Source organism: Schistocerca cancellata, chromosome 10, assembly GCF_023864275.1.
Source record: "Schistocerca cancellata isolate TAMUIC-IGC-003103 chromosome 10, iqSchCanc2.1, whole genome shotgun sequence".
NCBI classification, from domain to species: domain Eukaryota; kingdom Metazoa; phylum Arthropoda; class Insecta; order Orthoptera; family Acrididae; genus Schistocerca; species Schistocerca cancellata.
In genome coordinates, this window is record NC_064635.1 from 163779300 (window position 1) to 164067657 (window position 288358).

General features: G+C 42.9%; 1 protein-coding gene, 1 non-coding gene and 2 pseudogenes across 2 annotated transcripts; 2 read left to right on the plus strand and 2 right to left on the minus strand.

Annotated features, from left to right (window-relative positions):
- Positions 1-60344: 60344 nt before the first annotated feature.
- LOC126106219 (uncharacterized) lies at positions 60345-226013 on the minus strand. The gene is made up of 8 exons (XM_049912449.1): positions 225929-226013; positions 170609-170816; positions 125042-125193; positions 112189-112307; positions 93216-93398; positions 83539-83643; positions 61298-61534; positions 60345-60521 (listed from the first exon to the last, which is right to left on the minus strand). Exons 1-8 carry the CDS (start codon positions 226011-226013, stop codon positions 60345-60347), a joined length of 1266 nt encoding a protein of 421 aa, XP_049768406.1.
- LOC126107204 (5S ribosomal RNA) lies at positions 105804-105921 on the plus strand (annotated as a pseudogene).
- On the plus strand, positions 113667-113741 carry Trnat-ugu (transfer RNA threonine (anticodon UGU)). Its single transcript has one exon. It is a non-coding gene; the product is annotated as a tRNA-Thr (tRNA).
- A 4909-nt stretch (positions 226014-230922) lies between the features above and the next one.
- LOC126106946 (5S ribosomal RNA) lies at positions 230923-231040 on the minus strand (annotated as a pseudogene).
- Between the last annotated feature and the right edge of the window lie 57318 nt (positions 231041-288358).

Below are 288358 nucleotides of genomic sequence, written 5' to 3' on the forward strand. Positions count from 1 at the left end.
GTTGGGTGGCACGGGATACATGCGGACATGCATTGTCCTGTTGGAACAGCAAGTTCCCTTGCCGGTCTAGGAATGGTAGAACGATGGGTTCGATGACGGTTTGGATGTATCGTGCACTATTCAGTGTCCCCTCGACGATCACCAGTGGTGTACGGCCAGTGTAGGAGATCGCTCCCCACACCATGATGCCGGGTGTTGGCCCTGTGTGCCTCGGTCGTATGCAGTCCTGATTGTGGCGCTCACCTGCACGGCGCCAAACACGCATACGACCATCATTGGCACCAAGGCAGAAGCGACTCTCATCGCTGAAGACGACACGTCTCCATTCGTCCCTCCATTCACGCCTGTCACGACACCACTGGAGGCGGGCTGCACGATGTTGGGGCGTGAGCGGAAGACGGCCTAACGGTGTGCGGGACCGTAGCCCAGCTTCATGGAGACGGTTGCGAATGGTCCTCGCCGATACCCCAGGAGCAACAGTGTCCCTAATTTGCTGGGAAGTGGCGGTGCGGTCCCCTACGGCACTGCGTAGGATCCTACGGTCTTGGCGTGCATCCGTGCGTCGCTGCGGTCCGGTCCCAGGTCGACGGGCACGTGCACCTTCCGTCGACCACTGGCGACAACATCGATGTACTGTGGAGACCTCACACCCCACGTGTTGAGCAATTCGGCGCTATGTCCACCCGGCCTCCCGCATGCCCACTATACGCCCTCGCTCAAAGTCCGTCAACTGCACATACGGTTCACGTCCACACTGTCGCGGCATGCTACCAGTGTTAAAGACTGCGATGGAGCTCCGTATGCCACGGCAAACTGGCTGACACTGACGGCGGCGGTGCACAAATGCTGCGCAGCTAGCGCCATTCGACGGCCAACACCGCGGTTCCTGGTGTGTCCGCTGTGCCGTGCGTGTGATCATTGCTTGTACAGCCCTCTCGCAGTGTCCAGAGCAAGTATGGTGGGTCTGACACACCGGTGTCAATGTGTACTTTTTTCCATTTCCAGGAGTGTATTTACATTACACAACAGCTGTCCTTTAAGTATGTAAATGTAATGAATGATTAGGTAATGAATGATTAGGTACAGATAGAGTATTTTCCATTTTGCCTTTATAAATATCATCAGAAAAAATTTATTGACCTACATAATCATTTACAGAATAAAAACATTGTTATACTAGAAATTTTTAAAATTCTGTTTTAAATTTGTTATCATCTTCTAACTGCCTGATGTTGACTGGCAGTGCGTTGTACAGTTTTGCTCCGATATGGCTCACATGCCTTTATGTATTCGTTCTTTTTGTTCGCCGAGTATGGAGCGCTGTGCTATTACGGGTATTGTAGTTATGAAAGTCGGCATTTGTCTGATCGATGGCCCTCTTCTGAAAAAAAAAAAAAAAAAGAAAGAAAAAAAGAAAAAAAATTTGTTTTAGGCACCATGTTGTGGAACCCCAGGATATTATTGCGTATGTGGCAAGATATTGAAGAAAGCTGAAATATGCCATTCTGGCACTCTCTGAGATACAAACATTTGCAATAATTCTGAGGGCAAAACTGGCTGAATTAAGTTTCTGTGCAAGTTTTATTACATGTTCATTAAAATTTAAGTTTTCATCCACATGAATCCCCAGCAATTTTGTGGATGTCACTCTGTCTAAGGATTTGTCACCCCACACCAGATCGAGATTTACATTTTGACATCTTTTCCCAAACTGCATATAATTTGTTTTATTTACATTCAATGTCAACCTGTTTGCATTGAACCAAGAGTGGATGTAATTTAGTACTTTATCAGCAGTTGTTGGTAGCAATTGGTTTGGTGCACTTATTATCACACTAGTACCATCTGCAAATATTATTGCTTTGGCTGCATCATCTGAGGTGTGAAAATCATTTATATAGACAAGAAACAATATGGGCCCTAGGATGCTGCCTTGTGGTACTCCTGTTTCTACATTTTTTGCCTCTGATACAGAGTTAAATCGACCAACACTTGTTATGGAGACAACCAGCATTCTCAGTGGACCATTCTGTCTAAAAGCTATTGGTGAGTTCTTCCAGTAAAGTTGCAGAAATGGTACCATTCACAACAAGGGCTAGAGATCACAGTAGATGTCACACAGTTCACATAACATATTTGGCAGAACAAATGTTGCTACAAGTAGGTAATTTTTGCAGAATAAAAATTTTTTTCCGAACAGGCCTCAGAAGGACCAACAGTGCGGGCTGACTGCTGTGTCATCCTCAGCTGATAGGTGTCACTGGATGCAGGTACGGAGGGCATGTGGTCAGCACTCTGCTCTCCTGGCCGTTGCCAGTTTTTGTGACCAGAACCACTACTTCTCATTCAAGTAGCTCCTCAATTGGCCTCACCAGGAATGGGTGCACCCCTCTTGCCAACAGCACTCAGCAGACCTGGATGGTCACGCATCCAAGTGTTAGCCAAGCCCAACAGCTCTTAACTTTGGTGATGTAATGGGGACCAGTGTTACCATGGGGGCAAGGATATAGGTGGAAAAATTGGTGCTGCTGAGAATCGTTTACAACATGTGTAAGTTTTCACATTGCAAGATTGCCTTTCCAGATCACAGTTCTGACAAAGTATTCTAAGACATAGCACTGAAGAGCCACAGTTCACAGCTTGCAGTTTATTTAAGGTTCAAACATAACTGAAGCAAGATTGAAAATTGACACAATAACCACATGAGGGAGATGAAACTCCTCAAGCAACCATGGAAGCAAGGCACTTGTTTCATTTAAATATCAATGTGTGGGCAAGAATTACGGGTGGAAAACTCATAGGATCCTACCATTTACCAAATTAACAGGTGCTATTCATCACTAATTTCTGTGTGGCAAAATAACCAATCTACTGGGAAATGTTATTTATCTTGTAGATAAGAATAGCTGTTACTCTTTTGCCACCAAATATTGATTAGTTTGGAGACAAAACATGTTCCACCCAGCTGTAGTAGGCATCTTCAGTGGTCTACAAAGATATAACAGAGATAATTGTTGTCTAACTGTGAATATTTTGTTTTCAAATACACAGTGTTTCATGGTTGCATTTTTGTTTTCCTCGATGTTCATATTATTTACAATTACAAGATTGTGATTTATTACTTACTGTGTGGTTAAGCTACTACAAACAGCACAGTGAACACATTATTGTGGACAAGATAGACACGAAGCCCATGCCTACTACAGTAGTACAAGTTTATATGCCAACTAGCTCTGCTGATGGTGAAGAAATTGATGAAATGTATGACGAGATAAAAGAAATTATTCAGGTATTGAAGGGAGATGAAAATTTAATAGTCACGGGTGCCTGGAATTCGAGAGTGGGAAAAGGGAGAGAAGGAAACATAGTAGGTGAATATGGATTGGGGCTAAGAAATGAAAGAGGAAGCCGTCTGGTAGAATTTTGCACAGAGCATAACCTAATCATAGTGAACACTTGGTTTAAGAATCATAAAAGAAGGTTGTATACATTGGAGAATCCTGGAGATACTGGAAGGTATCAGATAGATTATATAATGGTAAGACAGAGATTTAGGAACCAGGTTTTAAATTGTAAGACATTTCCAGGGACAGATGTGGACTCTGACCACAATCCATTGGTTATGAACTGTAGATTAAAACTGAAGAAACTGCAAAAGGTGCGAATTTAAGGAGATGGGACCTGGATAAACTGACTAAACCAGAGGTTGTACAGAGTTTCAGGAAGAGCATAAGGACACAATTGACAAGAATGGGGGAAAGAAATACAGTAGAAGAAGAATGGGTAGGTCTGAGGGATGAAGTAGTGAAGGCAGCAGAGGATCAAGTAGGTAAAAAGATGAGGGCTAGTAGAAATCCTTGGGTAACATTGATGAAAGGAGAAAATATAAAAATGCAGTAAATGAAGCAGGCAAAAAGGAATGCAAACATCTCAAAAATGAGATAGACAGGAAGTGCAAAATGGCTAAGCAGGGATGGCTAGAGGAGAAATGTAAGGATGTAGAGGCTCATCTCACCAGGGGTAAGATAGATACTGCCTACAGGAAAATTAAAGAGACCTTTGGAGAAAAGAGAGTCACTTGTATGAATATCAAGAGCTCAGATGGTAACTCAGTTCTAAGCAAAGAAGGGAAAGCAGAAAGGTGCAAGGAGTATACAGAGGGTCTATACAAGGGTGATGTACTTGAGGACAATATTATGGAAATGGAAGAGGATGTAAATGAAGATGAAATGGGAGATACGATACTGCGTGAAGAGTTTGACAGAGCACTGAAAGACCTGAGTCGAAACAAGGCCCCGGGAGTAGACAACATTCCATTAGAGCTACTGACGGCCTTGGGAGAGCCAGTCCTGACAAAACTCTACCATCTGGTGAGCAAGATGTATGAGACAGGCAAAATACCCTCAGACTTCAAGAAGAATATAATAATTCCAGTCCCAAAGAAAGCAGGTGTTGACAGATGTGAAAATTACTGAACTATGAGTTTAATAAGTCACAGCTGCAAAATACTAACATGAATTCTTTACACACAAATGGAAAAACTGGTAGAAGCCAACCTTGGGGAAGATCAGTTTGGATTCCGTAGAAATGTTGGAACACGTGAGGCAATACTGACCCTACAACTTATCTTAGAAGAAAGATTAAGGAAAGGCAAACCTATGTTTCTAGCATTTGTAGACTTAGAGAAAGTCTTTTACAATATTGACTGGAATACTCTCTTTCAAATTCTAAAGGTGGCAGGGGTAAAATACAGGGAGCAAAAGGCTATTTACAATTTGTACAGAAACCAGATGGCAGTTATGAGTCGAGGGGCATGAAAGGGAAGCAGTGGTTGGGAAGGGAGTGAGACAGGGTTGTAGCCTCTCCCCGATGTTATTCAATCTGTATATCGAGCATGCAGTAAAGGAAACAAAAGAAACATTTGGAGTAGGTATTAAAATCCATGGAGAAGAAATAAAAACTTTGAGGTTCGCCGATGACATTGTAATTCTATCAGAAACAGCAAAGGACTTGGAAGAGCACTTTAACGGAATGGACAGTGTTTTGAAACAAGAATATAAGATGAACATCAACAAAAGCAAAAGGAGAATAATGGAATGTAGTTGAATTAAGTCAGGTGATGCTGAGGGAATTAGATTAGGAAATGAGACACTTAAAGTAGTAACGGAGTTTTGCTATTTGGGGAGCAAAGTAACTGATCATGGTCGAAGTAGAGAGGATATAAAATGTAGACTGGCAATGGCAAGGAAAGCATTTCTGAAGAAGAGAACTTCGTTAACATCGAGTATAGATTTAAGTATCAGGAGGTCGATTTTGAAAGTATTTGTATGGAGTGTAGCCGTGTATGGAACTGAAACATGGATGATAAATAGTTTGGACAAGAAGAGAATAGTAGCTTTCGAAATATGGTGCTACAGAAGAATGCTGAAGATTAGATGGGTAGGTCACATAACTAATGAGGAGGTATTGAGTAGAATTGGGGAGAGGAGGAGTTTGTGGCACAACTTGACAAGAAGAAGGGACCAGTTGGTAGGACATGTTCTGAGGCATCAAGGGATCACAAATGTAGCATTGGAGGTCAGTGTGGAGGGTAAAAATTGTAGAAGGAGACTAAGAGATGAATACACTAAACAGATTCAGAAGGATGTAGGCTGCAGTAGGTACTGGGAGATGAAGGAGCTTGCACAAGATAGAGTAGCATGGAGAGCTGCATCAAACCAGTCTCAGGACTGAAGACCACCACAACAACAACAACAACAACAACAACATTCTATCTCTTGCGCTTTGTCAGTGTCTATTCATTGTTGTGGTTGAACTTCTGATTCATTCTTGTTAATAAGTTTTAAATCAACTTCATGTGACAGCCTTGCTATTGACTGAACTTAATCATGCTGCTACAACTAGAGCTGGATGGCAGATATAAGGTGCATTCAAATTACAATATCTCAGATTTTTTATCAGGAACTGAAACAGATATAAGCATGTGGTTTGTTTTGAAATATGTGCATACTCATTCTGAATGCATGACAGATATGGCAACACTGAATTTCACACAGAACTCTAGCAGCAGGTGAAACCCAGGTAACTGGTTCAGGATAGAAAAGGATCAAATATCAACACGTGGAAGGGAGACCCATTAGATAGCTCACCATTTTCTTCAAATTAACATTTATTTAAGAAAAGCATACTGTTCAATTAAATTCCAGATTAATAGCAACAAGAAAACCATCAGAATTATAGTGATATATAAAGTGAGAAACTACTGAAATTTACTAATACAAGCAAAAGGAAACCGTATTCAATAAACACAAGGCATCTGACTCTATGGACAGTGAGAATAAAATTTGATCATTCATAAATGGAAACAACATTTACCAAATATAGAGCACATCTGGTTTTACAAAGAACAGTTAGAGAATATGAACACCCTTCTCTTATGAACAGTAACAGGATCAGCAGCTTGATTATAATTTCAAAAAGTTCATTAGTTAATCCTGCTAAACTCCACAGCCTACAGCCTTGGTGTCAGTTGCTCAACCCAGGCGTAGCTCCAAGGAACAAGACAACTACTCAGCTTTTGCTAAGTATGAAAGACAACACAGCAAAGTGCTCCCAAGGCAATAACTTAGACCTCGGGCATTGGGCAGAATGCTGCCAATGTCGCATCCGAGAAGCTATGACTGCAAGCACCAAGGTAAACTCGCACATTTCACAAAAAACTGTGAACATAAATCACACTTGAGGCAGTACCCTCAAACAATATCAGAATATACACTAACAAATGATGTGACAATAAAGTAATGAGACTGATGTGAAAGAAAATTTTGCTTACCATTTTAGTCAAGTTTAGTGTTATTTCCTTCAAAGTAGTTCCCTTCTGATTGCACACACTTTTTCCACCGCTTTGGCCATTGATTGTAATATTTCTGGAACTCATCTTCTGTAAAATCCTCCAAGACCCTCGTCACAGCTTTTTGGACACCTTGTGTCCCTTGATCTCTGTTTTGACTTTACTGATGGAGTAGTATGGGATGGCACATTATTATGATGCAGAATCCAACTATCAGCAATGTTGGCATGGACACGAAGAACACTTTTACAAAATCTTTCTAAAATTTCTTTGTAGTAATATTGGTTAACTGTTTGTCCAGGAGGCACCCACTCTTTATGAACAATTCCCTTTGAATCAAAGAAGCACACAAGCATGCATTTCACTTTTTACTTTGACATGCAAGCTTTTTTTGGTCTGGGTGATCCCTTTGAGCACAATTGCAAACTTTGGCGTTGTTTTTTTGGATTGTACTGAAAAAAGCAACTTTCATCACCAGTGATAACATGCCTCAACAATTCTGGATTGATTTTCGTTTGCTCTAACAGATTGGCTGCCACAGTTTTCTGTGTTTCTTGCTGTTGTGGTGTGAGATTTTTGTGGACCATTTTTGCACAAATCTTTCTCACACCAAGATCTTCAGTTATTATTAAATGGACCATTTCTTGATTGATTCAGTTCTTCTGCAATCATTTTTATGGATAATATTCAGTCAGATCATACGAGTTCATGCACCTTTGCCAAGTTGACATCCGTCCATGAGGTTGATGGTTGTCCACTGTGGTCTTCATCTTCAACATTCATTATGCCTTCACTAAACATTTTATGCCAATGAAAAACTTGAGCTCTTGACATAACCTCCTCTCCAAAAGCCTTCTGAAGCTTTCCGTAAGTTGTCATCTCATTTTGACCCAATTTAATGCAAAAATAAATGGCATACTGTTGGCAATATTATGCGGTTCCATTTCCGTGACAAGAGACACAAACACGTGTTGACTTATTACAGGAGAACTCATGACTGAGCAGTTGCATTTATGTGCCGCTTGGACTAGAAGCAGCTTATAGACCAAGCTCAAAGATATTGTGCCTACACAAGCCTGCAGTGTTGCAACATCTTGCAAAGAAAATCAGTCTCATTACTTTATTGTTGCACCTCATATCGCACACAAGTGGTTTACCAATTAACAGAATCGCATGGTTTCAAAGAAGATGCACTAACTAGTGGCCACTCTCAAGCCAAATAAGTACATATTATTCACTGAACAAGACACAATAATATTGCACCAATTTTTGTTTTAAACAATAAAACCACAGAGCCAGAATATCAATAGGCAGTATGTTATGGTGCACTCTCTCCTCCATCAGTTATCCTTTTAACTCCTTTTCAAATAACAGGAGGAGGCCCCCACACCAGAGCTCACCTTCTTTAGTGGCTGCCCAACATTCGACAAGTCGCTCTGTGATCCGGTTGGGTACATGCGTTGTCAAACCCAAATCAGCGCAACCAAACTCTGCCACCAGGCACTGCTGCTGCAGCCTTCCTCCTTCCATCATGTACTGTTCACAACTCACTGCCTCCATGCCAATCCTTCACATCCCAACCAGGAAAATCAAAGGTAATTCACAAGGGAGGTAACTGTCAATACTGGTGCCCTTGGTAGTTAGTCCAGCAAACCGAGCCGCGACAGCTCAACCTCTGCCTCCCAAACCTAAAGACTCCTCCTCCCCCTCCCCCTTTCTTCTTTTCCCTTCAAGCACTTAATTCACAAGTTTCACCTAACTCAAATGGACCCTGAAGGCCTTACTGGTAGCCAACTCCCTGGCCCTAAGACTGACTGGGCTCAAGAGTTTAAACATGACACGTGGGCCCTGAAACCATGGACGCAGTTGACCAACATGACTCTTATCCTTCCCCATCTTGCCTACAAAATTCTTAATGAAAACTTTATCGCCAACCCTGCACTGGGCAGGTCTCCTACCCTGATTATATTGGCATGCTTGCTCCTCATGAGCCAATTTGATGTTCCTCTTGGAATGCTCCCATTTCTTACTAAGTACACCAGGAGTAATTGACGTTGGCATCAAATTGTTGATATTCCATAAATTAGAAAGTGTAAGGAAGCAGCCTACTCACGCCTTATAAAATTCACATCAGTATTTCCATTGTGTGCCAGCCGGTCCACTGTAACTAACTCTGACATCATAAATGTTGCACAATACTTTAAAAATCAAGTAAATAACCTGAAACATTTCTAGCATGTCAGGAGTAATACTAAATCAATATGTGTTGAATATCAGTTCAATAACTTTAACCATTTTCGAAATTTGGACGTTTTTCTGTAAAAATCATTGGAGCAACAGAAAAGAGCTAGAAACTTAAAAATTTATATTTAGATTCCTTTTGCATAATAATTTAGTAGAAACAGTACTCTGGATCTCACAAATTAAAATTTTAGTTGAAATTCATGATTTTCTGGTTTTTGTCTTAGAAATTAAGGAAGCAAGATAGATTAAGTAGGCGAATAAATAAAGCTAGGATGTTTAAATTTAAGTAGAAGGGAGATCCGCTATAATCATAAAAATGTGAGAAGTTTCAACAGAATAACTATAAAACTATAGCTATAGCGTATTTCCAAAGGGCAAGTTCAGAGCTCGTCTACTACGTGTAGTGTAATTAAATTATCTCGCCCAAAATATTTGACTTAGCATGTCAGACTTTTATTATGATTACTTACTTGTGTGCTGATTGCACAATTAAATTGAAAGCTTCATCAGCCATCAGCAAAGGAAGCAATGATTTATTCGATAACTTAAAGTGGTGCATTACTAGCCCAGCAGCTAGTCAGGAGAGCAGATTTGATCTTGCATTCTCTTAGCCATCCGCACTGTGGCTTTATATGTAAGAATGCTGCGTGAGAAAAGGAAGGCCCCAGTTCTCTCCAGACACTGATTAGTGCACCACCTGTGCCGGGAGTCACGTCGCGTTGGTATCGTTGATATAAACAGCCTTGGATGCAGTAATAAGTTACTCGGGATACGCGTAACCATGAAATCATTTTCGAGTGGAGTGTTCATTTTGGGATGACGTTAATGACCTATCTTTAGTTTGCGTATGTCGTATTTTCACGTGTCGCTGCAGAGACATTCTACCATTATTTAGCGTGGCGTTTGATGAACATTATCAATCAAATTATGGCGAGCATTCACTTAAACATTTAATTTAAACAGTTATAGTTGCATCAGCGCATTAGACTCTGAACGCTCTGGTAGTTGGATTGTGTGGATTCTTTTTGGTCTGTGACTTTCAGAATATAGTGAACATTTTAGAGATAATGGTTTTTGATTATGAATCCCAGACAATCTCCTAATTCCTCAGAGTTATAAGCTGTAGCTATAAATGTATTTCTCAGATGAAGTGGGCACTAGGAATTCTAATTACAGGCTTCATGTTTTGCTAATCACTTTCTGGTAGCCAATATTGTAGTTAGAGAGCCAGTGTTGAGAATGGCAAACAACAGCATTAAATAAATAATAGGAACATTTAACAATTATTCCACCCACCACCCCACAAAAGAGGCAAGTTAAGGGGTTAGATGAACATGAGGGTAGCAAGGGCTGCTCCGGTTGGTTCATGTTTGGTGGAAATAAATGCTAGGTTAAGCCAGCAGAGGGTAATGTCCCATTTACTAGGAGCCCTAGCATGGTGAATGATCAAGGCTGCCTTGAGATTTCTATTTACCCTTTCAGCGATGGATGCCTGCGGGTAATATGGGGTAGAGGTGACATGCCTGATAGCCTGATTAAAGCAAAAACTTTTAATTAGCTTAGAGGCGAAGGCTGGGATGTTGTCACTCACCAGTACTCTCGGAGGAGCAAACCAAGATATAACATTAACCAGTAATGGATGCAGTAGCTCCGCGGGTAGGGAGGAGCCAAATGAACTGGGAAAAGGCATTCACAATCACAAGCCTGTACCTATTGCCTTTCTTAGTTCAAGATGCAGGGTCTATAAAATCTATGAACATTTTGTTCCCATTCGGATTGCAAGAAACCATGAGGTGAACCGGAATTCAGTTTGCCCCTCTTGCACATCTCGCATTGGTTAACCAAGCACCGTATGTCTCAATACAAGGATGGCCAGGTAATGTTAGCTCACACCTTGGTGTGGGTTTTGTATAGTCCGAGGTGACCTCCCACCAGAGAGTCGTCAAAGTAGCAAAATACTGAGGAGACTAATTCAGCTGGTTGGCATATCTTGGGTTCCAGGAGTTCTCCTAATTCCTTGTACAAAATGCACTCCTTAGTAGGTACTTGGGCAGAGACTCCCTCACTACCAACTTCCTTCTGATAGGACCCCAAATTCCCTCAGCATCCTACTTCTCAATAAAATTGAAGAATAGCTGGGGTACTTCCGCCAAAACAGTATGGGCAATGTTCTGGGCCTCCTGGTGTTGGGCTGATAGTTCACTATCTCCTCGACTAAACATGCAACTAAGGACATCAGATACTTAGTTCTCCAATCCCAGAATGTGTTTTACTTGGAAGTGGAATGCCGATATCCAAATAGCCCAGAGCTCGATTCTGCCGGTCTTATGTGGCTTAGCCAACTTTTTCAGGGTGAACAACACCACTAGCGCCTTACATTCATAGACATAGTAGTTGAGTTCCGGACCTGACAGCTTCCTGGAGGCATAAGCTAACAGACATCTTTCCCCTTTATGTGATTGGAGCAGGACTGCAGCAATCCCAGCATGGGAAGCATCAGTTTGTACAACAAAGGTTTTCACAAAATCTGGAATAGCCAAAACCGGACGGTTGGTAATTGAAGTCTTAATTGCTTCAAATATCCCTTGCTGACTCTCTCCCCAGGTAAATTCAACCTGCTTCTTACACAGGGCATTGACGGGGGTGGCCGGCTGTGCAAAGTTGGGGACTAACTTTCAGAAATAATTCACCATTCTGACAAACCTAGCAATTTCCCCCTTATTCTTGGGTGGAGAGAAGCCCTTTAAATTCTTAGTTCTGTCCTGGTCAATCTTTATTTCATTGAGAGAAGCCAAGAGACCCAAGAAGAAAATCTGAAGCCTGCACAAGGTTACTTTGCAAGGCTTCACTGTCAAACCTCCCACCCAAAATTTAGATAAAACATGTCCAAGGTGGGAGAGGTGCTCAGTAAATGGACAGCTATAAACTAAAATGTCGTCCAAATAATTATACACACACACACACACACACAAACTTCAAATCTCCCAAAATTGCATCTAGTAAACGGGATAAAACAGCAGCACCAGTAGCCAGATTAAGGGGAACCCAGTTATACTCAAAGAGATTCCAATTGGTGCAAAAGGCTGTTATGGGCTTGGGTTGTTCTTCCAGGGGAACCTGGTAATAGGCCTGATTGAGATCCAGAACTGCAAAATACGTTGCACTCAAAAACCAAATGAAATAGTTATGGAGGTCAGGTAATAGGACTGATTCCATAATAACCTTCCTGTTGTGAAGGCAATAGTCAATGACAGTTTGAAAATCCAGCCCCTGGTCCTTGGGAATTAGAAGTATAGGAGAAATGTATGGGTAAGTAGATGGCCTGACCACACTGCCCTGTAACATGCCTTCAAGCTTTCCCCTCAGGGTCCTCATCTTAGGAGGTGAAAGTCTGTAAGGAGACTGACGGGCTGGTACATTGTCAACTAAGCAGATAATGTATTCAACCAGATTGGTAACACCCAATTTATCGGATAACATGTCAGAATATTGTCCTAACAACTCAACTACCTGCCTTGCCTGATCAAGCAGCAGATGACTCAACTCAAACCTAGTGCTGTCACTACTAAGTTAACCTGCAATGGGGATGGCAAGCACAGAGGGAAATCTTTTGAACTGATGAAAATTTAAAGAAAATTGCACCACTCGCATAGTCAAGGACCAGACCAGACCACTGTATGAAATCACAATCCAATAGTAAAGGTAATTTAATATCCTTTACCGGAACCCGATCAACTGGCCAAGAAAAATTCCTGACAGATAAGCTGCCCTGCACCTTGACCACTAGAGGTAACTCCTGCCCAATGGCTACACGACATCTCTGAGTGACAGGATGTGGGGAAGAGAATTTACACAAATGGCAGAATTCCAAATGCCACTGGTAGTCTAACAATGACACCAAACTACCCAAATCAAGGAGCGCACACACAGGTTCTTGCCCAAGTTGGGCACATACATATGGAAGCATCAGATACTTAGGAACACTAACAGCCTTACAATCCCAAGGCCAGATACCCAGGCGCTTTTGACCCCACCTCTTATGGTGTCAGCTGGTAGATCTAGGATTTCTCTTAACAGGACACTCATGCACTAAATGATCTGGCGCTCCACAATGATCACACTGTCTGTAATCAGAAACTGAATTCACCACTCATGCCACTCAAGGCAACATTCATGTTCCACCTTCCCTCTCGCATTGTCAGTCTAAAAACAGAAGTGCCTCTGTAGAGTTAATCACCTCTTGAAACTGGTCAAAAGTACTTGGCTGGTGGGAAAATATCAAGTGAGAGTGATCCTGAGGCTGCATCCCATCTAACCTATTAAAACGCTCCCCACCTCAATCACACTCATATCAAGAGCTGTCACTACCATACACACACATTCAAAGTACTGGCTTAATGTTTCTGAAGTGCAATAAAACTTGCACTCAAACTCGAAGTGCTTATGTGCAGACAATTTACTATTTAGAATCTGTTTTCTTAATTGCTGTAAGATGCTATGTTGTTGTAAGCCTTCAAAGACTACAATACTCAAAAAGTCCCTTGTTTAGGGATATAACAAGGCCAGAATCACAGAGTGAGGAACATGAGCATGAGTGGATGTTCTAAGTTGTAGGGTCAGTATTGCCTTGCATGTTCCAAAATTTCTATGGAATCCAAACTGATCTTCCCTTAGGTCAACTTCTACCAATTTTTCCATTTGTCTGTAAAGAATTTGTGTTAGTATTTTGCAGCCATGACTTACTAAACTGATTGTTTGATAGTTTTCACACCTGTCAACACCTGTCTTCTTTGGGATTGAAATTATTATATTCTTCTTGAAGTCTGATGGTATTTCACCTGTCTCATACATCTTGCTCACCAGATGGTAGAGTTTTGTCGTGGCTGGCTCTCCCAAGGCTATCAGTAGTTCTAATGGAATATTGTCTACTCCTGGGACCTTTTTGTAATTAGGTCTTTTGGTGCTCTTTCAAATTCTTCATCCATACCAAGCCTCCAATTTTATCTTCATCTACATCCTCTTCTGTTTCCATAATATTGCCCTCAAGAACATCACCCTTGTATAGACCCTCTATACACTCCTTCCACCTTTTTGCTTTCCCTCCTTTGCTTAGGACTGGTTTTCCACCTGAGCCCTTGATATTCATACAGATGGTTCTCTTTTCTGCAAAGATCTCTAATTTTCCTGTAGGCAGTATCTACCTTACGCCTAGTGATATATACCTCTACATTCTTACATTTGTCCTCTAGCCATCCCTGCTTAGCCATTTTGCACTTCCTGTCAATCTCATTTTTGAGACTTTTGTATTCCTTTTCACCTGCTTTATTTATTGCATTTTTATAATTTCTCCTTTCATCAATTAAATTCAATATCTCTTCTGTTACCAAAGGATTTCTACTAGCATTTGTCTTTTTACCTACTTGATCCTCTGCTGCCTTCACTATTTGATCTCTCAAAGCTACCCATTCTTCTTCTACTGTATTTCTTTCCCCTGTATTTGTCAATCGTTTCCTAACAGTTTCTCTGAAACTCTTTATAACCTCTGGCTCTTTCAGTTTATCCAGGTCCCATCTTCTTAAATTCCTACCTTTTTTGTTGTTTCTTGAGTTTTAATCTACAGTTCATAATCAATAAATTGTGGTTTAGAGTCCGCATCTGCCACTGGAAATGTCTTACCATTTAAATCCGGTTCCTAAATCTCTGTTTTACCATTAAATAATCTATCTGAAATCTTCCAGTGTCTCCAGGCCTCTTCCATGTGTACAGCCCTCTTTCATTATTCTTAAGCCAAGTGTTAACTATGAATAAGTTATGCTCTGTGCAATAATCTTTTACTCCCAGTCCATATTAACCAACTACTTTTACATCTGTTCCTTTCCTAACTATAGAATTACATTCCCCAATAACTATTAAATTTTTGTCTCCCTCAATTATCTGAATAATTTCTTTTATTGCATCATACATTTCTTCAGTCTCTTCATCATCTGTGGAGCTAGCTGGTATATAAACTTGTATTACTGTGGTAGGAATGGGATTCATGTCTATCTTGCCTACAATAATGCATTCACTATGATGTTCATAGTAGCTTATCCGTGCAACTATTTTTTATTCATTATTAAACACACACCTGCATTACTCCTATTTGATTTTGTATTTCTGACCCTGTATTCACCTGACCAGAAGTCTTGTTCCTTCTATCACTGAACTTCACTAATTCCCTCTATATCTAACTTTAACCTATTCATTTTCCTTTTTAAATTTTCTAATCTACCTGTCCAGTTAAGGGATCTGACATTCCACTCTCTGATCTGTATGATGCCAGTTTTCTTTCTCCTGATAATGACATCCTCCCAAGTACTCCCTGGTCAGAGATCTGAATGGGGGACTATTTCACTTCCAGAATATTTTACCCAAGAGGACGCCATCATCATTTAACCATACAGTAATGCTGCATGCCCTTGGCTGTAGTTTTCCCTTGCTTTCAGCCATTGAAAGTACCAGCACAGCAAGGCTGTTTCAGTTAAGGTTACAAGGCCAAATCAATCAATCATGCAGACTGTTGCCCCAGCAACTATTGAAAAGGGCGCTGCCCCTCTCCAGGAACCATAAATTTGTCTGGCCTCTCAACAGGTACCACTCCGTTGTGGTTGCACCTATGGTACGGCTATCCATATCGCTGAGGCAAGCAAGTCTCCCCACCAATGGCAAGATCCATGGTTCATGGGGATGCATAATATTGTTCCACTGCTGCCTTAATACACACTTATTAGAGTGGAGCAAAATATTGTTCCAGTGTAATAAGTGTTTATTAAGGCAGCAGTGTTAGGCATAGCTGCATGGAATAATAGGTCTAGAACAGACATTGTTCAAGCAGTCAAAACATCACCACACTAGCTAAATACAACAGTCATCAGCTGGATTGACCAGGAAAACTGCTTTGGGATGTGGCATATTTAAAACTTTTTAAGGACCACTATATTGAGGGAAAAACTTGTGTGTTTCTTTCTTCAAAATTGAGCTCTGCTGTACTTCCTTAATTAGCACCATGTTGCCCACGTGAATGTTAGGTCTCATAGCTTTTTTATTATATTTATGCTATTTATGCAGTCAATTATCTGCTGCCCATTGAAAATTTTCTTTTCCAACATCATCTAAGTTGTCTTTGTGTACGTTATTATCATTTTCTGGTCATTTAAAGAGTTTTAACAGTTGTTCACCTATGAACTTACCTTGCATTATTTTGACAGGAGATAAACCAGTAGATAAATCTGGAAGTTCATTAAGTATTATTTGGAATTCAAGTATTTTCTATGCCTGTGTTGTATGTCTGTTTGAACAGTATGTCCTACACGAACTACCAATTTCTTTCATGATATATTCACAGAGATTACTTTGTGGGTGGTGTTTTGAGATAGGAATGTGTCTAACATTTTCCCATGCTAAAATCAGACTGTGGAAAACCCTGGATGGAATGTAACAGTATCATGAAAAGGAGGTTGCTACTCACCATATAGTGGAGATGCTGTGTGTGTGTGTGTGTGTGTGTGTGTGTGTGTGTGTGTGTGTACATCTGTCTGTCTGTTGTCTATTTTGGACAAAGGCCTTGTTGGCCAAAAGCTTATATTGTGTCAGTCTTTTTGTTGTGCCTGTCTGTGACTCAGCATTTTCGCTATTTGGTGAGTAGCAATTTTCCCTTGCTAGAAACTCTTTAAAGGCTTTACTCACAAACTGCTGACCAATGTCTGTCAATGTGGCTTTCCTATTTCCAAGAAATATTTCTCTCTACATCTAATAACCATTTCTATGTTGGCATGCTTAATAGGATAGAGTTTAATATACTTAGACCAACACTCCACTAGTATAAATATGTAAGTTACTCCTCCTCTACTCATTGGTAATTGGCCAAGGAAATCAGCAGCAGTGAGGTCATGCAAGACTTTAGGTGTTGTTGGGTGATACATTATCGATTGATTGTTGCCTTTCTGCTTTTGGCAAGTTTCATGTCTATGTAGTACAGACAGTACTTTTTTTCGTAAGTTCTTTAAGTAGTAAATTTTTGCATGTTGGACAGATTTTTGTAAAATGTCCATACCCTTGATGAATAAATGTAATTAAATTGAGTTCTACAGACTTTGGTATACACAGTCTCCATTTGAGTGTAATTTTCTGTACTCTCCAAAATAAATCTAAACTTCATTTGAGTCTAATTTTCTTTGCTCTCCAAAACAAATCTCAACTCCACTTGAATTTAATTTTCTTTACTCTCCAAAATAAATCTAAACTCCATTTGAGTCTAATTTACTTTTCTCTCCAAAACGAATCCATCTTTCTGGAGTCTTATCACTTTTGTGGTACTGACCCAGAAGACACTCACGGTAAGGCCATTGGATGTACTTGCCCATCTGGTTTAAACTTTGGAAAATGGTTATAAAAGTTAATTCCACTTCCCAACTGTAATTCCTCTAATAGTGTTGTTGGATCAAAAGATTTAACTTTAACTTGACTTTCTGTTAATTCCCTTCTAGTTTCTGGCAATTCATCCCATAGTCTTTGAAACTCACTGGTGTTGTTCATGACTGCCCCCCCCCCCCCCCCCCCCCTCTGGAAAACTGCACATTTCCTAAAGTGCATAAAGTTTTCTGAAATTTTGATGCTACAATGCTTGCATTGTTTCCTCCAAACCTGAATGTATGTTGTGTGAATATACGGAATCTATGTTGTCACTTCTCTGTTCTAAATTTCTATGTGTATTTGCGCATCGGACATTTGATCTTTTACCCACTTACATTCTGTTGTCAACATCTGTATGCAAATCTTCAATATGTCTCAAGACTTCGACGTGCAAACTTCATGCTGCAAGCTGGTGTCACCATGGTGTAAACTGTATGCTGACGTTGGATCAGTTGCTGACAACGGCATGCTGGCTGGACATCGCTGGGTGTGTGCTCACTTTTTGCAGGTCATCTACAGCAGCATGTTTCATCAGTTTAGACAGATGCTCTTAGCCCAGGTGCACTGATGTTGCTGTTTATGTTTCCTGTTGTTCTTGGCAATACATCTTCTCTTTGCTCATTTATTACAGAATTGCTTCCTTTCCCTCCATTTTTGTCTGCCACTTTCCACTTAAAACCATACAATCACCATGTGGAGTGTTTATTGGTAACTAATGACTGCTGCATTTAATTAGTTTGGCAATGATTTGACTGCTTGAGAAACATTCGCCCATGACTTATTACTCTATGCAGCTGCACCTAACAGCACTGCCTTAACACTTGCTTATTAGATTGGTGTAAATATTCAGCCTTGCAACTCTTGTGATTTACCTCAGGGTCCAGTTATGCTGTTCCCTATTTTTCCTTGGCAGTGCACTTCTTTCTTCCATCCAGATTTTTATAAGTGAAGTGGTTGTAAAATGAAACAGTGCTGTTCCACTTAAATAATGTGTGCATTGGTTCCAATTAACTCTGTATATTGTCACAAACTTTTACAAAAAGACTACTCATTACATAGGGCCCAACTAATATTACTGTCCCAAAGGCCTCTTGTTAACAGTCTATCTGTGAATAGTACATAACAACGATCTCTTATATACATCATATTCATCTTGCTTGGGGCCAGAATTCTTCCATGGTACCAGAGATTCTTCATTCCTCTTTGCTCTATGGAGATTACAAATGCTCTCCAACAGGTAGACTCCACACCTGTTGAGTAATACTTTCCCACAGTATGTGGTCTGATGTTTACAAACTAATCACAGTCACATACATCTTTACTCTGAGCTCTATATTTGATGTACAAGGTACATGCCCTTCGTGAATTGTATGGATCTCTACAGGCAATCTTGAGATGTGTTTATCCATCTACTTGGATTGTTATTCCATCTGAGAGATAACTGATGTTGTAGTAAAACTTGCAGCTGAAAAGTGCACACAAAAAACTCCACGAGTGTTTGACATGGTCCAGGTGCTACTGCTGACTAGCAACAGAGTGGCGTTAGCAATGAATCAGTTGCAAAGGTGGTGCCTTAGACATGGAGTCCACATTCTTGAAGTTTAAATGGATGAGTGAAGATAACTTTGCAGTCTTTGATGTATAAAGGTGATACCATCTGTTCTGCTATTTGCTATTTAGCTGCTATCAAGTGAATGAACTAGTTCATAAGCTATGTACAGCACTCTGTAAGCAATACATGTGCAACGTAAGACCAGTGCAATTACCTAATGGTAACACAGCCTCTATTATACTTACAAGATCTAGTATGATAAAAAAAATTAGGTTAAATATATTTCAATTCTTTCAATTTAAATCTGCATTTCATACTAGAATGTTGTGTTCCCAGTTTGGCACAGCTTTGCCACAGGAGACACGAAAGCGGTCGAAGACATCCATCTTCTGGTCGGCTCCTGATTGTTGTTTTTGATTACGCAAAGACTTCTATTATTTGGAAAAGAACAACCCGGATTTCTTTACGTAATCAGTATGAATTTTATAATTACCTAAGGGACCTTTAACAATGAACAGTAAAAAAAATTGCATTTGCAAATGAAATCATTAATAAATGGGGCAGCTATGAGTTGTATAGAAGACAAGGTGCGGCCTTCTGTACATGACCAGGATGCCGCAGTATTCTCTGCTGTAGTAAAGGCTGTTTGACATTTATAAAAATAATATGGCATGGAGGTTAAAAAAGTATAAAGGAAAAGAACAGAATAAGAAATCTGGTAAACACTAAATATATTCAAACAATTCTCACTAGCAAATTATGGCTTATTTATAAACAATATAACTTACATAAGTACTTTTCTAACTGTATGGTGTGATCAGATTTCAGCCTGCCCTGTGCTGTCTCCTTGGTTCACGTTTTTGTCACAAATTACAGTCATTACTTTTCTCCTTCGTTAAAGACAATTCTTGCACTGTTCAACACCTTCATAACAATAACTTGCCGATTTACAGTTTCGAACATAAATAACTTGAATTTTATTAATTAATAATGTTGACTGCATGCTGGCAAAACCACTCACTTTTATAGCTTAAAGTCGACGTTTTCACATTACAAGCGGAAGTACATTACAAATCTGAATCTACAAAAGTTTTTTACTGTCATCTTTTATTTAGATCAAAGTGGAACGTCAGTTCAGCTTCTGTTAAAATGTTTCTTTGACTGTGCAATCGTTGTATTAGCGTCCACACTAGATGCACATCTTTGCAGTTATGTAAATTATATAAAACAAATGTCTTTCAAAGAATATGTCTCATCTCATAAGTTGGTCATTTAATATACAGATAGGTGAATGCCTTTCGAAGGGTACTCACAGCTTTCATACTACGGAAATCCCAATAATATTACAAAGACTCATATGCAGATCAATCCATACATAAAAAATAAAGTTTAATGCCTACTATCATTAAAGACCAAACCAATAATTCAGTAGGGACATATACACTCCTGGAAATTGAAATAAGAACACCGTGAATTCATTGTCCCAGGAAGGGGAAACTTTATTGACACATTCCTGGGGTCAGATACATCACATGATCACACTGACAGAACCACAGGCACATAGACACAGGCAACAGAGCATGCACAATGTTGGCACTAGTACAGTGTATATCCACCTTTCGCAGCAATGCAGGCTGCTATTCTCCCATGGAGACGATCATAGAGATGCTGGATGTAGTCCTGTGGAACGGCTTGCCGTGCCATTTCCACCTGGCGCCTCAGTTGGACCAGCGTTCGTGCTGGACGTGCAGACCGCGTGAGACGACGCTTCATCCAGTCCCAAACCTGCTCAATGGGGGACAGATCCGGAGATCTTGCTGGCCAGGGTAGTTGACTTGCACCTTCTAGAGCACGTTGGGTGGCACGGGATACATGCGGACGTGCATTGTCCTGTTGGAACAGCAAGTTCCCTTGCCGGTCTAGGAATGGTAGAACGATGGGTTTGATGACGGTTTGGATGTACCGTGCACTATTCAGTGTCCCCTCGATGATCACCAGTGGTGTACGGCCAGTGTAGGAGATCGCTCCCCACACCATGAAGCCGGGTGTTGGCCCTGTGTGCCTTGGTCGTATGCAGTCCTGATTGTGGCGCTCACCTGCACGGCGCCAAACACGCATACGACCATCATTGGCACCAAGGCAGAAGCGACTCTCGTCGCTGAAGACGACACGTCTCCATTCGTCCCTCCATTCACGCCTGTCGCGACACCACTGGAGGCGGGCTGCACGATGTTGGGGCGTGAGCGGAAGACGGCCTAACGGTGTGCGGGACTGTAGCCCAGCTTCATGGAGATGGTTGCGAATGGTCCTCGCCGATACCCCAGGAGCAACAGTGTCCCTAATTTGCTGGGAAGTGGCGGTGCGGTCCCCTACGGCACTGCGTAGGATCCTACGGTCTTGGCGTGCATCCCTGCATCGCTGCGGTCCGGTCCCAGGTCGACGGGCACGTGCACCTTCCGCCGACCACTGGCGACAACATCGATGTACTGTGGAGACCTCACGCCCCACGTGTTGAGCAATTCGGCGGTACGTCCACCCGGCCTCCCGCATGCCCACTATACGCCCTCACTCAAAGTCCATCAACTGCACATACGGTTCACGTCCACGCTGTCGCGGCATGCTACCAGTGTTAAAGACTGCGATGGAGCTCCGTATGCCACGGCAAACTGGCTGACACTGACAGCGGTGGTGCACAAATGCTGCGCAGCTAGCGCCATTCGATGGGCAATACCGCGGTTCCTGGTGTGTCCGCTGTGCCGTGCGTGTGATCATTGCTTGTACAGCCCTCTCGCAGTGTCCGGAACAAGTATGGTGGGTCTGACACACCGGTGTCAATGTGTTCTTTTTTCCATTTCCAGGAGTGTATTTTGTTGCATGCACAAGTAATTTGGGTGTGCAATAAGCCCATTTCCCATTTCAATGTCTTTTCTTTGAAAACTACCAATTCTGGACATTGGTGCACCTTTCTAGAATCCTACCCAAAGTGGTCCATAAGTAATTAACATTACTTGAAAAACCTTTTTAGAGGTTCCTGGTTCAGATGACGGGTCATTCCATCGTTGTACCTGTGATTCGCCATTCCTGATCTTGCATCTACCACAAGCATTACTCCAATCCAATATGATGAACTACATTTTATCTCAAATAAATGACAGAGTGACTTTTCAAACAATGGAAAATCCAGGATGGACTGTAACAATATAATGAAAGGATAGTTGCTACTCACCATAAAGCAGAGATGCTGAGGCAAAGAAAGGCACAACAAAAACACTGGCGGGAAGTTAGCTTTCGGCCAATAAGGCTTTTGTCAAAAATAGACAACAAACGCACATGCACACACTCATGCAAATGCAACTCATACACATGTCCGAAGTCTCTGGCAGCTAGAGCCATTGGTTTCAAGGAGCAGATTTATGAAGTAATGGTAAACACGAAATAGTGAAGGCAGCAGAGGATCAAAACAGTAAAAAGACAAGGCATAGCAGAAATCCTTAGATATTTAACTGATGAAAAGAGGAAATATAAAAATGCCACAAATGAAGCAGGTGACAAGAAAAAATAAGACTGAGAGGAAGTGCAAAATGGATAAGCAGGAGTGGCTAGATGGCAAATGCGATGATTTAGAAGCATATTTGACTAGGGGAAAAATTGATACTGCCTACAGTAAAATTAAATAGGCCTTTGGACAAAAGAGAAGCAGCTATATGAATATCAAGAGTTTAGATGGCAAACCAGTTCTAAGCAAGGGAACAAAAGCTGAATAGTGGAAGGAGTGTATAGGGGTCTATGCAAGGAAGATGAAGTTGAAGTAAGTATTGTAGAATTGGAATGGTGTACAGATGAATATGAGATGAGAGATACGTTACTGCGAGAAGAATTTGACAGACTACTGAAAGACCTAAGTTGATCAAGGCCCCAGGAGTAGATGACATTCTATCAGGATACTATAGCCTTTTGAGAGCCATGACAAAAATCTCCCATCTGGTGAGCAATATGTATAAGACAGGCAAAACACCTTCAGAGTTAAAAAAAAAATTGATAACTCCAATTTCCAGGAAAGCAGGTGCTGACAGGTGTGAAAATTATCAGTTTAATAAGTCACGGTTACAAAATACTAACACAAGTTCCTTACAGAGGAATGGAAAAACTTGTAGAAGCCAACCTTGGGAAATATCAGTTTGGATTCTGGGGAAATGTAAGGACATGTGAGGCAATACTAACTCTGACTTTGCATAGAAGATATAGCATTTGTACACTTAGAGAAACCTTTCGACAATGTAGACTAGAACACTCTCAATGTAGCAGGCACAAAATACAGGGAGAAAAAGGCTATTTACAACTTGTACAGAAACCAGACAGCAGTTATAAGAGTCATAGTATATGAAAGGCAAGCAGTTATTGAAAAGGGAGTAGACAGAGTTGTAGCCTATTCGTGATTTTATTCAATCTGTACATCGAACAAGCAGTAAAGGAAACCAAAGAAAAATTGGAGCAGGAATTAAACTACAGGGAGGAGACAAAAACTGTTTGCCAATGCCACTGTAATTCTGTCAGAGACACCAAAGGAGTTGGAAGAGAACTTGAATGGAATGGGCACCCTCTTGAAAGAAGGAGTATAAGAGTCTTTATTAGCCATTCAGTATTTTCTTATACAATGGGCTTCGTCAATGAGTTCAATTACAGTATATTCTTATAACAATGTATATATAAATCCTATGAATGTTAGTGTAGTACAATAGCACACATTTTATATATTGTTAATTTTACAATAAAAAACAAAACATTATACAAATTTATATTAAGCGGGGAGTATTCATGTTGATGACATTATGTCATTATCATATACATGTTGATAACACTATGTCATTATCCTAAGATATTGATACAAATATAGAGCACACAAAATAGGTCTATTATGACTATATGTTAGATATTGTATTTCCAAATTTAGGTCCTACTACAGGCACAGGAACCTTTCTCTATGTTAAAACAGCAAATCTGCCATATTACAATGTTTATATTCATCAACTGAGTAAAATGCTTTGCCTTTGAGCCATTGACCCAATGTTGTCTTAAATTTATTTTTAGATACTGTTTGTACAATTTTAGGGAGCATATTAAACAGTTTGAGGCCTACATATTTATAACTATTATGTATGAATATAATAGAGGGAAACATTCCACGTGGGAAAAATATATCTAAAAAGAAAGATGATGAGACCTGGGTAACCAAGAAGGCTTCCTCTAAGCGACCCATGAATAGGTTGGCGTACGAGGGGGCCATCCTGGCACCCATGGCTGTTCCCTTTAATTGTTGGTATGTCTGGCCTTCGAAAGTGAAGAAGTTGTGGGTCAGGATGAAGCTGGCTAAGGTAATGAGAAAAGAGGTTTTAGGTAGGGTGGCAGGTGATTGGCGTGAAAGGAAGTGCTCCATCGCAGCGAGGCCCTGGACATGCGGAATATTTGTGTATAAGGAACGATCAAAGGCAGAGCCACGTGTGAAAGCACCCACGTGATTTACCAACTGACCTGCCTACACTGTGAAGCCTTCTATGTGGGAATGACCAGCAACAAACTGTCCATTCACATGAATGGACATAGGCAGACAGTGTTTGTTGGTAATGAGGATCACCCTGTGGCTAAACATGCCTTGTTGCATGGCCAGCACATCTTGGCACAGTGTTACACCGTCCGGGTTATCTGGATACTTCCCACTAACACCAACCTGTCAGAACTCCGGAGATGGGAACTTGCCCTTCAGCATATCGTCTCTTCTCGCTATCCGCCAGGCCTCAATCTCCGCTAATTTCTAATTTCAATTTGCCGCCGCTCATACCTCACCTGTCTTTCAACAACATTTTTGCCTCTGTACTTCCGCCTCGACTGACATCTCTGCCCAAACTCTTTGCCTTTACAAATGTCTGCTTGTGTCTGTGTATATGCGGATGGATATGTGTGTGTGTGCGAGTTATACCTGTCCTTTTTTCCCCCTAAGGTAAGTCTTTCCGCTCCCGGGATTGGAATGACTCCTTACCCTCTCCCTTAAAACCCACATCCTTTCATCTTTCCCTCTCCTTCCCTCTTTCCTGATGAAGCAACCGTTTGTTGCGAAAGCTTGAATTTTGTGTGTATGTTTGTGTTTGTTTGTGTGTCTATCGACCTGCCAGCGCTTTTGTTTGGTAAGTCTCATCATCTTCCTTTTTAGATATAACTATTATGTATCTTGGACAATCTAGAGTATGGCAGATCAATTGTGTGGTTTTGTCTTGTATTATGGGTGTGGACTGATGACCTAAGGGGATATTGAGCTATGTTTTCTTTTACGTGTAATAAGCAATAATAGATGTACAAACAAGGAACTATCATGATGTTAAGTTTTTTGAAATGTTCCCTGCATGTACCCCTAGGAGATAAACCTACTATACATTGAAGAGCTTTTTTTTTTTATATCTGAAAATTGATACTGAATTGGGAGAATTTCCCCAGAGCAGAATACCATATGAAAGATGGGGGTGGATATAAGCAAAATATGAATGCAGCAGTAAGTTTTGGCTGACATTATTCCTAAGCTTATAAAGTAGGAACATAACACGTGCAAGTTTAGAACAGACATACGTGATATGTTTATCCCAGCTAAGTTTCTGGTCAATCATCATTCCCAACAGTTTAACAGACTTATTTTCTTTGTTTGATACCTTCAAATTAAAGAATATTTCCTCAGTTTTTGTTTCATTTATGTATAGGGAGTTTGCACTAAACCAATGAACTGATTTTTCAAATATTATATTATTTTTTTCTCACACAGATTCAAGAGTCTGTCCTGAATTGATAAAAGTTGTATCGCCCGCATAGAGGACTGTTTTACAGGGTAAATACTTTGGCATATCATTAACATACACTACAAACAGGAAGGGCCCAAGTATGGAGCCCTGTGGCACACCTCTTTTCATTGTTTGTGGGTTTTGACAGCTGCCCATTTACACTAACAAATTGTACTCTGTTGCTTAAGTAGGATTCTAATAATTTCAGGGTGTCCTCTTCCATGCCGTAGTGTCTTAATTTCGTGATCAAAGTACTATGAGATACAGTGTCAAATGCTTTACTCAGGTCTAGGTGAGTAGCACAAGAGATTAATTTATTTTCAAAGCCATCATATATATCACTAACAATTTTTTCAACCGCTTTAACTGTGGATAGTTTAGATCTGAATCCATACTGTGAGTTACTTAAGTTATTCCTCTCAAAATAGTGATTCATTTGTTGGTGAACACAGTCTTCAATGATTTTAGATATTATTGGGATTAATGAGACAGGGCGATAGTTACTTGGATTTGATTTATCTCCTTTCTTAAATATGGGAATGGTTACTGCTATTTTCAAACAGTCGGGGAAAATCCCTTGCTGTAATATACGGTTAATGAGAGTGGTTAGAGGGAACAGAAGATCACTTGATATCTTCTATATGACAAAGTTTGACAGACCATAGAAGTCCTCTGCTCTGGAACTACTTAGTTTGCCTATTGCCTTGCTAACATCATTTTCAGTTACTGTTGCCCAGCAGAATTTATGAACTACATTCTTATTTGAACCTAAAAGAGTCTTAGCATCAAGCATGGTGTTGGGGGGGGGGGGGGGGGAGACAAATCTTGTTGTAAGCTGAAGTTAACAAAGTGTGAGTTTAAGATATCTGGGGCTATAGGTATAGCTAGTTGAGTTGTTGGTCTATTTATTTCACTTTTAATTACTTCCCAGGCAGCTTTACAGCTGTTTCTGGATTTAAGAATATAGTTATCATTCACCCTACGTTTTGCCAAACTTATTTCAGATCTATAAATTTCTCTTATTCTAATGTACTTCTCTTTGTGCTCGCTGCTGTTATGAGATCTGTCCTTAAACATAAGAAGCATAATCCTGATGCTATTGAGGTATGGTGTAAACCAATTATTTAGTCTCTGTGGTTTGTAAGCTTGGTTATTATTCTGTCTTTTTACTAATCTGGGACAACACTCATCAAATATTCTTGCAATTTCCTCCATAAATAATTTTATTGTGTTATTCACACACATATCTTTGTACATAAGATGTCATTCCAGTTGACTGATCTTAATCTAGTTCTAAACTCTCTTATGTTGCATTCATTCATAGGTCTAACTGTTTTGTGTTGTTCATCTGGAATGCTAACTGGAACTGTAATCCATAGGCCATCATGGTCAGCTAGGCCTAACTCGACTACTCTAGTTTCAACATTATTTTCATGGATATTACTTATTATATTGTGCATGCATTATATCTTGTAGGCTTATCATTTAGACAATAACAATCAAAAGCTCTTAGGCTATCCAAGAATTCCAATATGATATGACTCTGTACCCTGATATCCATATTAATATCACCAAAAATTAAGATTCTTTGGTATTTATATTTAGGCTTAGTTAGTAAGACTAATAGCTTTTTAAATTTACTATAAATTCATATTCACTAGAAGATGGTGTGCGATATACAGATGCAACAATAATATTATGTTTAGGTATATGTACAACTGCAGCCTCAAAGGTGGTGTCTATACACAGGTCTGTGACATCAATAGTAAAGTATTGTAGATTTAGTTCATTCTTAATATATAATGCAACACCCCCATGTCCAATTGTTGATCTGCAGTAACTACTAGCTAAGGAGTAACCAAATGGAATATTGAGGTCAATTTCTGATGAATATAGCCAGTGCTCATTTACGCTAAGTATACCACAGTTGGAAGTTTCTAACCAGTACTGCAATTCTCCCAACTTCTTTCTTAAAGACTGTATATTAATGTGTAAGAACAGAAGACTATTTCTGCTAACCCTGGCAGTAAAGAAAAGGGTTCAGATTGTCTTCTTAAGGGCACTTCTATACAGCTGGTATCCTGAGTTGTTTGTAAGTCTACTGCTGGTAGCCAGGCCCCATTTTGACAATGTTTGGATACATCTAGTTTTCTGGGCTCAGAGTGTACGGTTTGAAGATTATTTTGACCCTGCTGGAACATATCTGTTAATATTTTGCCAGATGGACCAGCAGGCTTTACAGGTTTCCCTGGTCCAGCTGTAATTACTGTAAAGGTGGCCATTTCTTTACTCACAGATTTGGTAATCAGTTTCGAGATTAATCTTCTTCCTTGGTTGTTGAGGTGGAATCCTTGTCATGTATAGCACTCCCTGTCAAACTAACTAGCTTTAATGATTGTGGTATTTTTGAATTTCGAACACAGGTGATATAGCCATTTGTTTACTTCCAATACCTCGCGATATACGAGGTGCATTCAAGTTCTAAGGCCTCCGATTTTTTTTCTAATTAACTACTCACCCAAAATCGATGAAACTGGCGTTACTTCTCGACGTAATCGCCCTGCAGACGTACACATTTTTCACAACGCTGATGCCATGATTCCATGGCAGCGGTGAAGGCTTCTTTAGGAGTCTGTTTTGACCACTGGAAAATCGCTGAGGCAATAGCAGCACGGCTGGTGAATGTGCGGCCACGGAGAGTGTCTTTCATTGTTGGAAAAAGCCAAAAGTCACTAGGAGCCAGGTCAGGTGAGTAGGGAGCATGAGGAATCACTTCAAAGTTGTTATCACAGAGAAACTGTTGTGTAACGTTAGCTCGATGTGCGGGTGCGTTGTCTCGGTGAAACAGCACACGCGCAGCCCTTCCCGGATGTTTTTGTTGCAGTGCAGGAAGGAATTTGTTCTTCAAAACATTTTCATAGGATGCACCTGTTACCGTAGTGCCCTTTGGAATGCTATGGGTAAGGATTACACCCTTGCTGTCCCAGAACATGGACACCATCATTTTTTCAGCACTGGCGGTTACCCGAAATTTTTTTGGTGGCGGTGAATCTGTGTGCTTCCATTGAGCTGACTGGCACTTTGCTTCTGGATTGAAAAATGGCATCCACGTCTCATCCATTGTCACAACCGATGAAAAGAAAGTCCCATTCATGCTGTCATTGCACGTCAACATTGCTTGGCAACATGCCACACGGGCAGCCATGTGGTCATCCGTCAGCATTCGTGGCACCCACCTGGATGACACTTTTTGCATTTTCAGATCGTCATGCAGGATTGTGTGCACAGAACCCACAGAAATGCCAACTCTGGAGGCGATCTGTTCAACAGTCATTCGGCGATCGCCCAAAACAATTCTCTCCACTTTCTCGATCATGTCGTCAGACCGGCTTGTGCGAGCCTGAGGTTGTTTCGGTTTGTTGTCACACAATGTTCTGCCTTCATTAAACTGTCCCACCCATGAACGCACTTTTGACACATCCATAACTCCATCACCACATGTCTCCTTCAACTGTCAATGAATTTCAATTGGTTTCACACCACGCAAATTCAGAAAACGAATGATTGCATGCTGTTCAAGTAAGGAAAACGTCGCCATTTTAAGTATTTAAAACAGTTCTCATTCTCGACGCTGGCGGTAAAATTCCATCTGCCATATGGTGCTGCCATCTCTGGGACATATTGACAATGTACGCGGCCTCATTTTAAAACAATGCGCATGTTTCTATCTCTTTCCAGTCCGGAGAAAAAAAATTGGAGGCCTTAGAACTTGAATGCACCTCGTAAGATAATATCAATAAAATCAAAACAAGGATAATGGAATTAAGTTGAATTAAATCAGGTGCTACAGAGGGTATCAGATTAGTAACTGTGAAACTAAAAGTAGTAGAAAAGCTTTTTTATTGGTAGTAAAATAACTGATGATGCCCAAAGTTGAGAGTATATAAAATGTAGACTGGTGATAAAAAAAAAGTGTTTTTGCAGAAAAGAAATTTGTTAACATCAAATATAGATTTAAGTGTCTGAAAGTCTTTTCTGAAAGTATTAGTATGGAATGTAGCCATGTATGGAAGTGAAACATGGATGATTAACAGATTAGACAAGAAGAGAATGGAAGCTTTTGAAGTATGGAACTACAGTAGAATGCTGAAGATTAGCCAGGTAGATAACATAACTAATGAGAAGGTACGGAATCAAACTGGGAAGAAATGAAATTTGGGACACAATCTGACTAGAAGAAGGGGTCAGTTGATGGGTGATATTCTGAGACATCAAGGGATCACCAGTTTAGTACTGGAGGGAAATACGGGGAACAAAAATTTTGTGTGTGTGTGTGTGTGTGTGTGTGTGTGTGTGTGTGTGTGTGTGTGTGTAGTGACACAACTGAGACAGGAGTGGTGACCTTAATGCCAGAAAGTACATAGGTGATATATCAAAGTCTGTCAAGACGCAGCAATAATGTTTCATCTAGTACGACAACAATGAACACTTGAAATATAAAGATGGCTCTCTAGTATGACCCAGGATGAATGTTGCATTGTGTATTTCCCAACAAATGAAAGCTCGGCAAGATTAAGGAAGAGAAGAAAAGGGTAAATGTCAACAGTTGTGATGTCTAAGATTAACAAATGTGGAAGAAGCATACCAACAACCAGATGTTGCACCCTGGAAAAATTCAAAGAAATGAGAAGAATTTCCTCATCCTTTCTTTAGACCTCAGTTTTGATTAAGTGATTTTATAACTTGGGTTGCCTGAAAAAGTTGCTTGGTACATGGTATTTTCAGGGGGGTGATACCATCAAAATAACATCACTATCTTGGAATTCAGCTCTGATTTTTTAAAAATTTGTTAATGTGTTATTGATACCATCCATACAGCCAACCTCAGAATGATGTTTTGACATTCAAATGTGTAACAGTCTGAAACCATTAAGGAACAACAGTTATCATGTGCATTTATTTAACTTGAAATGAAGTCTATGATTCAAGAAAATTAAAATTCTTTCATTAATATGAAAGGAGGTTTGATAATACAAATCATATTTATTCACTTAATATTATAACATACAAAAACTGCTTTTCATAGATTCTTATTTGTCCCTCTGCAGTAAAACTGAAATTTAGTTTATAAACTTTTAGGTCTTCTGTTGCTGAAAAAGTTTGGATGTTCATTGGTAATGTATTGCCAGAGAACATCACATACACCTCCAATAGTATCTTGGTTTCATGACATCTTCTATTACATTTGAAGAAAATGTGGTTCACATCTTCTTGCCTGCTGCACTCTCAGAACAAAGTTGGGATCATGATGAGGCAGAAAGAATGTTGCCAGAATCTCCCATGATGAAATCAGACATGCCATTGTACGTACTGTTTTTGAGATTTTGATATTGAGGACATGATGGGAGATTATGTACCACTGCAGCATAATGTTTCTCTTTAATTTCAAAAGACTAATGCATGTTTCCATTCTACCAGAGCCTGATTCTAGTCCTTATGGTATGTAGGAGATACTCAGGTGGCACTTCATTGTATTGCACTCAACTGATTGGACAAAAAAGAATTATAAGAGTCACAGAAGGCACAGCAACCCAATCTTCCTGCAAACCTTTATTTAAAAAGCTTTGCATTCTTCTATTATCACACCTATATATCTTAAAATCAATAATGTTCACACACACACACACACACACACACACACACACACACACACACACAACACAACACAAATTTACACAGATTTACATATGTAGTTTGAGCAGACAAGCCTAAAACAAAAAGGACCTCTGAAAGCAGGAAAAAAAATTGTACAACAAACTACCTACAAAAATTATGGCAGTAAGTGGCTTGCATAAATTCAAAACTGCAGTGAATGACTAATTTCTACAGGATTTCTAGTATAGTGTTGATGAATTTTTATCTGCTATGTAAATACGTGAAAAAATTTAAATGGATTATAATGTAAAGGCCAAATAAGTAATGTGTATGTATAAATTTATTTGTGAATTGTATGCATATGTGGACTGTTATACATATATTTGTGTTTGTATTTATAATCAATACTAAAAGTAAGAGATGTATATGTGTAAAATATATTTCTGTATTTGTGGACTGTTTTTCCATATGGTAGACCTATGTTGCTATATACTGTAAACCATAGAATAGTTTCTGTTCAAAATTTATTGCAGTTCTTTTATTTGTCCTGTATGACTATGTACCCCTGTACAATGTGATTCAAAGATGCAATATATATACAATAAAATATAATACTAAAATTTCCTTAGTCAGAGTATTGACTTGTGCTTCTTCATGTTCCTTGGTATTGTTGACATTCTAGCATTTTAACAGCATCAGTGCTGATTATGAATCTAGCAAAAGGGAAATTGAGGAAAATTACAGTTACGGAGCAATGTGTAGGCTCAAAAGGAAAAGGTATTCTTGAAGTAAGCAACAGAATTTATCTAAATAGATTTTTATTTCACATCACATTCAAAACATACACACAAAAGTTGTCACTTTTTTTTTCCTGCTAGAAGTATTAGCTGTAAGCTTTTGTTTCATTTTGGATCTTAATGAATGACAAAGATGCAGATGGATCCGCAGGTTACAGACAACTTAAAAGGAAAGGGGTCAATTTCATTTGCACATCTGCATGACTGTTAAATGCATTTTTCAGCAGTTGCAATACGATCAGCATAGAAAAGAAAGGTTTCTTTCAGCACTGTTTTAAATACAAAGATACATTTCCATTCATTTTTGAGAAGTTTGTAGAAAATGTTATATGTTCACTACATTTATTATTCATACAGACAGTTTACAATACTTTTAGTGTTGCAAAGGGTCAGACAAGTATGTATTTGTCTTATCCTTTGGCATATGTGCATATCTGTGTGCGTGTGGCCAGGTATATGTATGTATAAATTTACCTATATATCTACCGAAACAGTACACACACTTTTTTTTTCTTTTTCTTTTTTTTTTTAGTAAAAAGTCTTTTCCTTCAAAACACAGATGTTACTATTCCTTTATAAAGTAGAATGCTTACTTTTTTCTTAACAATCAATAGACAGTCATCACAGCAATATTAAACAGACAACAATAGCACAATGGGTTGTTTGTACACAGCATCAACACCAGATATGTGACGATACAGATGCTGTGTCCTTTCGTAAGACACTTAGTTTGCTTTTTTATTTATTTTATGATTACATTTTTTTACAATACATGTTCTTATCTACACAAGAAGTGCAGTACATGATGTGGGATTTTATAAGAAAATTGACAGATTCTTTTGTTTTTCTATCATTCTGAAAGCCCAATGCACAGTCTGCTGAGAGGTTTGTCACTGACTTGCTGAGAACGTTGTCACTTTAGTTTGGATACTGACTTTTTTTTATATAATAATTCTACATATAAATCCTGCCAATGATTCGCAGAACATGGAATTAACTATCTAATAAATATTACAATGCAAAACATTGCTGTTTTATTGTCTTGAAAATTTAGCCACAAATACTCTGTATTTTGCTGACTTAGTACATAAATTTCTGGAGAGTTTGCATCACTCACTGTAATGAGATATTTCTTGTATATTTTAATAAACACATACTCAACTCTGATTTGTTCCATGATGACAGTGTAATAAAAATCCAATTTATGTTTCTTACTTGTAGAGAATGCTGTTAAAAAAAAAAAAAAAAAAAAAAAAAAAAAAAAAATATATATATATATATATATATATATATATATATATATATATATATATATATATATATATATATATATATATTTAAAAAGAAAGATGATGAGACTTACCAAACAAAAGCGCTGGCAGGTCGATAGACACACAAACAAACACAAACATACACACAAAATCTAGCTTTCGCAACCAATGGTTGCCTCGTCAGGAAAGAGGGAAGGAGAGGGAAAGACAAAAGGATTTGGGTTTTAAGGGAGAGGGTAAGGAGTCAGACACACAAACAAACACAAACATACACACAAAATCTAGCTTTCGCAACCAATGGTTGCCTCGTCAGGAAAGAGGGAAGGAGAGGGAAAGACAAAAGGATTTGGGTTTTAAGGGAGAGGGTAAGGAGTCATTCCATTAAAAATGTCTGCTTGTGTCTGTGTATATGAGGATGGATATGTGTGTGTGTGCGAGTGTATACCTGTCCTTTTTTCCCCCTAAGGTAAGTCTTTCCGCTCCCGGGATTGGAATGACTCCTTACCCTCTCCCTTAAAACCCAAATCCTTTTGTCTTTCCCTCTCCTTCCCTCTTTCCTGACGAGGCAACCATTGGTTGCGAAAGCTAGATTTTGTGTGTATGTTTGTGTTTGTTTGTGTGTCTATCGACCTGCCAGCGCTTTTGTTTGGTAAGTCTCATCATCTTTCTTTTTAAATATATTTTTCCCACGTGGAACGTTTCCCTCTATTATATATATATATATATATATATATATATGAACATTTTAAGATTGGATATATTTCTATATAGCGCTTCAATCATTATTTACAAAAAGGGAACAAAACTTTACAAACCCTGAAACAATTACACAATTAGTTCAAAGGAAAGTTTTGTACTTATTCATCAAGAGTTCACTGGATTTGTTATATATAGGTTCCACTAACTGCATTAATGTAGACATAGTTGAAATGAAATGAATCAATAAAAGCACTGGGAATTAATGAAACATTATATACTCAGAAGCATGCTTTCATTAACATCATATGACTCTTGGAGAAAATGCGTGACAATATTGGAATTTTGATCAGAAAAGTAGCACATGTAAAAACTTTGGCAGTAATAACTGTAAATGTAAGAAGTCTAACAACAAATTAAGTAACTAACATTAAATAAAAATATATAATGTCTAAGACTGCTGGTAAGATTCCATGAGTGACCATTCACTAAATAAAATTTAGGCCAAAACTGTAAAAGACAAATAAAATTAATTACACAATAAATTATTAACATTTTTCTGTCATACCAGAACCAAGTCTAGCTTAGGGTCAGATAAACTCAAAAGGAATTTTCTTAATTCACATCTGAAATGTAGACATGTAGATGAAGAAATAATAGTAACTTATAATGACAGAACTTTCCTGCAAATATTTTAACAGCACCATTGTGGGATTAAAACAAACTTTTTTGATCTATGTAGTTGTGGTAAATGAGACATGGCTTAGACAGATGTCATTCATTTGGCTCAGTAAATGAATGCTTCTTTAAAGGACGCAGTTAAACAGCAGCAGCAAATGAAACGAATGTACATGAAGTCCCTCTAAATTAACTGTATCTGATTATATGGGGCCTAGTTCAATGAATTTTGATGAAACTATCTACCAAAGTGATACTTTCACACTTTCTGTATTGGGAGAAGATGAGAATTGTTGCTGAGAATTTCCTGATAGCTTTGCTTCTTTCTGTTGGACAGTTTGTTCAAGCTGACCTCTTACTGCACAACTTCCAGTCTGTGCTACTGAATTTTGAAAAATGAACACGAATTCGTAACATATTTTCTCAGATAAGCTGCACCAAACATGGGCGCAACCATTATCCAGAAACAATCAAATTTATCAAATGTATGAAAGATCAAAGGTTATCAGATGGGATACAAACTGAACATAAATACATGGTTTATGGGGTTACTTTCCATCTGCAAATGAATGTCTGTTTCATTCCACTGTCCTGCCATCTAGATTTAGCTGTTCCTTCCTTATTGGTAATGGTAATTCAAATATATTTTTTTATGAAAAGCTTCATGTCAGTCTACTTCTTCAGAGTTCCAATTTTTTTTACTGCTTTAAGCAGTTGGTCACAGCAGGATGCTCTTTTCCTACTTAAGATGATTTTTCAAAATACGGAGTAGATTTATTGGAAGGGGTGGGTGGGCAAAGTGGGAGGGTAGGACTACAAGGAAACAAAGAAGTTTATTTCATTTACTGTTCTCATCAAGCATCCAGTTTCGCAGGGCTGTAATCTGAGCACCTTCAATTTCTGCGTAGCATTATTCACATGAATGTGCACATCTATTTTGGGAATTTTTTATGCTAATAGTATATTTTACAGGATTTCTCTCAGCAGATTGTGCTAACAGCTTTGATAGAGCTGCACCCACACTGAAAAATGGAACACACTGGAATGCAAAATAAATCGCAAAATGCCTGGCAACTGAATTAGAAGTGTCTATCATATGTTATGGCAAATAATGCACTCATGAAGATGTGTATGCTATTTGATTCCAAAATTAAAGTTCATATATTAGTTCAAAAATTTAATTTTCTATGTTTTTTATATGCAGTAGAGGTGCATATAAATGACTGGAGGCAAAGAAAACTTTTACCAGGAATTCTCTACCATGCATCAGTTTTTGAAGTACGAATGTATTACATGTGCCTGCAGCGTAATAGGTAAAATGTGGATACACATTAAAAATTAACAAATGATTAGTGTACAGTATGAGAAAACAAAATTAATTATGGGAATATCATGTGCAGTTCTACATTTTAATCTACAAACAATGATAATTGCTTTAGTACTGGAAAATGAAAGACATACTTTGTATTGTATAACATAGAAGCAAACTGATGAAGCAAGGTATGCAGATATTTTATGTATTTAATGCATATTTCCATTACTAACAGTATAATACAAGTCATGTAATAACTGTTTCTCATGTGGTTACAGATTAATGCAGAGTAGTAGTTTGCCATTTTACCATGGCTTTCAGCAAAAATATGGTTGGAGAAAACATAAAATAAAACTGAGCATTGAGAACTATTGTGACTATCAGATGGTTTCAGTGTGTCCCATTTATGAATCCATAATATTACTAGTGAGCGTTCATGTACAAAGAGACTCAGCCACGAAATGAAATGGAGGAGCCATGTGATTTCTTTCTTTTTTGCAAGAATTTATACTTAGTTTCCATATAAAACACAATTCTCTTTTATACATATTTAGTAACATGCTAAGGTACTTAAAAATATATTTATGTTAGCAGTGCCACATACAATAAGGTATTTTTCAGATATATCTGTATATATGTTTATGTATATAATTTTGTAGAAATATGTCCTATGTTAACAGAAACTTAGTGGAATATATATCTTTCTTCTCTGTTTGAAGGAAGCTATTATTCAATATTCCATACAGCTGACACATACATGGAAAAATTCTTTCACAAAATTATACGCACAGCTTTAAACAATGAATTTTTTTAATTACTACAGTCAATTACGCTATGTTTCTTCCAGTCACACAAACATTAGATTGTATGAAAATATTGTGAACACTTATGCAGTATAGATGATCTGAGATGAATGAGAGTTGAAATAATACTTATGAGACACAACAGAAGGAGTTACTGTTGCAGTATACAGCTACCATTTCTGCTTAAATGAATTTTCACATCTAACATTTCTGATCCACTGATTTTAGTGGGCTTATCACTCGACAAGTGCATTCTGCACTTACATAATGAAAAAATGTTTTTGGTTATAATTGATTTTGATAACAAGCAGTTAGAATGCATGTGAAACATTTCTACAAAATGCAAACAAAAATGAAACAGAAAGACAATATTTTACAATTTCCAGAAATTAGCCAACAGGTGAAGTCATCTTTAGTCAATGTTTACCATGGGACATGTTCTCCCATCTAACAACCTAATTTGTTATTTGTGAAAAATCTTTCCAACTTACTGTTTCTACCTTCACATATTTTTGTGGGCATATGTAAAACAAGAAAAAAATAAATATTCTTACTGCATACTGCAACAAAGCCTTCAGTAACACCTCCAATACGCAGTCATTTTATATGTTTCAACCATTATAAACATTAATTGAAAATGAATGCAGTGAAATATCAGCAACTTTATTTCAAGAATTATATTTAAGACCTCTGGAGTTATGTAATATGATGTGCCAACACATAATGTAGTATAAGTTTGATGGGGTGGCACACAACTCAGTCCAGTGTTTACTGTTGGTCTGCAAATGTAAGCTTATACATGCTAGTCACTGAACAATATTGATGCATGTAATGCTTTGCAATAGGGATAACAAAATAATCTTCGAAGATGTCTCCTATTTTCAAGAAAATGTTGATGAAAGAAAGGCACACTGATCCAACTAAAGAAATTTATGGTTTGAACTCAACTTTTTTTTAATATATATAAAATCTGAGCTTGATAATTGGGATTGGTTCCTCTAGGAATCAGTTAGAAAACTGTATGTAATTTCAAGTTTTAAGTAAGAGTAGGCTACATGGAAGACTAAACAAATTTGATTCCATCAATTTTATCATGTTCCTAGAAATGTGGTCTTTTTCTGTGTCACCAATCCCTCACTAAGAAGTTTTCTCTGCTTGTTAGTGTATCATTAGATGTGATTTGTTAAAACTGTAATCTTATATTGTTTGTTTTCATAACACTCTATTGCAGATTTTTACAAAATGACACATCTTTTTTTGATGAAGAAAGATTTAACTTTAAATGTGTTGTGGTGTCTTGTAAACTTGCATGTAGATGATGAATTCTAGTTGCTTCTGCTAATTGTATTCTTTGAGGAATAACAGCATTAAAGCACTTTTTTTAATAATTATAAAGAATACCCCATGCCATAAACATTGTTCACAATGGTGTTTAACTACTTTCACACAGTGTGACTGAATATAATGCTCACAGTTCAATGGATGAAGAGATGGTATGAGAAACAATATTTTAGAATTGCTATGTAAAATCTCTGAGAAAAGTTTATGAGAACCTAAGCATGGATAGATATCATTCAAAGCAATGATTATAACGAATATTAGTGCTTGCTGTAGGGCGGACTTTAAATTAACTACCTGCTGTCAATTGTAAGAACTGGGGAGAATCTGAATGCTTCATATTTGAGTGTGAATTACTTATGAAAACAGTGGTCATTAATATCTGATCCAACATCCATACTTATTTGCCACCCCAACACAACTTTTGAATATCAGGAAGCTCTAATAAAAATGCAAGGAACATATTAGAGGCAACTCCAGTAAGCATAATGTATCATTCAAAGTTCTGACATATATCATCAGATTTAGTAATTATTAACAGATTTGAAGGTCAAAACAATGTTGCTTTAGTGTGGGTTTACAAGACAATCTGTTATGGACTGCCTAAGTTAAACTGAAATCAAGTGTCTAACAGCTTAAAAATGTGCAGTAATAGCTTGCAAGCATGATTACAGTACTTTTTAGCACTATGCCTCATTCAGAGAAGGTGATATTGTGATGTACAGCAGGAATACCCATGAGTAGGTGAGAATAAACAAACAACTACCCATGAAATATTTGCTGGCATTTCACTGATTTTTCTTTCATGAATATATAGTCTAAATGTAAAACTAAAAGTAACAAAATTCAAAAGAGAAAATATTTACTGCAGTTGAATGCACATAACTATGATACTGTCTTCTGCAAGGAGTATATCAATGTCTGTAACCTAACAGATTAGAAAGCTGCACATATATATGTATATATGAGTCTTTTTAAAATACCACACAAAAATAACTTGTATTTATATACACTTTATACAAAGAGATCTTGTCTGTCCACCAGTAAAATAAACAATAAATTTTGTTTTCCTAGGCAAAAATATATCCTATTCTGGCACTCTGACATGCATCTGACTTGGTGTACTCAAAGGGAAAAAGTGAAATATTGTCGGAAAGGACTGACAAGTTAAAATGATATTGATGGTGGTGATGTACTGGATGGGTTAAATGGAGAACTATTTCCAGTGTACATTGGCCACTTTCTGAGGCAATCAAATGAATTTCTGCAAATATACAAGTACCTCTATTTATTGCAGTTTCATTCTGATTGTAAAGTTCTATATAGATATTTGTGCCTGTCTGACAAAGAGGTGTTCATATTTACTAGTTGCAAACAAAAATATATTACAGTTATTCAGCAATCAGAATCTTTTTTTCCTGGTGGCTGAAAAATAATAAACTCGTTCAGCAATAGGTATAGTCCGCTTATGTAATGAAAAAAAAAAAGTTAGTACAGCAATTAGTATGCTGAGAAATGTGATCATTTAATAATCCCTGGCACTGCTGAAGAGTGCAGAAGCCAAGAGAAGAACTGAATTATGCGGATTATTATATTATTTTGATAGTCATAACTGTGAGTGACACAGTGGTATCACCATGCATAACTTCAAACCAACAAAGGTGCAGTGGAATATCATTTCATGAATTGCCAATGGGCAATGTTGTTCTTTATTTCCTGAATTGTCCTTCATATTTGTAGACTCTCTTCATAAATAGGCAACTAAACACTTGATAATACATTTTTATATTGCAATTATAGGTTTTATTGGTGGGTTTCAACAATTATTTCAAATTACTTCTATATTCAGTTTCAGATGTAAAATAACTGGTGCTCATAATAAATGAGTGAAGCCTGTGATTCATTACGGATTTTATCTGTGTCAAGTGATAATCCTGCTAAACTGTTTAAAGCCACATGAATTAACTGTCTTGGTAACGAGGACAGGTCATACTTATGCGTGAACTACTCTTTAGTTCCCCATTGGTTTTGATGATGCTAGAGCATAAATTTTATCTCAAGCACACAAAATTAAACTGCCACTGATGTGGCTGTAAGATTATGCTCCAGGTAATCCAGACAAGGGAAGAACTAAATAATTTGTTTACAGTGAGAAAATTGTGCTTTACCAATCAGATGGAAATTTCTGGCACTCAGCATGTGTAATTTAGCAGATAATTCCATTGAATGTTTATGCATTACTGTATTTACTGTTTTATTTGGGTGGCTCACTGAAAAGAATCTTTAGTTTGTTCTTAAATAATATTATGTAAATGATCTGGAGCATATTTACCAGTGTATTCTGAAAATGTGTACTTTTTGGTGGGAGGGGGGGCAGACTATATATGCATTACAGTTGTCCTTGTGTTATGATAGGACAAAGAGTGGCACTGTGCCTGATGTCAGAAATGGTGGGGAGAGAGCATGAATATGTTGATGGAGGAAATGAGCAGCATCAAACATATTATGAAACAATGCTGAAATTTACTGCAGTTAGGAGCATAACTGCACCAGCTTGATTGGTTCTCATTAATTAATATAACATATAAAGGAATACAGTATTCTTCACAGAAAATTGTAGCTAGCAGCAGTGTCAACAAAGTTGTGTATTCAGGTCTTGATAATACAGTAACACAGATCTTGTACATGAAATAAACACCCAATAAAGAAAGAAAGGGAAAGGGCTTTTTAGGTTGTTTTACTGTGGTTAAGAAAACAATTCCACAAAATGAAGGCTGATACAAATGTGGGGCAGAGCTGACCTGGTGGACAGATGTAACCTTACATCTAAAAATGAACATCTATCGACTGCTTACACCAATGTAAACAACACTGAACATCTTAAACACAAATGGATAATAGTGGACAAACCACTGTTATCTGATTATTTTTATCTGATTACAATAACTACACAAATAGTGACAACAACTGAAGCACAAAGCTATGCCATTTTGTTTATTCGATATCAGAATGCAAAAACTATTTCTTCTTCTCTTATTTCAGACATTCTGTGCCAAACCCAAAGTCAGTTTTTTATGAACCAGGAATTACTTGCAGAATGAAACATTTACTGTATTTTACACATGAAGAGGGATGTTAAAAAATAACAGTCTTGTTTGTATTTTCAGTCAGTTATTGCCATGAGCAAATGTTTTCAGTGAGCATTTTTGCAAACTGTATTACTATATTCTAATATGTGATTAATTTCATAGTGATTGATACCTACCTCTGACTAACATGGCCTTTCATTCATAATCACGATTTGTCTTCATCAGTCTATCTATCCCTTTCTGCATGTACTTCATCTCTCACAGCAACCTAACACACCCTACCTCTGCCAAGGAATACTAGCAGAATTAAAAATTTTAATATACCTCTCTTTTCCACCTTTTTATTATTAGGTAGTAAGAACTATGTTTTGGGGCAGCAAAATTTAAGATTGTTTTAATTCATCCTGTTAGCATGACCAGTTATGTGACTGTATTATGTCACCTGTTTATCTCATTATCCAACAAATTCGTCATGACACTGCAAAACAATTGCTCATGTGTTTTAAAAGAAATGTAGCTGATAAGTTTTTAATGTGTTTGGAATTTTTATCATTGTTCAATAGATGAATTAGCGTCATTTTATTGGTAAATCTAAACAGAAAATTAACCAATGAAATTAGAGCAGGTGAAATGAAATCAGTTTATGTGCTAGGCAATTCTGAGGATCTGTGTTGAACCTACTGCAACACTTACTTGTGTAAGTAAAGGAAACACTTATTATGGGTGGAAACACTTCTTATGGGTGGTTCTGGAAAGGCACAGAATGTCTTGTTTCTTCACAAACTTAAAAATGATATTCTGAGAATCAACAGGGTATTGTCATTTTCTATTACAACATGCAAATCTCTATATGTAACATTACATTTTTACAGACAACCTACAAATGAAATTAATCAAAGATAAAATATTGTCACTTGATTGTATGACATTTTCAATTCAGAAAAATAAAACTGAAACATATTTAAGGTGAAACAAATTTGCTAAATGGCAGCTGACAGTGTTAAGTCAAACTACCACTATAGCAAACATTTCTCAATCATTCTCACAAAATTGGTAATGGACTACAAGTTATCTTTAGATGCATACTCATGTATATATGAATACAAATATATGTATTCAGTTGTCTTCTTTGGACGTTTATTCAGCAATTATATTTTCTTTTTCAGTTTCAAGTTTTAGAACATGTTTTCATTTCACAGTAGCAAAGTTTTTTTCTGTTTTTCCTCTTACCTTCTTGATTTAGACACATATTTATCAATTGTGGTGGTTACAAGTGTAGCATGCATGACTGGGATAAAAATTATATTTGAAAATAGATTGTGTCACATGATTGTAATCACTTGGGTTGTCAATTTTTAATATTATTTTTGGCAATTATGAACTCTTTGGCAAATAGCTGCATACAAGTTTCACCTGGAGCTCGTGTGCAGACCTGTTTGATCCAGTTCTTCCACTATTTGGGAGGGGCAAGTGGAATTTTTCAGTTTATTTGTGATGTTTGAACACAATCAGATGACTGAAAAAGAAAAGGCGGTTAGTTCACTTTTCAAGATGACATGTAGAGTGTGTGTGTGTGTGTGTGTGTGTAGGTACATTACATACTCTAGCAAAACTACACACTTGGCACACATGCAACAACACCAACAACAAAGCTTGCATTCTTGTATTTGCACTGACCTCTGCTCCCAAATGTATAAACGATTCTATTGTCTTCACTATCTGAAGCTTCACTAGTATTGGCAAGAATTAGCATAAAATACCTAGAAGTGACTATCCAGAGTGACCTAAAGTAGAGCAGTTACATGAAACAAACAGCAGAGTAAGCAGATACCAGATTGTGATTCATTTGGGAGAATCTTGAGGATGTAATTCATACATGAAGGAAGTGGCTCACGAAACACTCGTTTGACCAATTCTTGAACACTGTTCATCAATATGGCAGACTTACAAAATAGGATTAATAGACTAGACAGAGAAGATTCAACAAACAGTGGTACATTTCATCATGGGATTCTTTAGTTGGTATGCGGGCATTATGGAGTTGCTTAACAGACTCCAGAGGCAGATACTACAAGACAGTGACAGTGCATCATGTAGGGGATCACTGTTGAAGTTTCAAGAGCTTACATTCCAAGGGGAGTCTTCTAACATGTTATTTCTTCCATATCCCTCTCATAAAATGATCGTGATGAGAAAATTAGGGAAATTAAGATGTCATATGGAACATTGTTCTTGATCTATATAAATGACCTGGGTGACAATATGAGCAGCTCTCTTAGGTTGTTCGCAGATGATGCTCTAATTTACCATCTAGTAAGGTCATCCGAAGACCAGCATCAGTTGCAAAGTGATTTAGAAAAGATTGCTGTATGGTGTGGCATGTGGCAGTTGACGCTAAATAACGAAAAATGTGAGGTGATCCACATGAGTTCCAAAAGAAATCCATTGGAATTCGATTACTCAATAAATAGTACAATTCTCAAGGCTGTCAATTCAACTAAGTACCTGGGTGTTAAAATTACGAACAACTTCAGTTGGAAAGACCACAAGATAATATTGTGGGGAAGGCGAGCCAAAGGTTGCGTTTCATTGGCAGGACACTTAGAAGATGCAACAAGTCTACTAAAGAGACAGCTGACACTACACTTGTTCGTCCTCTGTTAGAATATTGCTGCGTGGTGTGGGATCCTTACCAGGTGGGATTGACGGAGCACACTGAAAAAGGGCAGCCTGTTTTGTATTATCACGTAATAGGGGAGAGAGTGTGGCAGATATGATATGCGAGCTGGGATGTAAGTCATTAAAGCAAAGACGTTTTTCGTCGCGGCGAGATCTACACTCCTGGAAATTGAAATAAGAACACCGTGAATTCATTGTCCCAGGAAGGGGAAACTTTATTGACACATTCATGGGGTCAGATACATCACATGATCACACTGACAGAACCACAGGCACATAGACACAGGCAACAGAGCATGCACAATGTCGGCACTAGTACAGTGTATATCCACCTTTCGCAGCAATGCAGGCTGCTGTTCTCCCATGGAGACGATCGTAGAGATGCTGGATGTAGTCCTGTGGAACGGCTTGCCATGCCATTTCCACCTGGCGCCTCAGTTGGACCAGCGTTCGTGATGGACGTGCAGACCGCGTGAGACGACGCTTCATCCAGTCCCAAACATGCTCAATGGGGGACAGATCCGGAGATCTTGGTGGCCAGGGTAGTTGACTTACACCTTCTAGAGCACGTTGGGTGGCACGGGATACATGCGGACGTGCATTGTCCTCTTGGAACAGCAAGTTCCCTTGCCGGTCTAGGAATGGTAGAACGATGGGTTCGATGACGGTTTGGATGTACCGTGCACTATTCAGTGTCCCCTCGACGATCACCAGTGGTGTACGGCCAGTGTAGGAGATCGCTCCCCACACCATGATGCCGGGTGTTGGCCCTGTGTGCCTCGGTCGTATGCAGTCCTGATTGTGGCGCTCACCTGCACAGCGCCAAACACGCATACGACCATCATTGGCAGCAAGGCAGAAGCGACTCTCATTGCTGAAGACGACAGGTCTCCATTCGTCCCTCCATTCACGCCTGTCGCGACACCACTGGAGGCGGGCTGCACGATGTTGGGGCGTGAGCGGAAGACGGCCTAATGGTGTGCGGGACCGTAGCCCAGCTTCATGGAGACGGTTGCGAATAGTCCTCGCCGATACCCCAGGAGCAACAGTGTCCCTAATTTGCTGGGAAGTGGCGGTGCGGTCCCCTACGGCACTGCGTAGGATCCTACGGTCTTGGCGTGCATCCGTGCGTCGCTGCGGTCCGGTCCCAGGTCGACAGGCACGTGCACCTTCCGCCGACCACTGGCGACAACATCGATGTACTGTGGAGACCTCACGCCCCACGTGTTGAGCAATTCGGCGGTACGTCCACCCGGCCTCCCGCATGCCCACTATACGCCCTCGCTCAAAGTCCGTCAACTGCACATACGGTTCACATCCACGCTGTGGAGGCATGTTACCAGTGTTAAAGACTGCGATGGAGCTCCGTATGCCACGGCAAACTGGCTGACACTGACGGCGGCGGTGCACAAATGCTGCGCAGCTAGCGCCATTCGACGGCCAACAGCGCGGTTCCTGGTGTGTCCGCTGTGCCGTGCGTGTGATCATTGCTTGTGCAGCCCTGTCGCAGTGTCTGGAGCAAGTATGGTGGGTCTGACACACCAGTGTCAATGTGTTCTTTTTTCCATTTCCAGGAGTGTATTTACGAAATTTCAGTCACCAACTTTCTCTTCCGATGCAAAAATATTTTGTTGAGCCCAACCTACATAGGTAGGAATGATCATCAAAATAAAATAAGAGAAATCAGGCATCGTACAGAAAGGTTTAGGTGTTCGTTTTTCCCGTGCGCTGTTCGGGACTGGAATGGTAGAGAGATAGTGTGATTGTGGTTCGATGAACCCTCAGCCAAGCACTTAAATGTGAAATGCAGAGTAATCATGTAGATGTAGATAATTTTTCCTATGTTTCATCCTTGTATGGAACAGGGAAGGAAGGAGATGATAGTGTTAACACAAGTACCCACAGCCACACACCATAAGATGACTATAAGTCATAAGTCGTATACACGTAGAAGTAGCTTAAGCTTCATCCTGTAATAATCTGGACCAACATGACTGTCTATTCTTTAAGATATCGTATCCTGCAATATTTTAAATTCTCATACTTACTCACTCTCATGCATTCTTATCCTCAAGCAAATTATTATATGTATTATGTCTTGGTGAGATATTTCATTATATATATTACCTTTTATTTCTGAAATTTAAAGTAGTAGATAAAACTGCAGATAATACTGTGGAGTTCTGCAGCAATATTTCAACAACAATAAAGGCACAGACTGATTAACAAATGCATTAAATAGACCAGCACTTGTAATTAATAAAGTATCCGTAGGTATACAGATGACTACAGCTTTTTTAAGAATGTTATTTGGTATGAGATGACACTGTTAAAGAAACCCTTAAAACATGGTGGTTACCAAATAGTATCATGTGGTCTACATTTAAAAATTTTAAGAAATTGGCTGGGTGGAATGCAGAAATTGACTGTTTCATAATGGTTCATTACTGACACTTATATTTTTCTATTGTAGACACTAATACTTGAACATTTTCATTGTCAGCACAGTTATAGCTCCACAGTATTTAAAATACATGCAATAATACCACAGTGTATGTTATTAAACTTTTATAGTCATTTAAACTGCAAGAATAAACTGGACACATTGAGTAGCTATCAATGAACAGTTAATGCAAAACAGAGAATCAGCGATCATAAAGCGGTTACTGCATCGATGATTTCAGCCATAAATAGAAATATTAAAAAAGGTAGGAAGATTTTTCTGTTTAGCAAAAGTGACAAAAAGCAGATCTGAGAGTACCTGACGGCTTTACACGAAAGTTTTGTTTTAAGTAGAGATAGTGTTGAGGATCAGTGGACAAAGTTCAAAACCATCGTACGATATGTGTTAGATGAGTATGTGCCAAGCAAGTTCATAAGAGATGGAAAAGAGCCACCATGGTACAACAACTGAGTTAGGAAACTGCTGTGGAAGCGAAGGGAACTTCACAGCAAACATAAACATAGCCAACGCCTTGCAGACAAACAAAAATTATGTGAAGCGAAATGTAATGTGAGGAGGGCCATGCGAGAGGCATTCAATGAATTCGAAAGTAAAGTTCTATGTACTGACTTGGCAGAAAATCCTAAGAAATTTTGCTCTTATGTCAAAGCGGTAGGTGGATCAAAACAAAATGTCCATACACTCTGTGACCAAAATGGTACAGAAACAGAGGTTGACAGACTTAAGGCCGAAATAGTAAATGTCTTTTTCCAAAGCTGTTTCACAGAGGAAGACTGCACTGTAGTTCCTTCTCTAGATTGTCGCACAGATGACAAAATGGTAGATATCAAAATAGACGACAGAGGGACAGAGAAACAATTAAAATCACTCAAAAGAGGAAAGGCCACTGGACCTGATGGGATACCAGTTCGATTTTACACAGAGTACGCGAAGGAACTTGCCCCCTTCTTGCAGCGCTGTACCGTAGGTCTCTATAAGAGCATAGCATTCCAAAGGATTGGAAAAGGGCACAGGTTATCCCCGTTTTCAAGAAGGGACGTCGAACAGATGTGCAGAACTGTAGACCTATATCTCTAACGTTGATCAGTTGTAGAATTTTGGAACACGTATTATGTTTGAGTATAATGAATTTTCTGGAAACTAGAAATCTACTCTGTAGGAATCAGCATGGGTTTCAAAAAAGACGATCATGTGAAACCCAGCTCGCGCTATTCATCCACAAGACTCAGAGGGCAGTAGACACGGGTTCCCAGGTAAATGCTGTGTTTCTTGACTTCCGCAAGGCGTTCGATACAGTACCCCACAATCGTTTAATGAACAAAGTAAGAGCCTATGGACTATCAGACCAGTTGTGTGAATGGATTGAAGAGTTCCTAGAAAACAGAACACAGCATGTCATTCTCAATGGAGAGAAGTCTTCCGAAATAAGAGTGATTTCAGATGTGCCGCAGGGGAGTGTCGTAGGACCATTGCTATTCACAATATACATAAATGACCTTGTGGATGACATCGGAAGTTCACTGAGGCTTTTTGTGGATGATGCTGTGGTATATCAAGAGGTTGTAACAATGGAAAATTGTACTGAAATGCAGGAGGATCTGCAGCGAATTGACGCATGGTGTAGGGAATGGCAATTGAATCTCAATGCAGACAAGTGTAGTGTGCTGCAAATACATAGAAAGAAAGATCCCATATCATTTAGCTACAATATAGCAGGTCAGCAACTGGAAGCAGTTAATTCTATAAATTATCTGCGAGTACACATTAGGAGTGATTTAAAATGGAATGATCATATAAAGTTGATTGTCGCTAAAGCAGATGCCAGACTGAGATTCGTAGGAAGAATCTTAAGGAAATGCAATCCAAAAACAAAGGAAGTAGGTTACAGTATGCTTGTTTGGCCACTGCTTGAATACTGCTCAGCAGTGTGGGATCCGTACCAGATAGGGTTTATAGAAGAGATACAGAAGATCCAACGGAGAGCAGTGTGCTTCGTTACACAATCATTTAGTAATCACGAAAGCGTTATGGAGATGATAGGTAAACTCCAGTGGAAGACTCTGCAGGAGAGACGCTCAGTAGCTCGGTACGGGCTTTTGTTGAAGTTTTGAGAACATACCTTCACTGAGGAGTCAAGCAGTATATTGCTCCCTCCTACATATATCTCGCGAAGAGACCATGAGGATAAAATGAGAGAGATTGGAGCCCACACAGAGGCATACAGACAATCCTTCTTTCCACGAACAATATGAGACTGGAATAGAAGGGAGAACTGATAGAGGTACTCAAGGTACCCTCCGCCACACACCGTCAGGTGGCTTGCAGAGTATGGATGTAGATTTTCATAGATTGCTGGCATTTTTCTGTTATAGAATTCCTGAAACACAATACAGTTTGAACAGGACAAATGCAAATTTAAAAGAAGACTTTACATACTAAAAATGACATTATAATACTTATACTGTGATAATGCCTTTAAAATAGTGCATTTTATAAAACAGTTATAGTTCATTACAAAACCTGATGTGCCTCATACAAATAAAATGGAATGATTTGGTAACTGTGTAGGATGAGACAAATAATCACATATAACATTCATCTTTGTCAAATAATTTTTTTATTTTTATTTTTTTATTTTTTACAGGGGGGGGGGGGGGCGTCATCAGTCTTTGTACTAGTTTGATGTGGCCTGTCAAGCATTCCCACCCTGTGCCAGACTCTTCATCTCAGAATAGCACTTTCTCCCTACATCCCCAATTCTTTGTTTGGTGTATCCCTCTAATACCACAGGAGTTGTTCCCTAATATCTTAACACATGTCCTGTCATCCTGTCCATTCTTCTTGTCAGTGTTCTACATACAGTCTTTTCTTCACTGATTCTGTGGCAATGTTACCATTTCTTATCTTATTAGTCTATCTAACTTTCAAAATCTTTCTATAGGGTCACATTTCAAATGCTAAGACTGTTTTCTTTTTAGGTTTTCCTACCATCTGTGATTTACTATCATACAGTGTTGTGCTCCAAATTTACACTTTCAGAAATTTATTCCTTACATTAAGGCCGATGTTTAATACTAGCAGACTTTTCATGGCCAGGAGTGCCTTTTTCCAAGTGCTAGTCTGCTTTCGGTGTTCTCCTTGCCCCATCTGTCGTGGGCCGTTTTACTGCTTAGGTAGCAGAATTCTTTAACTTCACCAATTCTGATATTAAGTTTCTTGCTGTTCTCATTTCTGCTACTTCTCATTACTTTTGTCTTTCTTCAATTTACTCTTCAATCATATTCTGTACTCATTAGAATTTTCATTCCATTCAACAGATTTTGTAATTCTTCTTCACTTTGACTGAGAATACCAAATAGTCTACAGAATTAAACTGTTTGTTTATGCCCTTCAGGTTCTATCATCAGTGTCTACCAGCCAGCATGTTGTGGTTAAATATTATTCCTACATACACTTAACTCTTTTCTATTGGATTCTTTTCTGAGGATCAGATGCATAAAACATGGACGTAGCCTTAAAACTGTGGAAAAAGCATCGTAAGAATAAAAATTAGAAGTTGCAGTTGGGCTCACTGGAAGGAAATATTTAAGAAATTAGGTATGCTTATCGTACCAAGCAAATTTATCTCCCGATCTGTTTTACAAATAGTTCAATAAACAGTCATGGAGCAAGAGCCAGTTTCAACTTATATTTATCACAAAAAAATACATATTAAAAATTATCAAGAGTGTTTTATATCAGGGATTAAAATTGTATAATAATTTGTCCAAGGCAGTGAAAGAGATAATTACAGTGCATCTGAAGGACATCTTTTTCCATTTACTTATTTCTACACTCATAAGCTGAAAAAGATATCTTTTGTAAATTCATACATTTCCCGGACGCAAATACAATAAGTTAATACAATGCATTTAATTACAAAAGGCATTTGAAGTGTCTCTCTTAAACACTGAATAATACAAAGGTAAGTTTTAGTTATAGCGCATTTCAAATTAGCTGCTACTTTCGATCTTTGGCTGACCAGAGGGGGACCTGACGCCATTGCCCAGGTAACACCAATAGCAAGCCGGGTTTCCCTACCGTGCCGCAAGTGGTTTGGATGGTAAAACGCCCCTGTTTCCACATCATGAATACACAGTACCATGTAGTGTCATGCATTAGATGCATCAACGTTCATCAGCTCTCGCAAAGTACACTACTGACCATTAGAACTTCTACACCAAGAAGAAATGCAGATGATAAACGGGTAATCATTGGACAAATATATTATACTAGAACTGACACGTGATTACATTTTCACGCAATTTGGGTGCAGAGATCCTGAGAAATCGGTACCCCGAACAACCAAGCCTGGCCGTAATAACGGCCTTGATACACAGATGCCCATGCAGCTTCAACAAAATACCACAGTTCATAAAGAGTAGTGACTGGCGTATTGTGTCGAGCCAGTTACTCGGCCACCATTGACCAGACGTTTTCAATTGGTGAGAGATCTGGAGAGTGTGCTGGCCAGGGCAGCATTCGAACATTTTCTGTATCGAGAAAGGCCCATACAGGACCTGCAACATGTGGTCGTGCATTAACCTGCTGAAATGTAGGGTTTCGCAGGGATCGAATGAAGGGTATAGCCATGGGTTGTAACACATGTGAAATGTAACGTCCACTGTTCAAAGTGCCAACAATGTGAACGAGAGGTGACCGAGACGTGTAACCAATGGCACCCCATACCATCATGCTGGTTGACACGCCAGTGTGGTGATGATGAATACACGCTTCCAGAGTGCGTTCACTGCGATGTCGCCAAACACAGATACGACCATCATGATACTGTAAACAGAACCTGGATTCATCTGAAAAAATGACGTTTTGTCATTTGTGCACCCAGGTTCATCGTTGAGTACACCATCGCACGTGCTCCTGTCTGTGATGCAGCATCAAGGGTAACCGCAGCCACGGTCTCTGAGCCGATATTCAATACTGCTGCAAACGTCATCGAACTGTTTGTGCAGATGATTGTCGTCTTTCAAATGTCCCCATCTGTTGACTCAGGGATCGAGACGTGGCTCCACAATGTCACAATACGATAAACCACAATCACGATAGGCTACAATCCGACCTTTATCAAAGTCGGAAATGTGATGGTACGCATTTCTCCTCCTTACACGAGGCGTCACAACATTTCACCAGGCAACGCCGGTCAACTGCTGTTTGTGTATTAGAAATCGGTTGGAAACTTTCCTTGTGTCAGCACATTGTAGGTGTCGCCACTGGCGCCAACCTTGTGTGAATGCTCTGAAAAGCTAATCATTTGCATATCACAGCATCTTCCTCCTGTCAGTTAAATTTCACATCTGTAGCACGTCATATTCATGGTGTAGCAATTTTAATGGCCAGTAGTGTAGTATTTTCTGGCATTGAAGTGTTCTATAGTCATCAGGTATTGTGAACAAGTGTTTTGTGTTGGCGTTGCATTAACAGTGCAGTACATCTAAATATGAGATTTACAATAAAAGTGTCATTGACAAACACTTGCACCAGCTGGGAAGATAATGTTCTGCTGCAAAACATTCCTCACAATTCACCAATAGTACAGAAGAAAAGTCATATCACTCTGTTGTGATGCATAAAGCTTCAACAGTGCATTGGAGGAAAGCAGATATTTTTCTCTAGGTACAAAAAAATGTTCCATGAGATAAGGCGAAGTTAATGGAACTTGTAATCCTGTACAACACAAAACTTCATGGTACTAGGTCAACAAACTGGCTAATGGTAAAGGAAATAGTTTAATCAGGCTTCCTCTGGCAATGTGACAGGACTGATCTTGAGTTGTCAGCCATAGCAAGATGGTTGTTAAGGAGACACTGATTCAAGAAGGAGTGTGACAACGTTAGAGGAATATGTAACTTCTCTTGTTGCCATGTTAATGTTTCTTTTTTGCCAAAACACAGCAGAGTTTAGTAATTTTCATCTCACTAATGTTCTCATTCAGTTGAAATTGCAACAGAATCCTGAAATAGTGGAATATTAAACTAAAAACTGAGTGCAAGTCAGGTCAATAGTTTATGAAACAGTCCACAGTCAGTATAAAATTAAACTTGTAATTCCTCACTTATATTGTTACAAAACTCATGGCAGTTCTCATCTCACCAGCTATTGATGACCCTCAATAATTATATTATTTCACTGAAAAAAATCTGTAGCCACTAGAATATCGTGGTAGATATGAAAATTTTGCATATTAATCATATGGCAAAACTCTCTTGTCTTTGCACACTGTCATTTGCCAAACTTGTGTTTCAATATCTGAAAACATTTATGAGTTATGAGAAATTTATGAATATTTCATTCTAGTTTCCACTGACTCACAAGCTCATGGCAGAGTGCTTTACATACAGTCTATTTTCTCGAGACTGGAAACAGTGATATCCTTAGAAGTTAAAAGAATAATTCGATATATTATCTACACTTAACACGGAGCAACATGTAACCTAATGTGCACCAAACACAAATTCATAATGATACCTATTTTTCACTGCAAACTAAGAATTTCTTGCAGCAGTTTACCTACTATCGAAATATCACAATAACTATGACCATAGGCGGATCAGCATGAAGCTGACGACTTAAACTATAAGATGTGTGAGAATGAGGGTTTATTAGCAAGTAGTTTCCTTAAATTCATTTGAGAAAAATCATTGATTGGCTGACTTGCTCTTCAGGCAGTGAAGAGCCAGGCTGAGCAGGCCTGGCATTATATTGCGATCACCTGCTGCTGTGCCCAGCACATGCTGGCAACTATGCTTCCCTACACTTGCTGCGTACTGAACTGTCAAAAGTCATAACTTGTTTTAAATGCACTATAGAGGACACATAGTAGGTGTTAATAGAAAAAGGTAATTGCTGGTGTATATTACTTATGCCTCACCATTTTCCTGAGTGCAAAATCTCACTCATCATGATGGGAGTCTGAATCAGTTTTTCAGATAAGCAGGAGGGATGATATGGAGATGCAACACAGAAATGACTGCATCCTAATTTCATCTTCAAGTGAGGGGGTCTTTGCAGTTAAGAGACTCGATGAATTACTTTTAGGTCATTAAGCCAATTTGTTTTAAGCATCTACTACCTTATAGAACTATATGGCAGGTATAACCAACAGAAATATGTATGTGTACCCATGTCTGCAGACACTGACGAGCCAAAACATAACGACCACTACCCATTTTAAGACTGAATGTCAGCTGGCGATAATGTGGCTATGGGGCATGATAAGGAAAGTGAAAGGTAGACAAAACAAAACTACTAGAAAATATTTGCATTTTGCATACATGTATGTTTTCTGGAGTTTGAACTCTTTTCTGATTGTTACTCTTTTGATCTGCTACAAAGCCTGTTTTGCATCAGTTTCAAGAAAGTTTTGCATCACAGACTTTGCTTTCACAACCACCCTCCACAACGTCCAACAGTACCTACTCAGCACTACATGAGGTATGCAAGGTCTTGGTTTAGCTATGGTTGTTGTTTCGTATTTCCATTTTGCAGTCGCATCACGAACAGCTTCAGAAGGGTTGAAATGTTCTTGATGGATCTCATACTTGGATGATGACCAATGCCTCTACATCTACATCTATGTGATTACTCTGCAGTTCACAATAAAATGCCTGGCAGAGGGTTCAATGAACCGCCTTCAAGCTGTCTCTCTCTAGTGTTCCACTCTCGAACGGCGCGCAGGAAAAATGAGCACTTGTATTTTCCTGTCTGAGCCCTGATTTCTCTTATTTTATCATGATGATCATTTCTCCCTATGTAGGTGGGTACCAACTGAATGTTTTCACAATAGGAGGAGAAAACTGGTAATTGAAATTTCATGAGAAGACCCTGTTGCAACGAAAAATGTCTTTGTTTTAATGATTGCCAGTCTTATTCATGTATCACGTCTGTGGCACGATCTCCCCTATTTCGTGATAATACAAAATGAGCTGCCCTGCTTTGGACTTTTTCAATGTCATCCGTAAGTCCCACCTGATGCGGATTCCTCACTGCACAGCAATACTCCAGAATAGGGCAGACAAGCATGATGTAAGCAGTCTCTTCAGTAAACATGTTGCGCCTTCTAAGTGTTCTGCCAATGAATGGCAGTCTTTGGTTTGCTCTGCCCACAACATTATCTATGTGATCATTCCAATTTAGGTTATTTGAAATTGTAATCTGTAAGTATTTAGTTGAATTTACAGCCTTCAGATTTGTGTCACTGATTGGGTAATTTGAAAATCACATTCAAAGTGACAACTTATTCTGCTGTTACTGTCTGCCTTCTTAGCTGGGTGGTAACATGCCTGTCTTTCATGCAAGGAGGCCCGGGTTTGCTCCTGAGTGGGTTGGAGATTTACTCTGCTCGGGGACTGGGTGTTGCGTTGTCCTCATCATCATTTCATCCTCGTCACCGGGATGCAAGTCACCCAGTGTGGCAAGACCGAAATAAGACTTGCACTCGGCGGCCGAACTGCCTCGGATGGTGCCTCCCAGCCAACGATGCCATATGCTCATTTCATTTCTGCTGTTACTACTTCTCTGTTGACAACCCAGTACTCCCCACCTCCTTATATACTGGTAGGTCAGCCTCTCGTGACATCTATCCAGTTACAGATTACATAGGGGTGACTGGAAACTTTTGATCAAATAGTGTATGTGGCTTGCTGCTAATCTGAGAAAATTTTTCTCTGAGATAACTGGAAAGCTTGTGCAATGGTAGAGCAATAACACTGAAAAACTATGTTGAAAAATGATGTAATTTTGAATACTGCAGTATTGTTTTAATGAATGAAAAAAAGCACTGCACACTTACTTTAGACACCCTCATGGAAGAAAGGACAGGATGATAGCACCTGTCTAAAGACACTCATGGCATTGCGGGGAAACCATAGAGGGCAAAAGTTGTAGAGGAACACAAAAACTGAAATATGAGGATCATCCAACAATTAAGTTGTCCTGTTTTGTTAAGAAAGAACATAATTACATGAAAGACTTCATTGGCAATAGATCCAGCAATGTTTAAACTATTTTTTGACATCATAATTACCAGAATTGAGACACTTATTTGGTGGGATCAATTTTTGTATTCCTGTGCCATAAGAGTCTGCCACCCCAGAATGGGCCTAGCATTCTGTGGCTGCAAAGAAATTCTGTTCACTGACTTCCTGCCCAGAACTGAAACAGTGAAGGCTGACCATTACTTTGAAACACAGCAGAAATCGTGGCAGGGCATTCAAAACATGGGGCATGGAATGCACAGTGCACGTGTTGTGCTTATCTGTGACAATGGAGTTAGGCTGTGGGGCTGTTTGATCACCCACCTTATAGTCTTTATCTTGCTGGCAGCAGTTTAATTTTTTCTTGCACTTCAAAAAATTCTTGTCCTCTGGTCAGCATTTTCACAATGAAGAAGAGCTGGTGACAGCTTTTGCAATGTGGCTCCACTCCCAGGAAGCACACATCTACAACACAGTAATATAAGAATTGATGCCACAATATCATAACCATCTCAGTTCTGATGGTAATTATGTCAAAAAATAGCTTGACCAATGTTGTATCGGTTGCCAATAAAGTTTTTTGTATAAATATGGTTTCTTTTTTTACTTTTCTCAAAAAAAGAGAAGTTAACATCTGCATGACACTCGTACACTACCTGATCAAAAGTAGCTGGACCCCCTAAGTAATGCAGAACTTTGGCGTTCACCTGCTTTATTTTTTTCTTGATAGTCTTTGGTGTTGACATAATGTGTTGTTATACTGGCTGAAAAATGGGGAGTGGAAGTTCAGCACTGACAACTGTAAATGATGTAGCCAACAGTCGCACAGTTGCATTTCACAGTTCTTTACTTCCACTGTTCAAATCCCCCCAAATTTACACAGTTAATATGACCAGTTCACTGTTGGTCAACTTTTGATAAGCCTCTTCAATAGTTTGCAGGAAAATGTCAGCACACTGCTACAATAGCTAGTTCACCATTGAACATCTACGAACAGTAAAAACCTAACCACACAGTTCTTGCAGCATAATATGGTACATGTGGCACTATTGAACAGACACTGTCATTATTTTAACACATGGCCTGTTTGTGTTACACTTACTTCATGGTTATGTTGATACATTGTTGTTGACCTAACCAATACAGGTTCCTCGTCTGAAAATCGGCAGTGGACTGACTGTCTCGGGACCAAAAATTGGGCCATTATATATCCTCACAATAACAGGTACTGAAACTATACATTGTTTGATGTTTAATTTACAGAAATTACAATTAATACATAACTCGTTGAATTAACTGAATATATAGAAAAATTCCTTCTTTTTAACAGTTTCTTCTATTACAAGTGTTAGACCGAATTATTTGTTTAAATGATGAAATTAACAGATACAGTTGTACAAACAATACTTTTGACAAACCTGGTAATTATTTTGGAATTAAGTCAGAGCTGGCTTTGAAGATATGTTTTTGAATAGAACCAAATAAATATTTAAAGAATCCTAGTGGTGGTTCTTCCAAATGATTATAATTAGTACAGAATTTATATTTGTTTATAAGTCAATAATAGCATTTAAGTCACAAAACAATTACTGATTTCATCCTATAGCAATGGGATCCCGGGTTCGATTCCCGGTGGGGTCAGGGATTTTCCCTGCCTCAAGATGACTAGGTGTTGTTGTGTCATCTTCATCATCATTATTCATCCCCATTATGGTCGGAGGAAGGCAGTGGCAAACCACCTCTGCTAGGACCTTGCCTAGTTGGCGGTGCGGGTCTCCCGCATTGTCCCCTATGCTCCTCGGAGTATGGGACCTCATCACCATCATCAGTCAAAATAAATTAGGAAATTGAGTACATACACAAAACTAAGCACAGAATTAGTTCTGGTACTATATTTCTTACGACTGAGGGCCAACCTTTCTCTTTTATGAAAATTCAGATTATACTCATGTATGTTAATGGTAATTAGTCAAAAAAAAAAAAAAAAGAATTTAAGGAGGCAGATGGCAAAACAAGAGGGGAAGTAAAGAGATCCCAACTTGCTTTGTCACAAACTGACTGCTAGATGTCATGGGAGAAGGACCTGTCAGCATTAAAAGAGCTGGGGAGTATTGTATTGTCAGAAGACAAGGAGTAGTTGCACAACGGACCATTCAGAGTAGTTCAGTGACTTTGAATGTGGACTAGTCACTGGATGTCACCTGATTAATACAACCATCAGCATCAGAGACATTTCAGCCCTTCTAAGGCTGCCCAGGTTAACTGCTGGTGATGTGGTTGTGAAGTGGACACGTGAAGGAACAGCTACAGCTAAATCGAAACCTGGCAGACCTCATAACTGATGGACAGGGACCATCAACCATTGTGCAGTGTGGCTGTAAAAAATCATTTGAGGTGATGCAAAGGGCAACGTCACAGAAAAGTGAATGACTGGAAACAAGAGATTTTGAGTGATGAATCATGTTATACCCTGTGGCAATCCAATGGAAGGATTTGAGTTTGGTGAATGCCAGGGAACATTATCTGCCAAGATGTGTAGTGTCAACAATGATGTATGGAGCAGTGCGAGTAGTGATATGGGGCGTTTGTGGAGGTTAATGTGTGTGCTTAAAAAACGCTAAACGCAGAAAGGTATGAACAAATTTTACAGTGTTGTATACTGTGAACACTAGAGAAAAGTTTGGAGATGATGATAAACTGTATCAACATGACAGGGGAGCCTATCATCAAGCAGCCTCTGTAAGAGAGTGGCAGTCCTGAAATGAACTGGCTTGCCCAGAGTTACAACCTAAACCTAATGGAACACCTACAAAAAGAGTTAGAATATCAACTTTGCAACATACTCTAGCATCCAACATCGCTACCTTCTTCTCTGGTTTCAGCTCTTGAAGAAGAATGGTCTGCCATTCCTCCACAGATATTGAGACGTCTCACTGAAAGTGTCCCCAGCAGGGTTCAAGCCTTCATAAAGGTGAAGGGTGGTGACTTGCCATATTGACATCCACTAATAGTTGTCCAGATGCCTTTGATCAGAGAGTGTACATCAAAGAAATAGTAATATGCTCATTGGTGTTACTGTGAGATGAAGAGATTGACTTGATATAGGAAATCACGGAGGGCTACACTATGTGATCAAAAGTATCCAGACACCTGCCTGAAAATGACTTATAAGTTCATGGTGCCCTCCATCGGTAATGTTGGAATTCAGTATGATGTTGGCCCACCCTTAGTCTTGATGATAGCTTCCACTCTCACAGGCATACGTTCAGTCAGATGCTGGAAGGTTTCTTGGGGAATGGCAGCCCATTCTTCATGGAGTGCTGAACTGAGGAGAGATATCAATGTCAGTTGGTGAAGCTTGGCACGAAGTTGGTGTTCCAAAACATTCCAAAGGTGTTCTATAGGATTCAGGTCAGGACTCTGTGCAGGCCAGTCTATTACAGGGATGTTATTGTTGTGCAACCACTCCACCACAGGCTGTGCATTATGAACAGGTGCTCGATCGTGTTGAAAGATGCAATCGCCATCCCCAAATTGCTCTTCAACAGTGGGAAGCAAGAAGGTGCTTAAAACATCAATGTTGGCCTGTGCTGTGATAGTGCCACACAAAACAACAAGAGGTGCAAGCCCCCTTCATGACCACACCATAACACCACCAACTCCGATTTTTACTGTTGGCAGTACACATGCTGGCAGATGACATTCACCAGACAAAGCCATACCCACACCCTGCCATCGGATCGCCACATTGTGTACAATGATTCCTCACTCCACACAATGTTTTTCCACTGTTCAATTATTCAATGTTTATGCTCCTTACACCAAGTGAGGTGTCGTTCGGCATTTACCTGCATGATGTGTGGCTTATGAGCAGCCACTTGACCATGAAATCCCAGTTTTCTCACCTCCTGCCTAACTGTCATAGTACTTGTAGTGGATCCTGATGCAGTTTGGAATTCTTGTGTGGTAGTCTGGATAGATGTCTGCCTATTACACATCACGACGCGGTCTCTGTCAGTCAAGAGACAAGGTCAGTCTGTACGCTTTTGTGCTGTACATGTCCCTTCACATTTCCACTTCACTATCACATTGGAAACAGTGGGCCTAGGGATGTTACGGAGTGTGGAAATCACTCATACAGACGTATGACACAAGTGACGCCCAATCACCTGGCCACGATTGAAGTCCGTGAGTTCCGCAGATTGCCCCATTCTGCTCTCTCACGTTGTCTAATGACCACTGAGGTCGCTGATATGGAGTACCTGGCAACAGGTGGCAGCACAATGCACCTAATATGAAGAATGTATGGTTTTGGGGTGTCCATATACTTTTGATCACATAGTGTATGTTGAACCAGTAAGAACTCTCTTTTTTTTCAATACAACTCCAACACACACATGCTTGCACACAGCTTTCTGGCCACCCAACCATCAAAACACACACACACACACACACACACACACACACACACACACACACACACACAGAGAGAGAGAGAGAGAGAGAGAGAGAGAAAGAGAGAGAGAGAGAGAGACATTAGCTTTATTGTTGACCAGAGGTGTAAGGTGTGAAGGTGTGATGTGGACGTAGTACCTGGTGGTCGTGGCCAGCCGGCTTAGAGCCCGTAGTCGAACGACTCCCACTCGCTGAAGCGCGAGTCCTGCTTCTGCAGCAGCCGCTGCTGGCACGCTTCCAGGTAAGAGTCCTGGATACGGTACATTCCAGAGTTCGCCTGGAACATCAGTGTCTCCAGGATGCGCTCATTCTTGATCGCCTTGCTGGGCAGAACGATCTGTTAAATGAAAGCCATTATGCAGTTTTCGTCATGCATTAATATCCTTCCCCCACTGGTTGTTATCACTAGGTAGCAATCTTGTACAGTCTTTATTTTGCAGCTTGAGGTGTACAAGTATCAATGTTTCAAATAACAAGAAAAATACATACTAACAATATTTACTGTGTAATAGGAAATTGAAATATTATGAATTTGTGATCAGACCAGAAATACTGTATGAAGTGAAAACTCTTAATGCTAAGAAAAATGCTAGGACCCAAAAACAGCAGTGAATCAGAATACTTATTAAGGCCTAATACAGAGCTTTACCTGAAAGTAGAAAAGCTAACAGACATAACGAGAAAAATAAAATTAAAATTCTACGGATGCATAGTCTGGATAAAAAATTACAGTATAACTAGACAAATCTTTTGCTTACTAAGCAATTACAAATCCAAATTAACATGACTCGGAGGAGTAGGAAGTGATGTTGAAAATGTGGGAGTCAACACGGACACAATAAGAAACAAAACAGATATTCAGGGGAGGAAAAAAATCAAAAACTGGAAGAATGTAGATGCAGAAAGAGAAGCAGCAACATTCTCAAAGAACGAAAGCAGTGTGGGCCCAAAGGAAACTGCAGTTGCAAATAAAGAAGCAGAAACAGTGGCTATTTATCGCACCCTCCGGAAGGATTATTTGGAATAAGAAAAATACTTGTTTAATACGTGTGCCCTCTGACGGACATCCACTGGCAGTGCGTGAGGCAGGCTAGTGAAGGCAGCTGTCCTGACCTTGATGAGCTCCTGCGGAGAGATGCGGTACAGCTTGAGGTCCCTAGCGAGGCGCTCCATGATGCACTTGAACTCGAGCTTGGCATCCATCTTGGAGGAGGTCTTGGTGCGGATCTTGTTGCGCGCCCAGCCCAGCATCGCCTCGAACTTGCGCACCTCGGGGATCTCCAGGTTGCGGCACATGATCATCTGCACCATCGACTCGGACAGCATCATGAAGTCTTGCACTTGGAACAGCTGCGCACAGAGGGTCCTTACTGTTGTTGAGTTTAGGACTGTCCAAAAGCACTGTTACTGGCACTATTGGGTATTTGAATTATAAAGCACTACAATAGACTAAAAAGAAATTATATTGACCGATGGAATGAAAGGAAGCATTTTTTAAAGGAGGATCGAGAACAGACTGTGGAAGTTACAGTCTCTTAAATACAGCATACAAAGTATATGCAAAGGTAACAGTAAATCCGATGAGAACCGTTGAAGACAGCATATTACTCAAAGAACACACAGGTTTCCAAAAAGAAGATAGTGCTCAGATAACATTTTTGCATTAAAACAAGTGACACAAAAAAGTAGAGAATACAATGTAGAAATCTACATAGTCTTTATAGACTACAGCAAAGATTTTAATAATATTTACACAGGAAAACTATTGACATTATGGAAAAAAGAGGAATACCACTACATCTGATTGAAGTTACCCAAAATAGAAGGGCATGATGAAAAATAATTCTTCAAAATTTCTTAAGTGAAAGAGCTTAAGGCTTTCTAAATAAAACACACTTTATTAACATTATACATATTTGTTCTTCATGTCTCCAAATTTACTTCTCATCATACTCACCTTGGTGATCAACAAATTTCTCCCAGCAAGAGATGAATTTGTTGATACCATCATTGTAGGATGTTGCACTTTGTTGATGGAGCCACAACATCAACTCTGCCTGCACTGCTTCATCGTTATCAAAGTGAAGTCCTCAAATGTGTTCTTTAAGTTTCGGAAACATGAAAACTGTATGGGGCCGAGATGGGACTGTACGGAGGATGATCAATGACAGTGAACACGAGGCATCACATTGTTGCATGTGTCATAGTGCTTATCTGTTTTCTCGTATTGTCATGCTGAAGGAGAAGGAGCTCCATGAATAGACAAACTCTTCAAATTCAAAACTCAGGTATAGGTTTGTCACCCACCAACACAATTACATTAAGCACTGTTGCATTACATGCTACAATTCAGAACTGTTTAGTGACAGAGGGTTGCAGCGAAGGCAGAAAGTTGAGCAAGTAATATGTATGACATGAAACCAAACCGTGAGATCATCAATACAGCTGCTCAGGTAAGGCATGGAGTGGATCCATCTGTGCTGGCATGGAGAGTACACCTGAACAGGTGGGCTTGCTCCACACCAACAGTTCCTACAGTCATTGTGGAATGTAAGATCTGAGGATGATTTCTTAGAAGATAGAAATAGGTCATCTGAAAATAAAAATAAACAACTTAAATGTGATCACAAGTGTGAGTGTTGAAATAAGTTATAATATTGGGTTTTATTACTCAAAAAAGTCTTTGAGCCATTGACATACCTGAGCCACTTTATCAAATCTGCCTTTGCCCTTCAGCCTGGTTCATAGGACTTTATGCAAGAAAAGGGTAAGGTGAAGTTCACATGAGCAATGCTTTCTAAATGTGTGTAGATTTGTGGATAGAAGCTTTTCTGTAGTAAACTGACATCAAGGACATTGGTCTGCAATTTTTTATTCTATTCTTTTAACCTTCTTATATATGACAGTTGCCTGTGCTTTTTTGCAGTCACTTGGGACTCTGCTAAGCAAATGTTATCATTTGAAATGTGTTGTGGAATGTTTTGCCTTTCTGTTCTGTGATGTCCTGTGCAAGTAAACATTTATAAGTGAGAAGCTGGGGACTTATGTACGTGAGACTGGCAACTGTTGTAGCCAAGAGTGACTTCCAGAAAATGTGGGGATACACACAATTTACCAGCTGTCATTTTATCTGCAACTGTAAATATACCAGTATATAGGTATGTTTCAAGGAGGACAACACGATTTATACAGAGGCTGTTCAGTTAAAAAAAATATTTTTATCTGAGTCTGCACTACCAGTGGTTTCAGGATTTGTCAGTTTCACATGGATTACAACACCCTTACACTAATTGCTTATAAGGATGTATGATATCACACCCTCAATGGATGACGATAAAACAAAAAAAATTATGATTACATATATCACAGAATATGAAGCAGAGGAAGCAAAACATTCATCCAGAAACTTAAATAATTAATAAGTATCGAAATTTGTGCAATATTATTTGGGATATGAGGTCAGTCGAGGGATGATAAATAGATAATGCTAAATGCAAATGAGCATATGGCATTGTTGGCAGGGAGACCCCTGTTTGGGGAAGTTCAGCCACCGAGTGCAAGTCTTATTTCATTTGATGCCACACTGGGCAACTTGTGCGCTGGTGATGAGGATGAAATGATGATGACGACAGCACAACACCCAGTCCATGAGTGGAGAAAATCCTCAACCCAATCAGGAATTGAACCTGGGTCCACATGCATGGGAGGCAATCAAGTTACCACCCAGCTAAGCAGGCGGACATAGATAATGCTGATACACAGGTGCAGAGTTATCTTCCCTTATTTTTATAATCAGTACCAAGTTGCATTAAAACTTTCCGAATTATCACCTAGATAGCAATATCTTTGTATAAACTTCATCAGTTTCACACACAGAGCTACCCCAGCAAGGTGAAGTTGCCCCTCAGAAACCAGTGGCAACTTAACATTCAAGAGCGCTCCTGCAAAACGTACAATTACAATATTCGTGAAAAAGGAGTGAAACTTTGCCCTGTCAACTGGTTTTGCTGGAAGCAGAGGCTTTAAGTAGCACTCAAGGTGTGCCATGGGCCTCCCTTTTTGGTCATTACTAGAGAAGATAAGGTTGTTTTTTGTGATAGGTAGACTACACATGGGCTGACAATTTAGGTGCCATGAATTAGACATTTTTGTAAGTTCTCAGAGGCTCAGAAATTTAGGGAAGTTCGCCAATTTTCAATGAGGACACCATTAAAGCATCTTGTTGCTCACTACTCACAACAAATCAATCAATAGTTGTTATGATAACATTTCTAAAGTATGTCAGAGTCCTAACCATGAGATCATCAATGCCGCTACTGAGGTAAGACTGCGATTGTATTATCCCTCTCATGCTCACTATTATTCTCTTGTGTATTTTAACATTTTGTGTGTGTCATTTTTCTCCTGTTGATTGAACAGTGACTGTTGGTGCAGCATGCTATGAGAGAGGAATCGTTTAAGCAAACTTTTCCACAGTGTTACCTCATTAACTGATCAAGTGAGTTTCTTTTACCTGTATCTGGTGACTTTATTCAGTTTATGTATTTCTTTGAGGTTATCCATGTATCTTATTTACATAGCACTGTAACCTCCCTGTCTGTCCTTAAATGAAGACCACCACAGAAAAGGGGTTAAATCCACTTCTAAGTAAAAAGTGATTTTATGCTTTATTCATGTAGCTTAAATTTTGTGTATTATAGTCCACAGATGCTTTATGGGAAAAAAGTGATTTTTCACATGAATATTGGTTGTTTCAGTGTACAAGGTTAGGGGAAAGGAGGCAAGTCCACCGCCTATTGTGAGGAAAAAAGAGGCACCCAAGTAATTTGCTTTATCACATTAAAAGAGTTTTTTTGTGTACTGTTAGCAAAGCTGAACTTGAATAAATATATAGTTGCTTTATTTAAGACTGCAAACTTTTGTGGTAGTTGTCAATGAAGGCAAAATATCCTACAGTACAATTGGGAAAAGAAGATCTCTGACAGGTGGCAGCACTATTGCCAGTCTTCAACTGTGAAGCCCAAACAACTGCAGGTGAAAACTAATTGTCTAGAACAATGACAAAATGAGGTGTTGCCATATAACCCAGTCAACAAAGACCGAGAAAGATTGAATAGTGGCAAAATTCATGTAGTTACAAATTTTTGTGCAGTGGTAGGAGGAGCTGTGTGGGCAATATACCAAAAATCCTGACCAATTTGGTTTGAGCGTGGGGGTGGGCAGCAGGGGCCATTTAAAGGTAGCTTTTCCTTGTTTTTCTTGAATACTCAAAAACAGCACCATCTAGTAAAAATGTTTCCCAGTACAAAATTAAATCACATTGTATTTCCTACAAAAAGAAGGTGCTATTCAGCTTTTCTCTAGAACCGACAGTTTCTACGTTGCAGGATATGCAGATTATTAAAAATAATTTTAATGGTATAAAATTAATGTTTATTGTTAAATGAAGTGGGTTAAGAACTAATGTTATATGTGTATACCACATGTAAGTGCAGTAGGACCATAAAAGGGATACATTGTATTCTGGAGGTATAACAGGGTTGAGAGGGGTTGAGGGTAAAAGCGGATAGAAGGTAGGTTGCCAGATTGTGGTCATACACTCCCTGCCTACATACAGGTGCAAGCTGAAGTGCAAGCAGGTGATTCTTGCTTCTCTCTACCCTATTATGTCAGAAGAAATGACTACAATGTATGTCACAAAGTTATACTACCCTTCCACAGCTTGCTTTATAGATCACTGGGAATGCAGTGCACTGACACGCCCAAGGGTTTTCAGATCCAAAAAGGGTGTTAGCACTACATGGAATATAAATCTGAGTTACTAATAATACTAATTCAAGAAACAGTTAAGGACATATTCTATACAAGTATTTATTTAAAAAAAAAATCCTTCATTGAGCCCATGTTTGTGTAGTACAGTTATTTTCAGTTTATTGAGTACTTACTTTTAATTACTAAGTGAGATCTTATGTAAAATGCATTCCTATAAACAATGACTCAAATGTGATTACTTGGTAAGAGTGACATCAGCAACTCAAGTGGTGGAAGAGGAAAAGGAATTGGAGAGGTAAATGTGGCATGTTGCTGCTGTCCATCATTGACAGAGTACTGTAAAACCATGTAGCTGTGTTGTAGCCACTTGGTGGTGAATTAATGAATGCACAGAAAGTTGCTGCTCCTCTCTTACCATTAATTGTGTAAATCTCTTCCATTCAGGAATAACTGGAAATTGTAGAGTTGGTTACATTGAGTGGAACCACTTACCCACATCCACAGTATGTCTCGCAAGGTGGGTTTCAAAATTTCTGATGGAATGGGACCAATCATGTTCAAGTCTAGAATACTAATGTGCTGTAAGCACTGTTTGATTTATACTGAAATATTTGAAATTCTATAACAGCTACTGCCTACTTGTGTCGGAGAGAGAGAGAGTTTAAATCTCTGGACCTCTTCTGATATTGCATCTGATGCATCACCAAGATAAAGCTTGGTGATGCATTTGATACTCTCCATGCTATGAAAAATATTCCAACCAGTGATGGTGGAGACAATAAAATCCATTTTGCAGACTACATACTAACAGCATGTTATTATTGGGATAGGCACTTGAATGTGGTAGATAGTTAACTGTTAGAGCTGTTCAACATTTTTAGATAATAGTTCACTTAACATCTGCAAATAAGTACCCATTTAATAAATTGAAAATAGCTCCACAAGATAAACATGAGTTCAGTGAAGTTATTTTCTCTACTCATAAAAGAAAACAGGATAGGAAATATTGAGTATGCATAGCCTATCAGTAAACTGACAAAGGAGCAGGATTCATGGTAAGGATAGTTGCCTGTCCCTGAAGAATGCTACAGCACCTGTAAAGGATGACTAAGAATCAATTTCCCCTCTAGCAGTGTAGAACAATGTACAGAGATTTACATAGAATCTGTCTACATGGATTCCTTGCATTACTATTATTAGTAGCTGTTATTTGTATTCCATGGAGTGCTAAAGCACTTTGTGAAAAATAAACATCCCCTGAGATGTCTGTGCACTGCATCACAGTAATTTGTAAAGAAAGCTGTGGAAGATTCAGCACAGGTTTGTGGAAACATCTTGTAGTTAATTCTTTTGATGTAGTGGGATAAAGAGAATGGAAATCACCTGCTTGCTCTTCAGTTTGTAGACATATGAAGGAGGGAAGTGCACAATCCAGCAACCTCCCTTCCCCCACACATCTACCTACCCCCCACTCCACCCTCTTACACCAACAGAACAGAATTTATCCCTTATTACATTTCTGTTGGTCTTAGCTGTGGTACACCACAGTTAATATTTGTTCTTAACTCACTTAATTTAACAATAAACATTCTTTTAATACAAGTAAAACATTATTTTTAATAATCTGCAATTATTATATCCCTTGGAACACAGAAAATATCAAGACTAGAAAAAAGCTGAATAGTATCTTTTTTGTTGGAAATGTAATACAGTTCAATTTTGTACAGGGAAATATTTTTGATAGCTGGTACAGTTATAGAGTTATTCAATACAAACTAAAGATGATATTTTTAAATCACTCACCCCCCTCCACCCAGACGCTCACGCCCTCCCAGTCAACATTTTTAGTATGTTGGATGTTGCTCATGGCACTCCTTCCCGCCACTGTACAATTTTTTTTTGTGTTACCAGTCAGCTGAACACTTTTAGAGATTAGTGTCGCATGCCTGCACTTCTTATGAAATGGGTTTACTGGATGAACTTTTTCCGGCTACTATTATTTGTGGGCCACTGTCAAAAAGACCACATTTTTCAGTCAGAAGAAAATAAAAGACTTTTCCAGTTGCAAAATGTATGCACCTGATCAACTCCTCACTGTAGGGGTACATGTACATGTGTGGCTGTGACAAAGTGCATAAAGGCTGTACAAAAACATGTGTCAGAAACTTGAGGGATTTATTATTGACATTAAAATATTACAAAAAGCTCACGTGAACATGGTTCTAAAAATCCTTCATTAAAGAGATATGATAGGAATTCCCTATAGTGAATTCCAGATGTGTAATTTATATGAAATGTGATTTTCTACTCACTTTCTTGTTTACACTTGGTCATGGCATTTGTTTTGCCTTGTCTAATAATCATTTATTCTGTTGTAGAGTCATTCTTTGCTAAAAAAACCTGTCTCATTTAATCCTTGCATGCTTCGAAGGGAATATGTTGCTAAAAAAAAACCTACCTCATTTAATCCTTGCACCCTTTGAAGGGAATACTTTAACACCTTTCCTTTTTCCTTCTCACAGTTCTCCTAGCACTGGTTGGCGGAGTTTCATCCACAGCACAAAGAACATATTCTTCAGGCTCAGGCACTCGTACGTCACGTGGTCTCCCACCATCTTCAACTCTCTTCTCAAATGAGGCTGTCTCTCGCAAATATTAGTGTTCTTGCACAAGCCAACTGCCTTCCAGGATAATGTTCACATAAAATTGCTGTGCTGCATCTGCTGTCTCATCTGCTAGGCCATATACATAGAACAAATCCATCATTTAAGACACTGAATATGTCATTGTGGAATGTTATGATGAAAGTTCTCTAAAACAGAACAAATGGCAATCAGACAAAACAAAACAAATGACATGACCACCTGCAAATAAGTAAGTGAAAGTGGACATTTGAGGCAAATTACACAACAAAGGTGAGTCAACAAAAGTAATTTCTGTCATAGCTCTCTAATGAAGGATTTTCAGACCCATGTTCATATGAACTTTTTGTAATGTTTTGATGTCAAGAATAGATCCTTACAGTTTCTGACACTCGTTTTTGTACACCCTGTATGGATGAAATTAGAAGGACAGTAAAAGAATGTATTAAAGAGAATGAATGCATACACCTTCAAAATAAAGTATGAACATTAGGAGAATTGTGGGCAGTATACAGCCTAAAATGCAATATTTATAGAAGGACATTTGAGAAGCATTTTGAGATTTTTATGTACAAAAGAAATTTCAGGAGAGATTACTGCTGTAGGCTTCCAGAGTCATCCCTCCAGCCATCAAGGAAATAAAGACACAGCCACTGTGTGCAAAGAATACAGACAATGATCAGAAACCAACTCTGCAACACAGCTATAATATTTCGGTAAACATTCCCCTTCTCTTGCTCTGCCCGTTTAGATAGCTATAGAATGAGTAACTGGAAAGATTTCACCATGTAATACAATTTTACTGATGAAGTGTGGGAAAACATCTTCATATAATAGAATGCAACACTGATCTATAACAGTGTTCAGGTAAACAGGCACACCAGAAGATCACAAAGAAGATCTCAGCAGAGAGATAGACATTGTGTAAGAGGAAATCCGAAGAGGACGATGATGTGGCATAACAACCAGGAGGATTTTCTTTTCATTTGTTTCACTCTCCACTTCTGAACTGATGTTAACTGATATGCTCAGTTTCATTGTGTTTGTTATTGATTCAGCAGCACTGTACACTGTGTTTCTGTTTAGAGCAATACTTCTATTACAGAGTCTTGGTGACCAGCAGAAGATATTCCTTTGACTACTTTTCCTGTAAGATGATGTAGGAGGACACTTCAGCCATGACCATTGAAAACGTATGTACATTTACAAATTGTACTAAAAAAGTGAGTCACACAGAATGTTAAAAGGCTGAGGGCCCTGTCATGTGAGCGAGATAAACCTTTCAGATGCAAACTGCAGTGTCTGATGGTATTCAAGCCTCATAAAGATCAAAGATAACAGCTTTACTAGCATAGACATCTATCTAACTTATCAGTCATTGATTAACGACAGGCCTCTGGTCTCGTTTTATCTTGTTTCACCCAGATCCCAAGTCACTTTGTAGCACACAGCCAGTTTAGAAAAGGCAGTTGCAAGACTTGATTGTGAATATGACAGTGTGCTGGTAAATGAGGGTCAGGCGAGAACCTACACGCAAGACACTAGATGCACGATGATGGCTTGCCACCCTAGGCATGGAGGCTGAGCATAACACTGGTCCTACATGCTCCAATGGGCAGCTCAAACTCGTTATGCAGGGGAGCATCTGTGGCATTCTGATGTATAGGTCCTACTGACCCATTGGCCTGGCACCCCTACTTCAAGTTCAACTGCACTTAAGTTTTATGAGACTTGGAGCAGGCATGAGCTGTATGTCTCCATACTGGGTCACTTTAGACAGCTAGTTGTCAGTCCCCACTGATGTGGTAGAAGGGAGTTTCAAACAATAAGTTACACAATATTACAGCAAGCCAAGTAACTTTATTAAATGCTGTACAACAGTTCAAAGTGACACAAATACATGACACTATTTTTTGACATAGTTACCAAGTCTCTTCAAACAAGGTCAGAATGCTCTACCAGTCATTCAGTTCTTACACTATAGAAATCCATTCCTTGGTGATGGTGCTGCTGGAGAATCGATATGCAGAAGGACCTCATCGTTGTGATACCACCATCCCCCGTTCCCCCCCAAGACATGCTTTCTGCTGAAAAGATGGAAGTAGCTTGATGTAAGATCTGGACTTTCAGATCATCATCATCTGCATCTATACAACCTTGGTCAAATTGTTGGCATCATTTCACTATGCAGGACACAACATTACTTTTAGTCCACGTACCACTAGAACTTCATGATGAATCTGTGTGCAATTTAGAGGTGTCACTCATAAGAACTGTACTGCCCTGTGTACATCAACTTTGCAGTACATTTCTAATTGTTGTGCCTTGTCAGCTGCACATAGAAGAGCCATCTCTGCACAAAACCCAGATCATGTACTCTCTTCTGACAATGCACCACTAATCTTGCCCTATGGTCTTAATGTGGTGTGATATGTCTAACTTAATGAAATCAGTTAAGCTGTTAAGAATGGAACAAAAGGACCAGAAACCAAACTGCCGTTTTCACTTTCAGACTGACGATTCTCGGTCGCAACTGAGGTGTATCATAGCATACTGGAGAAAAGGAAGTCAGTGCCAGGGCACATCACACTAATAATGTGTAACACAGATTCTAGAATTGATAATAATCCCATTCAAAGAAGAAGTCACAGTTTTATAGGGGACAAAGCCACTGGTGTTATACAACTACCTCCTCAAACTTGTGTGTATAAGGTGTGGCATTCTGCTGCCAAAAGCTGGAAGGACGCTGAGCTGACATGATGAAAATCTGTGTCTGGTCACTGAATTTTGCCAGTACCAGATACCCAGTCCTGCTGCTGCTGCCAGGTTGTAACATTGTTGACACAGTGTGGTAAGAGGGCCAGGCTGCCGCAGTGGTGACACAGATTACACCGTGCTTGGTCCTGGCACTATGTCATTTCCATAGTCTGCACGATCAAAAGTGATGTCCCATCACAAAAGCACCATGATAAGCAGCCATGAACACCATCCACTCCAGTCATGCAGTATTTTTTGTCAATTGCATCCTAGCCTGAGGAGACCTCCTCATCATCACTCCATCCGATGAAGGCCGTCCAGTCTCAACTACTACTGCATGTTACCTGTACTAGCTACAGGCCTATAGGCTGCGCCTACTCCTGATGCTACCGGGAACAGAATGGGTTGTTCTACCATCTGGCAGCCCACTGCTGGCTAACGTCAGCCGACTCAGGGACGCCATCCAGAGGTTCTGTGTTCAATAACTGCACTTGAGGGTGCTTCGTTTCTGAACTACTGTCACTTGTTGTTGGTGGTCAACACTTCTGCGCCATAGATTGTGGGTAAGCTGCTGGTGCAGCTTTGGCCACAAGACCACAGACCCAAGTGACTCTGACTGCTGAAATCGGTGCACAGCCAGCGTGACACTGTTGTTGTGCTGACACGGCTCAGCTGCCGTCCAGATGACGCCTTTGGCTACTTGATGGTTTCTGCTAAATAAAGTTGTTATTATTCTCACTGCCTGTATGATTCCGCAATGAGGAACTGGTTCAGTCTTCCATACAGCAGCAATATCATAGCCTGTAATGAGGTCCACAACACTTGGGACCATCCTGATCCTGACACAATGATTAAACCCCTTGAAGCTACCATACTGCTGGAGTTCATTGTTACACTTCACCTACTGTACCAAATGGTTCCAGCAATTTTGTATGGGATTAAGAACAGACCAGTTAAGATATGATAAGATGAGTTAGTGTTCACCAAATGAGGAACGTATTCAGGGAGTCCTGTGACATTTGCTGTTGTCATCTTGGAAGATGGGAGTGTCAACAGCATATCGTGCAGGTATAAAGGAAGGTTGCCGAGGATATAAACATCCAGAAATCTGAATGAGTGGACCAGAGTGATGAAACGATAAAAGGCCTCCAAATATCACAGAACCAACTCTGGTCTGGACACACAGTGCAGGTCAATGCCTCATTGGGCCATTGGTGTACTCAATGCTTTGCATCATTTGAAAACACTAAGGTAGTGGGCCACAGTGCAGTTTCTCTGTTGTTTGGTCCAGTGACAACATGCAACTGTTCGTGATGCTGTGAATGGCAGTCTTTTGTGAGATATCTTTCTCCAAATGCCGATTGCAATGATTTTACTTTGCAGTGTCCCCTTGAAACTGAGATAGACCTGAATTCACTGATAATATAAATTCCTGTTGCATTTGAAACTGATTGTCATTGACAAGCCACGGTACTAGGCTCAGGTCCCTGTTGGTTAGGATGTTTTTACACCTATTGTTCTTACATCTTGTTACAGGGCTGCAGGTGGTGCGTTGTTACTTGTAGACATGTTAGACAGCCTTCACTGGTACACCGACAAATTGGGCAACTTCTTTCATGCTTCCAATCAGGACTGGTTGTTCAGTGGTAAAGTGTGTGCTTAGAAACCAAAAGGTCTCGTGATGAAATCCCAGTTGGGCACAGAAATCTTCACTCTGCCTTTAATCTAATCTTTACCCCACAGATGTGAGGAGTCAGCAGGTATGACAAGTGGTTAGTAATTCATTTCAACCCGCAGGTTCCCTTTTTCAAATTGGATAATGGGGTAGGTTAGGGAAAGGCAAGCCACTGAAGTGGTGTTTAATTGAAAGGCTAGTACTCAGTCTTTGAGCCACAAGCTACTACAATCATTATTATTCACAGTTCTAGAGAATGGAAAACACACGTTTGCAGACGCAAAATTTCTATTAAGTGGTTTAAGAAAGGAAATCAGTTCAGTAAGATTTGCTTGACGAAGGAACATCTTTGACAGTAATTAAGATGTGCCATTTTCTCCGTGTGGATTTAGAGAAGATACGAAAATGTAAAACACAAAGGTCAGACAGGGATTTGAATCCCTCCACTCTCCAATACAGATAGATTTGCTCCGCAACATTTTAAAAGAGATGGGCAAGGCGATTCTACATCTTAATCTACATTTATAATCCACAAGCCACTGTACACTGTACAGTGCATGGTGGAGGGTACATCTTACTAACATAACCAATTTTTTGTTCTATTCTAAGGATGTGCCGAGAGGAAAAAGTAACAGTCTAAATGCCTTTGTATGCACCCTAATCACCTTTTCATATTATTCTCATGGTCCCTACTTGAGTTATGCAACAATGACAGCACAATGGTGGCACAGTCTTCTTCGAAAACAAGTTGTCTAAATTTAGTCAATGGGATTTTGTGAGGCGTAAATTGTTTTTCTTCCAGAGATTCCCATTTAAGTTCCCTGAGAATTTCTGTCTCACTTTTGCATGGACTATGCAGATGGGTTACAATCCTTGCAATGTCTCTCTGAATTTGTTCAATGCCTGCTGTCATACCTAATCAATAAGGACTCCAAACACTGGAACAATAGAATGAGTTGCACAAGTGTCTTGCATGCCATTTCCTTTAAAAACGCATCACATTTTCCCAGAATACTTACAATAAATCTTAGTCTTCCATGTACATTTCCTAATTCAGATTTTATGTGTTTATCTCATTTCACATTACCACTAAATACATATATGATGTTCAAGACATTCATGACTACCCTTGTTCTCAGATACTGAAGGCTTTTTATCTTTTTTAACCCTTTGAGCACTCATACGTGAAACCCTGCTATGATCTACCTTTCCGCAGGGGCTGTGGACGACCTTAGCCGCTCTAGTGGTGTTTCCCATGGGTGCTGCAGACGGCATTCACCATCACAGCCTGGCCAGTACCTGTGTCCTAATGACAGCTTTTACTGTTTGCCAGTTCCACTACCTGTGGTCCTGCAGACGTCTATAGCTACTCAGCAGTATTTTCGTCAAATTTCACAGTCGGTGTTCGACATTAGTGTTAGCTGGTGCATGTCTGCATTTGCATTCTGCTTCTGTGATTTCAGTTAGCTTACTGCCTATTCATCAGGATTTTTAGAAAGTTATAACTTTTGAATTCCACAAACAAACAGCATGTCGGTATGGCTGCACAGAAGAAGAGATATTGGAGATACTCACAAGGAGTAACAGTGACAGTGAGTGTCGCATCTTCAATGACTGTAGTGATGATGATATTCTTCAGAAGAATCTGGTAGTAATACATGTCCACATACTTCACTTAGGTTAGTTCTTTTTCAGATACTGAAAGTGAAGACGAATCAATCCATAAAAGCCCACGCCTTAGCGACAAATTGGACTGGCAAAAGTGTGATTTCATTCCAGTACTGCATGCATTTGATGACTCATCTTCAGAACACAATTGCCAACTGGTGCCTGATTCGAGCATTCTCTCCTTTTTCATGTATTTCAGTCAGAAATTCTGTTGAAATTAGTAGCACTTGAAACAAAGCAATTCTACATTTTCACCATTGTAAATACGTCGGAATCAGTCCATTCTCAATAGTCTACCTGGAAAGACAGTGGTTTGAGGAACTGTATTGCTTCTCTTGTATTTAACTTCTCAAGGCCCGTGTTAAAAAGTTAAGAATAAGGAAATATTGCTCTAGAGATGTACCTCTGAGCACTCCAATTTTCAGCAAAGTTATGTCCCGTGACCATTTTATGTTACTTTTCAGAATGTCACATTTGAATGACAACTCTGCAATCATGGAGATGACAGTTTGTTTAAAATTAGGAAAATAATTTATACAGTTCCTGGCATTCCACAGTGTGTTTAATCCATACAAGAAGCTGTGTGCTGCTGAAAGTCTATTATGGTTCAAAGGTCGTTTATCTTTTAAACAATTCAGTCCTTCGAAATGAAGTAGATTTGGAATCAAGACATTTCTGTTGTGTGACTGTAAAACTGGATATGTTTTGGATTTCATTGCATGCTCAGGCACAACAACAGAAATTGAAGTCCATAATTTGGGAAAATCTGGCAATATAGTGGCATACTGTGAATGTCAACATACCCTGAATGTCGACAATGATAAGCAAGTCCAGATTTGTTCCTCTGGCACAACCATAGAGAGCAGCATGCAGCACTGTACGTAGCAACAGGCACAATTTGCCAAAGCTACAGAAGAAACTGAAACAGGGAGAAGCTGAATTTATGTCAATTGACAAAATGCTTGCTATCAAGTGGTGGGACAAGAGAGAAGTATTGATGTTGACTATCTGTAACACTACGGTATTGTGTGACAAGGGAAAGACAAACAGGAAGACTGGCAATAAAGTAATGAAGCCACAGATTGGTGAAAGGGAGAAAAATACGATCAGCAGATTTTCATTTATATCTGGTACAAAAACTTGTGGAAAAATTTCTATAGAAAGCATAAGATATAGGAAAGGAAGACACACTGATGACAAGAATCCTCTGCACTTTACTGGAAGGCACTTCCCAAATGTCTTTCCAAAGTGACCAGTTCAAGAAATGCAGACTGTGGCACAGATGTGCAGTCTGCTCGAAACAGAATGTGTGCCGAGAAATGAAATATGAATGCAAAACATGGAATGTATACTTGTGTGTTGTACCATGTTTTGAAACATACCACACAAAGAAGAACTGTTAGCCAAGTTGCTACATCTGGAAGATGAAATTAAGCCCTTACTTCTGAAAAAATTGCTTAAAAATAAAAAAAGACAAAAAGTGAAAAACAAGTACAAAAATTAAAAAAGAAAATCAACTTCGCCAAAACCTGGATGAGAAAGAAGGATGAGAAATATAACAATGCTAAATAAATAAATAATTAAAAACAAAAATAAATAGTTAAAAATACAGAACTATCTGAGTTTGATGAGCCTCTCCATATGAATTACTGTGCTCACAAACACCTTATGTATGAACATGTGAAACATACAATCTCTGCTGACAGACTGGATGCTTCAAATCCAAGACCATAATGAACAAAACAAATAAATAATTATTCATATCAATAATTTTAATTGTGAGTAATGAAAATCATGAAAATCACATAGAAAAAAGCTCTTTCAATATTTCTAGAATTTTCCAATTTTCTAGGCAACTTTTCCAAACTTTTCTTACATACAAACCTTGCCTTCACAATTACAAACACAACAAAAAAAGAATCTTCCAAATCTGTTACGCCATTTTTGAGTTTTGGTGAGACTAACACACAGCAGTTCATATATATGTTAATAAAAAAGTTAACTTCATTAGATGATGGTCAGTCAGTTGCACACACTTGCCTGTTTCTGAGGCACAAAAGGTCATTAGGAATTAAAGCTAACATTTAATTAGGTTGTGCAGAAACTGTAGTATTTCCTTATTGAATTCTTAAATGAAAGTTATACACCATCATTTATTTCTACTGTATAGTAACAAATACATACCGTATAAAAAGAATTAAGAAACTTTGACATTTTGGTTTAGAAGTTTCCCTAGGGATAGTTTATTGGGTTAATGAGCTCAAAATATAATGATTAGCTTTGAATGTGTTTCTTGGCATCCAGGCACTCCACTCGAAAGTTGTTTGGAGGCAAATTATAGCGCTAGTACAGACGAACGTCAATGTTTCATCATTATGGATTCTACAATGTTGACATGGTAAATTATGTCAAAAAAGCTGATAAACAAGTATCAACATGTGAAATAAAACTCATATGTATATCAACAACAACTAATTGCAAATGAAAGAAAGCCTTTCATGAGGAGTTACATGTTAGCAGGATAAGCTATTTCAGTGTACATTGTCTGTTAAGCAATTCATCTGCAGATTCAAAGCTATGGAATAAGTACCCAGGTACATGTGTTTACTTGTAATGTCTGTGACCAGACTCAGACTAACAGACAATCCTGACTGCCCTGGCCCCAGCAATACTCAGCACAGGGCAAGGTTGGCAGAACGAAGAGCTCAGGCGTGGACAGCAGGTCACGGAGGTGGCTATTAGTGTAGGTAAATGGACTAGGTGACCTTAAGGGCATGCTCGACATGGCCAGCCAGATGCGCAGCTGCAGCAGCCAGAGGATTAAATGAATTATCTTACACTTACTCATATTTAAAGAGAAATGGAAAATGTGTGAATACTATTGACCCTATAATGCCCAATTAGTTGATCAGAAAACCCTGATTGATTGGTCTTCAAACAAATCATTATTATTAAGATGGGTGTGAGGTACATGGAATGGAAGTTTATTTTATCTGATGTTGTAAGCATTGTAAAAAGATACGCACCATTTTTTCAAGGCAGTAGATGTTACTACAACATAATAAAGAAAGCACCCAGCTGAGAAATGTGAGAGCTTTGAAGCAATCTACCTGACAACTCATGTTAGTAACATACAGATCAGAACAATATGCTGATAAATAGAAAAACACAAATGAAGACACACCAGGTGAAGATCAGTCCGGATCCAGGAAAAGCTTTAAGTTGCCAGAAAAGAAAATCAGAAACAATTTTCAAAGTCGTTGGAAGAATTTACTGTAAACTACATACATGGAAGAGTAATCTATGGTACACTACATGATCAATACTGTGCGGATACCTCTTTGTAATACTGAATTGGAATGCTCCACTAGATATCACAGGAGGTGGACCCACCAATATAAAAGATGGCCAGAATACTGTTTGTCAGCATAGAATTAGTGACAGCAGAATGGGCCAGCCAGGAAAGCTCACTGATCTTGGACATGGTCTATACTCTGTTCATCATAAGAATAAACCTGATACAAACATTATGCCATGTATTCTTCTGCATTTGCTTGTATCTCATTGGATTTCATTTCACGCAGAGCGGAAGCCAAGCTGTGACCAGTACAGTCAAGTACGATCATAGGTAAATGTTTTATGCTGTGTTATATGGACACAGACTGAGCGATAATGTGGGACAACAGCTGTACCGGTGCGTAAAAATTTGACAGCACTGGCCACTCAGCGGTCCACCTAACCTGCAATGGTGTGAGCATTTGCAGCTCAGATGTAAAAAGAGACGGACAAAGAAACAATATGATGCCCCAAGTGTACTCCAAAGATTTCACCGTACTGTTGAATACTAGAGCCAATGAAGGTATTAATTACAGTCAGTCATCAGGTAATCTCTTAGCTCCTTCCTTATCCGAATCTGACAAATACATCTCAGTTCTGGGACTGTCATCTGCTACGTTGATAATGAGTCGATCAACAACAGAATCCACGAAGCCACCGAGGCACCACATTTTCTCCTCTTCTTTTATGAGGTGCTGTTCCTGAGTGCGTTAGTTCCAGTATGTCTGGCAGCTTAACAGTCTTGTTATTTCTCGGGCCAAATCCCTTAACTTGGTTCCAGATCAGTTCTGTAGGTTTCATATTGTAATGGTACAAGTGGCAAATGTAAAAATGCAGCATTTGTATGGTGTGCTCAATGCTGTGAAAATGATTGTTTTCCGTATTTCTAGAACAGTTATGTACGTCTGTGGTATAAAACAATGGACACAAGCCAAATACAGAGTATTTAGTTTTCCATTTTTGCCTTCAAAAATTAGACTGTCATGTTTTCCTGATTTAAGCAACCTTCATAAACAGTCTTTTATAAAATATCGACAACTAAGAATTTATATTTGAAATTAAAACAGAAATTTTGCGTGCAATATGTAATTAGAAACAAGGAGACAGGCATTGTTCATAAAAAATTATGATAAATGACTCATGCAAGAATTGAAAAAGCGAACAGTAGCCTGCAATTAATTATCAATCTACTACGCTATCGATACCACTATAAATACAATGTAAGTTGATGTCTCAACTGTATGTAATACCCAACGAAAAACTTCAAAGCTGATTATCTCTGTGAATTTATGAAAAACATTAAGAACAACCTATCTCTCAGAACTTTTTAACCCTGTTCCAAAGCCACGTTTCGCTGAGGAACAGTAAGCAGCCTCAGATATTTTCATACTGAGTATTAACAGTGTGACAATCAGAGCACAACAGTACAGAGGCTGTGACTCTACACAATTTTTGAAATAAAAGCTACATAGCTAAAGCATGATTAAGAAATATGTTGATGGCTGTTAATACATCTGAATATCTTAAAGTTTCATTTAATGTAACTTAGAAATAATACATCTCATACAAAGTAGGACTTACTTCCAAGAGCATAACAACAGTGTACGTGTGTTATGACTTCTGGACAATCATTGCGTTTGTGTTTTTTTACGTCAGATTTAATCTTATGATGAACAGACTAAAGCCAGTGGATGTCACACGAGTAACAAATCCATCAACAGACATTTGGTCTCATCTAAAGCTGCCTGACTGTTGGTGACCTGACTGTGAAGTGGAAACATGAAGAAACAACCACAGATAAACGACGACCGGGAAGACATCATATACCAATACACAGGGATGAGGAGCTTTAAGAAGTGTTGTAACCACGACCAGAATGGTCGCAAGCTGGCCGCGAATGAAGGCGCGGTGGGACAGAATAGGAGTGGCCTGCAAACAAACAAGATGGACAAACGGGAAAGGATGGACACACACAATGATAGACAACCGAGCAAGACACCAAGAACAGCAAACCGCAAGAAGCAACAGGGTCACAAGCGAAGGCCTCAAGAAATCAACAACGTCCACTCGGACACGGAAAGTAAACACGATGTCTGTAAGCGACATATCGAGAGACTCACATGAATCCCAGACTGCATCACTGAGTTTTTTTTTAAATTGTGATTTCGTTCTCCTACCCCATATGGGGAGGGGAGGGCTGTCAGCAGCAAAATCCACCGCTCTTCATCCGAGTGACATGACAAATAATACGAGAATAAAATGTACATATAAGGCGATAAAAAAGGGGTACATAAAACAGAGTAAGGGGAGATAATGGAAGTAAAAATACACTGATATGGAGACGTTCATGGGAGGACAACTAAAAAAGTCGACATAAAGTTAAAAAACACAGCTGGCGATTCTTAAAACACAAAGAAGACACTGAAGGCACACGCACAGGTGCCACAGTATTAACAACACTCCAGAACAACACACTTGGAGCACACACAATGAAGAATAAAACTGCCAGGTGGGACCTGCCGAGGGAGAGGCCGGAGAGGATGGAAAAGGAGGGGAGAGCAAGGTGCAGCAGGGGAGGTGGTGGGATGAAGAGAATAGGGGCATCAGCAGGTACACTAAGAGGCAGGAGACTGGTGGGGCAGGAGATGAAGAGGGAAGACAAGGCAGGAGGGAATGCAGAGACACTGAAAGGGAGCACAAGAGAGGGGGGGGGGAATAGGAGGGGCAAGCCACTCAGGAGAAGGGGGGAGGAGAGGGAGCCCTGAGGAGGAGGCAGGAAGATGGGGTTAGAGCTGGTACGAAGGGTAGATGTCAAGGCGAAGCTCATCATCCGGGAGGGGTAGATGGTGGAAGGTGTGGAGATGGAGAGAGGATGGGACACAACTGTAAAGGCGCGGCAACGGTCTGGGGGTGGAGAGGAAGGGAGACACCAGGGGGTGAGGGGGATCAATGTGGCAGACGATATATAGTGTGCGGATGTATTCGAGGAAAAAGAGAAGGTGGGGGAAGGGGATGAGGTCGTAGAGGACGCGTGTGGGGGGACGGAAAGCGGATGCGGAAGGCAAGGCGGAGCACATGGCGTTCAAGGATTTGGAGGGATTTATAGAACCTGGGAGGGGCGGATATCCAAGCCATGCTGGCATAACAGTAGATGAGGTGGATCAAGGATTTTTAGGTGTGAAGGATGGCGGAAGGATGCAGACCCCATGTTCGGCCGGACAGGAGTTTCAGGAGGTGGAGTCTGTTGTGAACTTTGTGTTGGGTGGTAAGGAGATGGGGAGTCCAGGTGAGGTGGCGGTCAAGGTTGAGGGCAAGGTATTTGAGGGTAGCAGTGAGGTGGATAGGATGGCCATAAATGGTGAGGTAGAAATCATGGGGACAGAAGGAGCAGGTGGAGTGGCCTATGATGATCGCCTGGGTCTTGGAGGGGTTGATACGGAGGAACCACTGGTTGCACCAAGCGGTGAATTGGCAAAGGTGGGTTTGGAGGGTACGTTGGGACCATTGAAGGGTAGGATATAGGGCTAGGAAGGCGGTGTCATCAGCAAACTGGAGGAGATGAACAGGCGAGGGAGGTTTGGGCGTATCAGCAGTGTACAGGAGATAGAGGAGAGGGGAAAGGACGGAGCCTTGGTGCGCACCGGCAGAGGGATAGAAAGTACGGGAGTTTGAATTGTGGTTAGTCACATAGGAAGGACGATGGGAGAGGAAGAAAGCAACGAGATGGACGAAGCTTATGGGGAGAGCACAGGTCTGGAGTTTGAAGAGGAGCCCGGGATGCCAGACTCGGTCATAGGCGTTCTGGAGGTCAAGGGAAACAAAGATAGCGGAGTGACAGGAGTTAAGTTGGAGGGAAAGAAGATTGGTAAGGTTAAGGAGATGGTCGTCGGCAGAGAAGGAAGGCTGGAAGCCACATTGGGTAAGGAGAAGGAGGTGGTGCTGGTTAAGGTGGCAGTGAATACGGTGCCTCACTGAGTGAGAGTCAGGTGCTTAAATCTTAAATACATGATAGGGTATGTTACTATTGGCTGCTGAGACCACGTGCTCCACAGTGGCGCCCTCACATTATACGTGGGCCAGGAGTCCACGCAGCTATGTCTTACGGCACGACGGCTGCATAGACCTCTATTAGTAATTGAGGTCTATGCCGTCTAGTGCACATTCGAAATCTGTGGCGCTCGGTACCAGAAGAAGGGTTGTAGTAAAAATCACATGAAATCAGTGGACAGAAACACTCATGAGTTCCAAAGTGCTACCAGCAGTCTGTCTAGTACAATGCTTGTGTGTAGGGAGTTAAAAGAATGAAGTACTGTGGTTGAGGAGCCACTCATGAGCCCCACATATCAGTAGCTAGTGCTAAGTGACACTTGTGATGGTACAAAGAGTGATGCCACTGGACAGCAGATGGCTGGAAAATAGTGATAAATCACACTATACACTGCAGCAATCCAATAAAGTGCTTGTGTTCGGTGAATGCCTGGAGAATGTTACCTGCCATCATGTGTAGTATGCACAGTGAAGCATGGAGGAGTCAGTGTTACAGCTTGGGGATATTTTTCACAGTTAGGTCGTGGTCCCCTTGTTGCGCTTAAGAAAATGCTAGATGTGGAAGGGCGTAAACATATATTACAGGCTTGTGTACTGCATACAGTAGAGGAACAGTCTGGGGATGGTGGTTGTCTGTATCAGCACTAGAGTGCATCCTGCAACGAATCAGCATTTGCGGGGTAATGGTTTGTGGACAATAACATTCCATAAATGGACTGACCTACCCAAGGGTCTCCATCTGAACCCAGCAGAACACCTTTGGCATGTGTTACAATGTTGACTTCAATCCGGGTCCCAGTGTCTAACATCACTACCTTTTCCAGTTTCCGCTCTTGTGGAAGAATGAGCCGCCACTCCTCCACAGACATTCAGACACCTCACTGTCTCTATTAAAGTTCAAGTCATCATAAGGATGAAGAGTGGAAACATCCTATATTAACGTCCAGTTATAGGTGCCCAGATACTTTTGGTTAGATAACACTGTGAAATCCAAATGGGAGCAAATAAACGCTAAATGAGGAAATAACTGTTCGTGGTAGGTAGGATGGAAAGTTAGTTACTTTGCTTATCAGAACATTTATTTAACTTCTAATGTAAAAGCAGGTCTGAAGAAAGTGGAAGAACATTTCAACATGAATGAATATCAAAGCTGTTTGTGGATGACAGACAGTACATCTTGTGAAAGGCTTGCTCTTTGTTAAACTGCTTGTGCTTGATGTTGCATGAATTTTGCAATTAAGAGTGGCTGCCTACTTTATTCTCAAATATTAGTACTGTGCAGGAAATTTGCGAAAGCATACTAAGTCGCTTCGTTCCTGTGGGTCATCTCTAAGACATTACTAATTTTGTGCGTCATCCATTCTACTGCAAATTGCAGTGGTTGGCAGATCTGCTGAAGTGCCTCCAACTGCCGATAGTGAATAGTGGTGACCACAGAATGGTGATAGACTACTCACCTGGTGCGCTCTGGTCTCCACGAAGGCAAGTATCATGTTGACCAGCTCTGACGCAGACGTGTACCGCCAGTAGTAGTTCTCCAGGGCGCACAGCATCACGCAAACCTGTTAGGGGAGGGATAGCCAGGTTAGACTGATGTCTCTCTGTTTCCTGGTGTCCATCCAGGTTCACCATTCTATGTTTATGGGCGGTTTTCAACATAGATACTTCAAGTGATGGTCTTAGATAAGCTTGTTGTTGGTGTAGATTCACATATCACAATACTGAGCACAGAAAAGGAATTGCGAATTTGAATGGACACCTGACTAACATCATCTGTCAAGAGAGCTGAAGAAATCTAAGATGATCATGTTATGAGACCCCTGTCCCCTCACTTACTGGCTTTCTTTCTCTTTATATTCCTTCTCCTCCTCCTGCTCCACCTCCACTTTTCGTCTCCCCTTCTATAACTCCTTCATCCATCTCTCTTCCTTCATCTGTTCCTCTTCCAAAATCCATTCCTGCAATTTCTTTTATCTCTTCTCCTCCTTCCCTTACACAATATTCTTGTATTTCTATTTCTCGTTCCTCATCCTATTTCTGTTCCTTCCCTGCTTTCTGTTCTTCTTCCCACTTTACTTTCTCTTCCTGCTTCAGCATCTGCCTCCATCTCCTTCCAATCTTCCTTACCCTTCCATTCCTTCTACTCTTTCACTTCTCCCTTACTGTTCCATTCCTACTCCCCTTCAACCCCTCCTTCCCCTTTATTCCTCTTTGTCCATCTCTCAGTCCTCCGTCCCCTTCTCCTTCGCTTCCACCATTTTCAATTTTGCTTCCCTTGCCCTCTCCTTCCCCTTTCTCATTTATTCTTTCCTCTTCTCCTTTCTTTCATCCTTACTCCTCCATTCCTACATCTGCCACATTGCTTCTTCCCATTCATTCCACCTTCGGCTTCCACATTTCTCCTGGCTCTTCTCCTTCCATTTTTTCCTTCTGTTCATCCACACACTTTCACCCCTCCTTCCTCTTCACTCCTGCTTCCCCTTCAATTTCTCCTTCTCCCTTCTCCTTCCATCCCACCTTTTCCATTCACTCCTCATTACCCTCCCACTACTCATCTCCTAATAGTCATCCCTTTTCCTTTCCTCACCACTTCTTCCTTAGCTCTCATTTATTCTCATGTACTCATTCATTTCTCCTTTCTCTTTCTGTCTCTCTCTCTCTTGGGTTCTCCTTTTTCCCTCTTTTTTCTCTCTTTTCCTATCTCTTTCACTTTATCTCTTTTTCCTATTTTCAGCCAATTTAACTTTTTAGTTATTTGTTTCCCCTTTCCCTGTGTGTGTGTGTGTGTGTGTGTGTGTGTGTGTGTGTGTGTGTGTGTGTGTGTGTGTGTGTGTAACATACATATATACATATTGCCACAAATCCTGGAAAATTCACAAACTAATGCTTTCTTATAAAGTTACTTGTGCTAAAATAAAGCAAAAGTGTAACAGATTTTAAAATGTTGTTGAAACTAAATACCTTCACGAATGTCCAATGCACATTTTGCCACCACATACTTTATTACAGAAAAATCAGGTAGCTCTTACATATTATGAGGAAAAGAAAGATGCTCAGCACAATCAAACTGCCACTGATGATACAGTCCCACACATGGACACCGAGGACATGCAGATTTTTCCTCAGAAATTTGAGTCAACACGTTTCACTTCAAAACCAAATACGGGAAAATATTAAAAAGTATTAATGTTAGTGCAAGAATTGAAAAGGTTAGTGTACTTCATTGTACATGTAACATGGACATGTGACTTTCTCAAGCACACCTTCATATTTAACACGTTATTCACTAAACCTCGTGGTTCTTCTACAAGTGTGTAATAATAATTTTGGAGTACACTGTTCAGATAAATATTGCAAAGATTCTAATATTTATGGTCTAGTATATTCTCACCAGCTGCAACATGGTTGTGAATATAAACAAGATCCAGGTACTGTCAAATGTTTTTTTATTCCAGTCTTTGTTCACAATATAAATTGCTTTGACAATGACCGGTTTCAGTCAGTAATGACCATCTTCAGATCTACAATATAAAAAATATACACCTAGTCTGCAGTCTATCTTTTGAAACAATACAGAATTTCATATCACAATATACTCTCATACAAACTGAGATCTGTACAGATAAAATAGGGTAAATCATACTTGTTCTACACGATGTCCTCATGTGATAAAGGCGTAATGTCATCGTCAAAACATATAAATACACTGAGCAAAGCATCGTCTCATAGAACTAAAATATGGTGTAAAATAGGCCACATTGTCCACACAGTCATTTTGCAACTGGTGTTACTGTACAAAATCTACTGAAGTGCAGTAGCTACCAGAAATCTGTTTGCCTGTATGCTTCATAGATGCCGCTGCTGTGGGCTTAGATGTACTCTGCCACTAGGTGTATATTTTTTATATTGTAGATCTGAAGATGGTCATTACTGACTGAAACTAGTTGTCGTCGAGGAATTTATGTTGTGATCCAAGAATGGAATAAAAAAAAATTGCTAGTATATTCTGCTGTTACCTAAAGTACTGTAACATTCTCTTACATATAGTGTCAGAGTCGATGTGGATGTCATCTTATACAAAATGTTTCAGGAGGAACAGTCAATAATTTATGAGGTGGTAGTATAGATTAATTCGAATAAAACATTCCATGCAACATGCATCCAATTCTTATTCATATAGCTGACAACAGAGATAATTATCAGTTAGTGTGTTGGAACGCCAGTTGATGTGTGTTTCTTCATTGACTGTCATCTTTGTTTTGAAGTTCAAGTTGGAGTAAACGTAACTGAATTTTTCAGCTGAGATGGTGATTGGACAATTCTACTCAATCGTTTAAGCATGCTTCACATATCTGCAAATGCTGAGTATGCCGATATGGTATTTGTGCACGTGGTTTGTAAAGGAAATGTTGCTGATGCTTGCGGAGGATACAGTACACAATTTGGTAACTGCAGAGCACCAGATTCAGGAGTGTTTACCCGAGTCTTCACTAAGCTGTGTGAGACTGGTGGAGTGTCCAGCAGTCATATCTCATCCGAACCCGAAAATCAACAGAGTATAGGTGAAGTAGAAGGCGACATGCACAATCCAGAATCAGCATGAAACGAATTATTAAAAAAGATCTGCAATTTTGGGTCTATAAAATGCAACTGACACAATAACTGAGACCAAACGATCAAGAAACACGCTGTACATTTGGCCATTAGGTGCTTGCAAAATGAAGGGTGGACATCAGTTTCAGCAGAAAAATGACGTTCATTGACGAGGCATAACTGCTGTTGAATGGCTTCGTGAACAAGTAGGATTTGGGGTACCGGTACTGAAAACCCCGAGTAGTTATGGAGAAGACATTGTATGTACAACGAGTGGGTGTGTGGTGTGGAATTTGGGCTGAGGTCATAACTAATCCGTACTTCTTTGATGATGTCGCCGTGAACACACTAACAGTGGACAGAGAAGAGAGTTTTTGTGGTCTGAAATAGATTGTGTGAAAATGAAGAGCCTCGGTTTCAACAAGATGGCGCCACCTGTCACACATCTATTGCTATAATTGTTACCAGAGGGGTTCATTAGTAGAGTGATTTCTCGCAATGTTGATGTGAACTGTCTGCCGAGATTCTGTGATTTGACACCAAGTGATTTCTTTTTGTGGAGATATAACGCCACAATCACTTCCACACTGAGAGTCAGTGGGTATTTTCAGAACTATACGTGCAAATATGTAGAAAAGTTATGGAAAGTTTCATCGAAAGTGTGCTAACAGAGTGAAGAGCATATGAGTAGCATACGCTACAATAATATATATGTTAGCCAGTTTGATCAATGATTTGTACATTCTAATCCACTCAAGAGTTGAGTTATTTATGGGACGCCCTTTTACACCTACTAAAATATTTACTATTCCTCCTGAAATTCCCTGCTTGTTCGTCTGGCTAGTGTACTAACACTGCAGACGGAAAGCATGTGGGTAGAGCGCTTATATAATAGGCTGAATCGTCTGCCATGTTCTCCCCGACTCTGAGGTTAAGGCAATGTGTTCATTGGGTGCGGTTACCTATTCACACAAATTTATACTATATTTCTTACAAAATATTTGATATTGTACTGAACAGTAATTAATGTGTATAGAGATATTTAGATCCATTTTTCCATATATAATAGAAAAAATGAAATATAATATTCCTATGTGGCACTTTATAAATATTAAATGTAAAAGTTAAGAACTCAATACGAATGTCTTCAAATAGGGACGCTATGCAATAACAACTTGTGACTGTTTGCTAGTTTTCGTTTGTGTATAGAAGCTTGCAAATGCAGTGTTTATTTTTTAATCGTAAGTAGGTACAACTGCATTTTAACTGTACAGAGGGGGTAAGGCAGACTTTCGTGTTCCAGTGAAACAAATTCATATTAGTAGTTTCATTTTTTGCTTCTTGTGTTGTGGTCAATGATCTTGAAAGGTTATGTTACTAACAATGGCCAGTCCACTATAAGAATATCTTAATTGTACCTCGTCCTACCGTACCTCTATAAGAAATGGTATTAAGTATTATTCAATTTGTGATAACGAGATACAAATACATCATCATAATAAATATTCCTTCTCACTTAGCCAATTGCGAAAATATCTCAGGAATCTAAAAATTTTGAGACAAAGTGCTTCAGTGTAATTATCGACTCGGGAAACAAACTCAGTTGTTTGCAGTTTGTTTCATGTTTATAACTACTTTTATTAATATACAGGGTGTTTCAGGCGTGATGGTCAATATTCAGCTATATGACAGGAATGATCATTCGAACCAAAAAAATGAAGTAAAAATGGGCTCTAAAAAGCATGCCATAAGAGCTATGATCAATCCTTGATCTTGGATACTGTGAAGTGAAACTAATCTCTTCTACTGAAAGCTCTTTGCTTTTCTTATTTTGTGATATGGTAGTATGAACTAAAACATGAAAAAAATGTCCAGTAAACATGTGCTCTAAAATGCGTACCTTAAATGTTATAAGCACTTGTTTATTACAAAGAGTTGCGTTTCAAAGTACTGGTAGCGAAGATGAACAATTGCTCATAGCTCTTGAAGTATGCATTTTGAAGCACATGTTTACTGGACATTTTTGCTTGCTTCAGTCCATAGTAACAGTTCCCAAAACATGGACGGCAAAGAGCTTGCAGTAAAAGAGATTTGTTTCACAGTATCGAAGGTCAATAATTGCTCATAGTTGGTAAGGTTCGCATTTTAGAGCCCATGTTTACTTGAGTTTTTTGTTTCGAATGATCATTCCTGCCATATCCTCGAATATTGGCCATCACTTCTGAAACACCCTGGATATTCACTTAAAATCTAAACATGCGAAAACCATTTTTGCAATAATTAGTGCAGTTCACAGCTGAGTATCCACCCATATTTGTGATGGATTTTTCAATACATTTAACAGGAATTTCCACTCATATCGCGACTCATATGTAAACAAGTATGAATATCCTGTACTTTCGGGAAAACATGTAAGACTGTTCAGCTCAGGTTAAGGTGGATTCACACTTGCGGGAACGTCGCAGTCTACGTAACCGACACGTTTTCGAACGTCAACGGTCAGAGGAATTACTGAGCATACATGGAACGTCAACGTCGAATGAACGGCGTGACGTTACAGTTGGTTCATAAAATACTCAGCAGAAGGGCTATTTCGTAGTTGATGGTAGGTCGTCATAAAATGGCGAAATTTAATTTAAAGCAGTTTGCAATGTTTGCTGCTGCCATGGATGATGAGGAACACAGAGCAAAAAGAGTCTGGGTTACAAAAATCGAGAGTTCCATTCTCTTTACGAGTTCTATAAATATTTCATAATGTCTAAACAACAGTTTCTTTGCCTGTTAAACAAGATACAAATGAAAACTACGAAGAGAAATTGAAGACATGCACGGGAAAACGGGCTATCCTTCAAATGTAGAAACTTAGAGATAAGTGTTGCCATCTGTTGCTGCGGACGGGTACTATCAAAATTGACATTGGTCTCATCCCAAAATATCCTAAGGTGATATTCAGGGCCGAGACAAATGTCAATTTTGATAGCCCCCCGTACGCAGCAAAATATAGCGAAACTTATTCTAAGCTTTTACATTTGTGGGTTAGCCCGTTTTTCTGCGCATGTCTTCAACTCATGATTTCGGCGTCCAATATTACCCCAAAGAAGCTGATGGTTTGCGTATGGTATGTCTAGATGGGCTTTATTTACATATATTTCCGCTATCCGCTGTCCGTAGTTTATTACGAATCTTATTTTAAACTTCTGCATGTTGCATCAGGTTTACTCCCGGTTTTTCTTTTCGCTGTTCCACTGGAAAAAAAAGTGCCTAAAGCACGTTGAACAAGGTATGTACCGTTTACTTTGCAATGTATTTCTTCAGTGTATAAAACAAAATAGTTTTAACTTAGTACTGTCATACAATACATATTAAGACTGTTTCGTGATAGCAGTCAGTGGGGTATACTTTCGTATTAGTTCCCACTGTGTTATTATGTAAAGGTGGATTCACACTAGACGGAACGTAACCGTCACGTCGAAAGTCGCTGTAGTTCATCAAAATGGCCCATGCAGACATACTTTAGGCAAACCATCAGCTTCTGCCATGGTGATATTGGACGCCTAAATCTTTAATTTCTCTTCGTAATTTTTATTTGTATCTTACATAATAAGTAAAAAAACTGTTATTTAGTCATTCTGAAATATTTATAGAACGATACTCCCTCTCTTGCAGCTCCTTGTAAAGAAGTTATTGAAAAGGCTGTGTATGTAAGGATAATAACTGATCATTTTATATCACATAACTTGCTACCAAAAGTAAACTTCGGCTTTAGAAGTTGTTTAACAACTGAGAATGCTATATTTTATTTTCTCTGTGAGGTACTGGATGGGTTAAACAAAATGTTGCAAACGCTAGGCATATTTTTTGATTTAACAAAGGCGTTTGATTGTGTTGATCACAAAATATTGCTCCAGAAATTGGACCATTACGGAATACGGGGAGAAACTCACAACTGGTTTACATCTTAAACAACAGACAGCAAAAGGTCATTATTCACAGTGCTGAGAATGGCTGTGATGTGGGGTATGAGTGGGGTACGGTCAAGTGGGGGGTGCCCCAGGGGTCAGTGTTGGGGCCACTCCTGTTTCTTATTTATACCTAAATGATAAGTCCTCTAGTTTTACGGGTAACTATAAAACACTTTTGTTTGCTGATGACACTAGCTTGGTAGTAAAGGATGTTGTGTGCAACACTGGCTCGGTTACAAATAGTGCAGTTCATGACACAAGTTCTTGGCTTGTAGAAAAGAAACTAACGCTAAATCATAGTAAGACAGGGTTTTTACAATTTCTAACATACAATTCAACAAAATCTGACGTTTTAATTTTACAGAATGGGCATATGATTAATGAAACTGAACAGTTCAAATTTCTAGCTGTTCAGATAAATAGTAAACAGTCATGGAAAGCTCACGTTCAGGATCTTTTTCAAATACTTAATACTGCCATTTTTTCTATTCGAACGGTATCTGAAGTGAGTGATCGTTCGACATGAATATTTGTCTACTTTGCTTATTTTCATTTACTTATGTCGTATGGTATTATATTCTGGGGCGACTCTTCCGATTCTAAAATGATATTTTGGCTCAGAAACGGGCGGTTCGGGCAATAAGTGGTGTAAATTCACTAACCTCTTCTCGACCGCTGTTTACGAGTCTGGGTATTTGACATTGGCCTCTCAGTATATATATATTTCCTATTGTCGTTTCTTGTTACCAATATTAGTTTATTCCCAAGAATAAGCAGCTTTCGCTCGGTTAATACTCGGCAGAAATCAAACCTGCATTTGGATTGGACATCCTTAACTCTTCTGCAGAAAGGTGTGCAGTATACTGCTGCATCCATTTTCAGTAAGCTACCACTAGAACTCAGAAATCTTAGCAGTAATTCACGCGCTTTCAAATCTAAACTGAAGAGTTTCCTCATGGGTCACTCCTATTCTGTCGAGGAGTTCCTTGAAAATTAGGCTGATTCTTGCTGTGTTATTGATTGGTTCGACTTTTTTTTTGGGTTCATAATTTATTTTGTCTGTTATTACTTTTATGTTGTAATTTCATGTACTGATACGTTCCATGACCTTGGAGATTTTCTCCTCAATTTGGTCCTACGGAACTTGACGTGAAAATAAATAAATAAAAATGTGGAATCCATTTCACAGTCTCGATTTTTTAACATTTTTTCCTAATACAGACTCTTTTTGCTCGCTGTTCCTGTTCCTTAAAAATGGTTCAAATGGCTCTGAGCACTATGGGACTTAACATCTGAGATCATCAGTCTCCTAGAACTTAGAACTACTTAAACCTAACTGACCTAGGACATCACACATATCCATGCCCGAGGCAGGATTCGAACCTGCGGCCGTAGCAGTCGCGCAGTTCGAGACTGAAGCGCCTAGAACCGCTCGGCTACTCCGAGCGGCTCCTGTTCCTCATCATCATCAAGTGGAACAGCAATCATTGCAATCCGCTTTAAACTAAATTTTGGCATTTTATTACGATCTACCGTGAACTACGAAATAGCGCCTCTGGTGGGTATTTTGTGAATCAGGTGTAACGTCACGACGTCTCTTCTTTCGGCGCTGTGTAGTGTGAACGCTCAGGAATTCCTCTGACCGTCGGCTCTCCAAAACGTGACGGTTACGTGACTTTAATGTTCCCAAAAGTGTGAATCCACCTTTACAAGAGTGTATATGATATATGAAGATGGTATCCGTTCTTTCAGACATGTCCGAAAGAACAGATACCATCGGTGACCATGCAGCTCTCTTAGAATGAAATGATAATTAAATCAAAACCGTAAGCTGTCGACAGGCGTTGATATACATAAACGGGGACAGTTGAAAATGCTCTGACTGGGACTCGAACCCGTGATATCCTGCTTACATGGCAGACACTCTATCCATCTGATCCACCGAGGGCACAGAGGATAGTGCGACTGCAAGGGTTTATCCCTTCCACGCTGCCCGTGAGACCCACATACCCAAGTTGATGTCCACACACTACATTCGTAGTGCCCCTGCCCATTACAGTCATTACTCGCAGCAGAGAATCTTATCTGTAAGAATTCGGGCAATGCGTGTGCATCAAGCACGGAAGAAGAAGGTCAGTGGCCGGTCAGCCCTAACATGTCCGAAAGAACAGATACCATCTTGACATAGTTAAGGCAAAACCGGCCATTGACCTTCTTCCATGCTGGATGCACACACATTGCCCGAAGTCTTATGGGACTCGGTAAGATTGTCTGCCACGAGTAATGAGTGTAATGGGCAGGGGCACTATTAGGGTGTGGACATTAAGTTGGGCTAGTGGGTCTCACAGGCAGCGTGGAAGGGATAAATCCCTTCAGTTGCACTACCCTCTGTGCCCTCGGTGGCTCAGATGGATAGAGTGTCTGCTATATAAGCAGGAGATCCCGGGTTTCAGTCCCTGTTGGGGCACACATTTTCAACTGTCCCCGTTGATGTATATCGACGCCTGTCGACAGCTTAGGGTCTGGATTTAATTATCATTTCATTTTGCAAGAGTGGGCCAGAATGGGCGGGTACTGACCACGTCGATGCGCAGGAACTGCTTGGCGTGGTGGAAGCAGGCCTGCAGCAGCTCGGGCAGGTCGTAGTGCTCCGCGGCGCAGATGAGGCCCGGGATGTTGGAGCAGGTGAGCGGGCACGAGCCGGTGTGCAGGTAGTCCAGCAGGATGCGGAACGTCTCCGGGTCGAACTCGATGATGGGGAACTGCCAACCCAAAACACACGTACACTGCACCACTGCTATGTTACGCACTGAACGTTTACATTGCTTTAAGGAAGGCGATGGTATACAGATTTTAAATATATTTTTTTAAAACAAGATTTGGTACAATATATGTATGCCGCCTTACTGAAACACCTAGTTTCGTTCAAACAACATACCATCCTCAGGCATAAAAAAATTGGTCAGCTGAGAGTAGGTGTGGTGTGTGTACTGTAAGACCTTCAATACACACACCATTAGATTATTTGACCTGTCACTCTAACGAAGTAGGTGAGTGTCCGCAATATGTCTTGTGGTCTTATCATGGCATGTTTATCTTCTGCCATTAGGTCAGACGATAGAAATGCCACTTCCACGCTTAGAGTAGCAGATTGACGGTGACCAACTTTAAACACAACTTGATTAATTTTCGCACACATTTATTAAAATAATAACAAGCATAAAAATAACTTAACTGGGTTCCGGATGCTATTTACAATTGACAATCTGAAGTTCCTTTAGTCTTGGTACGTTAATCTTATTCTTACATATCTCTGATACTTGACAAAGTGTCTATTCATTTATCTTCATGGCTATGTACAGGAATATGGTAATCTTATTAGGCGCAGACTGAAACTTGACTATAGACTGGTGCAGACAAATGTAGAACTCGTACAGACTGTTGCAGACAAATGCAGACTGACTAATCGGAGGTCTGGACACTCGTTATAGTACCTCACGCGTTCATGTATCACTGCGCGAGTGTGATCCGCGAGGAGAAAAGGTTTTATGTTAACAGCAATATGTGGTACATATTAATACACGGATTGGCGGAAGCAGAATTTGGTCCATCTCTATGGCAGCGCCATCTCCTAGTGTGGAGATGGACGAGCGCTGCGCCTGCGCTGTTGTGCTTAGCGGGGCGCACTCTAGTGGGAAAGTTGTGTACGCGCTGACTATGCGGAACTATGTACACAACAGTAGGCCAACTGGGGGAACCATACAAAGTTAATTATGTATACGGACACTTCATCCATTACCGGAATTGAAGATCGGGACGATTTTTGCCTGTTAAAATTGAAACAAATGAGCCCTCGGTCACTATTATTTTTAGTCTTATTGACCAGGTTTCAACACTTCTAAGACTGCCTTCATCAGAATTAAAACAATTAAAATGGCCTATAACATAGTTACAAATTTATAGGAAAATACATCTTTATATAAAAAGTGTAAGTACTGACTAACAACAAAAGACAGAGGCAGTAGTTACTTGTCACATATAAATATTTTATATGTGACAAGCCAGAAGGGCTTTAGTCACAAAATATATAAAAAGGAATGCCTGAAGGCGAGCCACTATGGGCTGCTCGTACCTGTCTGTACAGCCAAAGGCTGCAACGGACTGAGGCGCCCACGTTAACAAGTGCAGGCAACATGACATTGCATCGAGAGTGCTATCTAGTAGCCGCATGCACAACTTGCCTACTTGACATCCAAGTGTAGACAGACGAAAATTATAATGAATATTGTTCAGTGCATAATGTAAAAAGCAATATTTTATTTAACAGCGACAGAAAAAGTAACATTTTGTCTGCAACAGAGCTTAAAAGTACAGCATAAAAATGTCATTATAGAAAATACAGGAAGGACTGAATGTCGGCACGGTAGCTCAGCGTGTTCGGTCAGAGGGTTAAACTACTCTCTGTAATAAAAAACTGTGTAAACGGATCAACTAACAACATGAATGAGTGTCATCGGACGTCCGCCACGAACAAATCCAACGAACAATAGAGAACAAAATAAGATTAAAAAAACTGGGAAAAAACATTTGGGTAAATTGCACAAGGAGACCCGAAATGAAATGTCAAGTAACGTCTTTGTACCGTTGAACAAATTTTTATTGCGCAACTGCAGCTGTTCATTGAGAATGAGGCTATCATTTCGAGAAAGAAGTTTAAAAATCTCTAATTCTTCCAGAATATCTAATTTACGTCCTTTCTTCTCGGAGTTCAAAATGATGAAATCGCAAATAGCTTTAGGCGAGTGATCTGTAATCAGAAGACGGTCGGCAAAAGACGAATTTTGGGGGCTAGTGCCATTTTTTCTTAAAAGGTGTTCTTTATATCTGGTTTTAAAGGCACGTCCAGTTTGTCCTATGTATTTTTGCCTGTTATCGACGTTCATACTCGCAAAATAGTGCTCACAGTATTCCAATATTTTCAAGAATGTTTTAATTTCAAGTTAGAAGTCGGGTAACAAATGACAAAAGAGTTTTCTTTTTGTGTGATGTAATTATAAATTAACAATTTTCAGATTTATTTTTCCTTTCCTTGTACTGTGAAATGTTTGTTCATATAAAATTTCGTTATTCTACGTCAAGGGGGGGGGGGGGACTACCTTCTAGATTTTAATTATTGATTTTTCGAGTGTCAAAATATGTGACATAAGTGACAATATCTTTTGTTTACATTTTTACAGCACTAAACGACTACATACCTCAGGGTGTGATATAAATTTGCACTTGATACGTCTACTCGTTACTGAGAAAAAGATGCTTTAACAGACGGACCGACAGACAGTCTGATAACAAATGACAAAAGAAATTTTTTTATCCGATATTATTACAAATTAACAATATTCATTTATTTCGTTTACTTGTACTGTAAAGTCTTTGTTCTTGTGAACTTTTATGATTCTACGTTGAGGAGTAGCTTCTAGGTTTTAATGACTGAGTTTCCGAGTATCAAAATATGTAACATAAATGACAATATCTTTTGCTTGCAGTGACTCAGAAGTTTAACATTTTTACAGGACTAAACGACTACAGACCTCAGGGTGTGACATAAATTTCCACTTGATACATCTACTCGTTCCTGAGGAACACGGGCATAACAGATGGATGGACAGACAGTCAGGTAATAAATGAAAAAAAAAAATTCGTGTGGTCATTTGCAAATTAACAATAATTATAGGGTTTTTCCTTTGGTTGTAGAGTGAAACCTTGCTTCTTGATAAATTTCGTGACTCTGGAGAAACGGAAAGCACCATGCAGGTTTTGATGAGTGAGTTTTCGAGTATCGAAACATGCGACATAAATGGCCGTTCTTTTCGGTTGAACTGACTTAGAAGCTTACATTTCTTACACCACCACATGAATATAGATCTAAATGTGACATAAATTTCAGCAGTGATAGGTTGCCTGTTCCTGAGAGATAAGGGCTTTAACAGACGGATGGACAGCCAATCTGATAACAAATAAGAAAATTTTTTTCTTGTTGTATAGTTACAAATTAACAATTTTAGGATTTTTTTTCTTTTGGTTGCAGTGTGAAACCACGCTTCTTGTAAAATTTCATGATTCTACGTCTACGGGAACTATCGTGTAGGCTTTATGAGTCAGTTTGCGAGTATCAAAATACATTACATAAATGGCCATATCTTTTATTGCTTTAAACTTGGAGGCTTCACTTTTTTGCACCGCTAAGGGACCATAGTCTTTAATATGTGACATAAATTTCATCTTGATCCGTCTACCCCTTCCTAAGACAAAGAGTTCTTAACAGTCGGACAGACGTACAAGAAAGTGGTCCTATACGGGTTACGTTTTCACCGGCTGTAGTATGGAACCCTAAAAATGACATTAATCACAGAGAATTTTCACTGATCATCTTGTGTACAAAATCAGTGTTATACACCGACTATAATGAACATACAGAATGATGTTGACTATAACTGCACTGAACCTACGGAATACAGTTAATGTACAACATTGATCTATGTAAAAATATTCTTATTCATATTCATGCGCTGGGATTTTGGAACTAAATAAAGTTGTCTTCAACGGCGTGGTGCAATCATTTCAATTGTACACCACTTCGGCGGTTTGCCTGTCCCTGAGCGAATAGCATCTGTTGCACCTAGGCCCGACATTGCTTAATTTCGGGGATCGGGCGAGAACCTGTGTTTCCAACGTGGGAAGGGCGTTGGCATCTTGCAAAATATGCTGCGTTCAAACATTGTGAAATACCTCGAAGAAAACGGTCTATTGACAAACAGCCAGTACGGATTCATAACATATTGGACTTGCCAAATACAAACATCAAAAAAAGTTTTGTATCACCTCGGTTCCGAGAGTTCCAGAATCTATACATAAAATTGGAATAGAGATCAACATAAACATCATTTCTGCCCTTTTTATTGCTCATGAAAACCAAACACTGCATTTGTACCACCATACAGCGAGACCTTCAAAGATGGTGGTCCAAATTGCTGTACACACCAGTACCTCTAATACCTAGTAGCACGTCCTCTTGCATTGATGCATGCCTGTGTTCGTCGTGGCATACTGTCCACAAGTTCATCAAGGCACTGTTGGTCCAGATTGACCCACTCCTCAATTGCGATTCGGCGTAGATCCCTCAGAGTGGTTGGTGGATCATGTCGCCCATAAACAGCTATTTTTAATCCATCCCAGGCATGTTCGATAGGGCTCATGTCTAGAGAACATGCTGGCCACTCTAGTCAAGCGATGTTATCCTGAAGGAAGTCCAACGATGGAGGCGTGAACTGTCGTCCATGAAGACGAATGCCTCACCAATATGCTGCCGATACGGTTGCACTATCGGTCAGAGAATGGCATTCACGTATCGCACAGCAGTTACGGCGCCTTCCATGACCACCAGCGGCGTACAATGGCCCCACATAATGCCACCCCAAAACAGCAGAGAACCTCCATCTTGCTGCACTCGCTGGACAGTGTGTCTAAGGCGTTCACCCTGACCGGGTTGCCTCCAAACACGTCTCCGACGATTGTCTGGTTGAAGTTATATGCGACACTCATCGGTGAAGGGAACGTGATGCCAATCCTGAGCGGTCCATTCGGCATGTTGTTGGGCCCATCTGTACCGAGTTGCATGGTGTCGTGGTTGCAAAGATGGACCTCGCCATGGACGTTGGGAGTGAAGCTGCGCATCATGCAGCCTACTGCACACAGTCGTAAGACGACGTCCTGTGGCTGCACGAAAAGCATTATTCAACATGGTGGCGTTGCTGTCAGGGTTCCTCCGAGCCGTAATCCGCAGGTAGCCGTCATCTACTGCAGTATTAGCCCTTGGGCGGCCTGAGCGAGGCATGTCATCGACAGTTCCTGTCTCTCTGTATCTTCTCCATGTTCGAGCAACATCGTTTGGTTCACTCCGAGATGCCTGGACACTTCCCTTGTTGAGAGCCCCCCATGGCACTAAGTAACATTGCGGATGCGACTGCACCGCGGTATTGACCGCCTAGACATGGTTGAACTACAGAGAACACGAGCTGTGTACATCACTCCTGGTGGAATGGCTGGAACTGATCGGCTGTCAGACCCCCTCCGTCTAATAGGCGCTGCTTATGCATGGTTGTTCACATCTTTCGGACTGTGTCTGTGAAAAAATATCCGCAGTCAACGTCTATCTTCAGGAGTCCTGGGAACCAAGGCGATGCAAAACTTTTTTTGATGTGTGTACAACTGCCTCATTACTCATACGGCGTCTTGAATATATCACGAGCTGATTCCAATCCATAATATTGTATTTTGCATACGACCATTGAAGGCAGGGGCTTCCCCGTATGTTTGTACATGTAGTTCTGCGCTAGATTCATGGAGAACATTCAAGGTTGAATGACGAACAGTTATCGCCGGCCGCGGTGGTCTAGCGGTTCTAGGCGCTCAGTCCGGAACCGCGCGACTGCTACGGTCGCAGGTTCGAATCCTGACTCGGGCATGGATGTGTGTGATGTCCTTAGGTTAGTTAGGTTTAAGTAGTTCTAAGTTCTAGGGGACTGATGACCACAGATGTTAAGTCCCATAGTGCTCAGAGCCATTTGGACGAACAGTTATCGATGCAAACTGATTTCTACGAACGTTTCGTGAGGCAAGGAGACCATTTGTCTGCCGTTTTATTTGCAATGGTCCTTGAGCCAGCTCTGCTTGGTCTCCGCCGATTCTTGGAAGGGTTTATTTATGGACTATGAGGTTCCGATGTTGTGCATATGCTGATAATATCATATTCCCGGCGAGGTCAGGGGGTGACATACAGACGGCGCTGCGATGGTTTCAACAGTACGATACAGTGGTTGGCAGTATCATCTGTAAGCGGAAGATGAAGTATATGGATGTGGCCAGGGGGCTGTCCCTGGGAGCGGCAGTGTCCATTAATGACGTATCAGCGCTCAAATGTGTAGGGGTCCTACTTCATGACCAAATTCAACGCACTGCACCGGTCACATATTGCGACAGGTGCGTCCATTGGTGTGACTCCACATGCTACCCACGATGAACATGCTCCGGCAGACACAATACATTAATGTCTTATGATCTCCCAAATTAAACCATTTCGACCATAAGCTACCGACCCCCAGTACGATAGTTACCAGGATACAAGCTGCATTTGGACATTTCGTGAGTAGATCAGGTAATAAACCACTTCGGTTGTAAGTAGTTTTATTGGTTCAATGACTGTTTTCGGGCGATTATAAGCCCATTGTCAGGTGAAGAAGACTGCAGTAGGAAAATGGAGAAACTGTAATAAGAGATTGGACGCCACTTATAGCTTGTTTGTTGTAATACTGGGAATTCACAGCCCAACTGTAAATATGAAACTGATATGGTCGGGTTAGAATGAAACACAGTTATCACCTGCCTACCCTCCAAGATTCCCTCCAGTACTAAATCAAAATGGCTCTGAGCACTATGGGACTTAACATCTATGTTCATCAGTCCCCTAGAACTTGGTACTAAATCCCTTGATGCCTCAAAACGTGTCCTACCAACCGATCCCTTCTTTTGGTCAAGCTGTCCCACAAATTACTCTTCTCCCCAATTCTATTCATTACCTCCTCGTTAGTCACATGATCTACCCATCTGATATTCAGCATTCTTCTGTAGCACCACATTTAGAAAGCTTCTATTCTCTTCTAGTCTAAACTGTTTATCGTCCATGTTTCACTTCCATACAAGGCTACACTCCATACAGATACTTTCAGAAAAGGTTTCCTGACACTTTAATCTATAACCTATGTTAACAAATTTCTTTAAGTCAGAAACGCTTTCCTTGCATGAACCAGTCTACATTTTATATTCTCTCTACTTCGACCATCATCAGTTACTTTGTTCCCAAAATAGCAAAACTTATCTACTACTTTAAGCGTCTAATTTCGTAATTTAATATTCTCAATATCACCTGATTCAATTCGATTACATTCCATTATTCTCGTTTTCCTTTTGTTGATGTTCATCTTACATCGTCCTTTCAAGTCACTGTCCATTCCGTTCAGTTGCTCTTCCAGGTCCTTTACTGTCTCTTACAGAGGCAAACCTCAAAGTTTTTATTTCTTCTCCAAGGATTTTAATTCCTACTCCGAATTTTTCTTTTGTTTCCTTCACTGCTTGCTCAGTAAACAGATTGAATAACATCGGGGATAGGCTACAACCCCGTCTCACTCCCTTCTTAACCACTGCTTCCCTTTCATGCCCTCGACTCTTATGACTGCCATCTGGTTTCTGTACAAATTGTAAACAGCCTTTCGCTCACTGTATTTTACCCCTGCCACCTTCAGAATCTGAAAGAGTGTATTCCAGTCAACATTGTCAAAAGCTTTCTGTAAATAGGTATACAAATGCTAGAAACGTAGGTTTGCCTTTCCTTCATCTACTAAGGTAAGTCGTAGGATCAGTTGTGCCTCGCGTGATGCAACATTTCTACGGAATCCAAAGTAATATTCCCCGAGGTCGTCTTCAACCAATTTTTCTATTCGTCTGGTTCGGTAATTTTCACACCTGTCAACACCTGACCATATCAACTCATGTTTACGACTGGGCAGCGAATTCCCACTATTAGCGTACTATAAAATGGTTCAAATGGTTCTGAGCACTATGAGACTTAACATCTTAGGTCATCACTCCCCTAGAACATAGAACTAATTAAACCTAACTAACCTAAGGACATCACACACATCCATGCCCGAGGCAGGATTCGAACCTGCGACCGTAGCAGTCCCGCGGTTCCGGACTGCAGCGCCTAGAACCGCACGACCACCGCGGCCGACTAGCGTACTATAATAAACAAGTGTTAATGGTAAAGAGTCCCTCATTATACTTTCTCCGTTTTCCTACTGCAGTCTTGTTCACCTGGAGATGGGCTTATAATCACCAGAAACCGGTCATGATTGAAACAAAAAAACTATTTACAACTGAAGCGGTTTATTGTCTGATTATACGATGCTTTGTTGTGGATTTTCATTTAACCAAATTTTATTTCGTGAATGCTGACACTGTTTTTAAAATTCGTTACGCTTTGACATTGCCCTCATGTGAAAGTGACGTAGGTTTGACCAATGTCAGGAACAGAGTGGAGGCCTTTTTGTGGGAACGATGCGCCGACTATGGCGTTCTGAGCAAGACATCCTGGTCGGCGCCGTGATCGATGAACCCTCCAGTTGCTGTCGGTCATACGAGGGCAGTTCAATAAGTAATGCAACACATTTTTTTCTGAAACAGGGGTTGTTTTATTCAGCATTGAAATACACCAGGTTATTCCCCAATCTTTTAGCTACACAACACTATTTTTCAACGTAATCTCCATTCAATGCTACGGCCTTACGCCACCTTGAAATGAGGGCCTGTATGCCTGCACGGTACCATTCCACTGGTCGATGTCGGAGCCAACGTCGTACTGCATCAATAACTTCTTCATCATCCACGTAGTGCCTCCCACGGATTACGTCCTTCATTGGGCCAAACATATGGAAATCCGACGGTGCGACATCGGGGCTGTAGGGTGCATGAGGAAGAACAGTCCACTGAAGTTTTGTGAGCTCCTCGCGGGTGCGAAGACTTGTGTGAGGTCTTGCGTTGTCATGAAGAAGGAGAAGTTCGTTCAGATTTTTGTGCCTACGAACACGCTGAAGTCGTTTCTTCAATTTCTGAAGAGTAGCACAATACACTTCAGAGTCGATCGTTTGACCATGGGGAAGGACATCGAACAGAATAACCCCTTCAGCGTCCCAGAAGACTGTAACCATGACTTTACCGGCTGAGGGTATGGCTTTAAACTTTTTCTTGGTAGGGGAGTGGGTGTGGCGCCACTCCATTGATTGCCGTTTTGTTTCAGGTTCGAAGTGATGAACCCATGTTTCATCGCCTGTAACAATCTTTGACAAGAAATTGTCACCCTCAGCCACATGACGAGCAAGCAATTCCGCACAGATGGTTCTCCTTTGCTCTTTATGGTGTTCGGTTAGACAACGAGGGACCCAGCGGGAACAAACCTTTGAATATCCCAACTGGTGAACAATTGTGACAGCACTACCAACAGAGATGTCAAGTTGAGCACTGAGTTGTTTGATGGTGATCCGTCGATCATCTCGAACGAGTGTGTTCGCACGCTCCGCCATTGCAGGAGTCACAGCTGTGCACGGCCGGCCCGCACGCGGGAGATCAGACAGTCTTGCTTGACCTTGCGGCGATGATGACACACGCTTTGCCCAACGACTCACCGTGCTTTTGTCCACTGCCAGATCACCGTAGACATTCTGCAAGCGCCTATGAATATCTGAGATGCCCTGGTTTTCCGCCAAAAGAAACTCGATCACTGCCCGTTGTTTGCAACGCACATCCGTTACAGACGCCATTTTAACAGCTCCGTACAGAGCTGCCACCTGTCGGAAGTCAATGAAACTATACGAGACGAAGCGGGAATGCTTGAAAATATTCCACAAGAAATTTCCGGTTTTTTCAAACAAAATTGGCCGAGAAAAAAAATGTGTTGCATTACTTATTTTACTGCCCTCGTATTTCGCCGCCATTCAATCACATTCGTACGTTTCTCACTGACTATAGTTACCGGCTGGGTGACCTGCCTTCTAGTCGGCCCCCGGTAGCTGAAAAAAAAAGGGAAAGAAAAGTGGTCAAGGCGACATAATGGCAATCCTAAAGGCCCGGGTTCGATTCCCGGGAGGGGGGGGGGACGGAGATTTTCTCCCCTCAGGGAGTGGGTGTCGTGTTGTCCTTATCATCATCATTTTATCCCCATCGACACGCAAGTCACCGAAGTGGCGTCAAATCGAAAGACTTCCACCCGGCAGACGGTCTACCCGACGGGAGGCCCTCGTCACACGACATTTACATTTTCCTGCCTTCTACACGATCGTCCACGGCAAAGGACTGATATTGCCAGTTACAGAGGCACCACCGTGCAAATGTGGTTGAACGACGGCACCCCGCCGCGCGATGGGAGAGGACATGACGTGTTACCCATCTATACTTTACCTCACGGAAGTGCGGATTTCTTGGTACGTGGCCGTGAATGACAAATTCCGTAATCGCTAACGATTGCGCTCCATTCATATGGTCATCGCGCCTCTGTGTCTACGTTGCATAGTAGCGCCTACTTGATCCTGACGCACGTCGGTTGACATATGGTACAGCGGCTGCACGTTGGCTGCTCACACAAGGAATGTTAGCCCTCCTGTTACGATAGCCGGCCGCGTCGATTATTTCTGACGCTCAGTTCCAGCCGCATCCCGTCTGCTTCCCAGTTGGCAGGACATATGAAGTCAATTGGTTTAAAGGAATGGGGCTATACTATTTCTTCCACGACGGTGTCAAAGAAATGTTAGATTATTGATGCTTCTTGCCGGACAAACACACAGCCTTAGAATGCTGGGCGAAATACCGGTCCTGCTCTGCCAACTATCTGGGTTCATTGTCCATGGAGGCTCCGGCTAGCTGTGGTGTTCCAATTGCGAGAAGACCTACACTACTGGCCATTAAAATTGCTACACCACGAAGATGACGTGCTACAGACGCGATATTTAACCGACAGGAAGAAGATGCTCTGATATGCAAACGATTAGCTTTTCAGACCATTCACACAAGGTTGACGCCTGTGGCGACACCTACAACGTGCAGACATGAGGAAAGTTTCCAACCGATTTCTCATACACAAACAGCAGTTGAACGGCGTTGCCTCGTGAAACGTTGTTGCGATGCCTCGTGTAAGGAGGAGAAATGCGTACCATCACGTTTCCGACTTTGATAAAGGTCGGATTGTAGCCTATCGCGATTGCGGTTTATCGTATCGCGACATTGCTGCTCGAGTTGGTCGAGATCCAATGACTGTTAGCAGAATATGGAATCGGTGGGTTTAGTATGGTAATACGGAACACCGTGCTGGATCCCAACAGCCTCGTATCACTAGCAGTCGAGATGACAGGCATCTTATTCACATGGCTGTAACGGATCGTGCAGCCGCGTCTCGATCCCTGAGTCAACAGATAGGGACGTTTGCAAGACAACAACCATCTGCTCGAACAGTACGACGAAGTTTGCAGCAGCATGGACTATCAGCTCGGAGACCATCGCTGCGGTTGCTGCATCACAGACAGGAGAGCCCGCGATGGTGTACTCAACCACGAACCTGGGTGCACGAATGGCAAAACGTCATTTTTTCGGATGAATCCAGGTTCTGTTTACAGCATCGTGATGGTCGCATCCGTGTTTGGCGACATCGCGGTGAACGCACATTGGAAGCGTGTATTCGCCATCGCCATACTGGCGTATCACCTGGCGTGATGGTATGGGCACCATTGGTTACACGTCTTGGACACCTCTTGTTCGCATTGTTGACACTTTGAACAGTGGACGTTACATTTCAGATATGTTGCGACCCGTGGATCTACCCTGCATTCGATCCCTACGAAACTCTACATTTCAGCAGGATAATGCACGACCGCATGTTGCAGGTCCAATATGGGCCTTTCTGGATACAGAAAATGTTCGACTGCTGCCCTGGCCAGCACATTCTCCAGATCTCTCACCAACTGAAAACGTCTGGTCAATGGTGGCCGAGCAACTGGCTCGTCACAATACGCCAGTCACTACTCTTGATGAACTGTGGTACCGTGTTGAAGCTGCATGGGCAGCTGTACCTGTACACGCCATCCAAGCTCTGTTTGACTCAATGCCAGGCGTATCAAGGCCATTATTACGGCCAGATGTGATTGTTCTGGGTAGTGGTTTCTCAGGATCTATGCACCCAAATTGCGTGAAAATGTAATCACATATCAGTTCTAGTATAATATATTTGTCCAATGAATACCCGTTTATCATCTGCATTTCTTCTTGGTGTAGCAATTTTAATGGCCAGTAGTGTAGATTCAAGACTGATCTTAACCTATGTGCACAGGGGACAGTACTATTTACCATACTAGAAAATGACATGCTCAGCTGTTGTAGAGATTTTTTTTACCTAGTGTGATCTTTACGTTGTAATTAAGAAACACTGATAGTAACGTGAACTGTAAAGAGTAAGGCGGCAGGTTTGCGTACACCTCCTTACAAAGATTTTTTTTCATCTTTTGCTTTCTAAAGCCAACGGCCTTGCCGCAGTGGTAACACCGGTTCCCGTCAGATTACCGAAGTTAAGCGCTGTCGGGCTGGGCTAGCACTTGGATGGGTGACCATCCGGTCTGCCGAGCGCTGTTGGTAAGTGGGGTGCACTCAGCCCTTGTGCGGCAAACAGAGGAGCTACTTGTTTGAGAAGTAGCGGCTCCGGTTTCGGAAACTGACATACGGCCGGGAGAGTGGTGTGCTGACCACATGCCCCTCCACATCCGCATCCAGTGACGCCTGTGGTCGGAGGATGACACGGCGGCCGGTCGGTTCCGTTGGGCCTTGATGGCCTCTGTGGCAGGAGTTTAGTTTCGTTGGTTTGCTTTCTAAAAGCTTCTGGGTCTTCCTTCTCAATTCAAAAAAGTATTACATGTAGTAGTCGATGTTATTCATTACAGATACTGTATTTGCTGCAATTCTTGTCGCAGAGGCTAACATCTGGAATGTTACCCCAGAGGCTAGAAATCTTAACTTAACTGTCAGTCTATGTCAGAAAGTAAACACAGATTATACCCTGGAAGTTTCTGTTATTCTGTTATTGGTGTCTCTGGTCAGGGTTACAGGAAGGTCTTTGACTGGAATCTCGGCGATAAGTATAAACTTATGTCTTCCCCCACGTTCCCACAGGGCAACTGTCATATCCGAATAACTCACAAAACTGGAAATTGAGCGATTCGAACACTCGGCAAAATGGAAATCCACAATGAAGCCCCTTCCGAAATTTGTCAGGTGCTGATAACGCTGTCTTACACGAGTACGTGACATCTCCGTGTCTCTCACAGTGACCAGTCAACATCTGACGTTGTTCACACCCCTTACATATCTTACCAAGCCTGGTAATAAAATTAAAAACACGAACAACACTAAATGCGCTCTGATGGCCGTTCTATCTGTCGCATAGAATTGTAATTCTAATTATTTTCATACCCGCCGACGGTGTGTACTTAAACGAAATTACACTGACATTTGACCATGTCTTCTGAGTGTTTCACATTTTTAGTCAGGCAGTTTAGTAACTACATGTTCCAGCACACGTTACTCTTTGGCAATTGGTTTTAAATAGAGATTAATGGTTCTGTTGACCACGGAGTGAGAAACGTCTTCCAAACGAGATCTGTTGAATAAATTCTGGGACTTTGCCCACAAAATTTTTCTACGCTTATCTTTTACTTATTGCGCATTGTCTCCTTCGAAACACTCTCCTCCACAACAGATTGACCGCTCCAAACGCCGTTCCCACTTCCAGAAGCGCTATCTGCGATTTTTCTTTTATCTCGTCTATCGTTGAAGTATTCATTCTTTCAACGGGGAAATAAAAAAAGTCCGCAGGGACCAGGTCTGGAGAGTATGGAGGATGAGGCAGCACAGATTTCGTTCTTTGTGCAATAGACACGCACCAACAGGGATTAATGGGCGGGTGCGTTACCGTTATGCGAGAGCCATGATTTGTCTCGCCATATTTTCTTCTCACATTTTCTCGCAGGCGTCGCAAAACGTCCCGATAACAGTTCGCCCCCGTGACACAAATTCATAATGAACTAATCCAAAGTCAAATAAAACTATCAGCATGGCTTTGACATATGACCTTGAAACGCGTACGTTTCATATGTATTCATTACCAGCGATGGCGAGGCATGACAGAATCTCTGACCAGAGTGTTATTTATCGTTGCTAGTCTGCGCTTGACCGCGCGAGAGTTCAGTTCGAGAGTAGTAGCGCGCGCGAGACGACGGGAGTAGCGTGTTGCGAGTCGGCAAGAGCAGTTGCGAGTTGCACTCTGTCGGCAGTAGTTGTAGCGAGTGGGCGGTTGTACTGAGCGGGCGTCGACATGGGTCGGCGGCGTGCTCTCCCTCCATCTCTGGTCACGATTCAGGACGAGGTATATTGTTATCGAAGGTAATGAAGCAGCATTGCGCTCAGCCAATAACATCTGTTAATTGTAATTAATTTGTTCAGGAAATGCCCAATAATAATGTTTTTATAAAGTAAATCTTTTAGAGAAAAGCAATCGTTTCAATTTAAAGAATCTTTCCACCCTTTTAAAGAAAAAGATTCATTTCAATTCAAAGAATATTTCCTATGCATTTCCTCCAAGCATCAGAATTAAATATATGCCAGCATTGCACGAAGCTGTGCCAAAAATAAGAGCAGATAGACATACATTTTACTGAGGTAAGAATTTATCCGGTTTGATTATTTCACAGGGCCGTAGGTCAGCGCTGCTGTACCTATAAAATTTGTCAGGTTTAATTATTTGTGTTGAGATGTTACAGTCAGTTCATGGTTCATTATCTAATTAACATTATTGTGGGTTTAATGAGCAATCTTCATTTCTTAACGTTAATTTTGTGGGGAGTTTACATTTGGGCCATTATTATTCTTTAATTTTGCAAGGAGGTTACGCTTGGCTCATTTTTATTATTCAGTTTTGTGCGAAGACAACATCTGGCACATTCTTTTATAATCATTGACTTTCAAATTTATCACGGGGAGGTTACAACCTGACCTGACGTCTGACAATCTCTTTTTTGTCTTGGAGAACTTCTCCCGACCCATTGTGAAGATTGACCTCGGTCTCAACGTCATAATCGTAGACCAACGTCTCACCACCAGTTATGATTCTCTTAAGGAACATTTCGTTGTCATTTGCGCGATCCAAAAGCTCTTCACAGATTGCGATGCGAAGGTGTTTTTGGTCTTGAACCGTGAGCCGTGCGACGAACTTGGCGGCAAGACGATGCATTCCAATACGCTGTGTCGAGATTCCGTGACGTGATCCAATTGAAATGTTACATTGTTCTGCAATCTTTACGACAGTCAGTCTTCGATTGGTAGGCACAATTTTGTTGACATTCCAGACATGAGCGTCTACGGTAGACGTCGAAGAGTGTTCTGAACGAGGGTCATCTTAAACTTCCGTTCGGCCATTTTTAAACTGTGTGAACCATTCGTAGCATCGAGTACGGCTTAAGAACTCACCACTGTACGCTTCCGGCATTATTTGGCGTGTTTCCGTAAAGGCTTTCTTGAGTTTCACGCAAAATTTAATGCAGACGCGTTGTTCCTCTAACTGTGCCGTCGCAAATTTCTACTCAATACAGCACTGAACAATAACCAACAGACGTACAACAATGAAACTTCCGGCAGTTACGCATTAAACACAGGCGTGTGCAGGAATGCCAGCCACATGTCGCTCCAACAGACCATTGATGCGAAATTACGAATGTTCCGGAATTTTTTGAACAGACTTCGTATACATGTTCAGTGTCAATATATTGTGTAAAAAAAAGTATCAATTTTTCGTTACCATTAACTGTTTCCGACGCTTTAGTTTGAAATTTGGCTCAAAGGTGTCTACAGCCTTCGTCTGTAGTGGTACAAAAGCGCACGACACCCTGTTACATGTTGCTTCAAACAGCAAGGTGTAGTACAGGTGAGCTCGTCGAGCGCACCTAATCTAGAAACACACACGGAGAGCAATGTTTAGCCACATGCGAAAAAAGGCCACAGCTCAGATGTTCATGTAAGGTATGTTGTTGTTGTCGTCTTCAGTCCAGAGACTGGTTTGATGCAGCTGTCGTAAAGCTGCATGACCTCGGGAAAAATTACAGCTGTAGTTTCCCCTTGCTTTCAGCCGTTCGCAGTACCAGCACAGCAGGGCCGTTTTGGTTTGTGTTACAAGCCCAGATCAGTCAATCATCCAGACTGTTGCCCTTGCAACTACTGAAAAGGCTGCTGCCCCTCTTCAGGAACCCTACGTTTGTCTGGCCTCTCAACAGATATTCCTCTGTTGTGGTTGCACCTATGGTACGGCTATCTGTATCGCTGAGGCACGCAAGCCTCCCCACCAACGGCAAGGTCCATGGTTCATGGGAGTGGGGATGTAAGGTATAAGGTGGACTAATGATGTCACATTGTCACCAAATTTCACCGCGCCAGGGTGTGGATGTGTTACAAGATGGGAAAGTGGCCACACCCTTTCTTACCCATATTCCACCCTTTCTTTTGACGTCTCTGAGACAGAGGTCAGAACCGCGACTGCCAACGTTGAAATCATGCACTTTTCTTATGGGCAGCTGGGGAATATGTTCCAGGCATACCGCCGCTAGGAAGCGACGCGAAAATCCCTCACGACATGGCACAAAGGGCTTCGATGGGATCACACTTTTCCTTGGGGCATTGATACCCATGCATTTCGGAGTTGAAAACGACAGTCCACAGTGCGATGAACAACAGGACGACTTTCTTGACAACATTAGACACTGCTGACACCTCTTGGACAATTCAATCGTTCTCTAAGGCCATCATAGGGATGTAACCCCATCGAACGTGATCGCACCTCTTGGGGTGTAGTGCGACTGCAATTTTTGCTCTGGTTTACATGATGGAACCACCAGGGGCCATCCAAATCCATTCGATAAAATTGGAACCTCATCCACAGTAGCAAAGGGTGGTTAGGTTTTTTCAGCCCTCCTGTGGCCTGCTAATGATGGAGGGGTGCAACATTTACAGGTGTGTGAATAAAATGGTAAAGAGGCCTCCAGCTCCCCCCCCCCCCCTCCGCCACCATTTCGGCAACATCCTCTACGCCACTCACACACCTTTGTTGAGCATGTTAAATACCTACCTATCAGAGACTTCAACACCCGTTCAGCTGAGACATGTCTCGGGACTGCTCTAGCGTCTAGCGTCTGTGGGCAGGAAATCCCACCTGAGCGGTGTTAAGGGGTTGTCTGCCCTCAGGCGCCATAGAAGGCACAGGGTATAAATCAGCTGGTGGGTGTTGTAGTCTGTCAGGTACATATTTAACATGCTCGACAAAGGCGTGTGCGTGACACTGAGGGTGTTGCTGAACTAGCCAGGGGAGGGGGGGGGGGTGAGAGGGAGGGTATTAGAGGGCTCCTTCGCCGTTTTTTCATGCACATGTAAATTTTGCACCTCTCAATGATCATGCCACAGGAGTGCTGAGAAAACATAAACACCTTTACTGCTTTGTGCTTCGGATCATATTTGAATTTTTTTGGATGGTCCTTGGTGGCTGTATGCCGGAGCAAAGGCAAAACCCCAGAGGGGTGTGGTCATGTTCAGTTTCTTACTGAACTGGTCTATGTTTTGCTGTTCATTTCTCCTTCCTCTGCTGGCACTTCTCCCTACACCTTCGCTTTATTTCTGCTGGCATCATTTTCTTCTCTATGAAATCTTTCTGTTCCCATTTGCTCTTCCTTTGTTGTCCTGCGTCCTTCACCCTTAGCCTTTCTCAATTATCTTTTGTTTTCATGTACTTTCTTTTCTTCCCTCCTATTTACTCTTCCTGTGGTTACTTCTCTTATTTTCTGCTCTTTCCGTTTCTCTCTGCTTTCTTTGTAAATTGGTTTGTCTTACTTATCATACTATTTACTCTTACTATTCTATAGACCAAGGCTTCCCAACCTTTTCAGCTGGCGGATCCCTTCTACAGTCGAAAATCCATGGCGGACCCCTAGTCAGTCAAGAGTACAGTAACTTTAAATTTCAGAGCGAAACCCATGGGAACTGAAAGCTTCTTAATGCAAGTGCCATGTTCCCAATGACCCCCCCCCCCTCCGAAGTATCAATAGTCTTTGGAGCTTCTTGTGATTGTTCTTCCTTTGGTCGTCCTCTCTCCCTCTTCATTTCAACTGGAAACTTCCCTTGTTGTGGTGGCGATGGAGAAACCGCACCCTTCTTCAATGATCCAGACTTCAGCCACGGATCGATGTTAGAAGTAATAAACTAGTCAAAAATCGACTTATGAAATAGCTAGTGCACTGACAACGCAAGTTTAACATTTAACGATGCCTGGGGCCGCATACGTGCCATTGAGCGCTGTGATTGGTCGACAAAGCTCGCTCCGCGCATGCGTAAAAGGTTTCAGCGCATCTAGCGCCGTGAGCCGGCGCACAAACGGCCCCCGAATTGTTGCGAAACAGTCGATCAGAGAAGCCGCATTCTCCGGCTGAAGTAAAAGTAATCATATTTTTCACACGAAAAAAATAGTCATGAAATTGATTTTCACATTTTTATTTAATAATTTTACTCATTATTTTACACGATTTGGTGAAAGGTGGCAGCGGACCCCTAGAAAGAGCCGGCGGACCCCTAAGGGGTCCGCGGACCACACGTTGGGAAGCCCTGCTATAGACCATTTCGTTTAACACTTGCCACTTGTTCATTTCTCTAATCTCCTACAGTCCTCGAGTATTTTTAATTCATTTTGCCTCATTATTTACTAAGTTTCTGCGGCTGCTCTATTTGTGTAGCAATGTTTCCTTATTGAAAAGACTTTTGGCACACAAGCAGAAACGTCATCTCTACCACTGCAGACTGCAGGCGGAAGCGACTGACCTCGGTCTGTGCGAGCTTGGCGCGGTCCACCTTCTGGGCGTCGGCGCAGACGCTGAGCCGCGGCACGGCCAACTGCGGGATCTGCGCCTCCTTCTTGTCCTTGTCCTTGCCCTCCTTGTCTGGAAACAAAGTAGAAACAAAATCATGTCACATCAACGTTCTGTAACGTGAAAAACCAAAGAAACTGGGATTGGAATGCGTATTCAAATACAGATATATCTAAACAGGTAGACCATGGCGATGCGGTCGGCAACGCCTATACAGTATAAGACAAGTGCCTGGCGCAGTTGCTACAATGGCAGGTTATCAAGATTTAAGAGAGTTTCAACGTGGTCTTATAGTCGGCGCACGAGCGATGCGCATAGAACCTCCTAGGTAGCGATGAAGTGGGGATTTTCCCGTACGACCACTTCACGAGTGTATAATGAACGTCAGGAATCTGGTAATGTGGTGTCACCGCCAGACACCACACTTGCTAGGTGGTAGCTTTAAATCGGCCGCGGTCCATTAGTACATGTCGGACCCGCGTGTCGCCACTGTCAGTAATTGCAGACCGAGCGGCACCACACGACAGGTCTAGAGAGACGTACGAGCACTCGCCCCAGTTGTACGACGACTTTGCTAGCGACTACACTGAAGAAGCCTTTCTCTCATTTGCCGAGAGACAGTTAGAATAGCCTTCAGCTAAGTCCATGGCTACGACCTAGCAAGGCGCCATTAACCATATCTGAGAGTCTCACTTGTATTATCAAGAGCGATGTACCACAAGGATGAATCAAAGTTAAGTATTCATGGAGCTACGTACTTTTCTTTATAGCATTCATAACGTATCCTGTTTCAGACCTCACGCCAGCCGGCGTGTGTAATGCGTGCATTTCGGCTACTTCCGAGTGGCGTGGCTGTCTTGCAACGCCACAACAGGTAAAACATCAAATCTCCGGCATCGCTGCGGCCGGAAAAAGATCCTGCAAGAACGGGACCAACGATGAGTGAAGAGAATCATTCAACGAAACATCATCGATATGAGCTTTCGGAGACAAAAGCCCACTCGTGTACTCATGATGACTGCATGACACAAATCTTTACGCCTCGTCCGGGCCCGTCAATACCGACATTGGGCTGTTGATGACTGGGAACATGTTGCCTGGTCGGACGAGTCTCGTTTCGAATTGTATCGAGCGGATGGACATGTATGGGTATGGAAACAACCTCATGAGTGCGTGGACCCTGCATGTCAGCAGGGGAATTTTCAAACTGAAATGATAATTAAATGGACATCCTAGCTGCAAACAGGCGTTGATGTACTTCATTGGGGACATGTTGAAAATGTGTGCCCCGACCGGGACTCGAACCCGTTGAGTATGATGGGCAAACATCTATTAGGCGCACTACGAATGTAGTTGTGTGGACATGTTGGGAATGTGGGTCTCACGGGGAGCGTGCAAGGGATAAGTCCCTGCAGACGCACTATCCTCTGTGCCCGCGGTGGCTCAGATGGATAGAGCGTCTGCCATGTAAGCAGGAGATCCCGGGTTCGAGTCCTGGTCGGGGCACACATTTTCAACATGTCCCCAATGAAGTACATTAACGCCTGTTTGCAGCTAGGGAGTCCATTTAATTATCATTTCATTTCTAGCAAAGCTGCTTGGTCATCCACGGTAACTGTTCTTTCGGGAACAGATACTACCGTCATATATAATTTTCAAACTGGTGGCGGCTCTGTATTGGAGTGGGACGCGTGCAGTTGGAGTGATATGGGACCCCTGATACGTCTAGATACGACTCTGACAGGTGACACGAACTTAAGCATCCTGTCTCATCACCTGAATCCATTTATGTCCATTATGCATTCCGACGGACTTGTCAATTCCAGCAGGGCAGTGCGACATCCTAAACGTCCAGAATTGCCACAGAGAGGCTCCAGGAACACTCTTCTGCGTTTAAATCCGCTGGCCACCAAACTCCCCAGACACGAACATTATTGAGAATATCTGGAATGCCGTGTAACGTGCTGTTCACAAGAGATCTCAAGCCCTCGTACTCTTACGGATTTATGGGCAGCCCTGCAGAATTCATGGTGCCAGTTCCCTCTAGCTCCACTTCAGACATTAGTCGAGTCCATACGACGTCGTGCTACGCCACTTCTGCTTGCTCGTCGGGGCCCTACACTAACAGACACGTGTACCAGTTTCTTTGGCTCTTCAGTGTTTGTGTTCTGTAGCGGTGTAGATGCGTAAAAAATTAATCAGTCAATCATGGGGAATAACTCGGAATAAAAAGAGATACAGCAACGTGTTTTAGATAAATATTGTTGGTGGAAAGGAGGGTCAAATATTGCTATTAATGGCCGTTGCCTGGAACGTAACTCTTAAGGCATTTTGGAGGTAAAAGTAATTTTTTTAAAAATGGGACCCTGATATTTGATTCAAGATTTGAAAAGAGCGGCAAATTTTACGTATAAATTGATACATTATTCAATGTCACGGCTAATTCAATGAAGGTCAAATAAGCAAATACGTTTTTAGATCTTATAGGAATTAATTTAGAACAGAGCGGAAATACAGCGAAGTACAATGCAAGATACAAGCTGGAAGGGGCATCCCGAGGGAATCAGAGGCGAATGGACTCATTTAACGCCTTCTAAATCAATGATCTAAGCTTTAGTTATGTTTGTTCTGTCTTGAAAATGCCACAATAGCGTTTATACGCTGTGATGTATTGCCAATAAACAGGTAATTACAACTTACAGTTTAAATCTCTGTTTACGCTTTCCAAATCCGACGTCACAAGTAGAGGCTTCCATGAAACAAAACTCAACCTTAGAATGGCTTTCGATAATTACCTTTAAAATCTTGGTTGTTGGTAATGATACGTGACCCTTATTCCTCTTTCCAGTTTGCATCTGACAGGGTATTTTGCTGTATTCCTCCTCTATTCCGAGTTAATCCCTATTACAAATAAAGACATACTTCCTTATTTGAGCTTGATTGAACCTTGCCATGATCTTTTCAAATCTTAGATCAAATATTAGGGTAACCGTATAGAAAAATCACTTTAAGCTCAAAATAACCTTGAAAATCACTTTCAGGGTCATAGTCATTAACAACACTGGGTCTCCTACAACTTTTATGCATAACATTTTGCTGTGTCCCATCTCCATCTCAAGGTATTCCCCATTATGGATTTCTTACACACTTCTAGAGGCTGTAGAGGGGAGTTAGATCAAATCTAACGTAAGGACCAATGTCCGGCAACGTCATCCTACGATGCTATGGAGCGTGAACGGGAATGCGTTATGCAGGTCTTGGTGTCACTCGCGTCCATCTAGAAAAGCTTTTAATGAGTTTAACGAAGGCGATGTTGGCCTGATATATTCGACGATGCCATTTGGCTACATTGACTAAAGGATCCTTCTAAGAAATACCAAACTGAGATAACCTGAAGATGCCTAAATAGGGCAAAACGCGTAGTTCAAAAATAAAAAGCTAAAATTTCAACCAAGACCGTTTTTAACCAATACTGTTAAGCACTGGTTACTGTATGCCACATATGGATTGGAAGAATTTCTATAGAATATTATAGGATGCTCTAGAACACAACTTCGAAACAGAAAACATTGTATTGATCCGCAATCCAGCAAAACTGTTTAACCGATGAACTTTGTAACATAGTTAAGACAGAGGACCAACCTATAGAAAAAACGTGTATCCGTTTATATGGATCGCACATGTAAGCAAATAATGTTTTTGCGAGCGAACAGTTTTAGCAACAAAAAATGTCTTAGTTCAACAACCAAATCTGCCAATATAGAATACCATGTGAAGAAAAAATAAGTAAGTCCATTGATATGACGACGAACCAAGACGTGAGCATAAACTTCGTAACAGAATTCCTATATCTACATCTACATACATACTCCGCAATTCACCATACGGTGCGTGGCGGAGGGTACCTCGTACCACAACTAGCATCTTCTCTCCCTGTTCCACTCCCAAACAGAACGAGGGAAAAATGACTGCCTATATGCCTCTGCACGAGCCCTAATCTCTCTTATCTTATCTTTGTGGTCTTTCCGCAAAATATAAGTTGGCGGCAGTAAAATTGTACTGCAGTCAGCCTCAAATGCTGGTTCTCTAAATTTCCACAGTAGCGATTCACGAAAAGAACGCCTCCTTTCCTCTAGAGGCTCCCACCCGGGTTCCTGAAGCATTTCCGTAACACTCGCGTGATGATCAAACCTACCAGTAACAAATCTAGCAGCCCGCCTCTGAATTGCTTCTATGTCCTCCCTCAATCTGACCTCATAGCAATCCCAAACGCTCGAGCAGTACTCAAGAATGGGTCGTACTAGTGTTTTATAAACGGTCTCCTTTACAGATGAACCACATCTTCCCAAAAGTCTACCAGTGAACCGAAGACGACTATCCGCCTTCCCCACAACTGCCATCACATGCTTGTCTCACTTCATATCGCTCTGCAATGTTACGCCCAAATATTTAATCGACGTGACTGTGTCAAGCGCTACACTACTAATGGAGTATTCAAACATTACAGGATTCTTTTTCCCATTCATGTGCATTAATTTACATTATCTGTATTGAGAGTCAGCTGCCATTCTTTACACCAATCACAAATCCTGTCCAAGTCATCTTGTATCCTCCTACAGTCACTCAACGACGACATTTTCCCATACACCACAGAATCATCAGCAAACAGCCGCACATACCAATAGATCATTTATGTAGATAGAAAACAATAGCGGACCTACCACACTTCACTGGGGCACTCCAGATGATATCCTCACCTCCGATGAACTCTCACCATCGAGGACAACGTACTGGGTTCTATTACTTAAGAAGTCTTCGAGCCACTCGCATGTTTGGGAACCAATCCCATATTCTCGTACCTTAGTTAGGAGTCTGCAGTGGGGCACCGAGTCAAACACTTTCCAGAAGTCAAGGAATATGGCATCCGTCTGATACCCTTCATCCATGGTTCGCAAGATATCATGTGAAAAAAGGGCGAGTCGCGTTTCGCAGGAGTGACCCTTTCTAAAGCCGTGCTGATGCATGGACAGCAACTTCTCTGTCTCAAGGAAATTCATTATATTTGAACTGAGAATATGTTCGAGAATCCTGCAACAAACCGATGTTAAGGATATCGATCTGTAGTTTTGAGGATCCGTCCTTCTACCCTTCTTATATACAGGCGTCACCTGCGCTATTTTCCAGTCACTCGGGACTTTACGTTGGGCAAGAGATTCGCTTAATATCACCTCGCAAAGAAAGCTTCTAAACAACGTCACAGAAACTAAAATATTAACCGGATAAGAAAAATGAAACTCAGTGTTTGTATCATCAATTTCGTTCCTTCCAACTAAATTATATTTCAGATTCAAAAGCCTCCATTTTCCGGTAAGAGTAGCTTACAGTGTGATAGAAACATTACAATGTTGCCGGAATGAATTTAAAAGAATCGCGTTTCTCGCTTGTTTACGTATTGAACAACCACAGAACTTATTCATCTTTGTACACGAAAGTAAAACGTCTAACGCAGTTTATAAGAAAATACTTTGTAAACGTTAGATGCTATGCAAATGAGGTGATTAACTGGAGTTTTATTCCAATTCAGAAAACAAATTGAAAATAGGTCAAGCGAGAGGAGTCAGTTTCGATTCGAAACGTAGAACTCGATTATCAGGACACCCCATATTCAGTCCGAATTCGAAACTTCCTGGCAGACTAAAACTGTGTGCCGGAACAGGACTCGAATCTTGGGCCATTGCCTTTCGCAGAAAATGCTCTATTTACTGAGCTATTCAAGCACATGCCATGAAACGTGTCACATTGAATTCTTTCTGCCAATAGTGTTATTTTACCCACGTTTAATAGTCCAGATATTACTTTGGATGGAGAGTCATCGACAGATGTACCAGGGACGTGTGTTGGGTCCTGTTCTGCTAGTGATCTGGCAGACAATAGTAAGATTTCAACGAGGTGCAAATATTGCGAATCGTTTTAAATGTTCAGAAGCGTAAAATCGTGCAATTCATAAAACTACGACATCAATGAGTCGCAATTGGAATCAGTTAATTCATACAAATACCAAGGTGTAATAACTTGCAGGGATAATGAATGGAACGATTATGAACGCTTAGTCATAGGTCAGGCGGGTGGCACACTTCGCCGACTAATAGGTAACTACTAAACTGCAATTAAAAAACTCGCACAACACATCCGAGAATATTATTCAAAACTGTGGGTCACATACCATATAAAACTGACAGGGGATATTGAACATACAAAAAGCAGAGCAGCACAAATGATCACAGGTTTGGCTGAATCCATAGGAAGGTGTCAAGAACATGCTGAAAACACTGAATATACACCGAAGCGCCAAAAAACTGGTATAGGCGTGCGTATTCAAATACAGAGATACGTAAACAGGCAGAATACGACGCTGCGGTCGGCAACGCCTATATAAGACGACAAGTATCTGGCGCAGTTGCTGTTGCTATGGTAGGTTATCAGGATTTAGGTGAGTTTGAACGTGGTCTTATTGTCGGAGCACGAGCGAAGGGACACATCATATCCGAGGTAGTGATGAAGTGGGGATTTTCCCATACGACCATTTCACGAGTGTACCATGAATATCAGGAATCCGGTAAAATATCAAATCTCTGACATCGCTATGGTGGGAAAAAGATCCTGCAAGAACAGGGTCAACAAAGACTGTAGAGAATCGTTCAACGTGACAGTAGTGCAAACCTTCCGCAAACTGCTGCAGATTTCACTGCTGGGGCATCAACAAGTGTGAGCGAGTGAACCATTCAACGAAACACCATCCATATGGGCTTTCGGATTCGAAGGCCCACTCGTGTACCCTTGATGACTGCACGACGCAAAGCTATACGCCTCGCTTCGCCTGGGCCCGTCAATAGTGACATTGGACAGTTGATGACTGGAAACATGTTGCCTGGTCGGACGAGTCTCGTTTCAAATTGTACTGAGCGGACGGACGTACACGGGTATGGAGACAACCTCATGAATCCATGGACCCTGCATGTCAGCAGGGGACTGTTCAAGTTGGTGGAGGCTCTGTGATGGTGTGGGGAGTGTGCAGTTGGAGTAATATGGGACCAATGATACGTCTAAATACGGTTCTGACAGGTGACATGTACGTAAGAATCGCGTCTGATCACCTGCATCCATTCATGCCCATTCCAACCGACTTAGCCAATTCCAGCAGGACAATGCGACACCCAACAAGACTAGAATTGGTACAGATTGGCTCCAGGAACACTCTTGTGAATTTCAACACTTCCGCTGGCCGCCAGACTCCCCTGACCTGAACATTATTGAACATTTCTGGGATACCTTGCACTGTTCACTCCTACGGATTTATGGACAGCCCTATAGGATTCATGGTGTGAATTCCCTCCAGCACTACTTCGGATATTAGTTGTGTCCATGCCACGTCGTGTTGCGGCACTCCTGCGTGCTCACGTGGCCCTAAACGATATTAGGCAGGTGTACCAGTTTCTTTGGCTCTTGAGTGTAGATGCCAAACCTTTTTTTTACAAAGTGTCAAAAACCAGTATTAAGTGAAGACCCTACCCATATATGTCCTTCAACCCCATATGTATCAATCTTATACAGACAGAAGAGACAAGATTGAATTACTTATAACAGAGTGAAGGCATTTAGGGAGTCTCTTTCCCGCAATACGTGCGATCGAGAAGGGAAGCAGCCATAATACGTGGTGCACTTTGATGTAACCTCTGCCAAGCACCTCACAATAGTTTGCAGAGTATAGATATTGTTGGGTACATAGTTCCGCGTAGTCAGCGCGTACACAACTTTCCCAATAGAGCGCGCCCCGGTATGCACAGCAGCGCAGGTGCAGCGCTCATCCATCTCCGCGCTACGAGATGGTGCTGTCTTAGAGACGGACCAAATTCTGCCTCCGCCTATCCGCGTAACGCAGCCAATGAGATTGCTGCTTACGTAGAACCTTTTCTCCTCGCGGATTACACTCGCGTAGTGATACATGAACGCGCGAGGTATTATAATGAGTGTACAGACCTCCGTTTAGTCAGTCTGCATTAGTCTGTAGTCAAGTTTCAGTCTGTGCCTAATAAGATTATCATATTCCTGTTCATAGCCATGAAGAGAAATGTATAGACACTTTGTCAAGTATCAGAGATATGTGAGAATAACATTAACGTACCAAGACCAAAGGAACTTCAGATTTTCAATTGTAAATAGCATCCAGAATCAAGTTAAGTAAGGTTTACGGTTTTTATTATTTTAATAAATGTGTGTGAAAATTAATCAAGTTCTGTTTAAAGTTGGTCACCGTCAATCTGCTACTCTAAGCGTGCAAGTGGCTTTTCTATCGTCTGACCTAACGACAGAAGATAAACACGCTGCGATAAGACCACGAGACATATTTCTGACACTCACCTACTTCGTTAGAGCGACAAGTCAACTAATCTGATGGTGTGTGTACCAAAGATCTTACAGTACGCACACCACAGTCAGGAACCAGTTTTAAGTGAAGAACGTCCTCATATCTGTCGTGTACCGAAGGTCTTACAGTACGCACACCACAGTCAGGAACCAGTTTTAAGTGAAGAACGTCCTCATATATGTCGTTCAACCCCATAGGTATCAATCTCGTAGAGACAACAGGGACAAGATTAAATTACAACAGAGTGAAGGCATTTAGGGAGTCTTTCTTCCGCACAACACATGCGATCATGATGGGAAGCAGCCATAATACGTGATTCACTTTGATGTACACTCACCCAAGCACCTCACAGTAGTTTGCAGAGTATGGATATAGATGAAGGTGCAGATGTATGGTAGAAATCCAGAGGATGGACTGACATTGGTACTTAATGTGCCACCACACACTCTAGGGTACATAGAAACCAGACGTAAACAGTAACGAAATCCTAAACTCAGATTGGAATGTATACCGCAGAGACAGGCTGAACAGTGAAGGGGGAGGCGTGTTTATAGCGGTAAGAAGTGCAATAGTATCGAAGGAAATTGACGGAGATCCGAAATGTGAAATGATTTGGGTGAAGGTCGCGGTTAAAGCAGGCTCAGACATGGTAATTGGATGTCTCTATAGGCCCCCTGGCTCAGCAGCTGTTGTGGCTGAGCACCTGAAGGATAATTTGGAAAATATTTCGAGTAGACTTCCCCACCATGTTATAGTTCTGGGTGGAGATTTTAATTTGCCGGATATAGACTGGGAGACTCAGACGTTCATAACGGGTGGCAGGGACAAAGAATCCAGTGAAATTTTTTTAAGTGCTTTATCTGAAAACTACCTTGAGCAGTTAAACAGAGAACCGACTCGTGGCGATAACATATTAGACCTTCTGGTGACAAACAGACCCGAACTATTTGAAAAAGTTAACGCAGAACAGGGAATCAGTGATCATAAAGCGGTTACGGCATCGATGATTTCAGCCGTAAATAGGAATATTAAAAAGGGTAGGAAGATTTTTCTGTTTAGAAAAAGTGACAAAAAGCAGATTTCAGACTACCTGTTGGCTCAACACAAAAGTTTTGTCTCAAGTACTGATAGTGTTGAGGATCAGTGGACAAAGTTCAAAACCATCGTACAATATGCGTTAGATGAGTATGTGCCAAGCAAGATCGTAAGAGATGGAAAAGAGCCACCGTGGTTCAACAACCGAGTTAGAAAACTGCTGCGGAAGCAAAGGGAACTTCACAGCAAACATAAACATAGCCAAAGCCTTGCAGACAAACAAAAATTACGCGAAGCGAAATGTAGTGTGAAGAGAGCTATGCGAGAGGCGTTCAATGAATTCGAAAGTAAAGTTCTATGTACTGACTTGGCAGAAAATCCTAAGAAATTTTGGTCTTATGTCAAAGCGGTGGGTGGATCAAAACAAAATGTCCAGACACTCTGTGACCAAAATGGTACTGAAACAGAGGATGACAGACTAAAGGCCGAAATACTAAATGTCTTTTTACAAAGTTGTTTCACAGAAGAAGATTGCACTGTAGTTCCTTCTCTAGATTGTCGCACAGATGACAAAATGGTAGATATCGAAATAGACGACAGAGGGATAGAGAAACAATTAAAATCGCTCAAAAGAGGAAAGGCCTCTGGACCTGATGGGATACCAGTTCAATTTTACACAGAGTACGCGAAGGAACTTGCCCCCCTTCTTGCAGCGGTGTACCGTAGGTCTCTAGAAGAGCGTAGCGTTCCAAAGGATTGGAAAAGGGCACAGGTCATCCCCGTTTTCAAGAAGGGACGTCGAACAGATGTGCAGAACTATAGACCTATATCTCTAACGTCGATCAGTTGTAGAATTTTGGAACACGTATTGTGTTCGAGTATAATGACTTTTCTGGAGACTAGAAATCTACTCTGTAGGAATCAGCATGGGTTTCGAAAAAGACGGTCATGTGAAACCCAGCTCGCGCTATTCGTCCACGAGACTCAGAGGGCCATAGACACGGGTTCACAGGTAGATGCCGTGTTTCTTGACTTCCGCAAGGCGTTCGATACAGTTCCCCACAGTCGTTTATTGAACAAAGTAAGAGCATATGGACTATCAGACCAATTGTGTGATTGGATTGAGGAGTTCCTAGATAACAGGATGCAGCATGTTATTCTCAATGGAGAGAAGTCTTCCGAAGTAAGAGTAATTTCAGGTGTGCCGCAGGGGAGTGTCATAGGACCGTTGCTATTCACAATATACATAAATGACCTGGTGGATGACATCGGAAGTTCACTGAGGCTTTTTGCAGATGATGCTGTGGTGTATCGAGAGGTTGTAACAATGGAAAATTGTACTGAAATGCAGGAGGATCTGCAGCGAATTGACGCATGGTGCAGGGAATGGCAACTGAATCTCAATGTAGACAAGTGTAATGTGCTGCGAATACACAGAAAGATAGATCCTTTATCATTTAGCTACAAAATAGCAGGTCAGCAACTGGAAGCAGTTAATACCATAAATTATCTGGGAGTACGCATTAGGAGTGATTTAAAATGGAATGATCATATAATGTTGATTGTCGGTAAAGCAGATGCCAGACTGAGATTCATTGGAAGAATCCTAAGGAAATGCAATCCGAAAACAAAGGAAGTAGGTTACAGTACGCTTGTTCGCCCACTGCTTGAATACTGCTCAGCAGTGTGGGATCCGTACCAGATAGGGTTGATACAAGACATAGAGAAGATCCAACGGAGAGCAGCGCGCTTCGTTACAGAATCATTTAGTAATCGCGAAAGCGTTACGGAGATGATAGATAAACTCCAGTGGAAGACTCTGCAGGAGAGACGCTCAGTAGCTCGGTACGGGCTTTTGTCAAAGTTTCGAGAACATACCTTCACCGAAGAGTCAAGCAGTATATTGCTCCCTCCTACGTATATCTCGCGAAGAGACCATGAGGATAAAATCAGAGAGATTAGAGCCCACACAGAGGCATACCGACAATCCTTCTTTCCACGAACAATACGAGACTGGAATAGAAGGGAGAACCGATAGAGGTACTGAAGGTACCCTCCGCCACACACCGTCAGGTGGCTTGCGGAGTATGGATGTAGATGTAGATGTAGATGTAGGGCACGGCTTCCCAACCTTTTCAGCTGTCGGACCCCTTCTTCAGTCGAAAATCCATGGCGGACCCCTGGTCAGTCAACAGCACAGTAACTTCAAATTTCAGAGCGAAACCCATGGGAACTGAAAGCTTCTTAATGCAGGTGCCATGTTCCAAATGACCCCCCCCCCCTTCCCCGAAGTATCAATAATCTTTGGTTTAGAGATGAATGAAAACAACTTGAAACTAACGATCCAATTTGAATTCCCACTGTATCCAGACACTTACTTGTGGATTTACTATCATTGTTCAACACACTATAGCCTGATTAAAATTACTTGGTAACTGAAATTTCACACGATGGAGCTTTCTTCCTCCAAGAGCAATCAACGTCATGTCCAAACTGTTCACTGTTGACAAGCTGTCGCTTATGGTCTGTTCACTTCTACTATTTGGCTACTGTTGTGTAAGGATCATGCATATTTCGTAACAGTCGTGTGTGTGTGTGTGTGTGTGTGTGTGTGTGTGTGGTTTTTCATGAAATCCGAAGAAAAATGTTCAAATGTATGTAAAGTCTTCCTTTGGTCGTCCTCCCTCCTCATTCATTTCAACTGGAAACTTCCCCTGTTGCGAAGGCGATGGAGAAACTGCAGCCTTCTTCAATGATCCTGACTTCAGCCACCGATCCATGTTAGAAGTAATAAATTGGTCAAAAATCGACTTATGAAACAGGTAGTGCACTGACAAGGCAAGTTTAACATTTAATGATGCCTGGGGCCGCATACGTGCCAGCGAGCGCTGTGATTGGTCGACAAAGCTCGCTCCGCGCATGCGTAAAAGGTTTCAGCGCATCTAGCGCCGTGAGCCAGCACACAAACGACCCCCGTATTGTTGCTAAGCAGTCGATCAGAGAAGCTACATTCTCCTGCACTAAACTGGGTATACGTTCTCACTCAGGAACCGCAAAGGCTGCTTGGGGATACGACCTGAAGTAAAACACGTTTTACACACGAAAAAAAAAATAGTGATGAATTTGATTTTCACATTTTTATTCAATAATTTTACTCATTATTTTACTCGATTTGGTGAAAGATGGCCGCGGACCCCCTAGAAAGAGCCGGCGGACCCCTAAGGGGTCCGCGGACCCCCTAGAAACAGCCGGTGGACCCCTAAGGGGTCCGCGGACCACAGGTTGGGAAGCCCTGCTCTAGGGGTTTCCGCTGAGAGTAAAAGTTGACATCATGGGGTGTACTTACTGGAGCAGTCCTGCGACGAAGACCACTTCTTCTTGTCGTCGGCGGACAGCTGGGAGTGCTGCTTGCGGATGGAGCGGCCCCAGCCGGCGGTGAGGTTGCCCAGGCGGGAGAAGGCGCGCTTCACCATGGGCGACGAGGGCACGCTTTTGGGCCTGTGGCAGTCACAACAACACACAGCTCCTCACCACACGAGGGACTCTCGCCAGGACCTGGCAGGCAGCGGCGGACCAATGGCGGAGGCGGATCAGCAGCGTGCCAGCCACAGCTCTCCCACGGGACTACGCGCGCGCACTCCTCCCTACTCCCGTGGTGGTCTCCGCTAGGAGGGGCATGCAGGTCTGGGTCTGGGGGAGTCACGTCAGCTCCAGTCCAGTACCACTCGCTATTTCTCAACCTCTACCACTTCCCTGGGTTAGAATGTATGCCCTTCCACTATATGAATGACCCACGATACAGGTTGGAGAGCAACACCAGTTGGGCCAAGTCTGCTCCATTCTATTATGTTAACTAGTTGTCAACCCGACATCATCTCGACAGAACATATTGTTTGTTCGCTAACATAAAAATTGTTTCTGATAATCCCAGACATTGGGAAGAGAATCCTATGCTCGGGCAAGTCAGCCTCATTTCCTTACAAGGGTACCTCTCCATCGCACCCCTCTCAGATTTAGTAATAAGTTGGCACAGTGGTTTGGTCTTGAAAAACTGAACACAGATCAATCGAGAAAACAGGAAGAAGTTGTGTGGAACTATGAAAAAAATAAGCAAAATATACAAACTGACTAGTCCATGCGCAAGATAGTCAACATCAAAGAGAGTGTGAGCTCTGGAGCACTGTGGTCCCGTGGTTAGCGTGAGCAGCTGCGGAACGAGAGGTCCTTAGTTCAAGTCTTCCATCGCGTGAAAAGTTTAATTTATTTATGATTATCACATCCACAAGAAAACATAAATCGGGCGAGGTAGAAGAATCTTTTTACCCATTCGCCAAGTGTACAAGTTAGGTGGGTCGACAACATATTCTTGTCATGTGACGCACATGCCGTTACCAGTGTCGTATAGAATATATCAGACGTGTTTTCCTGTGCAGGAATCGGTTGACCTATGACACTGCGATCAAATGTTTTCGGTTCCCATTGGAGAGGCACGTTCTTTCGTTTGCTAATCGCACGGTTTTGCGGTGCGGTCGCAAAACACATACACTATATTACAGTGAACAGAGACGTCAATGAACGAACGGACAGATCATAACTTTGCGAAAATAAAGAAAGTAAAATTTTTTCTCGAAGGAAGACTTGAACCAAGGACCTCTCGTTCGTAGCTGTTCCCGTGAATCACGGGACCACGGCGCTCCTGAGTTCACACTGTCCTTGATGTTGCCTATCTTGCGCATAGACTACTCAGTTTGTATATTTTGCTTTTTTTTTTCATAGTTTCACACAACTTCTTCCTGTTTTCTCGATTGATCTGTGTTCAGTTTTTCAAGGCCTATCCACTGTGCCAACTTACAACTAAATCTGAGGGGGATGCGATGGGGAGGTTCCCTTTTTAGTATTAGCTAGTTGTTATCATCATGTATCTAGATCATATTATGTGTCCTCTACAGTACAGATATCGTTGGAAGTTGAGAAGAAGATCCTAATGGTGTCCAAGTCAGCTCCATCACCTTCCTGGTAGATGGTTGGGGTTGGGGGTTGTTTGGAGGAAGAGACCAAACATCGAGGTCATCGGTCTCATCGGATTAGGGAAGGAAGTCGGCCGTGCCCTTTCAGAGGAACCATCCCGGCATTTGCCTGGAGCGATTTAGGGAAATCACGGAAAACCTAAATCAGGATGGTCGGACGCGGGATTGAACCGTCGTCCTCCCGAATGCGAGTCCAGTGTGCTAACCACTGCGCCACCTCGCTCGGTATAGATGGTTGAAACTGTATGTTGTCTACCATAAGAATGGTTCTGACAGCCTCAGAGTTGGAAGGAAGGTCCTTAAACTGGTCAAGTAAGCTCCGTTCCCTAGCTATTATATAACATTAAACCCAACATCGTCTCTACAGATCACATTGTTTTTCTACTGTACCGATATTCCTGATGGTTTCAGGACTTATAAACAAAATTCTAATCCAGAGGAACTCAGCTTTAGTCAAATGCTATTTGCTAATTCTCAAACCACAAACAATTCCCTAGAGTTCAGTGTGAGTCTTTCCATTGCACAAACGATAGTCACTGAGGTTGGAAAAGTAAATGTGCCTAAAAAGTCAGCTCCACCCTTTGTGTGTTATCTAGTAGTCAGACCTACTTCATCTATACAGATCACATTCTGTGTCTTCTGAAAGTCTCAAAGTGGTAAACCCAGCTCCATTACCTGTATGTTAGATAGCTCTACAAGTAACACTGTCCATCCTCTACCATACAGACAGTCCCAATACGCTCAGAAACTGGAAAGAAAGTTCTCATACCGGACAAGTTACATTTATTTCAGTACAACGTTCTAATTTTCAACTCATAAGCATGTCCCTCATAAGCATCCACTGTACGTCGTTCTACAACGTGAATGATCTCTGATAGAAGCTGACAGAGGATGGACAGGACCACCCAATATTGTCTTTTCAGATCATAATGTGTTCCTCAGTTACAATGCCCCTCTAGATTTGAAGTTGGATGAAAGCTCCCAAATCTGGAAACATGAACTCCATTTCTCTTCTGATAACTAGTAATCATGCCGGCAACATTTCTTTGGATCATACTGTATGGCCTCTACCATACAAATATCCCTTATAACCTCAAAGCTGGAAATGAGATCTTAATTCTGGTTATATCATTCCCATTCCTGAATTTGCCTACATATAAACCACTGATTTCCTTTTGAAAAGATATTATAGCTTTAGCTGTAAGCCCATTATTTATAGGCACGACCAGTTTCACAGCATTTTAGCTGCATCGTCAAATGCAATCTGTACAAATTGGAAGACATACTGTCATGTCCGGTGACCTTGGAGGCCAGTAATGTAAGGCTGAATCATTTGGTCCAGTGCGACAGATCCATCGTTCAGTAATCCTTTGAGTTAAAAATGCACTTCCAGATGCCAGTGTGGCGGTGTCCCATCCTGTAGGTAAACGAAGTCGTTCAAATCAGTTTCCAACGGGGGGAAAAGAAAGTTCTCAAGCCTATCCATATATGTGCTTCCCGTAACAGTGTCCTCGCAAAGAAAAATGGACCATACACATTTTTCTGTGAAAATGCACAAAACACATTAAATTTTGGAGAGTACCTCTCATGTTGTACAACTTCATGTGGTTGTTATGTACCCCATATTCTCACATTATGACGGTTCACCATTCCATTTAAATGGAACATTGCCTCGTCACTAAACATTATGCGTGGAAGAAAAATGTCATTCTCCATCTTGCCATGATCTAAATTACAGAACTTCACACGCTGTTTGTCACCTTCACGAAGAGTTTGCAGTAGCTGCATTTTGTATGGTTTTATCTGTAAACGTCGACGTAACACACACCAAACGGACATCGTGGGCAAATTGAGCTGTTGAGCTGCGCGGAGAACAAACTTCTGCGGACTCCTTGTGAAGCTATGGCGGATGCGTTAGACGTCTATGCCAGACACTCGGGGACGGCCCTGCGGTTTGCCTTTACACAAACAACCTGTTTCTCGGTATTGTTCATACCATCATCTAATGCTCTGTGCTGCAGAAAGGATCCACACCATACCTAATACGAAAGTCACGCAGAACAGTTATTACTGACCCACGCTGCGCAAAACGTAGAACACTAAAAGCTCTCTATTGTCCCGACACCATTTTTACTAGAACTGAAGCAAGCGCACACTGCTGCTACCTAGCTCGAGAGTTTACTCTTTCCAACATTACGTTGTTCACGCACGTTATCTCAAATAACATAATAGTTATGATTTTCGCACAAAAATCAGATGATTCTTTTTGAGACACCCTGTATATGGGACGAACATACAAAATCAAGTCATGTTCAGATTGAAAAAAAAAAAAGAGACTGGGATGACCCAGCGTTCATAATCAGAAAATTTTTGCTAAGTAGCGGACGCCAAAAATAATATCACATATAGCGCTTCCGTGATTTCTAGAAAGGAGGCAACTAATAAGAATAAAATCCTAGTAAGAGACTACCAGGTCAGTAAAACACCAGTAATCTCCACACACCATGAGTAGACGTGTCTGGTGAGCTAGCGGAGTGCCCATATGTAGAAATGGTGATCAAAGTACAGACCGCATGCGCACTCCACAACATACCGACCTCTCTATGAGATCGCAGCTACGTCCTGTTTAGTACACAATCCCGTGCGCGCGCTTGCTATTGGTAAATTTAGCTCCCAGCCATGTGGCCTCGCAATGCGCTGCTTTCTGCCGATTGAGCTAGTTAGGTATGCTACGATTTTCAGTCCTGTTATTTAGTTCATGTCAGTTACGTACTGTGCCTTAAAATAGTTTTACGCTGGACAGTTTTGGTGGGGATTAAGTACAATTTCAGTTTGAGTAACTGGGTTTTTTAATCTGTTTTATGGAAACAGGGGACCTCTAGCTGCTCAGTTTTTACATTATTTCGTAGATGAGTGGAGCGGTCTATGGTTTGATCACTATTTCAGCAGATGAGAGCTCGTCTCGCTCACTAGACACTATTACTCACGGTGAGTGGAATTTATTAGTATTTTACCTACCTGGTAGCCCCTTATTAGGAATTTCTTCTTACCATCTTATTATGAAAGCTGGATTATTTCATACTCTTTTTTTGCTCTAAAATGACTTGATTATGTATGTTCATCCTGTATGTACTTTTTCATTTTAGTTATGTTTTCTTGCTGCCTTACATGAGCCTTTCTCTACAAATTTGTACAGATTGCACATGATGCAGCTGAAATGCTGCGAAGCAGATCGAACCTATAGATAAAGCACTTACAGGTAAAGCGTCTGATCTTTTAAAACTGTCGCTGCCCTGACTTCAAAGTCTGCTGCGCATTGATATTCTCCCTGAGTCGCATTGTATGTTCTGCATCTCAAGAAAAATGCCCGTAATCGCTGCAGTAGCCTCAAAGCTTAGCAATGGATGCTAAGTTTCATAACGTCGTCTTAATTCCAGTACTATTAGCTTTCCAGAACTTCCTCTCTGTTACAAAAGGGAAGTTATAGAGTCCAAAGGCAACTACAGCCTATCAGCATTAGACTGTTTTCAACTTAAGATCTTCTAGCTGGATCCCATTATCTATTTTCCACAGGAAGAATGATCCCCGTTATAACATACGCTGTATAGTTGATCGAAAACGGGATCCTAAATGTCAGGAAGTCAGCTCCACTTCATATCGTTATCTAACAGGCTACCAAAACATTTCTCTCTGTGTGAAACAGTGCGCTCATATAATTCCAAGGACTGTGATTATCGTTTGCATAACGTCTTTGCCTGACAAGAGATTCCTAAGGTGATGAAGTTAGAAATTTTCTCCTAAGGCGGTGAAGTTACAAATTAATCAGAGTATTAAAACGGTAATAGTATAGTGTGTAAAATAGGAAAAAAATGCGCAATGTAACGATTTTAATACTGTGATTATTTTCACGTGTGTAGTTATTTTGGTTATATTTTATGAATACCCATTTGCAATCTTTCGGGATCTTTTATTGTTGTGTTTGCAATGTCTGGTTTTACAGTATCTCATTTTCTTTACGTTCTTTTAATTTGCAATCATTTTGAATGTTTATCCTACGCGCTGTCATACACTGTCAGTGAAGGTGCTACCTAATAACTTTTACTTATAGCCTGCAGCTACTTTTTGTAGTCTTATGTCTAGATTAGTTAAGTCTTACCGAAACTAGCGCCTTCTCTTGACGTACGGTCCTACTAGCACAGGAAACATAATATTCCTCTGTACTCTGGTTTTAATATGGCCGTTCATTAGATCCTTTAATCACTTGATAAACACGTCATTCGTTGTACGTGTGGCTCTAAGGTGCGCTACACATGGCGGCTATGACAACTCGAGGCAATTTCGTTTACTTTATTTGCCTGCCCCCCCTTTTTTTATTAATTCCTCCATAAATTTTTCCCCTTTTAAGCTTATACACTTGGTTTTCTTCCAGTGTATCTTGTTCGACGATCCTTCCTTTAGATGGTTCGTTACCACATTGCTGACTAACCGCCCTACTAACCAGAGATATGCATTGCTTTGACAGCCGTTCCCGAGTGTTGATCTGTTTTTTAATTTAGCGCAGCTTAGTACCACGCTCCTTAATTTTTAATTTTGTATAATTACATCCTTGCTTTTCCTTTTGGCTTAGAGAAATCTGAGGAAGCCTTAACCAAGTCTGTAATGAAAATACCGGGTGATCAAAAAGTCAGTATAAATTTGAAAACTGAATAAATCACGGAATAATGTAGACAGAGAGGTACAAATTGACACACATGCTTGGAATGACATGGGGTTTTATTAGAACCAAAAAAATATAAAAGTTCAAAAAATTTCCGACAGATGGCGCTTCATCTGATCAGAATAGCAATAATTAGCATAACAAAGTAAGACAAAGTAAAGATGATGTTCTTTACAGGAAATGCTCAATATGTCCACCACCATTCCTCAACAATAGCTGTAGTCGAGGAATGATGTTGTTAACAGCACTGTAAAGCATGTCTGGAGTTATGGTGAGGCATTGGCGTCGGATGTTGCTTTCAGCATCCCTAGAGATGTCGGTCGATCACGATACACTTGCGACTTCAGGTAACCCCAAAGCCAATAGTCGCACGGACTGAGGTCTGGGCACCTGGGAGGCCAAGCCTGACGAAAGTGGCGGCTGAGCACACGATCATCACCAAACGACGCGCGCAAGAGATCTGTCGGACATTTTGTGATCTTTGTTTTTTTTTTTTGTTCTAATAAAACCCCATGTCATTCCAAGCATGTGTGTCAATTTTTACCTCTCTATCTACATTATTCCGTGGTTTATTAAGTTTTCAAATTTATACTGACTTTTTGATCACCCGGTAACTTTGCAACCGAGACTGTCTCTTTATATCATTATGAAAACCGGTTCCTGCACCAATCAGCCTATCATGAAATGGAATAAGCTTCCGCAACATGTGTCGCAGTTAGAAATTTGTTTTAATGTTTGCAAGGGATAATACTCAGTTGTAGTTTTTTTATTAATTTCCATTTTCATTTCAACTAATTACAGCTATAGGTAGGTCAGTGCATGCAACGGTGCCTCGGTCTATCGTTACAAAGTTTTGGAGGGATGCTCCGGTTGGTCGAATCTGTACTATATTGTGATGTAATTTCTGTTCATTTCTTTGTATCAAATTTGATATTATGTTTATGTTAGTTTCTGGAGGATATTAGGCATTCTAAATCAATGCCCCGTGATTACGTTAGAACAGAAAACGATATTCGAGATTTAATTTCTTTTTGACGTCATTTATTGCTGTTACGCCCCATCACGAGCAGCCACAATGAAAGCTGCTACCATTAATGAGCTTTATTAGAAATTTTGTAGCTAAATCAATAAGAACATTGCGAATTTAGGGTTACTGTATTTCACTGGTTTGTATATATGAGTAGCAGAAAGTAGAAGGCTAGTTTACACTCTCATACAGCAAGAAATCAGAAAGCATATTCCTCAGGGCTCCATGCTAGAACCATTTATTTTCATTACACGCGTTAGTGACATGGGCATATTACGGCTCTTCGCCTTTATCTACCTATTATTAACATTTCCCAAATGTAGTTAGTCATTATACTGTGTATTTATTATCATTATTATTATAACAGTTGATATCAATGTTGTTTTCCATTCTTGAATTTTGTTGTTCCATGTTTTAATAGTCCGTTTTGTAGTTCTGAGTAAATTACGATGTAGCCTATGATAATGTGTCATTAAAAATTTAATAAAATTTGAATAAACAAAGAAGAAAACGTCACTTTACCAAAGGAAAAAGAACCGGAGCAGTACTAGCTTAGCGATCGTACAGTATACCAACCTACAAAGACAAAGAAGTAAATGCACTCTTTGCGACATGTCTGTCTGTCGCGAGATTTCCACCTTGTTTCTCGTTTGTCACTGGCACAGTTAAGTCGGCGGACTGTGATCACCTGGAGAGGGGCGCCGAAGGCATGAGCTAAGTTCCTCTGGAGGGCTTTGAATTGCAAAACACCCGAGGATCCTTTATGTACCGTGATTACGAGGCGTAAACCCACTATGAATTATTTACACCCGATAATTCAGCTCTTGTATAAAAGTCTCATAAGTCTTGTTCCCTTTTGTCACTTTGTCGGTGGGTAAAGTTTGCTGTGCCTCTCTGCGTGAAAGAAAGAACAGCCTCTGGCCGTCATGCAAACAACTAAGGATAACGCTTTTCCGCGAAGAATATCCAGAAAGATTTGTTATTTAAATCGCGTGAAAAATAATCGTGGCTGTGCAGATAAACAGCAGTATTTCCCTCTCTTGAGAAATTATTCTATCGAAAAACATTGCGAGTGTGTTTCTGTTGACATACTGAATCTATTGGCGTATTTTACCTTCTTTTGTAATAATATATGAAAAAAAATTTGGACCATGGTAAAAGTGGAAACGAAACCTTTGGAAGTCTTACACAACCCCTTATCCATTATGATATACTGCTGACTGCAGCGAATATTTCATTTACTATCCGTTTTGACAATAAAGATTATCACTATGTTTCACAGAATGTGGTTCCAGCATATTATATACAGATAACAGCATGTCAACTATGTTACAGCATTAGGCTTCTATTATTGCCATAACGAATGACATACTGCATGGTGTCATACCTATGATAGTCATATACCTGTGGCGCGTTTCAAACCGTACTCATGAGTTAAGACATTTTACAGATTTCCACCTCTGCTGTTGTTGAACAGTATTCGCTTAATTAAAGCTCGGACTTCCATAAACTGTATACTTGCCACTTACACCCTAGGTGGAAACGCTCCATAAATCAGTTAAAATGTATTTTAACAAATATAAGGCTGTGGTACCCCACATGAGGAAATTAATGAGATGCTCATGAGTATTTACGTTAAGACATACGTAAATGAAATGCTTGAGTACGGTACGTATACAGAATTTTATTCTTGACTACAGTAGTGCGTATATTTATACAGAACCCCACTATTGTCAATTTGGAAACATAAAATTACCATACACTATGTGATAAAATGTATTTGGAGACCTGTTAGTGAATAGTAATATGGGGTGTTTAAACGCGAACATTTTAGGTTTGGCTTTACCGTGATTGTTATTGACATCAAATGAAACAACAAGTTTACTGTTACCAGTCACTGTTTATTTATCGTCAAGACGCATTTCAAAGGTTTTTAATATGACGTGTGTGTGTTGTGTTACGATTTTTGGAATAACTTAAGACACTGTCTAGTGGAGAAACAAAACATTCTCGCAGAACATGTTTTTTTTGACAAAAAAGTAAACGTATATCTAACGATAAACATAAGATAAGTTAAATAAACGACCTCCAGTGCTCACAGGTTCCTTCCACTGTCGTAACACATCACATGTGTGCTGTCATATTTTGTAAACAAATATGGCGTCTGGAAACTATTAGGCGCAAGGATCATACAGCAGAAGAGAGACATTATTACAGAGTACAAAGAATATAATGATAACAACATTATTACAGAATAACTTTCGAAGGATTTTGGACATCTTTGTTTTGAGGTGTCGAATACATGCGTTGGAATACATATTTCAGATGGTATACAAATCCGATTTTGTCAAGATTTTGTAAGTATGAAGTTTAAGCTATATAAACTTCACAAAATCGGATTTATATACCACCTGCAGTATGTACTCCTAAGCATGAATTCAACACCTCAAAGCAAAGATCTCTAAAATTCTTTAAAAAGTATCCTGTAATAATGGTAATAATGTTGTTATGATGTATATTCTTTGTACTTTGTGATAATGTTTCTCTTTTGCTTAATGATCCTTGCACCTAATAGTTTACAGATGCCATATTAGTTTACAAAATATCGCAGTATACTTCTGATGTGTTAGTACAGTGGAAGGCACCTGTGACTAGTAGAAGTCCTCTATTTCACTAATTTTATGTTCACCAATAGATATACGTTTAGTTGTTTGCTAAAAAAAAAACCAAAACCATGTTCCGAAATAGTGTTTTGTCTCTCCACTAGACAGAGCCATAAATTCCTCCAAAAATCGTAACGCAACACACACACGCACACGCACACGCACACGCACACGCACACGCACACGCACACGCACACACACACACACACTCATGTCAGACTAACGAATGTAAGTCCACCTGGTGATGGGAGTTTACACCTTTGAAAAGCGTCGTGGAGATAAATAAACAGTGACTGGTAACAGTAAAATTGTTTTTTCATTTGATTTAATATGGGATGTATCGATCTTTCACATATATGACAGCTTGATATTTACTGGGGACACTTTGAATGAGGCTTCTTAGTGTCTGTGGAGGAATGGCAGCTCATTCTACCTCAAGAGGAGAAATCAGAAAATGCTGTGCTGTTGGACACTGGAATCTACAGCGAAGTCGGTGTTCTAGCTCGTCCCAAAGGTGTTGCATTGGGTTCAGGGCAGGTCAGACCATTTCAGGTATGTTACTGTCAACAAAACACGCCTCACAGATGCTGCTTTATGACAGAGTGAATAATAACACGATAAATCATTGTTTCTGTACCATTTCCGTACTGTGTATGTTGCACGACGATGTAAAATGTGTCCATATCCTTCCCCTTCAGCATTTGCTAAGATTAAATATGGGTCCACACCCTGACCACGAAAAACACTCCTTTACAGTAACACCATCCCCTCAGTACTTCAGTGTTGCCACCACACATGGCGGAAGGTAACGTTCCCCAGCATTCATCAAACCCAAAGCCTTCAGTCGGACTGCCACTGGGCATAGTGTAATTTACCATCTCAAGTCACCCGTTTCCAGTCGTATTAAACTGTGCATTGTTGGAAGGTTTATCGTATCTACCATATACGTATCCTATTGTTTCCAACTAATCGCACATGTGCAATTTCCTGGCAGATTAAACTGTCTGCCGGAATGAGACTCGAACTCGGGACCTTAGCCTTTCACGGACAAGTGCTCTACCATCCAAACTACCCGAGCACAATTCATGACCCGTCCTCACAGCTCCAAATGCTGCAGTACCTCGCACATGTAAAAAAGTCTGGCAAACGAAGCGGTTGTGGTGGTCACAGCAGTGTATTTTGCTGATCTTCGCAATGAAGATGCTACACTGTGATCAAAAGTATCCGGAAACCCTCCAAAACAAACGTTCTTCATATTAGGTGCATTGTGCTGCCACCTACTGCCAGGTAGTCCATATCATCGACCTCAGTACGCATTAGACGTCGTGAGAGAGCAAATGGGGCGCTCCGCGGAACTCACGGACTTCGAACGTGGTCAGGTGATTGAGTGTCACTTGTGACATACGTCTGAACGCGAGATTTCCACACTCTTAAACACCCCTAGGTCCACTTTTTCCGATTTGATAGCGAAGTGGAAACGTGAAGGGACGCGTACAGCACAAAAGCGTGCAGGCCGACCTCGTCTATTGACTCACAGAGACTGCCGGCAGTTGAAGAGGGTCGTACTGTGTATAGGCAGACTTCTATCCAGATCGTCACACAGGAATTCCAAACTGCATCAGCATCCACTGCAAGTACTAAGACAGGCGGGATGTGAGAAAACATGGATTTCATAGTCGAGTGGCTGCTCATAAACATCACTAAGGTAAATGCCAAACGAAGACTCGCTTGGTGTGAGTGTAAACGTTGGACGATTCAACAGTGGAAAAACGTTGTTTGGAGTGACGAAGTGCGGTACACAATGTGGCGATCCGATGGCAGGGTGTGGGTATGGCGAATGCCCGGTGAACATCTGCCAGCGTGTGTAGTGCCAACAGTAAAATTCGGAGGCGGTGGTGTTACAGTGTGGTCGTGTTTTTCATGGAGAGGGCTTGCACCCATTGTTGTTCTGCGTGGCACTATCACACCACAGGCCTACGTTGATGTTTTAAGCACCTTCTTGCTTCCCACTGCTGAAGAGCAATTCGGGGATAGCGATTGCATCTTTCAACACGATCGAGCACCTGTTCATAATACCCGGTCTGTGGCGGAGTCATTACACGACAGTAACATCCTTGTAATGGACTGGCCTGCACAGAGTCCTGATCTGAATCCTATAAACACTTGTTTGGGATGTTTTGGAACGCCGACTTCGAGACTGACATCGCTACCTCTCCTCAGTGCGGCACTCCGTGAAGAATGGTTTGCCATTTCCAAAGAAACCTTCCAGCACCTGATTGAACGTATGCCTGCGAGAGTGGAAGATGTCATCGTGGCTAAGGGTGGGCCAACACCATATTGAATTCCAGCATTTCCGATGGAGGGTGCCATGTACTTGTAAGTCATTTTCAGCCAGCTGTCCGGATACTTTTGATCACATAGTGTAGGTACAGAATATATCGAACTAGAGGAGGTAATGTCAAAAGACGTGTTACTTTCTTGCGTGAAAAAAAGCTGATTCATTAGTAGCTCGAGAAATATTCACCTTCCTTTCATAATGTTCGTAGCAGTACCAATTTATCTAGGTCAGCCTAAGTATTCCGCCGTCTGTAATTGAGTGTGTTGGTATTGTTGCGGTCTTCATTCCAAGGAATGGTTTGATGTGCTCTCAACGCTATTCCATCCTGTGCAGGCCTTTTCGTCTCAACATACCTACTGCAAGCTACTGACATCTGAACCTGGTTATTATAGTCAAGATTTGGCCTTCCTCTACAATCTCCCCCTCCCCCCACCCTCCTCTCCCTGCACTTTCCTCCCTTATTAAATCTACGATTCACTGATGTCTCAGAATGCGTCTTACCAACCGACCCTTTCTTTACTCAAGTTATGCCATAAATTTATTTTCTCCTCAATTCGACTCAGTACCTCCTCATTGACACCCCACTAACAATTTCATACGCAACATTCACCCGCGGTGCCATAGTTTGTATTTCAGAAGATCCTATTCTCTTCGTGTTGTCCGCAGCTCGTGGTCGTGCGGTAGCGTTATCGCTTCCCGCGCCCGGGTTCCCGGGTTCGATTCCCGGCGGGATCAGGGATTTTCTCTGCCTCGTGATGACTGGGTGTTGTGTGATGTCCTTAGGTTAGTTAGGTTTAAGTAGTTCTAAGTTCTAGGGAACTGATGACCACAGCTGTTAAGTCCCATAGTGCTCAGAGCCATTTGAACCATTTGAACCATCTTCGTGTCTAGACTGCTTGTACTCCACTTCTCACTTCCTTACATGGTTGCACTCGAGACAAATGTTTCAATAGAAGGCTTTCCTAACACTCAAATTTATCTCTAATATTAACAAGTTTGCCTTCTTGAGACACGAATTTCTTGCTATTGCCAGATTGATTTTCATATTCTTCCTATTCCGGGCATCGTCAGTTATTTCACTGCCGAAATAGCAAAACTGGGCCACTACTTTTATGTATCATTTCCTTACCTCATTACCCCGGTATCGCCTGATTTAATTCAACTACATTCCATTACTCTCATCGATGTTCTTTTCAGACAATATCAGTGGAGCACAGTGTATATAGCATTCACGTATATCTGCAGTACAGCAATTTATTGACATAAATTGCGTCTTACGTCATCCAGTAGTTCAAATGGTTCAAATGGCTCTGAGCACTATGGGACTCAACTGCTGTGGTCATAAGTCCCCTAGAACTTAGAACTACTTAAACCTAACTAACCTAAGGACAGCACACAACACCCAGCCATCACGAGGCAGAGAAAATCCCTGACCCCGCCGGGAATCGAACCCGGGAACCCGGGCGTGGGAAGCGAGAACGCTACCGCACGACCACGAGATGCGGGCATCCAGTAGTCCTTAAAGAGTTCTACCCGTTGGTTCCATGTTACCTATAGTATACTGTGCCACTTCATCGAAGATAATACTGTTACGATCTTACAATGGGTTACTTATTCGGTATGGCTTCTAGACTGAAGTCATCAGCAAATGGAACAATGCCACAAAAACCTAGTCTCCGAAGGTTTTATGAGTTTGTTATATGTCTAATGGGCTGATAGGCTGTTGAGGGTAGTTTATTACTGGTTTACACTATGAACAGACAAGATGGTTTACAGTGCTGCTTTTAACAGAGATATATCACCCTTTTTCAGACTGCTTATATCAAAGATAATCTGCAGGAGGTTTCCGTAAGGACGTACAAAAATTTTACGGGACATAGAGGTTGCTCGACTGAAAAGGTAGGGGACCTGGGGTCGGAGAAGCCAGCTTAAGGAGATAATGGGAATAAAATCACATTACTGTGTACTTTTTTATTTACATTAAATGCAAATACCATCGTTGACACAATGAACGTACCGTCTGCACTGAGTATTACAAAATGTGCTGAAACTGACGGAAATCAACCTCAATGCAAGATATCGGCGAACAAGATTCTGACGCACCCTGACAGATATCCCTAGTGTGTTTCGAATCACATCACAGGCATCTAATTCCACCTCCGTATCGAATGGGGTCTCATACACAAGTGACTTTAGTGTCCCCGTAGGAAATAATTAAGGAGATTCAGGTTAGGTGACCTCGCAGGCCATGCAATGGAACCTCCCTTTCCAATCCAGCGCCGGCCGGTGTGGCCGAGCGGTTCTAGGCGCTTCAGTCTGGAGCCGCGCGACCGCTACGGTCGCAGGTTCGAATCCTGCCTCGGGCATGGATGTGTGTGATGTCCTTAGGTTAGTTAGGTCTAAGTAGTTCTAAGTTCTAGGGGACTGATGACCTTAGATGTTAAGTCCCATAGTGCTCAGAGCCATTTGAAGCAATCCAGCGACCAGGAAATAGTACCGGTACTGCTCCACCGTATTGTGCTGTACGTCTCTAAACAGCACTGAGTAATGAATGGGTCTGTCGTTGATTCATAGCATCTTCTGTCATGGGACAATGTGAATACGATACATCAGAGCCACCTTATGGAGAAGTAAAGTAAACATGACTTCGAAACTTCCTGGTAGAGCACTTTCCCGCGAAAGGCAAAGGTCCCGAGTTCGAGTCTCGGTCCGGCAGACAGTTTTAATCTGGCAGGAAGTTTCGTATCAGCGCACACTCCGCTGCAGAGTGAAAAATCTCATTCTGTAAACATGACTTGCATCATGACTTCCTGGTAATCAGGCTCGTCCTCCTTGTTTCCTTGCAGGAAATAAAGAGTATACATTCAAATAAACAATAGAGTACGTGTAAACTTGTACGCATGTTAGTTGTGAATAGGCTGGAAGACAGTAATACTAGACAAAGCAGGCTTATCCGACCCTAGGTTTCGTATCTTAACTTGTTTAGTGGAGCAGTCTCTATGCCCTGTTACGTTTTTACACGCTCTTACGGAAATAGCCTGTATGTTGGCAATGAACTGAAGTATCTGAAGCTGTAACAAGATATAAGGTTTCTTTCGAAGATTGTTTGGATGTGGTAAGTTGCCTTTCAATTCTGACAGATGACGCCTATTAATGAAATCTTTCCTTAGGTAAAAACTCTTAACTTCCTTATTGAACCTTTTTCTTCCAGGAGTGCGAAAGAAAAGTTTGAAATAATGCAGGGGACAAAGTCTACTGAAACAACCTAAAGTATAATAATAGTGTTTGTGCTCCCAACCCGAAGTTCAGTACGGGACATCGCCCAAGAGCTGACACTCGCCCATTCCGCAAAAGGCCTGGAGCTTCTTTAGTCTCAAATCGGTAATGACTAGGGTTCTATTGCTGTGGAAACAGGATTTAAGCAATTTTCCTCAATTTAAATTATCTAGGCTCTACAGTATTCTCTTGCAAGCATACTACTGACATTTCATCTCTGTACTTTGCATTTTAGAAACTGGTTTATATTACTTAGTACATAATACAATTTTAAAACTAGAGACTGTGTTAGCTAGTACACAATTTAAAAATGTTGTTAATAGTAAGACTATTAATTTAATTATATGGAAGCATGTTTCAAGATTCAAAAACGTGCAGGAACAATTAGGGATTGAACATCACAATGAAGTTTGTTGTTGTTGAAAACTGCATGCACTTACTAATGAAGACATGCCAAACGCCACATATGAAACAGTCATTATATTACTTATGTTAAGTAACAGACATGCATAACACCAACATACGTAACATTTGTAATAAGTAAGAAAGGGTGGGGTTTCAGTTTCTTTATAGTTATACTTATGAAATAGTTGCAATAACAAACTTTTAATACGCACGATTCTTGATAACAATCCAAACGCAACGGTTCTCAGATTTTAACCGTTCATCTTGTACGACCGTATGATTTAGTTACAAGACCCTGCTGGAAAGTAATATCTCTCCATGAATCAGTTATAAGATAATGTCTAGAACTTACATCACACGTAACTAACACACAGCTATTCGTATCTTCGAGATAAACAAAACAATTCTACCACCACTATCAGTGTGGACTAAACTGTGATGAAACTACAAATTCGCGATTCTTTATTATATAAGAGGCAGTCATATGAGAACGAGACAAATGGAAAGAAAGTAAGTTATCTGTTTATTATTTCAAAAGCAGTCTCAATAGCTGTTAACACGAGCACGTTTATCCGATAGTGAGACAAAACGGTCAATGAGTTCATGGAGAAATGTTTGCGGTTGCCTCCGAAACTATTATTGTGCCCAGGCGTGCATCTCTTCGTCCGAACCAAACCGGCGGACACGAATGTCTTCCTTCACGGCTCCAAAAATATGGAAATAGCACGAGGAGAGATCGACATTCTATGGTGGAGGATGTGCAAGATATTTCAAACGCAGATTCTGCAGCGTAGTCGAAACAACATGTGAGTAGGCTGATGGCGCGCTCCATTTTTTGCAAAGTGTCCACGTACCACTGTGAGTTAATTGTGGTGACATATTCTAGAAAGTCAATGAGGAGGCGGGCCTTGCAGTAAAAGAAAACGGTAATCTGTCTTTCCCGGAGCTGGAGTGCACGGTTTTGGAACATTTTATTCTGTGGGGGAGAATCCATGTGGTTCTGTTGTTAGCTCTTATAAATTCAGAAAAGTTTGTCTGGACTGCAGCGATGTGGTGCTGTATTTAGGTTAAACTCAACAGTCGAGATCACAACAACATTTGTTTATTGATCGATTTCGACTTATTTCAAAGCTATTCTCAGAATTTTTGGGCCTCTTGAATCGTGGTAGGGAAGCTAGAAAATCTGAAAAGGGAAATGCAGAGGCTCAACTTAGGTATGGAAGGGGATCAGTGAAGTGAAATGGAAAGAAGACAAGGATTTATGGTCAGATGACTAGAGGATAATATCAAAAACAGCAGAAAATAGTTTAACGGGAGTAGGATTCGTTATGAACAGGAAGGTAGGGCAGAGAGTGTGTTACTGTGAACAGTTCAGTGACAGTGTTGTTCTTATCAGAATCTACAGCAAACCAACACCAATAACTATAGTTTAGGTGTAAATGGCGACGTCGCAAGCTGAAGATGAAGAGTATATGAGGGTATTGAAAGGGTAATACAATACGTAAAGGATATATATATATATATATATATATATATATATATATATATATATATATATATATATATTCACTCCTGGAAATTGAAATAAGAACACCGTGAATTCATTGTCCCAGGAAGGGGAAACTTTATTGACACATTCCTGGGGTCAGATACATCACATGATCACACTGACAGAACCACAGGCACATAGACACAGGCAACAGAGCATGCACAATGTCGGCACTAGTACAGTGTATATCCACCTATCGCAGCAATGCAGGCTGCTATTCTCCCATGGAGACGATCGTAGAGATGCTGGATGTAGTCCTGTGGAACGGCTTGCCATGCCATTTCCACCTGGCGCCTCAGTTGGACCAGCGTTCGTGCTGGACGTGCAGACCGCGTGAGACGACGCTTCATCCAGTCCCAAACATGCTCAATGGGGGACAGATCCGGAGATCTTGCTGGCCAGGGTAGTTGACTTACACCTTCTAGAGCACGTTGGGTGGCACGGGATACATGCGGACGTGCATTGTCCTGTTGGAACAGCAAGTTCCCTTGCCGGTCTAGGAATGGTAGAACGATGGGTTCGATGACGGTTTGGATGTACCGTGCACTATTCAGTGTCCCCTCGACGATCACCAGTGGTGTACGGCCAGTGTAGGAGATCGCTCCCCACACCATGATGCCAGGTGTTGGCCCTGTGTGCCTCGGTCGTATGGAGTCCTGATTGTGGCGCTCACCTGCACGGCGCCAAACACGCATACGACCATCATTGGCACCAAGGCAGAAGCGACACTCATCGCTGAAGACGACACGTCTCCATTCGTCCCTCCATTCACGCCTGTCGCGACACCACTGGAGGCGGGCTGCACGATGTTGGGGCGTGAGCGGAAGACGGCCTAACGGTGTGCGGGACCGTAGCCCAGCTTCATGGAGACGGTTGCGAATGGTCCTCGCCGATACCCCAGGAGCAACAGTGTCCCTAATTTGCTGGGAAGTGGCGGTGCGGTCCCCTACGGCACTGCGTAGGATCCTACGGTCTTGGCGTGCATCCGTGCGTCGCTGCGGTCCGGTCCCAGGTCGACGGGCACGTGCACCTTCCGCCGACCACTGGCGACAACATCGATGTACTGTGGAGACCTCACGCCCCACGTGTTGAGCAATTCGGCGGTACGTCCACCCGGCCTCCCGCATGCCCACTATACGCCCTCGCTCAAAGTCCGTCGACTGCACATACGGTTCACGTCCACGCTGTCGCGGCATGCTACCAGTGTTAAAGACTGCGATGGAGCTCCGTATGCCACGGCAAACTGGCTGCCACTGACGGCGGCGGTGCACAAATGCTGCGCAGCTAGCGCCATTCGACGGCCAACACCGCGGTTCCTGGTGTGTCCGCTGTGCCGTGCGTGTGATCATTGCTTGTACAGCCCTCTCGCAGTGTCCGGAGCAAGTATGGTGGGTCTGACACACCGGTGTCAATGTGTTCTTTTTTCCATTTCCAGGAGTGTATATATATATATATGTTGACATAATTTTACACAAAAGAAGACCAGAAATTGGACACTTCGAGTGCATTTGGTGTGGCTCTCATAAGGTCTTGCATGGTGCAGGTGGTTGGTGCTGAGGAACACTGAAGGGAATGGCTGTTAGTCTGCTCAACGCCACACTGGCAAAGAACTGAGTCCACAGAGAAACCCCAAGTCCACAGACTGGTCTTGCATCTTGTTGTGTTTGATCGTAATCTCTTGAGAGACGTCCATATTGACCACTTCTCCGAATGTCCAGGGGGAAGTTCTTCCTTTGGAGCCATCCATTCTCCCAAACACCCACATTTCTCCCGCCATCGCGAGAACCTTGCCGCATGTGAATTCTCGATGAGAGCCTCGTAGTTGTCAAGAAGCTCTTTCTTGATATCAGCCTGGGATGTGCGGGCTGGAGAACATATAGTGGATGGTCTTCCTTCGTTGTGGCCTTACTTTTCTCATATCTCTCAGCTAACTCAAGTCTGATTTCAGGAGGAGCTATGCCAGCGAGGACATGGAGTTTGTCCACAGGAGCAGGTCTTAAGCAACCCGTGATAATCCGGCAAGACTCATTTAGAGCCACATCTGCGTTCCTGGCATGACTGAACTTCTACCATACCGAACATGTATATCAGCAGTGGAATAACATAGAGCAAGTGCGCTTGAGCGCACAGTGCATGTATTAACACCCTATGATGTACCTGTCAATTTTCGCACTATGTTATTTCTGGCTACCACTTTCTGTTTGGTGTTTAGACAATGCTTTTTATATGTTAGCGCGCGATCCAGAATTTCTCCAAGATATTTGGGAGTAGGATTATGTTTAAGTACGATGCCTCCCCAGGATATATTTAAGGATCTATTTGCGTGCTTATTCTTCAGGTGGAAAGCGCAGGTCTGAGTCTTGGCAGGATTGGGTTTCAAGTAATTCCCTTAATATTAAACAGTGAATTCTTCCAAAGATTTTGATAGCTTATCTTCTACAGTCTCAAAACAGTCAGCCAGAGTAGTGATAGCGCAGTCTTCAGCATAAATAAAGCTTCATGTTCCTCCAGGGATAGGTTGATCGTTGGTATAGATGTTGAATAATAGGGGCTCAAGCACGCTGCCTTGAGGCAGCCCATTTTTCTGAGTTCTGAAAATCTAATAGTCATGGGGGAATGTATGGCAGTTCTAGGAGAAGGAGCAGAAGAAAAGGTTACAGTAGAATATGGACTTGGGACAAGGAGTGACAGAGGATAAAGACTAATTTAGTTCTGTAATAAATTATAGCTAGTAACAGCGAATACTCTGTTCAAGACTCACAAGAGGAGGAGGTATACTTGGAAAGAGCGGATGATACGGGAACATTTCAGTCAGATTACATCATGGTCAGACAGAGATTCCGAAATCAGATACTGGGTTGTAAGACTTATCCAGGAAGAGATATAGACTCAGGTCACAATTCAGTTGTGATAGTGGGTTGAAGGTTAAGAGATTAGTCAGGATGAGTCAATATGCAAAGAAGGGCGATACAGAAGTCTAAGGAATGACGAGATACGCTTGAAGTTCTCTAAGGCTATAGATAAAGAAATAAAGAACAGCTCACTAGGAAGTATAGTTGAATGGACATGTCTAAAAAGGCCCACCACAGAAGATGGAAAGAAAAACTTAGGTACAAAGGAGGTAATTGCGAAGAAACTAATGGTGACAGAAGTACTTCAGCTGATCGATGAAAGAAGGAAGTATAAAAATGTTCAGGGAAATTCAGGAATACAGAAATGCAAGTCGCTGAGGAATGAAATAAATAGAAAGTGCAGGGAAGCTAAGACGAAATGGATGATTGAAAAATGTGAAGAAATCGAAAAGGACACAATTGTCGGAAGAAATGACTCAGCATATAGGGAAGTCAAAACAATCTTCGGTGAAATTAAATGCTAGGGTGGTAACATTAAGAGTGTGACCGGAATTAGGTTGTTAAATACAGAGGAGAAAGCGGGTAAGTGGAAAGAGTACACTGCAGGCCTCAATGAGAGGGAAGATTTGTCTGATGTGATACCAGAAGAAACAGGAATCGACAGAGAAGAGTCGAGGGATCCAGTATTAGAATCAGAATTTAAGAGTGCTTCGGAGAACTTAAGATCAAATAAGGCAGAATGGATAGAAGACATTCCACCAGAATTTCTAAAATCGTTGGGGGAAGTGGCAACAAAACGACTATTCACGTTGGCGTGTAGAATGTATGAGTCTGGCAATATACCGTCTTACTTTCGGAATAATATCATCGACACAATTCCGAAGACTGCAAGAGCCGACAAGTGAGAGACTTATTGCGCAATCAGCTTAACAGCTCATGCATCGAAGCTGCTTACAAGAATAATATACAGAAGAATGGAAAAGAAAATTGAGGATGGGCCAAATGAAGATCAGTTTGGGTTTAGGAGAGGTAAAGGCACCAGAGAGGCAATTCTAACGTTGCGGTTGATAATGGAAGCAAAACTAAAGAAAAAACAAGACACGTTCATAGAATCTGTCGACCTGGGAAAAGCGTTCGACGATGTAAAATGGTGAAAGGTGTTCGAAATTCTGAGAAAAATAGGATTAAGCTATAGAGAGAGACGGATAATATACGACATGTACAAGAACCAAGAGGGAGTAATAAGAGTGGACGACCAAGAACGAAATGCTCGGACTAAAAAGTGTGTAAGACAGGAATGTAGTCTTTCGCCCCTACTGTTCAATCTGTACATCGAAAAAGCAATAATGGAAATAAAAGAAAGATTCAGGAGCGGAATTAAAGTTGAAGATGGAAGGATACCAATGATAAAGTCGCTGATGACGTTGCTATCCTGAGTGAAAGTGAAGAAGAATTACAGGATCTTCTGAATGGAATGATCAGTCTCATGAGTACAGAATATGTACTGAGAGCAAAGCGAAGAAAGACGAAGGTAATGAGAAGCTGCAGAAATGAGAACTGCTAGAAACTTAACATCAGGATTTATGGTCACGAAGTAGATGAATTTAAGGAATTCTGCTACCTAGGCAGTAAAATAACCAATGACGGACGGAGCAAGGAGAACATCGAGAGCAGAGTAGCACTGGCAAAAAGGGCATTTCTGGCCAAGAGAAGTCTACTGGTATCAAACATAGGCCTTAATTTGAGGAAGAAATTTCTGACAATGTACGTTTGGAGAACATGTTTTATCGTAGTGAAACATGGACTGTGGGAAAACCGGAACAGAAGAGAATGGAAGCATTTACGGTGTGTTGCTACAGAGGAATGTTGAAAATTAGGTGGACTGATAAGGCAAGGAATGAGGAGGTTCTGTGCAGGATCGGAGAGGAAAGGAATGTGTGGAAAACACTGATAAGGAGAAGGGACAGGATGGTAGGACATCTGTTAAGACTTGAGAGAATGACTTCCATGGTACTAGAGAGAGGCAAAAACTATAGTGGAAGACAGATATTGGAATACGTCCAGGAAATGATAGAGGACGTAGGCTGCTAGTGCTACTCTGAGATGAACAGGTTGGCACAGGAGAGGAATTCGTGGCGGACCGCATTAAACCAGTCAGAAGACTGATAAAAAAAAAAAAGTCCTGAGGAGCCACTAGAAGCAGCCATAGGGAACCCAAAAATTCTGAGGAGCGCTTAGATGTAAGGTGAAACCGGTCAATAAACAAAAGCTATTGCGTTCTCGACTGTTGATTTTAACCTATGTTAACCCCTAGGCTTGTTCTCCGGCTCAAAATCATGACACCATGCTTCTTCTCCCGCGACAGTACGGGACAAGAAACGATATTCTTCATCGCGATATCGGTCTATGTTCTGCAGCGATGACATCCTGCTTAACTTGTGCTCCTCCGTGAGTTCCCACTGCGCATAGATTTTACGGAACTTGACATGATCTGTCATAACAGCGTGAGCGGTACTGTCACTGATGTCTAGCATGCCTTACACTGTAGCCCATTTTTAACAGGAGAATCCACCGACCTTTTCGAAATTGTTTACTCCACGCAGTCACATGCTCTTGTTCGCCATACACAGCATACGTTCGGACATGAATTTCGCTTCCTGACACTCCCGCATTCAACATTCTCACCACACCTCGCTGTTCCTCTTTCCCGGCCTCCACTGTGAAGTGGATCGATTTGTTGTAGAATCTTAGAACATATTCTGAGCTGAAACATAATGAGGTATACTGAACAGAATGACCTTCTCAATGCCAACCAGCACGGGTTTCTAAAACATCCACCACGTGAAACCCAACTCGCACTTATCTCACATGACATACTGATAGCTTTAGAATAAGGCAATCAAGTAGACGCAGCATTTCTTGATCTCCGAAAAAAGCATTTGACGCTGTACCGCACCTACGCTTGTTGTCAAAATCACGATCTTATGGGTATCAAGTGAAATTTGTGACTGGATTGAGGACTTTTTGGTAGGGAGGACTCAGCATGTTATTTTGGATGGAGAGTAATCGTCAGATGTAGGAGTAACTTTGGGTGCACCCCAGGGAAGTGTGTTGGGATCGTTGCTGTTCATACTAAATATTAATGACCTTGCAGACAATATTATAGGAAAATCATGATTTTTTCAGAAGCTGCGGTTATATATAATGAAGTACTATCTGAAAGAATTGCATAAATATTCAGTATCTTGATAAGATTTCAACGTGGTGCAGACTGGCAATTTGTTCTAAATGTTCCGAAATGTAAAATTTTGCACTTCACAAAACAAAACAAAACGTAGTATCCTATGACTGTAATATCAATGAGTCACTGTTAGAATCGGCCAACTCAAATACCTGCGTGTAACACTTTGTAGGCATATAAAATGGGGTGATCACACAGGTTCAGTTGTGGGTAAAGTAGGTGGCAGACTTCAGTTTACTGGTTGAATACTGGGGAAGTGCACTCGGTCTAAAAGGGACATCGCTTACAAATCACCCGTTTGACTGGTTCTAGAATATTGATCAAGTGTGTGGGACCCTCACGAAGTAGTACGGGGTGTTCAAAAAGTCTCTCCGCGGCGTCGTGTGATTGTCAGGCGAGCGTGCCGTCTGCCGCAGTGAATATACCGAAATGAAACTCAGTGAAATACAAGTTACTAATTTATTGAATATTAATTTTTACTTACATTAAACGTTGAAAGTGTCCCCCCTGTTGTTGAATACACAATTCAATCATGTTCCCAAACACAATCTGTAACATTTCTTCTGTAACAGAAACAGTGAAAGTAGATATTGCAGTTTTCAATTCATCGATGGATTTTGGACGGTTTTTATAGACAGTTGCTTTCGCTGCACCCCAGAAGAAAAAGTCAGGTGGTGTTAGAACAGGCGATCGTGGAGGTCAAAGTCCCTGTGAAATTATGCGAGCACCAAACACATCAGCAAGCAGTGACATTGAAACGCGAGCTGTATCCGCGGTTGCACCACCTTGTTGAAAATAACCATTTAGTATTTCACTTAACACAAGTTCTCCTATGAATGAGTACAGAATACCACTGCAGTATCGTTGTGCGTTTATTGTTTCGTTGAAAAAAAAAAAAAAAAAAAAACAGACAGGCGAACAATCATACGGCACTGCGGAGAGACTTTATGAACACCCCGAACTAACAGGGGGTATTGGACGTATACAGAGTAGGACAGCACGAATGGTCACAGGTTTGTTTAATCCGTGGGAAAGTGTCGCAGAGATACTGGATTAACTCAACTGGAAGATTCTTGAAGACAGATGTAAACTATCCCGAGAAAGTCTATTAACAAAGTTTGAAGAACCAGTTTTAAATGATTACTCAAGGAATATACTACAATCAATTACGTATCGCTCACATTGGGATCGTGAGGATAAGATTAGAATAATTACTGCCCGCACAGAGACATTCAAACAATAATTCTTGTGAACGGAACAGGAAGAAAACCTAATAACTAGGACAATAGGACGTACTTTCTGCGATGCACCTCACGGTGGTTTATAGATGTAGATGTAGACGCCGGATGCACACAGGACTGACTGACCTCACATCGAGCACATCTAACAGGTAATGAATGGCTCAGGAGTGAACGTTCGCGCGGTTCCTTCTTGATTCCCAATAGAGGGCACTTCCATACGCACACATACGTGCGTTACCAATGTCCGCACCATGTTCCTTATTTTAGTTGGTCTCGTTTTCATTTGACTGCCCCTTACATATTTTAAACTCACATCACCGAACTGTGTCATTGCCGCTTTCGACTTCTTAGCAAATCACCATCGGGCGATTTGTTTAAAAAGAAAGGAAAAGGGGTAAAGTAAAATACTAAGAAACTAAATTAGAAATCAGACTAGCACACAATATAGGATACATGGTAATTCGCACCGGCACTTGGCTGACTGAAGCCCGAAGTTAACGACGAAATAGCGTAACTGAACAACGCTTACATCGCGAAGTGAATATTATGTACACGTAAGACGTAAGATATTGAGGTCACAAAAGTACAGGGCTATTACAAATGATTGAAGCGATTTCATAAATTCACTGTAGCTCCATTCATTGACATATGGTCACGACACACTACAGATACGTAGAAAAACTCATAAAGTTTTGTTCGGCTGAAGCCGCACTTCAGGTTTCTGCCGTCAGAGCGCTCGAGAGCGCAGTGAGACAAAATGGCGACAAGAGCCGAGAAAGCGTATGTCGTGCTTGAAATGCACTCACATCAGTCAGTCATAACAGTGCAACGACACTTCAGGACGAAGTTCAACAAAGATCCACCAACTGCTAACTCCATTCGGCGATGGTAAGCGCATTTTAAAGCTTCTGGATGCCTCTGTAAGGGGAAATCAACGGGTCGGCCTGCAGTGAGCGAAGAAACGGTTGAACGCGTGCGGGCAAGTTTCACGCGTAGCCCGCGGAAAATTGGCTCATGCCACAACTGGAGACCGACAGCGCCGACTTCATATTTCAACAGGATGGTGCTCCACCGCACTTCCATCACGATGTTCGGCATTTCTTAAACAGGAGATTGGAAAACCGATGGATCGGTCGTGGTGGAGATCATGATCAGCAATTCATGCCATGGCCTCCACGCTCTCCCGACTTAACCCCATGCGATTTCTTTCTGTGGGGTTATGTGAAAGATTCAGTGTTTAAACCTCCTCTACCAAGAAACGTGCCAGAACTGCGAGCTCGCATCAACGATGCTTTCGAACTGATTGATGGGGACATGCTGCGCCGAGTGTGGGAGGAACTTCATTATCGGCTTGATGTCTGCCGAATCACTAAAGGGGCACATATCGAACATTTGTGAATGCCTAAAAACCTTTTTGAGTTTTTGTATGTGTGTGCAAAGCATTGTGAAAATACACTCCTGGAAATTGAAATAAGAACACCGTGAATTCTTTGTCCCAGGAAGGGGAAACTTTATTGACACATTCCTGGGGTCAGATACATCACATGATCACACCGACAGAACCACAGGCACATAGACACAGGCAACAGAGCATGCACAATGTCGGCACTAGTACAGTGTATATCCACCTTTCGCAGCAATGTAGGCTGCTATTCTCCCATGGAGACGATCGTAGAGATGCTGGATGTAGTCCTGTGGAACGGCTTGCCATGGCATTTCCACCTGGCGCCTCAGTTGGACCAGCGTTCGTGCTGGACGTGCAGACCGCGTGAGACGACGCTTCATCCAGTCCCAAACATGCTCAATGGGGGACAGATCCGGAGATCTTGCTGGCCAGGGTAGTTGACTTACACCTTCTAGAGCACGTTGGGTGGCACGGGATACATGCGGACGTGCATTGTCCTGTTGGAACAGCAAGTTCCCTTGCCGGTCTAGGAATGGTAGAACGATGGGTTCGATGACGGTTTGGATGTACCGTGCGCTATTCAGTGTCCCCTCGACGATCACCAGTGGTGTACGGCCAGTGTAGGAGATCGCTCCCCACACCATGATGCCGGGTGTTGGCCCTGTGTGCCTCGGTCGTATGCAGTCCTGATTGTGGCGCTCACCTGCACGGCGCCAAACACGCATACGACCATCATTGGCACCAAGGCAGAAGCGACTCTCATCGCTGAAGACGACACGTCTCCATTCGTCCCTCCATTCACGCCTGTCGCGACACCACTGGAGGCGGGCTGCACGATGTTGGGGCGTGAGCGGAAGACGGCCTAACGGTGTGCGGGACCGTAGCCCAGCTTCATGGAGACGGTTGCGAATGGTCCTCGCCGATACCCCAGGAGCAACAGTGTCCCTAATTTGCTGGGAAGTGGCGGTGCGGTCCCCTACGGCACTGCGTAGGATCCTACGGTCTTGGCGTGCATCCGTGCGTCGCTGCGGTCCGGTCCCAGGTCGACGGGCACGTGCACCTTCCGCCGACCACTGGCGACAACATCGATGTACTGTGGAGACCTCACGCCCCACGTGTTGAGCAATTCGGCGGTACGTCCACCCGGCCTCCCGCATGCCCACTATACGCCCTCGCTCAAAGTCCGTCAACTGCACATACGGTTCACGTCCACGCTGTCGCGGCATGCTACCAGTGTTAAAGACTGCGATGGAGCTCCGTATGCCACGGCAAACCGGCTGACACTGGCGGCGGCGGTGCACAAATGCTGCGCAGCTAGCGCCATTCGACGGCCAACACCGCGGTTCCTGGTGTGTCCGCTGTGCCGTGCGTGTGATCATTGCTTGTACAGCCCTCTCGCAGTGTCCGGAGCAAGTATGTTGGGTCTGACACACCGGTGTCAATGTGTTCTTTTTTCCATTTCCAGGAGTGTATCTCAAATAATAAAGTTATTGTAGAGCTGTGAAATCGCTTCAATCATTTGTAATAACCCTGTAATGGGATACCACTTAATATCGTGTCGGACCTGCTTTTGCCCGGCGTAATGCAGAAGCTCGACGAGGCATGGACTCAGCAAGTCGTTCGAAGTCCCTTGCAAAAATAACGAGCTACGCTGCCTCGCCTTCTGACTGGTTTGATGCGGCCCGCGACGAATTCCTCTCCTGTGCCAACCTCTTCATCTCACAGTAGCACTTGCGACCAACGCAATTATTTGCTGGACGTATTCCAATCTCTGTCTTCCTCTACAATTTTTGCCCTCTACAGCTCCCTCTACTACCATGGAAGTCATTCCCTGATGTCTTAACAGATGTACTATCATCCAGTCCCTTCTCCTTGTCATTGCTTTCCACCTATTCCTTACCTCTCAGATTCTGCGCAGAACCTCCGCATTTCTTACCTTATCAATCCACCTAATTTTCAACATTCGTCTGTAGTATAACATCTCAAATGCTTCGATTCTCTTCTGTTCCCGTTTTTCCACAGTCCGTGTCTCACTACCGTATCATGCTGTACTACAGACGTACTTCCACAGAAATTTCTTCCTCAAACTGAGGCTTATGTTTGATACTAGCAGACTTCTCTTGGCCAAAAATGCCCTTTTTGCCATTGCTGGTCTGCTTTTTATGACGGCCTTGCTCCATCCATCGTGGGTTACTTTGCTGCTTAGATAGCAGAATTCCTTACCTTCATCTATTTCGTGATCCCTAGTCTTGATGTTACGTTTCTCTCAGTTCTTATTTCAGCTACTTCTCATTACTTTCGCCTTTCTTCGATTTCCTCTCCATCCGTATTTTGTGCTCTATATACTATTCATTCACTCAGCAAATCCTGCAATTCTTCTTCAGTTTCACTGGGGATAGGAACGTCATCAGCAAATCTTATCAATGATATCCTTTTGTTTGCTTGATTGATACTTCGAGGTACAGATAGAACAGTAGAGGCGAAAGACTACATCCCTGTTTTACACCCTTTTTAATGCGAGCATTTCGTTCTTGGTCGCCTGCTCTTATTATTCCCTCTTGGTTCATGGCCACATCGTATATTATCCGCCTCTCCCTATAGGTTATCCCTGTTTTTCTCAGAATTTCGAACACTTTTTCCAGGTCAACAAATCCTGTGAAAGCGTCTTGATTTTTCTTTAGTCTTGCTTCCATTATCAACCGCAATGTCAGAACTGCCTCTCTAGTGCCTTTACTTTTCCTGAAGCCAAACTGTCGTCATCTAACATATTCTTAATTTTCTTTTCCATTCTTCTGTATATTATTCTTGTCACCAGCTGTCAGATCTTGCAGTCTTCTGAACTGATTGACCTTTCTCTGAATGTCGGATAATATATCACCACACTCATACATTCTATGCATCGAAGTGGTCGTTTTGGTGCCACTTCGCCCCAATGATTTTAGAAATTTTGATGGAATGTTATTTATCCCTTCTCCCTTATTTTATCTTAAGTTCTCCAAGACTCTCTTAAATTCTGATTCCAGTACGGGATCCCCATCTCTTCTAAATCGACTTCTCTTTCTTTTTCTATCACATCAGACAGATATTTCCCCTCATAGAGGCCTTCATGTACTCTTTCCACCTTTTACTTCCTTATCTCATGGATCAACTGAAGTATTTCTTCTGTTACCCATGGTTTCTTCGCAGTTACGTTCTTTGTACCTATGTTTTTCTTTCTAACTCCCGTGAATGCTCTTTTTAGAGATGTATATTCCTCTTCAACTGAACTGCCCTCTGAGCATTTCCTTATCGCAGCATTTATAAAATGGGAAAACTTAAAGCGTATCTCGCTATTCCCTTGTACATCCAAATCCCACTTCTTTGCGTATTGATTCTCCCTGACTAGTCTTTTTGAACTTCAACCTATTCTTCATGAATCCGAAATTTGGATCCGATTCTGCATATGCCCCTGGGTACTCCTTACAGCCCAGTATCTGATTTGAGCATCTCTGTCTGACAGTAATGTAATCCAACTGATATCTTCTCTGTATCTCCCGGTCTTTTCCATATACAAGGTGTCCCATTTTAATCTATACCGCCCGATATCTCTGGAGCGGCTCAATTCTGTAAAAAAAAGTCTCTAGCTTGCTAGACGTTTGTAACGTTTGGAGGGGTCACGGAGTGGTCACCTCGAAAAGACCATGAACCCTGTTTTCAAAGTCAAGCCAAGGTCGAGTTCGTTTTTGGCAAATGGTAACGCCTATTTTTTATGATATATTCGTATTCTACGTGAAAAAATACGCATTGTCTGAAGGAAACATTTTTTCCGAAAAAACAATGGTTTTTTCGCCAGGGGGGCACTTCATTGCAGCTTTCTAAGGTTACCGGTACCTCGAGAACGAAGTGAGATCGGAAAAAATTTTCAGTGAAAATCTTGTATGGTTTCTGAACTCTGTCCAAAGGTGAAATGTTCGTAAACTTGAAAATTTTTCCCGGTCTCGCCTCGTTCTCGAGATGCTGGTAACCTGGGAAAGCTACAATGAAGTGCCCCCTGCGACAAACCATTGCTTGAAATCAGGGTTCAAGGTCATTTCGAGGTAACCACTCCATGACCTCTTCAAACCTTAAAACTTTTACTAGAGACTTTTTTTTTTGCAGAATTGTGCCGCTCCAGAGATATAGGCCGGTATAGATTAAAATGGGACACTCTGTATACCTCCTCCTCTTATGATGTTAGAACAGAGTATTCGCCATTACTAGCTGATATTTATTGCAGAAATCAATTAGTCTTTCTCCTCTCTCGTTCTTAGTACCGACCGATGACATAAGAAGTTTGGTCCCTTAGGAATTCACATACACACATTCTTATTACCAAGCCCATATTCTTCCGTAACCAATTTTTCTACTCTTTTCCCCACTAGCGAATTCCAGTCCCCAATCACTATTAGATTTTCCTCTCCCTTTATTTACTGAATTATCCGTTCAATGTCCTCATACATTTTCTCTATGTCTTCATCTTCAGCTTGCGACATCGGCATGTATACCTAAACTATCATTGTCGGTGGTGGTTTGCAATCCATTCTGATGAGAACAGTCCTACCTCTGAACTGTTCACACTAACACTCTCTCTGCCCTACCTTCCTATTCATAACGAATCCTACTCTCGTTATACCATTTTCTGCTATATGTAAATCGAGCCTTAGCATTTCCCTTTTCAGATTTTTGTCTTTCCTACAACTTTCAAACTTATGACATTCCACGCCCCGACTCTTAGAATGTTATCGTTTCGCTGCTTATTCAGTATTTTTCTCGTGGTCACCTCTCCCTTGGCAGTCCCCTCCCGGAGATCCGAATGGAGGTCCTTTCCGGAATCTTTTGCCAATGGAGAGATCATCATGACTCTTAGTTACAGACCACATGTCTTGTGGAAGCACATTTTTTTTGTCTTTGCTCTTCTGCATGCTCATGCCGTTGATCGTTGCTGATTCTTCAGCCTTTATCGGTAGTTTCCCACCCCAAGGTTCAGAGAGTGCGATGTACTCTGCCCACTCCTCCGACCTCTTTGACAAGGCCGTTGTCAGAATGAGGGTTATTTGATATACCGGAAGACTTCGGCCGCCAACGCTGATGATTTTTTATTCATAATTTAAGTGATGGCGGGGTTCGAACTCGGGACCGAGGACGTTTTGATTTACTAATTAAAGATGCTATCCGTAGACTACGGTTTCTATAGGCGCCCATAGCAGCGAAAGCGTTGCCGGCGCAGGATTTTGCGCATGAACTGAAATTTCGATTAAGTCTCCATAAATGTCCGATGGGATTCATGTCTGGCGATCTGGGTAGCCAAATCATTCGCTCGAATTATCCAGAACGTTCTTCAAAGCAATCGCGAACAATTGTGGCCCTGCGGCATGGCGCATTGTCATCCGTGAAAATTCCAGCGTTGTTTGGGAACATCAAGCCGATGAACGGCTGCAGATTTTCTCAAAGTAGCCAGTCAATGATTGGTTCAGGTGGACCAGAGGACCCAGTCCATTCCTTGTAAGCACAGATCACACCATTGTGGAGTCACCACCAGCTTGCACAGTAGTTTGTTGACACCCTGGATCCATGGCTTCGTGAGGTTTGTGCCACGCTCGAACCCTACCGTCAACTTTTACCAACTGAAATCGAGACTTATCAGGCCAGGTCACGATTTTCAAATCGTCTAGGGTCGAACCGATATGATCACGAGTACAGGAGAGGCGCTGCAGGCGATACCACGCTCTTAAGACATGCACTCTCGTCGGTCGTCTGATGCCATACCCGATTAACGCCAAATTTCGCCACACTGTCCGACGGATACGTTCGTCGTACATCCCAAATTGATTTCTGCAGTTATTTCACACAGAATAGAAATATATATATATATATATATATATATATATATATATATATATATATATATATTTCTATTCTGTGTGAAATAACTGCAGAAATCAATTTGGGATGTACGACGAACGTATCCGTCGGATATATATATATTTCTATTCTGTGTGAAATAACTGCAGAAATCAATTTGGGATGTACGACGAACGTATCCGTCGGACAGTATAGACACAGAAAATATATATATATATATATATATATATATATATATATATGTTTCTATTCTGTGCAGTTCTTTCACACAGAATAGAATATATATATATATATATATATATATATATTCTGTGTGAAATAACTGCAGAAATCAATTTGGGATGTACGACGAACGTATCCGTCGGACAGTATAGACACAGAATAGAAATATATATATATATATATATATATATATATATATATATATATATATATATATATTTCTATTCTGTGTGAAATAACTGCAGAAATCAATTTGGGATGTACGACGAACGTATCCGTCGGATATATATATATTTCTATTCTGTGTGAAATAACTGCAGAAATCAATTTGGGATGTACGACGAACGTATCCGTCGGACAGTATAGACACAGAAAATATATATATATATATATATATATATATATATGTTTCTATTCTGTGCAGTTCTTTCACACAGAATAGAATATATATATATATATATATATATATATATATATTCTGTGTGAAATAACTGCAGAAATCAATTTGGGATGTACGACGAACGTATCCGTCGGACAGTATAGACACAGAATAGAAATATATATATATATATATATATATATATATATATATATATATATATGTTTCTATTCTGTGCAGTTATTTCACACAGAATAGAATATATATATATATATATATATTCTGTGTGAAATAACTGCAGAAATCAATTTGGGATGTACGACGAACGTATCCGTCGGACAGTATAGACACAGAATAGAAATATATATATATATATATATATATATATATATATATATATATATGTTTCTATTCTGTGCAGTTATTTCACACAGAATAGAATATATATATATATATATATATATATATATATATATATATATATATTTCTATTCTGTGTGAAATAACTGCAGAAATCAATTTGGGATGTACGACAAACGTATCCGTCGGACAGTATAGACACAGAATATATATATATATATATATATATATATATATATATATATATATGTTTCTATTCTGTGCAGTTATTTCACACAGAATAGAATATATATATATATATATATATATATATATATATATATATATATATTTCTATTCTGTGTGAAATAACTGCAGAAATCAATTTGGGATGTACGACGAACGTATCCGTCGGACAGTATAGACACAGAATAGAAATATATATATATATATATATATATATATATATATATATATATATTCTGTGTGAAATAACTGCAGAAATCAATTTGGGATGTACGACGAACGTATCCGTCGGACAGTGTGGCGAAATTTGGCGTTAATCGGGTATGGCATCATCATATATATATATATATATATATATATATATATATATATTCATTTTTGCGGAAAATTGCAAATTTCATAATGAGACAAAAGTCCTAAAATGTGACAATTTTTTTCTATGCCAACTCTGTGCATCAAAACTGTAGTAACAACACCAATACCTTTTCCCTTGAATCATTGTTCTTTTCTTGAGTCTGTTGCGTTTTTCTGACTTTCCTTTTAAATTTACGGACACTAATTTTTTTTGCCCGACTTCTACCTGAAATTGGAAGAAAGACACGCTGTCTACTGACGTGAAAATGAATTTAACTATGTCGTCCCACATTAGGAGATGTCCTACTGCCGCATGGTGTGTTACAAATGTTAGATAATGCGTCTTACGTTTGCTAACACAATGTGCAGGAAGGGGAAGTCAATTTGGAGAGTAGAAATAATTTCTATACTAGTTCGTCCCTTCTTCAGGCAGAAGCTTGAAGCCTGATAAAGCGAAAAGCGACTGAAGCCGAAACCACACAAAGCCATGCACAGCGTCAAACTGTGGACAAGGGGAAAGCATGCAGCGGAATCTACGCCAGGTTGACGGAGAGACGTGAACAAATACAACTGGAAATACAGTCACAGAAAAACAGGGGAAAAAGACAAAAGGGGAAAAAATGTCATCTTATTTTAGTGAGTAAAAAAAGTTTGTGTGGTGCAGACTGTGTGAGAAATACATTAAAAACACACACATATATAAGTAAAAAAATTGTGATTAATAGAGCATTCTGAAAAAATGAATGATTAGAATCGTTGAAAAAAGAACAAATACTAAAACAGGTAATTTGTAGAAAGAAACGACAAGAGTTAGATAAAAACATTGATAAACAGGTACCAGTTACAACAGTTTCTTTTTATTTAAACGGAGAGCAAAGAATAATTCCTGGTCTAGACGCTTGCAGCCCGACTTTTGTACACTAACAACGATAAACATTTTTAACAAAATTTCGCTCTGTGTGTATTTTAGGCAGAAAATGAGTGTCAGATAATGCAATTACTTGATTACAAGTAATTTGCTCCATGCATTGTACTGTCGGTTGTATATGTGAAGATATTTTAAACTGAATCCTCCAAGTTAGCTGCTAATAATTTTATTATTTCTTTCACTAGGCCCATTTCGTCAGTCTTTCCAATGTCAAGTACATTTCTACCTGCCCGAGACTTTCACATTCGATCAGTTGTTAGTTGTCACGCAGTAATTTGACGGCTAGTTGACAAGTCTCGGTGACGCCATATGTTTACCAAATATGGACACATCTGAACATGCGACATGTTTACCAAGCATGTAAACATGCAGAGTCATGGGGAACTGTCAAGTAGCTATCAAATTAGGCGTGGTTTTATTTTATCGGTTACGAGAACAGCGACAATGGACAAAAGGATTCATCAGTGGTGTAATACGTACGTCGCGCCCAATTAGACATGTACTTGAGAATTTCAGTTCTGCCGAAATAGGCATTTTGCACTAAATATAATAAAACTGTTAGCAACTAACTTGGAAGATTCAATTTAAAATGTTGTATTACGACGTATTTCAAGCTGCTGACCCAACTGTACAGAAAAAAAAATGAGTGTTGACGTATATGCAGACAGGTGAATAGGTCTAGGTGGACTACACGTTACAAGCAGCATGAATACGACACACGTAATGTGTGGAACAAACATCTTGGTTTCCGTATCGAACAATTTTTGCAGTTAACCACGTAACAAGCTTTAACAGTGGCAGAGTTAAAAACGCGAAATTGTTACGATTTCCCTCAGTCTTGGATACGCCATACTGTTTCCTGACATATGTTCCAATCTGCTTACAAGGAAACCTTACCGATCGCCTTTCTTCAATTTCCTTCGTAGTGTCCAGTCATAAATTTCCTTTGAAGACTAAGATTTCCAAGTACTGTTACGTGTGAAACATATCGAACTTATTAACCCAGTCCCTGATATCTGAGTGTGTAGCGTTAAAGTAATGCAGTCGTAAAAGATGGTCGTTCGAAGCTAGTTAGGAGCAACATTATTTTGCTTTTACTTAAACTCTGTACACTTCAACAAATGGAAATATTAATTGACAAATAATGAATCTTTAATAAAAGTAACAAAATTTTACTTTTACTTTCAGTACCCAATGACTTGTAAATGTGGGTGTTCACAATAAATAAAAATTTGGCGCATAAATTCAAAACTTTAAGCAGAAATAAAATACACCATCTTATTTCGGAGATTGAGCATTCATATGGATACTTTTTTTTTTCATTTGACAAAAACTCATTTTAATTTATAATCATACGACCAGCTATTAAGAATAAAAAATGTTAATTTTTTCAAACATTATAATTTAACATTTGTTAATTAACATTTCCATTTGATAATAGACACAGAATTAAACGAAAGTAAATAAAAAAAGTTGGCACTAATCATATTCGAACCTGCAACTTCACAATTACAAAACTTGTATGCTACGCACTTTTTAAAACTAAATCCGTTATTGAACTGAATTTCAGTGAATTACAAGGTTTAACAAAAGTTGATGCACAGCTAACCACTACAATTACGTCCTGCAAATTACTTACATTAAAAAAGGAACCCTTAATAATAAAAATGATGTGATGATAAAATGACCGTCTATAGCACTGAACATTTTGTATCCCCAGGAACATTTATTTATCAGTTGTATGTAGTTTTCCTTGCAGAACATTTTCTTTATACTATGTTGTATATTGTCTCAACTACTTGTAGCTGTAAGTTAGAGAAATTAAACAGCAGAATTGCAGCAACTGTTACAAGATGTGGTTTATCTTAAAAAAAGAATTTCACGTTATCACAAGAAAATGAACAAGTGATATTCATATTTGTGATGTGAATGATTTGTTCAACTTTTTGTAGAAGTAAGTGATTTATCCAAGTTTTGTTAATTAAACTGTATGTATAAGGAAACAAACCTGATATGCAAAACTCAGGTACCATTGTTAAGTGTTTTTTTATTAAACCTGCTACTCTTAAACGATCATTTTTTTCTTCAGAAATCCGCGTTACAGCTTTAGGGAACAGATACCCAGTCACTGACCTAAAATCGACAGTAAGTATGAAGAAAATAGAAGAGAACAAAGTGCAGTATACAGTTTATACAGACATATAGTAGCGACTGTAGACCATAGGATGTCAATATACTTAGCGTAATTGTCGAAGTTACTGAAATCAGATTTTCTAAAAGAGCACTTGCAAAGATCAAGCGTTCACTGACACAACAACTTCAATGTTCTCCGTAAAATTTCATGACAACGCGATTCACATTGGTCCAAAATCCCTCGAAACTGCACAGCAAATATCGCATAAGATGGTGTATTGGTAGCAATCGGCCAACACTTAATACACGTGTAACTATTTTTACGATCGTAGAGATATCGCTTTCTCCTCTCTCTCCTAGCTATCGAATGTCGTCATAGGAGAACATTTTTCCAGTAGAAAACTTACTAAAATAAGCTTACCACAGGACTACATAAGAAATTCTCACTCCTTCGCGAACTACTTTAATCCAGGCGAATGAATGGGTGTTTGCCTGTAGAGAATTCAGATAGGGAGAAGGGACTATATACCTTATTGATGGCATTTTTTCAGTGCGGTTTTACACCTGAATGGTATTGATGGAAGACTTTGGAACGTCCCTATATGGAATGCGGTATGAACTAGGTGGATTCTAAAAATCGGAATTTGGTAAGGGGGGGGGGGCTTCCGTTTTTATGGAAATGAGCAGTTCCAGATGTTGTTTTTCGTAAGAAATGGCGAAAGATGCAAATGGCATAATGTTATTCAGATATGACGTTGTATATGCTCAGAAATCATGTGGCGGAAGAGGGGAGAATATATTACAGTACGCGCTTCCTAACGATTTTCACACATCCTCAGGCCAGAAAATAATTCGAGTTTCTAGCAGGAAGGTTTCTACATACTGAGATCAACCATCACACTACGAATGCATGGAATCATTTCACTATATTAAATGTAACTTTGTTTTAGTTTTAGGGAAGAGAAAAATGTTTCAACATATTTATTTGCGTTTTCCATCGCTATCTGTTGTAACTGGTGTATACAAAATCACAATATCCAAATAGCAAACATCATATTGATCACTGCACAAAAACCACCAAGTCCAGAAATTGTTTATTAAGAATTTGATTCTTTTGTAGCAAGGTTTTAAAGTGATTAGTCGAGTTTAATTAATGTAATTTTGACCCACACTAGTCAGTTTCCAAAGTAACAACGCACATATCTAACAGTATTACATGGAATTCATAGCCAATCACGGTCTTAGTTTTACATGCTTGCTGTTTGGATGTGATGTGGCGATTAATTGAAATAATGACCTTCACACATATATAATCAAGATAACATCGATGCTGAGAGTACATTCATCGAAAAAACAACTATTCATAAGCACATAAAATGCATAAAAATATTAAAAATATAACACTTGAAAAACGTTTAAAACATTAGGTTTGTGTGAGCATATTAAATAGTCCATGACAGTATAATTTTTTAATACCTGCTGTATCAGCGTCACATATATTGGTACAGCCTATTTTTACAAAGGTTTCTTATTTATTTGCCTCATTACTGTATGTTTTACTCGGCATACTAGATTAATGTGGTAAGGTTACTGAGATTTTGAAATGCTGGGCTTCCACTTACTGATATTGGCTCACGTAAAGACTAAATGATTCTGCTGCCAGTTAGCGATTTGGTTGTGAATTTGGTTTTTACTGTCGGTAGCATCACACCTTCTTCCTTCCTTTATCAAATCAGAAGGAAATTCATTTTCATTCAGCAGAATCTTGCGCACTTTCCACATTGCAGTAATGGTTATGTATCGAGGTAAATAATGTGGAGATAGATTGTTATTTGCATGAAACAGTAGACAATAGAGAACAGAGTTCAAATTAACACAAACATATATCTCGGTTAACAGATTTTTGCCACCATTATTTCAACGAGATCAAAACTGATCAGTTATTAATTAAGGCAGGGCATAATATGTAACTGAATCTTGTTTTAGTTCGTAAATTAATAGTACGTTTTAATATGTTGTAACTCGTCTTCGGAAACAGACTTATTTTGTGTTGCAAGGAGGTTATCATTTGCCCCAGGATTTCGAACCTGAATCGGTATAGACGGGGTCTGAGATGTAATGGTTTCAGAACTGAGATGATTCAGTTTATATGATTAGAGAGTAAAAGAGCTTTCGGAGTCCGATGTTGACAGTAACTCTATTAGCCCTCTTTTACGTCTGCGGCGTATCTGGTACGACGAAGCCCACGATATTGTGAGATATTGGTCTGTTGTGTGCCTTGTACGTAGCGTTGGTACAGCGTTATTGATCTGAATAACATTGCCAGGCTTGTTGGTCAACATTGGTTTTACAGGGAGCTCCTCTTTTGCTGTAAAAGACAGTGCACGGTGTTCATGTTGGTGTTCGATTTCTAAGAATGGAACCTAAAGATGGTCAAGGTCGCTAATGCTAATGCTCCCTGGAGGGGGCCAGATCGATTCCCGGTGGTGAAAAAAAATTATCTATGTCAGCTAATAACAAATGTTACATGAAGAGATGTCCGTGAGTGTAGCTTGTATGTAGGTTAGGAATATTTTTGTTACTAAAACGCCGTCTACAGTCGATGTGTTCGGATTACATCAAGGTTTTGGGGCGTTACGTCTGCTTCAGTTTATCTTCTGGCAGTAAAGGAACGAACGGGATGCACTCAGCCCTTGTGAGGCAAACTGAGGGCCTACTTGATTGAGAAGAGGCGGCTCCGGTCTCGTAAACTGACATACGGCCGGGGGAGCGGTGTGCTGGCCACATGCCTCCCCAGCTACACATCCAGTGACGCCTGTGATCTGAGGAAGACACGGCGGCCGGTCGGTACCGTTGTGCCTTCCAAGGCCTGTTCGGAAATAGTTTAGTTCAGCAAAGGAAAGAAATAGCTGTTAATTTTACGCCACAAAAAAACTGAGGCGACATAAAAGAAATAAATAAAGCATTATTAATGACCAAATGAAGTTAAAAGTTAGTAATACTTTACTTATTTCGTTTCTATCGTCTGAGATATTTCTCGCGTACAACTGATAACTATGTCGTTCAGTTACTGCTAGGTCATAAACTGCAACACATGTAATAAACAAGTAACGTCAATGCAGTCCATGAAAATGGGTTGTATCTCCAAAACGCATTGGACTAAAGCAGGGAAATAATCTACACTCCTGGAAATTGAAATAAGAACACCGTGAATTCATTGTCCCAGGAAGGGGAAACTTTATTGACACATTCCTGGGGTCAGATACATCACATGATCACACTGACAGAACCACAGGCACATAGACACAGGCAACAGAGCATGCACAATGTCGGCACTAGTACAGTGTATATCCACCTTTCGCAGCAATGCAGGCTGCTGTTCTCCCACGGAGACGATCGTATAGATGCTGGATGTAGTCCTGTGGAACGGCTTGCCATGCCATTTCCACCTGGCGCCTCAGTTGGACCAGCGTTCGTGCTGGACGTGCAGACCGCGTGAGACGACGCTTCATCCAGTCCCAAACATGCTCAATGGGGGACAGATCCGGAGATCTTGCTGGCCAGGGTAGTTGACTTACACCTTCTAGAGCACGTTGGGTGGCACGGGATACATGCGGACGTGCATTGTCCTGTTGGAACAGCAAGTTCCCTTGCCGGTCTAGGAATGGTAGAACGATGGGTTCGATGACGGTTTGGATGTACCGTGCACTATTCAGTGTCCCCTCGACGATCACCAGTGGTGTACGGCCAGTGTAGGAGATCGCTCCCCACACCATGATGCCGGGTGTTGGCCCTGTGTGCCTCGGTCGTATGCAGTCCTGATTGTGGCGCTCACCTGCACGGCGCCAAACACGCATACGACCATCATTGGCACCAAGGCAGAAGCGACTCTCATCGCTGAAGACGACACGTCTCCATTCGTCCCTCCATTCACGCCTGTCGCGACACCACTGGAGGCGGGCTGCACGATGTTGGGGCGTGAGCGGAAGACGGCCTAACGGTGTGCGGGACCGTAGCCCAGCTTCAGCTTCATGGAGACGGTTGCGAATGGTCCTCGCCGATACCCCAGGAGCAACAGTGTCCCTAATTTGCTGGGAAGTGGCGGTGCGGTCCCCTACGGCACTGCGTAGGATCCTACGGTCTTGGCGTGCATCCGTGCGTCGCTGCGCTCCGGTCCCAGGTCGATGGCCACGTGCACCTTCCGCCGACCACTGGCGACAACATCGATGTACTGTGGAGACCTCACGCCCCACGTGTTGAGCAATTCGGCGGTACGTCCACCCGGCCTCCCGCATGCCCACTATACGCCCTCGCTCAAAGTCCGTCAACTGCACATACGGTTCACGTCCACGCTGTCGCGGCATGCTACCAGTGTTAAAGACTGCGATGGAGCTCCGTATGCCACGGCAAACTGGCTGACACTGACGGCGGTGGTGCACAAATGCTGCGCAGCTAGCGCCATTCGTCGGCCAACACCGCGGTTCCTGGTGTGTCCGCTGTGCCGTGCGTGTGATCATTGCTTGTACAGCCCTCTCGCAGTGTCCGGAGCAAGTATGGTGGGTCTGACACACCGGTGTCAATGTGTTCTTTTTTCAATTTGCAGGAGTGTATATTCTTCTTCTTTAGCGTATCCGTGTTTCTGGAGTCTCTCCATCATGTCCCATTCTGAGCATCTTCCTTCATCTGTTTGTATGTTCGGCCTCTTCTACTGTCACCCATCATTCCAAATCTCTTCGTAACTATTCCTCTCACTACATCCACTTTTCCCTCTACAACCATTTGTGCAGACAATTCCAAAGCAGTATACATCCTAGCCAAGATCTTATTGTCTTGATCACTTCAAATGATCTTATTTTTTACCCTATTTTCTTCATTACTTGTCCATTCTTCAGTCTGTCAATCCACTCCCCATTAAGCATTCTTCTCCATAGCCACATTTCAGAACTTTCTGAATAACTTTTCTTCTTTCTTGTTAACTGTCAATGATTCACTGCTGTATAACTCCAGGGATAACATTTAGCTTATCTTTCCTGCGCTCTATCGGAATTCTTCTACACATTAGTAACTGCTTCACCGTTTCAAATTCTCTCTTTCCCGTAAATGTCCTCCTTATTTCTTCTCTACAGCTTCCATTCCATGTCATTAGTCTTCTAAGGTGCAGAAAGGATTTTACTTTTCATCTAAGAATACATTAATTGGCGGTTCCTTCTTGCTTCTTCTCATCGCTTTTGTCTTTCCTTTATTTTTCTTCAGCCTACACTCTTTGCCACTCCTTGCAATACTCTTCAACATCTGCTACAGCTCATCTTCTGACTGCGTTTTGTAGTCTTTATTATTTCTCTTCCAATTATTCTCCATATATACTGAACAGCTTTGGTGATAGCGAACTTCTTGCTTTACCCCCCTTCCGATGCTCATCTATTCCGTCTCCTAATTCCCTACTCATTCAAACACTTTTTGTTTTGTGTAAATCTCCTTATCTTTCTATCTCTCCATTCTATATCCACATCTTATAATATTCTCAGCACTATACTACAGTTGACTCTGCCGAAGCCTGCTGCCGGTCGATAAAACAAATACACACCTCCTTGTTCATTTCTGTCATCTGTAATCTATATTACTCCAATCTATGTTACCTAACAGCAAAACAGGGCACAGGGATGTGGTGTTGTAGTTGCAGGCTTTCAGGACATCTAAAATTTGATTTTCAATATTTCGAATAATTACTGACCAAATTTCAAAATTTGACATGCTGCCAAAATCTACTCTTTAAGAAGTATATTCTGACGTTAAAGTGTTAACACAGTAAGCCAAGTTTTCAAGCTAGATATTCATCTTTTGTATCTGCACCTCTTGTCCTTTCTTTTCACATTTCTAGTTAAATGACAGGTTATAGGTTTCGCCTATTTGCAAACATAGTTTTTTTTCTTTTTATCCAAACATGTTTCAGCACATCTGTGCCACCAGCAGTGGGTTTCTGTTTACTGAAAACTGTAAAAAATGAATGAATTTAGGTTGTAACTGATCTAACAAAGTTAGGCCTACTTTCTTTCTTTCTTTCGCTTACGTCATAGTCCCACAGCGATCGCAGGGTCGGCGTGGTTAGAACGGTTTTGGCGAGGTTAGTTTGAGGGGTGGCCAGATGCCCTTCTTGCCGCCACCCCATACCCCCAGGGATGGAATCAGTGTACCCCAGCTGTCTGCATCTAGTGTAAATCGTGAAAGAGTGCGAACGTGTTTAAAATGTCTGCGACGCATGTAACTGAGGCGGAACGTGGGGACCAGCCCAGTATTCACCTAGTGGGATGTGGAAAACCGCCTAAAACCACATCCAGACTGGCCGGCACACCGGCCCACGTCGTTTAACCACCGGGCGGATTCGATACGGGGCCGGCGCGCTACCCGAGTCCAGGAAGCAGCGCGTTAGCGGGCTCGGCTACCCTAGCGGGTCCACGAAGTTAGGCCTACAGTTTTTACTAAACTGCATTTTGAGAGCTGTCTTCTGAAGTTTCATTAATGTGTTCCTGTATTTATTGTAGAGAATGCTGGGGAATGCTTGGCTGGGAGACGAAATATTCATCTTTTGGATCTGCAACTCTTGTCCTTTCTTCCCGCTTTTGCAGTTAAATTATAGGCTATGGGTTTCGCCTTCTTGCAACAACACTTTTTTCTTTTTACCCAAGCATGTTTCAGCAACTCTGTGTCATCATCAGTTGGTTTCCGTTTCCTGAAAACTGTAAAAAATGAATATATTCTAGGTTGTAACTTCACAAGCCAGCCCACAAAATGCAGTTTAATAAAAAATGAAGGCCTCACTTTGTCATATCAGTTACAGCCTAAAATATGTTCATTTTTTACAGTTTTCAATGAATGGAAACCCACAGATGATGTCACAGAAGCGCTGAAACATGTTTGGGTAAAAAGAAAAAAAAATGTGTTTGCAAGAAGGCGGAACTCATAACCTATAATTAAAACCGGAAATTGTGCGCGAAGTACTCGGACTATACCGAACCAGTATTTGAGAATTAGAGCACTTCACAAGTTACAACGAACTTAACTATGCTGTAAAACTTCTCGTGAACACTGAACGCGTTTTATATTCTTTTAGGAAGCGCAGTGGGTGTGTTACTGGTATGTTGTGGCTGGAGACGGCCTGTTTACTAGCAAAAATATTCATAACCTTATTATCACCGGTATTTGTCCAGCAGGGGGAGGAGCAGCGGTATCACGCAGTTCCCGATCACCAGTCTTTGTACCAGTCCATTCACCCATTCCAGTGGCTAGGGGCTAGCGTTGCTGCATCTGGATCACAGGGTACAGGGTTCGATTCTCGCCCGGGTTGAGGCTATTCTCTGCCTGGGGACTGCGTGTTTGTGTTGTCCTCATCATTTCGTCATCATCATCATAATCATCATCATCATTCGTGACAGTGCCACCCATTCCATTGGCTAGTGGCTAGCGTTGCTGCCTCTGAATCACGGGGTACTGGGTTCGATTCCCGGCCGGGTTGAGGCTATTCTCTGCCTGGGGACGGGGTGTTTGTGTTGTCCTCATCGTTTCATGATCAACATAATCATCATCATCATTCGTGACAGTGGCTAGATTAGATTGTGTCAAAAAATTGGACTTTGTAAAAACTGAGACTTTGTACGGGCGCTGATGGCCGCACAGTTGAGCCCCCAAAAACCAAACATCATCATTGTACCCATTCTGGCGGCCTATGTCCAGCCATTGCTAGGTCTGGCTGTGTTGTGGATGGAGTCGCCAATCCCAAAAGGGATCCAAGGCTAATGACAGCTCATCCACCAGGAGGAACCTGTGTACCTCTTCTGTCTGCGTATAGTATATGTCGCACGGCGAAATGTAACATAGTTGTCAAACTGTTTGCGCAGTGTGTAGCTGAATTGGAACCTGGGAAACCAGCCCAATATTTACCTAAATGTATGTGGACTCCATTGGACCAGTAGCATGGATTAAATTCCAAATCTATCTGCAGTGTCTCACGGAGCGGAAGCACTTTGGCACTGTTGGTGGTGATCCGCTCATCAGATACTTCACGGAGGCTGTGTCGATTGATGTGCGGTCTACGAGCGACCTGTGTACCTCTTCTGTCTGCGTACAGTATATGTCGCACGGCGAAATGTATCATAGTTTTCAAACTGTTTGCGCAGTGTGTAGCTAAATTGGAACCTGGGATACCAGCCCAATATTTACCTAAATGGATGTGGAAAACATTGGACCAGTAGCATGGATTAAATTCCAAACCTCTCTGCAGTATCTCACGGAGCGGAAGCACTTTGGCACTGTCGGTGGTGATCCACTCATCAGATACTTCACAGAGGCTGTGTCGATTGATATGCGGTCTGCGAGCGACCTGTGTACCTCATCTGTCTGTGTATAGTACATGTCACACAGCGAAATGTATCATAGTTTTCAAACTGTTTTCACAGTGTGTAGCTGAATTGGAACCTGGGATACCAGCCCAATATTTACCTAAATGGATGTGGAAAACATTGGACCAGTAGCATGGATTAAATTCCAAACCTCTCTGCAGTATCTCACGGAGCGGAAGCACTTTGGCAGTGTTGGTGGTGATCCGCTCATCAGACACTTCACGGAGGCTGTGTCGATTGACATGCGGTCTGCGAGCGTTTGCTGGAGGGGCGGGAGCCGGCGCGGCCTGCCACGTACCTGGGCGACTCGATGTCTGGCACCTGCAGGAAGTTGCTGCTCTTGGGCTTCTGCGGCGAGTGCAGGGTGGGCACGGCGCGCGCCAGGATCTCCGCCACCGGCACCTGCGGCGACCCGAACCCCGTCGAGATCCCGTACAGCATCTCCTGGAACACACTGCCCACGGCGCGCGCGTTACACTGCTGCCCTCGCCATCTGTTCCTAAAGACTGGATAGTAGCACAGGTCACACCAGTATTCAAGAAAGGAGTATCCCATTGAATTATTCAGACCCATATCACTGACCTCAATTTGCAGTAGGATTTTGGAGCATATACTGCACTCGAACATTGTGAATCACCTTGATGTCATTGATGGAAGATGTCATTTTTTTTTTTTTTTAAGCTGAAATAACAATACTAATGGTATGAATATACAGGGTTATTACAAATGATCGAAGCGATTTCACAGCTCTACAATAACTTTATTATTTGAGATATTTTCACATTGCTTTGCACACACATACAAAAAGTTTTTTTAGGCATTCACAAATGTTCGATATGTGCCCCTTTAGTGATTCGGCAGACATCAAGCCGATAATCAAGTTCCTCCCACACTCGGCGCAGCACGTCCCCATCAATGAGTTCGAAGGCATCGTTGATGCGAGCTCGCAGTTCTGGCACATTTCTTAGTAGAGGAGGTTTAACCACTGAATCTTTCACGTAACCCCATAGAAAGAAATCGCATGGGGTTAAGTCGGGAGAGCGTGGAGGCCATGACATGAATTGCTGATCATGATCTCCACCACGACCGATCCATCGGTTTTCCAATCTCCTGTTTAAGAAATGCCGAACATCATGACGGAAGTGCGGTGGAGCACCATCCTGTTGAAAGCTGAAGTCGGCGCTGTCGGTCTCCAGTTGTGGCATGAGCCAATTTTCCGCGGGCTATGCGTGAAACTTGCCCGCACGTGTTCAACCGTTTCTTCGCTCACTGCAGGCCGACCCATTGATTTCCCCTTACAGAGGCATCCAGAAGATTTAAACTGTGCATACCATCGCCGAATGGAGTTAGCAGTCGGTGGATCTTTGTTGAACTTCATCCTGAAGTGTCGTTGCACTGTTATGACTGACTGATGTGAGTGCATTTCAAGCACGACATACGCTTTCTCTGCTCCTGTCGCCATTTTGTCTCACTGCGCTCTCGAGAGCTCTGACGGCAGAAACCTGAAGCGCGGCTTCAGCCGAACAAAACTTTATGAGTTTTTCTACGTATCTGTAGTGTGTCATGCCCATATGTCAATGAATGGAGCTACAGTGAATTTATGAAATCGCTTCAATCATTTGTAATAGCCCTGTATACAATACATCATTTGTTTCTATTAAAAAATTCGTCAGTGGAGTAGAAGGAGTTGGCCACTAGTAAGTCTTTCGGGCTCCTTTTAAACTGATCTTTATTTGTGACTAAATTTTTTATTTTCACTGGCACATTATTGAAGATGAGTGTTCCTGAGTAGTGGACCCCTTTTTGAACTAAAGTAAGTGCTTTTAAGTCCTTGTGCAGATCATTTTTGTTCCTGGTATTGTATGTATGAACTGAGCTGTTTGTTGGAAAAAGAGATATATTATTTAGGACAAATTTCATTAATGAGAAAATATACTGGGAGGCAGTAGTTAGTATACCCAGTTCTTTGAAGAGGTTTCTACAGGACGTCCGTGAATTTACTCCACAAATAATACGTATTACACGCTTTTGGACTCTGAAAACTTTTGTTTGACTTAAAGAGTTACCCCAAAATATTATACCATATGACATTATTGATACATAACCAACACGGAGCCGACCGGGGTAGCCGAGCGGTTCTAGGCACTACAGTCATTTTCGCATCCCGCCTCGAGCGTGGCTGTGTGTGATGTCCTTAGGTTGGTTAGGTTTAAGTAGTTCTAGGAGATCTATATAAATGACCTGGGTGACAATCTGAGCAGTTCTATTAGCTTGTTCGCAGATGATGCTGTAATTTACCGTCTAGTAAGGTCATCCGAAGACCAGTATGAGCTGCAAAGCGATTTAGAAAAGATTGCTGTATGGTGTGGCAGGTGGCAGTTGACGCTAAATAACGAAAAGTGTGAGGTGATCCACGTAAGTTCCAAAAGAAATCCGTTGGAATTAGATTACTCGATAAATAGTACAATTCTCAAGGCTGTCAATTCAACTAAGTACCTGGGCGTTAAAATTACGAACAACTTCAGTTGGAAAGACCACATAGATAATATTGTGGGGAAGGCGAGCCAAAGGTTGCGTTTCATTGGCAGGACACTTAGAAGATGCAACAAGTCCACTAAAGAGACAGCTTACACTACACTCGTTCGTCCTCTGTTAGAATATTGCTGCGCGGTGTGGGATCCTTACCATATGGGATTGACGGAGGACATCGAAAGGGTGAAAAAAAGGGACAGCTCGTTTTGTATTATCTCGTAATAGGGGAGAGAGTGTGGCAGATATGATACACGAGTTGGGATGGAAGTCATTAAAGCAAAGGCGTTTTTCGTCGCGGCGAGATCTATTTACGAAATTTCAGTCACCAACTTTCTCTTCCGAATGCGAAAATATTTTGTTGAGCTCAACCTACATAGGTAGGAATGATCATCAAAATAAAAGAAAGGTTTAGGTGTTTGTTTTTCCCAAGCGCTGTTCGGGAGTGGAATGGTAGAGAGATAGAATGATTGTGGTTCGATGAACCCTCTGCCAAGCACTTAAATGTGAAATGCAGAGTAATCATGTAGATGCAGATGACCTCAGAAGTTAAGTCCCATAGTGCTCAGAGTCATTTGAACCATTTGAACGAACACGGCCGGCCGGTGAGGCCGAGCGGTTCTAGGCGCTACAGTCTGGAACCGAGCGGCCGCTAGGTTAGTTAGGTTTAAGTAGTTCTAAGTTCTAGGGGACTGATCACCTCAGAAGTCCCATAGTGCTCAGAGCCATTTGAACCAACACGGATTCAGAAAATATCGTTCTTGTGCAACGCAGCTGGCTCTTTATTCCCGTGAAGCAATGAGTGCTGTCGACAAGGGACTTCAGATCGATTCCATATTCCTAGATTTCCAGAAGGCTTTTGATACCGTTCCTCACAAGCTACTATTAATCAAGTTGCCTGCCTATGGAGTATCGTCTCAGTTGCGTGACTGGATTCATGATTACCTCTCAGAGAGGTCACAGTTCGTAGTGATAGACGGCAAATCATCGAGTAGAGCAGAAGTGATATCAACAAAATATTTTCGCATTCAGAAGAGAAAGTTGGTGATTGAAATTTCGTAAATAGATCTCGCCATACTTCCCAGACGTGAACATTATTCAACATATCTGGGATGCCATTCAACGTGCTGTTCAGAACAGATTTCCACCCCCACGTTTCCTTACGGATCTATGGGACGCCCTGCAGGATTTTTTGGCATCAGTTCTCTCCAGCACTACTTCAGACGTTAGTCGACTCCATGCCACATCATGTTGTAGGGCTCTACACGATATTACCCATGCGTAACAGTTTCTTTGGTTCTTCAGTGTATATGGTTCCAGAGACTTTTTCATGTGTCAAACACCTATGGTGTATAAATGCCGACTGAAGCGACGAATGAAGATTTGAACCAAAGCCGGGACTCGAACCCCTGGTCTCCTGCTCGCTACACTCCCCAGGCTAAGCGGCTTTGCATAACTGCGGTTGGTTGGTTGATTCAGGGGAGGGGACCAAACAGTGAGGTCACCAGTTCTATCGGATTAGGGAAGGATGGGGAAGGAAGTCAGCCATGCCCTTTCAAAGGAACCATTCCGCCATTTGCCTGAAGTGATTTAGGGAAGTCACAAAAAACTTAAATCATGATGGCTGGGCGTGGGTTTGAACCGTCATTCTTCCGAATGCAAGTCCAGTGTTCTAACCACTGCTAACCACTGCGCCACCTCGCTCGGTGCATAACTGTGTAGACTACCCCAGCACACTTGCCACCTCGATCCAGATTCCCATTTTAACCTCAGCTCACCTGGTATTCCCCCTGAACTATACGGAGCATCCTCTCTGAAACACAGGCATACATGCTTCAATCAAATGAAACCAGATGGTTTCAGAGACCTTTTCAAGTCTCAAACGTCTATGATGCCCCATTTCTACATCTACATCTACATCTACATCCATACTCCGCAAGCCACCTGACGGTGTGTGGCGGAGGGTACCTTCAGTACCTCTATCGGTTCTCCCTTCTATTCCAGTCTCGTATTGTTCGTGGAAAGAAGGATTGTCGGTATGCCTCTGTGTGGGCTCTAATCTCTCTGATTTTATCCTCATGGTCTCTTCGCGAGATATACGTAGGAGGGAGCAATATAGTGCTTGACTCTTCGGTGAAGGTATGTTCTCGAAACTTTGACAAAAGCCCGTACCGAGCTACTGAGCGTCTCTCCTGCAGAGTCTTCCACTGGAGTTTATCTATCATCTCCGTAACGCTTTCGCGATTACTAAATGATCCTGTAACGAAGCGCGCTGCTCTCCGTTGGATCTTCTCTATGTCTTGTATCAACCCTATCTGGTACGGATGCCACACTGCTGAGCAGTATTCAAGCAGTGGGCGAACAAGCGTACTGTAACCTACTTCCTTTGTTTCCGGATTGCATTTCCTTAGGATTCTTCCAATGAATCTCAGTCTGGCATCTGCTTTACCGACAATCAACATTATATGATCATTCCATTTTAAATCACTCCTAATGCGTACTCCCAGATAATTTATGGTATTAACTGCTTCCAGTTGCTGACCTGCTATTTTGTAGCTAAGTGATAAAGGATCTATCTTTCTGTGTATTCGCAGCACATTACACTTGTCTACATTGAGATTCAGTAGGCATTCCCTGCACCATGCGTCAATTCGCTGCAGATCCTCCTGCATTTCAGTACAATTTTCCATTGTTACAACCTCTCGATACACCACAGCATCATCTGCAAAAAGCCTCAGTGAACTTCCGATGTCATCCACCAGGTCATTTATGTATATTGTGAATAGCAACGGTCCTATGACACTCCCCTGCGGCACACCTGAAATTACTCTTACTTCGGAAGACTTCTCTCCATTGAGAATAACATGCTGCGTCCTGTTATCTAGGAACTCCTCAATCCAATCACACAATTGGTCTGATAGTCCATATGCTCTTACTTTGTTCAATAAACGACTGTGGGGAACTGTATCGAACTACACCTCGCTCGGTGCATAACTGTGTAGACCACCCCAGCACACTTCCCTAATCGATCCAGATTCCGATTTAAACCTCAGTCCACCTGGTATTCCCCCTGAACTATACAGAGCATCCTTTCAGAAACACAGGCATAGACGCTTCAATCAAATGAAACAATATGGTTCTAGAGACCTTTCCAAGTCTCAAACGTCTGTGATGCCCTATATCGTTGGGTGCGGAGGTGCTATGCGGTACAGGTGGAGTGCCTATGCAGTTCTGTTCGGGTTTAGGACGAATACCAAGTGGGTGAATGGGAATTTGGATTGATGACGGAGGCGTGCTAGTGTGGACCGTGCAGTTGTGCCAGGGTGGCGTAGTTGTTGGCACGTTTTCCTAGTGAGCAGAAAACCAGGATTTGAATCCCAGCCTCGGTTCAAATTTTCAGTCGTCTCTTTAGTATGTGATTCTTCAGCTCCTTCTGGTGTATTTCATAACGAAATAATTCAACCGTGAACGGCCAGATGTTAGTATCCAACGATGTTGTGTTCAAAGAAAACAGACTATGGGAATCCGTGGTCTATCGTATCGTCTGCCCATGTACCAAGACATATACGAGGTGAGGCAGTTAAAACTCATTTTGGATATATCTGGAAAACTGCAAACCGGATTTAAAAAAGGACGTAGTAAAAGTTATTCGGGTCGAAGTGGGGCATCCAATGACACCCCCTGCTCAACCCCCAGAAGACATGAGGGGGGTCAACTTCGAATTCTTAAATATCCACCCACATTTTTTATCGCAGATTCGGATTCTCTGGAAAAAAAAAACCATCAGTTTTGTATTTAACATTTTTATACACTCCTGGAAATGGAAAAAAGAACACACTGACACCGGTGTGTCAGACCCACCATACTTGCTCCGGACACTGCGAGAGGGCTGTACAAGCAATGATCACACGCACGGCACAGCGGACACACCAGGAACCGCGGTGTTGGCCGTCGAATGGCGCTAGCTGCGCAGCATTTGTGCACCGCCGCCGTCAGTGTCAGCCAGTTTGCCGTGGCATACGGAGCTCCATCGCAGTCTTTAACACTGGTAGCATGCCGCGACAGCGTGGACGTGAACCGTATGTGCAGTTGACGGACTTTGAGCGAGGGCGTATAGTGGGCATGCGGGAGGCCGGGTGGACGTACCGCCGAATTGCTCAACACGTGGGGCGTGAGGTCTCCACAGTACATCGATGTTGTCGCCAGTGGTCGGCGGAAGGTGCACGTGCCCGTCGACCTGGGACCGGACCGCAGCGACGCACGGATGCACGCCAAGACCGTAGGATCCTACGCAGTGCCGTAGGGGACCGCACCGCCACTTCCCAGCAAATTAGGGACACTGTTGCTCCTGGGGTATCGGCGAGGACCATTCGCAACCGTCTCCATGAAGCTGGGCTACGGTCCCGCACACCGTTAGGCCGTCTTCCGCTCACGCCCCAACATCGTGCAGCCCGCCTCCAGTGGTGTCGCGACAGGCGTGAATGGAGGGACGAATGGAGACGTGTCGTCTTCAGCGATGAGAGTCGCTTCTGCCTTGGTGCCAATGATGGTCGTATGCGTGTTTGGCGCCGTGCAGGTGAGCGCCACAATCAGGACTGAATACGACCGAGGCACACAGGGCCAACACCCGGCATCACGGTGTGGGGAGCGATCTCCTACACTGGCCGTACACCACTGGCGATCGTCGAGGGGACACTGAATAGTGCACGGTACATCCAAACCGTCATCGAACCCATCGTTCTACCATTCCTAGACCGGCAAGGGAACTTGCTGTTCCAACAGGACAATTCACGTCCGCATGTATCCCGTGCCACCCAACGTGCTCTAGAAGGTGTAAGTCAACTACCCTGGCCAGCAAGATCTCCGGATCTGTCCCCCATTGAGCATGTTTGGGACTGGATGAAGCGTCGTCTCACGCGGTCCGCACGTCCAGCACGAACGCTGATCCAACTGAGGCGCCAGGTGGAAATGGCATGGCAAGCCGTTCCACAGGACTACATCCAGCATCTCTACGATCGTCTCCATGGGAGAATAGCAGCCTGCATTGCTGCGAAAGGTGGATATACACTGTACTAGTGCCGACATTGTGCATGCTCTGTTGCCTGTGTCTATGTGCCTGTGGTTCTGTCAGTGTGATCATGTGATGTATCTGACCCCAGGAATGTGTCAATAAAGTTTCCCCTTCCTGGGACAATGAATTCACGGTCTTCTTATTTCAATTTCCAGGAGTGTAGTTGCTTGATAGATGGGACTGTACTCGATAAAAATCAAAACCCCTTAAAAACCGCAGAAATGTGATAATATCTCAAGAAATACACACCAGATTAGGATCGCACGAGGTCAGAGAGGCAGCTATTCGAAAATATTTAATGAGAAACCGGACTCTTATAGCGAACAAGCGTGGTTCTCCTGAACATAATACATTATTTTGTCAACATTATTGCTGTAATTTCTGTTATAAATAAATCAATCAATAGTTCCACATGCCTTCCATGTGATCGACATCTATGGAAGAAATTACACTAATAATGTGGAAAAAGCAATGTATTATGTTCAGGAGAACTAAGTTATTCTGCTATAGAAACCGGTTTGTTATTAAATATTTTACGAGTGGAATAACTGCCTTTCTAAACCCCCTGTGACCCTAACATGAGGCACATTTCTTGAGATATCATCATTTTTCAACAGTTTTTAACCCATTTTGATTTTTGTCGATAACAGTGCCACAGTATCACTCAACAAAAAATTTATATTGAAAGTTATGTATTTTTCCCGGAGAATTCGAATCTGCAATAACAAATGGGGTTACCTACTTTAGATGTCAAAGTTGGCCCCGTCACGCACCCTGGAGATGGGGCAGGGGGGTCGAATTTCGTATCATTCGATGTTCCCCTTGGAAACGAACAACTTTTACTACAACCTTGTTTAATCCGATTTGTAGTTCTCTAAATATTTACCAAAAAACGGTTTTAAATGTCTCGATCCGTGTAGGTCAGACGCTGTGTGCTGTGCGGCGCACAAGATTGCAGCAGCCTGGTACAGGGTGGCAATTATTTAACTATACGAAATAAAATCGTCATGGCTTCTGAATGGTTTGTATCAGGACGTTCAAACTGCACGGTTGGTCGCGGGGCTCGATGGGAATTACTATACGTAGGTATGGTTTGGTTTAGCGACGAAGCCCACTTTCATTTGGATGGGTTCGTCAATTAGCAACGTTGGAGCATTTGGAGGACTGAGAAGCCGCATGTCACGGTCGAGAAGTCTCTTCAGACTCTACAAGTGACTGTGTGGTGTGCAATGTCCAGTCATGGAATAATCGGTGCAAAATTCCTTGATGGCACGGTGACTACTGAACGAATACGTGAAGGTTTTGAAAGATGATTTCATCTGCATCATCGAAAGTGACTCTGATTTCGACAAGATGTGGTTCATGCAAGGCGGAGCTCGACCCAATCGAAGCAGGAGAGTGTTTGATGCCCTGGAGGCGCACTTTGGGGACCGCATTCTGGCTCTGGGGTACCCAGAGGCCACTGGCATGGGCGTCTATTGGCTGCCATATGCTCCGGATCTGAAAACATGCGACTCCTTTTTGTGGGGCTATATTAAAGACAAAGTGTATAGCAATAGCCCCAAAACCCTGGCTCATCTGCAAACATTCAGGCGGTCATCGACATCATCGATGTTCCGATACTTCAGCGGGTCATACAGAATTTCGCTATTCGTCTGTGCCACATCACCGCCAATGTCGGCAGGCATATCGAACATGTCGTAACCTAAATTAGAATATCTGTAGTGACGTTGACATGTTGAATAAAGTGTGTGCTCGCCGTGGTTTGTAATTAATTTACGTTTTTTTCATATAGTTCAATAATTGTCACCCCGTACTGAAAGTGCATAACTATGTGTCATTCTATGCGACTTCTATTTGCTGGGCTACATTAAAGACAAGGTGTACATTAATAACTCCAAAACCATTGCTGAGATGAAAACAGCCATTCAGGAGGTCCTCGACAGCATCCATTTCTGACACTTCAGCGGGTCATACAGAATATCGCTATTCGTCTACGACACATCATTGCCAATGATGGCAGGCTTGTCGAACATGTCATAACCTAAATCCGAATATCTTTCGTGACGTTGACATGTTGAACAAAGTGCGTGCAGGCTGTAGTTTGTAACTAATTTACGTTTTTTTTCATATAGTTCAATAACTGCAAAAGGCAGTCGCTGAACATTGCCTGTAGGAATTACATGGAATGAATTACAATCATACTAACGTTCAGGCAAATTCGTATAACTTTTGGGAGTGTCTCATTGAATCATTTGTCGAGATTCGAATGTGGGAACCGCTAATCAATTCTGAGAGAGTGTACATCTTTAGTAAGTCCTGGGAACCCGCAAAATTAGTCTGATTAAGAAGAGGAAGGAGATACCCCACAACGAACTGACTTCGGGGGCAGGTGGACGAATAGCAGAGGTGCCACCAGCACTCGTACCTGGGTGCGAACCTAGGACTGAGCAGTGATCCGCGGGAGGAGTGGCGGGGGAAACGCAGGGCGCGGGTGACTCACGGATGGGGCGCAGATCGGAAGGGACGGGTGAGGGGGGGGGGGGGAGAGATAAAAGCGGGTCAGTTCATTGATGATGACAATGCGGTCGCTTGCCGAAATATTGTGCACTTTGGACTCCGGTCGTTCACCCATGAGCTATTTCCTCACTAAAAAAAATTACAATAAAACACAGTAGTGGGTCGAAAAGTTGAAACATTTTTGTTTTATTTACTATCAAAAACAGTCTTGATCACAATTAATTTATTTATTACGATGACCGGTTTCGACCACCACTATGATCATCTTCAGACCAATGAGTAAAAACTTCCCTCTGCTGGAGAATCACTTCTACTGTTAAATCACTAGTTTGCTTAAGATAAACTTCAGAAATAATTATACATGCCATATACTTTGCAAAAGTTATCATTTTCACATATCTAGGGAAAAAAACAAGTAATAGCACAGCAAGAAAAATACCCAATTAGAGCCAAGATAGCAACAGGACGAGCAATAGGACAAATTTCAAGCTTCATTTATCATGATTGTGGTTTATCTTCTAACGTTAATGATGAAGTGAAGAAAAAGCTTTATCGGTTTAAATATATGTGTGGAATAATTCGGTGAACATTGAAGGACAAGATGAGAGAAGAGATCCAATCTATAAGACAATGGGTGTACCACCACTGATGCATGGAAGCGAGACGTAAGTGAATAAACAAAATATCCTTGTGCAAGAACAGATATTGCTCACCCGATGAAGAGATGGCAGGAAAACAAGCCGCAACAGCATAATAGCCTAAGCCCGGAAGAGGAAGTAGGTAAGTACACCTCCAGACAAAGAAAAAAAAAAGCGACGCACCACGAATGAATATAGCCCAAAGCCACACTTCTCTCAAAATGAGTTTTTTGTGTTAGTTCAACTTCTACTCAACAGAGGAAGCTACTGCGTAAATATTTTAACTTTCGGTCACTAGATGGCAAAGCAGTTCACACTGCACATATTGTGAGGAAGGAGTCTTTTTCGCGTTTGAAACAACCCTAAGCCACAGTACAATGGCGCTTGCAAAGGAGAGGCTACTTCCATGCATAAGCGAACAAGAAGATTCAGATAGAGAAATGGCTAGTTCTGAAGACGATTTTTCGTCCAGTGGCAGCAGTTATTGTCCCTGTGATGAATTTTCATCTGAAAATAACATGGTAAGTCTAAAATATGTACTTTTTTAAAACATTTAAAACATTGAGGCTTAGGTCTGTATCACAGTGAAATATTATTGCGTAGTTATAACTATTATATACTCGCTAATTAAAATATGTACATGTGAATCATGTACAAATTTTACTTCTCCTATTAATTACTGCGTTATTGGTAATAATTTAAATATTATAAGCCTATTTGTATAATATATTAACGTTTGGTATATGTGTTAAAGTAGCTTTGGTCTTTCTCATTCTGAATACTTTATTTGGCTTAGGATGCTGATGAATGTGAAAGGTCTCTTGAAGTATCACTTGCTAAAGAACCTAAAAGCCGGAAGAAATAGGATAAATATGAGCAATTGGAAAAGGGAAAAATCTAAACGTCGTAGAAATTATGGCAGAGAGTACATATCTGATAAAACAGGACAAATTGTTGTGCTAAAATTCGTGGTCCTGGATGTAAATGTAATAACAAGTGTTGCAGCAAAGTTAATGAATGTGTGGAGCAGATATTCAGTTCTTTTTGGGATATGGGTGATTTCAATTACCAAAATAATTACGTTCTGAGCAATATTAAGATGCAAGTGCAAAGGAGGTAACTATGATTAATGATAATTTGAAATTGATTTTTATATCACGCACTTTTTATAAATAAAATATTATTATTTTGATTAATATATTTCGCTTTTTAAGGTACCCAAAGAAAAGTAAAAGCACAATTAACGGCGAATGGTCACTTTTTCGTACCAGGTTAAGGTTAATGGCTGTAATATTTTCGTATGCATAGAAGCATTTTTAAGTGTGCATGGGCTTCAGAACAATCAAGGTCGTCTTAAGAAGTTACAAAAATACTTGCGTGATGGACACTCCACTTCTCCAAAAACACAGAAGAGGTATTTAACGATTAAATTACTGTTGTTTCCAAAAAAAACCAAAATTTTTTTCTATTGTGCTTATTTATCCAGTGTTTTTCTTTGCATATCATATGTACTATTATCTGAATGGTACGGAAATCGGAAGATGTTATGTACATCTGCAGAAAAACAAATGCTTACACTTTCATAAAAAGTGGACGATTTATTCAAGAGAAAGAGGTTCATAAATTGAGCAAATTAATAACGCGCTGATCCACCTCTGGCCATTACGCAAGCAGTTATTCGGCTTGGCATTGATTGACAGACTTGTTGGATGCCCTCTAGACGGATATCGTGCCAAATTCTGTCCACTTGGCACATTACATGGTCAGAGTCCCGTGATGGTCGCAAGGCCATGCACCAAATGTTCTCAACTGAGAACAGATGCGGCGATCTAATTGGCCAAGGTAGAGTTTGACAAGCAGAACCTCTCGCTGTGTGCGAAGGTTGTAACAACAACAACTGTACATATGATAAATTTTTTTCTTTCTGAATGTTGATAAATTAATGTAAGCAATGTTTTGAATTTCTTTTTCTTTTCGTGTCATGTTAAAGAAACTGTGAGCAACTTTTGAAATGAATATTATTATTATGTTAGATTTCAAGTAATGTGGTAATCAAAGGGAAGTGTATTTAATGTTAAAACTAATGTAAGATGTGAAAATTGTATTTATACGCTTGGTCCATACGTAGGAAAGGTATTAATATATGTGTAGTAGAAAACCTGTGGTGAATACCCTACCTGTAGGGGAGCGGGAAAAGGTGGAGGCAGGCGAGCGCGGGAAAACGCACACTGGCGCGGTTCGGCACAACAGGCTCAGTATAACAGTCGGAGTTGGGCATCGGTCAGAGGAACATGTACCGTATCGAGGAGGCTATCCAGGAAAAGTGGATTCCATTGAGCCTCGGATGTGCCAATTCCGACGACTACATGGCATGGCTATATTCTTAGGCACAAAATTGGAAAGATTACGACACTAAGAAGAAGGAAAGTGCCGATGCAGTGTGAGCCTTAGCTGTGCTTGCATGTGTGCTGTGCTTCTCGCTATCTCGCTGCCTGCCATCCGCCGCACCGACGTGCACAGGTCAAACATTTATTTCATCTTTAGAATTGTATCTGTGTGGACCAGTGTCGAAACTGTTTCTAACTGTTCAATAATAACGTGACTTTTACCAAAATTGCCTCAGCCATTATCACTGACCTAGACAGGGTCCTTACCACATATTGTGCAACCCGAGTATCCCGAACTGAAAGTTTAAAGTTAGTGTTAACGAGAATTATCAGCAGACAAATCTATGCTATAAAGAAGTTTAAAGTTCTGTGTGTTATTGCAAATGTTGATAAAGAACAAAAGTATGACTAAATTGGAAGAGAGTTTTTTTGAATTGAGTTAGCGATGTTATTTAATTAATTTGAGACAGAAATAATGACAGTTAAATAATTCAGAAGTAAGACAAAAGAGTAGTTATCCATAGATTGATAATTTTGAGTGTTAATTTACCGTCAGTACTTAATAGTTTCAGTATAACGACCATAACAGTTTCAGGGTCCCCCCTTTTTTCTTGTCTGTTCTTTCAAATCTTGAAGGGTACTGATCAGATTTGAACAGCAAAGTTAAGTTCTATATTAAACCTAAGTGTATTAGTGTTTTTCCAATTTTAATAGTGACATTGTATGTGTGCTTTCAAAATTGCTAATTCTAGGGTAATCTATGCCCGATTTCAGTCTTATCAATATACAAAATGCAGTTAGTAGTAATCATTGTTGTGTGGTGTTGTGTAATTTTAGCTCGTCCAAATTAGTACAAAAGAAGAAAACCTTAGTTCAGTAGATTTTTCCGGTTCCAAACTTTGCCATAAAACGCAACATTACTACGTGTTATTATGCTTGTACATGCACCCACTTGTACAAGGAAAAACTCACTCAATGCCTAATTAGGCTGGCGACCGAATTATTAATCATTGGTAGTATCTACTGTGTGTACTTCTTGTCGACGCGAACGAGTAATTATACTTTACATTTGCTTGACGTATCACTGTAGTTACTGTCTGGATATAAGTCCGAATTGCTTCCAATTAGGTACACGCGGTCAATTTATGTACTAAAATCCTTGTTTATAAGGTGAAGCCCGTGAACTTATTACAGTACAGGCTTTAAAGAGTTAACGTACGCCCGAGCGGGCAGTAGCGTTACAAGGTGAGGCACTATTTTGCTGAAATATAAGCCCAAAATGGCTTGCCATGAAGGGCAACACGATGGGGGGGTACCACTATGCTGTAAGGGTGCCAAGAATGACAACCAAAGAAATTCTGGCATGAAATGAAGCGGCATCCCAAACCATCACTTGTTGGACCATATATCAGATGACATTAGGTGTGTCTGGGGCGTCCCCAGTTAAGTCTTCGTTGGTCCAGACTGAAGACATGTCTGGAGACGATCTGGACAGCGGCGGTATACCAACCTATCGACCGCCATACTGTCAGACAGCCAGAAGTGATGATCTGGGATGCGATTTCTTTTCATAGCAGTATCCCTTTGGACGTCCCTAAAGCTCTATGTTCTACGCCCCGTTTTGTTGCCCTTCATGGCAAGCCATCCTGGGCTTAAATTTCAGCAAGATAATACCAGCCTTAATAGTATTTGTTTTAGGTCTTGATAAGCGCTACATTGGTCGTCGAATCTTTCGCCAAGTGAGAACGTTTGGAGCATTATGGGTGGGTCCTCCAAGCAGCTCGGGATTTTGACTATCTAGCGCGCCAACTGGACAGAATCTCGTACGTCATCCCTCAGAAGGACATCCAGCATCTCCGTCAGTCAGTGCCAAGCCGAATAACTGCTCGCACAAGGGCCAGAGGTGGACCAACGCACTACTGACTTGCTCAATTTGTGATGCTCTTTCTCTTAAGGGGGGACGTTGATGAAATTGACCAAAAATGTCCATTCTCGATTTAGTTTTTTATTTGTTAGTACAACTAATGGACATTAAGTTCCCAAAGTTTCAATGTTGAAATCGCATCAGAAGTGCCTGAAAATTAATTAAAAGTGTGATGCGGTCTCCCTGCCACGCCCACGTTATGAAACAGCACTTCAACACCAGCTCAGTGAAAAACGGATCTGTGTATTACCTTCAATCAAACGTGTGCGGGATACATCAAGCCCACGTACATGTTTCTGGCCGATCCTGCACTTCTCAAAAAGTGTGTTCATGGCAAAAGCCAAAATCCAAATGAGTCTCTAAATTCACTCATATGGAAACGATGCCCTAAAAACTCGTTCGCATCTGCTACAGTTGTCAGAATTGCAACTTATGATTCAGTTATTCTATTTAACGATGAGAACGTCGGGAGGATGAAGGTATTAGAAAAAAAGGGGTTCAAGATGGGAAATTTTAATCAAGACTCCTAAAAAAAAATAGATTTACAGAGCATCTCTGCAGCTGAAAAGTCAGTTGAAGACCTGGTAAAGGAAAGAAGACAGGCAACAAGAAACCAGAAGAGAAGCTTTGAAGGGAAAGACGACCCAGAGTACAAATGTGGCGCCTTCTGAAGAAGTGACATAAGGAAAATGTTAGGTTGAACTTTAAATTGCGTTTCCTGAAAAGTTTGTTTTTTAAAGTTTATGTACCTTTTCCTCAAACTCTATGAATGCTAGAATATGAAATTTTGTACACATATTTCTGTAAACCTAATAAACGTTGTCTCAAAAGAAAATTTTGAAATTCTGATTGCAAGCTGAGATATGGGGCAAAGTGCTTGGAATTTTGCATGAATTTAAAATTGTACTTGTGGAATCATAATAAAAAAAATTATGAAAATTCTCCTATTTGGCCTATTCCAAAAACCTCGTGAGAAGAGCTTACAACATACAAAGAGATGAAACAGAGAAATTTTTGTAGAAATCTCTTGAATACTTTTTGAGAAAAAGGAACATACATTATTTTTTGAAAATAAAATTTCATGTTTTATTCATAAAAGTTTAATATATATAATCAAAGGATTTTATATGTAAATGTGTTACTCTTATGTAAAGCGTGGTACAAAATTTCATTGCCATATCTCAAAAACTGTGGATTTGGTGCATTTTTGAAATAGAGTGTGTTTTTCATCAACATCCCCCCTTAAGGAAATAATCCAATTTTTCTGGAATTGTAGTCATTTGTTTGTCCGTACCTGCACAACACATCTACAGATTTTCGCCCCAGTCGGGTAATTCCTTCGTGTTGCGTCATTTCTTTTGTCTTAAAGTGTATGTTTAACGACGCTACAGAACCACCCAAAAGCTACTGTAAAATGGTTTTTTTTTCAGGCAACTAGATTTGTTTGTAATGTAATTCCATTCAACTCGTCACAGTTTTAATAAATCTGAGGTTGATCGCAAGCACTCAAACTGTTCCAACTCGACTGTTTCAGATGAAAACTACTTTGTTCGCCATAAACTAAATTCTTCACAATAAAAATTGGTTCTGAGAATCTATCGATGTAACATAGCAGACACGTTCTGTCACTACACAAAATCGCTGAAAAATATCCGCCCTTTCCATACCGACCATTTTATTTATGTTTAATTTATCAGCTTTCTTCTTGTGGTTAGTTTACGTATCTGGTTTGTCTTTTAGAAATTTTCCCCATCTTTACTAACATGTATCATCAGAAGTCAGAACCAATTATTATTTCCTGTGGCATGATAGGTTCTGTGGTGGATAGGTTGCACCAACTAATCCTGCAAGCCCTGATGTGAGAGCAACACTCATCTTACATTCTGACAATTTTTAGTAAAGTCTTATATTTCAATTGAAACAAGAGGTCAAAACACCTCGCTTCTGGGGGCCAATTTCATTTAAGAGACGACGTATTAGTGTATTGTGTATGAACTAACTCGCCAATTAAATTGTATCAAAGTTTAATAATACATCGCCTAGACAAAACGCAATTGCAGTTTTGTCATCCTCTGATCAAACGAATTTTGTTTGATGTACATCACGAAAACATTATGTTACACTTTTACTTCGGCTGTAGCTATACGACCATGCTTCACATCTAAAACTGAAGAAGAGCTTTGTAATACAATCGCTTTTTAGGGTTCCTTATGTAAATCGTTAAAAACAGGACCGTCACAGGATTACATTGTCAATAAACTTGTTTTTTTCTAGCTAATGTTTCAAACACAAACAAAAACTATCGAAAAACGCAAAACAATTTCGTTAAGTTTTTAATACACAAAACGAAATCAGTAAATTAGTATATCCTAGCCAAGTCAATTCAATGTCAGTTTGCATTCGTAAAGGTAATACTGCGAAGCTTAAATATGTCACTAAGATATATTTCTGAAAATACGTCTGTCACTGAATTAAAAAAAAGTAACGGCACCCCGATTGCTTCTTTGGTGTAGTACAAAACCAACAGCGCCATCTATTGTTTCTTTGGTGTACTACGCTATTACGATCGTGTCATTGAGGTAAACATCCGAAATATTAATCTGAGCAGACTCATAAACCTTTAAATTACGATAGTTTTTTGTGATCTGATGTTGATGAACTAAAACCTATACGTTACCCCAGGCTATACTCAATTTAGCTGTGAAAACTCCATGCAAATTCGTCTAGTAGTTTTGGAGATTAGCGTGTTCAAACAGACAGACACGACCGTTTTAGGTAAAACTTTAAATTACCTCAGCTGGAGGGGGTTCCCCTTTTGGGAGTAGCACTTGCATGGGGGAGTTGCATAGTGAACTCCCTGCACTCACTGTAGCAGATAATTGATGTGTTTATGTTTCAAATATAGTCTTCCATTGTTTATGCCTGGGGTGAAGGTGACAGCATCTACATGCACACTCCGAAAGCCGTCGTACGGTGCGTGGCGGAGGGTACCCTGTACCTTTACTAGTCATTGCCTCCCCTATTCCACACGCAACACAGCGAGAGAAAAACGACTATCTACACTACTGGCCATTAAAATTGCTACACCAAGAAGAAATGCAGTTGATAAACGGTTATTCATTAGACAAATATATTATACTAGCACTGACATATGATTACATTTTCACGCAATTTGGGCGCATAGATCCTGACAAATCAGTACCCAGAAAAACCACCTCTGGCCGTAATAACGGTCTTGATGCGCCTGGGCATTAAGTCAAACAGAGCTTGGATGACGTGTACAGGTACAGGTGCCCATGCAGCTTCAACACGATACCACAGTTCATCAAGAGTAGTGACTGGCGTATTGTGACGAGCCAGTTGCTCGGCCACCATTGACCAGACGTTTTCAATAGGTGAGAGATCTGGAGAATGTGCTGGCCAGGGCAGCAGTCGAACATTTTCTGTATCCAGGACGTGCAACATGCGGTCGTGCATTATCCTGCTGAAATGTAGGGGTTCGTAGGGATCGAATGAAGGGTAGTGCCACGGGTCGTAACACATCTGAAACGTACCGTCCACTGTTCAAAGTGCTGTGAATGGGGAAGAAGAGGTGACCGAGACGTGTGACCGATGGTACCTCATACCATCACGCCGGGTGATACGCCAGTATGGCGATGACGAATACACGCTAATAAATGTGCGTTCACCGCGATGTCGCCAAACACGGATGCGACCATCATGACGCAGTAAACAGAACCTGGATTCATCCGAAAAAATGACGTTTTGCCATTCGTGCACCCAGGTTCGTCGTTGAGTACACCATCGCAGGCTCTCCTGTCTGTGATGCAGCGTCAAGGGTAACCGCAGCCACGGTCTCCGAGCTGATAGTTCATGCTGCTGCAAACGTCGTCGAACTGTTCGTGCAGATGGTTGTTGGCCTGGAAACGTCCCCATCTCAGGGATCAAGACGTGGCTGCACGATCCGTTACAGCAGTGCGGATAAGATGCCTGTTATCTCGACTGCTAGTGATACGAGGCTGTTGGGATCCAGCACGGCGTTCCATATTACCCTCCTGAACCCACCGATTCCATATCCTGCTAACAGTAATTGAATCTCGACCAACGCGCGCAGCAATGTCGCGATACGATAAACCGCTATGGCGATAGGCTACAATCCGACCTTTATCCAAGTCGGAAACGTGATGGTACGCATTTCTCCTCCTTACACGAGGCATCACAATAACATTTCACCAGGCAACGCTGGTCAACTGCTGTTTGTGTATGAGAAACCAGTTGGAAACTTTCCATTTGTCAACACTTTGTAGGTGTCGCCACCGGCGCCAACCTGTGAATGCTCTGAAAAGCTTATCATTTGCATATCACAGCATGTTCTTCCTGTCGGTTAAATTTCGCATCTGTAGCACGTCATCTTCGTGGTGTAGCAATTTTAATGGCCAGTAGTGTATACGCCTCCGATGAGCCCTTATCTTATCTTTGTGGTCCTTATGCACAATTTATGTTGGTGACAGAAGAATCGTTCTGCAGTCAGCTTCAAATGCTGGTTTTCTAAATTTTCTCAGTAGTATTGCTGGGAAAGATGGACGCCTGTCATCCAGGGATTCCCATTTGAGCTCCCAAAGCATATCCGTAACACTTATGCGCTGTTAAAACCTATCGTCAACAAACCTTACAGCCCGCCTTCTGTGACTTCCTTTAGTACGTTCTGGTGCGGGTTCCAAACACTCGAGCACTACTCAACAATGGATCGTATCAGCGTCCTATATGCGGTCTCCTTTCGGATCAGCCACACTTATTCAAAAATTCTTCCAATATATCGCAGTAGACCATTCTCCTTTCCTACCACAATACTCACGTGCTCGTTCCTTTTGATGTCGCTTTGCTGCCCACTCCGTCCGCCAGATCTTTTACATATACAAAAAATAATAACGGTCCTTTCACGCTTCCCTGAGGCACTCATGACGATACTCTGGTCTCTGATTGACTCTCATGTTTTTGTTTAGGTGCAGAACCATAATAAACCAAGATTATTCGAATTTTTTGTTTTTCGTTTATAAATTGAAAGTTCACCTCTAACATACATATGAAGCCGTGGACCTGCAACCTTGGACAACAAACAGCTGTAACATAAATACATTCACGTGAGATAGTCACTCCACACAACGTTTTTCCACTGTTCAATCGTCCAATGTTTACGCTCCTTAGACCAAGCGAGGCGTCGTTTGGCATTTACTGGTGCGATGTGTGGCTTATGAGAAGCCTTTCGACCATGAAATCCAAGTTTTCTGTCCTCCCGCATAACTGTTATAGTACTTGCAGTGGATCCTGATATAGTTTGGACTTCCTGTGTGATGGCCTGGATGGATGTCTGCCTATTACACATTACGACCCTGTTCAAGTGTTGGCGGTCTCTGTCAGTCAACATACGAGATCGGCCTGTACGCGTTTGTGCTGTACAGTCGTGGACAAAACGAGGGAGACCCTCGCCTTTTCGTTATGCTGATCCGCACTGCTTTAAAGTCTGCTACACAACATAACAGGCAAGGAGACGAAGTGCTACCAACATACTATGCGCAGACGTGAAATTGAAAAACTATCCGAACTTTGTTACACTGCTTTCAGTCATGGGTAAGACTATATTAATGCTGATTAGTGTGTTAAACACAACACGTAAATATGAGATATAAGTGAAAGAAGAAACGCTAATTAGTATGAACTGTACTAACAAACATGAATTTCAGCTTATCGAGATAACATAACTATTTTAGTAAGGCAAAGTACCCCAGATCGTTGCGAATTAGCAAAATATTATGAGCATTCGGCCGTGAAACGGCCTGTGTCAACGTTCAAACGAGTCATACTGGATTACCGTTGCTGACCTACGATGAAAGTGTGCAAATTTAGCAATGCGTTAAGATTCCTAACGAAATTCAGTTAAATATCATTCAGTGCCACACGTAAGTCAGTTCAATTGTTGACAGAAGCGAAAAAAGTAGGCAGTAACAAGTATGAAATTCTACAAGATTTTCATATTTACATCCACAGGGCGCCGGTACAGAATAAAGGTAGCAATAAAACGCATTGGGGCGCGATAGTTTCTTACAATTGCTTTACTGATAGTCTATCTGCCTCCATCAAGACTAGAACAGAAAACAAACCAGACCTCCCTTGCAGTAACAAACATCTTTCGCTATGCTAGCAGACAAGCCAGGAAAACAGCCCTCTATTATTACCCCAGACATGAATAAGCCGGCAATTTGGCAATGAAAATGGCAAAATGATTTGCAGTTTCTGTTGCATAGAGATTTCTGGACTCAATACTGTATCGAACAAAATTAAAAAAAAAAAAAGAGATGGATAGAGCTTCTGCCAAGTAAGCAGGAGATCCCACGTTCGAGACCCGGTCGGGGCACACATTTTCAACTGTCCCCGTTGACTTATATCAACCCCTGTATGCAGCTAAGGGAATTCATTTCATGTAAAGTTCTGATAGTTTATCAATTTCACGCCTGCGCATATTACAGTATGTTGGTAGCACTTCGTCGGCTTGCCTGTTATGCTGTGTAGCAGACTTTAAATCTGTGCGGATCAGCATAACGAAAAGGCGAGGGGTCTCGCTCGTTTTGTACACGACTGTACGTACCCCTACACGTTTCCACTAAACTATCACATCGGAAACAGGGGATCTAGGGTTGTTTAGGTGTGTGAAAATCTCGCGTACAGATGTAAGACACAAGTGACAGCCCATCACCTGACCACGTTCAAAGTCTGAGTTCCGCAGAGCGCCCCATTCTGCTCTCTCACGATGTCTAATGCCTACTGAGGTCGCTGATATGGAGCACCTGCCACTAGGTGGCAGCATAATGCAGCTAATATGAAAAACTATGTTTTTGGGGGTGTCCGGATACTTTTGATCACATAATGTATGTGTGTGGACACAAAGCATAAAACGCATCCTTATGATCGTACTTGACTGTACTGGTCACAACTTGGGACCCGCTGCACGTGAAACGAAATCCAGTGAGATTCAAGGAAACGCGGAGAAATGCATGACGTAATGTTCATGTGGTGTCACCGCCAGACACCACACTTGCTAGGTGGTAGCCTTTAAATCGGCCGCGGTCCGTTAGTATACGTCGGACCCGCGTGTCACCACTATCAGTGATTGCAGACCGAGCGCCGCCACACGGCAGGTCTATAGAGACTTCCTAGCACTCGTCCCAGTTGTACAACCGACTCTGCTAGCGATGGTTCACTGACAAAATACGCTCTCATTTGCCGAGACGATAGTTAGCATAGCCTTCAGCTACGTCATTTGCTACGACCTAGCAAGGCGCCATTACCAGTTACTATTGATGCTGTAAAACATGTACCCTCAAGAGCGATGTTCACCATTTATGGATTAAAGTTAAATATTCCACAGCTACGTCCTATTTTTGCTAGTCTCATTTCCTTGACCTGTTCCAGACCTCACGCCAGCCTGCGTGAGCTAAAACGCGTGCCTTTCGGCTTCCTCTCATAGTGAGTTGGCTCTCTTGCCAATCCACAACAGTTCACATCTGGTTTATTCTCATGATGAATATAGTTGATGTTGTAGGACTAAGTTGGAAAGCGGTTCGAATTAGTTTGACATTTTCGACGGCGGCCAGTGCTCTTTCCTTCACAATCATATCCTGTCGATACATAAACTGTGGATAACATCTGTGAATGATACATCCTTCCGGATGATCAGTTTGGTACCTCGATCTGAAACGTCTTTGCATTATAATCCCGGAGTTACACTTCGCAAACTCGAGAATACAAAATGATTTCTGCTGCGGAGTAGCCATTTTGCAATATGTAACGGTAGCCCATCAAACTAAAGGCAACCGACATCTACCGGCAGTAACTAGACAATGTATTCCTTTCTCCAACAGAGACGTAGCGCAGCGAGCGATAGTTTTGACAACATAATACTTTGTAATACGTATACTATTTTTGAAACACCCTGTAGTATAATTCTCGCAAAATCTTGAATTTCTTGTGCAGTCTTTCTACACCACCTACGTACTGCTTGTATCGTTGTTTATGCTCAAAATGGCTCTGAGCACTATGGGAGTCAACTGTTGTGGTCATCAGTCCCCTAGAACTTAGAACTACTTAAACCTAACTAACCTAAGGACATCACATACACCCATGCCCGAGGCAGGATTCGAACCTGCGACCGTAGCAACAGCGCGGCTCCGGTCTGGAGCGCCTAGAACCGCACGGCTGTTTATGCTCAAATTTCAGTATTAGTTCCTTGGAATTTCCGACGACTTCCTCAATTACACGAGTTCAATACAGATGTCCCTACTATAGGACATTTCGCCTACTCGGTTTTCAGCGTTAACCTTATAGCAAATAGGTGTTTACTGGTCGCAACGCCTAGACCAGACCTTCTAGTTACAACAACGTATTAATATTAGGAAAAGATTACAGGAAGATCCCTTGGCGTCAAACACAGAACTGTTTTAGTTACAGTATCTGTCACTTAGACACATGTACTCGTATATGTGACAGATGCTACAGGTGAAAAAAAATGTATATGATAACGGTGAATCTTCATATAACCAAGATGCGATGTCAATCCTTAACTTGACCTGCTGTAGGTATATACGATACGGTTATGCATGGAAAAATATGTCGGACAAATGATCGACAATACGGTGTTGACCATCTCTTGCTGATTACATAAAATTATTAATGAAATTTTCGCCCATTTATGGACTGATTTCTTCAATGACACGCTCAGTTTTCTTCCTTTAACTCACGAATCGTTCTCGCGTAAACACATGACTGTACATAATCGCACAGGGAGTAGTTATACGACGTCTCACAATACGATGTCTCTTAGCGGCCACTTCTGGTCGCCATGGAATGGGATGACACACAGGACTTTCCCCTGGAACAACGCGATATGACGTGTTGGGCTACCTCTCTGGAAACGCTTGATTTCGAGGTCCACCCCTTCTAATTTGGGTAAAAGAAACTCACTCACCCTGATGTAGTAAGGTATTCAGTCCACTAACTACGTTGATGTAAAAAGGTAGCGTCCAGTCACCGCGCCCGCCCAAAATCCGCAGCAAAGAATTTCTCATTTGCACGCATCGGCTGTTAAAGAGTTATGCGTGGATTCTTGTCGCCCCAAATACCGCAGTTATTTTTGTTGAAGCAGCTGCCTGTTTAGAAATGCGATTCATCTCCAAAGATATCATTCATCGTTGTCAACCACATTTTGGTTTTCCAATACCTGGTCGGCGAATTCAAGCCGTTGGAAATGGTCGTATGGCAACATTGTTGGGAGAGATTAAGACTTGCTTAGATTAAGGTGCTACTCGAATGTCCAGTACATCGTCTCTCTCTCTCTCTCTCTTCTTTGATACTAAAGTGTTTTGATTTTAATGTAAGACGTGGTCGGGATTGTTTGGAAACAGGTAAAGTATATGTAATACATTGTTCAAAGTTCAAAAGTTCAAATGGTTCTGAGCACTATGGGACTTAACATCTATGGTCATCAGTCCCCTAGAACTTAGAACTACTTAAACCTAACTAACCTATGGAAATCACACAACACCCAGTCATCACGAGGCAGAGGAAATCCCTGACCCCGCCGGGAATCGAACCCTGGAACCCTGGCGCGGGAAGCGAGAACGCCACCGCACGACCACGAGCTGCGGACTATACTATGTTAGCGTGGCATGTATTCTGCACGTCCATAACTACGGCTTACATATACGCCGATGAAGTTGATACGCAGGCAAAAATGTTAGGAAAAATGGGTACAGTTTCAGTTGCAGTGGTTTAACTACGTCATCCAGACTCACGGCTAGCTCAATGATAATCATAAGTAGCATGAAACTATTACTGTTATTGCCCAATAAATTAACTGCTGCGAAGAGAGAGGCGATATAACCATCTTCATAGCGTAAGGATTTATGCTTCACAATAAATAATTTAATTTCTATCACGCTGGCTTCAGTTTGGTTAAGCATTTACTTGACAGAAATAAATTTAATTGCAAAGACATCGTGAAGCAAGCCTAAGCCATGTTGCCTACAGTGGTTAAATTTATCTATGTATTTCCGTAAAGATTATGATAAAATGAACTTTGCAAATACTAATGCTTGAAAATTATTATCAATATTCTAAGTATTTATTATGCTGATTTGAGGGTGAAGCCCAATATTTAATATTTTAATTAAATTCTGTGTAATGGCCGCCTGTGCGCCATTACGACAAAAGAAAGCCAGAAGGGCGATCTTCTGCAAAATTCACTTTAAATAATTATTTTCACTTAAGTTTTCCACAGGCAGGGAGAGGTTTTAATAAGAACAGGAGAAATTCACTTTTTACCATATATTGTAACAGAAAATACATACATCAAATACTTAGTGCGTGAGAACAGCTAAGCAATTTAATTCTTCAACAGCAGAGGTGAAACTAGCATTAAATGTTGGAACAGAGTCTTTTCGACATTAATGAGATAGGATTACCTTGCTTACAAAGAATGTCTTTCATTTGTATAATTGTTCTTTGATCCTATGATACATATTTCATTAATATTTTTAACACAAAAATATCATATTAACGAGTTGTGGCGTTTAATTATCCGTTGTATAAGCTGCGGTTTTTGTAGACAGAAATACACTCAGTTTTGTTCTTTCTTTACATATCACATTTACTGATCTGGTATAAGTTTAGTTTAAATTTTGTAGGACTTAACAGGAGACTCACGGCAACGGACTTGCCGCAGTGGATTCCCGTGATATCACCGTAGTTAAGCGCTGTCGGGCGTGATCGGCAGTTGGATGGGTGACCACAAAGGCCGCCATGCGCTGTTGCCATTTTTCGGGGTGCACTGAGCCTCATGATGCCAATTGAGGAGCTACTCGACCGAATAGTAGCGGCTTCGGTCCACAATTCCATCATAACGACCGGGAGAGCGGTGTGCTGACCTCATGCCCCTCCTATCCGCATCCTCCTGTGAGGATGACACGGCGGTCGGATGTTCCCGATGGGCCACTTGTGGCCTGTAGACCGAGTGGTGGTTACAGGAGACTCACACCAGTTATTCTTATTGAAGACGAAAGCAGGTGCGATCTCTCTGAGATACACTCAGGTTTACTGAGGCAACATGTTCAGCAGATTTGTCGGAACGTCGCTTTGATGTCCTGTCAGGAGTAACTGGACTACTTTCCTCGAAATTTCAGTTACTCGTCCAATTGACGATCAATTGGGCACGTTTCGGCGACTGAATACTGTACGTAATGTGACGAGCGTATCTCAAGAACTTTCCTCGTATCTGTAACAAGTTTTAGTGACGAAGATGTGTCAGTCGACGGTAACTGCAAAGTCTCTAGGTCAAAACTGAGCAATAGTGAGCGTTACCAACTGATTGGAACGAAAATGGCACATACGAGGGTCACTCCAAAAGAAATGCACACTATTTTTGTAAAAATACAGTTTTCATTCTGCATGTGTGAAAGTTTTACAGTGTGTAGATACATCCTTCCTGCTTGTTTTCAAACTTAGTTCAACGTGTTCCTGTGAGTATCGCCGTCACAGCATGTCTTCGAGATGGCTGCCACACTTGACGTTCGTCAGAAGCAACGTGCTGTCATAGAATTCCTGTGCTGTGAAAACGAGACAGTGGGAAACATCCACAAGAGGTTGAAAAAGATGTATGGAGATGCTGCTGTCGATCGCAGTACAGTTAGTCGGTGGGCAAGCAGGTTACGTGATGAAAGAGGATACGGCAATACTGAGGATTGTCCACGCAGCAGCAGGCCTCGTACTGCTCACACTCCAGACAATGTGCAGAGACTTAACGAATTGGTGACTGCTGACAGACGCATCACAGTGAGCGGTCTCTCACGCTAAGTTGGGATAGGGGAAGGAAGTGTTTGCAGAATACTGAAAGTGTTGGCGTTAAAAAAGGTTTGTGCCAGGTGGGTTCCCAGGAAGTTCACAGTAGCTCACAAAGAAACAAGAAAAACGGAATGCAGCGAACTTTTGGAACAGTACGAGAGTGGTAGAGATGAGTTGCTTGGAAGAATTGTGACAGGTGATGAAACATGGCTCCATCATTTTTCACCTGAGACGAAGAGGCAATCAATGGAGTGGCATCATGCAAATTCACCCAAGAAAAAAGTAATTCAAAACCACACCTTTTGCTGGAATAGTTATGGCTACGGTGTTTTTCGATTCCGAAGGACTCTTGCTTGTGGACATCGTGCCAAGTGGAAACACCATAAATTCTGATGCATATGTGACGACACTGAAGAAACTTCAAGCTCGACTGAGTCGTGTTCGACCACAACGGCAAAAGCAGGACGTTTTGCTCTTATACAATGCACGGCCACATGTCAGTCAAAAAACCATGGAAGCGATCACGAAACTCGGATGGGCAACACTGAAACACCCGCCTTACAGTCCTGACCTGGCTCCGTAAGATTATCTTCTCTTTGGGAAACTGAAAGACTCTCTTCGTGGAACGAGGTTTGAAGACGATGACTCCCTTGTGCACGCTGCCAAACAGTGGCTCCAACCGGTTGGTCCAGAATTTTACCGTACGGGTATACAGGCGCTGGTTCCAAGTTGGCGTAAGGAAGTTGAGAGGGATGGAAATTATATGGAGTAATGCAAATATTGTTCCTAAAGGATGTATCTACACACTGTAAAGCTTTCAAACCTGTAGTATAAAAGATGGATTTAAAAAAAAATAGTGGGCATTTCTTTTGGATTGACCCTCGTAAATAGCGCATGCTAAGTGGGACGCGTTGATACATCTATACTCAGCATGCTTCCCTGTTCCATTCGTGAATGGTGTGTGTGCGTGCGTGTGCGTGTGTGTGTGTGTGTGTGTGTGTGTGTGTGTGTGTGTGTGTGTGAAGAGCGACTGTTGGTAAACCATCGATGCCTTTAATGCAGCCGACGCCGTATCGGAACTTGTGCGCTTCTGTTTCAGTTTCGGGAAGAACGAACCAACATGTCCTAACGCAGCAAATTATTACCAGTTGTCGTGTTGCATTGAAAGCGTAGCTTGTCGTGGAGCCGGAAGGAGAGCAGATTTTGATTCTTGCGCTGGCACAGCTGACGCTGGATATGGGCCCAGTGAGCCGTGGAGTTGCTTAACGCTAAGTAACATTACTCGCTATGGATTTGAAGAAGAACTATTAAATATTAATCGACGTGTTTTATACTTTATATACAAAATTCTATCGATAACACAACCATACCGTTAAAATTCCAAATCGATAACTTCAACCCTTTCGGAGGTATAAATTTTTACCTAAAACACATAATAATCGTTGTGGCATTGTGAACCCTATAGTATCAGTTCAAACTACGACCAAGAGCATAGGTTCATACAATCTAATTTTCTGAAATTTTCTTTATTTTCAATGCCACAAATTTGTGACGTAATTAAAAGTACTTTCGAAAATTATTATTCCATCATGTTTTGTTTGTGTATTTTTGAGAGACTGAGAGAATGAGTGAATGGAGGGCACACGTAAAGTGAGAACGTGATATTTTATTAAAACTATATATGTCCGAGACGGTTGTTGTGCAATAGGGAGCCGGCCGCTGTGGCCGAGCGGTTCGAGGCGCTTCAGTCGGGAACCGTGCTGCTGCTACGGTCGCAGGTTCGAATCCTGCCTCGGGCATGGATGTGTGTGAAGTCCTTAGGTTCGTTTAGTTTAAGTAGTTCTACGTTTAGGGGACTGATGACCTCAGATGTTAAGTCCCATAGTGCTTAGAGCCATTTGAGCAATAGGAGAAATTTGTGACGCATGTCTGAGTGAGCTTGGTTTGGTAAAAGAAAGCCAGAAGGGCTGTTGATTATTAAATTTATTTGTACTTTATTGTGTGGCAAGAAATCGTATTTTACTGTCATTAAATTTTAGTTAGTTTCGAATTACGAGATTTGTAGCTTAAATTACTTGAGGTAATCTGATTGGTGAGTGCAGAAGTGCTTGAGATGATCTGATTGGCTGCTTAAAATACTAGCCAATAGGAATTCAGTGTTTCCCGCGCTTTGTGCCTCAGATCTGTAAGTCGAGATAGTCGCTCAGGAGCCGTCTGTTGGTAAACACCTATGTTAAACCGCTCTGATCAAATTTGTGCCAAAATGAAGAAATTCGCGCGTTTGATTGGTTTACGTGTAGCGGACAGAAAGCGACTGCACTACTGATTGCTTTGTGAAAGTTTGAGCCTTGTGAGTGGTTTATTTAAGGAGATCTTCGCGTGTGAACATTTCATGTCGTCCATAAACTCCTCGAGGCGTGTTTCGTGCAGATAACGAAACATTATGGCGAGCACTTCTCTACAAGAAGCCTTCTGAAGACTGAATGTGTTAACTTGCAAGAGGTAGTGCATCAGTGACTGTTTAGGACGTTCAAAATATCGGGTCGGACTAAGTACCTTCTGGCTGCTTTCGGGTGTGAACTTGTAACAGAGACAGTCAGTAACATTGCATAATTGATGTCGGGATATTAAATACGGACTTGATAGCCATTTTCTTTGTTTTAATGACAGTAAACCAAGTAAAAGGAAATTTTTGACGTTTTTTCACAAACGACTCGTGCAAGAATCATGAAGCCTTGGTAGTTTAACTTTCAGCGACTGTCCATTGACTGGGGAAATGCGGCATTTGCGTGGTAGGTAGTTAGTCGAATTTTTGTCAACGCTGCTTTTGTCGTCTAAACCAGTATCTACCACCGCAGAGTGAAGGGGCAGACAAGCTGAAACCCATTCAAAACCTATTCGTGTAGGTGGACTAAATGCTCAACGGATAGAGAGAGAACAACCCGCCTCGCCGCAATACATATAATGCCTATTATTACGATGGGGTCGCCACTCAAAAAGACATTATTATTGCCTGCAACCCCCCCCCCCTTTTCTGGGTCCCGGGGTCCCGGGTTCGATTCCCGGCCGAGTTGGGGATTTTCTCTGCGCGGGGACTCGGGTGTTTGTGTTGTCCACATCATTTCATCACCATCATCATTCGTCACAATGGCTAGACTGGACTGCGAAAAAATTAGTACTTTGTACGGGCGCTGATGACCGCGCAGTTGAGCGCCCCACAAACCAAACATCATCATCATCATCATCATCATCATCATCACAACCCCTCGTCCGCCGTCCCATCTCGGGGAAGGTATCCGTGCACACCTTTCTGCGTCTAGTGTAATCGCGTGGTCAGATTGACTTCGAATTTAGGAAGTATTTGTGCATCGTGAATCTGAGGCGGTATTTACCTAGGAGGATGTGGGAAACCGCCTAAAAGCCACATCCACAGTGGCCTGTAGACAAGAGTCCGTCGTTAATCTGCGAGGCGAATTCGATTCGCAGCAGGGGCGCCAACCCTATATCTCGGCGGCGTGCGCCTTAACGCGCTCGGGTATCTGGGTAGCTCCAATACCTCCGATTTTTCTCTTAGTGCTCATTTTGTGAGACGTATGTGCGAGGGAGTAATATGTTGCCCGACTCATTGTCAGTATACGCTACCGAAATTTCGACAGAAACTTCTCTGTGACCACAAAGCATCTCTTGCAGCATTTGCCACTTGACTGTGTTGGGCATCTCCGTAAGGCTCTCGCGCCGAGTAAACGATCCCGCGGCGAAACGCGCCGCTCTTCGTCGGTTGTTTTCGATATCTTCTACATCTACATCTACATGGATACTCTGCAAATCACATTTAAGTGGCTGGTAAGGCTGACAGTCGCATCATCAATACTCAAGAATCGATCAAACACAGGTTTTTTGTAAGCTGCGTCTTCCGCGGATGAATTGCATTTCCTTAAGATTCTTCGACTGAAACTCAGCCTGGCATCTGCTTTTTCTACTATTTCTTTTATGCAGTCGTTCCAGTTTGTATCGCGTCAGGTATTTCACAGTAGTTTCTAGAGTTGCGCTTTACCAAAACTACGGTTCGTTAGTTTTGTTACAGTACGTAAACGATATAATAAATGGTAGAATCATGGTAGTACTGGTAGCATTGGTAGGGAAAGACACATAAATGAAAATGTAAGAAAGAAAATGGGGACCGACGACTTCTTTTTGTTTTCTGCTTTGCTTTGTCATTCAGTTTTAGTCTGTTGTGTGTTTTATATCATTACAGAATATTATTTGCATTTTACAAGTATTAAAAGTTAGTTGATCGCCTAACACAGGTATGAGAGCAGGAGCATTTTCGTGGTTACCGCACGCATCCTGACTACAGATTTGTACGTCAGTCTGCTGAATCGACCTTTTGTGCTTCCATTCATGGATTGCGTCCCAGGGGGTGTTTTCCAACAAGATTATCCACGCCCACATAACGCGGTTGTAACTCGACATGCTATGCAGGGTGTCGACGTGTTGCCTTGGCCAGCTCGACCACCAGATCTATCTCCATAGGAACAAGTGTGGGAGATTATCGGATGACAACTCCAGCGTGTTCTAAAAACTGCATTAACCACCCTTGTATTGACAGAGCAGGTACAGCATACATGGAACTCCATCTCACAAACTGGCATCAGGCACTCGTAATTCACAATGTATGAACGTTTGCGTGCTTGCATTCAGCACCTGTTATTAGTGTACCAGCATTTCATATTGCAATGGATTTCCTCGTGCTTACATAACCCTGTGATCTTCAACATTAATTACTTAAGTATGTTACCTAGACAAATTGTATCGCGAAATTAATTATTTATTGCAGCTAGAACTTTGGCCGTCATCGTACAAGCAAAAAAGTGCCATTAAATACGAGTCTGCTAACAGGCTATTTGCTAGATGTGTGGTTACGAGCGGCCATTGACTTCAGTATCAAATATTGTACCTTTTAGTTCAGATGGCTCTAAGCACTATGGGACTTAACATCTGACGTCATCAGTCCCCTAGAACTTAGAACTACTTACACCGAACTAACCTAAGGATATCACACACATCCAAGTCTGAGGCAGGATTCGAACTACGACCGTAGCAGCCGCGTGGTAGTACAAATATATTTAAAAGGTAGACTTTTCGATTAACTTCCCATATAACTGGGCTGAAATTTCATCCCTGGCCTGTAATCAGGGAAAGAACCACCTCAAAAATTTAGTGCTTAAATAAGACGAGGTCTGAAGAGCCAGCCAGCGTGGTTGAAAATGGATAAGTCGACCAGGGTCTAGACCTTGGCCATCAAGATGCCCTGACCTTATTCATGTGAATTTTTTTGTCTGATATCGCTGCAGAAGCGCAGTGTACGGCACTCCTGTTTATACGGTTGAAGAACTGTAGTAGGGAATAGTACCGTTTCGTCAAAATTTACGACATAATTCTGGTTTGTCTGAAACAATTCGTAAGTCACTGACATTATATCAGATCCCGTGAAACGATGTGATATCTCTATTTATCAAGATACCATTGGAAGACGAGCTGGAGAGAAATTTGACCTTAAGATATTTTCTGTAGGGGAGGCAATATTACGAGTAGACAAATGGAGTAGCCACGAATAGCCTTCCGCCTACAGCGATTGCCACTCTGTTCATGGTGAAATTTGAGGAGGAAGCATTAGAGACGGCTAGATACAAAGTCACATTCTTCTTTAGCTATGCGGATGATACTTGACTTCCGCAAGGCGTTCGATACAGTTCCCCACAGTCGTTTAATGAACAAAGTAAGAGCATATGGACTATCAGACCAATTGTGTGATTGGATTGAAGAGTTCCTAGATAACAGAACGCAGCATGTCATTCTCAATGGAGAGAAGTCTTACGAAGTAAGAGTGATTTCAGGTGTGCCGCAGGGGAGTGTCATAGGACTGTTGCTGTTCACAATATACATAAATGACCTTGTGGATGACATCGAAAGTTCACTGAGGCTTTTTGCAGATGGTGCTGTGGTGTATCGAGAGGTTGTAACAATGGAAAATTGCACTGAAATGCAGGAGGATCTGCAGCGAATTGACGCATGGTGCAGGGAATGGTAATTGAATCTCAATGTGGACAAGTGTAATGTGCTGCGAATACACAGAAAGAAAGATCCCTTATCATTTAGCTACAAAATAGCAGGTCAGCAACTGGAAGCAGTTAATTCCATAAATTATCCTGGAGTACGCATTAGGAGTGATTTAAAATGGAATGATCATATAAAGTTGATCGTCGGTAAAGCAGATGCCAGACTGAGATTCATTGGAATAATCCTAAGGAAATGCAATCCCAAAACAAAGGAAGTAGGTTACAGTACGCTTGTTCGCCCACTGCTTGTATACTGCTCAGCAGTGTGGGATCCGTACCAGATAGGGTTGATAGAAGAGATAGAGAAGATCCAACGGAGAGCAGCGTGCTTCGTTACAGGATCATTTAGTAATGGCGAAAGCGTTACGGAGATGATAGATAAACTCCAGTGGAAGACTCTGCAGGAGAGATTCTCAGTAGCTCGGTTCGGGCTTTTGTTAAAGTTTCGAGAACATACCTTCATCGAAGAGTCAAGCAGTATATTGCTCCCTCCTACGTATATCTCACGAAGAGACCATGAGGATAAAATCAGAGAGATTAGAGCCCACACAGAAGCATACCGACAATCCTTCTTTCCACGAACAATACGAGACTGGAATAGAAGGGAGAACCGATAGAGGTACTCAGGGTACCCTCCGCCACACACCGTCAGGTGGCTTGCCGAGTATGGATGTAGATATAGATGTAGATACCTTTGTGATCTGGCCTCAGGGTAGGGACAGGATCAATGAGGATTTCGAACGTTTAGCTCGCGCCACTCAAATATGAACTTAATCATGGAAATGGAGAAAGATGGTGAGATGCCATTTCTGGACGTGATGGTCATAAGCAAAGCAGATGGGTCGTTTGGCCACAGTGTGCATCGCAGATGAGCACAATTGAAAAGGTCTGGTCAATGGTGGCCGAGCAACTGGCTCGTCACAGTACGTCAATCATTACTCTTGATGAACTGTGGTATCGTGTTGAAGCTGAATGGGCAGCTGTACCTGTACACGCGATTCAAGCTCTGTTTGACTCAATGCCCAGGCGTATCAAGGCCGTTATTACGGCCAGAGGTGGTTGTTCTGGGTACTGATTTCTCAGAATCTGCGCACCCAAATTGCGTGAAAATCTAAACACATGTCAGTTCTAGTATAATATATTTGTCCAATGAATACCCGTTTATCATCTGCATTTCCTCTTAGTGTAGCAATTTTGACGACCAGTAGTGTATTTACCATTCTTTTGGCTACAAAACTCTGATTTTCAACATAATCTCCGTCCAATGCGACGGCCCTACCAATCATACTGGGAGGAGCTGTATGCGCGCATGGTACCACTCTACTGGTCGACGTCTGAGCCGGAGTCTTGCCGCAGCAATAACTTCCATATCACCCACGTACTGCTTCCCACTGCCGGCCGAAGTGGCCGTGCGGTTAAAGGCGCTGCAGTCTGGAACCGCGGGACCGCTACGGTCGCAGGTTCGAATCCTGCCTCGGGCATGGATGTGTGTGATGTCCTTAGGTTAGTTAGGTTTAAGTAGTTCTAAGTTCTAGGGGACTAATGACCTCAGCAGTTGAGTCCCATAGTGCTCAGAGCCATTTGAACCATTTTGAACTGCTTCCCACTGAGCGCACCTTTCAATGGGCCAAATAGTTGGGAGATGCTAGACCCTGGTTGTAGGGTGGACGAGGAAGACATTCCGATGAAATTGTGTAAGCTCCTCTCGTGCGCCCTGACTTGTGTGAGGCTTGCGTTGACATGGAGAAGAAATTCGTTCGCATTTTTGTGGCGACGAATAGCCTGCAGTCGTTTTTACCTTTCCCTGACGGTATCACAATACACTTCAGAGTTTATCGTTTCATTATGAGGGAGGTGAATGTTAAAGATTAGATGGGTAGATCACATAACTAATGAGGAGGTATTCAGTAGAATTGGGGAGAAGAGAAATTTGTGGCACAACTTGATTAGAAAAAGGGATCGGTTGGTAGGACATATTCTGAGACATCAAGGGAGCACCAATTTAGTATTGGAGGGCAGCGTGGAGGGTAAAAATCGTAGAGGGAGACCAAGAGATGAATACACTAGATTCAGAAGGATGTAGGTTGCAGTAGGTACTGGGAGATGATGAAGCTTGCACAGGATAGAGTAGCATGGAGAGCTGTATCAAACCAGTCTCTGGACTGAAAACCACAACAACAACAACAACAACAACAACAACAACATGAGGGAAGTCACAAAACGGGTAACCAATTTAGAGCCCAGGAAGACGATCGCCATGACTCTACCCGCTGTGGGTGCTTCTCTGAACTTTTTCTTCAGAGTAGACGCGCTGTATTAGGAAGCAGAGAGCAGTGGGAAGAAACAGTTCGACACCGTTTGGGGGGGACACCGTTTGGTTCACCGATGGGTCGAAAACAGACCAAGGCGTTGGGGCAGGGTTGTACGGGGTTCAGAGCATCAAGACTGGAGAGCATCATCTAAGAGGAAAACTGGCCTCTGTATTCCGAGCTCAAATTACTGCAATCAGGGCATGTGTGGAGGAGAATATGCGTAGGTGCTACAATGGCCGTAGCATCTACATCTATGCAGAGAGCCAAGCAGCCCTGAAATCATTGGCAGCTCCTGCAACAAGATCTAAGATTGTTGCAGATTGCCACAGGGCTCTGGTGGAGCTAGGGGGAAGCAATAGGGTAAACCTAGTGTGGGTCCCTGGCCACTCAGGGGTTTGTGGCAATGAACAAGCCGATAGATTGGCTAAGATGGGGGAAACAACTCCATTTACTGGACCGGAACCTGTCATGGCAATAACCAAGGCTATGATCAAATTAGAACTATGGGACTGGCTTAGGAAACAGTAAGGTAATGATGCCAACCCATGTTTTAAAAGAAGCTCTATAATCCTGGGACTGAACAGGAAAGAGATCAAACTCATGACTGGAATGGGAATTTCAAAAAACACCTACACACAATGGGTATAACGGAATAGGACCGTAAATGTAGGATCTGTGGTGAGGGTGAAGAAACTACATCACACCTAATCTTCGAATGCACGTCATTGGAGAGTAAAAGATACAGAATCTTCGGGACAGCTAGATCTGAAGAAATTGTGTTTAACAAAATACTGATAGAGGGACTCCTTGCACTATTTAAGGGCACTGGTTGGCTTTAGTAGATATACAGGGAGCGATACCGGACAATAAACCTAATTTCGATGCGGGCAGTGGCGGGTCAGACCTAAGCTGTTTTAGCTTCCCTGTTAAAATCAGTCAATCAATCAAATCCCTCAGATGTGCTGTGGCGACACTCCATGAACTGCAGTTTTCTTTCCGGTTCCAGGTGATGAATTCATGTTTCACCGCTTGTGACGATGTTCGACCAAAAATTGTCACGATCAGCTTTGTAACGCGCAAGCAACTCTGACAGGTGGTTCTCCGTTGCTCTAGTCTTGTGTTATGCTGCGAGGAATCCAGGGCGAATACACCTTTGAGTACCCCAACTGGTAGACGCGTGTGTCAGCACTGCCAACAGAGACGTCCAGTTTAGCAGCGAGGTGTTTTATTGTGATCCGCCTGTCACCTCGAATGAGAGTGTCCGCACGTTCCAACGCTGCACGAGTCACAGCTGTGTGCGGCCGGCAGCCACGCGGGAGATAGGACAAGTCTGCGCGACCTCATTGCAGATTGTGGCAGACGCCTCGCCCAACGACTCACCGTGCTTCTGTTCACTGCCAGGTCTTTGTAGATAATATTCATGCACCTATGAATATCTGTATTTTTCCCCAAAAATAAACTCAATGACAGCTACCTTCTTGGAAAGCACGCCCGTTACAGACGCCACTTTGGAGTCTACGTACAGCGCCGCCACCAATAGGAACTTCATGAAACTATAACGGCTGAAGAGTGAGTATTCTACGATGTCTCACAAGAAAATCTGCATTTTTACAACCGAAATTGGTCGAGAAATACAAATTTATTGCATTGCCTGTAGCTACTGAACGTCCTTCTAAGATGTAGACTAAAGCAAAAAGTTTAAATTCGAAATACGTTTGTACTAACTGAAACAATAGTTCTAACTAAAGACAGTAGCGTCACGTAACAAAATATTCGGAATTGGTTCTCATGTTTGCTGAAACGTTTTTGCTTCTACACTGAAGCGCCAAAGACTCTGGTATAGACATGCGTATTCAAATACAGAGATATGTAAACAGGCAGAATACGGCGCTACGGTCGGCAACGCCTCTATGAGACAAGTGTCTGACGCCGTTGTTAGGTCGGTTGCTGCTTCTACAGTGGCAGGTTATCAAGATTTAAGCGAGTTTCAACGTGGAGTTACAGTCGGCGCACGATCGATGGGACACAGCATCTCCGAGGTAGCGATGAAGTGGGGATTTTTCCGTACGGCCATTTCACGAGCGTACCGTAAATATCAGGAATCCGGTAAAACATCAAATCTCCGACATCGCTAAGGCGGGAAAAATATCATGCAAGAACGGGACAAACGACGACTGAAGAGAATCGTTCAACGAGACGGAAGTGCAATCTTCCGCAAATTGCTCCAGATTTCAATGCTGGGCCATCAACAAGTATCAGTGTGCGAACCATTCAACGAAACATCATCGATATGGGCTTTCGGAGCCGAAGGCCCACTCGTGTACCCTTGAGGACTGTACAAAGCGAAGCTTTAAGCCTCATCTGGGCCCGTCAACACCGACATTGGACTGTTGATGGCTGGACACACGTTACCTGGTCGGACGAGTCTCGTTTCAAATTATATCGAGCGGGTGGACGTGCACGGGTATGGAGACAACCTCGTGAGTCCAAGGACCATGCATGTCAGCAGGGGGGCTGTTCAAGTTGGTGGAGGCTCTGTAATGGTGTGGAGCGTGCAACTCGAGTGATATGGGACCCAAGATACGTCTAAATACGACTCTGACAGGTAACACGTACATAAGCATCCTGTCTGATCACATGCATCCATTCACGTCCATTGTGGACTCCGACAGACTTGGGCAATTCCAGCAGGACAATGCGACACTCCACACGTCCAGGAACACTATTCTGATTTTAAGCATTTCCGCTGGCTACCAAACTCTTTAAACATGAACATTATTGAGCATAACTGGGATGCCTTGCAACACGCTGCTCAGAAGAGATCTCCACGCACTCGTGCTCTTACGGATTTACGGACAGCCCTGAAGGATTCATGGTGTGAATTTCCTCGAGCACTACTTCAGACATTAGTCGGGTCCATGGCACGTCGTGTTGCGGCATTTCGCTCGCTTACGGGTACCTTACAGAGGATCAGGCAGCTGTACCTTACCCTTTGGCTCTTAAGTGTACTATCACAGTTCTAGAAAGTAGAAGATCGAACGTTTGTTTCAGTTTAACAAAACCGTGAGTATACACTCCTGGAAACTGAAATAAGAACACCGTGAATTCATTGTCCCAGGAAGGGGAAACATTATTGACACATTCCTGGGTTCACATACATCACATGATCACACTGACAGAACCACAGGCACATAGACACAGGCAACAGAGCATGCACAATGTCGGCACTAGTACAGTGTATATCCACCTTTCGCAGCAATGCAGGCCGCTATTCTCCCATGGAGACGATCGTAGAGATGCTGGATGTAGTCCTGTGGAACGGCTTGCCATGCCATTTCCACCTGGCGCCTCAGTTGGACCAGCGTTCGTGCTGGACGTGCAGACCGCGTGAGACGACGCTTCATCCAGTCCCAAACATGCTCAATGGGGGACAGATCCGGAGATCTTGCTGGCCAGGGTAGTTGACTTACACCTTCTAGAGCACCTTGGGTGGCACGGGATACATGCGGACGTGCATTGTCCTGTTGGAACAGCAAGTTCCCTTGCCGGTCTAGGAATGGTAGAACGATGGGTTCGATGACGGTTTGGATGTACCGTGCACTATTCAGTGTCCCCTCGACGATCACCAGTGGTGTACGGCCAGTGTAGGAGATCGCTCCCCACACCATGATGCCGGGTGTTGGCCCTGTGTGCCTCGGTCGTATGCAGTCCTGATTGTGGCGCTCACCTGCACGGCGCCAAACACGCATACGACCATCATTGGCACCAAGGCAGAAGCGACTCTCATCGCTGAAGACGACACGTCTCCATTCGTCCCTCCATTCACGCCTGTCGCGACACCACTGGAGGCGGGCTGCACGATGTTGGGGCGTGAGCGGAAGACGGCCTAACGGTGTGCGGGACCGTAGTCCAGCTTCATGGAGACGGTTGCGAATGGTCCTCGCCGATACCCCAGGAGCAACAGTGTCCCTAATTTGCTGGGAAGTGGCGGTGCGGTCCCCTACGGCACTGCGTAGGATCCTACGGTCTTGGCGTGCATCCGTGCGTCGCTGCGGTCCGGTCCCAGGTCGACGGGCACGTGCACCTTCCGCCGACCACTGGCGACAACATCGATGTACTGTGGAGACCTCACGCCCCACGTGTTGACCAATTCGGCGGTACGTCCACCCGGCCTCCCGCAAGCCCACTATACGCCCTCGCTCAAAGTCCGTCAACTGCACATACGGTTCACGTCCACGCTGTCGCGGCATGCTACCAGTGTTAAAGACTGCGATGGAGCTCCGTATGCCACGGCAAACTGGCTGACACTGACGGCGGCGGTGCACAAATGCTGCGCAGCTAGCGCCATTCGACGGCCAACACCGCGGTTCCTGGTGTGTCCGCTGTGCCGTGCGTGTGATCATTGCTTGTACAGCCCTCTCGCAGTGTCCGGAGCAAGTATGGTGGTTCTGACACACCGGTGTCAATGTGTTCTTTTTTCCATTTCCAGGAGTGTATATCGTTACAGAGCTTAATGCCGCTAAAGCTTTTACAAGTTTAATGACTGCTGATATCACTGGCGATTTGCCTCTCCATTACAGACAGATCTTTCTCCACAGTTGTATCGTTAATAAACCGCCATCGAGAAGCAAATGTATCCCTTAAAAATTAATGAAGTCACAAAAGTACTTCGCCAGCGTATTAACGGCCTACAACTGATCTGCTCACAGCCATTTAGTAGCCCAGAGATTCCAACTCGGTTCTCCAGTAGGGCCGAACACGAACCGTTAATTCTTCCTTTCTGTGTGTCCCGTCGTTTCCATTAAGACCCAATTCAGGCTGGAAAGATTCCCTTCGGAGAACTGCTAATGGCAGCCATATATATTCGAATGAGGCCCTTTAGAGCCCAGCCTGTCACATAAATTGTCCCCTAATCGGAAATAACCGGCGCGAGAACCCCTTACCCAACTTTCGCCCCGGAGTGACCCGGTTGCGAGCCGTACATCTCTCTCTGTGCGTCATTTTTGCCCGGATTATTTATCCCTTTTGCCTCCACCTCACACTCCTTCTACATTTCTTTCTATAGCCAACAATGAAGAATAATGGTCTCGGAGAGCTCCGCCGTCCTCTCGGGAAATTCTTGTTCGAGCGCACGACAAATGAAAAAGTGTCCGACAGGTGGAAATGTATCATAATATTAGCTGGACTCGAAAACTTGTTATTACGAAGTACATCGTTTTTAAGTTAACTTGAAAGATCTGAGAGATAATTGAAGAATTTAGTAGACAATCTATTTTTCATTTTCTGCTGCATGCAACGTAATAGGGGCGAAGATTGACTGTTCACGTTAACAGATTGCAGCGAATGTAGAGATTCCTAAGAAGAGTAAGATATCTTCATATCTGCAGCGCTCCATGACTGATGAGTCCACTTACAGACGTCAAGTACAATAAATTTAATCTCATCAGAATATACAGTGAAAAAATAAAAAAAAGAAAAGAAAGAAAGAAAGAAAAGAAAGGATAGATTATAGGGACAGGTTCATTGCAACAAAACAAGAGCAAACATGTTTCATGTTTATACAGGGTGTTACAAAAAGGTACGGCCAAACTTTCAGGAAACATTCCTCACACACAAAGAAAGAAGATATGTTATGTGGACCTGTGTCCGGAAACGCTTACTTTCCATGTTAGAGCTCATTTTATTACTTCTCTTCAAATCACATTAATCATGGAATGGAAACACACAGCAACAGAACGTACCAGCGTGACTTCAAACACTTTGTTACAGGAAATGTTCAAAATGTCCTCCGTTAGCGAGGATACATACATCCACCCTCCGTCGCATGGAGTCCCTGATGCGCTGATGTAGCCCGGGAGAATGGCGTATTGTATCACAGCCGTCCACAATACGAGCACGAAGAGTTTTTACATTTGGTACCGGGGATGCGTAGACAAGAGCTTTCAAATGCCCCCATAAATGAAAGTCAAGAGGGTTGAGGTCAGGAGAGCGTGGAGGTCATGGAATTGATCCGCCTCTACCAATCCATCGGTCACCGAATCTGTTGTTGAGAAGCGTACGAACTCTTCGACTGAAATGTGCAGGAGCTCCATCGTGCATGAACCACATGTTGTGTCGTACTTGTAAAGGCACATGTTCTAGCAGCACAGGCAGAATATCCCGAATGAAATCATGATCACGTGCTCCATTGAGCGTAGGTGGAAGAACATGGGTCCCAATCAAGACATCACCAACAATGCCTGCCCAAACGTTCACAGAAAATCTGTGTTGATGACGTGATTGCACAATTGCGTGCGGATTCTCGTCAGCCCACACATGTTGATTGTGAAAAGTTACAATTTGATCATCAGAATCGAGGAAGTACAGTACATACTGACGAAACTAAAATGAGCTCTAACATGAAAATTAAGCGTTTCCGGACACATGTCCACATAACATCTTTTCTTTATTTGTGTGTGAGGAATGTTTCCTGAAAGTTTGGCCGTACCTTTTTGTAACACCCTGTAGATACTTTTATTAATATACAGGGTGTTTCAGAAGTGATGGTCAATATTCACGGATATGACAGATATGATCATTCGAAACAGAAAAAAAGAAAAAAACTCATGTAAAAATGGCCTCTAAAAAGCATGCCTTAAGAACTATGAGAACTTGTTCATCTTCGATACGATGAAATGCTTCTCCTCTACTTCAGGCTCTTTGCTTTCCATATTTTTGGAGGAGGTTGTACGGACCAAAACAAGAAAAAATGAAACTTCCTGGCAGATTAAAACTGTGTGCCCGAGCGAGACTCGAACTCGGGACCATTGCCTTTCGCGGGCAAGTGCTCTACCATCTGAGCTACCGAAGCACGACTCACGCCCGGTCCTCACAGCTTTACTTCTGCCAGTACCTCGTCTCCTACCTTCCAAACTTTACAGAAGCTCTCCCGCGAATCTTGCAGAACTAGCACTCCTGAAAGAAAGGATATTGCGGAGACAAGGCTTAGCCACAGCCTGGGGGATGTATCCAGAATGAGATTTTCACTCTGCAGCGGAATGTGCGCTGATATGAAACTTCCTGGCAGATTAAAACTGTGTGCCCGACCGAGACTCGAACTCGGGACCTTTGCTTTTCGCGGGCAAGTGCTCTACCATCTGAGCTACCGAATCACGACTCACGGCCGGTACTCACAGCTTTACTTCTGCCAGTACCTCGTCTCCTACCTTCCAAACTTTACAGAAGCTCTCCCGCGAACCTAGCAGAACCAGCACTCCTGAAAGAAAGGATATTGCGGAGACATGGCTTAGCCACAGCCTGGGGGATGTTTCCAGAATGAGATTTTCACTCTGCAGCGGAGTGTGCGCTGATATGAAACTTCCTGGCAGATTAAAACTGTGTGCCCGACCGAGACTCGAACTCGGGACCGAGTTCGAGTCTCGGTCGGGCACACAGTTTTAATCTGCCAGGAAGTTCCCTCAGCGCATACTCCGCTGCAGAGTGAAATTCTCATTCAAGAAAAAATGTCTAATAAAGTCGGCTTTTAAACGCATACTTTAAGAGCTATGAACACCGGTTCAGTAGATGTGTTTCACAGTAGCGAAGATGAACAAGTGCTTATAGCTCTGAAAGTATGCATTTTAGCCCTCCTGTTTACTGAGCCTATATTTTGGTTTGGTCCATAGTACCTTCTTCTAGAATGTAGAAAGCAAGGTCTTTGCAGTAGAATGGATTTATTTCATAGCATCGAAGATGAACAACTGGACTTAGGTCCTAAGGTATGCAGTATATAGCCCAGGTGAACTACATATTCTTTTCTTGTTTTGGTGCCGGCCTGAGTGGCCGAGCGGTTCTAGGCGCTACAGTCTGGAACCGCGCGACAGCAACGGTCGCAGGTTCGAATCCTGCCTCGGGCATGGATGTGTGTGATGTCCTTAGGTTAGTTAGGTTTAAGTAGTTCTAAGTTCTAGGATGCATGATCTCAGAAGTTAAGTTCCATAGTGCTCAGAGCCATATGAACCTTTTGTTTTGGTGGAAGAAGCCCATCATAAAAGATTGTCGGTGTTGTTTTTTGGGACACCCTGTATATACCTCGTTTCTTGGCTGTCACCTTCCTTCTTGACGAACATTATACTGCTATACTCAATGCTGCTTTGGCATCCATTATCCTTGAAGTCTGAGGGTCACTACCCGTTGTATCTCCGTTGAGCGCTCAGCCGCTCAAAAATGGTTCAAATGGCTCTAAGCACTATGGGACTTAACATCTGAGGTCATCAGTCCCCTAAACTTAGAAATATTTAAACCTAACTAAACTAAGGACATCACACACAACCATGCCCGAGGCAGGATTCGAAACTGCGACCGTAGCAGCTGCGTGGTTCCGGACTAAAGCGCCTAGAACCGCTGGGCCACAGCGGACGGCCGCACAGCCCCTCAATGTGAGTTTAGTAGAGCCAACGCTGCGTGGGCAGAACATTATTCATTTGTCTTTTGATGTTGTACAGATATGTAGCGTACGGGCCGTGACCGGTCAGATAATGTATCCACTCAACGGATTAATAAATCTTATTTTGTTATTTCCCTAATGTTGTGAAAGAATTCGTATGTTCTCCTGTCTGTGCCTCAAATGACATAGTCATTTTACTACAATTGTAGTGTGTACGAGGGTTGTTCAATAATTAAAGAGACACATTGGTCTGGGAAAAAACTGTTAGTGGTGCAAATTTGGTACTTTTATGGCTTTAAGTTGGCACTACTGGGATGAGCCCTGATCAGCTGATGTATTGGTTGAAATGGCTCTAAGCACTATGGGACTTAACATCTGAGGTCATCAGTCCCCTAGATTTAGAACTACTTAAACCTAACTAACCTAAAGACATTACATCATACATGCCCGAGGCAGGATTCGAACCTGCGACCGTAGCAGCAGTGAGGTTTCGGACTGAAGTGCCTAGAACCACTCTGCCACAGGGGTCAGCAGCTGATGTATTAACATTGTTTTGTTTATAACCTAAAAATTACATTTCAAGATGGTGAGTCCGCTTGAAAATTCCACATTAGTTGAACAACGTTCTGTTATTCGTTTTTTGCTTGCTGAGGGCAAGAAACCGGTGAATATATACTCTAGAATGTCTAAAGTTTATGATGAAGTTTGAAAGAATCGTGCAAATTTTTACAAGTGGGTAGAGCAGTTCAAAAATGGTCGCGACTCAGTGACTGACGAACACTGTTCTGGCCGACCGGTTGCAGTTTCAACTCCCTCACTTGAAAGTTGAATTGATGTCATTATTCGTTCCGACCGCCGTGTGACTGTGGAAATGATAGTTGTTAAGGGTCAAATTGGTACTGGTACAGTTCATAACATTATGTGTAACAAGCTGAAGTACCGCAAAACATGTGCAAGATGGGTCCCACAGGAGTTGACGCGGCTACATAAGGAAACAAGGTTGAGAGTGTGCACAGAGCTAAAGGAACGTTATGAAAGAGAAGGTGAGCACTTCCTCAACAAAATTTTAACTTGTGATGAAACTTGGGTTCGCTCTTATGAGCCAGAATCAAAAAGACAAAGCATGAAATGGAGCCACATCAACTCACCTGTCGAGAAAAAATTCAGAACCCTAACATCAGCAGGAAAAATCATGTTGAGGGTGTTTAGGGATGCCGTAGGTACAGTTTTTGTGATTATCTCGAAGAGCAGCGTACAATGAACAGCCAATACTACTTGGATTTGCTTTTAAACTAGGTGAAGGCAGCCATGAGAGAGAGACACCGTGGATCTCAGAGGAGAGGAGTGACTCTCCAGCATGACAACGCACGTCCTCATATTGCTCTACTAACCCGTGAAACCATCGACAAAATGGGCTCGGAAGTACTGCCTCATCCCTCTTACAATCCTGATTGTTTGGTGCACTGAAGGAGGCATTACTTGGGAAGAAGTTCCAGAACAACGAGGACGTGAAACAGTTTATGGCAAATTGGTTCAAACATCAAGATAAAGAGTTCTTTGCAGCCGGAATAAAAAAGCTTGTAGTCAGTTGGAACAAGTGCATAAATGTTCAAGGGGATTATGTAGTAGAAAAAGTATTGTTTTGTAAAAATAAACGCTTTTCTCTTCAGACCAATTGGTCTCTTTAATTATTGAATAACCCTCGTATATACGAGACAAGTGAGAAAACAAATGAGACTGGTAACACAGCGAGCCATCTGGCAAAGGTACGTTGTACCTGTGTAGAGCGGTGTGTTCATCCCTTCTAGAGGCTCAGTCTAAGTTTCAGACTCCGTACAGCCATCACGTGATTTCTGAGAGCACCATCAGTAAAGTTATGTTTCTGTTGTGTGTAACGAGAATGGTACAGCGGAACTTAGAACAACGCTATGCAATCAAATTTTGTGTAAAACTTGGGGTATCCACCAATGTGGTCTTTGAAAATTTGAAACAGGCCTATGGGGAACATTGCTTTTCAAGAACACAAGGCTTCTGACGACACAAATCATTTTTGGACGTCCGAGACCACACTGAAGATGAACCTCAATTCGAGGAAAGCTCGAACGTGTGCGTGCCCTTGTGAGATCAAACTGACGATTAGCAGTAAACACTTCCACCGTGCATCAAATTTTGACCGAAGATTTGCACATGCGAAAGGTTTGTGCAAAATGGTGCCGAAGAACCTTACAACCGAGCAGAAGGACAATCGAAGAAACGTGTGGGCTGATATTGTTGAGAGGTTTTTAAGAAATGCATAATACTGTGCTGTGTGTAATAATGTTATTTTATTTTGTTTCTGTACCATAATCAACGGCAGGAAAATTGTCACAGATGTAGCACTACCCATGTATGCTTTAAAATAAGTTATCACGTGAAACCATAATTGCCAAGATAGTATAAGATCGGAAACTGTAACAAGATAAAAATAATTTTAACCTGATACAATTTTCGATTTTACTTTACCTTGGCAATTATGGTTTCCTGTGATAACTTATTTTAAAGCAGATACATCTGTGATAGTTTTCCTGCCGTTGATGATGGTTCAGAAGCGAAAAAATGGTTCAAATGGCTCTGAGCACTATGGGACCTAACATCTGTGGTCATCAGTCCCCTAGAACTTAGAACTACTTAAACCTAACTAACCTAAGGACATCACACACATACAAGCCCGAGGCAGGATTCGAACCTGCGACCGTAGCGGTCACTCGGTTCCAGACTGAAGCGCCTAGAACCGCACGGCCACACCGGCCGGCGTTCAGAACCGAACCGGTAGCAAAATAAAATAACAATCTTACCGACAGCACAGTGTCACGCATTTTTAAAAATTTGTACATGCTGTTGACCATCGACTAAGCAAGGTGTTCTTCTTGACAAGATTTCCAATGAGCACGAATAGCTCGGTCGTGTGATCACAAATGATGAATTCTGGATTTTTGAGTATGATCCTGAGACAAAGTGGCAACGTGATAAGTGGCATACTGAGACGTCTCCTCGATCGGAAAAAGCTCGAAAGAGTAAATAGGAAACCAAATCAATGTTGATTTGTTTTTCCACAGTAGGGGGTCCGGGCATACAGTGACAAACTGTCAACCAAGTGTTTTACAAGGATACGGTTGAAAGACTCAGGAAAGGGTGAATCTAATGAGATCGGACATTGTGAACAAGTGGATGCTGCATCACAACGCCCCAAGTCACACGGCTACTTACGTCCCCGCATTTTTTACTTCAAGAGGCATTCCTCTTGTTCCACAGCCACCCCCCCCCCCCCATCCTTTTTTTCACTTGATCGCAGTCTTCGTTACTCTTTTCTTTTCCGAAAATTGAAAAAAAAGTCTTAAAAAGGACGTCATTTTGGGATTCTGGAGAACGTTCAAAGGAATGTGGACGACGTGAGAGATCCTACCAGTTGAAGCCTTTGAGTGCTGCTACCAGGACTGGGAAGTACGATTTCACTGGTGTATAGCTTTGACGCGTACAATATTTTTGTTCGAAGAAAGTGAAAAATTTGGTAGACAAAAAAATTAGTCTCAGTACTTTTTTCACAAACTTCGTATTATAGAGGGCGACTTTCTCCACCTTTTAGAATATCTGGGGACTGATCGATGAGAGGATACGGAACAAAGAAGGTCTAATGAACTTATGTCCGGAAATGTATGGTTTCTATGTTAGAGACCATTTATTCATGTGGCAGCCACAGTTACAGTATGTGCTGAAAATGGTTTCCAAACATCCAACGCATGCATGTACGCACCGTAGCATGTTCTGCCTCACTCGTTCACATTGGCCAGGCTGCACCCGAATAGTGTCAAAGTCAGCATGAATAAGCTGCTCCTAGGTCTCCACATCTGGAATTAGCTCTGCACACGCGATAGTTTTGAGATGGCCCCATAACCAGAAATCTCACGGGTTGAGATCCGATGGACGAGGAGGCCATGAAACTGGACTGCCTCGTCCAGTCCATTGACCAGGGAAGACATGATCGAGATGCGTCCGGACATTAACAGCGAAGAGGGCTGCAGCATCATCTTGTACCAGCCGCATAACCCTTTGAATCATCAATGGGACTTCTTCCAACAGGGGAAGCAAAGTCACCTGCAAGAAACGCCAATAGTTCCGGCCTGTTAAGTGACGTGGAAAGAAGACTGGTCCAAAAATAAAGTCGCCAGTTACCCTGGCCCACACATTCTGGCTGCACCGATGCTGACGATTCGCTGACATCGTACCATGGGGATTCTGCATACTATACCACAGATAACTGTTATGAAGGTTGAAGATACCACTTTGCATAAAGGTGGCCTCATCTGTGAATGGGATGAATGACACATATCTCGGAATTGTGGTTGCCTGGTGAAGAAACCAGTGACAAAACTGCTTCAGAGCTGCAAAGTCTGTCGCTAGTAAGCCCTGCACACGCTATAAGTGATAAGGGTAGTAACAATTGTCATGGAGAATGTTCCACACGGTCATCTGGCTTACCCTGTACTGGCGGGCCAACTGCCTGGTACTGACACAGCGGTCGCCTCCCACACTGTTAATCACATTTTCCTCCAAGTCTGGTGTCCGAACATTTCGGGTACATCCTTCATGATTTCCTACTTCCTGAACGACCCTGCTTCAGACAAACGGCGAAACACCGTTGCAAACATTGAATGTTGCGGTTGTTGTACGAGGTGCATTCAAGTTCTAAGGCCTCCGATTTTTTTTTCTCCGGACTGGAAAGAGATAGAAACACGCGCATTGTTTTAAAATGAGGCCGTGTTCATTGTCAATACGTCCCAGAGATGGCAGCACCGTACGGCAGATGGAATTTTACGGCCAGCGGCGAGAATGAGAACTGTTTTAAATACTTAAAATGGCGACGTTTTCCTTACTTGAACAGCGTGCAATCATTCGTTTTAATTTGCGTGGTGTGAAACCAATTGAAATTCATCGACAGTTGATGGAGACATGTGGTGATGGAGTTATGGATGTGTCAAAAGTGCGTTCGTGGGTGCGACAGTTTAATGAAGGCAGAACATCGTGTGACAACAAACCGAAGCAACCTCGGGCTCGCACAAGCCGGTCTGACGACATGATCGAGAAAGTGGAGAGAATTGTTTTGGGGGATCGCCGAATGACTGTCGAACAGATCGCCTCCAGAGTTGGCATTTCTGTGGGTTCTGTGCACACAATCCTGCATGACGACCTGAAAATGCGAAAAGTGTCATCCAGGTGGGTGCCACGAATGCTGACGGACAACCACACGGCTGCCCGTGTGGCATGTTGCCAAGCAATTTTGACGCGCAACGACAGCATGAATGGGACTTTCTTTTCGTCGGTTGTGACAATGGATGAGACGTGGATGCCATTTTTCAATCCAGAAACAAAGCGCCAGTCAGCTCAATGGAAGCACACAGATTCACCGCCACCAAAAAAATTTCGGGTAGCCGCCAGTGCTGAAAAAATGATGGTGTCCATGTTCTGGGACAGCGAGGTCGTAATCCTTACCCATTGCGTTCCAAAGGGCACTACGGTAACAGGTGCATCCTACGAAAATGTTTTGAAGAACAAATTCCTTCCTGCACTGCAACAAAAACGTCCGGGAAGGGCTGCACGTGTGCTGTTTCACCAAGACAACGCACCCGCACATCGAGCTAACGTTACGCAACAGTTTCTTCGTGATAACAACTTTGAAGTGATTCCTCATGCTCCCTACTCACTTGACCTGGCTCCTAGTGACTTTTGACTTTTTCCAACAATGAAAGACACTCGCCGTGGCCGCACATTCACCAGCCGTGCTGCTACTGCCTCAGCGATTTTCCAGTGGTCAAAACAGACTGCTAAAGAAGCCTTCGCCGCTGCCATGGAATCATGGCGTCAGCGTTGTGAAAAATGTGTACGTCTGCAGTGCGATTACGTCGAGAAGTAACGCCAGTTTCATCGATTTCGAGTGAGTAGTTAATTAGAAAAAAAATCGGAGGCCTTAGAACTTGAATGCACCTCGTAGGCGGGGATAGGTCTCCCGATACAACCTTGCTGTCCGCCGTCCGTTGCCATTTGCCTTTCCATAAGCAAACACCATGCTTGCAAACTCTCGATTTGAATATGGAACCATTGGGTACAACATTGTATCACATCCACTACAAGGTGAGTCAGCAAGAGAAGTGAATCGAACACAACCTTACCAATAACTATGGCAGAAGAGGTTGTCACTTACAAGGAACAGTGCTACATTCTGCGAGGAAATCATGCATACTGTAACTATGGCTTCGTGGTACACCGCTAATAGACCGCAGTCTCTGTCACATGAATAAGCGGTCTCTAGTATGGAAAGCATCCATTTCAGGACATAAGTGCATTAGGTCTTTTTTGTTCTGTATCCTCTCATTGATCAATTCCTAGAGCCGGCCGCGGTGGCCGTGCGATTCTGGCGCTGCAGTCCGGAACCGCGGGACTGCTACGGTCGCAGGTTCGAATCCTGCCTCGGGCATGGGTGTGTGTGATGTCCTTAGGTTAGTTAGGTTTAAGTAGTTCTAAGTTCTAGGGGACTTATGACCTAAGATGTTGAGTCCCATAGTGCTCAGAGCCATTTGAACCATCAATTCCTAGAGTTTATCACGGTGGAAAAAATCGTCCTGTAAGGTGACGATGCTTGCCATCCCGATCTCTTACGGGAGTCAGGGTCCGCGAGTGAGAGTTTCATGGATAGCTGTCTCTAAGTCTGTGGTGAGTACCAGGCTGGGAATTTGGATAAGACGTGTATTCGGATGGCCGACGGGTAGAGGCGACAGCTCCCGTAAAGCGGGTAATCAGTGTTCGAACCCTAGTCAAAAAATGTTCAAATGTGTGTGAAATCTTATGGGACTTAACTGCTAATGTCATCAGTTCCTAAGCTTACACACTACTTAACCTAAATTATCCTAAGGACAAGCACACATGCCCATGCCCGAGGGAGGACTCTAACCTCCGCCGGGACCGAACCCTAGTCCTGGACATATGTTCACCTTGTTACCATTGATACATTTCAATGCCCAACTGCGGCTAACGTCATTAAAACCTTTGAAAGATTGCAACATGTTTGTAATAACGTTTTCGTATTGGACTCAGTTCCAAGTATCCTTCGTACTGCGATCTGACTGCCTTTCCTCAACCAATGAAGAGCTTCCCCTTCCCCGATTTCCAAGTTAAATGGGCTTACTCCTAGAATTAGTAGCAATGCATGATTCGGTACAGTGCAGCAGCCGCCTGTTAATCTTGGTAGCACTTCCTCTCCTGATTAACGAAGCTGGCTTCAGAAGTTGCAGTCTATGAGTCCAAACGCTAGAATGATATCCTACAACTGATCCTAATGTAGAGTGATGGTCCGCTCTCATTGTTTCCAAAAGACGTCGAAATTGCCTATTTGCAATGATTATAATTTTGTTCATCGTAACTGTATATCAAAATGTCGTCCAGAACTGCACAAGAAGAATCATAATATCACGCAAGAATCATACATCATCTTCAATTGGAAAATTACAATGAATTCTCCACAGGATTCCATAATGACACCATTACTGCTCTCTCCGTCCACCTTAACGATCTTGTACCTTATGTACGAGGTCTGTTCACAAAATTTCGGAACATTCGTAATTTCGCGCCAATAGTGTGTTGGAGCGAAATGCGGTTGGCATCCCTGCAAACGACTTTGCTTAATGTGTAACTGCCGGAAGTTTCATTGTTGTATGTTTGTTAGTTATCGTTCAGTGTTGTATTGAGCAGAACGTCGTGTCGCACAGTCTGCAAATTCTGCTATGGCAGAGTCAGTGGGGCAACGTGTCTGCATTAAATTTTGCGTAAAACTCAAGAAAACCTTTACAGAGACACGCCAGGTGATGCAGAAAGCCTACGGTGATGAGTGCTTAAGCCGTACTCGATGTTAGGAACGGTTCACACGGCTTAAAAATGCGTTGACCGTGGTGAGAGGTTTTGTTGTTGTTGTGGTCTTCAGTCCAGAGACTGGTTTGATGCACTCTCCATGCTACTCTATCCTGTGCAAACTTTCATCGTCTCCCAGTACCTACTGCAACCTACATCCTTCTGAATCTGTTTACTGTATTCATCTCTTGGTCTCCCTCTACAATTTTTACCCTCCTCGCTGCCCTCCAATAGTAAATTGGTGATCCCTTGACGCCTCAGAATATGCCCTACCAACCGATCCCTTCTTCTAGTCAAGTTGTGCCACAAATTTCTCTTCTCTCCAATTCTGTTCAATACCTCCTCATTAGTTATGTGATCTACCCATCTAATCTTCACCATTCTTCTGTAGCACCACATTTCGAAAGCTACTATTCTCTTCTTGTCTAAACTATTTATCGTCCACGTTTCACTTCCATACATGGCTACACTCCATACAAATGCTTTCAGAAACGACGTCCTGACACTGAAATCTATACTCGATGTAAGCAAATTTCTCTTCTTCAGAAACACTTTCCATGCCATTGGCAGTGTAAATTTTATATCCTCTCTACTTTGACCACCATCAGTTATTTTTCTCCCCAAATAGCAAAACTCGTTTACTACTTTAAGCGTCTCATTTCCTAATCTAATTCCCGCAGCATCACCCGATTTAATTCGACTACATTTCGTTATCCTCGTTTTGCTTTTGTTGATGTTCACCTTATATTTTCCTTTCAAGGCACTGTCCATTCCTTTAAACTGCTCTTCCAAGTCCTTTGCTGTCTCTGACAGAATTACAATGTCACCGGCGAACCTCAAGGTTTATATTTCCTCTCCATCGATTTTAATTCCAGCTCCGAATTTTTCTTTTGTTTCCTTTACTGTTTGCTCAATATACAGATTTAATAACATTGGGGATAGGCTACAATCCTGTCTCACTCCCTTCCCAACCACTGCTTCCCTTACATGCCCCTCGACTCTAACAACTGCTGCTGTGCCGGCCGGTGTGGCCGTGCGGTTCTAAGCGCTTCAGTGTGGAACCGCGTGACCGCTACGGTCGCAGGTTCGAATCCTGCCTCGGGCTTGGATGTGTGTGATGTCCTTAGGTTAGTTAGGTTTAAGTAGTTCTAAGTTCTAGGGGACTGATGACCTCAGATGTTGAGTCCCATAGTGCTCAGAGCCATTTGAACCAATCTAACAACTGCCATCTGGTATCTGTCCAATTTGTAAATAGCCTTTCGCTCCCTGTATTTTAGCCCTGCCACCTTCAGAATTTGAAACAAAGTATTACATCAACATTGTCAAAAGCTTTCTCTAAGTCTACAAATGTTACAAACATAGGTTTGCCTTTCCTTAATTTTTCTTCTAAGATAAGTCGTAAGGTCAATATTGCCTGACGTGTTCCAACATTTCTACGGAAACCAAACTGATCTTCCCCGAGGTCGGCTTCTAACAGTTTTTGCATTCGTCTGTAAAGAATTCGTTTTAGTATTTTACAGCCGTGGCTTATTGGACTGATAGTTCGATAATTTTCACATCTGTCAACACCTGCTTTCTTTGGGATTGAAATTATTATATTCTTCTTGAAGTCTGAGGGTATTTCGCCTTTCTCATACATCTTGCTCACCAGATGGTAAAGTTTTGTCAGGACTGGCTCTCCCAAGGCTGACAGTAGTTCTAATGGAATGTTGTCTACTCCGGGGGCCTTATTTCGACTCAGGTCTTTCAGTGCTCTGTCAAACTCTTCAGCAGTATCATATCTCCCTATTCATCTTCATCTACAATCTCTTCCATTTCTATAATACTGTCCTCAAGAAAATCTCCCTTGTATACACCCTCTATATACGCCTTCCACCTCTCTGCTTTCCCTTCTTTGTATAGAACTGGGTTTCCATCAAAGCTCATGATATTCATGCATGTGGTTCTCTTTTCTCCAAAGGTCTCTTTAATTTTCCTGTAGGTAGTATCTATCTTACCCCTAGTGATATGTGCCTCTACATCCTTACATTTGTCCTCTAGCCATCCATGCTTAGCCATTTTGCACTTCCTGTCGATCTCATTTTTGAGACGTTTGTATTCCTTTTTGCCTGCTTCATTTACTGCATTTTTATATTTTCTCCATTCATCAATTAAATTCTATATCTCTTCTGTTACCCAAGGATTTCTATTAGCCCTCGTCTTTTTACCTACTTGATCCTCTGCTACCTTCACTACTTTGTCTCTCAAAGGTACCCATTCTTCTTCTACAGTATTTCTTTTCCCCATTATCGTCAATCGTTCCCTTATGATCTCCCTGAAGCTCTCTACAACCTCCGGTTCTTTCAGTTTATCCAGGTCCCATCTCCTTAAATTCCCACCTTTTTGCAGTTTCTTCAGCTTTAATCTACAGTTCATAACCAATAGATTGTGGTCAGAGTCCACATCTGCCCCTGGAAATGTCTTACAGTTTAATACCTGGTTCTTGAGTCTCTGTTTTACCATTATATAATCTATCTGATTCCTTCTAGTATCTCCAGGATCTTCCATGTATACAACCTGCTTTCATGATTCTTGAACAAAGTGTTAGCAATGATTAAGTTATGCTCTGTGCAAAATTCTACCAGGCGGCTTCCTCTTTCATTTCTTATCCCCAATCCATATTCACCTACTACGTTTCCTCCTCTCCCTTTTTCTACTGTCGAATTCCAGTCACCTATAACTATTAAATTTTCGTCTCCGTTCACTATCTGAATAATTTCTTTTATCTCATCAAACATTTCATCAATCTGTTCGTCATCTGCGGAGCTAGTTGGCATATAAACTTGTACTACTGTGGTAGGTGTAAGCTTCGTATCTTTCATGCGTTCACTACTCTGTTTGTAGTAGTGTACCCGCATTCCTATTTTCATATTCATTATTAAATCTACTCCTACATTACCCCTATTTGATTTTGTATTTATAACCCTGTATTCACCTGACCAGAGGTCTTGTTCCTCCTGCAACCGAACTTCACTAATTACCACTATATGTAACTTTAACCTGTCCACTTTCCTTTTTAATTTTTCTAACCTACCTGCCCGATTAAGGGATTTGACATTCCACGCTCCGATCCGTAGAACGCCACTTTCTCCTGATAACGACGTCCTCCTGAGTAGTCCCCGCCCAGAGATTCGAATGGGAAACTATTTTACCTACGGAATATTTTACCCAAGAGGACGCCATCATCATTTAACCGTAAAGTAAAGCTGCATGCCCTTGGGAAAAATTACGGCTGTATTTTCCCCTTGCTTTCAGCCGTTCACAGTACCAGCACAGCAAGGCCGTTTTGGTTAGTGTTGCAAGGCCAGATCAGTCAATCATCCAGACTGTTGCCCCTGCAACTACTGAAAAGGCTGCTGCCCCTGTTCAGGAACCACACGTTTGTCTGGCCTCTCAACAGATACCCCTCTGTTGTGGTTGCACCTATGGTACGGCTATTTGTATCCCTGAGGCACGCAAGCGTCCCCCACCAACGGCAAGGTCCATGGTTCATGGGGAGGGGGGGTGGGTGGGTGATGAGTGGTAATGACTGAAATATGGTATTCTCGGCACTCCTGACACACTGGATCTCGGAATATTGAATTCCCTAACGATTTCCGAAATGGAATACTTCACACGTCTAACTCCAACTACCACCAAAGTTTGTTAATTCCCGTCGTGCGGCCATAATCACCTTTTCACATGAACCAGCTGAGTGCGAATGACAGCTCCGCCAATGCACTGCCATTTTATACGTCGTATACCCGATACTACTGACATATCTATGCGTGCGTATCGCTGTCCCACGCCTTTTGTCACCTGAGTGTACGCGCAGCAGGCAGCGAACACACAGCAGCGGGCCAGAGTTGTGCGCCTGTTTGTCACTTCACGCGTCGCGCTGATTGGTCCTCCAGAGTGGGATAAAGCTGACGTCATCGCGACTGGGATAAAGCATGACGTCATCGCGACAGAAGGTCACAGTCGCCTGCACTCTACATGCTTACAACGTATACGCCGGCTGCCCTCTCGTGAACGACCTACGCTGCGACCTTGGACTCCGTTTGGCTTTTCACTCTGGCTGGATTCTAACAGCAACACAATCGACTTGGCGCGTTTGCAGTATTTCACAGCGTTCATTATTGGTAGCCAGGCAGAAGTTCGTGTCGTGCACCAAACTTTAGGATCAATTGAAGAATGCGATACAACCCGTCGGCGTTGATCAACGACGTCATAATTTACTCATTAATTTAAATCATTTGTTCGTTCCAATTCATTAGCTGCTTATTTCCATTCTCAGTGAGTTTGAGATATTTTGGAGGAATTGCTTTTCATTTTGGACAATTTTTACTTTTTGATTTTAGTTTGTAGGCCTAGATTTATCTGTTCCTATTAATATGAAAGACTTGAAGCAGGTTTCTTCAAGTTCAGTACGGAATACAGATTTTGTAGTTGTCGCTTTTTTCGTCTTCGGTAGCACTAGTTTTACTACGATATTTTTCAGTCGATACTAAAACTATAGTAGGCGAAGAGACAGACATTAAAAAAATTTGTATCCCGTGCTTCAGTTGACCTATATACGTCAATTGAAGAATAGGATACTAGTGCTGGCAAAGGCGAAAAATTCGACATACGTTTGATGTGTATCCCGTACTGCAGTTAACCTATACAAGTTACTTCTGTCCCTTTTCTTTCTTTCCTTTTTGTACAAGTATCCCATTCTTCAGTTGAGCTACATAGGTCAACTGAAGAATAGGATACTAGACTCAAAGGAGCGATATACTTAACATTATGTTCAAAATAAACACATAAAAAGAAAGGTTTGCATCGCCTCAGTTCCGAGAGTTCCTGAAGCTGTACAGAAAACTGGAACAGCCGGCCGGAGTGGCCGTGCGGTTCTAGGCGCTACAGTCTGGAACCAAGCGACCGCTACGGTCGCAGGTTCGAATCCTGCCTCGGCAATGGATGTGTGTGATGTCCTTAGGTTAGTTAGGTTTAATTAGTTCTAAGTTCTTGGCGACTGATGACCTCAGAAGTTAAGTCGCATAGTGCTCAGAGCCATTTGAACCAAAACTGGAACACAGATCAACATAAACATCATTTCAGCCCTTTTTAGTGCTCATGAAAACCACACATTGCATGTTGTACCACCATACAGCGAGACCTTCAGACGTGGTGGTCCAGATTGCTCCACACACCGGTACTTCTAATACCCAGTAGCACGTCTTCTTGCGTTGATGCACGACTGTATTCGTCGTGGCATACTATCCACAAGTTCATCAAGGCACTGTTTGACCAGATTGTCCCACTCCTTAACGGTGATTCGGTGTAGATCCCTCAGAGTGGTTACGTCCTCCAGAAACAGCCCTGTTCAACCTATCCTAGGCATGTTCGATAGGGTTCATGTCTGGAGAACATGCTGACCACTCTAGACGAGCGATGTCGTTATCCTGAAGGAAGTTATTCACAAGTTGTACACGATGGAGTCGCGAATTGCCGTCCATGAAGACGAATGCCTCGCCAATATGCTGCCGATATGGTTGCACTATCGGTCGGAGGATGGCAGTCACTTATCGTACAGCCCTTACGGCGTCTTCCATGACAACCAGCGGCGTACGTCGGCCCCACACAATGCAATCCCAAAACCTCCAGCATGCTGCACTCGCTGGACAGTGTATCTAAGGCGTTCAGCCTGACCGGGTTGCTTCCAAACATGTCTCCGACAACTGTCTGTTTGGAGGCATATGCGACACTCATCGGTGAAGAGAACGTGATGCCAATCCTGAGCGGTCCATTCGGCATGTTGTTGGGCCCATCTGTATCGCTCTGCACGGTGTCTTTGGTTGCAAAGCTGTACCTCGCAATGGACGTCGGGAGTGAAGTTGTGCATCATGCAGCCTATTGCGCACAGTTTGAGTCGTAACACGACGTCCTGTGGCTGCACGAAAGGCATTATTCAACTTGGTGGCGTTGCTGTCACGGTTCCTCCGAGCCATAATCCTTAGGTAGCGGTCATCCACTGCAGTAGTAGGCCTTGGGCGGCCTGAGCGAGGCATGTCATCGACAGTTCCTGTCTCTCTGTATCTCCTCCATGTACGAACAACATCGCTTTGGTTCACCCCGAGACGCCTGGACACTTCCCTTGTTGAGACCCCTTCCTGGCACAAATGCGGACGCGATCGAACCTCGGTTTTGACCGTCTAGACATGGATGAACTTCAGATAGCCGTGTACCTCCTTCCTCGTGGAATGACTGGAACTGATCGGCTGTCGGACCCCCCCCCCCTCCTTCTAATAGGCGCTGCTTGTGCATGTTTGTTTACATGTTTGGCGGGTTTAGTGACATCTCTGAACAGTCAAAGGGACTGTGTCCGTGATACTGTATTCACAGCCAATGGCTATCTTCAGGAGTTCTGGGAACTGGGGTGATGCAAAACTTTTTTGATGTATGTATGAACATACCTCCACGATCTGTTTTCTCTATCCTGCATGCCTTTGTCTCTCAACATTGGTATTCGCTGTTAAATCTGTGCAATAAATCATCTCTGGTAACTTCTGACGTCAAAAGCCAAAGCCAACGGATTGTATCCTACTCTTCAGTATACTCGCTTTAAGCGCGCTAGTAGATCCTACGACGTCATGTTCGAACTCGCCATCATCGTATGCTCGGAGAATCGACTCCGTCCATTTAAATGAAAACTCATCACCTTAGTCTGCGGACTCGCAGCATTGCCCACTACATACGTAACTGTTGGGCACAACAACTACTAGAATGAGATTTTCACTCTGCAGTGGAGTGTGCGCTGATATGAAACTTCCTGGCAGATTAAAACTGTGTGCCCGACCGAGACTCGAACTCGAGACCTTTGCCTTTCGCGGGCAAGTGCTCTACCATCTGAGCTACCGAATCACGACTCACGCCCCGTCCTCACAGCTTTACTTCTGCCAGTATCTCGTCTCCTACCTTCCAAACTTTGCAGAAGTTCTCCTGCGAACCTTGCAGAACTAGCACTCCTGAAAGAAAGGATACTGCGGAGACATGGCTTAGCCACAGCCTGGGGGAGGTTTCCAGAATGAAATTTTCACTCTGCAGCGGAGCGTGCGCCGATATAAAGCTGTGATGACCGGGCGTGAGTCGTGCTTCGGTAGCTCAGATGGTAGAGCACTTGTCCGCGTAAGGCAAAGGTCCCGAGTTCGAGTCTCGGTCGGGCACACAGCTTTAATCTGCCAGGAAGTTTCATATCAGCGCACACTCCGCTGCAGAGTGAAAATCTCATTCTGGAAACATCCCACAGGCTGTGGCTAAGCCATGTCTCCGCAATATCCTTTCTTTCAGGAGTGCTAGTTCTGCAAAGTTCGCAGGAGAGCTTCTGCAAAGTTTGGAAGGTAGGAGACGAGATACTGGCAGAAGTAAAGCTGTGAGGACGGGGCGTGAGTCGTGATTCGGTAGCTCAGATGGTAGAGCACTTGCCCGGGAAAGGCAAAGGTCCCGAGTTCGAGTCTCGGTCGGGCACACAGTTTTAACCTGCCAGGAAGTTTCACAACAACTACTGTTTACCAGTTCACTGTTTATAAGTTTGATCCATAAGAGGAAAAATTTCGATGTTACAATCCACTTTTGAAATGGAATACAAAGATATTGGTTGCATTTTTCTTTAATAAATTTATAGAAGTCTCATACATATACACTGAAGAGCCAAACTGGTGCACCTGGCTAATATCGTGTAGGGCCCCCGCGAGCACGCAGAAGTGCCGCGACACGACTTGGCACGGACTCGACTAATGTCTGAAGGATTGCTGGAGGGAATGGAGGGAACTGACACCATCAATCCTGCAGGGCTGTCCATGCATCCGTAAGAGTACGATGGAGTGGAAATCTGTTCCAAACAGCACGTTGCAAGGCATCCCAGATATGCTCAATAATGTTCATACCTGCGGAGTTTGGCGGCCAGCGAAAGTATTTAAACTCGGAAGAGTGTTCCTGGAGCCACTCTGCCATCGATTGCTCACTAAACACTTCTACCGATTGCAATATTCAGTTCTAACCGTTGAGTCCTGATCTCAAAGTCAGAATGCCCATCAGAACAACGTGGCAAATGATTTGACGTGGGGCACGGCACAAGGCTCACATCCAGCTTGTAACTTCAGACAGAACAGACAGTCGCCCTAGTTATGGTATTCTGATCATGGTAAACGACATATTTATTAGCTGCCGTCCGCAGCTCGTGGTCGTGCGGTAGCGTTCTAGCTTCCCGCGCCCGGGTTCACGCGTTCGATTCCCGGCGGGGTCAGGGATTTTCTCTGCCTGGTGATGACTGGGTGTTGTGTGATGTCCTTAGGATAGTTAGGTTTAAGTATTTCTAAGTTCTAGGGGACTGATGACCATAGATGTTAAGTCCCATAGTGCTCAGAGCCATTTGAACCATATTAGCTGCCCAAGATAGTGCCCACTAGTTTCTGACTTCAGAAAACTAAACTAAACTCCTCCCGAACAGGCCATGAAGGCCCACCGGTACCGACCGGCCGCCATGTCATCATCGGCCCACAGGCATCACTGGATGTGGATAAGACCGGAGCCGGTACTTCTCAATCAAGTAGCTCCTCAGTTTGCCTCACAAGGGCTGAAAATGGTTCAAATGGCTCTGAACACTATGAGACTTAACATCTCGGGTCATCAGTCCCCTAGAACCTAGAACTACTTAAACCTAACTAACCTAAGGACATCACACACATTCATGCCCGAGGCAGGATTCGAACCTGCGACCGAAGCGGTCGCGCGGTTCCAGACTGAAGCGCCTAGAAGCGCTCGGCCACCAAACGGCCGGCACAAGGGCTGAGTGCATCCCGCTTGCCAACAGCGCTCGGCAGACCGGAGCGTCACCCATCCATGTGCTAGCCCAGCCCGACAGCGCTTAACTTCGGTGATCTGACGGGAACCGGTGTTACCACTGCGGCAAGGCCGTTGGCGCTGACTTCAGACATAGCGTTAAAAATTCAAAAACGCAGAATAGACATGAACGAAAATGGGAGGCAGGGCCAGGGAGACTATTACGTCCCCACCATACGGACAGAGGTGTGATACACTGCAGACTGTTGAAAAAGATCCGAGCATACGCATATACGTGAGTGGATCAAAACATTTCTAAGTAATAGTACTTACTACGTTTTCCCGGATGTCGAGTCTGTGTAATGGGCAGAGGCACGGTGAGAAATTGCACAGCAAAGTGTGGTAGGTCCAGTTTTGTTCTGTACAAACTTAAATTATTTGACAGATAGGGTGAGCAGCAACCTGCGGTTGTTTTCTGATGAAAGTATCGTCGTTGAGTGACTAAGGGGATACTGGATGGCGTGAATAGATGCTGCGACTGAAGTTTGCTTCCTCTAACTGTCCGTAAAATTAAGTTTATACAGAGAAGTAGGAAAAGCAACCTGTAATGTTCGAATACGGTGTTACTGGTGCGCTGCTTGTAACAGTCGTTTCGATTAAAAAGGCGAAATGTTTCCAAGCGACATGAAATGGAACGCAGAATCTTGGGAAACTGTAGCTCATGTATAAAAGCGATCGCATACGGAACACTAGTGCGATCAATTCTTAAGTAATGCTTGAATGTTTTGAATCGGATTAAAAGAAGATATCGAAGCAAATCTGGGGCGTGCTGCTAGATTTGTTGCCGATATATTCGATGAAGACGCGACTATTACGGACATTCTTCGTAAACTCAAATGGAAACTGTGAAGCGGCCATTTGGATATTACTACACTGAGATGTTAATTCACTGAATATGTGACCGTGAATTTATCAGACGACCCGACGCTGAGCTACAACTAAATTTCAATACGCGCGATAATATTAACCTACTTTTATGTACACGTACTGACGACCACTAGTTAGAATGAAACAATCGAGATATGACAAATGGAAGGTAGACATGGAGAAGCTAACGATGCATACAATACATCACTGAATCACGTAATAATCTAGTAACGTAATAATCGCCATAATTATCCACAATATACTGCACTCACGTTAAAAGACTATTCCTGGACTACGCAGTATAATACTCATACTGATAAATATAGCCCACTCAGTACACTGAATAATTTACTGCGATGACTGAAACGGCAGTGTCAAAATAACTCGAAGTGTTGTGAAAATAGTTGTCAAAATAGTTAAATACATACGCTTTGTGTTCAGAATATGGACCTAAAACGTTAGTGAGGATCTGCACTTTACAAGCTGTTATCATTAACTGGATTGCTGCTGTGACGTCGCTGTGCAGTGGCAGAAAACCTCGTTTCGCAGTATCTCAACATAAGGTCACTTTATAAATGTTCTACCTCACGCGCGGTCATCTCAGAAGGCTCACAACAGGAGGCCGATCACACGCCATCGTCACTAGGAACAGGCTGCCACCGAGTACTACTCCGAAAGTTGTTACAAAAAAAGAAATGCCTAACTGGTACAGCTCTCGTACAAGTACACTAAATATTCCATATACTTTGTTTCTTGTTACCGCACTGTCTACTTTTCAGTATACACTCCTGGAAATGGAAAAAAGAACACATTGACACCGGTGTGTCAGACCCACCATACTTGCTCCGGACACTGCGAGAGGGCTGTACAAGCAATGATCACACGCACGGCACAGCGGACACACCAGGAACCGCGGTGTTGGCCGTCGAATGGCGCTAGCTGCGCAGCATTTGTGCACCGCCGCCGTCAGTGTCAGCCAGTTTGCCGTGGCATACGGAGCTCCATCGCAGTCTTTAACACTGGTAGCATGCTGTGACAGCGTGGACGTGAACCGTATGTGCAGTTGACGGACTTTGAGCGAGGGCGTATAGTGGGCATGCGGGAGGCCGGGTGGACGTACCGCCGAATTGCTCAACACGTGGGGCGTGAGGTCTCCACAGTACATCGATGTTGTCGCCAGTGGTCGGCGGAAGGTGCACGTGCCCGTCGACCTGGGACCGGACAGCAGCGACGCACGGATGCACGCCAAGACCGTAGGATCGTACGCAGTGCCGTAGGGGACCGCACCGCCACTTCCCAGCAAATTAGGGACACTGTTGCTCCTGGGGTATCGGCGAGGACCATTCGCAACCGTCTCCATGAAGCTGGGCTACGGTCCCGCACACCGTTAGGCCGTCTTCCGCTCACGCCCCAACATCGTGCAGCCCGCCTCCAGTGGTGTCGCGACAGGCGCGAATGGAGGGACGAATGGAGACGTGTCGTCTTCAGCGATGAGAGTCGCTTCTGCCTTGGTGCCAATGATGGTCGTATGCGTGTTTGGCGCCGTGCAGGTGAGCGCCACAATCAGGACTGCATACGACCGAGGCACACAGGGCCAACACCCGGCATCATGGTGTGGAGAGCGATCTCCTACACTGGCCGTACACCACTGGTGATCGTCGAGGGGACACTGAATAGTGCACGGTACATCCAAACCGTCATCGAACCCATCGTTCTACCATTCCTAGACCGTCAAGGAAACTTGCTGTTCCAACAGGACAATGCACGTCCGCATGTATCCCGTGCCACCCAACGTGCTCTAGAAGGTGTAAGTCAACTACCCTGGCCAGCAAGATCTCCGGATCTGTCCCCCATTGAGCATGTTTGGGACTGGATGAAGCGTCGTCTCACGCGGTCTGCACGTCCAGCACGAACGCTGGTCCAACTGAGGCGCCAGGTGGAAATGGCATGGCAAGCCGTTCCACAGGACTACATCCAGCATCTCTACGATCGTCTCCATGGGAGAATAGCAGCCTGCATTGCTGCGAAAGGTGGATATACACTGTACTAGTGCCGACATTGTGCATGCTCTGTTGCCTGTGTCTATGTGCCTGTGGTTCTGTCAGTGTGATCATGTGATGTATCTGACCCCAGGAATGTGTCAATAAAGTTTCCCCTTCCTGGGACAATGAATTCACGGTGTTCTTATTTCAATTTCCAGGAGTGTATAAACCAAATAGAGAATTTTGTAATTTGAGCAGGAGCTCTCGTAACACCGTAATTTTAGCCTAAAATCGTGATAATCACGGAGAAATAATCCCTGGAGAGAAGGCATCGTTTTTTTCGTGGATCACTACAGGTAAAATTTAGAGAACCAGCATCTGCTGCAGAGTGCAGAACGATTCTTATGCCACCAACGCACATCTTGCATAAGGAGCGTCAAGACAAGGTTAAAGAAATGAGTGCTCATACTGCGCTGTAGAGACAGTCCTTTTACCTCGATCCATTTACGAGTGGCAAAGGAAAGGGAATGCCTAGCAGTGGTAGAAAGTACCCTGCGCCATGCACGGTGTGGTAGCTTTTAGAGTATGTATACAGATGTAGGTACACTGGACCCTTGCTGTACTGACCTGCGTCGACACAAAGGGTGTTCGCTTTGTTGTCCTGACCAGCGCTCTCGCCACATCTCTCAGCCACTGGGAACATCTGGTCATTGTTACGAGTCACCAGGACTGACGACTTTTGGTACAGAGGCAAAGCACTGTGGAATGTCGTATCCACATCTGTCATCCAACAGGATCTATCTGCTACATTTCACACCTTTTACACCAACAAATCACAGACAAAGGTCATCGCATTCTTCCTACTGCACTATAACAGGGCAGCGATTCTGCGTGGCAGTGGTCCGACAAGTATTGGTAGGTACTGTAAGTCTACGCACAAGTCACACAATTCCGTGAACTGGGTTTACGGGATCGTAGATGACGCCCGATAGCTTCCCAGGTGTGTACCACTGCGTTCAGATCACACAAGTCTGGTGGCCGAGACGTCAATGTGAGTTCATTATCACGCACCTCAAACTACAGGTAGTACGATCCTGGGTTTGCCATACGGTCAGTTACCCTGTTGGAAATTCCCATCACCATTGGGAAAGATATCAGAGATGAAGGGATGCAGGTAGTCAGCAACGTTGTTCACGTGGTCTACGCCTGGGATGGCGTCTTCGATTATTATCACAGCACCCATGAAATTCCAGGCGAATGTTCCCCCATAGCATTATACTGCTCCACCAGCATGCATCTGTGGTATAGTATACGCTTCCAGCAGCCGTTCACCTGGATAACGGCATATTCGGACACCAGGACGAGTGACATGGAGCAATAGTTAGAACACTGGGCCCGCATTCTGCAGGACGACAGTTCAACCCCCCGTCCAGCCATCCCGATTTAGCTTTTCCGTGATTTCCCTAAATCGCTTCAGGCAAATGCCGGAATGGCACCTTCGAAAGGGCACAGCCAACTTCATTCCCCATCCTTCTCTAATCCGATGGGGCTGATGACCTCGCTGTTTGGTCTCCTCGCCCAAAACAACCAACCAACAGTATAAACTACCTTTACGTAATATTTCATTATTAGCTACCCTTCCACTGCAGTCTTAATGGCTACCAGTGTGATTCGATTACACTGCGAACACTCAGATGACGACTCGGAGTGGTTCTTCCAACTCTCTGAGACTCAAGGCAGACCAAATAGGCTGATCACCTCCCTAGATTCGTTATAGATGCAGCACACAGGGGCAGATTGGTGTTGGCATTTGAATCTGACTCGTGGTCCATACCGCCGTCTCCGTAGGAACTACTCATTATTTAAAGGGTCCAAAGTTCCGGAGCCACTACGGTGGCGCGAGTCAACGAAACTCGCAACAGTTCTTCCTCGAAACCAGGAGCGTTTATTATCAACACGCTATATCTCGGAGGTAAGTTCGCGTGCAGATGGAGCCGCAGCCGACATACTCGTACATCGTCGCTGATAGCTCCACTGTCTCCTCTTACCACATGCGAGGCCAGGGCGGCGGCAGGTATACCGCAACAAGGCGACAGGGCAACACCTCTCGGGAAGACTACGTCATATACGAAGGGAGTTCAGTAAGTAATGTAACACATTTTTTTCCGAAAGCAAGTTGGTTTTATTGAGGATTCCAGAACATCATCTCAATCACCATTCCTTTTGCTACAAATCCATTTTTTCCAACATAATCTCCATTCAACGCGACAGCCATACACCATCTTAGTAGGACGGCCTGTATGTCCGCATGGTACCGCTCTACTGGTCAACGCCAAACTCTTGCTGCATCAATAACCTCTCGATCATCTACGAGGGTCAATCCAAAAGAAATGCACACTATTTTTGTAAAAATACAGTTTTCATTCTGCATCTGTGAAAGTTTTACAGTGTGTAGATACATCCTTCCCGCTTGTTTTCAAACTTAGTTCATCCTGTTCCCGTGAGTGGCGCCGTCACAGCATGTCTTCAAGATGGCTGCTACACTTGACGTTCGTCAGAAGCAATGTGCTGTCATAGAATTCCTGTGCTGTGAAAACGAGACAGTGGGAAACATCCACAAGAGGTCGAAAAAGGTACATGGAGATGCTGCTGTCGATCTCAGTACAGTTAGTCGGTGGGCAAGCAGGTTAGGTTATGAAAGCGGGCACGGAAATATTGAGGATTGTCCTCGCAGCGGCAGGCCTCGTACTGCTCACACTCCAGACAATGTGCAGAGTGTTAACGAGTTGAAGACTGTTGACAGACGTGTCACAGTGCACGAATTGTCGCGCTACGTTGGGATAGGGGAAGGGAGTGTTTGCAGAATACTGAAGATGTTGGCGTTAAAAAAGGTTTGTGCCAGATGGGTTCTCAGGACGTTGGCAGTGGCTCACAAAGAAACAAGAAGAACGGTATGCAGTGAACTTTTGGAACAGTATGAGAATGGTGGAGATGAATTTCTTGGAAGAATTGTGACAGGTGATGAAACATGGCTCCATCATTTTTTCACCAGAGACGAAGAGGTAGTCAATAGAGTGGCATCATGCAAATTCACCCAAGAAAAAAAAATTCAAAACCACATCTTCTGCTGGAAAAGTTATAGTTACGGTGTTTTTCGATTCCGAAGGACTCTTTCTTGTGGACATCATACCAAGCGGAACCACCACGACACTGAAGAAACTTTGAGTTCGACTGAGTCGTGTTCGACCACATCGGCAAAAGCAGGGTGTTTCGCTGTTGCACGACATTGCACGGCCACATGTCAGTCAAAAACCATGGAAGCGATTACAAAACTCGGATGGACAACACTGAAACACCCACCTTAGAGTCCTGACCTAGCTCCATGTGACTATGTGACTGTCATCTCTTTGGGAAACTGAAAGACTCTCTTCGAGGAACAAGGTTTTAAGATGATGACTCCCTCGTGCACGCTGCCTAACAGTGGCTCCAACTGGTTGGTCCAGAATTCTACCGTGCGGGTATACAAGCGTTGGTTCCAAGATGGCGTAAGGCAGTTGAGAGGAATGGAAATTATGTGGGGAAATGAAAATATTGTTTCTAAAGAATGTAACTAAACAATGTAAAACTTTCTAACATCTAGAATAAAAGATGCATTTAAAAAAAAATTATGTGCATTTCTTTTGGAGTGACCCTCGTATATACTGCTTCCTGAGGAGTGCATCCTTCATTGGGCCAAACAGGTGGAAGTCAGAATGTACGAGATCCGGGATGTAGAGTGGATGAGGGAGAACAGTCCAATGAAGTTCAGTCAGCTCCTCTCGGGTAGGCAGACTGATGTGAGGCCTTACGTTGTCATGGAGAAGGAGAAATTTGTTAGCATTTTTGAGGCGACGATCACGTTGAAATCGTTTCTTCAGTCTCGTGAGGGTAGCACAATACGCTTCAGAGTTGATCGTTGCACCGTAAGGCAGGTCATGAAACCTCAGATTCCCAGAAGATAGTCGTGATGAGGGTGCAGCTTTGAACTTTTCAAATGGTTCAAATGGTTCTAACAAGGAAACCTCCCCATCGCACCCCCCTCAGATTTAGTTATAAGTTGGCACAGTGGATAGGCCTTGAAAAACTGAACACAGATCAATCGAGAAAAAAGGAAGAAGTTGTGTGGAACTATGAAAAAATAAGCAAAGTATACAAACTGAGTAGTCCATGCGGCAGATACGCCACATCATGGATAGTGTGAGCTCAGGAGCGCTGTGGTCCCGTGGTTAGCGTGAGCAGCTGCGGAACGGGAGGTCCTTGGTTCAAGCCTTCCCTCGAGTGAAAAGTTTACTTTCTTTATTTTCGCAAAGTTAAGATCTGTCTGTTCGTTCATTGACGTCTCTGTTCACTGTAATAGTGTCTGTGTTTTGCGACCGCACCCCAAAACCGTGCGATTAGTAGACGAAAGGACGTGCCTCTCCAATGGGAACCGAAAACATTTGATCGCAAGGTCATAGATCAACCGATTCCTCCACAGGAAAACACGTCTGATGTATTCTAAACGACACTGGTGACGGCATGTGCGTCACATGACAGGAATATGTTGTCGACCCACACTAACTTGTACACTTGGCGAATGGGTAAAACGATTCTTCTACCTTGCCCGATTTAGGTTTCCTTGTGGATGTGATAATCACCCCCAAAAAGTGATGAAAACATAAGAGTTTGTCACATAAACTGCAACAAATGAATCCAACAGTTTCACAGTCGCACACTTTTCCCTGTGCTCTGTCAAAACATATGTTTTTAACGTTTTCAAATTTTTCCGTGCGTAGACCGTCAAATCCTGCATATGTCCAAGCAAATCTGAACATGTCCTGGAATTTTGGAGAGCGAAGTTGATTATGTTTGAGTGCCTGAACTTTGACAATTGTCTGAAAATAAAAAATTATAATTTTTACTCGAAGGAAGACTTGAACCAAGGATCTCTCGTTCCGCAGCTGCTCACGCTAACCACGGGACCACGGCGCTCCTGAGTTCAGTCTACCCTTGATGTTGCCTATCTTGCGCATGTACTACTCAGATTGTATATTTTGCTTATTTTTTCATAGTTCCACACAACTTCTTCCTGTTTTCTCGATTGATCAGTGTTCAGTTTTTCAAGGCCTATCCACTGTGCCAACTTATAAGTAAATCTGAGGGGGGTGCGATGGGGAGGTTCCCTTGTAAGCACTATGGGGCTTAACAGTGGAGGTCATCAGTCCCCTAGACTTAGAAACTACTTAAACCTAACGAACCTAAGGACATCACACACATCCATGCCTGAGGCAGGATTCGAACCTGCGACTGTAGCAGCAGCGCGGTTCCGGACTGAAGCGCCTAGAACCGCTCGGTCACAGCGGCCGGCTGGAACTTTTCATTCGGAGGAGAGGTGGTATGGCGACGCTCCACGGATTGCTGCTTTGTTTCCGGTTCGAAGTGGCGAATCTAAGTTTCATCGTCTGTAACGATGTTAGACACAAAGTTATCATGATTGTGGTGTCACCGCCAGACACCACACTTGCTAGGTGATAGCCTTTAAATCGGCCGCGGTCCTTTAGTATACGTCGGACCCGCGTGTCGCCACTATCAGTGATTGCAGACAGAGCGCCGCCACACGGCAGGTCTAGAGAGACTTCCTAGCACTCGCCCCAGTTGTACAACCGACTTTGCTAGTGATGGTTCACTGACAAAATACGCTCTCAATTGTCGAGACGATAGTTAGCATGGCCTTCACCTACGTCATTTGCTACGACCTAGCAAGGCGCCATTACCAGTTACTATTGAGATTATTAATAATGTACCGTCAAGAGCGATGTTCACCATTTATGGATTAAAGTTAAGTATTCCACCAGCTACGTCCGTTTTTTTCTAAAGTCTAATTTCCTTATCCTGTTCCAGACTTCACGCCAGCCTGCGTGAGCTAAAACGCGTGCCTTTCGGCTTACTCTAGTACACCGGTGTTGGCTCTCCTGCCAACCCACAACAACGATTAGATTCCGCGCAGGTGGCTCTTCGTTGCTCTTTATGGTTTGAGGACAAGGAACCGATCTTTGAGAACCTCAACTGGAGGACGAGTATGTCAGCGCTACCAACAGGGACGTCCAGTTGTGGAGCGAGGTGTTTGATTGTGATCCGCCTGTCACCTCGAATGAGAGTGTCCGCACGTTCCAACACTGCAGGAGTCACAGCTGTGTGCGGCCCGTCTATTCGCGGCAGACCAGACAGGTTTGCGCGACCTTGGTGCGAGGACGACAGACGCCTCGCCCAACGACTCACCGCGCTTTTGTTCACTGCCAGGTCTCCACAGACATTCAGCAAGCGCCTATGAATTATCGTGATGCTCTGGTTTCCCCCCAAATGCAACTCAATGACATCTCTCTGCCTGGAACGCACATGGTAAAGGCGCCGTTCTGAAGGCTACATATAGCCCCGCCATCCATCGGGACTTAAAGAAACTATGGGGGCTGAAGCGGGAATATTCCACGATGTCACACAAGAAATTCCGCATTTTTTCAACCGAAAATGCTCAAGGAAAAAAGGTGTTGCGTTACTTATTGAACGGCCGCTGTATAGTGGCATAGATACACTGTTAAGCTACAACTTTATGGTCACTGCCCAACGCGTGACAGATTGGTGCCTTGTCGTACTGCGGACACGTCATGCGGTAATTCATACATTCTATACAAATGAATGTATGTACGTACCATGTCACCTACCGAACAAATGGCCTGATTAGAACCAAAAAGGGTGCACGTATGACTTACTCTCTGGAAAGAAGCGCAGCGGAGATCAGAACCATCTACCTATCAAAGACGTTAGAGTGGAGACGAAAAAGAAGTGCAACCCACGACGCGCAGTTACCCAGACTATATTCGTTCAGTACCTTAGAACGAGAGCACTTAACCATTTGCAACAAATTTCATATGTAATTACAGCTCCATACTTAACAACCATATGCAACCCGGCGCTCGACGAAAGATACGTACCCAAAGACTGGAAACTTGCACAGGGCACACCAATATTCAAGAGAGGCAATAGGACTAATCCACTACATTACAGGCCCACAGCATTTACGTCGATATGAAGCAGGATTTTGGAACATATATGGTGTTCGAAGATTATGAATTACCTCGCGGAGAATTGACATACACTCAACATGGATTTAGAAAGCTTCGTTCTTATGAAACAGAACTAGCTCCTAACGCACACGAGGTGTTGAGTGTTATCAATAAGGTATTTCAAACTGATTCCGTATTTCTGCATTTCCAGAAGGCTTTTGACACTATACGTCACAAGCGGCTTGTAATCAAATTACGCGCTTTGGAATTCGACACAGTGGACACGCTGGACCCCCCAGGGAACGTCTCACACCACACGTGTGTAACCGCTACGTTTGCGTGGTAGAGTAATGGTGGTGTACGCGTACGTGGAGAACTTGTTTGCGCAGCAATCGCCGACATAGTGTAAATGAGGCGGAATAAGGGGAACCAGCCCGCATTCGCCGAGGCAGATGGAAAACCGCCTAAAAACCACCCACAGACTGGCCGGTTCACCGGACCTCGACACAAATCCGCCGGGCGGATTCGTGCCGGGGACCAGGCGCTCCTTCCCGCCCGGAAAGCCGTGCGTTAGGCCGCACGGCCAACCGTGCGGGCTGATGAACAGTTAGTCGACATGCCTTTCGTGTACGGTTCCCTGAATGCAGTGGAGCCTGGCACAACGACGCGATGCTCAGATGTTCCCGCAGCGGCGGCAACCACAGCACAGTACTTTTCCTTCTGCGGGTACACTGCAATGTTTTGTAAACCCTCGTCGGCAGTTTTGTAAAGACAGGGTCGCTACTGCTGTGGAGGCCGAGTTGCCACAGTTGTTACGGTAGGCCGAGTTTCTGAGTTCGTGAAACGACTTCTGGTGCAGTAGACAGCTAATACAATTTCTCCCTGCCACTAATACACAGCTGTGCCCCAGGGTCAGGTAACAGGATAGAATAACGAAGGTTCTACAACACTCCAACAATTTAGTAACAAAGTCACACAAATGAGAAGGTTTACTTATCTTTGTGACTAGTTGAATAAGGAAGTCTGCAACACTGCCTGTAATATAACACAAAAATAATCGCAGTACATAGCAAGTGGAATCTACAACAACTGTCTGTCCGATTCTAAGAGTTCACTGAACGCCATTCCCTCTCTAAGTCAGCCCTGGACGGTGATCTGTCACCAAGTGGGCGAGAGCTGCTCTTCTATCTTCCGAGTAGGCTTCTGACCGTTGTCGTCTGGTCATTGGCGGATTGTACTCGGCCGGCAATTGGCCGAGGCGAAGTCGACATTTTCATTCTTAGCACCGCCAATGGCGATGGTGGAACTCGTGCACGTGGCAAGTCTCTGTGGCGCTGGCACCAGCTCGCATCTTTGCGCCTGTGGTGCTTTTTCCCTGTCTGTGTCTTGTTCGGGCGACACAGCAGACTGCATAGCGCCGCGCGGCGTAACTGCGCGGTCTCAGGCGCATTTTCATGGTTCGCGCGGCTCATCCCTTGAGCACGGGTATGTGTAAGTTACACTACTGGCCGTTAAAATTGCTACACCAACAAGAAATGCAGATGACAAACGGCTATTCATTGGACAAATACACTCCTGGAAATGGAAAAAAGAACACATTGACACCGGTGTGTCAGACCCACCATACTTGCTCCGGACACTGCGAGAGGGCTGTACAAGCAATGATCACACGCACGGCACAGCGGACACACCAGGAACCGCGGTGTTGGCCGTCGAATGGCGCTAGCTGCGCAGCATTTGTGCACCGCCGCCGTCAGTGTCAGCCAGTTTGCCGTGGCATACGGAGCTCCATCGCAGTCTTTAACACTGGTAGCATGCCGCGACAGCGTGGACGTGAACCGTATGTGCAGTTGACGGACTTTGAGCGAGGGCGTATAGTGGGCATGCGGGAGGCCGGGTGGACGTACCGCCGAATTGCTCAACACGTGGGGCGTGAGGTCTCCACAGTACATCGATGTTGTCACCAGTGGTCGGCGGAAGGTGCACGTGCCCGTCGACCTGGGACTGGACCGCAGCGACGCACGGATGCACGCCAAGACCGTAGGATCCTACGCAGTGCCGTAGGGGACCGCACCGCCACTTCCCAGCAAATTAGGGACACTGTTGCTCCTGGGGTATCGGCGAGGACCATTCGCAACCGTCTCCATGAAGCTGGGCTACGGTCCTGCACACCGTTAGGCCGTCTTCCGCTCACGCCCCAACATCGTGCAGCTCGCCTCCAGTGGTGTCGCGACAGGCGTGAATGGAGGGACGAATGGAGACGTGTCGTCTTCAGCGATGAGAGTCGCTTCTGCCTTGGTGCCAATGATGGTCGTATGCGTGTTTGGCGCCGTGCAGGTGAGCGCCACAATCAGGACTGCATACGACCGAGGCACACAGGGCCAACACCCGGCATCATGGTGTGGGGAGCGATCTCCTACACTGGCCGTACACCACTGGTGATCGTCGAGGGGACACTGAATAGTGCACGGTACATCCAAACCGTCATCGAACCCATCGTTCTACCATTCCTAGACCGGCAAGGGAACTTGCTGTTCCAACAGGACAATGCACGTCCGCATGTATCCCGTGCCACCCAACGTGCTCTAGAAGGTGTAAGTCAACTACCCTGGCCAGCAAGATCTCCGGATCTGTCCCCCATTGAGCATGTTTGGGACTGGATGAAGCGTCGTCTCACGCGGTCTGCACGTCCAGCACGAACGCTGGTCCAACTGAGGCGCCAGGTGGAAATGGCATGGCAAGCCGTTCCACAGGACTACATCCAGCATCTCTACGATCGTCTCCATGGGAGAATAGCAGCCTGCATTGCTGCGAAAGGTGGATATACACTGTACTAGTGCCGACATTGTGCATGCTCTGTTGCCTGTGTCTATGTGCCTGTGGTTCTGTCAGTGTGATCATGTGATGTATCTGACCCCAGGAATGTGTCAATAAAGATTCCCCTTCCTGGGACAATGAATTCACGGTGTTCTTATTTCAATTTCCAGGAGTGTATATTATACTTGAACCGACATGTGATTACATTTTCACGCAATTTGGGTGCATAGATCCTGAGAAATCAGTACCCGCAACAACCACCTCTGGCCGTAATAACGGCCTTAATACGCTTGGGCATTGAGTCAAACAGAGCTTGGATGGCGTGTACAGGTACAGCTGCTCATGCAGCTTCAACACGATACCACAGTTAATCAAGAGTAGTGACTGCCGTATTGTAACGAGCCAGTTACTCGGCCACCATTGACCAGACGTTTTCAATTGGTGAGAGATCTGGAGAATGTGCTGGCCAGGGCAGCAGTCGAACATCCACAAAGGCCCGTACAGGATCTGCAACATGCGGTCGTGCATTATACTGCTGAAATGTAGGGTTTCGCAGGGAGCGAATGAAGGGTACAGCCAGGGGTCGTAACACGTATGAAATGTAACGTCCCCTGTTCGAAGTGCTGTCAATGCGAACAAGAGGTGACCGGGACGTGTAACCAATGCCACCTCATACCATCAACATCAACACGCTTCCAAAGTGCGTTCACCGGGATGTCGCCAAACACGGATGCGACCATCAGGATGCTGTAAACAGAACCTGGATTCATCCGAAAAAATGACGTTTTGCCATTCGTGCACCCAGGTTCGTCGTTGAGTACACCATCGCAGGCGCTCCCATCTGTGATGCAGCGTCAAGGGTAACCGCAGCCACGGTCTCCGAGCTGATAGTCCATGCTGCTGTATATGTCGTCGAACTGTTCGTGCAGATGGTTGTTGTCTTGCAAACGTCCCCATCTGTTGACTCAGGGATCGAGACGTGGTTGCACGATCCGTTACAGCCATGCGGATAAGATACCTGTCATCTCGACTGCTAGTGATACGAGGCCGTTGGGATCCAGCACGGCGTTCCGTATTACCCTCCTGAAGCCACCGATTCCATATTCAGCTAACAGTCATTGGATCTCGACACATGCGAGCAGCAACGTCGCGATACGATAAACGACAATGGCGATAGGCTACAATCCGACCTTTATCAAAGCCGGAAACGTGAGGGTATGCATTTCTCCTCCTTACACGAGACATCACAACAACGTTTCACCAGGCAACGCCGGTCAACTGCTGTTTGTGTATGAGAAATCGGTTGGAAACTTTCCTCATGTCAGCACGTTGTAGGTGTCGCCACCGGCGCGAACCTTGTGTGAATGCTCTGAAAAGCTAATCATTTGCATATCACAGCATCTTCTTCCTGTCGGTTAAATTTCGCGTCTGTAGCACGTCATCTTCGTGGTGTAGCAATTTTAATGACCAATAGTGTAGGTCAACCAGTGTGTAAGTTTACGGACCAATGGCCTCAGCAGTTTGGCCCCATAGAAACTTACCAGAAATTTTCAACATTTTACTGATCAGCCAGAACATTGTGACCACCGCCGTACTATCGATATACGAGGTGCATTCAAGTTCTAAGGCCTCCGATTTTTTTTCTCCAGACTGGAAAGAAATAGATACATGCGCATTGTTTTAAAATGAGGCCGCGTTCATTGTGAATATGTCCCAGAGATGGCAGCACCGTACGGCAGATGGAATTTTACCGCCAGCGGCCAGAATGAGAACTGTTTTAAATACTTAAAATGGCGACGTGTTCCTTACTTGAACAGCGTGCAATCATTCGATTTCTGAATTTGCGTGGTGTGAAACCAATTGAAATTCATCGACAGTTGAAGGCGACATATGGTGATGGATTTATGGATGTGTTGAAAGTGCGTTCGTGGGTGCGACAGTTTAATGAAGGCAGAAGATCGTGTGACAACAAACTGAAACAACCTCGGGCTCGCACAACCCAGTCTGACGACCGGAAAGTGGAGAGAATTGTTTTAGGGGATCACCGAATGACTGTTGAGCAGATCGCCCCCAGAGTTGGCATTTCTGTGGGTTCTGTGCACACAATCCTGCATGACGACCTGAAAATGCGAAAAGTGTCATCTAGGTGGGTGCCACGACGGACGACCACATGGCTGCCCGTTTGGCATGTTGCCAAGCAATGTTGACGCGCAACGACAGCATGAATGGGACTTTCTTTTCGTCGGTTGTGACAATGGATGAGACGTGGATGCCATTTTTCAATCCAGAAACAAAGAGCTAGTCAGCTCAATGGAAGCACACAGATTCAGCGCCACCAAAATAATTTCGGGTAACCGCCAGTGCTGAAAAAATGATGGTGTCCATGTTCTGGGACAGCGATGGCGTAATCCTTACCCATTGCGTTCCAAAGGGCACTATTGTAACAGGTGCATCCAACGAAAATGTTTTGAAGAACAAATTCCTTCCTGCACTGCAACAAAAACGTCCGGGAAGGGCTGCGCGTGTGCTGTTTCACCAAGACAACGCACCCGCACGTTGAGCTAACGTTACGCAACAGTTTCTTCGTGATAACAACTTTGAAGTGATTCCTCATGCTCCCTACTCACCTGACCTGGCTCCTAGTGACTTTTGGCTTTTTCCAACAATGAAAGACACTCTCCGTGGCCGCACATTCACCAGCCGTGCTGCTAATGCCTCAGCGATTTTCCAGTGGTCAAAACAGACTCCTAAAGAAGCCTTCGCCGCTGCCATGGAATCATGGCGTCAGCGTTGTGAAAAATGTGTACGTCTACAGGGCGATTACGTCGAGAAGTAACACCACTTTCATCGATTTCGGGTGAGTAGTTAATTAGAGAAAATATCGGAGGCCTTAGAACTTGAATGCACCTCGTAAACCCATCCAGGCGTTAGCAGCGTCACCTGGGGAGGAATGACTGCTAGTCAGACACACACGTGGTGCACGTAGCGTAGTATCAGTGAGTGTGTTGTCCGTGTGTAGAATTGGGAAGCTGTGCGTTCTATCTGAGTCTGACCGAGGGTATATTCTGATGACCCGGAGGCTCGGCACGATCATTTCGGAAACTGCAGGACTTTTCGGTTGTTCGAAGAGTGTTGTGGCGGTTGTCTTCAAAATGTGGAGAGACCAAGGTGAAACCACGTCCAAATATCGCCGGGTTGGGCGGCCACTCCTCATTACAGATGTCAGATGTGGTGGGTTGGGTACACTGGTCAAGCAGAACAGGAGACGAACTGTGGTGGAACAGCTTTAATGCTGGGTAGAGTACAAGTGTGTCTGAAAACACAGAACAGCGAACAATCCTAACGATGATCCACTGCAACCAACGACCCGGGCATTAGTCCAGTGAAACTGTCAGAAAAAAAGCCCGTAACTTGCCAAAGATGGGGTAGAAGATTTTATTTTTTAACTCGTTCATATTGTTGGATAGGTTAGAAAACCAAGTTTTGCCAACAAAATTTCTCTTGGAAAAACTTTGTGCAGTCAAAAAATTTGAAAAATTTCGGACTTTTTTCACTTTTTCAAAATATCTCAGTTTCATTTGCTCCTATCGCTTTGACGTCTATTTTATTTTTCAAAGAGCACAAAATTCTCTACAAATTTGATTCTTAACATTTTTTTTACTCCCGGTGTCTAAGGTGCTACATCGTGTCAAAAAATACCAATTTTTCAAATTTCGAGCAAAGTGGCAAATCACCTAATTTTTGAACACTGTTATTTCAGTTTCTATTTGTGTAGTATAAACATATTACTCATCATCTTATTCATTGGAATTTACCATCTCACTCTGCTGCAGGGCCAGGACAAACAGCATCATATTCAGTAACTACGAACACATTCACGTCCAACTGTGTGAAGTTTATTTGTATTACAAAATGTAATACGATTGCATCGAGGTGCCGTACATTTTCTACAGTTGATTGACGTTAATGATCAGTTATAAGAAAAAGTATGTAGGAATTGTTCTTTAGCGGACAAAAGCGTATTTATTCTTTGGTGGGTGGAAGGCGATTACCTCTGGTGATTGTTCACAGCGCGCTGACAGCTATTAGCACACAACAATAAGGGTCCTACAGTTTGGAGTCGCTTCCATTCCGTATATGTTGTGGTGCTGAAAATGAGTATGTCTGACATGAATTTGTGTTTCATTTGCGAAAAAATTGTGGTGAGTGGTGGACGCAATGTGAAAAAGAATTTAGTGCTAAACGCAGGGAGTCTGCTCACACCCGTTTTATTGAAGCGGATCGATCAGGCAATTGGAAACTTCATCTTGAAAGCGTGCGAAAAATGCTTCCCTACTTCCATTCAGCTGGATATTTTATGAACGCTAAAAGTGGCCACCTCTACTTACAGGATATGTTGAGACTCGAGGAAAAAATGGATTTATCAGAATATGAGAAGTTCACAACGAAAGGACATTTTACAATCCGGCGATCAGAAAACTATTGGTCAGGGGTTCCTTCTGACATGACTATAGAACAAACATTGATGAGAACCATGAAGAGTTCTGGAGGACTTACTTCTGGCCGAGGAATTACGGATAGTTCATTAACCAGGTGGACGTTGGGTATCATTCACATGCAGAACATTTGTGAAGAAATTGAGTCGTACTGCGAAGTGAGCGCAGTAACATGCAGAAAAGCGGGTTTGAAATGTTCTTCAATTTGCAGGAGATGTATTGGGGTCAACTGCGAAAACGTGCCAAAATTTTTATATGAAGACAGTGAAGAAGATGTTATGGAGGATGTTGAGGAAACCGCTGACGAAATCAACGAACTTGGTGAGGCTGACTCGCTGTTGAAAGAAGAGGTCAATCTGAGATCAGCTCTATGTACAGACCCTGAATCCGTAACTCGAGATATTTCTGGTGACACTGAGGAACCTGGCCCATCAAAACGTAGGAAGTGATGCTCATATCTGTCTTAAGTGCGCTAAAGTGCGACATTACAAGTATTACACACCCAGAACTGTCAACATTTTTTAGTAACTGACAATGCATTTTAATTGTAATAATGCTACTTATTTTTAATGTCAACTGTGTGGCCTTTATACACAAGAATAATTACCTGCCTAATTAGGTTGCCTATTTCAGCTAATAATCAGTTTCCTGAGACAATTTATTTTGTGTGTGTGTGTGTGTGTGTGTGTGTGTGTGTGTGTGTGTGCGTGTGTGTCTATATCTCTTAATGATGTATTTTTATATTTATAGTTTTACAAATACCAGAGCCGAGGTGACCCATAGTGAACTTCAGGTAGTGATGTAAGAATCACAATAGTTGGGTGGCCAGCAATCCTCATGTTGCATACAGAGAAATTGAATACCTGAGAGTGAGGTGGTAAATTCCAACATATAACATGATGTATAATGTATTTATACTACACAAACAGAAACTGAAAAAATAGTGATCAAGAATAAGGTATCTTGCCAGTATGCTGAAAATTTGAAAAATTGGTATTTTTTGAGGCGCCTTAGATATTGGGAGTAGAAAAAAATGGCAAGAATAAAATTTGTAGAGAAAAGAAAATAGACGTTAAAACGATAGGAGCAAAAAAACTTAGATATTTTGAAAAAAAAAAACTGAAAAAAGGCCGAAATTTTCCAAGTTTTTTGACTGCAGAAAGTTTTCCCAAGCGAAATTTTGTTGGCAAAACTCGGTTTTCTGATCTTCCCAACTATATGAACGAGTTGAAAAAATAAACTCTTCTACCCCACCTTTTGCAAGGTATATCTGCTATTTGACTGGACTACATGTGTCGATGCAAACACTTCATCAGCAACTACTTCTGAAATGGGCTACTGACCAAAGGCGCAGTGGCAGAGCGTTACATCATGCAGATGGGAGGGCGCGAATCCATCATCTTTCAGGAGAACAGCTCCCTGACAACTGTCCTGCTGGAGGGAGACAATCCAGCAGCTCCATTATGCTCTCGGGAACATTCACGTGGGCATCCATGGGGCCAGTGGAGCTCGTACAAAGCACCATGATGGCCAAGGAATATCGTACACTGGCTGTAGACTGTACAATCTTCCTCATGATCATATCAGTGGCATTCTTCAACAAGATAATGCGCCATATCACAAGCCCAAGACTGTGATCGAGTGGTTCAAGAAATTCAGTGGCGAGTTCAAATTGATCTGCTGGCCCCCCAACTCACCAGATCTGAACCTGCTCGAACACATCTGGGATGTGATTGAAATCAGAGCTCATCGCCGCTCTCGCTGGACTTTACGGGAATTAGGTGACTTGTGTGTGCACATGTGGTGCCAACTCTCTCCAGTGACCTATCAGGGCCTCATTGCTTCCATGCCGCAACGTTCGCCACTGTTATCTATGCCAAAGGTGATTATTAGGTAGGTGGTCATGGTATTTTTACTGAACAGTGTACGTTGTATTTTTGCAATTGGACATTACGGGAATTTACACTGTATTGGAAGTACTTTGAATGAAACAAAGGTAACTCGGGTAATAAATCATAAATAAATTACCGTTCTGTAACGAGACATTGAAGACGAAGGATGCCTTGCAGGAAAATATCGCTGAAGAATCTCCGACATTTAGGCTGTGCAGTTCAGGCGCAGCAAGTATTTCTCATCGTATATAACACTTAATAACCTACAAATTTACTCAAATATTCTTTTTTTTTACTATGCTCTATATGGAAAATAACTAAAATATCAGTGCTTGCTATTCTTGCACTCACTATTTTAATGCAAATATGGTGTTTTTACCCTTCTTTTTAAGATAAATATAACAAATTACGATTATCTCAGAAACGTGATCCAATTATTCAATTTGAGATGCAGATTATATTATAAAATTCAATTTCTTGGTTACATGATATTTTATTATAATTGATAACAGGTTTCGACTTTGCAACTATCATCAGATCTAAAAATTACAGCATTGACACATAAGCACTCAGGCAGCGCTAAGCACACGATTTAGTTTTTAGATCTGATGATGACTGGAAAGCTGAAATCGGTTATCAGTTTTCATAATGTAGTGTTCCAATCCCAAAGAAAGCAGGTGTCGACAGATGTGAAAATTACCGAACAATCAGTTTAATAAGCCACAGCTGCAAAATACTAACACGAATTCTTTACAGACGAATGGAAAAACTAGTAGAAGCCGACCTCGGGGAAGATCAGTTTGGATTCCGTAGAAACAGTGGAACACGTGAGGCAATACTGACCTTACGACTTATCTTAGAAGAAAGATTAAGGAAAGGCAAACCTACGTTTCTAGCATTTGTAGACTTAGAGAAAGCTTTTAACAACGTTGACTGGAATACTCTCTTTCAAATTCTAAAGGTGGCAGGGGTAAAATACAGGGAGAGAAAGGCTATTTACAATTTGTGCAGAAACCAGACGGCAGTTATAAGAGTCGAGGGACATGAAAGGGAAGCAGTGGTTGGGAAGGGAGTAAGACAGGGTTGTAGCCTCTCCCCGATGTTATTCAATCTGTATATTGAGCAAGCAGTAAAGGAAACAAAAGAAAAATTCGGAGTAGGTATTAAAATCCATGGAGAAGAAATAAAAACATAGAGGTTCGCCGATGACATTGTAATTCTGTCAGAGACAGCAAAGGACTTGGAAGAGCAGTTGAACGGAATTGACAGTGTCTTGAAAGGAGGATATAAGATGAACATCAACAAAAGCAAAACGAGGATAATGGAATGTAGTCGAATTAAGTCGGGTGATGCTGAGGGAATTAGATTAGGAAATGAGACACTTAAAGTAGTAAAGGAGTTTTGCTATTTGGGGAGCAAAATAACTGATGATGGTCGAAGTAGAGAGGATATAAAATGTAGACTGGCAATGGCAAGGAAAGCGTTTCTGAAGAAGAGAAATTTGTTAACATTGAGTATAGATTTAAGTGTCAGGAAGTCATTTCTGAAAGTATTTGTATGGAATGTAGCCATGTATGGAAGTGAAACATGGACGATAAATAGTTTGGACAAGAAGAGAATAGAAGCTTTCGAAATGTGGTGCTACAGAAGAATGTTGAAGATTAGATGGGTAGATCACATAACTAATGAGGAAGTATTGAATAGGATTGGGGAGAAGAGAAGTTTGTGGCACAACTTGACCAGAAGAAGGGATCGGTTGGTAGGACATGTTCTGAGGCATCAAGGGGTCACCAATTTAGTATTGGAGGGCAGCGTGGAGGGTAAAAATCGTAGAGGGAGACCAAGAGATGAATACACTAAGCAGATTCAGAAGGATGTAGGTTGCAGTAGGTACTGGGAGATGAAGAAGCTTGCACAGGATAGAGTAGCATGGAGAGCTGCATCAAACCAGTCTCAGGACTGAAGACCACAACAACAGCAACAACAACAGTGTGTGACCAAGACATTGACTTTTTAATACACTGCACAACGAAATAGAAGTTTTTCAATGACAATAAACTTCACCGTCAGCCGTATACTTAAGATATTTTATTTTATTCTGAAAGCAACCAGTTTCGGTATTTCATTATGCCATCTTCATGCCCCATACGCTTTTATCCAAATAAACGAACTTGTAGTATAGCACCATAAATCACTGGATGTCGTGAATGCGAATCGTTATACAATTGTTTCATGCGAAGACGTGAAGCAACTATAAATCACTGGATATCGTGAATTCCAATCGTTCTACAATTGCTTTATACGATAACGTTACAGCAACTGCTGTCACATCTTCGTATGAAGCAATTGTATAACGAAAATTCCTGGTAGATTAAAACTGTGTGCCGGACCGAGACTCGAACTCGGGAGCTATGCCTTTCGCGGGCACGTGCTCTCATTCTGGAAACATCCCCCAGGCTGTGGCTAAGCCATGTCTCCGCAATTTACTTTCTTTCAGGAGTGCTAGTTGGGCATGGTTCACGGAGAGCTTCTGTAAAGTTTGGAAGGTAGGAGACGAGGTACTGGTAGAAGTGAAGCTGTGAGGGCGGCTCGTGAGTCGTGCTTCGGTAGCTCAGATGGTAGAGCACTTGCCCGCGAAAGGCAAAGGTCCCGAGTTCCAGTCTCGCTCTGGCACACAGTCTTAATCTGCCAGGAATTTTCACATCAGCGCACACTCCGCTGCAGAGTGGAAATCTCATTCTGGCAATTGTATAACGACTGGAATTCACGATATCCGGTGATTTATGGCGATGTACGACAAGTTTGTTTATTTGAAGAGTATGAGTCTTGAATGAAATGAAATGCCGAAACCGGTTGCTTTCAGAATAAAATATCTTATAGTATACTGCTGTTGGTGAAGTTTATTGACACTGAAAATTACTTACCAGCCGACGTCCCATGGCAATGATGGATCAACAGAGGCGAAATAGAAGGGTCACTTATTCGAAGCTCTTTCTCGAAACTCCGTAACTTTCTCCCATTGCGTCGCAGAAATTTGCAATTTGTCTCAAAGGTGTCTACAACCCTCCTGTGTAATGGCGCAACAGCGTGGCGGCACGCGGCGTCACAGGAGAGCGCCATAGGACGGCGCGACGGAGGGGGGTTGAAAAAGCATAACACTTTTACCGCTTCGGATCATGTTCAGATGTCGTCGAATGGTTTTGGGCGGACCCTATTGTTCCACCCCGTGTACCAGAGCAAAAATTGCGGCCGCAGTAGACTCCAAAGGGATGCAATCCTGTTCAGTGGAGCTGAAGGTCCACGACGTCCTAAGAGAAGGGCTGAATCGCTCGTGGAGTATAAGCGGTGTTAAAGGTTATCAACAACGTCGGCCAACTGCTCATCGCACTGCGAACTGTCGTTTTAGACCGCGAAATCTGTGGGAATCGACGTCCCAAGGAAAGGGGAGGTTTCACTGACTCCCCTGTCCTCCCCGATAGCTGAGTGGTCAGAGTGACGGATTGCCGTCCTATGGACCCGGTTTCGATTCCCGGCTGGGTCGGGGATTTTCTCCGCTCAGGGACTGGGTGTTGTGCTGTTTTCATCATCGTTCATCCCCATACGGCGCGCAGGTCGCGTAATGTGGCGTCGAGTGTAATAAGACCTGCACCAAGGCGGCCGGACCTGCCCCGTCAGGGGCCTCCCGGCCAATGACGCCAAACGCTCATTTCTATTTCCAATGACTCCCCTTATGCCACCCCATGAGGCGTGTCTATTCCGAGCGGCGCTGCGTCTGAAATGCTTGAGACGACCATCGATAAGAAAACCGAGTGATTACTTCAACGCTGGGCGTTGTGGTTCTGACCTCCATCGCAAATGCGTCAAAAGAATGGGTGAAATGTGGGTAAGAGAGAAGGTGACGACCTTCTCATCGCGTGACACGGCCACGGTGGCGTTGGACAAAACTGTGGTGCTATTTGGTGCCAAAATTATATCAATAACTCTTCTTACAGTTTTTCGCATGTGTCGACACCTTGCTGTTTAAAGCGTAGCTGAGTCCGGTGTTTACATCACAGGGCGCCACACTTCTGCATCATTACAAAGCAAGGTTGTAGACACGCTTCAGGCAAATTTCGAATTTCTGCGTCGCATGAGAGACAACTACTGAGTTTCGAGAAACAAAGGTCACCTGCATCCACAGCAGGTTCGAACGGCCAAATTTCCGTTTTTATGAGGACAAAGATACAAAAAATTGTAGTCTACCCACCATAAAATTAGCCGGCCGCTGTGGCCGAGCGGTTCAAGGCTCTTCAGTCCGGAAGCGCGCTGCTGCTACGGTCGCAGGTTCGAATCCTGCCTCGGGCATGGATGTGTGCGATGTGTGTAGGTTAGTTAGGTTTAAGCAGTTCTAAGTCCAGGGGACTGATGACCTCTGATGTTAAGTCCCATAGTGCTCATTTTGCCGGCTTTAAAGGTTGACCCGAACGAAAGACATCCTAGCAGTCCGGACGACAGACTGACACTAACTGCCACATAACTGCGGACGAGAGACAGACTAGCAAGCTAGGGACGAGTGACTGACCCAGACTAACCCCGACTGACATGTTCATTTGCTCTTCCTTTTCTACCTATCATTCTTTTCCGTCTGGAATGTGCCTGTGTCGTCTATAATCTGCAACCAAGTGCCAATGGGCACTGCTCATCAGCTGGTAACGCTGCAGCTCTTGTAGCATGTGAGAGGGTAGTTTCAGCAACCGATGATAGCGAGAAGTTACAGTTTGCTTTTGGCTCTGAAACTACAGTTTGCTCTTAGAGGTTAGGTTTAGTAGCGATGAACAAAACGATCGTGATTTTAATTATACCGCAGACTGATGATCACTGCTTTCTCGGGTACATTATACAAGTTGTGGTTAGCTTCGACAAATGTTAAAAAGTTTTGGGCTACGAAACGCACCTCCTGCCACAGTTCAATCATTGGTCACTTAAAATCAGCTGACGATAGAGCGTCTCGCATTTCCGACATACCTTGCGGTGGGCACTGCCAACATCACTATGTTTCACAAATCAACATCATTTGTGAAGTGATCCGCCATCTTTTTGTGTCACTTATAACTGAGCCGGCAGCTGATGTGGCAACGCTGTAATGGTAAGTGACAGACGTAAACTATCAAGTAATTTTAAACAGAGTATAGAGTGCATTAGCGTCGCTCGTGTTTAGTGTTGTTACCAGACCAGAGGTCCGCCCCTGGTAGCTGAGGCTCAGCGTGACGGACTGTCAATCTTCTGGGCCTGGGTTCGATTCCCGGCTGCGTCGGGGAATTTTCTCCGCCCACGGACTGGGTGTTGTGCTGTCCTCATCCTCATCCTCATCCTCATCCTCATCCTCATCCTATCATCCTCATCGACTGCAGGTCGCCGAAGTGGCGTCAAATTGAAAGACCAACACCCAGCGAAAGGCCTGCCTGACGGGGCCCCTAGTCATACGATTAAATTAAATAAATAACCAGACCAGATGCGGCATACAAAGGCTGGAACATCGTCAGATGTTGAGTGATCACTGCGAAGGTTCTGCAGATACCTCATTCTTGTGTGAGACAGCATTAGCAGCAGCTGAAAGAGTTTGGAAAGGGCCTCCTTTTGGATCTCCATTTCGCTAGCTGGTCGAATCATGCAATATCCAGATTTGTGAGGTTATTGGATGTGACTTGCACTGCAAGGGAATGTGAGCACGGCCAAAATGGTCATCAAGGTTAAGTTCAACCACGTGTGACCACCGCGACGGAGGACCTCTATATTCTGCACCAAGGACACTGTAACCCAGTCACATCTGCCTATGCTATTAAGGAACTAGTAACGAGCTCCATGCAGCATTCTGTGCCATCCCACACCATCTATCACCACCCGACTAAGGAAGTACCAAACCATGCGTAGGCTGCTGGTTGCACAAATGGTTGCGTTTGGAGTGGTGCTCTGACCTGGAAGCATCAACTGCTGATGAATGGCGCATCACATTGTGTATGGCGATGAGTAGAGCTACTGCACTACTGAACGTGATCATCCTTGGCGAGTCTGGTGGAACTTGAACACACCCAATTCTTACAATGTTTTGAAGGGGCACAAGGTGTTACCTCTGGTGTCGTGGAGAAGTGAGCCATAGGGTATGACTTCAGGTCACAGCTGGGAGTGATAGAAGGAAATGTTATGGCACAACGGTACATCACGGGCATCTTGCTCCCTCGCATGCTACTTATCATTTTATAGTACTGCTGTGCCATTTTTCAACAGGACAATGCCGTCCACAAACGGGTTGCGTCTCTATTATCGGTGTGATGTTGAGGTACTCTAGTGGACAGCGAGCTCCCCGATAGAGTATGGGTGGGAGCTGATCTAGCATCAATTCCTTCTCAGTGACCGTATACAGGGTATGGAGCTGCAGGTCCAACATTTGTGCGCTTTCTTACCGCAGGGGAGAACACAACGCCTTTATGAGACCCTTGCCAACCGAATCAATGCGTGCATCCAGGGCAGAGTGGGTGGAACGTTATACTTATAAGTGAGGTCATGAAACTTCGTGGCAGATTAAAACTGTGTGCCGGACAGAGACTCGAACTCGGGACCTTTGCCTTTCGCGGGCAAGTGCTCTACTATCTGAGCTACCCAAGCACGAATCACGCCCCGCCAGTACCTCGTCTCCTACTTTCCAAACTTCACAGAAGCTCTCCTGCGAATCTTGCAGAACTAGCACTCCTGAAAGAAAGGATATTGCGGAGACATGGCTTGGCCACAACCTGGGGGATGTCTGAAGGAGCGCTGGAGAGAAATGACACCATGAATCCTGCAAGGCCGTCCACATATCCGTAAGATTGCGATGGGTGGACATCTCTTCTCAACAGCACGTTGCAAAGCATCCCAGATATGCTCAATAATGTTTAATGGCTGGGAAATGTGGTGGCCAGCGGTAGTGTTTAAAACTCAGAAGAGTGTTCCTGGAGCCACTCTGTAGCTATCCTGGGCGTGTGGGGTGTCGCACTGTTCTGCTGGACTGCCTGAGTCCGTCGGAATGGACAATGGACACGAATGGATGTACACTCCTGGAAATGGAAAAAAGAACACATTGACACCGGTGTGTCAGACCCACCATACTTGCTCCGGACACTGCGAGAGGGCTGTACAAGCAAAGATCACACGCACGGCACAGCGGACACACCAGGAACCGCGGTGTTGGCCGTCGAATGGCGCTAGCTGCGCAGCATTTGTGCACCGCCGCCGTCAGTGTCAGCCAGTTTGCCGTGGCATACGGAGCTCCATCGCAGTCTTTAACACTGGTAGCATGCCGCGACAGCGTGGACGTGAACCGTATGTGCAGTTGACGGACTTTGAGCGAGGGCGTATAGTGGGCATGCGGGAGGCCGGGTGGACGTACCGCCGAATTGCTCAACACGTGGGGCGTGAGGTCTCCACAGTACATCGATGTTGTCGCCAGTGGTCGGCGGAAGGTGCACGTGCCCGTCGACCTGGGACCGGACCGCAGCGACGCACGGATGCACGCCAAGACCGTAGGATCCTACGCAGTGCCGTAGGGGACCGCACCGCCACTTCCCAGCAAATTAGGGACACTGTTGCTCCTGGGGTATCGGCGAGGACCATTCGCAACCGTCTCCATGAAGCTGGGCTACGGTCCCGCACACCGTTAGGCCGTCTTCCGCTCACGCCCCAACATCGTGCAGCCCGCCTCCAGCGGTGTCGCGACAGGCGTGAATGGAGGGACGAATGGAGACGTGTCGTCCTCAGCGATGAGAGTCGCTTCTGCCTTGGTGCCAATGATGATCGTATGCGTGTTTGGCGCCGTGCAGGTGAGCGCCACAATCAGGACTGCATACGACCGAGGCACACAGGGCCAACACCCGGCATCATGGTGTGGGGAGCGATCTCCTACACTGGCCGTACACCACTGGTTATCGTCGAGGGGACACTGAATAGTGCACGGTACATCCAAACCGTCATCGAACCCATCGTTCTACCATTCCTAGACCGGCAAGGGAACTTGCTGTTCCAACAGGACAATGCACGTCCGCATGTATCCCGTGCCACCCAACGTGCTCTAGAAGGTGTAAGTCAACTACCCTGGCCAGCAAGATCTCCGGATCTGTCCCCCATTGAGCATGTTTGGGACTGGATGAAGCGTCGTCTCACGCGGTCTGCGCGTCCAGCACGAACGCTGGTCCAACTGAGGCGCCAGGTGGAAATGGTATGGCAAGCCGTTCCACAGGACTACATCCAGCATCTCTACGATCGTCTCCATGGGAGAATAGCAGCCTGCATTGCTGCGAAAGGTGGATATACACTGTACTAGTGCCGACATTGTGCATGCTCTGTTGCCTGTGTCTATGTGCCTGTGGTTCTGTCAGTGTGATCATGTGATGTATCTGACCCCAGGAATGTGTCAATAAAGTTTCCCCTTCCTGGGACAATGAATTCACGGTGTTCTTATTTCAATTTCCAGGAGTGTATGTGATCAGACAGGATAGTTACGAACGTGTCACCTGTCAGAGTCCTATCTAGGCGTATCAGGAGCCCCAAATCACTCCAACTGCACACGCCCTACAGCATTACAGAGCGTTCACCAGCTTGAACAGTCCCCTACTGACATACAGGGTCCATGGATTAATGAGGTTGTCTCCATACCCGTACACATCCACCCGCTCGATACAATTTGAAACGAGACTTGTCCGACCAGGCAAGATGATTCCAGACGTCAACAGTCCAATGTCGGTGTTGACGGGCCCAGGCGAGGCGTAAAGCTTTGTGTCGTGCAGTCATCAAGAGTATACGAGTGGCACTCGGCTCCGAAAACCCATGTCGATGGTTTTCGTGGAATGGTTTGGTTCGCACGCTGACACTTGTTGATGGCCCAGCGTTGAAATCTGCAGCAATTTACGGAAGGATTGCATTTCTATTACTTTGAATGATTCTCTCCAGTCGTCGTTGGTCCCGTTCTTGCAGGATCTTTTTCCGGCCGCAACGATGTCGGGGATGTGATGTTTTTCGGATTCCTGATATTCATGGTACACTCGTGAAATGGTCGTACGGGAAAATCCCCACTTCATCGCTGTGTCCCATCGCTCGTGTGCCGACTATAACAACACTCTGAAATCTTGATAACCTGTCATTGTAGCAGCAGTAACCGATCTAACAACTGCGCCAGATACTCGTCTTATCTAGGCGTTGCCGAACGCGGCGCCGTATGCTGTCTGTTTGCATATCTGTGTATTTGAATACAGTTTCCTATGCCAGTTTCTTTGGCGCTTCACTGTATAAAGCCTTGTAAAATCAGAAAAAAAGTTTGTCTAACTTTTGGTGGTTGGACATTTTTATGCAATGGACTGTACTGAATATATCTGACCTTGTCACAATAGAGGAATACGACTATAAGCATATAAACAATCCCAATATTATAAAAAATTAACTTGAATAAAACTTTCTGAAGCTTTCAAAATTTTTCGATATATTGTCCCAATCGGATTTAACATTCAAAGGTTGTTTACAAAGTGGCCACCAGTTCCGGTACCTTAACTATCTTCTTCAGAATACGTGTGTGTCCAACACCCTTGCATCGTCCACAATATTCTTTTCTTAAATCTCCAGGTAAAATGTGGTATGTACAGCCTCGTTATCTGTGACAGCAATTGAAACGAAAAGTTTTTACAGCCTTATTATATATTTTAATGCCCTGAAGAGTACATGTAATTATTTCCGTTATGGTCAGTAACTGCAAGCAGGGATTTGCCATGTAAAGTGTACTTGCAGCCAGTAATAAAAAATAAAATATATATTGTTGTACTGTATGTATTGTACGTTTACCGGGTCCCTAGAAACGACGGAGAGCCTCCATCCCTGCCGCAGCCGCAGTGATCCACAACCCCACGACGACTACCGCAGTCCACTTCACCTCTCCACCGTCCCACACCGAACCACTCTTTCAGGATTATTGTGCGGTTCGGCCCCCGGTGGACCCTCCAAGGGAACGTCAAACACCAGACGAGTGTAGCCCCTATGTTTGCGTGGTAGGGTAATGGTGGTGTACGCTTACGTGGAGAACTTGTTTGCGCAGCAATCGCCGACGTGGTGTACCTGAGGCGGAATAAGGGGAACCAGCCCGCATTCGCCGAAGCAGATGGAAAACCGCCTAAAATCCATCCACAGGCTGACCAGCTCACCGGACCTCGGCACAAGTCCGCCGGGCCGATTCGTGCCGGGGACCAGGCGCTACTTCCCGCCAGGAAGAAATATATATTACTAGTAGCTTTAAGTACAGTTTACATGGCAAATCTATGCTTTCTGTTATTGACTGTAACTGAATTAATTACATGGACGCTTTTTACCTAAACTAAACAAAACTAAACCCCGACCGAACAGGCCATGGAAACCCAACGGCACCGACCGGCCGCCGTGTCACCCTTAGCCCACAAGCATCACTAACTGCGGCTATGGAGGGACATGTGGTCAGCACACAGCTCTCCCGGCCTTATGTCAGTTTCCGAGACCGGCGGAGCCGCTACTTCTCAATCAAGCAGCTCCTCGGTTCGCCTCACAAGGAGTGCGTACACCCTGCTTGCCAACAGCGCCCGGCAGACCGGATCGTCACCCATCCAAGTGCTAGTCCCGCCCGACAGCGCGTAACTTCGGTGATCTGACAGGAAGCGGGCAAATACGAGGGTGAGTCAAATGAAAATTTAAATATTTTTAAAATATTATTTATTGTGCAGAAGTGGTACAAAGCTGTATCACTTTTCAACATAATCTCCCCCACGCTCAATGCAAGTCCTCCAGCTCTTACGAGGTGCATAAATTCCTTTAGAAAAAAGTTCTTTTGGTAGTTCACGCAACCACTCGTGCAACACGTGGCGTACCTCTTCATCAGAACGGAACTTCTTTCCTCCCATTGCGTCTTTTAGTGGTCCAAATATATGAAAATCTCTTGGGGCATGGTTTAGTGAGTATGGTGGATGAGGAAGACACTCAAAATGCAGATCTGTGATTATTGCAACTGTTGTACGGGCAGTGTGGGGCCTTGCATTGTCATGCTGCAAAAGGACACCTGCTGACAGCAGTCCATGTCGCTTTGATTTGATTGCAGGCCGCAGATGATTTATTAGGAGATCTGTGTATGATGCACTAGTGACAGTGGTCTCTCTAGGCATGTAATGCTCCAAAATGACGTTTCGTCCCAAAAGAGAGTCAGCATAACCTTCCCTGCTGATCGTTCTGTTCGAAGCTTATTTGGTTTTGGTGATGAGGAATGGCGCCATTTCTTGCTCGCTCTCATCGTTTCCGGTTGGTGGAAGTGAACCCAGGTTTCGTCCCCAGTAACGATCCTTTCAAGGAAGCCATCACCTTCTCGTTCAAAGCGCCGAAGAAGTCCTTCACAAGCATCAACACGTCGTTCTCTCGTTCAAGGAGTCAGCTGCCCTGGCACCCATCTTGCAGACACTTTGTGAAACTAGAGCACATCATGCACAATGTGGTGTGCTGACCCATGACTAATCTGTAAATATGCTGCAACATCATTCTGTGTCACTCGGTGGTTTTCCTTCACTATGCGGATTCCCAGGTTCGATTCCCGGCGGGGTCAAGGATTTTCTCTGCCTCGTGATGACTGGGTGTCGTGTGCTTTCCTTAGGTTAGTTAGGTTTAAGTAGTTCGAAGTTCTAGGGGACTGATGACCATAGAAGTTAAGTCCCATAGTGCTCAGAGCCAACCTTCACTATGGCTTCAGCTGCTGCAATGTTCTGTGGAGTCACAACTCGTTGTGCCTGACCTGGACGAGGAGCATCTTCCACTGAAGTCACATCATTAGCGAACTTCCTACTCCATTCGTAGACTTGCTGCTGTGACAAACATGCATCACCGTACTGAACCTTCATTCGTCGATGAATTTCAATAGGTTTCACACCTTCACTACGCAAAAACCGAATAACAGAACGCTGTTCTTCCCTGGTGCAAATCGCAAGTGGGGCGGCCATCTTTGTAATGATACTGCGACGGTAAGTGTGCATCTGCACTATGCTGCCACCTACAGGCCATTCTGCACACTGTTTGTAGCACGCTTACCAACTTACAGGATAACGGTGCGAAATTTCGATTTGTTATTACAAATTTAAGGTTTTCATTTGACTCACCCTCGTAGTACCTGGAGATTTAAAGGAGGAAATTTCTGGACGATGCAACGGTCTTTTGAACTGCGAGTGCATTTATAATACTACATGTGATCTGAAGATGGTAGTTAAGCTACCAGAACAGGTCATCACTTTGTAAATAATTTTTAATGCTAAATGCGATTGGGACAATAAAATGTTTTATTGAAAGCTTTTAAAATGTTTATGTTTTTACGATTGATTATTAGCTGTTATGTATTATTTTTCAACAGTGCTGCCTCAGAAGGTGTCACTGTTGAGAAGCATTCGAACACCCGCGCGCGTTGCTGAGGGCCGCTGTGGGCAGTGCGCTAATGGGGCAGATGTTGAGTGACGAGAGCGGAGTTCTTCCACCTCCAGATTTCAACCCACACTGAAGTACCAAATAAACTGGTATAGGTATGTGTATTCAAATTCAGAGATATGTAAACATGCAAAATACGGCGCTGCGATCGGCAAAGCCTATACAGGGTGGTCCATTGATCGTCAGCGGGCCAAATATCTCACGAAATAAGCGTCAAACGAAAAAACTACAAAGAACGAAACTCGTCTAGCTTGATGGGGGAAACCAGATGGCACTATGGTTGGCTCGATAGATGGTGCTGCCATAGGTCAAATTGATATCAACTGCGTTTTTTTAAATAGGAACCCACATTTTTTGTTACATATTCGTGGAGTAAGAAAAGAAATATGAAAGTTTTAGTTGGACCACCTTTATCGCTTTGTGATAGATGGCGCTGTAATAGTCACAAACATATGACTCACAATTATGGGCGAACAGTTGGAAGCAGGTAGGTTTTTTAAATTAAAATACAGAACGTAGGTACGTTTGAACACTTTATTTTGGTTGTTCCAATGTGATACATGTACGAGGTGCATTCAAACTCTAAGGCCTCCGATTTTTTTTCTCTGGACTGGAAAGAGATAGAAACATGCGCATTGTTTTAAAATGAGGCCGCGTTCATTGTGAATATGTCCCAGAGATGGCAGCACCGTACGGCAGATGGAATTTTACCGCCAGCGCCGAGAATGAGAACTGTTTTAAATACTTAAAATGGCGACGTTTTCCTTACTTGAACAGCGTGCAATCATTCGTTTTCTGAATTTGCGTGATGTGAAACCAATTGAAATTCATCGACAGTTGAAGGAGACATGTGGTGATGGAGTTATGGATGTGTTGAAAGTGCGTTCATGGGTGCGACAGTTTAATGAAGGCAGAACATTGTGTGACAATAAACCGAAACAACCTCGGGCTCGCACAAGCCAGTCTGACGACATGATCGATAAAGTGGAGAGAATTGTTTTGGGTGATCGCCGAATGACTGTTGAACAGATCGCCTCCAGAGTTGGCATTTCTGTGGACTCTGTGCACACAATCCTGCATGACGACCTGAAAATGCGAAAAGTGTTATCCAGGTGGGTGCCACGAATGCTGACGGACGACCACATAGCTGCCCGTGCGGCATGTTGCCAAGCAATGTTGACGCGCAACGACAGCATGAATGGGACTTTCTTTTCGTCGGTTGTGACAATGGATGAGACGTGGATACCATTTTTCAATCCAGAAACAAAGAGCCAGTCAGCTCAATGGAATCACACAGATTCACCGCCACCAAAAAAATTTCGGGTAACCGCCAGTGCTGAAAAAATGATGGTGTCCATGTTCTGGGACAGCGAGGGCGTAATCCTTACCCATTGCGTTCCAAAGGGCACTACGGTAACAGGTGCATCCTACGAAAATGTTTTGAAGAACAAATTCCTTCCTGCACTGCAACAAAAACGTCCGGGAAGGGCTGCGTGTGTGCTGTTTCACCAAGACAACGTACCCGCACAACGAGCTAACGTTACGCAACAGTTTCTTCGTGATAACAACTTTGAAGTGATTCCTCATGCTCCCTACTCACCTGACCTGGCTCCTAGTGACTTTTGGCTTTTTCCAACAATGAAAGACACTCTCCGTGGCCGTACATTCACCAGCCGTGCTGCTATTGCCTCAGTGATTTTCCAGTGGTCAAAACAGACTCCTAAAGAAGCCTTCGCCGCTGCCATGGAATCATGGCGTCAGCGTTGTGAAAAATGTGTACGTCTGCAGGGCGATTACGTCGAGAAGTAACGCCAGTTTCATCGATTTCGGGTGAGTAGTTAATTAGAAAAAAAATCGGAGGCCTTAGAACTTGAATGCACCTCGTACCTTTGTGACCTATCATTTCTGAGAACGCATGCTGTTACAGCGTGATTACCTGTAAATACCACATTAATGCAATAAACGCTCAGAAGGATGTCCGTCGACCTCAATGCATTTGGCAATACGTGTAACGACATTCCTCTCAACAGCGAGTAGTTCGCATTCCGTTCGCGCATGCATTGACAGTGCGCTGACGCATGTTATCAGGCATTGTCGGTGGATCGCGATAGCAAATAGCCTTCAGCTTTCCCCACAGAAAGAAATCCGGGGTCGTCAGATCCGGTGAACGAGCGCGCCATGGTATGGTGCTTCGACGACCAATCCACCTGACATGAAATATGCTATTCAATACCGCTTCAACCGCACGCGAGGTAAGTCCGGACATCCAACATGTTGGGAGTACAATCGCCATTCTGTCATGCAGTGAAACATCTTGTAGTAACATCGGTAGAACATTACGTAGGAAATCGGCATATATTGCACCATTTAGATTGCCATCGATGAAATGGGGGCCAATTATCCTTCCTCTCATAATGCCGCACCATACATTAACCCGCCAAGGTCGCTGATGTTCCACTTGTACCCATCGTGGATTTTCCGTTGCCCAATAGTGCATATTATGCCGGTTTAATGGTTCAAATGGCTCTGAGCACTATGGGACTTAACATCTTAGGTCATTAGTCCCCTATAACTTAGAACTACTTAAACCTAACCTAAGGACATCACACAACACCCAGCCATCACGAGGCAGAGAAAATCCCTGACCCCGCCGGGAATCGAACCCGTAACCCGAGCGTGGGAAGCGAGAACGCTACCGCACGACCACAAGATGCGGGCTATGCCGGTTTACGTTACCGCTGTTGGTGAATGAAGCTTCGTCGCTAAATAGAACGCGTGCAAAAAATCTGTCATTGTTCCGTAATTTCTCTTGTGCCCAGCGGCTGAACTGTGCACGACGTTCAAAGTCGTCGCCATGCAATTCCTGGTGCGTAGAAATATGGTACGTGTGCACTCGATGATGATGTAGCTTTCTCAACACCGACGTTTTTGAGATTCCCGATTCTCGCGCTATTTGTCTGCTACTGTTGGGCGGATTAGCCGCGACAGCAGCTGAAACACCTACTTGGGCATCATCATTTGTTGCAGGTCGCGGTTGACGTTTCACATGTGGCTGAACACTTCCTGTTTCCTTAAATAACGTAACTATCCGGTGAACGGTCCGGACACTTGGATGATGTCTTCCAGGATACCGAGCAGCATACGTAGCACACGCCATTTGGGCATTTTGATCACAATAGCCACACATCAACACGATATCGACCTTTTCCGCAATTGGTAAAAGGTCCATTTTAACACGGGTAATGTATCACGAAGCAAATACCGTCCGCACTGGCGGAATGTTACGTGATACCACGTACTTATACGTTTATGACTATTACGGCGCCATCTGTCAAAATTCAAAAAAAGTGATTCAACTAAAACATTCATATTTCTTCTCGTACTACACGAATATGTAATTAAAAATGGGGGTTCCTATTTAAAAAAACGCAGTTGATATCCGTTTGACCTATGGCAGCGCCATCTAGCGAGCCAACCTTAGCGCCTTCCGCTTTCGCCCTTCAAGTACCCATGACCAGCTGTCTGTGGTTGTTAGATGGCGATGCTGTGGTGTACGGTCCATTTTAACATGGGTGACGCATCATGAAGCAAATACTGTCCGCACTGGTGGAATGTTACGTGATACCACGTACTTATACGTTTGTGACTATTACAGCGCCATCTATCACAAAGCGAAGAAAGTGGTTCAACTAAAACATTCATATTTCTTTGCGTACTACACGAATATGTAATAAAAATGGGGGTTCCTATTTAAAAAAGAACGCAGTTGATATCCGCTTGACCTATGGCAGCGCCATCTAGCGGGCCAACCATAGCGCCATCTGGTTTTCCCCTTCAAGCTAGACGAGTTTCGTTCTTTGTAGTTTTTTTCGTTTGATGCTTAATTCGTGAAATATTTGGCCCGGTCACGATCAATGGCCCACCCTGTATAAGACGGCAACTGTCCGACAGAGTCGTTAGATCGGTTACTGCTGCTACAATGGCAGGTTATCAAGATTTAAGTGAGTTTGAATGTGGTGTTGTAGTCAGTGAATCCTTGTGTACCCTGCCGGATGCGGCGAAGTAGTGGGTGGCCTTGGTTAAAACCAGAAAGGCTCTGGTCGTAACACAGAAGACAGTTGGTTTATCTGGCTTAAGGCAAGTCGATTGTCTCAAGACTTTATAAGCACGTTGCCTCCAGTCTTGCTGGTTTGCCGTGTTTCACCAGAGCTCATGAATATCACAGTTCGTGAGCCATATTGCATAATTTTGATTAACTGTATTTATAAATGTTGATGGTTGTCTTGTCAGTGTAAAAATTTGATGTATAGATTTTTAATGCAATCTGTGTCTCGCCAGTATTTTCCATACACGAATAATTGAGCTTTATAGATCATTATTTTTAAGCGAATTGTTTTGTTATGGCGCTTTTTCTAAAATTATTGTAGGTTGCGTTCCTGTATCTGCTGAGGAAGTGGTGGAGTTGTTTCCGTTTAATTGTTGAAAACTACATATGGCTATGTATCCTTGTTGCTGAGTGAGAGTTTCTGTTTATTAATACGGTTTGTAACGCCGGAAATGCATATCATCCTATTTCCATCTATACTACTGTAATTGGTTTTCCTTGTTTTGTTACCTCAAGATATGACATTTCTGTGTCTTTATATATTGTAATTGTTTTACTATTTGTATATACATATTTATGCATTTATGTCGATGTATAATTGGTTGTTTTGTTAATATTATTTGTAGTTTTACGCTGGGTCTTGCCTAGGGAAAACTATGCTATCGAACGAGTACATCGATAGGTCGTGTGGAGAACCAAAGCGTCTGCGATCTTTGGTAGTGTTAACTCTGCCACGTGGAGCGCGGGCAGAGCAGAGAGAGTCTGGCTGGAGTAGCGCAGTGGAGCAGGTGTGTTGTGTGACGCTCCCGCGAGTTGCCGCGCTTTCGGGATTTGGCAGCATGTAATTGCGCTCGACTTGGTATGTTAGTTTCTGACATGGTGTCGCGGACGGGAAGCGTTAGCTGGCGCACATCAAGAGCCCGTTTCGGCTGGAGACCGTGTCGAGAAGAAGGCGCGCCAACATCCAGCTTCTGCAACAGCGACGGCCGACAATGAGTGACTGTCGCCACCTCCTCGATCGACGACTTCAAACCTTCAATCAACCAACAAGGAAGACTGGTAGCACGTAAAGCTTTAGAACTGTGTGGCAGACCTCAGCTTTTCAAACTGTTAAATTTTTCTCACTAAATTACTGCAACGTAGCATGAACCTTTGTTGCTCATTGTCCCAATTGCGTTACCAAGCAGGGTCCCTTCCTTTTCCGGAATGAACCCGAGTGTCGTTGAAACTCGAACGCCAGCATTAAAGTAATATCATTCGATTTCACTGCTTTAATTTCAAAGTTCAATTAAGGTATTCATAGCTGGCTACAATATTTAGATTACACAAGCACAAATTAAGAGTGCGAGTTTTGTTACCGTATTTTAGCTTACCTGTGACTGCAGCTCAGCTTGGTACGTACTAAATTTTGCTATTGTTAATTATTCAGAATCATTTAATTCAAGTTCAAAGTTAAATCTCTTATTTCTAAATTGCGTAGATTCAAGTAGCTTCTGAAATGATTGTTGAGGTATCCCAAGACTAACTGTAATTTACTGAATTTCGATGTGCTTCAAAAACAAAGCTCACTATTAATTTCATTCACAAAATTAAATTTCAATTTTCCGGTTTTATTAATTCTTTTGCTAAATTAAGTCAGAGTGTAGCGAAATTTATTACTTCTGACAAACTTTCAGTTTTCACACTACACATGTCAACCTTCAGTTGCCACGCTTCTAGTGCTAATTATATGTGCAATAACATTTCTTTTTCAGTTACTATAGTAATTGTCCATAGGACTGGCGACTGTAATTTTCCCAAAATCTCAAATATCTAATCACCGCTAGTTAATTGTTAATGTAACGGCCGAACATTCACTTTCTTTATTAACTTTACCCCTTTTCAAAATTAATTTCCACCAGTTTCATTTGCATTTTTCCTTTCATTTAGATGTAACCCTTTCCTTCCTCTTTACCGACAGTTTAACTTCGGTGACGATTGCTTTTCCCAAATTTCCATTAGGTACACGCGGTTTAATTTTTCACTGTCATTAAGGTCGGTAATTGTGGGAGAGGTTAAAGGTTGCGTTCTCTCGTGAGAGTCTTTGATGTAATACTACTGAAATGCGCCTTGAAAGAAATGTATCACACCCACCTCGACCAAGCTTTTCCATTCACTTATTTAGTTGGACAATACACGAATGCACTTTCGGTTCACAGGAGAAAGAGAAATCGTGTATTGAAACTATCTCAAAATTTAGCCCAAGTTTTAACTTTCGTTTATGTAGAAGATACGGTCTTGATAGACAGGAATTAACGTCTACAAAATCTCCTGTACTTCCTGAACTACGTCGAGCAGACACCAAATAATTCCGCCCTCCCCCATGACTCACCCCATCGCCTGGGACGGCAGAGGTGTCGCCACCCGCCCACCCTTACGCTGGGGTTGGGCCATTCCGGTCACGTCAGCCCCCCGTAACAAACTCCGCCGCAGCCTAGACCCTGATTGCTTGCGCAGGCTCCATCGGGGAACGACGCCTTCGCCACCCGCGACCAAAACGTATCGATTACCGCGACGCCCCAGTGCCCAGTGGACGTCAAGTCTGACCTCAATACGCGACGGCGGGGAACACTCGCGGTCGCCTACTGTTTGGCCACGAAGCCAATTTCGCTAGTGCTGCCAGAAGCGGAGAAAGTCAGAACTACCCACTGCCTGGTTCTCTACTGTTTGGCCACGATGACTTGACAGTTTCGCTAGTGCTGCCAGAAGCGGAGAAAATCAGAACTACCCACTCCCTGGTTGTCTACTGTTTGGCCACGATAACTTGACAATTTCGCTAGTGCTGCCAGAGGCGGAGAAAATCAGAACTGTTGTGGGTTGGCAGGAGAGCCAACACCAGTTTTGAGAGGAAGCCGAAAGGCACGCGTTTTAGCTCACGCAGGCTGGCGTGAGGTCTGGAACAGGACAAGGAAACTAGACTGTAGAAAAAACTGACGTAGCTGGTGGAATACTTAACTTTAATCCATAAATGGTGAACGTCGCTCTTGACGGTACATGTTTTACAGCATCAATAGTAACTGGTAATGGCGCCTTGCTAGGTCGTAGCAAATGACGTAGCTGAAGGCTATGCTAACTATCGTCTCGGCAAATGAGAGCGTATTTTGTCAGTGAACCATCGCTAGCAAAGTCGGCTGTACAACTGGGGCGAGTGCTAGGAAGTCTCGCTAGACCTGCCGTGTGGCGGCGCTCGGTCTGCAATCACTGATAGTGGCGACACGCGGGTCCGACGTATACTAGCGGACCGCGGCCGATTTAAAGGCTACCACCTAGCAAGTGTGGTGTCTGGCGGTGACACCACAAGAACTATACATTGCCTGGTTGTCTACTGTTTGGCCATGACAACTTCACAGTTTCGCTAGTACTGCCAGAAGCGGAGAAAATCAGAACTACCAAATCAGAACTACTCACTCCCTGGCCATCTACTGTTTGGCCACGATGACTTCACAATTTCGCTAGTGCTGCCAGAGGCGGAGAAAATCAGAACTACTCACTCCTCAGCCGTATACTGTTTGGCCACGATAATTTGACAGTCTCGCTAGTGCTGCCAGAAGCAGAGAACATCGTAACTACTTGAGGCATACTCATTCGTTTCCGAGCGCTGCAAACTTCAAGCTGCCCATAGATGCGAAGTATTACAAAAGGTTTGCGTCCAGTACCAAGTAACTTCCCTAAGCACTTGCTGAGGTGTTAGCAACAGAAAAAAGCTTACTCACGTTTACTTCCTCTAGTCACTCGGGCAAGTTTATTTCAGTAACTCGCCGCCCTGAACAGCCAAATAAACTGGTACACCTGCCTAGTATCGTGTAGGGCCCCCGCCAGCACGCAGAGGTGCCGCAACAGGACGTCATATGGACTCGGTTAATGTCTGAAGTAGTGTGGGAGGGAACCGACACCATGAATCCTGCATGTCCGTCCATAAATCCGTAAGTAAGAGACAGGATGGATCTCTCTTCTGAACAGCACGTTGCAAGGATCCCAGATATGCTCAATAGTGTTTTATATCTGGGGAGTTTGGTGCCAAGCGGAAGTGTTTAAACTCAGAAGAGTGTTCCTGGAGCCACTCTGTGGCAATTCTGGACGTCTGGAGTGTCGAATTGCTCTGCTGGAATTGTCGCCCAAGTCCGTCGGAATGCACAATGCTCATAAATGGATGAAGGTAATCAGACAGGATGCTTACATATGTGTCACCTGTCAGAGTCGTATGTAGACATATCAGGGCCTCATATAACTACAATTGCACATACCGCACACCATTACAGAGCCTCCACCAGCTTCAACAGTCTCCTGTTGACATGCAGGGTGCCGGCTGGAGTGGCCGAGCGGTTCTAGGCCCTACAGTCTGGAACCGCGCTACCGCTGCGGTCGCAGGTTCGGTATGAATCCTGCCTCGGGCATGGATGTGTATGATGTCCTTAGGTTAGTTAGGTTTAAGTAGTTCTAAGTTCTAGGGGACTGATGACCTCAGAAGATAAGTGAAATAGTGCTCAGAGCCATTTGAACCATTTGAACATGCAAGGTCCATGGATTCATGAGGTTGTCTGCATACACATACACGTTTATCGGTACCATCTGAAACGCCTCGTGATGACTGGGTGTTGTGTGATGTCAGGTTAGTTAGGTTTAAGTAGTTCTAAGTTCTAGAGGACTGATGACCATAAATGTTAAGTCCCATGGTGCTCAGAGCCATTTTTTGAACCATCTGAAACGAGACTCGTCCAACCAGGCACTATGTTTCCAGTTCTCAAAATTCCCATGTCGGTGTTGTCTGGCCCAGGCGAGGCGTAAAGTTTTGTATCATGCAATCATCAAAACCCATATCGATGGTGCTTCGTTGAATGGTTGTCCCGGCGAAAAGAACTGGAGCATCGAAAGTGATGGTTTGGTCTGTAACTTGGAGCTTTCGTATTTTTGGGACCTTCTTAATTCTGCCCATTATCTGCAGTTGTTAGGTGAAGATATGACGCTGTTGCTACTGTCTGAAGACGGGACATTTCCAACTTCCTTTTAGCACGACGGTGGCCAGCCTCGTTACCGTCTAGCTGTCCAGGCATGCTTTGGTATGCGTACCACGGATTTAATTTCATTACAGCTGCGTGTAGGCCTTGCGTCTACTCAGCTAGCATCCAGCTGGGACAGTTGATAAAATATCGGTATATCAATGTATCGTTATTTCCTCCGAAAATATCGATACACACACGCTCACACAAAAATACACAATATATATAAATATGCGATATTTATTTTTCAGCGATGTATCGATGTTGTTGTTGTTGTTGTGGTCTTCAGTCCTGAGACTGGTTTGATGCAGCTCTCCATGCTACCCTATCCTGTGCAAGCTTCTTCATCTCCCAGTACTTACTGCAACCCACATCCTTCAGAATCTGCTTAGTGTATTCATCTCTTGGTCTCCCTCTACGATTTTTACTCTCCACGCTGCCCTCCAATGCTAAATTTGTGATCCCTTGATGCCTCAGAACATGTCCTACTAACCGGTCCCTCCTTTTTGTCAAGTTGTGCCACATACTCCTCTTCTCCCCAATTCTATTCAATACTTCATCATTAGTTATGTGATCTACCCATCTAATCTTCAGCATTCTTCTTTAGCACTACATTTCGAAAGCTACTATTGTCTTCTTGTCCAAACTATTTATCGTCCATGTTTCACTTCCATACATGGCTACACTCCATACAAATACTTTCAGAAACGACTTCCTGACACTTAAATCTATACTCGATGTTAACAAATTTCTCTTCTTCAGAAACGCTTTCCTTGCCATTGCCAGTCTACATTTTATATCTTCTCTACTTCGACCATCATCAGTTATTTTGCTCCCCAGATAGCAAAACTGCTTTACTACTTTAAGTGTCTCATTTCCTAATCTAATTCCCTCAGCATCACCCAACTTAATTTGACTACATTCCATTATCCTCGTTTTGCTTTTGTTGATGTTCGTCTTATATCCTCCTGTCAAGACACTGTCCATTCCGTTCAACTGCTCTTCCAAGTCCTTTGCTGTCTCTGATAGAATTACAATGTCATCGGCGAACCTCAAAGTTTTTATTTCTTCTCCGTGGATTTTAATACCTACTCCGAATTTTTGTTTTGTTTCCTTTACTGCTTGCTCAATATACAGATGTATCGATACATCCACCGAAAAGAATTGGCGTATAGAAAGTGATGATTCGGTGTGTAACTAGGAGCTTTTGTATTTTTGGGCTCTTCTTCATTCTGCTCGTTATCTGCAGTTCTTAGGTGAAGATATGCCGTTGTTGTTGCTGTCTGAATTCGAGTCATTTCCAACTGTATTTAAGCACGACGGTGGTCCACCTCATTACGGTCTAGCTGTCCAGGCATGCTTCGGTACGCGTTCCACGGATTTAATTTCACTACTGCTGCGTGTAGGCCTTGCGTCTACTCAGCTAGCATCCAGCTGGGACAGTTGATAAAATATCGGTATATCGATGCATCGATATTTCTTCCGAAATTACCGATACACATACACACACACAATATTTCTTCTACAGCGATCGATCGATATCGACATGGCAATACCTTGTGTAATATTTTTATTTTATAATGTATTTTTTTCGCAAGTTTCCGTAAATATTTGAAATTATTCTTTTGAAATTGTAGTAGAATGTAATTTTACTTCCACTGTATGAAGGAATCTTACTAGTTTTTCAGCTTTCATCACGTCCAGTCTTTCATTTTGACTGTGTGAAAGAAGTGTAGGAGAGACAAAAATGAAGTCCGATTGCACTGGGAGGAGTGAATGGAATAATGAGATTTCTGAAGTGAAGAAATAGTTGCATTAAAAAAACAGTTTTTAACGCAACTAGTATGCTGTTTCTTCAAAAACAGCTGCTGAATGTTATGAACAAAAATGTTCTTTGCAGTGGGTGGAGACATGTGACTGGAAATACTGACATAATCGGCGCTACCAACAGAATCTTCGACGTTTAACTTCAGTACGGAACTTCGAACTTCGACACTACAACTGTTAGGACGCTGGCGTTTGCAGAAATGAAAAAAAAAGAAAAATCCAGGGAACTGTACATGAAGTGTTCCGGACCAACACGATATGTGACGAAACCGAATGACGGATACATAGGACACCTTATCTCGTGCCACTTAGCATTGTTAGCAAAGTGGTTATCGCTCAGTGTGAAGCTGCCTCGTTTTCCTTTCAACAAGGTTTCCTTTAATTTACGTCTATGGTCACAAACTTTTTGTTAACAGATTATCTGTTTCGGTCTTTAATGACTGCTGGTGCTGATTCCGCGTTTAAAATATGACGATGATGGCTGCAAACATTAGGACTTTGTATTTATGAAACAGATCTGACGATGGTCATTAAAGACCGAAACCAGTAATCTGTTAACAAAATGTTTATGACCATAGACGTAAATTAAAGGAAACTTATTACATATACGGGTCACTGTATTTTCGCGACGATGTCGCAGCTTGTGAAATCTTTTTCTAAGGGTGCAATCTAGCTCGTCGATGTACAGAATATCTAATACTGAATCAATACTTAAATATACAGCTATAAAACCTTCAATTATTTACATTGTGCAGCCATCATCTTTATAGGTCAGTACGTCGATATTTTTTGTCGATATACAGGGTGTTACAAAAAGGTACGGCCAAACTTTCAGGAAACATTCCTCACACACAAAGAAAGAAAATATGTTATGTGAACATGTGTCCGAAAACGCTTACTTTCCATGTTAGAGCTCATTTTATTACTTCTCTTCAAATAACATTAATCATGGAATGGAAACACACAGCAACAGAACGTACCAGCGTGACTTCAAACACTTTCTTACAGGAAATGTTCAAAATGGCCTCCGTTAGCGAGAATACATGCATCCACCCTCCGTCGCATGGAATCCCTGATGCGCTGATGCAGCCCTGGAGAATGGCGTATTGCATCATAGCTGTCCACAATACTAGCATGAAGAGTCTCTACATTTGGTACCGGGGTTGCGTAGACAAGAGCTTTCAAATTCCCTCATAAATGAAAGACAAGAGGGTTGAGGTCAGGAGAGCGTGGAGGCCATGGAATTGGTCAGCCTCTACCAATCCATCGGTCACCGAATCTGTTGTTAAGAAGCGTACGAACACTTCGACTGAAATTTGCAGGAGCTCCATGGTGCATGAACCACATGTGGTGTCGTACTTGTAAGGGCACATGTTCTAGCAGCACAGGTAGAGTATCCCGTATGATATCATGATAACGTGCTCCATTGAGCGTAGGTGGAAGAACATGGGGCCCAATCAAGACATCACCAACAATGCCTGCCCAAACGTTCACAGAAAATCTGTGTTGAGGCCGTGATTGCACAATTGCGTGCGGATTCTCGTCAGCCCACACATGTTGATTGTGAAAATTTACAATTTGATCACGTTGGAATGACGCCTCATCCGTAAAGAGAACATTTGCACTGAAATGAGGATTGACACATTGTTGGATGAACCATTCGCAGAAGTGTACCTGTGGAGGCCAATCCGCTGCTGATAGTGCCTGCACACGCTGTACATGGTACGGAAACAACTGGTTCTCCCGTAGCACTCTCCATACAGTAACGTGGTCAACGTTACCTTGTACAGCAGCAACTTCTCTGACGCTGACATTAGGGTTATTGTCAACTGCACGAAGAATTGCATCGTCCATTGCGGGTGTCCTCGTCGTTCTAGGTCTTCCCCAGTGGCGAGTCATAGGCAGGAATGTTCCGTGCTCCCTAAGACGCCGATCAATTGCTTCGAACGTCTTCCTGTCGGGACACCTTCGTTCTGGAAATCTGTCTCGATACAAACGTACCGCGCCACGGCTATTGCCCCGTGCTAATCCATACATCAAATGGGCATCTGCCAACTCCGCATTTGTAAACATTGCACTGACTGCAAAACCACGTTCGTGATGAACACTAACCTGTTGATGCTACGTACTGATGTGCTTGATGCTAGTACTGTAGAGCCATGAGTCGCATGTCAACACAAGCACCGAAGTCAACATTACCTTCCTTCAATTGGGCCAACTGGCGGTGAATCGAGGAAGTACAGTACATACTGACGAAACTAAAATGAGCTCTAACATGGAAATGAAGCGTTTCCGGACACATGTCCACATAGCATCTTTTCTTTATTTGTGTGTGAGGAATTTTTCCTGAAAGTTTGGCCGCACTTTTTATTGACATACCGAGGGCCGATAACGATATTTTGTTTAAATGTCCATGTATCGGATTCTCGATGTTTTAAAAAACATTGACAGCCCTAGTTATATCACTGGATTTGAGGGAAGTGTTCACATCACTCTCACAAGGGAACCTCCCCATCGCACCCCCCTCAGATTTAGTTATAAGTTGGCACAGTGGATAGGCCTTGAAAAACTGAACACAGATCAATCGAGAAAACAGGAAGAAGTTGTGTGGAACTATGAAAAAAATAAGTAAAATATACAAACTGAGTAGTTAAGTTTTCTGAAACTACAGTTTTAAGTGCTACCACGAACTATTATCCACGACTGTATAGGGAGGCTATTGAAATTTATAAACATGAATAGAAAAGAAGAGGCCTTGAAATTTAGCGTGATATGGACAGTGGCGTTACAGAATCGATAAGTGATTTTTATCTATGTCGGACTATTATCGATAGTTACATTTTATCTTTGACTAGTTTTCTCTCTGCTACTATGTGCAAGCTAGACCACGCCCACTTTCCTCGGTATTTAGGCCGCTCTCCGACGGCAGGACTCAGCAGGACCAGCCATACCTCTGAGGACGTCCAACGTAGTATTGGACGAAACTTTGGGAATAGAAGAATTCCATGGACCACGGCCATATAACCCGGAAGAATTATCAACAACAGTGTCATATTTACTTGGAAAATGGAACTATGAACTCACTTATGATGCCAGCTGTAGCAATGTTGCGCCTCTCCAAAAGAATGGAAGAATGAGCGAGAGCTCTAGGCAGTTCGCCCACATACTCGCCGAAGGTATTCATCCGGGCAGGTGCAGACCCGCGATTCATCTCCGAACGCAATGCGACGCCATTCATCAACAGACTACGCTACCCGGTGACGGCGTCACTCGAAACGAAGCTGTTTGTTTGTTTGCGTGGCCATCTTCCGCAGCAATTGTTAACATCTGTTACTATAGGTTATCCGTCTTGAGCTGACTGCAATGTAATTAAAAAGAATTACACCAGACGCGTTTCGCTTTTATTTACAAAGCATCTTGTGTGGTTATTCTGTAAATTGGATACACACGTTTATACATTTTTTTATTGTTTTAGGTTAAAAACAGCGGCATCTTTGTAAAGTTGCTCTGCAAGGTACTTACTGTGTTTCTTTATATAATCTGCTCCTTCCCTTCTTGCTAGCAGTGGCTGGTGTCGACAGGCTTCATTTCACATCTGCAGTTGGCAGTTTTTGGCATTCTGCGTTATATCCTGCGCTGCACTATTCACAATTGATTTTCTTAACTGTTTTTCATTCAACACTGCCACAGTGTTTATGCCTATTTGTTACTTTTCGTTCACGTTGCGAGTGTTGCCAACCTATCAAACGATTTTGTGCGTGTGTGTGTGTGTGTGTGTGTGTGTGTGTGTGTGAGAGAGAGAGAGAGAGAGTTAGTGAAATTGTCTTGTATGTAGGTAGAGACGTGAGAGGAGAGTTCTTTTTTGTTTTACAGGGGGGGGGGGGGGGGGGGGAGGAAAGACAGGAATGAGCCTGGATAGTGATTATAGGGCAGAATCTGGGAGGAAACGGTAATGGTAAATGGAGCCTCTGGTTATATGTGTAATATTAATGTTATGTTAAGCTGTCAGTCAATTTAAAGACTGTGTGCTTTGTCACGTTGATCTGACCATTTATGAGTTACTTCTTTTCTGTTATAGTTTTTTTGGATATGGTAGATTTCTTGTAAGGTGAGGAGGTGTTTTTTGCTGTTGTTTATCCTTACGATTTCCATGTCTGTATCTCTGGTTGTAATTTTATGTTGGTGTTGGTGTAAGTGTTCTGCAAAAGTTGAATGATTTGTGCTATACCTCCATGCTGTTACATGATCTTCGTATCTGGTGTTTGACCTATGTATCTTCCATCACATGCATTGCATATCAGTTGCTATATTCCTAATTTCTCATATAGATAAGTTTTTCCTATTGTTTTTGGGAAGTATTTCGGAATCGAGTTGTTGGTTTGGTGTGCTATTTTTATGCCTTGTTTTTGGAAAATATTGGATATCCCGTGTGTGTATTTGTGGTTGTATGACATTGTGAACCATCTTTTACTTTCTGTTTTTTTCACACTTTGTGTTGTTTCTATTCTTGTATTTTGTGTATTTATTTGTGTGTGATTTTGTCCTTGTGCTGGTGACAGTTGGGTGTTTCTTTTTTTCTGTTTCTTGTTTTTCTTGTTCAGCTTTGTTAGTAAGTTCTATTTGTATCCGTTGTTTGTGGCTACTTGTGTTATAGTATTCATTTCTTTCTTGTAATTGTCCGAATCTAATGGTACTGTGTTTAGTCTGTGGAGCATGTGTCTAAGTGCTTTCTGCTTTTGAGAACTGGGGTGTTGTGATGTCTCATGTATAATTGTGTCTGTTATTGGTCATCATTATATGGCAAATGTGTGTTGGTTGTTTTGAATCTTTATGGTAATGTCCAACAAATTTAACTGTCTATTATGTCCACAGCGCCGCAAATCTCATGGAGGAACAGAGCGAGCTTAGGTTCGCAGGATCTCTGTTTACGGAACCCATGTTGATTTTTATAGAGGCGATGTTCATTTTACAAACACGTCATAATTCTGGAGCATAAAACATGTCCCATAATTCTACAACAGATTGACGTCAACGATATAGGTCTATAATTATCTGTATCTGTCTTACCGCCTGTCTTAAAAACAGAAATGACCTGCACATTTTTCCAGTCGTTAGGTACTTTTCGTTGCTCAAACGATCTACGATAAATTACTGCTAGAAGGGGAGCAAGTTCTTTCGCATAATCTTTATAGTACCTGTCTCACCTTTTCCTGATACCTTTCCACTACCAAGCGATTGTAGCTCTCAGTTCCGCGATCGGTTATCTCAATATCTGCCATTTCGACGTTCGTACGACGATTGAAAGAAGGGACAGTGTTACGATATTCCGCGGAGAAACAACTTCGGAACACCGAATTCAGTATTTCGGCCTCGTCTCTGTTATCTTCCGTTTCGAGTGGTCGTACTTTCAAAATCATTGACGCTTCTCTCATTGTTCTCCTTACGCTCATTTTCGCTTCGTTCAGCTTTTGTTTGTCAACAAGGTTTTTACTTCTATTGAATCTGAGATAAAGTGCTCTTTGTTTACTTAGCGCTTTTCTAACACGTTTATTAAACCATGGTGGTTCTTTCCCATCACTTATAACCTTACTCGGAACACTCTTGGCTAGGGCATATTGAACGATGCCTTTGAATTTTTTTCCATTTGTTCTCCACATCTTCGTCCTCATCACCGAATATTTGATCCTGACTGCTGAGATATTCTGAAATTTGTATCCTGTCACCCTTGCTGAGCAAATATATCTTCCTGCCTTTTTTAACGTTCCTTGTAGGACCCGTCGACATACACGCTGTCACAGACTTATGATCACTGATAGGTCTACCTTCCTCTACGTTAACTGATTCGGTAAGTTCAGATCTGTTTGTTGCCAGGAGGTCTAAGACGTTACCCTCAAGAGTTGGTTCTCTAACTATCTGCTCAAGGTAATTTTCGGATAAGACATCCAGAACAATACCACACGAAGCCTTGTCTCTCGCACCAGTTTTGATGGCACAACACTCCCAGTCTATACCTGGTAAGTTGAAGTCACCCCGTATTACAACAGCGTGATCAGAAAAATTGCTAATAATATTCTGCAAGTTTTGTCTGAAGCGCTCTACAACTACAGATCCTGACCCAGGTAGTCTATAAAAGCATACGATCACCGTTTGTGACCGTTCTTTGATATTCAGTTTTACCCAGATTAATTCACATCCAGAATCCATGATAATATCGCTAGATTATATAGAATTTCTTCCTGCAGTAAACACGCCGCCACCATTGTAGACTAACCTATCCAATCTGAACTTAGGATTTCACTGTCACTGACGTCTGGTTTCAACCAGCTTTCTGTTCCCAATACCATCTATGTATTATAGCCTCCAGTAAGCGATACTAATTCTGGGACTTTTCCTTGGATGTTCCTGCAGTTTACTAAAATCATATTAACCTTTTCTATCTCTGATCAGCGAGGACCAAGATTCTCTGTGTCACTGTGGCTGATTTAACAGGCAAATCGTCTTTCATCCCTAGGGACGGGTTCTCTGACCTAAAAAAGGCCCCTGAGCACGCCACACCTACTCCGATACCCTAGTAGCCGCTTCCTGCGTGTAGTGCACGCCTGAACTACACTCCTGGAGATGGAAAAAAGAACACATTGACACCGGTGTGTCAGACCCACCATACTTGCTCCGGACACTGCGAGAGGGCTGTACAAGCAATGATCACACGCACGGCACAGCGGACACACCAGGAACCGCGGTGTTGGCCGTCGAATGGCGCTAGCTGCGCAGCATTTGTGCACCGCCGCCGTCAGTGTCAGCCAGTTTGCCGTGGCATACGGAGCTCCATCGCAGTCTTTAACACTGGTAGCATGCCGCGACAGCGTGGACGTGAACCGTATGTGCAGTTGACGGACTTTGAGCGAGGGCGTATAGTGGGCATGCGGGAGGCCGGGTGGACGTACCGCCGAATTGCTCAACACGTGGGGCGTGAGGTCTCCACAGTACATCGATGTTGTCGCCAGTGGTCGGCGGAAGGTGCACGTGCCCGTCGACCTGGGACCGGACCGCAGCGACGCACGGATGCACGCCAAGACCGTAGGATCCTACGCAGTGCCGTAGGGGACCGCACCGCCACTTCCCAGCAAATTAGGGACACTGTTGCTCCTGGGGTATCGGCGAGGACCATTCGCAACCGTCTCCATGAAGCTGGGCTACGGTCCCGCACACCGTTAGGCCGTCTTCCGCTCACGCCCCAACATCGTGCAGCCCGCCTCCAGTGGTGTCGCGACAGGCGTGAATGGAGGGACGAATGGAGACGTTTCGTCTTCAGCGATGAGAGTCGCTTCTGCCTTGGTGCCAATGATGGTCGTATGCGTGTTTGGCGCCGTGCAGGTGAGCGCCACAATCAGGACTGCATACGACCGAGGCACACAGGGCCAACACCCGGCATCATGGTGTGGGGAGCGATCTCCTACACTGGCCGTACACCACTGGTGATCGTCGAGGGGACACTGAATAGTGCACGGTACATCCAAACCGTCATCGAACCCATCGTTCTACCATTCCTAGACCGGCAAGGGAACTTGCTGTTCCAACAGGACAATGCACGTCCGCATGTATCCCGTGCCACCCAACGTGCTCTAGCAGGTGTAAGTCAACTACCCTGGCCAGCAAGATCTCCGGATCTGTCCCCCATTGAGCATGTTTGGGACTGTATGAAGCGTCGTCTCACGCGGTCTGCACGTCCAGCACGAACGCTGGTCCAACTGAGGCGCCAGGTGGAAATGGCATGGCAAGCCGTTCCACAGGACTACATCCAGCATCTCTACGATCGTCTCCATGGGAGAATAGCAGCCTGCATTGCTGCGAAAGGTGGATATACACTGTACTAGTGCCGACATTGTGCATGCTCTGTTGCCTGTGTCTATGTGCCTGTGGTTCTGTCAGTGTGATCATGTGATGTATGTGACCCCAGGAATGTGTCAATAAAGTTTCCCCTTCCTGGGACAATGAATTCACGGTGTTCTTATTTCAATTTCCAAGAGTGTATTAAGGGGAACCCTACAATTCTTCACCCGATAGCGAAGGTCGAGAAATTCGCATCAGATACCGTCGCAGGGTCGTTTGAACCTCGGTTTAGACCTTCTACTCTGCTCCAAGCCAGAGGACCCCGATCAACCATGGGTACGATGCTACAAATAGACAGCTTAGCCGGCACCCCCCGTGCGTTGCTAGTTGCCTTCACCAAATCAGCCAGCCGCCGAAAGGAGTCGAGGATGGCCAAAGAATCCAAGCAGCAGGCGTCATTCGTACCGACACGTGACATTACATGCAGCCGGTTGCACCCAGAGCGCTCGATAGCCGCCGGCAGGGCCTCCTCCACATCACGGATGAGACCTCTTGGCAAACGTACCGAATGCACACTAGGAATCTTTTCCGACCTTCCTGCTATCTGCCTGACGGGCTCCATCACCCGTCTTACATTGGAGCTCCTATCTGTCTTCCTCTACAGTTTTTGTCGTCTACAAAATAGTTCAAATGGCTCTGAGCACTATGGGACTTAACTTCTGAGGTCATCATTCCCCTAGAACTTAGAACTACTTAAACCTAACTTACCTAAGGACATCACACACATCCATGCCCGAGGCAGAATTCGAGCCTGCAACCGTAGCAGTTTCGCGTTTCCGGACTGAAGCGCCTAGAACCGCTCGGCCACCGCGGCCGGCTTTTTGCCGTCTACAGCTCGCTCCAGTACATTGGAAGTTATTCCCGAATTTCTTAACAGATGTCTTATCATCCTGTCCCTTCTCCTTGTCAGTATTTCTCACATATTCCTTTCCTCTCCGATTCTGCGCAGAACCTCCTCATTCCTTACCTTACCAGTCCACGTAATTTTCAACGTTCGCCTGCAGAACCATATCTCAAATGCTTCGATTCTCTTTTGTTCCGGTTTTCCCACAGTGCATGTTTCACTACCATACAACATACATTCTGAGAAATTGTTTCCTCGAACTAAGGCCTACGTTTGATAAAATTTTTGGAAAATAATTTGATGCTAAATCACAGTAAGACTCAGTTTTTACAGTTTCTAACTCACAATTCAACAAGAACTGATATTTTGATCAGACAGAATGGGCATATTATAAGCGAGACGGAACAGTTCAAGTTCCTAGGCGTTCTGATAGATAGTAAGTTGTTGTGGAAAGCCCATGTGCAGGATCTTGTTCAGAAACTGAATGCTGCTTTATTTACCATTAGAACAGTATCTGAAATAAGTGACAATTCAACACGAAAAGTAGTCCACTTTGCATATTTTCATACGCTTATGTCGTATGGTATTATTTTTTGGGGTAATTCTTCTGATTCAAAAAGGGTATTTTTGGCTCAAAAACGGGCTGTTCGAGCTATATGTGGTGTAAGTTCGAGAACCTCTTGTCGACCCCTATTCAATAGTCTGGGAATTCTGACATTGCCCTCACAGTATATATTTTCTTTAATGTCGTTTGTTGTTAGCAATATTAGCCTATTCCCAAGAGTTAGCAGCTTTCACTCAGTTAATACTAGGCAGAAATCAAATCTGCATGTGGAATGCACTTCCTTGACTCTTGTGCAGAAAGGAGTGCACTATTCTACTGCATCCAGTTTCAATAAGCTACCACAAGAACTTTAAAATCTTAGCAGTAGCCCAAACGCTTTTAAGTCAAAAATGAAGAGTTTCCTCATGGCTCACTGCTTCTATTCTGTCGAGGAGCTTCTGGAGGAGCTGAAAAATTAAGCAAATTCCAGTGTTACATTGTTGATGTTCTTTATTTAAACTTACGAATTGTCGCCTGAATACGTTTCTTGTATTTAATTTTATCTGTTTAGACTATCGTGTTATAATTTTATGTATTCACTCGTTCCATGACCAGGGAGACTTCTCCTTAATTTGGTCCCACGGAACATAAATAAATAAATAAAAGCCCTTATTTGTTCTGGGATGCCAGGCGCAGATGTGACTGGGTTACGGTGTGCTTGATGCACAATGCGGCGATGGCGGTGGTCAAAAGTGATCGACGGGAGCCTTGAGGACGAACTTGCCTTCCCTCGCGCTCACCCGCATTCCAATATAGGGCCATTGTCTCATGCTAATGCCCCCATGTCTGGATATTGCAGGGTTCATCCAACTGGCCAAATGGAGACACACAATGAGGCCTCCAAAATTTGCCAGGTGCTGAAACACTGTCTCAAACGAGACACGGCATCTCCGTGTACTTAAAAAAAACGTTCAGATGTGTGTGAATTCCTAAGGGAACAAACTGCTGAAGTCATCGGTCTCTACACCTACACACTACTTAAACTAACTTATGCTAAGAACAACACACACCCATGCCCGAGGGAGGACTCGAACTTCCGGTGGGAGTCCATGTCCATCACAGCGATCATTCAAGCCCTCACGATGCCCCTTATATATCACACCATACCAGCTCTGGTAACAAGAATAAGCACGAATAACACTAATGCAGTCTGGTGGCCGTTCTACCAGTCACGTGGAAATTCAATTCCAGTCATTTACGAGCACGTAAATGTTACGTTGACGTCCAGCCATGCCTTCTAATGGCTCGACTTTTTTTCCTGTCACGTAGTGTGTTTAATTTTTCTGTTGCTGGTCCCGTGGCACAGCCCAGATAACGCGCGGCTCTGAGCACTGGCTGCTGTTTCGCATTTGCGTCCGCGCAGGAAACCCGTGTCTTGCAGCCAGGGACAAAAAAAAAAAAAAAAAATGGTTCAAATGGCTCTGAGCACTATGGACTTAACATCTATGGTCATCAGTCCCCTATAACGTAGAACTACTTAAACCTAACTAACCTAAGGACATCACACACATCCACGCCCGAGGCAGGATTCGAACCTGCGACCGAAGCAGTCGCGCGGCTCCGGACTGAGCGCCTAGAACCGCTAGACCACCGCGGCCGGCGCAGCCAGTGACAATTCTGTTCAACAGGACCACCTTTTCCCACTCCATTACGATGAAGAAAGTCCAGACAAGCGATAATCCGCCGAGTTTTGTAGTTCTCAGATAGCTGCTTTCGGGCAGAACAGCCGCAGAACTACTCAAATGGTTCAAATGGCTCTGAGCACTATGGGGACTTAACATCTGAGGGCATCAGTCCCCCTACACTTATAACTACTTAAACCTGAATAATCTGGCATCACACACATCCATGCCCGAGGCAGTATTCGAACCAGCCGGCCGCTTTGGCCGAGCGGTTCAAAGCGCTTGAGTCCGGAACCGCGCGACTGCTACTATCGCAGGTTCGAATCCTGCCTCGGGCATGGACGTGTGTGATGTCCTTAGGTTAGCTAGGTTTCAGTAATTTTAAGTTCTAGGGGACTGATGACCTCAGATGTTAAGTCCTATAGTGCTCCGAGTCATTTGAACCATTTGAAGGATTCGAATCTGCGACCGCAGCAACAGTACGGTTCCGGACTTAAGCGTATAGAACCGCTCGGTCACATTGCAGAACTACTCCAAATACGACAGTCTCGGTTGCAAAATCTTGTTTATTTGCAGGAAATAAAGCGTTTCGCGGTTTTGATGCATCATCAAATTGACCTGGGGGTGAAAAGTGCAATAGTGAAGCTTATGTGCATTAAAATGGGGAAATGAAGTAAATATAAAAACACAAAAGGAGCAAAGATACAGGTTGTGCCGTTTCTGCAATTAGCTGTAACTGTCGACTTACGTAAAAGTTAATGTGGGAAACCAACATTCGTCCATTAACCCTCACATGTGGCATTAAGATAAAACCTGATAAGAAACAATCGTCCTATCGTTATGGGATGAATAAAAGCTTTACGAAACCTGGAACCGGGAATACAATGCCAAGTATACCTACAGTGTCTGCTGAACAGGAAAACTATGACAAACCAAGAAAAATTTAAGAAATCTTTCGTAACACGGAGCCAACAGAGTTTCGGCATACACAGCATGGAGCGCTGCGTACAGCTAACAAACAGTAAATAATGTGGCCGAAAACAGGATATGTCAGTCCTCCGAGACGGCTACACAAACATAGAGTCGTGGATGCATGATTATACGACCGTAGTAGCAGATAGTAAAGGCACATGCCGTTGGCTAACCAAAGTGCTTACAGCAAGCGATTGCATAACTGAATTACATATGCGGAAGACAAATTAGGTAAAGCAGTGTAAAACTGATTTTACTGCAAGAATATTAATAAAGTAGGTGAAAAAAACACAAAATTAGTACGGATAAAAAGATATTTATAAAGTGTAAAATTATTTAAACCTGTCAAGCAGTAAAACTTAAAATGATGCTAAAACATTAGTCAGACCGATAAAATCAGTTAAAAGGTAAGGAATAAAAAAAGTAGCCTCCACATTCACAATGAAACCTATTGGTGGATTGGTATAGTGGGTACCATACTATCACAATAAGATTGATTTCTGCTAACCAATCGAGCGTTCAGTAAAATACACTCCTGGAAATGGAAAAAAGAACACATTGACACCGGTGTGTCAGACCCACCATACTTGCTCCGGACACTGCGAGAGGGCTGTACAAGCAATGATCACACGCACGGCACAGCGGACACACCAGGAACCGCGGTGTTGGCCGTCGAATGGCGCTAGCTGCGCAGCATTTGTGCACCGCCGCCGTCAGTGTCAGCCAGTTTGCCGTGGCATACGGAGCTCCATCGCAGTCTTTAACACTGGTAGCATGCCGCGACAGCGTGGACGTGAACCGTATGTGCAGTTGACGGACTTTGAGCGAGGGCGTATAGTGGGCATGCGGGAGGCCGGGTGGACGTACCGCCGAATTGCTCAACACGTGGGGCGTGAGGTCTCCACAGTACATCGATGTTGTCGCCAGTGGTCGGCGGAAGGTGCACGTGCCCGTCGACCTGGGACCGGACCGCAGCGACGCACGGATGCACGCCAAGACCGTAGGATCCTACGCAGTGCCGTAGGGGACCGCACCGCCACTTCCCAGCAAATTAGGGACACTGTTGCTCCTGGGGTATCGGCGAGGACCATTCGCAACCGTCTCCATGAAGCTGGGCTACGGTCCCGCACACCGTTAGGCCGTCTTCCGCTCACGCCCCAACATCGTGCAGCCCACCTCCAGTGGTGTCGCGACAGGCGTGAATGGAGGGACGAATGGAGACGTGTCGTCTTCAGCGATGAGAGTCGCTTCTGCCTTGGTGCCAATGATGGTCGTATGCGTGTTTGGCGCCGTGCAGGTGAGCGCCACAATCAGGACTGCATACGACCGAGGCACACAGGGCCAACACCCGGCATCATGGTGTGGGGAGCGATCTCCTACACTGGCCGTACACCACTGGTGATCGTCGAGGGGACACTGAATAGTGCACGGTACATCCAAACCGTCATCGAACCCATCGTTCTACCATTCCTAGACCGGCAAGGGAACTTGCTGTTCCAACAGGTCAATGCACGTCCGCATGTATCCCGTGCCACCCAACGTGCTCTAGAAGGTGTAAGTCAACTACCCTGGCCAGCAAGATCTCCGGATCTGTCCCCCATTGAGCATGTTTGGGACTGGATGAAGCGTCGTCTCACGCGGTCTGCACGTCCAGCACGAACGCTGGTCCAACTGAGGCGCCAGGTGGAAATGGCATGGCAAGCCGTTCCACAGGACTACATCCAGCATCTCTACGATCGTCTCCATGGGAGAATAGCAGCCTGCATTGCTGCGAAAGGTGGATATACACTGTACTAGTGCCGACATTGTGCATGCTCTGTTGCCTGTGTCTATGTGCCTGTGGTTCTGTCAGTGTGATCATGTGATGTATGTGACCCCAGGAATGTGTCAATAAAGTTTCCCCTTCCTGGGACAATGAATTCACGGTGTTCTTATTTCAATTTCCAGGAGTGTATCACAATAAGATTGATTTCTGCTAACCAATCGAGCGTTCAGTAAAATACATTTTTCTGTACCGGGGTGTTAACAGAATTTCAATTTCCTCTACGAGATTTAGAACTTCCTCTTTGCTGGCGGTAAGGAGTACATGTAAATTCCTCAACGTCGAGGAGCGGTGCCCGCTTTTTTCCACAGAATTGACTGTAAGCTAGCTGTTTAGTTGCGATCACACTCCGAGCAGTTTGCAGCAACTGAGATATCGTGAATCGCCGGTTTCCTCGTATTTCACCATCAGTTTTCTGTAGCAGTTCGCTGCTGACTACAGAATGACGGGCTCATCTGTAGTCATCATGAAGCTTCCTTCTTCCACTGTTGAACAAACGGCGCGATTGAGACGTAACGCCTTCACTCGTCACATTCCGTCCATACGCAGTGCAAATTCCGTGATGAATGACAGGAGCTTTGAGCTTTTTTGGCACTAAAACTGTATTACAGCCCCGTCAGATCACCGAAGATAAGCGCTGTCGGGCTGGGTTAGCGCTTGGATGGGTGACCATCCGGTCTGCCGAGCGCTGTTGGCAAGCGGGGTGCACTCAGCCCATGTGAGGCAAACTGAGGAGCTACTTGATTGAGAAGTAGCGGCTCCGGTCTCGGAAACTGAGATACGGCCGGGAGAGCGGTGTGCTGACCACATGCCCCTCCATAGCCGCAGCTAGTGATGCCTGTGGACTGAGGACGACACGGCGGCCGGTCGGTATCTTTGGGCCTTCATGGCCTGTTCGGGAGAGGAGGAAAACTGTATTACAGGAGGCACGTCAAATGTAGTGCAGCGGAATTTTGGACTATGACGCTCATTCAGAATGGCTACTGTAGGGCGAACTAGAAGCATTGTGGCTTTCTCACAATCGCAGCTGGACCTAGATCGTCAGTGTGGACCGGCCGTAACGTTC

What these genes read in the sequence shown, in the direction of transcription:
- LOC126106219 (XM_049912449.1), bottom strand. Translation starts at nt 226,013, where the DNA reads ATGACGTCAGCTTTATCCCACTCTGGAGGACCAATCAGCGCGACGCGT. An exon ending in CCAGACATCGAGTCGCCCAG is followed by an intron (nt 125,194 to 170,608) that starts GTACGTGGCAGG and finishes TGACTGCCACAG; the next exon opens with GCCCAAAAGCGTGCCCTCGT. An exon ending in CCAAGCTCGCACAGACCGAG is followed by an intron (nt 93,399 to 112,188) that starts GTCAGTCGCTTC and finishes TTGGGTTGGCAG; the next exon opens with TTCCCCATCATCGAGTTCGA.